At 42.5% G+C, this 231516-nt stretch overlaps 1 protein-coding gene, 1 long non-coding RNA gene and 2 other non-coding genes across 4 annotated transcripts; 2 read left to right on the top strand and 2 right to left on the bottom strand.

Annotated features, from left to right (window-relative positions):
- Positions 1-27719: 27719 nt before the first annotated feature.
- On the bottom strand, positions 27720-169705 carry LOC145348583 (ral guanine nucleotide dissociation stimulator-like 1). Its single transcript, XM_080196771.1, has 35 exons — positions 169377-169705; positions 139411-139524; positions 126532-126740; positions 123439-123516; positions 112665-112736; positions 109850-109924; positions 108985-109059; positions 108550-108621; positions 105833-105907; positions 104964-105038; positions 104529-104600; positions 101923-101997; positions 101055-101129; positions 100628-100699; positions 99679-99753; positions 97576-97659; positions 96911-96988; positions 92504-92697; positions 88052-88185; positions 85352-85567; positions 83135-83238; positions 82099-82183; positions 77936-78025; positions 76482-76568; positions 73751-73783; positions 72098-72219; positions 69746-69835; positions 64124-64313; positions 62248-62628; positions 56415-56529; positions 55616-55694; positions 34816-35005; positions 33045-33317; positions 30041-30155; positions 27720-29327 (listed from the first exon to the last, which is right to left on the bottom strand). Exons 1-35 carry the CDS (start codon positions 169569-169571, stop codon positions 29158-29160), a joined length of 4239 nt encoding a protein of 1412 aa, XP_080052897.1. The 5' UTR covers positions 169572-169705; the 3' UTR covers positions 27720-29157.
- Positions 143004-143188, top strand: LOC145348730 (U2 spliceosomal RNA). Its single transcript, XR_013887977.1, has one exon. It is a non-coding gene; the product is annotated as a U2 spliceosomal RNA (small nuclear RNA).
- Positions 169706-176594: 6889 nt separating the features above from the next.
- Positions 176595-185486, top strand: LOC145348411 (uncharacterized). The gene is made up of 3 exons (XR_013887934.1): positions 176595-176797; positions 179212-179368; positions 185365-185486. It is a non-coding gene; the product is annotated as an uncharacterized LOC145348411 (long non-coding RNA).
- A 16144-nt stretch (positions 185487-201630) lies between these two features.
- Positions 201631-201829, bottom strand: LOC145348715 (U2 spliceosomal RNA). The gene has a single exon (XR_013887966.1). It is a non-coding gene; the product is annotated as a U2 spliceosomal RNA (small nuclear RNA).
- Positions 201830-231516: the final 29687 nt, after the last annotated feature.

Raw genomic sequence — 231516 nt, 5'->3', positions numbered from 1 at the left:
CCTGTCCTGATTCTTGTTTTAAAAGCCCACTGAAATTTTACCAGTTAGCGAGGTGTGGGGGATGGAGGTGTGAGGATCAGTAAAATGCTGATTGAGAAAGTTTCCCATTGGTAGGATTGCGAGCAGCTTGTCATCCGAATAAGCAATGGACAATTTAAGGGTGATTGTTCCTGGTTGCCTGTATTTGGTCAATGGCAGAGCAGCCCCATGACCACTACGGGAGGCTGCCAATTACATGGAAGCTCTGTGGCACAGGCAGAGGGCTGCCAGCAGCCAATCACATCCTGTCAGCCCAACACTGCCGCCAAAGGGGTCCCCCCTCCACCCACCCTGTACTGTGTGTCCTACCTGCTTCACAATTTATTGAATGCCCACCTTCATAGGGTGCCTCAAAATGGAAGTGCCCTCATGTTGTCCTTGCTGCCTCAGTAGTGGCACCTCTTTGAGTGCAGCCAAGGCTCCAGAGCTGCCTGCCCTCTGATGGGACTGGCGATGCGGAATGCTGTCCCACTGTCTCTAATTGGCTGCCAGCCCAGCATGTTGGCTTAATCGCCCCTTCCTGGCAATATCGCGTCCCACTTCTTACCCAAGTGCCACCCGAAAACTACCCGAGTGAGACCTCCAGGGCTTGGGCAAATTCTTACCAAATCTTCTTTCAAAAACTTGTCAAAACAGTTTGCCAACTCCAAAGGACTAGGTGGTTAAATGTTACTAATGGACCTTCGTGTTTCCCAGTCTGCAGCGCTGTCTGTAACCGCAATGGAACATCCTGAAGAAGGACGAGTTGTTATTTCTTTAATCGACGTAAGGATATATGTACTGCGCACTGATGAATAACAGAATAATTAAATGCCTCATTCATAATGTCGATTAAATTATTATTGATTTTGACTCCCAGTGTGTAAATTTTCGACTCCCAGTATGGGAATTCACATTTGGGGCAGCATGGTGGCCGTGGTTGGCACTGATACCTCACAGCTGCAGGGACCCGGGTTCAATTCCTGGCTTGGGTCGCTGTCTGCGTGGGTTTCCTCCAGGTGCTCCGGCTTCCTCCTGCAATCCAAAGATGTGCGGGGTAGGTTGATTGGCCAGGCTAAATTGTGGAGATAGGGCCTGACATGAGATTCTTGTCGGTGAAGACTTGATGGGCTGAATGGCCTCCTTCTGCACTGTAGGGTTTCTATAATTTCTACAAATGGCCTAGCACTGTTATATCAACATTACTTCAATACATTGACATGAGGAACAGTTGTAAATGAATGGAACTCAAGGTGGAGGATAAACAATCCAAAACTTGTTGCTTTTGAGTAGTGTTTTTAGTTAACAACACACAGAGTTAATGAGATTTTGCAACAATCAAACACCTACCAGATAAACCCATCAGCCTGTCAGGCATTATTCTGAATGACCATGAAATATCCGCTTACAACAAGTTTGACTCTGAGTGCAGTTATATTGTTTATCCAGAACTCTGCAGAATTCAGTTTGCATCTGGCAGATGAACAATGTGTTGACATTCAAAATACTTGCACTCGCAGAGGGAGAAGGCGGGAGTTGATCAATCTATCAACTCTTCCATCATTCCCCAGACTCACTGAGAGAGAAAACAAGAAACAGTTCCTGTGCAGAACACATCTGTGGGAAGGATTTCTCTCCTGAGGAAAGAGGCCGGAGTATCAGTAAGGGAAAATTTACTATGCTGAAAGCAGTTAATGAGAGAATGTGTTCCCAGAGGAAAAGAAAGCAAGGGGGAAAGTGGTAGATTGAGAGTTATGTGCTGCAAGGTTCAGGTCAAAATCCTGAAACTCTCCCTGACCTAATTAATAGCACCTTCACCACAAGGATTATAACAGTTCAGGAAGACAGCTCACCATCACCTTCTCAAAGGCAATTAGGGATGACCAATAAATGCTGGTTTTGTCCTCAGCACCGATATCTGAGAATGAATCTTTTACAGAAAGTGCAAATTGGGAAACTTACAATGATGGAACCAAAGGCAATATGGTGTATGTGTCCCAATAATGTACCTTTGCTGTGCTTACCCTGACTTCATTGCCACAGGTCAAAGTCTGAGCCAAGTGGGGAGGGAATTTGTTACCTCTTCCCTGCCCACGAAAGCGGGAAAACAGGGGGGAGGGAGAGGCTAAAATTTCATTAGTCTGAATCCTCACTGCAGCCTGCTGTGAAAGGGCCCATTTCCAGTTTATATGGAGATGGGTTGGATGGGGGTGGTGGGGTGGGGGGGGGGGTGGGAGTTAATGGTAGAGGTGGTGAATGATTAACTTGCTCTGGAGAAGCAGCTCAGTTAATTCAAACTGATAGTAAGGTTCCTGCCTCAAATTTTTGTCAGACTTTTAGAGTCCAATTTTTGCTAATTAGGTTTTGGATGAAGTTTGATTTCTGGTTCCCTCAAGCAAACTTGCATTCACTCTCCAGGATCCAAAATCCCTCCTTTCACTCAATCTGAAGACCGTTCTGAATCTCTGTTTTCCTCCTACTGGCTGCTGTCTACCCGACACAGGTAACTAGCCTCTCAACCTGGCTGATTATCTGTGCTATGCTTTTAAGGCACCAATTCCTGATAAGGGATTGTGTAAACGCATTGTGGGTTCATTTATTGAGACTAGGTACATGAGAATAGATATACCCAGGTATAAAGCCTGAAGACACATCAGCAGCAGAGCTGTCTGGGTTGTGCTCTGCACTAAGCAAAAGTGTAACTAAAACTAGATCATACGATGCACTTCTTTCTAGTGATGCCATGATCCAATCCCATAAAGGGATCCACAACAGTCAGCCAGGCAATGGAGAAAACTATTCAAATGAGATCCTGATGAGAATTCGACACTTGTCTGCATTTCTGTTTCTCACAGCCACTAGAAACCTTCATCCTCCACCCCTACCACACATTGCAGATAATGGGTGGATCGCGTGAAATTCCTGGGTGCATGATACGAGACAGGACGGGATGCATTTAACTCTGCAGGAGGTGAATTGTCAGCTTCCCAGGTGCGGGAAGAAAGTTGGGAACTAAATGGGCAGCAGCTTAAAGGTGGAACATGGTTCAGCAAGCGCCACATCAAGGTTCTGGTTGTGGGGCTGGAAGTGTATGAGGCTTCTGCCATGTGGAGGCAGCCAATTAGATATTCAGAATCGAAACCAGTGGCGTGGTGAGCGGAGCTGGGAGGCTGATGACCCTGCTGTTACCTCAATGGGTCAAAGGTCCAGGGTCCATATTTTTAAGACACACAGACAGGCCGACAGTGCCTACAATCCAGCAGCACCAGTCTGGCTGCCTGAGTTGATATTTTGACAGTTCAAATTCTGCTGCAACCATAAAATGAGCAAGATAAAAGGTTGCCTAATGTCAGGGAGTGCTTGAAGACTGATGGTGATCTCAACATATTGACCCACCCTAAGGAGAAGGTGGACAGTCTGGCCAGAAAGTAGGATAGATTCTCAGCTGCAGATGGTGAGGCCGGACTGCCAAGCCAACAAACAGCAGACACTGTGACACTGCATTGGGACATGGGATTGTGCATTATCTCAAGTTAATTCTTTGTGTTCTCCAATACAGGTCCTTGTAGATCAGCCACAGTCTGCCGCAAGCCAGAACTCCACCTCTGTGGATGTTGACACAGAGCAGGTGGAGGTTGAACCATTACATCTTTCCCTCATACCCTTCAGCAGTGCAAAGACAATCACCTTGTTGGGAATGCATTCGCAATTAGGCTCAGTGTCACAAACTAGGGAACACTTCAGAGATACGTCACAGCAGCTGATAGAGGATTTGACAGTCAGGGTTGCTGACAGTTGGAGGAGTATGTGGGACTAGGCCTATGCTGAGCCCCATGTAGGGGATGAACCCTATTAGAGACGCATGGCCAGACAATGAAAATCTGGCACTGATGTTGAAGGTTACACACAGCCTTGAGTGAAAGGTAGAATAGGCCATCTAAGGCATGAGGTCTGTCATATCTCCAGCACACGTGGCTTCCACCATGGAGAGCCAGGTCCAGCAGTACAATCAGTGACTGCTGGATATATGCTCAGACCAGCATCCTGTCACTCTGGCAATGGGCTCTACACAATGGTGATAACCCAAGATGCAGAATGGAGCAGTCTGATCTCCATCCAGATATGTGCATGTTTAAAGCAAAAGCAAAAGTGGATCATATTTCTCTTCTGGTGCTGTCATACCGCTATCCCATAAAGGCATTTTACAACACACAGCACCACATCAGGACATGTATGTGATCCTTCTACCTGAGGAAGATATGGAGCTGGATCCAATAGCTCTGGCTACCTGGCTCTCAGGGTCCGTGATGAATCACACAAAATCACTGGCCCTTTTGGACATGATATTAATGAACTCCCTCATGCTGCTACGTGTGGTTGGTTTGTGAGTGGGAATGCCATTCTGCAGCCAGAATAGAAACACATGCAACAGCTTAAAGGGCCAGGATCCATCATTGATTCATATATGGATGGCAAGAGACAAGGGAGGCAGTTCTCCCAGAAGTGCTGAATTAGTGGCAAAGCTGTTCTAGACCACACCAGTTGTGACAATTCAGCTTCTCACCTGAATCTCCGCAGTCTGTACTAAAGAGGCCCCCCATCGTGAATCTCATTAAAATCCCAGGGGAGGGGGGCCTTTTCACGCTGGAGTTTGACAGTTCTGGAACTCTGCAAATGCGCAGTGGTCCTGATCAGTCAGTCTCACCGTTTGCTGGCTAGCTCAATCGCTGGCCAGCCTGGGACCACCACAGTGCTGCTCCTCCAGCCCGATCGCAGTCCCCACAACAATTTCTGGGCCAGCCCTGACACCAAACCCCACCCCCCCACCCCTCCCCACCACCCCCCCATCCCAGAGCGCCCCAATGCCCAGGCCCCATCCCCCAGCAGTGGTGATCCCCTCATCCCCCTCACCCCAGCAGAACCTCCCCCTGCTGACCACCTGGGGTCAGACCCCCCTGGAGGCAGGCCCCCCCCCCATCCTTCCCTGGCAGACCACACCCCCTCCCTGACAGATCAACCACCCCCCCACAGCCCACCCCAATCGCTGCCCTCCCTCCATCCCAGACCGGTCCCAATTCAGAATAGCAGCAGAACTCCCTACCACCATCAATTGCCCCTAGGCCCCACCCACAATAGGCCCATCCCCCTTGGCACTGCCCCTGGGCATGGGCACTTGCCCCTAGGGCAGTGCAAGGGGCACAGACTGGCACTGCCAAGGTTGCCATACCCAGGGAGCACCAGCCCCCCATTGCCCGACCCCCTGGGGCCCCGTTTGCCCTCCTCATTCTGGCAGGGTCTCCCGCTAATTCCCCGAATGAGGAGAGCTAGTCTGAACTCCGCCAGAATGAAGAACTCCCAGCTGGGTGGGGGATTCGATCGGGACCTGAAAGATCCCGATAATTAATTAACTAAATAGATTTTAAAAAGATTTCAATTACTTAGCTGCCTTCCCTCTGGTTTCCAGGGTGCTCTGACCGGTGAGTGTTCGCCGGCTCTGGGAGATGTGCATGCATTCCCGGTGAATGCACAAATCCCCGTTCAAGGCCACAGGCGCAGACGCACATCTCCCAACTGGACCAGTCAGAAAAGTGATGGGTGCAGATGGGAGAATCACAACCAAAGTATCCATCATTTGAACTCTGCCGAGAGCAGGTTTTTGCATTTTGTATCAGGTCTCCAACACTGGAATCACATGGGGAGGTGAGAGTGAAGGGGAAATGAAGGGGCAGAGGCAGATCATGGAGGAAAACCATGAACTGAGGGCAGTGTTTTTCCCCTGCATTGGCCAATTAGTGACCAGAGAGTGTCCTGGATACCCAAGTTGGGATGGTGGGGAGGGGGGTGGGGGGGTGGGGGGTGGGTGGTGCGTGGGGACGAGTGTGGGGGCGGTGGGGGAGACACACAAAGCTGAAGGCCTTCAGCATGGAAGAAGCGGTAGCCTGCATTGCAGGTGAGGTCACCTCCATCTTGTGACCACCATCTCAGCCATTTCACAAGAATCTCAAATAAAAAAGGGCTAAGCTGCCAGGCCACGATTACGGTGGGAAAACTCTACCACAGGGTATCTTGTGGCCACAGCTGGATCTAGGTCGGTCGGTGTCTGTGATCCACCCCACCCGACCCTCCAGACTGCTGCCTGGAGACTGCTGCTGTGCTGTGGTTACTGTGAAGTGCCTCCAGGCTGCTTGAAATATTCTAATCAGAGTCTGGTAATTGGCCATACTTGGCCTTGTACTCATTTCAGTTGCTGCCCCACTGCTTGTATCTCTGTTTCCCCCTGATACGGTCTCCAGGAAAATTGCTAAAAGGTGACAAACCAACAGTCAGTGACAGACAATGACTTTTGCTCTTTCCCCATATTGAGGTGAAATATTTGCTCTTACTCTCTCAGATATATGTGCAATATAATCAGTTCACAGAATCCCTACAGTACAGAAGGAGGCCATTCGGCCCATCGAGCCTGCACTGACAACAATCCAACCCAGATCCTAACCCCATAACCCCACATATTTACCTTGCTAATCTCCCTGACACTGAAGGGCAATTTAAAGTGGCCAATCCACCTAACCTACACATCTTTGGACTGTGGGAGGAAACAGGAGCAACCGGAGGAAACCCATGCAGACATGGGGAGAATGTGTAAACTCCACACTGACAGTCACCCGAGGTCGGAATTGAACCCAGGTTCCTGGTGCTGTGAGACCTTTGAAGAGTGAGGTTCAGGTCAGGATGAATAAGAATGATTATCATAAAATACTCATACTTCCTTTGGCATAATGGAATTGCCTGAGGTTATATTGCCAAGAGTTTAGAAAATGAGTGGTCCTCATTGAAATGTAGAAAGTTCTTCAGGGACTTCACAAATAGATGCTGGGAGGATATTTTCCCTGGCTAAGGGGATTCGAGTACGGTTTACAGGCTCAGGTGGTGGGCAGCGGACAAGATTTGCCATTGACTGTTGACAGGGTCTTCCAGTCCCACCAATTCTACAGCATTTTGCACGGCTCGCACCTTTCTTTCCCCACTGGGGGAATCAGCCGAGGGTGGGAGGGGGAGTCAACATCATCTGGACCGGATGATCCCGGAAGAAGGATTGGAAAATTCAGGGTGTGGAGGTGCCGGCGTTGGACTGGGGTAAGCACAGTAAGAAGTCTCACAACACCAGGTTAAAGTCCAACAGGTTTATTTGGCAACACAAGCTTTCAGAGCGGTGCTCCTTCATCAGGTGAGTGGGAGTTGTAACTCCAAAAGCTGGTGCTGCCAAATAAACCTGTTGGACTTTAACCTGGAAAATTCAGCCCAGGATAAAGGGTCAGCTGTTTAGATCTGGGATGAGGAGCAATGTCTTCACTTAAACAATGTGAATGCTTGGCATTCATTAGCCCAGCGAGCTGTGATTGTGTCATTGTTAAGGGTACGCAAGAGAGAGGTTGAAAGATACAAAGGAAACAACAGCATATGGAGATAATTCAGGAAGATGTTGCGAAGTTAAAAGATCAGCCACCTTATTTGACTGAATGGTGGAGATGACTCGAGCAGCTCAATAGTTCACTCCTGCCCTAATTTCAGAACCATAGAAAAGTTATGGTGCAGGAAAAGGCCATTCATCCCATGTGTCTGTGCCAGCCACAAAAATATATTTTTTTAAACACCCAGCTACTCATTTTAATCCCATTTTCCAGCACCTGCTCTGTCGTCTTTGCAGTTTCCAGCACTTCAGACGCAGATCCAAGTACCTTTTAAATGAGTTGAGTATTTCAGCCTCAACCATCAATTTAGGCTGTGAATTCCAGAAGCCTACCACCCTCTGGGTGAAAACATGTTCCCTCTAATCTTTCTAACAAACTTAATGAGCCAGCCCCTACAGCTCTCTGTGCTAAAGAATTCCACAGATTCACTACTCCCTGAGGGAAGAAATTCCTCCTCATCTCTGCGTTAAATGGACAGACATTTACTCTGGGATTATGCCCTCTGGTCCTAGACTCTCCCACAAGGGGAAACGACCTCTCATCATCCACCCTGTCAAGTCCCCTGAGAATTCTGTACGTCTCAATAAGGTCACCTCTCATTCTTCTAAACTCTGGTGAGAACAGGCCCAACTTACTCAACCTCTCCTCTTATTTAAATAAGGGTGTGAGGAATAAACCAGAAAATTATGGGTTGGGCAGATGGGCAAATTATTGGAAACAAGATAAACTATCACTTAGAATGGCACAGATTGACCAGGAACAGTCAGCATAGTTTTGTTAGGAGAAGGTCATGTCTTACTAACAATGAAAATTTTTGACAAAGTTACAAGGAAGATTGATGAGAGTAGAACAATGGGTGCTTAAATATATCATTAAATACACAAAAAAAAGACAGAGGCCAAAGTGAACTTAGTGAATGAGAGTGTGACAATAACCATGGGGAATCAGGACATGGCAGGGATTTAAACAACAACTTTCCAAATAACAACATTCCAAAAATACTAAATAATATCACACACCGCCAGCTCAAGAGGCATTACTGTTACTCCCAAATAATCCTCAGTGCATTTCCTGCCTTAGTCCCTCTAACATACATTCCATCCTGGTGATTTATCCACCTTGAAGAATATCAGGCCCTCCAGTACTTCCTCTCTCACTATGCTTATTGTATCTAACATTTTAAACTCTTCCTCTTCAACCAGAATGTCTGCATCATCCCTCTCCATAGTGCTGACACAGACAAAGTACTCATTCAGACACCGGCCCTCATCTTCAGCATCAATGCATAAGTTACCACGAACATTTCTGCTGGCCCCGATCCTTCCCTTACTTGTTCTCTTGCCTCAATGTGCTGGTAAAACACCTTAGAGTTTTCTTCAATTTTAGTTATTAACGCCCTCTCTTTGCTCTCCTAATTTCCTTATTTACTTCACTCCCATACTTTCAATACACCTCGAGGTTTTCTACACCAATAAGCTATTTTGTGACCGTCATAAGCTTTCTTCTTCTGCTTTATTTTACCCTGTATGTTTCTGAATGACCTTCTTATGAGTGACATTACCTGCAAGGTGACCCTGAGATCATAAACAGGGATTCAGAGATAATCTAAAGTCTTGAGAAGAACACTGCAGTTGTTTTAAATTGAATATACCATGGTCAGCCATAACACCATGGAGTCATAGAAATTTACAGCATAGAAACAGGCCCTTCAGCCCAACTTGCTCATGCTGCCCAATGTTTTTTAAGCTCGCCCCAATTGCCTGCGTTTGGCCCATAACCCTCTATGCCAATCTTATCCAAGTAACTGTCCAATTGCTTTCTAAAAGACAAAATTGTACCCGCCTCTACCACTACCAGTTACCCATAAGATTGATGATAACTCAATCATGAATCGCTTCATCAATCATCATTCTCATTGTAGTAGCTCTTCATCCCAGTGAGACATACTGGAGAGAAAAAATAAAACAAGGCAAACACTGCTTGGGGGTGGATGGCTAAAGAGAGTGGGGGAGGGATGTGGAGATATGGAGAGGGGTTAAATGGGTCTTCACCAGCTTCCTATTCTTTCATAGGTTATACACATTGTTAGCAAGGCCAGTATTTTGTTGTCCATCTCTAATGGACCTTGAAAAGATAGTGAGGAGCCACTTTTTTGTACCCCTACAGTTCCAGGATTTTGAGTCAGCAACAGTGAAAGAACAATGAAATGGTTCCAAGTCAAGATGGTGTACAGCTTGGAGAGAAACTTGAAGATAGCTGCATCCCTATGCATCTGCTGCCCTTCTCCTTTGAGATAATAGAGGGTACTGCAAGGGTCTTGATAAGTTGCAACAGAGCTTCATCCAATAGAGCTTGTTGGAGCTGCACTTATCCAAGCAAGTGGAAAATATTCCATCACCCTCCTGACCTGTATCTTCTAGACAGTTGATAGGTTGTGGGGCGGGGGGAGCGGTGGTGAGGAGGTGTGTTAATTGCTGCAGTGTTCCAAGATTTGAACTGCTCTTGTAGCCATGGTATTTGTATGGCTGGTCCTAAATCAGCAACCCTTTTCACACCGACTGCAATGGGAAACATTATTGGGCATGATGTAAAATGTGCTGTCGTGAACCAATTTTGGGGAAGATCAATTTCATCCCTGTAACTGTGAAATTACAAACAGAAAATATAATGGAAATAGCCAGTCTGTAATGGGACTGCACGGTGGCGCAATGGTTAACACTGTTGCCTCACAGCACCAGGGGCCCAGGTTTGATTCCTGGCTCGTGTCACTCTCTGTACAAAGTCTGCACGTTCTCCCTGTGTCTGCATGAGTTTTCTCCAGGTGTCCGGTTTCCTCCCACATGCTGGTTAAGTCCAAACTAAATTCTCCCTCAGTGTGCCCGAACAGGAGTCTGGTGACTCGGGGATTTTCACACTAACTTAACTGCAGTGTTAATGCAAGCCTACTTGTGACAGTAATAAATAAACTTCAATGGAAACATAACTTCTGAGATTTTGTACATAACTCTATTCTAATGAAACGTTAAGAAGGTCACACCCGAAGCATTCATTTAATCTCACTTTCAGATGCCGACAGACTTACTCTACATTTCGAGTGTTTTCTGCTTTTTCACTGCACATTACATTTTATCTGTCTATATTTGTTTGTGAATTGGCAGCAAAATGTAATTAAGATAATGAGTGTTTCATTTAATGTGTAGCATTGTACACTTGAGTGTGGGAGGGAAGTATATCGTAAACTATTTTACAAAATGACTAAAAACATAACCGCCCATTACAGCACACACCACAATTAAACCAAAGCTTCCATTAAGAGTCATACCTCAAAGTACTTTACGGGGATAATATATTTCCTGAACAAAAGAAGGGAATGACTAGGGGAGAAATGGAACAAAAGGCACCATCAAAAAGATGGACTTTTAAAAAAGCTTCCGAAGAACGGAGGAATTCTGCAGCAAATGGCTTTCAGAGAGAGCAGGGACTATATTGATTGAGAAGAATACATTTACACATGCATCAAATCACGCAGACAGAGAGAATGACTTCTCATTTCCAATAATGCAGTGAAGCCTTTTATTCCGAGTAGAATTTATTTTTTTAAGAACAATCACAGACAGAAAGAAATGCAGATTTGAAGCAGAACCAGTCTGAGTGATCCTGTCACCCACTGGGAACAATGCTGTAGCTGGGACCTGAGGTCTGGGACTTGAGAAGGTTATTTTGTGAAATAACATGCTTTTTGTGTGATTGTTTAAATTCTGTTCACAGTCCGTGTACAGAATTGTGCAGTTTGTGCACGCGTGTGTACGTGTGTGTGTGTGTATGTGTGTGTGTGTGTACGTGTGTGTGTGTGTGTGTGTGTGTGTGTGTGTATGTGTGTGTGTGTACTTGTGTGTGTGTACGTGTGCGTGTGTGTTTGTATTTTAAGAAATACAGGTTTTGAAGAGGAAAGTTAATGCAGGGAAATAAACTTACATGAAAAATACACTGTGGAAAGCACATAATATCCCATTTCCACACACAAAGATAGGCAAGATTTCATAACACAAGATGAGAAATCAAATCAATGTCAGGTAGCATCTTAACTGAGTGTGGAAAGAATAGTATTTTCACACTTACATTTATCCTTTAAACATGTCTAAATCATATCAAACCAAAAAGGGAAAGCTTTGTTCATCTTTTAGATCCTATTATAGCACAGAAAGAGTTAAAGGTGATACATTAAGTAAGAACATTCCATTGCTCAGGACATGAGAACTGAAGAACTCTTTGATTTTACACCAGTAAATTTTCCTATTTACATCATAGTCTAAAATAATTTAAAATTGCATCTTCAATACAAGGAATGTGCTTTCTTAAATTAAACAATCAAAAAGAAGTAGTATTATATATTAATAAACACGTTGTTGCTTTGACTGCTGTACAGTATAAAACTTTGGCAAAGATGAGAGAAGCGCAAGATCAGAATGAAAGAGGTAGATGATGGCTGGGATTTTCCAGCCACGTTCACCCTAAAACTGGAAAATCCCGCCCGAGGTTAACGGCCCTTTGAATGGCTGCCCCCGCCTCCCCACCCTCCACCAACCCCCCCCCCTGCCTTCCCACCCTCCACCAACCACCCCCCCCCCGGCCTCCCCACCCTCCACCAACCACCACCCCCCCCCGCCTCCCCACCCTCCACCAACCCCACCCCCCCCCCCCGCCTCCCCACCCTCCACCAACCCCCCCCCGCCTCCCCCGGCCACCCCCCCCCACCCGCTACGATTCCCATGGTGGGCGGGACGGGAAAATTTCTTCAACACGTCTTCTGTGAAACCAAGAGCTAGGGAATATTCAGTGAGAAAGCACTCGTTGGAAAATTCAAAAAGAAAACACATCTAAAAAAAGGCTGAGCTACAGAGATCTAAACCAGCAACTGGATCAGAGCTGCCTGAAAGCTTAGCATCTGAAGCTTTGTTCCTGCATAACCCTCTATCTTCCCAAGTTGCGGTGCCACCAATTACAGAGAGAAATGGTGAATTCTAAACAACCACACAGCATCTAGAAGTGTTTAATTTCACCCTCTCTGCTGCTTGTTCCTTTGGAATGCTCTTACTTTTCATTGCTAGACATCGAGCTGTTTAAATTGTTTGATATCACCCTGCTATTATCCAGAACATTTATTTTATATTACAATTTCTTTGACTCCCCACCTAATGGGTAAAGCAATTAAATTAGCCTTCAGTAACCAATTTGAGTGAAACGTACTGAAAAATCACATAAACCCTGGAAGCGAGTTCAGCACGTTTCAACGTTCTGTGCCCATATACAATCAGCTGGTGAACTGTTCCTGGTCTGAGGCTCGCAGACCAGCATTTTTTTGTGCAGTTATTCCATCTCTGAAAATCATGACGCAATATTTTCTATTGCTGTCTATTCAGCACCCACCAACTACCCTTAAAAACATTAAATACAGTGGTCCATATATCATCATTAAAAGCCCACTCCATTCCTCCACCCTCACTAAAGAAGCCCTCGTACACTGTGTAAGGATAATTTTCATTTTGGTTTATAATCTGATAGCAAGTCAATAACCAGTCTTATATCTTACATACCTTTTATGTAAAAACTAACTGTAGAAATGGAAAACAGCTGCTGGAACTTTCTGGGGATGGTGGCGGGGGGAGTGGGGGGATGACGGGAATTCTAAGTACAAAACAAGCATGAAAACAGGAGAGAATCATACCCATTTTTGGGCAAGCTCCCCGTCACAATCGCGTGGCACTTAGAAAAAAAGAGGCAAAATGTGATTCTTGCCATCAGGGGGAGTAGGCGGAGCCTACTCACACCATGAAGTTGGTTGCTGAGCTGGTCATTGTGCGAGTGCCCTGATCTCCCCGTACACTGTGTACAATCGTACACAATGTACTGGCAAACCTGTCACTTCACCACCCAGCCCGCCTCAATTGCCTGTTCCAGCCATCCTCTTGCTCCTAGCAAGAGGCTGATTTCAGTGGCAGATTGGGGCTGGTAACATGGGGAGAAGTGAGAAACCAGATGCAAGCCCAATTTTTCATGAATCATCTGAGGGGAACCGGTGGATGTGGTGTTTTTAGATTCCCAAAAGGCGTTTGATAAGGTGCCGCACAAAAGGTTGCTTCAGAAGGTAAGGGGGCATGGAGTTGGGGGTGAGGTGTTAGCGTGGATAGAGGATTGGTTGTCTAATAGGAGGCAGAGAGTTAGTTTCAATGGATGCTATTCTGATTGGCGGTTGGTGACTAGTGGAGTGCCGCAGGGATCGGTGCTGGGGCCTCAGCTATTTACCATTTATATAGATGACCTGGAGGAGGGGGCTGAGTGTAGGGCGATGAAATTTGCTGATGACATGAAGATGAGTGGAAAAGCAAATTGCGTGGAGGGTGTGGAAAGTCTGCAGAGGGATCTGGATAGGCTGAGTGAGTGGGCGAGGACCTGGCAGATGGAGTATAATGTTAGCAAGTGTGAGGTTATCCACTTTGGCAGAAATAATAGTAGGAGGGATTACTATTTAAAGGGTGAAAAGCTGCAGCATGCTACAGTGCAGAGGGACCTGGGGGTCCTTGTGCATGAGTCGCAAAAACCCAGTCTGCAGGTGCAGCAGGTGGTCAAGAAGGCAAATGGGATGCTGGCCTTTATAGCGAGGGGGATAGAATATAAAAGCAGGGAGGTCTTGCTGCAACTGTACAGGGTACTGGTGAGGCCGCAGCTGGAGTACAGTGTGCAGTTTTAGTTGCTGCACTTCCGGGAGGATATTTTGGCCTTGGAGGGAGTGCAGAGGAGGTTCACTAGGCTGATACTGGAGATGAGGGGGTTGGACTATGAAGAGAGACTAAATACACTGGGTCTGTACTCGTTGGAGTTTAGAAGGATGAGGGGGGATCTTATAGAGACATATAGATCTTATAGAGATGGTTTCGTTAAGGGGAAGTCGTGTCTGACGAATTTATTGGAGTTCTATGAGGATGTGTCTAGGGCGGTGGATAGAGGAGAGCCGGTAGATGTGGTGTTTCTTGATTTTCAGAAGGCGTTTGATAAGGTGCCGCACAAGGGGTTATTGCAGAAGGTCAGGGGACATGGAGTTGGGGGTAGGGTGTTAGCGTGGATAGAGGATTGGCTGTCAAATAGGAGGCAGAGAGTGGGGGTCAATGGGTGCTATTCGGATTGGCGGTTGGTGACTAGTGGAGTGCCCCAGGGGTCGGTGCTGGGGCCTCAGCTATTTACCATTTATATAGATGATCTGGAGGAGGGAACCGAGTGTATGGTGTCGAAATTTGCTGATGACACCAAGATTGGTGGAACGGCAAATTGTGTGGAGGGTATGGAAAGTCTGCAGAAGGATCTGGCTGGGCGAATGGGCCAGGAACTGGCAAATGGAATTTAATGTTGGCAAGTGCGAGGTGGTCCACTTTGGTAGGAATAATGGTAGGAAGGACTATTACTTACGTGGCGAAAAACTGCAGCAGGCGACGGTGCAGAGGGACCTCGGGGTCCTTGTGCATGAGTCGCAAAAACCCAGCCTGCAGGTGCAGCAGGTGGTCAGGAAGGCAAATGGGATGCTGGCCTTCATAGCGAGGGGGATTGAATATAAAAGTAGGGAGGTCTTGCTGCAATTGTACAGGGCACTGGTGAGGCCGCAGCTGGAGTACTGTGTGCAGTTTTGGTCGCCGCACTTACGCAAGGGTATTTTGGCCTTGGAGGGAGTGCAGAGGAGGTTTACTAGGCTGATACCGGAGTTGAGGGGGTTGAACTATGAGGAGAGGCTGAATAAACTAGGCTTGTACTCGTTAGAGTTTAGAAGAATGAGGGGAGATCTCATTGAGACATATAAGATGATGAATGGGATGGATAGGATAGAGGTGGAGAGGCTCTTCCCGCTCAGAAAGGACAGTAGGACTAGAGGGCACAGCCTCAAGATAAAGGGGGGGCGGTTTAGAACGGAGTTGAGGAGGAACTTCTTCACTCAAAGGGTGGTGAATCTCTGGAATTCTCTGCCCGTTGAAGTGGTGGAGGCTGCCTCGCTAAATATATTTAAGACGCGGGTTGATAGGTTTTTGATTGGCAAGGGGATTAAGGGTTATGGGGAGAGGGCGGGAATGTGGAACTGAGACACGACAGATCAGCCATGATCTTATTGAATGGCGGGGCAGGCTCGAAGGGCTAGATGGCCTACTCCTGCTCCTATTTCTTATGTTCTTATGATCAATTCTGGTCTTGGGTGACTGGTGGAATTTGCATGGTCTGTGTGGGTTTCCTCTGGATGCTCCAGTTTCCTCCCACAGTCCAAAGATGGATTAGCCACAGTATATGGGAACCGGGCCTGGGTAAGAGAGAGTCGGTGCAGACTTGATGGTTGAATGGCCTCTTTCTGCCCTGCTTTGGTCCAATCAGTTACAAATTAATGGCTGAAAATGCAAAGGTGGAGAATACAGCATCACATAGATGGAAAGCTGTCAATATCAAAGTAAAATGGAGACACAGCTAATTAAATTCCTTTGGAATGGAACAGCTTAAAGTGACCAAACCTTGGCAGACAGGTTCAGCCACAAGTGTTACATACAAAGTGATCATGTCATGTGGGTTGCTTTTGGTTTTGACAGCAGTTGCCAAGCCACTGCTCATCATGGTGGTGCACACTGAGGCATAGATGATGCCAGCATTTTCCTGTCATTTAGTGTTGTCCAGTTGTAAAAAAAATCAAACTTCAGATTTGCTTTGTGTGTCCTACTGGTTTTCTGATTTTGGATACCTTGCACGGGCACCCAACCGTCTTCCATCCCTCAAATGTACCCAAGCCAAAGTCACCACTGCCTGATGGGAAATTTGTCCTTCTGCATTTGTCATTTTATCTTTCCATAAGTTGCCTGAAATTTGCCACAAATAGCAAAGATGGAAGTTATTGGGATCCCTTTCATGATAACTGCAAGTTGTCCACTTTTCACTCATGTACAAGATCCAGAGAACACAGGCCTCAAACCAGCACCCAGGTTTCAAGTCAGATTGATGTTATTTCATGCACATTTCCTGAGTCAGCCAAAGGTTACATCTGTTTTTCTCCAATGCAAGTCAAATTCTACATCAAGGTAGACTGTCTATCATGGACACAACGTAGAAGAATTTACTCAACTTCCAGCAAAGTCTTATTTAATATCATTGAGATGTAACGAATCAGGTAGAATTCTTTGAGGAGGTGACAAAAACGGTTGACGAAGGACGAGCCGTTGATGTCATCTATATGGATTTCAGTAAGGCGTTTGACAAAGTCCCTCATGGTAGGTTGGTACAGAAGATTAAAGCTCATGGGGTATGTCGTCAGGTATCTAGATGGGTAGAGAATTGGCTTGCAAAGAGGAGTCAGAGAGTAGTTGTGGAGGGGTCTTTTTCTGGCTGGCGGTCTGTCACTAGTGGTGTGCCGTAGGGCTCAGTACTGGGACCTCTTCTCTTTGTAGTGTATATAAATGATTTGGAAGAGGGAGTAGGTGGTGTGATCAGCAAATTTGCTGATGACACCAAGATGGCTGGATTGGTGGGCAGTGAGGAGCAGTGTCTGGCAATACAGCGGGATATTGATAGGCTGGTTGATTGGGCAGATACATGGCAAATGGAGTTTAATCTGGATAAATGTGAGGTGATGCATTTTGGCCGGAATAATGTAGGGGGAAGTTATATGATAAAGGGTAAGCCTGTAAGGAGTATAGAGTCGCAACAAGTCCTGGGGGTGCAAGTGCACAAGTCTTTGAAGGTGGCAGTGCAAGTGGAGAGTGTGGTGAAGAAAGCCTATGGTATGTTAGCCTTAATAGGAAGGGGTATAGAATGTAAGAGCTGGAGTCTAATGTTGCAGTTGTACAGAACGTTGGTCAGGCCGCATTTGGAGTACTGCGTACAGTTCTGGTCGCCTTACTACCGGAAGGACGTGGAGACTCTGGAGAGAGTGCAGAGAAGGTTTACCAGGATGTTGCCTGGTATGGAAGGACTGGGGTATGAGGAAAGATTGAAGAAATTGGGGCTCTTTTCCCTTGAAAGATGTCGACTGAGGGGGGATCTAATAGAGGTATATAAGATTATGAAGGGTATAGATAGAGTAAACAGAGGTAAGCTATTTCCTATAATAAAGACACATAGGACAAGGGGCCATGGGGGAGCGGTACAACACAGATATTAGAGGGAGGTTTTTCACACAGAGGGTAGTGGGGGTATGGAATGCTCTGCCAAGTAAGGTGGTGGAGGCAAACACGCTAGAGTCCTTTAAGAGTAACTTAGACAGGCACATGACTGAGTTGGAGATGGGTGGATATAGGAGGTCCTTTTAAATAAGGGTCATTAACATTGGGGCGTCCCTGGAAATGTAAATGGGTATAGTATGATAATAATGTTTTTCTCTTTTCATTCACAGGTTTTGAGTCGGTCCACCTCGTGTCCAACGAGGGGCATACACGCGATGGGTTGTACTGGGGCTGCTCTTGGTTGTTCGAGATTGGCCTGGTGCTTCATGTCGTTAGTGTGTGCCTAAACTGGACAAGATACTGGGCAAGATGACAGCTCAGTGACTATCGCTCATTGCTGTGCAGACACATGGATTTGGGCCAGTGTCTGTGGGAGTTTGCACATTCTCCCCGTGCTTGCGTGGGTTTTCTCCGGGTGCTCCGGTTTCCTCCCACACCTCAAAGATGTGCTGTTAGGCTGATTGGCAGGAATAAATTGTCCCTAAATCAGTTTCCCTCAATCTGGATGGCCATAAAACATTAGATAGGGGTCGTGGGTAGAGAGGTGGACTGGTGGTGTTGAGATGGCGGCGCGGGCTCGTTGGGCTGAAGGGCCTGTTTCCTGGGCTGATTTTGTTCTTTGTTTGTTCTTTGTAACATTCTGACCCAGAACCATCATTTCCTTGGGCTTGCTGTTGGTTTTTAGCCCAGTGTTCTCAGCACTTTGTATGGCTCACAACAATGGAGAACAGATTATAGACATGGAAAACAACCCATACATATTTCTAGCTGAGTCTGCACACAGATGATTAGCACAGCATCCTCCACTTAGAATTTTTCAATTAAGACATGCTGTATTGTCTTCCCTTTCAGTCTGTATTGATTGCAGAGCTTGCTATCTGACCTAGTATGTAGATAAACTCCTTCCACACAAGTCCAAGTAAACACTCAGCAATATCAACCGATCCACTTAGTTACTAATTACGCAAGTTTCTGAACACTTTCTTTCCAACATTTGGAAAAAGGTCATGCATATGGATTTCTTGAGTGGAAAGATTGCTTCAATCTTAAAATAAACTATCAAGTAGACCTTAAAGATTTGAATCATGGTGTTGAGGGAAATGACCACTTCGGAGTCAGACTTGGGGTGCAACAATACAGTTTTATTTAACAAAGCTTCGTGGAGAAAAGGCACTGGCACTCCGCCGTACTGGGCAGCTACCTTCTCTCAATAGAAATCATAGAAACCCTACAGTACAGAAAAAGGCCATTCAGCCCATCAAATCTTCATTGACCACAATCCCACCCAGGCCCTACCCCCCATATCCCTACACATTTTACCTACTAATCCTTCTAACCTACGCATCTCAGGACACTAAGGGGCAATTTAGCATGGCCAATCGACCTAACCCACACATCTTTGGACTGTGGGAGGAATCCAGAGCACCCAGAGGAAACCCAGACAGACACAAGGAGAATGTGTAACTCCACACAGATAGTGACCCAAGCCAGGAATCGAACCCAGATCCCTGGAGCTGTGAAGCAGCAGTGCTAACCACTGTGCTACCGTGCCACCCACAATATGTTTAGTTATTTGTGTTATAATTAGGTTTACATTAACACTGCAGTGAAGATCCCCTCGTCACCATACTCTGGCACCTGTTCAGCTGCACTGAGGGAGAATTTGCCATGGCCAATCCACCTCACCAGCATGTCTTTCAGGCTGTGGAGTAAACCAGAGCATCCAGAGGAAACCCGCACAGACACAGGGAGAACATGCAGATTCCACACAGACAGTGACCCAAGCCAGGAATCAAACCCAGGACCCTGGTGCTGTGAGGCAGCAGTGCTAACCACTGTGCCGCTATGGATAGTCTGGACATTAGCCGTTTAACACATCATTATAGTTGAGCAGGAGCGATAGTTTAACACATCGTTACAGCCTGTCATATACAGACATTCGCATTTAATATTGCGTTGTTTCATAGAATGGATACATTTCCTCTATCATAACTATCAATGACTTAGTTTCGGTCTATACACACAAGAATTGGTTTTCCTGCATTTATGCATTCCTGTTCCCATTTATGACTAATCTCCTTATTGTCCTAGGTTTGTCCTTATCTTAAAAGTGCCTCAAGCTCTCTAGTATCTGATTCCTGCATGTTTAGCTTTAAATAACGGTCTGAACATAAGAACATAAGAACATAAGAAATAGAAGCAGGAGTAGGCCATCTAGCCCTTCGAGCCTGCCCCACCATTCAATAAGATCATGGCTGATCTGTCGTGGCTCAGTTTCACATTCCCGCCCTCTCCCCATAACCCTTAATTCCCTCTCTTATCAAAAACCCATCAACCCGCGTCTTAAAAATATTTAGCGAGGCAGCCTCCACCACTTCAACGGGCAGAGAATTCCAGAGATTCACCACCCTTTGAGTGAAGAAGTTCTTCCTCAACTCCGTTCTAAACCGCCCCCCCTTTATCTTGAGGCTGTGCCCCCTAGTCCTACTGTCCTTTCTGAGCGGGAAGAGTCTCTCCACCTCTATCCTATCCATCCCATTCATCATCTTATACGTCTCAATGAGATCTCCCCTCATTCTTCTAAACTCTAACGAGTACAAGCCTAGTTTAGTTGTCGTGCATGTTTTTAGTTTCAAGTAGCTGTCTGCACTAAAAGTCAGTGCCTGCTTAATGTCTTTCTCCCAGGTAACTTTTTTATGTGCCAGATAGCCATCTTTGTGATTTTTCCCACTACAATCCCCTCTTTTGGTCCGGATTATTATTATTTTTAATAATACCTAGACTAATAGCTGTATCTTCACATGTACAGGTCAATTTTCTTCTTTCGTTCTTCATTTCTTCTGATGTCTTCAGGGATCTTCATCATGGGTTCTTCCTCGATGGATACACTAGCTCCTGGCACAATTCTCGTTACCATATTGAAAAAAAGAATATGATGGAAAGCTAGCAAGTAATATAAATATAAAGACAACAAGAATTTCTATAGATATTTTGAAGTGAAAAGAGTTAAAGTGAATGCTCATTTTGTAGAAAGTGAGTCTGGGAAATTAATAATGGAAAATAAGGAGATGACAGATGAATTGAGCAGGTATTTTGCATCAGTCTTCATGAGCAAATACAAGTAACATCCCAGAAAAAGCTGTAACTCAGCTTGAAATGAAAGGAAGGCAGGGAAGAACTCAAGAAAATTACAATCACCAGGAAAGTGGTACTGACCAAATATTTGAAGCCAAGGAATGACAAGACCCCAGGCCCTGATGAACTGCATCCTAGAGTTTTAAATTACATCCTTAGCCACTTCTTTTGTGAGTAAAAATAGAAAATGCTGGAAAAGGTCTGCCAGCATCTGTGGAGAGAGAATAGCGCCATTGTTTTGAATCTGGAGCCGACAAAAGATCATCCAGACTCCAAACATTCACTCTATTCTCTCTCTACAGGCGCTATCAAACCGGCTGAGATTTTCCAACATTTTCTGTTTTTGTTTCAGATTCCAACATCTGCAGTAGTTTGCCTCCATTTCTTTTGTGATTCGCATTTAATTTTCCCAAATTCTTTAGATTCCGAGAAGGTTCCATTTGATTGGAAAATAGTTAATGTAACTCCTTTATTCAAAAAGGAAGGGAGACAGAAAGCAGGGAAAAAATGAGTCAGTTTGTTTAACCATTTAGGGAAAGTTGTTAGAAACTAATATCTGTTATTGAAGACACTTGGAAAAATTCAGGCAGACTCCATATGGTTTTTGAAAGGGAAGTCATATTGAACCAACCTGAAGTTCATTGAGGAAATGACTTGCAGTGGATAAAGAGGAACTGGTGGATGTATTATACTTGGATTTTTAGAAGGCATTTGTTAAGGTGCCACATTGCAAAGTTATTGTGAGTAACAAAAGCTCATGGTGTAGGAGTAACCTAGGACTCATGTATAGATGATTGACTAGTTAACTTGAAACAGAGAGTGGTATAAATGGGTCTCTTTCTGTTTGGCAAAATGTAACCAGTGTTGTGATGCATGGTTTAGTGCTGGTGCTTCAGTTGTTTCTTTCAATATGTATAAATGACTTGGATGAAGGAACCAAAGGTATAGTTTCTAAATTTGCTGATGAAACAGAGACAGGTGGGAAGTAAGATGTGAAGCGGATGTAAGAAGAATACAAAAGGGATGCAGATAGGTGAATTGAGTGGGCAACCATTTGGCAAATAGAGTATGTTAGGGTGCTGAGCCAGAACCGCAATTTATATGAGGAAGCCAGACTAGACCACTAGACCCCAGACTAGGGCAGCATGGACAAGTTGGGCCGAAGGGCCTGTTTCCATGTCGTAAACTTCTATGACTCTATACCTTGCAGCAGACTTTTAGGCATCCAACAATTAGACAACAGACAAAACAATTGAAATGAGTATGACCAATCCATGTAATAAATAAGATTCCAAGGACCCCCCCCCCCTCCTTCAATCCCCCACTAGCCATTCCAGCCAGTTACTTCCTTTCTTGGGTCCCTGTCTGAAGCTATCAAGTTGTTCTCTGATGTTATTGATGACTTGTGTAATGTTATAAGACTCGACTGTGACATGGGTTATGCATTTATTGCCTATAATTGTACACACACCCCTTGTTGTGTTAACTGGTAGTCCACTGCATATCATGTCTGTTGTGCATTGAATCTCAGTTCAGCCATTTCTTGGTTAACAGCCTCTAGTGCTTTTGAAGTGCTGTTCCCAGGTCTGTTCGTTCGCAAACAATATATTTCATATTCTTTGCACTAATCATTCCTGCTGCCCCTCCCAGAGATAGGGCTCCAAGGAACCTGTATCCTAGTGAGGATCCCGTTGTGCCCGAGTCTTCCCAATCAGCATAGAGTCCCTTGCTGATAGCCTGAGTTACTATTCTTCTCCGTATATGCCCCTTTCGAGGGCATGGAACTGTCAGTGGTCCTATTGTTGCCACTGCAAAACTGTTTGGGAGGTTTGGTGTTTCTGTCGTGTAAGTACCATTGAAGAGGAACATATATCCCTTCTTAGCCCGGTAACATCTAGTGTTTTGAGTTTGTTCATATTGCCAGTTGTTTGGTTTACTTGACTCCCCGTTTGATCCCACCACCTGTTAAGTATCAAATGGGCATGCCCATTTGGCTGAGCTTACGTGAGTTCCATTGCACTGTCCACAAATGAGCTGTTTTCCCGTGGTTATATTCGGACATTTCTGTTTATCACAAGTGCAAATAAACTGTCCGTTATTAACCCAACAGTGTTGACGGACACACTGTGTCTACACGCAGCAAACATTCTTGGAGACAAAGGCACAGGCACATCCTCATCCCTGCCCCGTAAAACAATGCGGATAGCTTGCAGTAACTGAACAAGCTTTTCCTCCCACCTGTTGGAACCCCCTGCACACAGGGTCTGTGGGATTTGGAAGTTCCACACATCTCCCCTGTATACCTCTTTTATACTTGCCAATTTGTCCCTACAGGGTGCATCTGATGTATCTACAGTATATAAGTCATGAGAGGTCCATCCAGGGATTGCTACAAATAGGCCCTCTACCGATTGTGCCCCTCTGGGAGGGGTAACATACAGTTCAATTCCTGTGTAAACGTACATGAGCTTTGTAACATAGATTATCCTCCAATCCAATCAAATTTACAGTCGCGACAATGCTAAGTAGTACAGTAACATACGCGATTACATACATATTCGTAATGATCAGATGTCAAGCCTAATGCTATAATTTATATAATCTCCAAAAGTTATATTATCTACTGACTTGCATGTGCCAGTTGTTCTTGTTTGCAGTCTTTGCCTGTGTTGAGGAAAGAAGTTCTGTTAGTTCACTCGTTCATTCATTCATGCATTTCTTTGTGTAATTTCAGCTGTGTCCAATGTTTCTATATACCTTTCCTTCTTATGTCTATACAGGCACAGGTGTCTCCACTAATTATAATTTCATATGGCCCATTCCATTTTAGTGCAAACCCTGGTTTGTCAGGCAATGTTTTTACTAGGACGTGACTTCCTGCTGTTAGAACGTCAGGGAGCATTTCAAGCTCTCTCTCTGCGTCTCTTTGTTCTTGATTGTCCTTTCCCAATTTGCACATCCCTTTGAGTTGGGTGCTTAGTTCCAAAACATATCTCCTGATTTTATCTTTAAATGGACCTACATCAGTGCCACCCGTTATGATGCCTTCTGGTAATTGCATCGCCCGTCCTGTCATTAGTTCATAAGGGGTTAATCCGGTTGTCTGGTTTGTGGTAGCTCTTAATCTTATTAGTATAGTGGGCAATACCTCTGTCCACATTTTTCCCAATGTTTGTATGGCTATAGCTCGTGCATTCTTAAGCGTTCTATTTATACGTTCCACCATTCCAGAACTCTGTGGGTGGTAAGGGATGTGAAATTTTTGTTTTATCCTCATTAATTGGCATACTGTTTTCACCATCTTTCCAGTGAAGTGCATCCTTTGGTCCAAATTGACTTGTAGGGGGTCTCCCCATCTAGGGATTACCTCTTCTGCCAATATCCTAGCCACTGTGGAAACAGTCCAATTTGTGGTAGGGAACATTTCTACCGACCTGGTGAACTTGTCTATAATAACCAGACAATAAGTTTTGCCGTGGGATTGTGGTAGTGGTCCTGTAAAATCTATTTGCAGATGTTCCCAGGGTCCCTTTGGCCTTGGCTGGTGTCCCATTTTAATTTTTATGGGTCTACCAGGGTTGTGTTGCACGCACATCACGCATCGGTGACAGTGTTGGGCTATATCTCTTCCCATTCCTTTCCACCACCATTCCTTTCCTATACTAGTTATCATGGCCTCTCTACCCACATGTGAGAGTAGTCCATGGTGTAGTTTTAATTGTGTGTTTTGTAATCACTCTGGTGCTATTTCCTTATCTTCCCATGTCCAAATGTTATCAGTCCCTTTGATTGCTCCCTGTGCTTCCCATCTCTCTTCTTCCTCTTTTGAGGTGTCCTCATGTAAGTCCCGAATATCTATTTTGTCCGGTCTGTTCTATCGTTGCTATTGGCAGCTTGCCAATTGTCTCCTGTCCTAAGGCTAACTGTGCCGCTCTGTCTGCGGCTTGGTTCCCTTTGAAATTTAACTAGTCCAGGTTATCTCTTCCTGGTGCGCTTTAATTTTGATAACTGCAGCTTCTCTAGGTTTCTCGCTATCTCTCAATAATGATTCAATTCTTTGCTGGTGCTTAATAGGGGTTCCTCCCGTGGTTATGAACCTTCTTCTTCCCCTTGCTGTCATATAGTCATGTATGACTCCGAATGCATAGCAACTATCTGTATAGATGTTCACCATTTTACCTTCAGATAACTCTATCGCCTGTGTGAGTGCCATGGGTTCTGCCACTTGCACGGATAGACCTCTGTCAATCCTTCCTGACCTTACTGTGTCTGATTTGTCATTCACCACTGCCCACCCCGTCCGGGGTGATCCTTCCACATATTTGCATGACCCACCTACAAAAAGGGTCTCCACAGCTGTTCAGGGTATATCCTTTATCCTACTCTCTCCTCTGTCCCTATCTATATCGTCAGAATTGTGTGGCTCTCCTACGTCTAAAATCCCTTCTGCTGGGTTAGTCCCTGTATCCCTTATTATTATCACGGACTTTCTTGGAGGTAGGAGGACAGCTTCCCACTTTAGCCCTTCTCATGTTTGAGACTGACCTTAGTTTTCCCGTGTTCAACATTTCCACCAAAATGTGTTTGGTGTGAAGGGTTATATTCCCTGTTATGCTTACTGGCTCGCTAATATTTACAGCCCAGGCGGCGCAATCCAAGGAGGCTATGCACCTTGGTAGTCTGGTGACTACCGGCCCCTCTGCGGTGGAGTAATAGCCTATGGGTCTCTTTCTGTCGCCGTGGTCCTGTGTTACCACTGCAGAATAGAACCCTCCCTTATTACTACAATGGATGTGGAAGTCCTTATTAGAATCTGGTAATCCTAGTCCAGGGGCTGATATCAGTTCTGTTTTCAGTTTGTTGTAAGCCTCTTCTTGCTCAGGTTCCCATTTTAAGGGATCTAAAGCTGGTTTTCCCCCTTTGACTAGTCTTTGTATGGGTTCTGCTAATTTTGCAAACCCTGGGATGAAACTCCGGCTCTAGTTGAATAATCCTTGCACCTTTCTGCCACCTCTTATGGTGACCGGTCATGGCTTTTTTTTAAAATCACCTTCTTTCGGTCCGTTGACATTTCTTTAAGGCCTTGGGATATAAGGTGTCCCAAGTATAGGACCCATGTTTTCCTGATTTGTGCCTTCTTTTGGGGCTCACTTTTAACCCTGTGGTTTTTAATTCATTCAGTACCAAATATAAGGCTTCTTGATGCCCTGACTTGGACTACAACGCTTTTAGGATGTTGTCTATATATTGTAGGACCGTACTACCCTCTGGCAGTTCTACACCATTCAGGATGCCACTTATTGCATGATGGAATATAGCAGGGCTATTATGGAATCCCTGTGGTAAACAAGTGTACTGTTTGTCCCCCACGGTACAGGCAAATTTGTGTTGGGATTCAGGATCCAACAGTAAGGACCAGAATTCATTGGCTATGTCCCATATTTTGTTCTCCTGTGACAGGCCATTCAGGATTGTCGAAGGACTTGCTACAATGGGGTGCAACTTGGGTGTGACTTCATTGAGTCTGGTGTAATCTATCGTGAGCCTATAGCTTCTGTCAGGCTTGCTCACTGGCCATGTTGGGGAAATAGTGGTGCTTGTGGTTTCTCTCAGAATCTTCCTTTCCACTAACACTTTAACTATCTCCACTACCACTTTCTCTGCCTCTGGTTTTATTGGGTATTGTCAGTGTGGCTTATGTTCCAGTCCCAGCCCCTTTATTGGGCACTTTTTAGTAAAACTGGTATTTACCTTTGTTTTAACCCACACCCTGAGGACGGAAGCACAGATGGCTCCGAACCCTCCTGTCTCTAATTCCCAATTTCTCGTGATGACTGGTCACCTTAATGGTTGAGGTGACTTGAGTTTCCCTATTCTAGTTTTACGACCATCCTGTCTTGGCCAGATTAATTCTCCCTTTCCAAGTCTATCAAAATCTTATTCTTTGACCAGATTATTTCCCATTATTATATCCTTGTTATTTTTGCACACATAAACCCTCATTAGTATATACAGATTTTTTATCTCTACTAATGTGGTCTCACTCATGTGAGTGGGTGTTTTGTTTCCCCCTATCCCGGTTAGGTAAATCATTTTATTTGTAGTGAGTAAGAGTAGGTCGGTGACAGATATGGATGCTGCCCCATCCACTAGTATCTCACAGTGCCTGACCCCTACTAGTGCAGGCATGAGGCGAATGTGCAAACTCCACACAGACAGTGACCCAAGCTGGGAATCGAACCCAGGACCCTGGTGCTGTGAGGCAGCAGTGCTAACTAACCGCTATGGATGGTCTGCTAAAAGTCAGTGCCTGCTTAATGTGTCTCTCCCAAGTAACTTTGTGTGCGAGGTAGCCACCCTTGTGACTTTTCCAACTACACATGGCAACCCACTTTAAATCTGAACTACCTAGCAGTGATAAAAAGGTGGAGCTGGGAAGGAGAGATTGAGAATATACCAAAGGCAACAACAAAACAAAAAGTTAAAGATTTCAGCATGGGGTGGGGCAAGATATTAGAAAAATGGGAAATGCCGAAGCTGGCCACTCAATGTTCACACCACAACTTGTACATGATTAATGCAGAAGGTTAGCCATTTTGCTTTTCAAATCAACCACTGGATCATTGAAGAGCGCATGGCTTTGTTATATTATTTGATCAGCTGTTGCAAAAACATGAGAACACTGCAGTTATCAGTCATTGCCCTTGGTTTCTAGAATAGGACTGTCCATAATGCCAGATGGTATGGTTCACATGAAGGTAAACTCTCAACTAAAGTAGATCCATCATAACATATCTGGTCATATCAGGTCCTGCCTTCCATTTCAAAAGAATGAAGCATGAATGTTTTGAAATTTTAGTAACATTTTATTTAAAACAAATTATATGAGGAATACGGAAAGTATTTAAGTGTACACTTAGAAAAGTATACAAATAACTCAGATGATTTCCTCTAATACCTGTGCCCAAGTGTTGCTCGCACAGATGTTGAACCTGTTTAGTGACAAGTGGTCTTGTGTAATTGTGCCTGATTAGTGAATCCTATTCAGGGCAGCAAGGGATTGATGGGAGGCAACAAGAAAAATACATGGACCTCCAAAAATTAAGTGGTGAGTTCCCTAAATCCCCCCCTCACCACAACTCATAGGCACGTCAATTCATGTTGGGGGAAAGACACTGAAGCATCATGTGTGGAAGACGCTTGAAATGTTAAAGTGCTTCAGCACTTGCCTTTTCTGGTGGTTAATTTATACATAGTGCAAATCTGAATTTGATAATTCTTGACATTCTTGGCATTTGTTGCTACTTTAAAGGGTTTTTTTGGGGATAAATCTAATGAGCGAACATATATAGTCAGTGCTGTCCTACACCTGAGAAGTGATTGCATAAAAATGAAGAGGGCAATGAATTAGTGTCTGATTTATGCTTTAACTACTAAGATCCGTAGTTTAACACAGAAAGGGTATTGCTTATTCTTTTACTATTGTAGGCTAGCCCACAAAATAATGGCAGTTCTAAGTAATTGAATACAAGATAAATGAGGGACAAAAAAAACAAGTATTCATATCTCAGGTGATCTGGTCCCCTCTGCAGCTTTTAAAGATTTTTTTCCCAAAAAGGTTTACATTTACAAATACATATACAAAAAATAATAATTCTATATTGTTCTAGTATAAAGCTGAACATCAATTCAAAACAAGTGCAATATCATTGGCAATAATAAACTATTCCATAATTTCTTGCAGTTGTCTTCGTTGAAGGCAAGTTGATGCTGTATATTCCAGAAGGTGGTTAAGCTGCTGGAAAAATAAAGAGGGAAGGCAGGAAAGGTGTGCTGAAGAGCTCAAGGGCCAATCCAACTACTTTCATTGAAGTAGTCATCATTCGGCCAATTAACTAGATGGCAGTTGGTTCACTGGTTACAAAGTGATTGTGGAGGAACTGCAGACCAGCTCATTTGCAAATAGTCACACAATTCATATGTAACAAAAACATTTTCCTCTTCCACCAATTCCAACAAGCATATGATCTTCATCAAGTCTGTAGCTCACCAGCAGACTCTGGTGACAGGATCTAATCTGACAGCCTTCTTTCAGAAGGGCCAATGTACAAAATGTTTCAACAGCAGACAAGCATTGCATTCAAGTTAAGTGTTTGGACAATGCTATCCATAGTGTCCAATAATTTAAGTAAAATACTATCAAGGTAATTTATTCACATATAATACAAGGCTTTTCAATACTAAGTGGTGTTTTATTTAAGCTTCAATGGGTATAGCTGTGTGAAAAGTGGCACTCCTTACAGAGTAACCTTGCTTAGTCTATGCGCTGATCTGGGTAGTGTCAAGCATGACCGGATTTGTGGCTTAACCTGTCGTCTGCAGCAGTACCGCTTTCTCAGAATAAAGTGAAATTTCACTGAAGGGTCCAGAGCATAAAACACATTGGCATTGTCTGGAATCACAAGCTCTGAAAAGCAAAGGAAATGTATAAGGTTATTTACACATGCATTTTGATAGTGCTGATTGGCTCAGTAGAATACTAGCAGAAATCCCATTCAATTTTTTTGTTTCGTTGCTAAATTGCCAGAGGGCCAAAAAAAGGCAGGTAAAAAGGCTTTCAATTTCAAAATAATGATTCTTGCATCTTTTCTCCCCCCACAAAATACCTGGCTTGGATTAGAAAGAAGAAACCAGAATAATGTTAACTATTTGCAACCAACTCCAGCTGTGCATCTTTCAACACAATATTGCTTTCAGAGAATTGGTTGATATTAGTTGCTTTCATTAGGTCCTGACAATTGTTACTTATTGAGGAATATAAACTCAAATTCCTCCAAGTTGGAAAGAAAGCAAAATACTGCAGATGCTGTAAATCTGAAATAGAAACACAAAATGCTGGAAAAAACTCAGCAAGTTCGGCAGAATCTGCGGAGAAAGAAAAAGAGTCAACATCAAGTCTGTATCACTTTAACTTGTTTTTCTCTCTCTACAGATGCTGCCAGACCTGCTGAGTTTTTCAAGCTCTATTTTTATTTCTCCAAGTTGGATCCAGTTGAGTGCAACTGGAGCCATTCAATAATAGGAATATGGATTTTCCAAGCTTTTTGGTGAAATATAAAGAAAATACCAATCTGCTGCCAAAAGGTGGCTACTTATCGTAAATTGAGATACAATTTTCACCTTTATCTTTTGAGATGATCTGTATGAGCTGATAATCCTCCATCAGTTCTGGTTCAAGGTTGTGCTTGGACATGGCTCTCTGGATAATCACAGATGTCCTATCTTGATTTGTCACCTAAATAGAAAAAATATTTACTTTTCTTTAGGAATAATAAAAAAAGTGCAAGCCCTTAAAAATGGCTGTTTTCGCTCAGTAGATATATAGTGGCATTGTATTAAACACTGTACAAGCTACAGAGAAATAATATCCATTTATATAACTGTAATGTCTTAGGACTGGTATTGCAAAAACTTGCCTTCAATGCACCAAAATCCATTTGCTATGAGCAGTGAGGGAACATGCTTAAATATCTGAGAGAAACAGAGCCCAGTGTTTCACCACAAGGATTCCTGGGCAACCTTACCTATATTTGTAGTTTAAAGCAAACAAATAAATTTGTCCAAAACAAAACCAATTTAAATGCTCCATTCTTTCCCTTATACCATTTGCTTACTTTTAACATTTATTGTTCATAGAGCTAAAAGCTCAATTCTCAATCTGACATATAATATTAGTTCACGTTTATATAAAAGTGATTCATAAAAATAATTGTGACATGAAGCAACATTTAGTCCCTGAATGGAGTTCAGAAACTTAATATTTGCCTCAAATTTTGAAACACTGGACTTGTGTAGGTAAACAGGATATTGAAGTGACCAAAATGTACTGCAGTGTTTTTTTTAAACAAACTCCTTTTGGTTTTTGTTCAGTCCTATGTTACATCTGGAGCTCATTTCTCCCAGCTCAAGTTTGAGCAGTCCAGCAAATGGCTGATCCCATGAGATGAAGTACACTGGCAGATCTGGGTATTTGTTTGAGAGAATTGGGAAGTTTTCCCAATTGAGAGACTGTGCACGCTTTTCTTCTTTTAAGCTGCAGTCCGTGGTTTACAAATACAATTTTTCCAACCACTCAGAAACAAAGCTCTTCGTAAATATACGGAAGAGCAACAATGTTATAGTACGAGATCCCATCAATTCGCAATTGTCAATATCCGAGAACTACAACCTTTTGTATCTTTGATCGGCATATTCAGTATTTTCATATTTTGGACATGTTAAAAATCATGTCGTTCCAGGATGAATTGCAAGACATTCAAGGTACTGTAAATTAACAAACATACCTCCTGATTAATGATAATATCCTCCAGCATAAGAAAGGGATGGTCTATCATTCATAAGAATGAATTTCATGCTGTCATTTGGTAACAGAACTCTTGGGAATGGTCAGCTGCCGAAGGACTAGTCCAGTTACTGGTGCAGACTTTGTCTGCAGTGATCTCACGCACCACTCTGATTAACCTGTCAGGATGCATATCAGCGAAGATGTGCTTGGTCTCCCGAGATTGCTCCATGTGTACCTTAGCTCCATCCCCATGACAAGCTATCAATCTGAGCACTGAAAAGAATTTACTTGTGCCAAGTTCAAACATGGCAATGTTATGTTATGAATTCACAAGCTGGATCTCTGCCAGTTGGCATCACATTCATAGCATTGTCAGAGTGTAATCTTGTGAAGACGCATAGAACAGAGAAACATATGTTTCACACATTCCAAGTTTCCTGTTATTCTTGGTGGGATTGGTACCTTATGATAGAAAAGTTTCTGCATACATCTTTGGCATTAGAAAAGCTCTCCCCCATTATGAAAGACTATCACGATATATTCAGAATGCTTGTATGGAAAATTGTGTGGATCTTTCTTAAAGGAAGTCAATTTTAACTAACCCAGTCTCTGTACATTGATGGCAATACTGATTACAAGTGCAATTCCAATCTATTAAATGGGGCAATTCCTTTCAGCATTCATGAGGCATGCTGCATTGCAAATTTTCAGTTTGAAACAATATTTTAATTTGTTGACTTTATTCAATCTCAAGTGAAAAATAATTTCTACAATATCTTAACCAAACTGGGTCAAGAAGACTGTCCTGAACAACAGCAGAATTGAAATAATTTCAACTTCTAATGGCTGTCTTGGCTCAGGTGCTGTTTCAGACACAAGGTGTGTCTACAACTAATATGTATAATTAATTGGTTGTACACACTGAAGTGTCTCAGTCCAGATGAAGATGATAGGCTAAATTCCTCCAATCAGATCTGGAGATTGCGTATCTGTTTGATATTGTTAATTGCCATCTTCATTATTCAGGAAAAAATGTGTCAAATGATAGGTGCATGAATCTGTTTGACTAACCTCACTAAATTATTCGAGTGACTAGAGTACTTAAAGATTTTCAAAAAGATATTTGCTAAAGTACTGCACAGTACAAGCAACATTGAAGCCACTGGGATGAAAGAAGCAGTAGCAACATGGATACAAAATTGGTTAAGAGATAAAAGCAGCGTAGTTAAACAATTATCATTGGTAATTAAACTGCACCCTTTCATCACCTCCATTTTTGCTTTGCTCTTTTCTATTCTCTATTCTTTTAAATTCCATGCAAGCCCCAAGGAATGCCTGGCAAAAATTAGTCAATTAGCCAACAGGAGGACCAGAACTACCCATAGTTAGTCATGCGGTAATCAAGTGACCTAGATTTCAATTTGTATCTCTTAACTGCATTGTTGCACAAGGGGTGAGGAAATAGTACATAATTAGTAACAGCTCATCCCTTAAATAAACATATTAAAGTACTACACCTTGTTGTGTTCTGTATAGTTAATGAGTAAGGACATTTAAAAAAAGGCTCCAAACTCAAACAAAATGCTACAACATTCTATAAGAAAGCTGAAATGGTCAGAGCGCTCAGGAATCAAAAGCTTCAGTGACATGGAAAGTTGACAGTGAAGTAGCACTGGTCACAGTCACACAAGTCATCTTGAGTATGACTGTGTGGTAACAAATGGTTCAGAGGCCAGTTTTTGCCCTCAAAAATAAATGTCCTCTTGCATTTATGTCTGTACTGGCAGAAATTAACAACCTTTATACAACATGAATAAAGAAAACAATCCACGTACTTACCAAAACGCTTTTGTATAGATTTCCATCGTCATTCTCTAGGCTGACCTGTATAATACAGCTATCTTCTTTCTGCTTGTCGAGCATGGGACCTGCATTGCCTGACTGAGTGACTGAGGCAAAACACTTGTGAACCTTGGTCGGCTTGGGTAATGGCGGTGATACTGGCGACGATGATACTGGCAGCAGCGATACTGACGATGCTGGCGGCGGCGATACTCGGAATGTAATTCCCGAGGAGCAGGAGGTGTCCGCAGAAGACAAGGATTCGGGTGACTGCAGAATTATTTTAGAAAAAAATTGCCAATGATTATATTTCAGAGAGGTCCTTCTTCCCAGTTACATTTACTTTGACACAAACTTTCTGCCATTCCCTCAGAAGTAGGGACATTGTGGACACAATAGTTTGGCCTTGAGGAATGCACAATTTCAAGGTAGTTATACTGAAATCTTTACCTTGTGATTCTTCCAAGCCAAAAATCAATGCTGATGAATGATACCATCTAATGTCTACTAGTCGCCAAGCCAACATTGGCAGTTATCATTTAGCACATATGTATAAGTGCCCGGTGGGCCATTACATTCAGATATTTAAGCTATGCTTAAATCGTCAAATAGTCCCTTTGGGATTTTGGTTTACACACTGTTGAGCACTCCCATACTCACAGGAATGTTATCCTGCCTGCCTCACCTGGTTCCTCACTTGCAGCACCCACTGACACTGATTGAAATGAAATACATCCAGTGGTGATGCTTTGTGCAGGTGAGGCAAAGTACCAGAAAAGGAGACAAGAAAACACAGAAAGATAGAAGGGAATTAAAAGCCAAATCACTCTAATGCAGATCTTGAGATGCAGAGTATTGGCAATGCAGTAACATTATTGGAGAGATGGAATACAAGGACTGAAAAAGGAGAATCTATAAAGAGGGAGGGTATTTTAAAACTTCTGAATTACTGAAATTTCCAAAGAACAGGTCGTCAACATATTCTAAGTGACGATCCAGGTCATTGATAATCTCCCAAGAAATATCACTCGCCATTGGAGAATATGCTGCAGAATAACTAAAGGTCAAGTGCAGAAAAGAATCAAAGCAGGCAGTCAGGAGGGACTCTGATGTACAAGCAGAGCTGCATTGCTTTGTTGCTATTGGTGGAGTAGTTTGTTAGATTTTGATCCAAAGTGCTGTTTTTGTGGACCACACACATGAAGTTGTTCTGGTCACAACAGCCCGTGTGTTAAATTTACCATAAAAATCAGCCTGCACTATCAAAGATGTTTCAAACTTAAATTCATGATATTGGTTATTACTGTGACGTGGATCTGCCTCTGTACATATTTAATAAAATCTATGCAAAAGAAGCTTGTATTTCATATGAACAAAATCAGTTTGCATTCCATGCAGTTAATTATAAATTTTCTGGCATCTGATGGCTTTATAAACAACATGGGTTGAATTTTGTTGAGACTGAAGTCTCACCTGCAGATCTGAAACTTTGACCAGTGCTGTAATCTGGGGTTGCATATTGCAGGCAGAAGCCAATTATGAGGCTGTCGCTTTTAATACATTCAAATTAAGGACGACAGCTTGTTCCCAAGAGGTGTGTTAGCCCAATCAGATATTATGTGCCCATGAAGAAAGGCATGCTGCGTTTGGGCAGGCAGAACCAGTGATCAGGTTAGGTGTTGGTGAGCACCCTTGTATCCCATTGATAATCAAAGTACAAAGTACAAAGAACTCCCACAATATGTTTTGTGAGAAATGCCTCTGTCACCTTTTTCTGGGGTCCTTCTTGAGCGTAAGCGTATGAAGTGCAGGGCTCTTCGCTTTCTGAACTGCTGGAATTTGATGAAACGCTGACCGACTTGATGCTCTCTGCTGAACTCCCACTCTCGGGGGGTTTAGACTGGTCAGAGCTCTTAGTCGGAGTGCCGTTTGCATTACCATCTCCTCCTAGAAATAGGCTGCATGAAGAAAAAGGATCAGTCAGCAAAAATACTAGAAGACTATTAAAAGTCATTGCATTCTACAGAAAGAGTTTACAGCTGATTAAAGTGGCACTTGGTTACCCAACAATGGCCCAATACATGGACATATTTTGAAGTAGAGGTACATACTCTTTCCCACCCACAGTTGATTATGCAACTTATTGCAGTGGTCACTGCTGCCTCAGCGCTGTTGTCACTGACAGTGGTGGCAGGGCTTACATCAGAGAATTCTGGCCTTAGTTGTCCTTTGAAACCTAGAAAAATTCTTGCAAACAGGGTTGACTTGTACGGTGAAGGTAAAAGTGAACAGTGCGGCCTCAGCAGTCGCTTTCCTTGTCGTTAACCACATGGGGTCTACTACATCATAAACCCGCACAAAATCTTCACAACACAGCCCATATTGCCTGTCTGATTTCTTGTGCAGCATTATATGTATCGGAGGGAGAAAAAATGCATTTATGAGGTGAAAAATTGAGGCCACTAATATAAGCATAGCACAATAGGACTGAAAGTACAAGCGTTATGGAATAACCATGACTTTTATTTTCTAGACGTCGCTGGATTCCGGGGAAGTGCCGGAAGATTGGAAAACGGCTAATGTTACGCCGTTGTTTAAGAAGGGTGCCAGGCAAAAGGCGGGGAATTATAGGCCTGTTAGTTTAACGTCTGTTGTAGGTAAAATGTTAGAAGCCGTCATCAAGGAGGAAATAGCGAGGCATCTTGAGGGGAACTGCTTGATAGAGCAGACGCAGCACGGTTTCGTTAAAGGGAAGTCGTGTCTGACAAATTTACTGGAGTTCTATGAGGATGTGTCTAGGGCGGTGGATAGAGGAGAGCCGGTGGATGTGGTCTTTCTTGATTTTCAGAAGGCGTTTGACAAGGTACCTCACAAGAGGTTCTTGCAGAAGGTCAGGGGGCATGGAGTTGGGGGTAGGGTGTTAGCGTGGATAGAGGATTGGTTGTCAAATAGGAGGCAGAGAGTGGGGGTCAATGGGTGCTATTCGGATTGGCGGGTGGTGACTAGTGGAGTGCCCCAGGGGTCGGTGCTGGGGCCTCAGCTATTTACCATTTATGTAGATGATCTGGAGGAGGGAACCGAGTGTAGGGTGTCGAAATTTGCTGATGACACCAAAATTGGTGGAAAGGCAAATTGTGCGGAGGGTGGTGAGAGTCTACAGAAGGATCTAGATAGGCTGGGCGAATGGGCCAGGAAATGGCAAATGGAATTTAATGTTGGCAAGTGCAAGGTGGTCCACTTTGGTAGGAATAATGGTAGGAAGGACTATTACTTACGTGGAGAAAAACTGCAGCAGGCGACGGTGCAGAGGGACCTCGGGGTCCTTGTGCATGAGTCGCAAAAACCCAGCTTGCAGGTGCAGCAGGTGGTCAGGAAGGCAAATGGGATGCTGGCCTTCATCGCGAGGGGGATTGAATATAAAAGTAGGGAGGTCTTGCTGCGGCTGTATAGGGCATTGGTGAGGCCGCAGCTGGAGTACTGTGTGCAGTTTTGGGCGCCGTACTTACGCAAGGATATTTTGGCCTTGGAGGGAGTGCAGAGGAGGTTTACTAGGCTGATGCTGGAGTTGAGGGGGTTGAGCTATGAGGAGAGGCTGAATAAATTAGGCTTGTACTCGTTAGAGTTTAGAAGAATGAGGGGAGATCTCATTGAGACGTATAAGATGATGAATGGGATGGATAGGATAGAGGTGGAGAGACTCTTCCCGCTCAGAAAGGATAGTAGGACTAGGGGGCACAGCCTCAAGTTAAAGGGGGGGCGGTTTAGAACGGAGTTGAGGAGGAACTTCTTCACTCAAAGGGTGGTGAATCTCTGGAATTCTCTGCCCGTTGAAGTGGTGGAGGCTACCTCGCTAAATATTTTTAAGACGCGGGTTGATGGGTTTTTGATAAGAGAGGGAATTAAGGGTTATGGGGAGAGGGCGGGAATGTGGAACTGAGCCACGACAGATCAGCCATGATCTTATTGAATGGCGGGGCAGGCTGGAAGGGCTAGTTGGCCTACTCCTGCTCCTATTTCTTATGTTCTTATGAACAATATATTTTAGCTGTGTAGCATGCAAGAATCAATATTTTTCACTATCTTCTTGCGTGAAACCAGACACAACATTTAGTTCCTCCGCCATTTCCCTTTTCTCCATTATGAAGTCTCTTGTTTCTAGTTGTAATGGCTCCACATTTGTCCTAGTTCATCTTTTCCTTTTCACATGCATCAAGATTGAATAAGAGGTAAAAGGAAAGTGGCGTTTGGGCCAGCATTTATTGCCCATCCCTAATTGTCCTTGAATGGAGTGGCTTGTTAGGATATTTCAGAGACATTTAAGTGTCAACCATACTGTTGTGGGTCTGGAGTCACATGTAGGCCAGACCAGGTAAGGATGGCAGATTTTTTTTTGCTAATGCATTACTGAACTAGATTTTTTTTAAATGACAATTGTCTACAGTTTTTTTGGTAATTATATCTTTAATTCTAGATTTTTATTGGATTAAAAAAGTAAGCCTTAATTTCTCAACTGGCTTGCATTTACATTTGCTTCACCTCTTTCCATTAATTCATTTTCAAGGCACTGTAGTGCAGAGTTAGCACATGGCCCTTTCATGTGCTTCCAAGGGTCTGATGTGGGGTGACTTTGGGATGTCTTAACCTGGCACTCATTCCTGTGAAACAATGTGATTATTCCAGAGTTCAGCCAGAGGCTGCATTGTATGGCTGTTGGGGGAAGTTGAAAGGTCACAATTTTGGAGTTCAGAAATTAAGGCAACATGACAACATAGCGCAAACTTTACACTGAATTCATACAATACCCATTCCTTAATTGCAACTGTGTTTCCTGAATTGACAAACATTTCATTGGTCACCACAGACTTTCCACATGATGAACATAAGGAACAGACTAACATTCAACAGCAAGTATCTAGAAATGGCCTCAAGGCGTCAAGATGATTCTGGTTTACTTTTGCGCTGCCTGGATTCTCAAACACATGATTAATTTGCAACGGACTGTTCAGCACTCAAAACACTTCTGAACTCCCAAAGTTAGTTCAAAGCCAGAGAGTTGGATTTTCTGGTTCACAAGCCTGCTGACAACACAACAATCTTCACATGACCACTTTATAAAGCTCAAGCAGGTGAAGAACTTCAGGAGGCCATCCAGGACAGGAAATTTATCAGAACACACTGCTGAGTGGAATATTAGTCTTTACCATGCAGTATACTTCGTGACAAGCAATCGTGGATTGGACAGATGCACACCACGTGGAAACTGCCATAGGATGCAGTGTGACTAATTTATATTTCAGTACTTAATATTTGTGGTGTTCTCTGCTCCAGCTGTTTTAGCCACCATTCTGTAAAATGAACAATTGTATTTAATCTTTTTTCAGGCTGTTTCTGGTCTTTAAATTTTTCATTGTTTCACTGCACCTAAACGCTTCAGGCCAATTCACCACTTTATGAATGGGTCACCCTCATTGCAATTGCATGCATTTTAAAATATTAAGGGCGTGATATCCAAGAGAATGGCCATTTCAATAATTCTTCTTCTTTGGCACTCCCTCAGATGACTTTCCACACTAAAAACAAGTGTTCTCAAGTGACACAGTCTATCACACGTGGGCAGAAACTGGTTGGAGGGTGAGGTAATGAATGGCCTGCTGTTGAAAGACAGATGTTTTCCAAGCCACTCAATCACCATGATTTCAGAGAAAGGGCATTTCCAATTTTCATTCAAAGTCCTCAAATCTTTTGCATGTCAACACATCAATTGCAATTAAAACAATACACTGCAGATTTTGGTAAACCTGAACTTAAAAAAAGCAAATACGAGGAATACTCAACGGTCTGGAAGCATCCAGGAAGACAGAAACAGAGTTAATGCTTTTGTTAGTTCAATATAATAGTTCTAAAGAAGAACTTCAAATTTCAACATAATTGGCTCGATACTTCATTCTATTTGTGAACTTCTATTTGTCAAAATTTAAAATAATTTCTAGAAGTCCAAATTCCAACACAGTAGATTGGACAATATTAATACTTGAGAAATATACTGTACTTTAACTTGCAATCACCAAGTTCCACTGCAGAACACGTTGTTGTGTACATTGTTCATCATTAATACACTTGAACACAGATTCAACAATACACAAAAAAACTGCAGATGCTGGAAATCAGACAAAAACAGAAAATGCTGGAAATACTCAGCAGATCAGGCAGCAGCAGCTGTGGAGAGAAAAAAACACTCACTGATTCAGGTTGTGACCTTTCGCCTTGCCTTGTCCTGGACATGTTCAAATAAAAGAATTCAATCACCTCAGAGCTAGCCATTTTTGAATAGGTAGGAATAGGCTGGTCAGGTTTCTTTCAAGAGTAAAATTTAAACTTATGGATATCAATCACTAGCTTCTTTGAAAATATAATAGATTAAGACATCAAGTTCAAGGGTTTAGCCGATCCCCTAAATTATGTTCAAGCATCACGTGGAAGTTACATCAAGCTGAATCGTACTGCTAACTTTTCTGAATACTTTATACTTTGCACAAAATATTGTTTCGGGCTACACAGATGCTGAGACATTCAGTAATAAGCAGAAATTAATTAGAAAGCACAAAAGATAGCATTGAACATGAACGTATTGTGATAGACTCACTTGATGAATGCCCCAGTTTATCTCAAGGTGTCTGCCACTTATACAAAGAACAAAGAAAGGTACAGCACAGAAATAGGCCCTCCGGCCTTCCAAACCTGTGCCGATTGATGTCCTAACTAAAAAACCTTCTTCCCTCACTTGGTCCGTCTCCCTTTATTTCCTCCCTATTTATGTTTTGAACAAAGAACAAAGAACAACCCAGCACGGGAAACAGGCCCTTCGGCCCAACGAGCCCGCGCCGCCGCATCACCCTACACCTATTCTACCCTGCATGTCTACGAATGGAACTCCTAACTTAGCCAGATTCAGGGGAGAATAGTGTCAATTTGGTAAGACCAATCAGCCTAAGAGCACACCTTTGGGGTGTGGGAGGAAACCGGAGCGCCCGGAGGAAACCCACGCAACCACAGGGAGAATGCGCAAACTCCCACAGACACAGGCCCAAATCCATGTATCTGCACAGCTAGCAGTGCAAGTCACTGAGTTGTTGCGGCGCCCGTCTACCGGTCCAGGTATTGAAACTCAATATTGATGACTGCTGTGCGTATGTCAGAGCATCTTTATTCAGATTGCCACTGATGGTAAGATCGTTGTCTCAGTTGTAATGTGGGCGGACTGAGATAGTCCTAAAGTATTCCAGATGACCCTTGTGGGAGTACTCCATCATTGGAAGTGCTGCCTTTTGGTTAAGACAAGTAGATACAAAGAGATTTCATGCCTCTAGGTGGAAAATGGCAGAGAATACGATACTGGGTAACATTTCACCATCAACAAAGAGCTCCATCAACCAACACCATTAAAAATTGCTTTACCATATGGTAGAATCCTGTATGCAAATAGGCTGCCACATCTGCTTATAGCTCTGAAAGCAATCAATTCGTTATCATGTTGTAAGACAGACTTGATTTGTACATTCAGATTCAACTAACACATCAGAATACAAAATTGAAAGTTAAGCAGCAGCCTGAATGCACATTCTAATGACGTTACCATCAAATCATGCGATTGGTTCTGAAACCTCACAATCCAACAAAAGTTATCTTGGTGATGTCGTGAAGTAAAATAAACCAATAATAAAATTTTGTTCCTTCTCACAAAACGTAAAATCAATTCCTTGAACTGTCGGTACGACCACACACCATGGCAGGAACCCCACCACAGAAATTCATTATTACAGCATGTGAAAAGTTTCTGTTATGGTACCTGTGGGGATCCTTAAAGCAAATAAACCAAATTTACCAAACAACCCCAAATGAAAATAACTTATCAAGCGCGATTTTACTCTAACTTTTAATAAAAATCAGAATCAATGCAAATTTAACTAATTAGCAGACAAATCAGTCGGTACAAATTATACATGGAATAGCAGATATGCAGGTCTGTTTCCTCCAGCTATTCCCTTTCGTTTGTTATGTTGTCTGCCACATGACCTGCCTCTTTTAACTTTATTCCTGTTGGCACTATTTCCAGATCAAGGGACCAGTACTTTGTATCCAAATATTAAAATCAATCCCTGTACAATTGATACAAATGCTTCAAGGTTCCTTTCAAATGATTTTTAAAACAATTAATTCACAAAACATCTGAAAACAATTACAAATTTTTCTCACCATGACTGCTTCACATTGTAAATGCAGAGAAATCTAGACCAAAAGCACACAAGAAATGTAAAGCTGAGACTTGGGCAGTATGATGGCATAGTGGTTAGCACTGCTGCCTCACAGCACCAGGTTCAATTCTGGCCTTGGGTGACTGGTGGAGTTTGCATGGTCTGTGTGGGTTTCCTCTGGGTGCTCCAGTTTCCTCCCACAGTCCAAAGATGGATTAGCCACAGTATATGGGAATCGGGCCTGGGTAAGAGAGAGTCGGTGCAGACTTGATGGTTGAATGGCCTCTTTCTGCCCTGCTTTGGTCCAATGAGATACAAATTAATGACTGAAAATGCGAAGGTGGAGAATACAACATCACATAGATGGAAAGCTGTCAATAGCAATGTAAAATGGAAACACAGCTAATCAAATTCCTTGGGAATAGAATGGCTTAAAGTGACCAAACCTTGGCAGACAGGTTCAACCACAAGTGTCACATACAAAGTGATCATGTCATGTGGGTTGCTTTTGGTTTTGACAGCAGTTGCCAAGCCACTGCTCATCATGGTGGTGCACACTGAGGCATAGATGATGCCAGCATTTTCCTGTCATTTAGTGTTGTCCAGATGTAAAAAAAATCAAACTTCAGATTTGCTTTGTGTGTCCTACTGGTTTTCTGATTTTGGATACCTTGCACGGGCACCCAACCGTCTTCCATCCCTTAAATGTACCCAAGCCAAAGTCACCACTGCCTGATGGGAGATTTGTCCTTCTGCATTTGTCATTTTATCTTTCCATGAGTTGCCTAAAATTTGCCACAAATAGCAAAGATGGAAGTTATTGGGATCCCTTTCATGATAATTGCCAAGTTGTTCACTTTTCACTCATGTACAAGATCCAGAGAACACAGGCCTCAAACCAGCACCCAGGTTTCAAGTCAGATTGATGTTATTTCATGCACATTTCCTGAGTCAGCCAAAGGTTACAACTGTTTTTCTCCAATGCAAGTCAAATTCTACATCAAGGTAGACTGTCTATCATGGACACAACGTAGAAGAATTTACTCAACTTCTAGCAAAGTCTTATTTAATATCATTGAGATATAACATTCTGACCCAGGACCATCATTTCCTTGGGCTTGCTGTTGGTTTTTAGCCCAGTGTTCTCAGCACTTTGTATGGCTCACAACAATGGAGAACGGATTATAGACATGGAAAACAACCCATACATATTTCTAGCTGAGTCTGCACACAGATGATTAGCACAGCATCCTCCACTTAGAATTTTTCAATTAAGACATGCTGTATTGTCTTCCCTTTCAGTCTGTATTGATTGCAGAGCTTGCTATCTGACCTAGTATGTAGATAAACTCCTTCCACACAAGTCCAAGTAAACACTCAGCAATATCAACCGATCCACTTAGTTACTAATTACGCAAGTTTCTGAACACTTTCTTTCCAACATTTGGAAAAAGGTCATGCATATGGATTTCTTGAGTGGAAAGATTGCTTCAATCTTAAAATAAACTATCAAGTAGACCTTAAAGATTTGAATCATGGTGTTGAGGGAAATGACCACTTCGGAGTCAGACTTGGGGTGCAACAATACAGTTTTATTTAACAAAGCTTCGTGGAGAAAAAGCACTGGCACTCTGCAGTACTGGGCAGCTACCTTCTCTCAATAGAAATCATAGAAACCCTACAGTACAGAAAAAGGCCATTTGGCCCATCAAGTCTGCACCGACCACAATCCCACCCAGGCCCTATCCCCATATCCCTACATATTTTACCCACTAATCCCTCCAACCTACGCATCTCAGGATACTAAGGGGCAATTTAGCATGGCCAATCAACCTAACCCGCACATCTTTGGACTGTGGGAGGAAACCAGAGCACCCAGAGAAAACCCACACAGACACAAGGAGAATGTGCAAACTCCACACAGATAGTGACCCAAGCCGGGAATTGAACCCAGGTCCCTGGAGCTGTGAAGCAGCAGCGCTAACCACTGTGCTACCGTGCCACCCACAATATGTTGTTTAGTTATTTGTGTCATAACTAGGTTTACATGAACACTGCATTGAAAATCCCCTCGTTACCATATTCTGGCACCTGTTCAGCTGCATTAAGGGAAAATTTGCCATGGCCAATCCACCTCACCAGCATGTCTTTCAGGCTGTAGAAGAAACCAGAGCATCCAGAGGAAACCCACTCAGACACAGGAAGAACATGCACATTCCACACAGACAGTGACCCAAACCAGGAATCGAACCCAGGACCCTGGTGCTGTGAGGCAGTAGTGCTAACCACTGTGCCACTATGGATAGTCTGAACACTAGCCATTTAACACATCATTATAGTTGAGCAGGAGTGATAGTTTAACACATCATTACAGCCGGACATATACAGACATTGGCATTTAATATTGCGTTGTTCATAGAATGGATACATTTCCTCTATCAGTAACTATCAATGACTTAGTTCGGTCTATACATACAGGAATTGGTTTTCCTGCATTTATGTAATCCCATTCCCATTTATGGCTAATCTCCTTATTGTTCTAGGTTTGTCCTGATCTTAAAAGTGCCTGAAGCTCTCTACTAGCTTCCTGCAGTATCTGATTCCTGCATGTTTAACATTAAATAACTGTCTGTCCTGCATGTTTTTAGTTTCAAGTAGCTGTCTGCACTAAAAGTCAGTGCCTGCTTAATGTCTCTCTCCCAGGTAACTTTTTTATGTGCCAGATAGCCATCTTTGTGATTTTTCCCACTACAATCCCCTCTTTTGGTCCGGATTATTATTATTTTTAATAATCCCTAGACCAACAGCTGCATCTTCACATGTAGAAGTCAATTTTCTTCTTTCCTTCTTCATTTCTTCTGATGTCTTCGGGGATCTTCATCATGGGTTCTTCCTCGATGGATACACTAGCTCCTGGCACAGTTCTCGTTACCATATATTAAAAAAAGATGGAAAACTAGCAAGAAATATAAATATAAAGACAACAAGAGTTTCTATAGCTATTTTAAAATGAAAAGAGTTAAAGTGAATGCTGATTCTGTAGAAAGTGAGCCTGGGAAATTAATTATGGAAAATAAGGAGATGGTAGATGAACTGAGCAGGTATTTTGCATCAGTCTTCATGAGCAAATACAAGTAACATCCCAGAAAAAGCTGTAAATCAGCTTGAAATGAAAGGAAGTGGGGGAAGAACGCAAGAAAATTACAATCACCAGGCAGGTGGTACTGACTAAATATTTGAAGTCAAGGAATGACAAGTCCCTAGGCCCTGATGAACTTCATCCTAGAGTTTTAAACTACATCCTTAGCCACTTCTTTTGTGATAAAAATAGCAAATGCTAGAAAAGGTCTGCCAGCATCTGTGAAGAGAGAATGGAGCCAATGTTTTGAATCCGGAGCTGACAAAAGATCTTCCAGACTCCAAACATTCACTCTATTCTCTCTCTACAGGTGCTATCAAACCGGCTGAGATTTTCCAGCATTTTCTGTTTTTGTTTCAGATTCCAACATCTGCAGTAGTTTGAACATAAGAACATAAGAAATAGGAGCAGGAGTAGGCCATCTAGCCCTTTGAGCCTGCCCCGCCATTCAATAAGATCATGGCTGATCTGTCGTGGCTCAGTTCCACTTTCCCGCCCTCTCCCCATAACCCTTAATCCCCTCTCTTATCAAAAACCCATCAACCTGCGTCTTAAAAATATTTAGCGAGGCAGCCTCCACCACTTCAACGGGCAGAGAATTCCAGAGATTCACCACCCTTTCAGTGAAGAAGTTCCTCCTCAACTCCGTTCTAAACCGCCCCCCCTTTATCTTGAGGCTGTGCCCCCTAGTCCTACTGTCTTTTTTGAGCAGGAAGAGTCTCTCCACCTCTATCCTATCCATCCCATTCATCATCTTATACATCTCAATGAGATCTCCCCTCATTCTTCTAAACTCTAACGAGTACAAGCCTAATTTATTCAGCCTCTCCTCATAGCTCAACCCCCTCAACTCCGGTATCAGCCTAGTAAACCTCCTCTGCACTCCCTCCAAGGCCAAAATATCTTTGCGCAGGTGCGGCGCCCAAAACTGCACACAGTACTCCAGCTGCGGCCTCACCAATGCCCTATACAGCTGCAGCAAGATCTCCCTACTTTGATATTCAATCCCCCTCGCGATGAAGGCCAGCATCCCATTTGCCTTCCTGACCACCTGTTGCACCTGCAAGCTGGGTTTTTGCGACTCATGCACAAGGACCCCGAGGTCCCTCTGCACCGTCGCCTGCTGCAGTTTTTCGCCACGTAAGTAATAGTCCTTCCTACCATTATTCCTACCAAAGTGGACCACCTCACACTTGCCAACATTAAATTCCATTTGCCATTTCCTGGCCCATTCGCCCAGCCTATCTAGATCCTTCTGCAGACTCTCCACACCCTCCGCACAATTTGCCGTTCCCCCAATCTTGGTGTCATCAGCAAATTTTGACACCATACACTCGGTTCCCTCCTCCAGATCATCTATATAAATGGGAAAAAGCTGAGGCCCCAGCACCGACCCCTGGGGCACTCCACTAGTCACCATCCGCCAATCCGAATAGCACCCGTTGACCCCCACTCTCTGCCTCCTATTTGACAACCAATCCTCTATCCACGCTAACACCCTACCCCCAACTCCATGTCCCTCGACCTTCTGCAATAACCTCTTGTGAGGTACTTTGTCAAACGCCTTCTGAAAATCCAGAAAGACCACATCCACCGGCTCTCCTCTATCCACTGCCCTAGACACATCCTCATAGAACTCCAGTAAATTTGTCAGACACGACTTCCCTTTAATGAAACCGTGCTGCGTCTGCTCTATCAAGCAATTCCCTTCAAGATGCCTCGCAATTTCCTCCTTAATGACAGATTCTAACATTTTACCTACCACAGACGTTAAACTAACCGGCCTATAATTCCCCGCCTTTTGCCTGGCACCCTTCTTAAACAACGGCGTAACATTAGCCGTTTTCCATTTTCCGTTTTCCATTCCGTTTTCCATTGCCTCCATTCCTTTTGTGATTCGCATTTAATTTTCCCAAATTCTTTAGATTCTGAGGAAGGTTCCATTTGATTGGAAAATAGTTAATGTAACTCCTTTATTCAAAAAGGAAGGGAGACTGAAAGCAGGGAAAAAATGAGTCAGTTTGTTTAACCATTTAGGCAAAGTTGTTAGAAACTAATATTAATATTACTGTTATTGAAGACACTTGGAAAAATTCAGGCAGACTCCATATGGTTTTTGAAAGGGAAGTCATATTGAACCAACTTGAAGTTCATTGAGCAAATGACTTGCAGTGGATAAAGAGGAACTGGTGGATGTATTATACTTGGATTTTTAGAGGGCATTTGTTAAGGTGCCGCGTTGCAAAGTTATTGTGAGTAACAAAAGCTCATGGTGTAGGGGTAATCTAGGACTCATGTATAGATGATTGACTAGTTAATTTGAAACAGAGGGTGGTATGAATGGGTCTTTTTGTGTTTGGTAAAATGTAACAAGTGGTGTGACACATGGTTCAGTGCTGGTGCTTCAGTTGTTTCTTTCAATATGTATAAATGACTTGGATGAAGGAACCAAAGGTATAGTTTCTAAATTTGCTGATGAAACAGGGACAGGTGGGAAGTAAGATGTGAAGTGGATGTAAGAAGAATACAAAAGGGATGCAGATAGGTGAATTGAGTGGGCAACCATTTGGCAAATAGAGTATGTTAGGGTGCTGAGCCAGAACCGCAATTTATATGAGGAAGCCAGACTAGACCACTAGACCCCAGACTAGGGCAGCATGGACAAGTTGGGCCGAAGAGTCTGGTTCCATGCTGTAAACCTCTATGATTCTATAACCTTGCAGCAGACTTTTAGGCATCCAACAATTAGACAACAGACAATTACAATTAAAATGAGTATGACCAATCCATGTAATAAATAAGATTCCCAGGAACCCTCCCCCCCCCTGCTCACCCCCCATCCCCCACTAGCCATTCCAGCCAGTTACTTCCTTTCTTGGGTCCCTGTCTGAAGCTATCAAGTTGTTCTCTGATGTTATTGATGACTTGTGTAATGTTATAAGACTCGACTGTGACATGGGTTATGCATTTATTGCCTATAATTGTACACACACCCCTTGTTGTGTTAACTGGTAGTCCACTGCATATCATGTCTGTTGTGCATTGAATCTCAGTTCAGCCATTTCTTGGTTAACAGCCTCTAGTGCTTTTGAAGTGCTGTTCCCAGGTCTGTTCGTTCACAAACAATATATTTCATATTCTTTGCACTAATCATTCCTGCTGCCCCTCCCAGAGATAGGGCTCCAAGGAACCTGTATCCTAGTGAGGATCCCGTTGTGCCCGAGTCTTCCCAATCAGCATAGAGTCCCTTGCTGATAGCCTGAGTTACTATTCTTCTCCGTATATGCCCCTTTTGAGGGCATGGAACCGTCAGTGGTCCTATTGTTGCCACTGCAAAACTGTTTGGGAGGTTTGGTGTTTCTGTCGTGTAAGTACCATTGAAGAGGAACACATATCCCTTCTTAGCCCAGTAACATCTAGTGTCTTGATTATGAATTTGTTCATATTGCCAGTTGCTTGGTTTACCTGACTCCCCGTTTGATCCCACCACCTGTTAAGTATCAAATGGGCATGCCCATTTGGCTGAGCTTACGTGAGTTCCGTTGCACTGTCCACAAATGAGCTGTTTTCCCGTGGTTATATTCGGACATTTCTGTTTATCACAAGTGCAAATAAACTGCCCATTATTAACCCAAAAGTGTTGACGGACACACTGCGTCTGCATGCAGGAATCATTCTTGGGGACAAAGACATAGGCACATCCTCATCCCTGCCCCGTAAAACAATGCGGATAGCTTGCAGTATCTGAACAAGCTTTTCCTCCCTTCTGTTGTAACGCCCTGCACATAGGGTCTGTGGGATTTGCAAGTTCCACACATCTCCTGTCTTTTATCTTTGCCAATTTGTCCCTTACAGGGTGCATCTGATGGATCTACAGTATATAAGTCATGAGAGGTCCATCCAGGTATTGCTACAAATAGGGCCTCTACCAATTATGCCCCTCTGGGAGGGGTAACATACAGTTCAATTCCTGTGTAAATGTACATGAGCTTTGTAAAATAGATTATCCTCCAATCCAATCAAATTTACAGTCGTGACAATGCTAAGTAGTACAGTTACATATGAGATTACGTACATATTCACAATGATCAGATATCAAACCTAAAGCTATAATTTATATAATCTCCAAAAGTTATATTATCTACTGACTTGCATGTGCCAGTTGTTCTTGTTTGCAGTCTTTGCGTGTGTTGAGGAAAGCAGTTCTGTTAGTTCACTCGTTCATTCATTCATGCATTTCTTTGTGTAATTTCAGCTGTGTCCAATGTTTCTATATACCTTTCCTTCTTATGTCTATACAGGCACAGGTGTCTCCACTAATTATAATTTCATATGGCCCATTCCATTTTAGTGCAAACCCTGGTTTGTCAGGCAATGTTTTTACTAGGACGTGACTTCCTGCTGTTAGAATGTCAGGGAGCATTTCAAGCTCTCTCTCTGCGTCTCTTTGTTCTTGATTGTCCTTTACCAATTTGCACATCCCTTTGAGTTGGGTGCTTAGTTCCAAAACATATCTCCTGATTTTATCTTTAAATGGACCTACATCAGTGCCACCCGTTATGATGCCTTCTGGTAATTGCATCGCCCGTCCTGTCATTAGTTCATAAGGGGTTAATCCGGTTGTCTGGTTTGTGGTAGCTCTTAATCTTATTAGTATAGTGGGCAATACCTCTGTCCACATTTTTCCCAATGTTTGTATGGCTATAGCTAGTGCATTCTTAAGCGTTCTATTTATACGTTCCACCATTCCAGAACTCTGTGGGTGGTAAGGGATGTGAAATTTTTGTTTTATCCTCATTAATTGGCATACTGTTTTTACCATCTTTCCAGTGAAGTGCATCCCTTCATCCGAATCGATTTGTAGGGGGTCTCCCCATCTAGGGATTACCTCTTCTGCCAATATCCTAGCCACTGTGGAAACAGTACAATTTGTGGTAGGGAACATTTCTACCGACCTGGTGAACTTGCCTATAATAACCAGACAATAAGTTTTGCCATGGGATTGTGGTAGTGGTCCTGTAAAATCTATTTGCAGATGTTCCCAGGGTCCCTTTGGCCTTGGCTGGTGTCCCATTTTAATTTTTATGGGTCTACCAGGGTTGTGTTGCACGCACATCACGCATCGGTGACAGTGTTGGGCTATATCTCTTCCCATTCCTTTCCACCACCATTCCTTTCCTATACTAGTTATCATGGCCTCTCTACCCACATGTGAGAGTAGTCCATGGTGTAGTTTTAATTGTGTGTTTTGTAATCACTCTGGTGCTATTTCCTTATCTTCCCATATCCAAATGTTATCAGTCCCTTTGATTGCTCCCTGTGCTTCCCATCTCTCTTCTTCCTCTTTTGAGGTGTCCTCATGTAAGTCCCGAATATCTATTTTGTCCGGTCTGTTCTATCGTTGCTTTTGGCAGCTTGCCAATTGTCTCCTGTCCTAAGGCTAACTGTGCCGCTCTGTCTGCGGCTTGGTTCCCTTTGAAATTTAACTAGTCCAGGTTATCTCTTCCTGGTGCGCTTTAATTTTGATTACTGCAGCTTCTCTAGGTTTCTCGCTATCTCTCAATAATGCTTCAATTCTTTGCTGGTGCTTAATAGGGGTTCCTCCTGTGGTTATGAACCTTCTTCTTCCCCTTGCTGTCATATAGTCATGTATGACTCTGAATGCATAGCAACTATCTGTATAGGTGTTCACCGTTTTACCTTCAGATAACTCTCGTGCCTGTGTGAGTGCCACTAGTTCTGCCACTTGCATGGATAGACCTCTGTCAATCCTTCCTGACCTTACTGTGTCTAATTTGTCATTTACTACTGCCCCCCCTGTCTGGGGTGAGCCTTCCACATAGTTGCGTGACCCATCTACAAAAAGAGTCTCCTCAGCTGTTATTTAGGGTATACCCTTTATCCTACCCTCTCCTTTGTCCCTATCTATACCCTCAGAATTGTGTGGCTCTCCTATGTCTAAAATCCCTTCTGCTGGGTTTTTCCCTGTATCCCTTATTATTATCACGGACTTTCTTGGAGGTAGGAGGACAGCTTCCCACTTTAGTCCTTCTCATGTTTGAGACTGACCTTAGTTTTCCTGTGTTCAATATTTCCACAAAAATGTGTTTGGTGTGAAGGATTATGTTCCCTGTCATGATTACTGGCTCGCTAACCTTTACTGCCCAGGCGGCGCAATCCAAGGAGGCTATGCACCTTGGTAGTCTGGTGACTACTGGCCCTTCTGCGGTGGAGTAATAGCCTATGGGTCTCTTTCTGTCGCCGTGGTCCTGTGTTACCACTGCAGAATAGAACCCTCCCTTATTACTACAATGGATGTGGAAGTCCTTATTAGAATCTGGTAATCCTAGTCCAGGGGCTGATATCAGTTCTGTTTTTAGTTTGTCGTAAGCCTCTTCCTACTTGGATTCCCATTTTAAGGGATCTAAAGCTGGTTTTCCCCCTTTAACTAGTCTTTGTATGGGTTCTGCTAATTTTGCAAACCCTGGGATGAAACTCCGGCTCTAGTTGAATAATCCTTGCACCTTTCTGACCCCTCTCATGGCGACGGGTCATGGCATTTGTTTTATCACCTTCTTTCAGTCCGTTGGCATTTCTTTAAGTTCTTGGGATATAAAGCGTCCTCAGTATAGGACCTGTGTTTTCCTGATTTGTGCCTTTTTTGGGGCTCACTTTTAACTCTGTGGTTTTTAATTCATTCAGTACTAAATATAAGGCTGCTTGATGCCCTGACTTGGACTGCAAGGCCATTAGGATGTTGTCTACATATTGTAGGACCGTACTACCCTCTGGCAGTTCTACACTGTTCAGGATGTCACTTATTACACAATGGAATATAACAGGGCTGTTGTGGAATCCCTGTGGTAAAGGCAAATTTGTCTTGAGATTCGGGATCCAACGGTAAGGACCAGAATCCGTTGGCTATGTCCAATATTTTGTGCTCCTGTGACAGTCCATTCAGGATTGTCGAAGGACTTGCTACAACAGGGTGCAACTTGGGTGTGACTTTGAGTCTGGTGTAATCTATCGTGAGCCTATAGCTTCCGTCAGGCTTGCTCACTGGCCATGTTGGGGAGTTAGTGGTGCTTGTGGTTTCTCTCGGAATCTTCCCTTCCACGAACCCTTTAACTACCTCCACTACAGCTTTCTCTGGTTTTATTGGGTATTGTCGATGTGTCTTTTGTTCCAGTCCCAGCCCCTTTATTGGGCACTTTTTAGTAAAACCGGTATTTAACTTTGTTTTAGCCCATACCCCGAGGACGGAAGCACAGATGGCTCCAAACCCTCCTGTCTCTAATTCCCGATTTCTGGTAGTGGCTGGTCACCTTAATGGTTGAGGTGACTTGTGAGTTTCCCTATTCTAGTTTTACGACCATCTTGACTTGGCCAGATTAATTCTCCCTTTCCACAGTCTATCAAAATCTTATTCTTTCATCATATCATTTCCCATTACTATATCCATGTTATTTTTGCACACATAAAGCCTCATTGGTGTATACAGATTATTTATCTTTACTAACGTGGTCTCGCTTAGGTAGGTGGATGTGTTTCCTCCTATCACGGTTAGGTAAATCATTTTATTTGTAGTCGGTAAGGGTAGGTCGGTGACAGATATGGATGCTCCCCTGTCCACTAACATCTCACAGTGCCTGTCCCCTATTAGTTCAAACACGAGGAGAATGTGCAAACTCCACACAGACACCGTCCCAAGCCAGGAATCGAACCCAGGTCCCTGGAGTTGTGAAGCAGCAGTGCTAACCACTGTGCTACTATGCTGCCCACAGTATGTTTAGTTCTTTGTGTCATAAGTAAGTTTACATTAACACTGCAGTAAAGATCCCCTCGTCACCATACTCCGGCACCTGTTCAACTGTACTAATGGAGAGTATGACATATCCAATCCACCTAACCAGCATGTCTTTCAGGCCGTGGGAGGAAACCAGAGCATCCAGAAGAAACCTGCACAGACACAATGAGAACGTGCACGTTCCACACAGTGACCCAAGCCAGGAGTCGAACCCAGGACCCTGGTACTGTGAGGCAGCAATGCTAACTAACTGCTATGGATAGTCCGCTAAAAGTCAGCGCTTGCTTAATGTCTCTCTCTCCAAGTAACTTTATGTGCCAGATAGCCATCTTTGTGATTTTTCCCCTACACATGGCAACCCACTTTAAATCTGAACTACCTAGCAGTGATAAAAAGATGGAGCTGGGAAGGAGAGATTGAGAATATACCAAAGGCAACAACAAATCAAGAAGTTAAAGATTTCAGCACGGGATGGGGCAAGATATTAGAAAAATGGGAAATGCCGAAGCTGGCCACTCAATGTTCACACCACAACTTGTACATGATTAATGCAGAAGGTTAGCCATTTTGCTTTTCAACCGACCACTGGATCATGATCAGCTGTTGCAAAAACATGAGAACACTGCAGTTATCAGTCATTGCCCTTGGTTTCTAGAATAGGACTGTCCATAATGTCAGATGGCATGGTTCACATTAAGGTAAACTCTCAACTGAAGTAGATACATAACATATCTGGTCTTATCAGGTCCTGCCTTCCATTTCAAAAGAAAGAAGCATGAAGGTTTTGAAATTTTAGAAACATTTTATTTAAAACAAATTATGTGAGGTATACAGAAAATATTTAAGTGTGCACTGAGAAAAATATACAAATAACGCAGATGATTTCCTCTAATACCTGTTGCTGGCACAGATGTTGAACCTTTTTAGTGACAAGTGGTCTTGTGTAATTGTGCCTGATTAGTGAATCCTATTTCAGGGCAGCAAGTGATTGATGGGAGGCAACAAGAAAAATACATGGACCTCCAAAAATTAAGTGGTGAGTTCCCTAAAGCCCCCCCTCACCACAACTCATAGGTACGTCAATTCATGTTGGGGGAAGGACACTGGAGTATCATGTGTGGAAGGCACTTGAAATGTTAAAGTGCTTCAGCACTTGCCTTTTCTGGTGGTTAATTTATACATGTGCAAATCTGAATTTGATAGAAACCCAAAGACTGTTAAGACATTCTTGGCATTTGTTGCTACTTTCAAGGGGTTTTTTTGGGGTAAATCTAATGAGTGAACATATATAGTCAGTGCTGTCCTATACCTGAGAAGTGATTACATAAAAATGAAGCGGTCAATGAATTAGTGTCTAATTTATGCTCTGACTACTAAGGTCTGTAGATTCACACAGAAAGGATATTGCTTATTCTTTTAGTATTGTAGGCTAGCCCACAAAATAATGGCAGTTCTAAGTAATTGAATACAAGATAAATGAGGGACAAAAAGAAACAAGTATTCATATCTCAGGTGATCTGGTCCCTTCTGCAGCTTTTAAAGATTTTTTCCCAAAAAGGTTTACATTTACAATTACATATACACAAAATAATAATTCAATATAAATCTAGTATAAAGCTGAACATCAATTCAAAACAAGTGCAATATCATTGGTAGTACAAACAAAGAACAAAGAACAGTACAGCACAGGAAACAGGCCCTTCTCTGACAACCCTTTTGTTCCTACCTGTTTCTGAGCTCCACCCGCAGTGACTCATTACATGACCCCTCTAAATTGTCCACCCTCTGCACCGCTGTAATATGCTCCCTAACTAATATTGCTACTCCCCCACCTCTTTTAGCCCCTCCTCTGTCTCGCCTAAAACACTTATACCCCGGAATATTCAACTGCCAGTCCTGTCCTTTTAACCAAGTCTCCGTCACTGCAACCACATCCAAATTCCGCATAAGCATTAAGGCCCTAAGTTCGTCAGTCTTACCCATCACACTCCTCTCATTGAAGCAGATGCACTCCAGACCTCCAGGCCCACTTAGGTCATCCTCCTCCAGAATGCTCTTCTTAGCTAGCCTTGACCTGGTCGCCAGCTCGTCCCCAGCCTCAGTGCTTACTGATCTACTGTATTGATCCCCAACCCCCTGCCACATTAGTTTAAACCCTGCTGAAACACTCTTGCAAAACTCCCAGCCAGGATATTTGTGCCCTTCTAGTTAAGGTGTAACCCATCCTTTCTGTACAGGTGCCATCCTCTCTTGAAGACTTCCCAATGATCTACGAATTTGAAACCCTCCCTCTTGCACCAGTCCTTTAGCCACGCATTCAATTGTACAATCTCCCTGTTCCTAGCCTCACTAGCACTGGGCACCAGGAGCAGTCCAGAGATTGCTACTCTAGAGGTCCTACATTTTAGCCTAGCACCCAACTCCCTGAATTGCTCTCGTATGACCCCCCTGCTCTTTCTACCTATGTCATTTTCACCAATGTGTACAATGACATCTGTTTGATTACCTTCCCTTTTTAATATACTTCCTACCCACTTAGAGACATCCAATAGTTTAGGTTAGAGGGTCATTAGATTCGTTCCACTGGTCGGCACAACATCGAGGGCCGAGGGCATTTAACATTTACTGCGCTGTAATGTTCTATGTTCTATGTTCTAATACCCTGGCACCAGGGAGGCAGACTACCATCCTGGAGTCTCATTAATAATAAACTATTCCATAATTTCTTGCAGTTGTCTTCGTTGAAGGCAAGTTGATGCTGTATATTCCAGAAGGTGGTTAAGCTGCTGGAAAAATAAAGAGGGAAGGCAGGAAAGGTGTGCTGAAGAGCTCAAGGGCCAATCCAACTACTTTCATTGAAGTAGTCATCATTCGGCCAATTAACTAGATGGCAGTTGGTTCACTGGTTACAAAGTGATTGTGGAGGAACCCCAGGCCAGCTCATTTGCAAATAGTCACACAATTCATATATAACAAAAACATTTTCCTCTTCCACCAATGCCAACAAGCATATGATCTTCATCAAGTCTGTAGCTCTCCAACAGACTCTGGTGACAGGATCCAATCTGACAGTCTTCTTTCAAAAGGGCTGATGTACAAAATGTTTCAAAAGCAGACAAGCATTGCGTTCAAGTGTTTGGACAATGCTATCCATAGTGTCCAATAATTTAAGTAAAATACTGTCAGGTAATTTATTCACATATATTACAGGGTTTTTCAATACTAAGTGGTGTTTTGTTTAAGCTTCGACAGGTATAGCTGTGTGAAAAGTGGCACTCCTTACAGAGTAACCTTGCTTAGTCTATGCGCTGGTTTGGGTAGTGTCAAGCATGACCGGATTTGTAGCTTAACCTGTTATCTGCAGGAGTACCGGTTTCTCAGAATAAAGTAAAATTTCCCAGCAGGGTCCAGAGCAGAAAACACATTGGCAGTGTCTGGAATCACAAGCTCTGAAAAGCAAAGGAAATGTATAAGGTTATTTACACATGCATTTTGATAGTGCTGATTGGCTGAGTAGAAAACTAGAAGAAACCCCATTCAATTTTCTTGTTTCATTGCTAAATTGCCAGAGGGCCAAGAAAAGGCAGGTAAAAAGGCTTTCAGTTTCAAAATAATGATTCTTGCATCTTTTCTCCCCCCACAGAATACAAAGCTTGAATTAGAATGAATAAACCAGAATAATGTCGACTATTTGCAACCAACTCCAGCTGTGCATCCTTCAACACAATATTGCTTTCAGAGAATTGGTTGATATTCGTTGCTTTCATTAGGTCCAGGCAATTGTTACTTATTGAGGAATGTAAAGTCAAATTCCTCCAAGTTGGATAGAAAGCAAAATACTGCAGATGCCGTAAGTCTGAAATAGAAACACAAAATGTTGGAAAAAACTCAGCAAGTTCGGCAGAATCTGTGGAGAAAGAAAAAGAGTCAACATCAAGTCTGTATCACTTTAACTCATTTTTCTCTCTCTACAGATGCTGCCAGACCTGCTGAGTTTTTCAAGCACTATTTTTGTTTCTCCAAGTTGGATCCAGCTGAGTGAAACTGGATCTATTCAATAATAGGAATATGGTTTTTCCAAGCTTTTTGGTGAAACATAAAGAAAACACCAATCTGCTGCCAAAAGGTGGCTACTTATCATAAATTGAGATACAATTCCCATCTCTCACCTTCATCTTTTGAGATGATCTGTACGAGTTGATAATCATCCATCAGTTCTGGTTCAAGGTTGTGCTTGGATATGGCTCTCTGGATAATCACAGGTGTCCTATCTTCATTTGTCACCTAAATAGAAAAAATATTTACTTTTCTTTAGGAATAATGAAAAAAGTGCAAGCCCTTAAAAAATGGCTGTTTTCACTCAGTAGATATATAGTGGCATTGTACTGAATACTGTACAAATTACAGAGAAATAATATCCATCTCTACAACTGTAATGTCTTAGGACTGGTATTGCAAAAACTTGCCTTCAATGCACCAAAATCCATTTGTGAGGAAACATGCTTAAATATCTAAGAGAAACAGAGCCCAGTGTTTCACCACAAAGATTCCTGGGCAAACTTACCTATATTTGTAGTTTAAAGCAAATAAATTTGTCCAAAACAAAATCAATTTAAATGCTCCATTCTTTTCCCCTATACCATTTGCTTACTTTTGACATTTATTGCTCATAGAGCTAAAAGCTCAATACTCAATCTGACATATAATATTAGTTCATGTTTATCTAAAAGTGATTCATAAAAATGATTGCGACATTAAGCAACATTTAGTCCCTGAATGGAGTTCAGAAACTTAATATTCACCTCAAATTTTGAACCACTGGACTTGCGTAGGTAAACAGGATATTGAAGTGACCAAAATGTACTGCAGTGTTATTTTTTTAAAAACAACCTCCTTTCGGTTTTTGTTCAGTCCTATGTTACATCTGGAGCTCATTTCTCCCAGCTCAAGTTTGAGCAGTCCAGCAAATGGCTGATCCCATGAGATGAAGTACACTGGCAGATCTGGGTATTTGAACATAAGAACATAAGAACATAAGAAATAGGAGCAGGAGTAGGCCATCTAGCCCTTCGAGCCTGCCCCGCCATTCAATAAGATCATGGCTGATCTGTCGTGGCTCAGTTCCACTTTCCCGCCCTCTCCCCATAACCCTTAATCCCCTCTTTTATCAAGAACCCATCAACCCGCTTCTTAAAAATATTTAGCGAGGCAGCCTCCACCACTTCAACGGGCAGAGAATTCCAGAGATTCACCACCCTTTGAGTGAAGAAGTTCCTCCTCAACTCCGTTCTAAACCGCCTCCCCTTTATCTTGAGGCTGTGCCCCCTAGTCCTACTGTCTTTTTTGAGCGGGAAGAGTCTCTCCACCTCTATCCTATCCATCCCATTCATCATCTTATACGTCTCAATGAGATCTCCCCTCATTCTTCTAAACTCTAACGAGTACAAGCCTAGTTTATTCAGCCTCTCCTCATAGCTCAACCCCCTCAACTCCGGTATCAGCCTAGTAAACCTCCTCTGCACTCCCTCCAGGGCCAAAATATCCTTGCGCAGGTGCGGCTGTTTGAGAGAATTGGGGAGTTTTCCCAATTGAGAGACTGTGCACGCTTTTCTTCTTTTAAGCTGCAGGCCATGGTTTACAAATTCAATTTTTCCAGCCCCTCAGAAACAAAGCTCTTCGTAAACATATAAAAGAGCAACAATGTTACAGTACAAGATCCCATCAATTTGCAATTGTCGATACCAAGGTTGACTTATCCGAGAATTACAACCTTTTGTATCTCTTAATCTGCAGATTCAGTGGAATCATTAAAGATCCTCCCATTCCAGGATGAATTGCAAGACATTCAAGATATTGTAAATTGACAAACTTGCACTTCTGATTAATGATAATATCCTCTAGCATAAGAAAGGGATGATCTACCATTCATAAGAATGAATTTCATGCTGTCATTTAGTAGCAGAACTCTTGGGGATGGTCAGTTGCCCAAGGGCAAGTCCAGTGACTGGTGCAGACTTTGATCTCACGCACCACTCTGATTAACCTGTCAGGATGCATATCAGTGAAGATGTGCTTGGTCTCCCGAGATTGCTCCATATCTACCTTAGCTCCATCCTCATGACAGACTATCAATTTGAACACTGAAAAGAATTTACTTGTGTCAATTTCAAACATGGCAATGTTATGTTATGAATTCACAAGCTGGATCTCTGTCAGTTGGCATCACACTTACAGCATAGTCAGAGTGTAATCTGGTGAAGACAGATAGAACAGAGAAACATATGTTTCATACATTCCAAGATTCCTGTTATTCTTGGTGGGATTGGTACCTTATGATAGAAAAGTTTCTGCATACATCTTTGGAATCAGAAAGCCTCTCCCCCATTATGAAAGACTATCACAATATATTCTGAATGCTTCTGTAGAAAATGATTAAACTTGTGTGGATCTTTCTGATGCAGTTGGAGGATGAGAAAGTAGGATCCTGAACCTGTGTCCTCTGTTTGAACAGAGGGGAGCATGATAGGATGAGAGCAAAATTGGCGAATGTAGATTGGGGGTGCAGATCGGCTGGTAGGACGGCTGAAGAACAGTGGAGGATTTTTAAGGAGATCTTTTTCGGTACTCAGCAGAAATATATTCCAATGGTAAAGAAGGACTGTAGGAGAAGGGATAACCAGCCGTGGTTATCGAAGGAAATAAAGGAGAGTATTAAATTAAAAGCTGACGTGTTCAGAGTGGCTAAAAATAGTGGGCGATTAGACGATTGGGAAAGATTTAAAAATCAACAAAGAATGACTAAGTAGGTGATAAAGAAAGGAAAGATAGAGTATGAAGCTAAACTGGCACTAAATATAAAAAATGACAGTAAAAGTTTTTACAAATATATAAAGAGGAGGCTGGCTAGAGTGAATGTTGGACCCTTGGAGGACGAGAGGGGGGATTTAGCGGTGGGCAATGAGGAAATGGCTGAGGCTTTAAATAAGTTTTTTGCCTCGGTCTTCACGGAGGAGGACACGAATAGTTTGCCGGATATTAAAGATAGAAGGATGAGGAGTTGAGGGCCTGAATGCAATTACTATCACTAGAGAGGTAGTGCTTGATAGACTAATGGGACTGAAGGTGGACAAGTCCCCAGGACCGGATGGAATGCATCCCAGGGTTCTGAAAGAAATGGCAGAGGTGATAATGGATGCCTTAGTAATTATTTATCAAAATTCGCGGGACTCCGGCAAAGTGCCGGAAGATTGGAAAATGGCTCATGATACTCAGTTGTTTAAAAAAGGTAGCAGACAAAAGGCAGGGAATTATAGGCTGTTAGTTTAACATCTATGGTTGGAAAAATGCTAGAATCTGTCATCAAAGAAGAAATAGTGAGGCATCTAGAAAATAATGGTTGGATCAAGCAGACGCAGCACGGATTCGTTAAGGGGAAGTCGTGTTTGACGAATTTGTTGGATTTCTATGCGGACGTGACTAGTGTGGTAGACAGAGGGGAACTGGTGGATGTGGTGTTTTTAGATTTCCAAAAGATGTTTGATAATGTGCCCCACAAAAGGTTGCTACAGAAGGTTAAGGTGCACGGAGTTGGGGGTAAGGTGTTAGTGTGGATAGAAGATTGGCTGTCTAATAGAAAGCAGAGAGTTGGTATCAATGGGTGCTATTCTGGTTGGCAGTTGGTGACTAGTGGAGTGCCATAGGGATCGGTGCTGGGGCCTCAACTATTTACCATTTATATAGATGATCAGGAGGAGGGGGCTGAGTGTAGGGTGACAAAATTTGCTGATGACACAAAGATGAGTGGAAAAGCAAATTGCGTGGAGGGTGTGGAAAGTCTGCAGAGGGATCTGGATAGGCTGAGCGAGTGGGCGAGGACCTGGCAGATGGAGTATAATGTTAGCAAGTGTGAGGTTATCCACTTTGGCAGAAATAATAGTAGAAGGGATTATTACTTAAAATGTGAAAAGCTGCAGCATGCTACGGTGCAGAGGGACCTGGGGGTCCTTGTGCACGAGTCGCAAAAACCCAGTCTGCAGGTGCAGCAGGTGATCAAGAAGGCGAATGGAATGTTGGCCTTTATACGGAGGGGGCTAGAATATAAAAGTAGGGAGGTCTTGCTGCAGCTGTACAGGGTACTGGTGAGGCCGCAGCTGGAGTACTGTGTGCAGTTTTGGTCGCCGCACTTGTGCAAGGATATATTGGCCTTGGAGGGAGTGCAGAGGAGGTTCACTAGGCTGATACCAGAGATGAGGGGGCTGGCCTATGTAGAGAGACGCAATAGACTGGGTCTGTACTCGTTGGAGTTTAGAAGGCTGAGGGGGGATTTTATAGAGATGAATAAGATAATGAAGGGGATGGATAGGGTAGAGGTAGAGAGATTCTTCCCGCTTAGAAAGGATAACAGGACTAGAGGACCTCAAGATAAGGGGGGGAGCAGTTTAGATCAGAGTTGAGGAGGAACTTCTTCACTCAAAGGGCGGTGAATCTCTGGAATTCTCCGCCCGTTGAAGTGGTGGAGGCTACCTTGCTAAATATATTTAAGTCACGGGTAGATAGGTTTCTGATAATTAAGGGTTATGGGGACAAAGCAGGAAAGTGGAACTGATCCACTTCAGATCAGCCGTGATCTTATTGAATGGCGGGGCAGGCTTGAAGGGCGAGATGGCCTACTCCTGCTCCTATTTCTTATGTTCTTATGTTCTTTCTCAAAGGAAGTAGATTTTAACTAACCCAGTCTCTGTACATTTATGGCAATACTGATTACAAGTCCAATCTAGTAAACCTTAAATGGGGCAATTCCTTTCAGCATTCATGAGGCATGCTGCATTGCAAATTTTCAGTTTGAAACAATAATTTAATTTGTTGACTTTATTCAATCTCAAGTGAAAAATAATTTCTACAATAGCTCAACCAAACTGGGTCAGGAAGACTGCCCTGAACAGCAGCAGAATTGAAATAGTTTCAACTTCTAATGGTTGTCTCGTCTTGGGTGCAATATCAGACACGAGGTATGTCCACAACTAATATGTATAATTAATTGTTTGTACACACCCGAAATGTCTCAGTCCAAATGAAGATGATAGGCTAAATTCCTCCAATCAGATCTGGAGATTGCATATCTGTTTGATATAGTTAATTGCCATCTTCATCGTTTAGGAAAAAATGTGTCAAATGACAGCTGCATGTATCTGTTTGACTAACTTCACTAAATTATTTGAGTGACTAGAGGATTAGTACGAAGATAGGTGAGGTACTTAAGATTTTCAAAAAGATGTTTGCTAAAGTACTGCACAGTACAAGCAACATTGAAGCCACTGGGATGAAAGAAGCAGTGGCAACATGGATACAAAATTGGTTAAGAGATAAAAGCAGTGTGATTAAACAATTATCATTGGTAATTAAATTGTACCCTTTCACCACCTCCATTTTTGCTTTGCTCTCTTCTATTCTCTATCCTTTTAAATTCCATGCAAGCCCCAAAGGAATGCCTGGCAAAAATTAGTCAATTAGCCAACAGGAGGACTGGAGCTACCCATAGTTAGTCATGCGGTAATCAAGTGACTTAGATTTCAATTTGTATCTCTTAACTGCATTGTTGCACAAGGGGTGAGGAAATAGTACAAATTAATCACAGCTCACCCCTTAAATAAACATATTAAAGTGCTACATCTTGTTGTGTTCTGTATTGTTAATGAATAAGGACATTTAAAAAAAGGCTCCAAACTCACACAAAATGCGACAACATTCTATGAAAAAGCTGAAATGGTCAGAGTGCACAGGAATCAAAAGCTTCAGTGACATGGAAAGTAGACAGTGAAGTAGCACTGGTCACAGTCACACAAGTCATCTTGAGTATGACTGTGCGGTAACAAATGGTTCCGAGGCCAGTTTTTGCCCTCAAAGATAAATGTCCTTTTGCATTTATGTCTTTACTGGAAGAAATTAACAACCTTTATACAGCATGAACATGAATAAAGAAAACAATCCACATACTTACCAAACGCTTTTGTATAGATTTCCATCGTCATTCTCTAGGCTGACCCAGATGATACAGCTGTCTTCATTCGGCTTGTCGAGCATGGGACCTGCATTGTAGGAAGTGACTGAGGCAAAATGGTTGTGAACCATGGTAGGGTTGGGAACTGGCAGTGATACTGAGGGCCATGCTACTGGCGGCCACGATACTGGCGGCCATGATCCTGGCAGCCGCGATCCTGGTAGCCACAATCCTGGCAGCCACAATCCTGCCGGCAACGATTCCGGCGATGGCGATATTGACGATGCTGGCGATGGTGGCGGCGGCGATACTGGCGGCGGCGATACTCGGAATGTAATTCCCGAGGAGGAGGAGGTGTCCGCAGAAGAGAGGGATTCAGATGACTGCTGAATTATTTTAGAAAAAAATTGCCAATGATTATATTTCAGACAGGTCCTTCTTCCCCGTTACATCTATTTGGACACAAACTTTCTGCCATTCCCTCAGAAGAGGGGGCATTGCGGACACAACAGTTTGGCCTTGAGGAATGCACAATTTCGAGGTAGTTATACTGAAATCCTTGTGATTCTTCCCAGCTAAAAATCTATGCTGATGAATGATACCATCTAATGTCTACTAGTTGCCAAGCCAACATTGGCAGTTATCATTTAGCACATATGTATAAGTGCCCGGTGGGCCATTACATTCAGATATTTAAGCTATGCTTAAATCGTCAAATAGTCCCTTTGGGATTTTGGTTTACACACTGTTGAGCACTCCCATACTCACAGGAATGTTATCCTGCCTGCCTCACCTGGTTACTCACTTGCAGCACCCACTGACACTGATTGAAATGAAATACATCCAGTGGTGATGCTTTGTGCAGGTGGGGCAAAGCACCAGAAAAGGAGACAAGAAGGCACAGAAAGATAGAAGGGAATTAAAAGCCAAATCACTCTAATGCAGATCTTGAGATGCAGGGTACTGGCAATGCAGTAACATTATTGGAGAGATGGAATACAAGGACTGAAAAAGGAGAATCTATAAAGAGGGAGGGTATTTTAAAACTTCTGAATTACTGAAATTTCCAAGGAACAAGTCATCAACATATTCTACTAAAAGTGACGATCCAGGTCATTGATAATCTCCCAAGAAATATCACTCACCATTGGAGAATATGCTGAAGAATAACTAAAGGTCAAGTGCAGTAAAGAAACAAAGCAGGCAGTCAGGAGGGACTCTGATGGACAAGCAGAGCTGCATTGCTTTGTTGCTATTGGTGGAGTAGTTTGTTAGATTTTGATCCAAAGTGCTGTTTTTGTGGACTACACACTTGAAGTTGTTATGGTCACAACAGCCCGTGTGTTAACTTTACCATAAAAATCAGCCTGCGCTATCAAAGATGTTTCAAACTTAAATTCATGATATTGGTTATTACTGTGACGTGGATCTGCCTCTGTACATATTTAATAAAATCAATGCAAAAGAAGCTCCTATTTCATATGAACAAAATCAGTTTGCATTCCATGCAGTTAATTATAAATCTTCTGGCATCTGATGGCTTTATAAACAACATGGGTTGAATTTTGTTGAGACTGAAGTCTCACCTGCAGATCTGAAACTTTGACCAGTGCTGTAATCTGGGGTTGCATATTGCAGGCAGAAGCCAATTATGAGGCTGTCACCTTAAATACATTCAAATTAAGGATGATAGCTTGTTCCCAAGAGGTGTGTTAGCTCAATCAGATATTATGTGCCCATGAAGAAAGGCATGCTGCGTTTGGGCAGGCAGAACCAGTGATCAGGTTAGGTGTTGGTGAGCACCCTTGTATCCCATTGATAATCAAAGTACAAAGTACAAAGAACTCCCACAATATGTTTTGTGAGAAATGCCTCTGTCACCTTTTTCTGGGGTCCTTCTTGAGCGTAAGCGTACGAAGTGCAGGGCTCTTCACTTTCCAAACTGCTGGAATCTGATGAAACGCTGACCGACTTGATGCTCTCTGCTGAATTCCCACTCTCGGGGGGTTTAGGCTGGTCGGAGCACTCAGTTGAAGTGCCATTCTCATTAACATCTCTTCCTAGAAATAGGCTGCACAAAGGAAAAGGATCGGTCAGTAAAAATACTAAAAGACTATTAAAAGTCATTGCATTCTACAGAAAGAGTTTACAGCTGATTAAAATGGCACTTGGTTACCCAACAATGGCCCAATACATGGACATATTTTGAAGTAGAGGTACATACTCTTTCCCACCCCATGGTTGATTATGCAACTTATTGAAATAAGAACAGATGAATGGCATGTTGCAGTGGTCACTGCTGCCTCAGCACTGTTGACACTGACAGTGGTGGCAGGGCATACATCAGAGAATTCTGGCCTGAGTTGTCCTTTGAAACCTAGAAAAATTCTTCCAAACAGGGTTGACTTGTATGGTAAAGCTAAAGGTGAACAGTGCGGCCTCAGTGGTCGCCTTCTTTGTCATTAACCACATGGGGTCTACTACATTATAAACCCGCATAAAATCTTCACAACACAGCCCATATTGCCTGTCTGATTTCTTGTGCAGCACTATATGTATCGGAGGGAGCAAAAATGCATTTATTAGGTGAAAAATTGAGGCCACTAATATAAGCATAGCACAATAGGACTGAAAGTACAAGCGTTATGGAAAAACCATGACTTTTGAAGCCAGAAAATAGGGTTGTCTTATATGCAATGTACAGCAAAGGGCTTGTTTTGTCATATTTAAACAACAGATTTTGGATGGAGAGCAAAACAGAATCCAGTCACTGAAGCTGACAAATCTCAGTGTAGAATACCCAGGAATTGCCTGTCACCCTATGTTCTCCATTGGTTCTGCAAGATTGCAGTGTTATCTATATGCAAATTAGTGAACTTCATACTATTAGTCTGTGCAAAAACTCCTGAAAAGTTTATTTGTTGAATGAGTTTTTTTTAATGATAATCTCAATAATTACTGCTAAATATCCTCAGACCCCAAAAAGCTGGTTATTTTTTGCAGAATGTCTGGTTTCGTGTGGGGGGTGGTGGTGGTGGGGAGAGAGGAGTTTGCAGTGTGGATCTGATGCATAATTAATTCCTCACTGAGATGGAGGTAGGAGAATTGCTCCCTGAAGTCCCTGGGCAGTAATTGCTTCCTGCGGAGATCTTCCCTCTTTTGCTGGAAAAATCCATGAGGTTTTTTGTTTTGTGTGTTCAGATGACACTGCAGCCTAGACTTTTCAGTGTATTATTCCAACCCTGCTATTACTCTCTTGTGTGAAAATCTGGTATTAAATATTTAGTGCACAAAATTTCCCAATGTGTACTTAATAAAATTCATCTTTCAGAAAAAAATAAGGGCAAATCACTTACTTGATAGAAACTGCACAAAAAACTTTTACAAGGATGTACACAGGAACTTGCATTTACATCCCATCTTTATGGTGGTTAAATGTTTCAAAGCACTTCATTGTAGTCGGGCAGATGGCAGATAAGATTTCTGGAGGCTCATGGTGGGCACACACAGAACAATTTAGGATGAAGGATCTAACATGCCGAGGAGTCTTTTGCCAATTGTTATGTGGAGGGGAGGATGGAATTCAAAGATGATCAGAAACAAATCAGCAGAATCTCTGTACAGGTCCCCCAGGGCCAGAGAAAATTACAGAGCTAGGTACGGGCAAAGGAACAGAAGGATTCCGGGAAGTAGGATAGGAAACCAGTGGAGGTTGGTGAGAGTATGATTCAAAAGGAATCAGAAAACAAGCAACAGATTTTGAATGAGATAAAGTTCAGGGATCACATAGTACAAGGGGTTAAGGCATCTGAAAAAGTGACAAAAGCATGAATGAGGACTTCAGTGGTAGAGGAGGTACATTTTACATGTAATGTTGGTGACGGTTGTAGTGATGCACAACATGTGTAAATATAAAACTTCGAACAGACTCAAGCCAAATGGTCTCCTTCTGTACCATAAGTGGCTAACTCAAAATGAGCCTTAATGCCTGGTGTCCTCATATTTGCAATTATAAAAGCCAGGGCTATATTTCCTTGTATTTATACAATCAAATGATTTGATCAAAGTTTAAAGGGGAACTGTGAGGTAGACAAAGTAGTATTTTTGTTGTTTGAAGAAGTTCAGACTGCCTAAAAATTAGAGTCAGATCTGTCAGGAGTGAAATTAGGAAACACTTTCATATGGAAAGGAAGACAAAATTTGGAAATCTCATTCAAACAGAAACATAGAAGATAGGAGCAGGAAGAGGCCATTTGGCCCTTCATGCCTGCTCTGCCATTCATCACAATCATGGCTGATCAACCTAATCCTTTTTTCTCCCCATAAGCTTTGACCCCACTCATCTCAAAATGAGGGTTGATGCTGGATCATGCCAAAGGTGAGGGGGGTGGGGGAGGGAAGAGTTTGATCACAAATCAGCAATGACCTTACTAAACAGCAGAACTCAGGCTCAAGTAGTTAATTGCTTAATTGTAGCGGATCCTATAGTTTAATGTCTAGGAGGTGAAACTGGGTTCTGTGATATTGTGGATCTGAGTTCAACCTGAATTAGCAGTGGATCAGCATGATGGGAGTCACAGTTGAAGTGCAGGATGTAGACAGTCAGATGTAGTCAAGCTTTAAGAGGCTCTCTCTCATCTGTGAACTCATGTCAAATAAGCAATTAGACTGTATAGTCAGTGTCACACTGTAGAAAACATGGCAGTGTACAGGATCCCAAGGACATCAATTAATATTGTTTATGTTGGAGGAATGATATATGTTGATAAAAAGTCCTCAGCTGCTCCTTGAAGAGTACCATTGGATCCTTCACATTTGAGAGAGTAGATGGGGACCTCCTGTGTAAAAGTCTCATCTGAAACTGCACTTCTGACAGAGCAGCACCTTGTCGAGCATTGCACTGAGAAAAATCAGCGAGATTATACGCTTAAATCTTTTGAATGAAACTTGAATTTAGTTCTCTGACTGGGCTGAGTCAAGGCTAACAAATAAGCCACATGAACGCAATTAATTTTAATAGGAATCAATGCCATCTGCCATTAGACAATCAGAGAAATAAAATTGTCACTATAAGTAGCATGTTCTTACTAGAGCCAGATGAAGCAGAACAAAAATGAGACCCATTCCTAAAAGGTTCCAAATGCAATATTGTGAAAAGCTCAACGACAACAGTTATGGCAGTGTTCTGGCATGATAGGACCAAATAGGCAAAACACAAAACATCTAACTGACAGTTAATGCTGTTGCACAAAACTGTTGGCAAATGTAGTGGGCCTTGTTCAGTATGTCATTAGTTAAAGAAAGCAACAGCCAAAATTGTTCAGAACTTCTGAACAGGCACTCACAGCATTAGTCAATAATTTGCTTCAAGGATCTGCAACAGTGGGAATAACTGAATATGCCCATTGGCTGCTCCAATTTTTCATTCCCTGCAGCTTGGTCCATGGAAATAAGTATAAATACCAAAATAGCTGCTGTGTGACACAGATGGCTGGATGCAAACAAAAATGATTTAGCACTACAGGTGCCTGGAGTTGACAATAGGCATTAAGTATTATAGGGGAAGCAAGAAAAGACAGTTTAGAACCTGTGACATCAAATAAAGAGTGTTCATTCTGGTTCTTGGAGCGTGACAACAACTAAGCTACAATAACCAACATAATACAGGCATCAAAGGCTCAATAGCCGAATTTGCAGATGACACAAAAATAGGTGTGACAGTAAATTGCAATGAGGAAGAAAGAACCTTAAATGGTTACAGATGGGTTAGGAGAGTGGGCTAAAATGTGGCACATGGAGTTGAATGTGTACAAGTGCGAGGTCGTGCATTTTGGTCAGAAAAACGGGAAGGTGACCTATTACCTAAATGGGGAGAGACTTCAGGGTGCTCTGATGCAGAGAGATCTGGGATATCCCATTCATGAATCACAGAAAATTAGCATGCAGGTACAGCAGACAATAAAGAAAGCAAATGGAATGTTGCCATTTATAGCTAAAGGAATAGAATAAAGATAAGGAAGTGTTGTTGCAACTATACAAGGCATTGGTGAAACTACACCTGGAGTACTCTGCACTGTTTTGGTCTCCTTATTGGAGGAAAAACGTAGTGGCATTGGAGGCAGTTCAGAGGTTGTTCACTAGATCGATTCTAGAGACGAGGGGCTTACTGAATGAAGAGAGATTAAACAGTTTAGGCCTATACTCTCTGGAATTTAGAAGAATGAGGAGAGGTTGAGAGGAATGAGGGGAGGTCAAGAGGAAGGGCTGGATGGCCTACTCCTGCTCCTATTTCTTATGTTCTTATGTATACAAGATGATAAAAGGTTTGGATAAAGTAGATATGGAAGAGATGCTTCCTCTTGTGGGGCATTCTAGGATGAGAGGTTACAGTCTTAGGATAAGAGGTAGCAAATTTAAAACAGTTGAAGAGAAACTACTTCTCACAAAGGGTTGTGAATCTGTGGAATTTGCTACCCCAAAGTGCAGTGAATGCTGGGACAGTGAGTAAATTTGAGGAGTTAGACAGATTTTTAATTGGCAATGGGTTGAAGGGTGATTGAACGGCGGAGTAGACTCAATGGGCCGAAGAGTCTAATTCTGCTCCTATATCTTATGAACTTATAACATGCAACTAAAGCCAACCCAATTATATTGAAAGATGATATACCAGGCAATCAATATATGTTTCTCTGCCTTGACTTCAATATTCTCTATGACCAAAACAATCACAATTTGCAATACAGACAATTTGCAAGGTACAACACAGTAGGAAGGAATGATTCTCCCTCAACCTCCACATTGTTTAGTCCTTGCCCATGTGGAGATAAATAAAAGATGGTGCTTTACTGCGACAGGGACAATCTGAGAACAAAATATCTTTGTAATCTTGATGCACACACACTTGCATGTTAATTTGTATATTTGATCTTCAAACATGAATCACCAGTGATAGAGTTGCAGATTGATTTGTTTTGCTGTTTGCGGATCCGCATAACAGTAAACTTTAAAGAACATGGAATGTAGATTGGATTTGCACTCAAATAATCAACTAAATTCAGTTTTTATTATGTAGGTACACAACTATGCTCAAAGCCGTTTCGTTTTAATCCATTTTTGAGATTCCTCCTCTCAGTGCAAATTTGAAAAGGTCCAGCCATTCATACACTGGCTATCATTTGATACATAGGAATTGCTAGGCAAGGCTATCTGGTCCAATCAAATGATACAATGATAATGAAGTCATTGATTAGTCATTAGCAATCAGCCTCTGTCAATTAATCGACAACAGATATAGGCTCGATGCGAAAACAACCCCCAACGGTTATCACATTATCTCAAACTAAATTTTATCAACCACCGAATCTTCACACTCCAGTATAACAATATTGGCCACAAATTAAAATATACATTCATGGTGTAGCTGATGCACATCATGTCTGTCTATTGGTGCTTATTACAAAGAAAGCAACCAGATGAGATACCTTCTCTGTTTATGATACTTACAGGCTGAGGCATTTCGCTATACGCTTTCTGGGTTTTGGTGATGTGGATCTAACATCAGGAGTTGCCTCTGGCTCACAGGACACACGATAGCTGCAGGATGGCAGATAAACATATTTCACACAAGGTCCATTTAAAAAAAGTGATGTCTTTGCTTAATATTCAATATTCATTAACTTAATATTTTGAAAAACTCATTTGTACAAACAAAATAATTGCACAAATGATTAATTTGCTTCCAAAAGGCAATTATTTTCAGGCAGGAGAACACTGAACTTTGATTAATGATTAACTGCTGGTTCTCGCTACTGGAACTGCAGTCTTTTGTACTGCATGAAATGCAGATGGAAATGAATTTAACTTCATGTGTCAGACATTCTTAGAAGACAGCCACCATTACCATCGTAGCCTTTTTGTGGGACACACTGAAGGGAACAAAATCTTCCAACCTGAACATGAGGTACAGGAGAATAAAGCAATAGTAAGTGCACTAGTTAGCATTAGGCTGCAAAATCACCAGCAGTTCCTGGCCTTATCTGTATTTTCACATGAAGGTAAAGTCGACATAGTCCCAGATGACCAAAGACTACTTTCCCCTTGGATGGAGAGTATTGACTGGTGGTGATTTAACCAGAGGATTACCACACCTCGGGCAACAGGCAAGGTTGAGAAGGCAAGGACTTCATTACTGACCTCAGCTAATATCGGAATTGGACCTGATCTGTTGCTGTTGCTCTGCATCACTAACCAGCCATCTAGCCAACTGAGTTAAACTGACCCATGAGTGCACACAGCTGATGGTGGGCAGCTACTCATTGTTAATGCAAGGAGTTGGTCCATCATTCACTGAGTGACTAACACTCATGTGCTAGGAGTACAGATACCAAAGTGAGGAGCAGATCTTGTTGACTGGCAATGATGGGAACAGACAAAACATTAAAAGGGCAAAAGTTTGTGCTGCCAATGTTTCGAGTGCAATCTTCCCAAAATCAACCAATCCATTCCAAAAAGGAAAATAGTAAAAGCTTCCCCCACCCACAAAATGGCCATACTCCCAGCTCAAATGAATCATTCCAGGTAATGGCTTAGCAGGTCTGTCTGCAGCCTGAGGTGGTGTAAAAGGTGCAAGAATATTTAAGCTCATTTTTTGTTCATTTACTAAGAAGCCAACTGTTGCAATTCAATGCAACTATATAAAAGCTTTCTACAAGTCCATTTCAATTATTTCAAATCCCAGGAAGAGGATGAGATATTGATTAAACTTTGGGGTTTTTGAGATAATTAATGAAACAGCAGTACATCAAGGAATACTTTGAGGCAAATATTTTGTATAAATTTAAACAAAAAAATCACTTTCCAAAATGCTGGCCAATTGTGTGCGATAAAAGTCAGTGGTGCACAAACATGTTTGAGCAGAAACTTCAGAAAGTAGCACAGTTTACATCTGGACCAGCAGATGTGTTCAAAGTAGAAACTCAAAACATGGTTTCTGAATCAGGGTCTCATTTTTTCCTATAACTATTGGCTTATTCGTTTGGTGCATGTTACTATATACTGATATAAAGACATGAATATGATAGCAGTGTTTGTGCATCTACCCAAAATGATTTGGTTGAGTGAGTGGACAAACTGGCAAATGGAATTGAACTTGAAGTGCAAGTTGATGCAAGGGAATAGGAAATAAACGGGAGGGGTAGATGAAATGCAATACCTCGGAGTCCATCCCACGGGTCGCTGAAGGTGGCAATACAGATGGTTATGATACAGAAGGCATATGGAATATTTCTGTTATTGGACAAGATATAGATTGCAAAAACAGGGATGTAATGCTGGAACCCATATAAAACACCAGTTAGGCCACAACTCGAATTATGTACCGTCCTGGCTGCCATGTTACAGGAACAACATAATTCCTCTGGAGTAGAGGAAATTTACAAGAATGTTGTCAGAGCTTGAAAATTGAGGCTACAAGGAAAGCCCAGCTCCCCCTAACGGAGAGGTCAATTACCAGGGGGCACAGATTTAAGGTGATTGATAGATGGACTTCTCCACCTAGAGCATGGTGAGTGTTTGAATTCTCTTTGGTAGAGGCAGATACTTTCAGGTTATAAGCCTGGTACCTTTTTAAATTAGTTAGGCTACGGACCAGTTGCTAAAATGTGGGATTAGAACAGGCGGCTATTTTTTTAAAAAAATCTTTGAGCAGGCACAAACAAGATGGGCTGAATGAACTTGTGTGCTGTATGGTTCCCATCACAAAACTATTTATAACAGGGAACTGTCAAGCTCACTAATGGTGGAAGATTATACAATCATTGACGGTTTGATCAGCACATGCTTGCAATACCCTCTTACCTTTCTTTGTCAGTCAAGTATTGTTGACCGTGAAAGCATTTTAAAAACTTCTGGACTGGATTGATGCTGTAATTGTTGCAAGCAGACTGTAACAGTTTAATTTGTGCTATTACCTCAAATTCCTAAAAAGAACATGGAAAGAAACATTGGAAGTTGAGATTTAAAGCTACTATAATTGCTGCTGCTTTACCGGAGTCATTGATTTTAGAATAGTGCCAAAACTATTTTAAAACATTTTGTTTGCTAGATTTGATGCATAGTGAAACTGTGCGTGCCTTTTATATGCTCTGTTTGAGACCAGTACTTTCTAATTGTAATTTTTATTAATGATCTGGATGAGGGTATAGTTGGGTGGATTAGTAAATTTGCTGATGACACCAAAGTCGGAGGTGTGGTAGATTGTGAGGAAGGGTGTCATAGTTTGCAGGGTGACTTAGAAAGGTTGCAGAGCTGGGCCGCGAGGTGGCGGATGGAGTTTAATGTGGAGAAGTGTGAGGTAATTCATTTCGGTAGGAATAACAGATGTGTTGAGTATAGGGCTAACGGGAGGACTTTGAATAGTGTGGAGGAGCAGAGGGATCTAGGTGTATGTGTACATAGATCCCTGAAAGTTGGGAATCAAGTAGATAAGGTTGTTAAGAAGGCATATGGTGTCTTGGCGTTTATTGGTAGGGGGATTGAATTTAGGAGTCGCAGCGTCATGATGCAACTGTACACAACTCTGGTGCGGCCGCACTTGGAGTATTGTGTGCAGTTCTGGTCCCCACATTACAGGAAGGATGTAGAGGCTTTGGAGAGGGTGCAGAGGAGGTTTACCAGGATGTTGCCTGGTATGGAGGGGAGATCCTATGAGGAGAGACTGAGAGATTTGGGGTTGTTTTCACTGGAAAGAAGGCAGCTAAGAGGGGACCTTATTGAAACATATAAGATGATTAGAGGTTTAGACAGGGTGGATAGTGATAGCCTTTTTCCTAGGATGGAGAAAGCTAGCACGAGGGGGCACGGCTTTAAATTAAGGGGGGGTAGTTATAGGACTGATGTCAGGGGTAGGTTCTTTACCCAGAGGGTGGTGAGGGACTGGAATGCCCTGCCAGCTGCAGTTGTAAATGCGCCTAGTTTGGGGGCGTTTAAGAGATCTGTGGATAGGTTTATGGATGAAATGGGATTGGTTTAGATTAGTGGGTTAGTGTTTTTTTTTAAAAAGCTGGTCGGCGCAACATCGTGGGCCGAAGGGCCTGTTCTGCGCTGTAATGTTCTATGTTCTATGTACTCACCTGACGAAGGGGCAAACCCCAAAAACTTGTGGGTTTACTGTCAAATAAACTGGTTGGACTTTAACCTGGTGTTGTGAGACTTCTTACTCAAATTAACAGCACAGACATAGGCTATTTGGCCCAACTGGTTGTGCGCTGGCATTTATGCCTCTCCTGTCTTCATCAGACTGCAAACATTCTCTTATTCCTTTTCCATGCATTTCGCTTTCTCGGAAAGACAACCATGTCAAGTTCCTCCTTCATCCAATTTTTAGTGACTTTTATGTTTCAGACCTGGAGTTTTGGATTTCTGCTTCCAAACCCAATAACAGAGGCATGCTCCCCATCCCCCCCAAATACAACTGTCGAAGTTTTGCTTGGTGCAATAATTTATACTAACCTTCCGTCTCTTCTCAAAGTTGATCAAACCATTCTATATGAGACAAACAAGAACAGCAAAAATTAATTTGACTTGTCGAACAGTCAGATCACACTACAAGATTGTGAACTTGAAAGGATACTTAGGAGTGAAATCCAAGTCCTGTAAACCTGGCTCCAAATTAAAATGTAGCTGTGTACAACACAAATAAATGCATTGCACTGACAGGTCATTATTTTGCAAAATTATACAGAATCCTCTACTACAGTCAAATTTGTAAACACCAAGTTTATTATACAAGTAGGCAAGCTAGGGGAGATAGTGGCAAGCGCTGCTGTCTCATAGCACCAGGGACCTGGGTTTAATTCCCGGCTTGGGTCACTGTGGGGAGTTTGCATGTTCTCCCCCTCTCTGCATGGGTCTCCTCCAGGTGCTCTGGTTTTCTCCCAGAGTCTGAAAGACATGCTGGTTAGCTGCTTGGGTCAGGTTAAATTCTCCCTCAGTGGAACCGAACAGGTGCCAGAGTGTGGCGATTGGGGTATTTTCACAGTAACTTTATTGCCGTATTATCGTAAGCCTATTTGTGACATTAATAAACTTAAAGTTTAGAATGCAATGGAAAACAATGTCCAATTAACAGAATCTTACCTGCGCAAATAAAAGGTGTGCAATTTATATAACATTTTTAGGCTACAAAATAAATCGGGCTACACACAACTGGCTGCTTTGTGAATAAGCTGCATGCAAATCGCCAAGTGATTGATCCATAGTACAAAGCATCAAATCAAAGCCGTGCATGTACTGTCTTTAATGTGCTTCATTCATTCGTCTCACTAATTCTTTCATTGTCATTTTGATTCCCATCTCCAAGCAACTTGCACTACAACTGTAATCATAGCAAAGAAAAAATCTCAACATGTTGTAAAGGAGGCTGGCTAGAGTGAATGTTCGACCCTTAGAGGATGAGAGGGGGGACTTAGTGGTGGGAGATGAGGAAATGGCTGAGGCCTTAAATAAGTTTTTTGCCTCGGTCTTCACGGAGGAGGACGCGAATAGTTTGCCGGATATTAAAGATAGAAGGACGGTAGGAGTTAAGGCCTGAATGCGATTACTGTCACTAGAGAGATAGTGCTTGATAGACTAACGGGACTGATGGTGGACAAGTCCCCAGGACTGGATGGAATGCATCCCAAAGTTCTGAAGGAAATGGCAGAGGTGATAGTGGGTGCCTTAGTGATTATTTACCAAAATTTGCTGGATTCCGGGGAAGTGCTGGAAGATTGGAAAACGGCAAATGTTACGCCGCTATTTAAAAAAGGTAGCAGACAAAAGGCAGGGAATTATAGGCCGGTTAGTTTAACGTCTGTAATTGGAAAAATGCTTCAATCCGTCATCAAAGAAGAAATAGCAAGGCACCTGGAAAGGAGTGGTTTGATAGAGCAGACGCAGCATGGATTCGTTAAGGGAAAGTCACGTTTGACGAATTTATTGGATTTCTATGAGGAAGTGACTAGTGAGGTAGACAGAGGGTAACCAGTGGATGTGGTGTTTCAAAAGGCGTTTGATAAGGTGCCTCACAAAAAGTTGCTTCAGAAGGTTAGGGTGCATGGAGTTGGGGGTAAGATGTTAGCGTGGATAGAGGATTGGTTGTCTAATAGGAGGCAGAGAGTTGGTATCAATGGGTGCTATTCTGATTGGCGGTTGGTGACTAGTGCAGTGCCGCAGGGATCGGTGCTGGGGCCTCAGCTATTTACCATTTATATAGATGATCTGGAGGAGGGGGCTGAGTGTAGGGTGACGAAATTTGCTGATGACATGAAGATAAGTGGAAAAGCAAATTGCGCGGAGGGTGTGGAAAGGCTGCAGAGGGATCTGGATAGGCTGAGTGAGTGGGCAAGGACCTGGCAGATGGAGTACAATGTCAGCAAGTGTGAGGTTATCCACTTTGGCAGAAATAATAGTAGGAGGGATTACTATTTAAAGGGTGAAAAGCTGCAGCATGCTATGGTGCAGAGGGACCTGGGGGTCCTTGTGCATGAGTCACAAAAACCCAGTCTGCAGGTGCAGCAGGTGATCAAAGAGGCAAATGGAATGCTGGCCTTTATAGCGAGGGGGATAGAATATAAAAGCAGGGAGGTCTTGCTGCAACTGTACAGGGCACTGGTGAGGCCGCAGCTGGAGTACAGTGTGCAGTTTTGGTCGCCGCATTTGCGCAAGGATATTTTGGCCTTGGAGAGAGTGCAGAGGAGGTTCACTAGGCTGATACCGGAGATGAAGGGGTTGGACTATGAAGAGAGACTAAATACACTGGGTCTGTACTCGTTGGAGTTTAGAAGGATGAAGGGGGATCTTCCAGAGACGTATAAGATAATGAAGGGGATGGATAGGGTAGAGATAGAGAGATTCTTCCCGCTTAGAAAGGATAGCAGGACTAGAGGGCACAGCCTCAAGATAAGTGGGGGGGAGCAGTTTAGATCAGAGTTGAGGAGGAACTTCTTCACTCAAAGGGTGGTGAATCTCTGGAATTCTCTGCCCGTTGAAGTGGTGGAGGCTACCTCGCTAAATATATTTAAGACACGGGAAGATAGGTTTTTGACAGACAAGGGAATTAAGGGTTATGGGAAGAGAGCGGGAAAGTGGAACTGATCCACTTCAGATCAGCCATGATCTTATTGAATGGCGGGGCAGGCTCGAGGGGCTAGATGGCCTACTCCTGCTCCTATTTCTTATGTTCTTATGTAAAGAGACTTACATCAATATAATCTGGAAGAGCAGTGTCCAACATAATTAGATCAGTTAAGAAAGTCCCCAGGTAGGGCACAGTTCCCTGCATCACACCCTATAAAAGAGGAGCAAAATTGTTTAATCCATTTTAAATGCATGTCACATTTCCTAAACATACTATCCATACTTAAAACCGCTCCCTTTTGTATGTAACTAAATCAGTTTGCAAGCTGAACACTTGAGTCTATTTCATTACAGATCATACCATGGGATGGAAAGCTAGAGCTGGATCTCCCATGTTGAGTTGATCAATATCAATCACTTGAAGGTTGGGAATTCTCTCACATATCAGGGGTTATAAATAGATTACCCATTCTTGCTAATGGTGAATATTTAAGTGATAAGTAATTATGTACAAAACAATAATAAAAATGTAAACAGCGTTGGTCAAATACAACATTTGCCAATATTAACCCCAAATTATCACTTAATTGTAAGTGCAGGCAAAACATTATATTATCCTCCATCACTTTATTTTCTTTTTCTCCTTTGTTACCAGAAATTCATGGCTGGAACTTCTCTTCATATGGTGATCTCGAGGATAACCTTTGGTATCTTATTCTATCAAAAGGCACTACAGTCCTTAAATAATGATCAGATATGCAGCTTTCCAGAAGGAGCTAATGGTCAGCTATCAGCAGTGCCAACTAGTTGTGTTATTTTATAGCAGAAAGAACACAAGTAACAACTAGAGTAGACCCTACAGCTCCCACCATTCAATAAGTTAATAAGTGACTGTCTTCAACTCCACTTTTTGGCTTGATTCTTATCTCCCTTGATTTCCTGAGTTCAAAATCTATTGATCTTCAACCAAGTGTCCACAGCTCTTCCGTGTATAGATTTCCTGCCAAATCCTCAACCTTGCATTTCACTGAGATTCCATCTCATTCTTCCAATCCAGTGCATTGACCTGCAAAATCTTTCACAGGATTATACATCCATCCCCAGAACTAATCCATTCAGCCTAACAGACTTGAGCTGACACTAATTACCTATTTCTGTACGGAATTTAGTTCTTTCTTCCTTATCCTAAAATAGGTGACCAAATGGGAGCCCCAATTTCTACCCTTGTGAACATCAGTATACTCAGCAGTGATTGAGTCAGAATACTGCCTTTACCCTTTAGACCATGACGAAGATTCTGCCCATACTAGCTTTGGATCATCTTAAATGTGGAACAATTTAGATCTCAAATGATACATTGGTTGTCAATACATGATTATATTTATAAACATCAGCACCGTCCCAATAATTATAGCTTTTAAAATGCAACCAGTCAAACAGCAACAGTGGCGTCCTCATTGGAAATAGAAAGGAGAAATGGTTAATAGCCTCATTTAGAGCAAAGAATTACGTAAAGATGAATCACTATTTGAATTCAATCTGAGAACTGTTAAGTCTTGGAATGACTAGATGACACACCATTTGTTTCTGCATCTGTAGCCATTTCTGACCCCGCTTTTGGTTATCTTTCACACGGCTGTCAAGGTTTGCAAACTTTAAAGTTTCTTCCTGAAGATTTAGGAAAAAAATCAATTATGAACTCTGGCCAATGTGACACCAAGTGAGATCTTAACCCCAAAGCCTCGTGTTTTTATAAATTACATAGCAAATCTGAAGGCTTGTGCTAACATGTTGGGCAAATTCCAATTTCAACCTGTGATATTTTGAAGTGAAACTGCAATTTATCCCATATTGAGAACCAAATGAACACAAAAGCTGATCATTAATGCCAGTCTCAGATTAGAACACAAATGAGAACACTTTCTGGGTGATGCACTCGAGACTGGATCGCCTGTCGACGGCAGAATTAATTGCTCTTATTTTGCGGCGTGATGTAATTGAGGGCATTTGAATCGCAAATTCTGTTTGTGATTTTGTTAGAAAGGTCTGTTTCTGATTGCCCTCGAGGTGGTGGCAAGCCATTCTCTTGACAGCTGCTAGGCCATTTCAGAGGGCAGTTGAGTTAACTATATTGCTGTGGATCTGGAGTCACATGTAGGGCAGACAAGATAAGGATAACCAATTTTCTACCCTCAAGGACATTTGTGAATAAGATGGGTTTTTACAACAATCTGATAGTTTCATGCCTATTGATTTGAATTTAAATCCCTAGTTTCTGTGGTCGGATTTGAACTCATTTCTTATATTTGCAGGTGCCACAGGCAGAGAGTTGGAGAGAAAGGAAAACCACACCTTCTTTTACAGCTCTAGTTGTCATAAAGCAGGCAAGTTTAAAAGGTCCAGCCACATTGGGAAAGACATGGAGAAGGTAAGTTTGTAAGACAAGTGGGTAGAATTGGGGAGCAGCAGGATGGGGGTTGGGTTGTCAATGGTGGGGCTCAGAGTGAATATTGTACTTTATAGTTATCCAGAAGTTAGAAGTGGTTTTAATTCTGACTTCTTCTGGGAAACGATTATAAGACAGTTGGAACCAAAGTTTGCTATTTATATTGTACTTTTGGATGGCTCCCATTGCAGGGTAATTGCAGTTTGAAATTTTTACCTAGGGTTTCTGGGTGGGGCTGGGGGGTGGGGGAATTCCCCAGCAGACAGTTATGAATCTGTGGCATTCCCTGCCCAGTGAAGCAGTTGGGGCTACCTTGTTGAATGTTTGTCTTTAAGGCAAGCATAGATAGATAGATTTTTGAACAGTAAAGGAATTAAGGATTATGGGGAGGTGGAGCTGAGCCCATAAAAACATGAACCATGATTTTATTGAATGGCAGCTCAGGTTCAAGAGGCCAAATGACCTACTGCTGCTCCTTTTCAAATGTGCTTATGGATCAGGGTGCCTGACAGATTAGTCCTAACAAAAATATTACACAGTCCTCTTCGAATTCAGAAGACAAATGCTTTGACTACCTCCAAAATTGATTAGGAATTAAGCAACAACCCATGCTTGATTATTTTCTGCTCTGTACACAATGAAGCATGTGGGGTAATTTGGCACCTCGAAATTTATAATGTAACTAATCACTTTATCAGTTGGAGAAATTAAGCATATTAATCTATGAGCACAAACCATGAGCACAAACATTAGGAGAGTTCGCTGAAATTTTGATTCAAAATAAAGCTTTTCAGAACATTCCTCAAGTTAGAGAGAAGCAGGGAGAAACAAGTCAAGGATGAGGTACAAAGTTGGACTTAAGGCTAGTCAGAAGTGGGGTGTTGGAAGTATCCAATCAAATGTAAAGATTAAAAATTGCAAGGACACTGGGACTAAGTTGATGTGGGACACAAGATGCTGCAAAGAAACAAGTGGTCTTGGTGATGGAGTTCATGTAGGATATAGGTCTAGATAAAACAGAAAGCCAAAGTTTTTCCACTGTCCAGTTCAGTCTGAGCAAAGGAGGGAGCTTACGGCAGGAGCGAGAAACAATGGCTTCCTGATACCCAAGTGATGATAAATATGCCAGGATGTACTATTGTATGTACAGATGACATTGGAGTGCCTTAATATTTTTTAAAACAGCACGAGACAAACTGAACACTTCCTGCAACCCACAAGTTACGAATTTTGGGATTGTACCTTCTTCTTGACTAATATGTTGACCATTCAGCCCAATTATTCAACTGAAAATATGCAGGAAAATATACAGGGAGAAGCAAAATCAGGTTTAGGCCTCCTGCATGTCATTTACTAGGCCAATCAGCTTAATCAAGTAAAAAACAACTTTGGAAGCACTTCAAGATAAAATCTGTATCTAATTTGGGGGGTACAGTCCCCCAGAGATGGACAAATGCTTTATGAGATCACCATTTTCTTCAAAACACAAGTATCAGTGTTGATTGTTACAATATTAGCATAGATTTACTGCCGCCCATCCTATTGGACACTAATTCAAATCAAAGAAGACATGTTTGAAAGGGAGTGCCTGAGAGTGGGGAAATAAAAATGCTCCTCACGGAGCCAAGCACTAAAAACAGGCACGGTGGTGAAAAGGGCAGAAGGAGAAGAATGTAGCTGCAATTCCTAGAAGTGCAACAACATGTGCTTGAGCTGAATCATGTTCTTTTAGAAAAGGCAAAATCCATTCAGATGAACTGAATTATTGTCACACTGCCAAAATCTAGCAAGCCAATAAATAGTCACATCAACTTTGTACAACCACAGCATGGCATTGCAAAATCATGTCAAACACATATTAAAACAGGCAATCCTGTCAAACCCCTCAATTTGACCGAATGCATTTTGGTCCTTCTCAGATACCGAGAGTTAGGTGTTGCAAGCCCTATCCAAAACATGGTGAGTGTGCATTCCTAGTTGGGCTTGTTTTTTTCTGGTGGAGGACTCTGCTATACTTGGCTGTCCACTAGAACTTTCAAAAATATCCTGGCAAAATCATTAACAATCATCCAATATTCTTGATAAGCACATCAGAGAAAAGGAGTTGTTATTCAACTGGTCTTAGCTCTCAATGGGAGGCAGGCAAGGAAGAGATAACAAGAGTTTAGGTCAAATATGTCCCTCAAAAAAACTGGACTAACAAATCCAGAGCCACTGGCTGTCAAGAGGCTTAGGAGAAAGAAAGAAAAGGAAGCTCTTGACAGATACCAAAGGCTCAGTGCTATGAAGAATCTAGGAGGAGTAAAAAAAAAGTGTACAGGTGACCTTAAAAAGAAATTAGGAAAGTAAAGAGAGGGCATCAAGATATTGGTAAGTAAATCAAAGAAACCCAAAGACTTTTTCAGAATACATTAAGAACTAGTGCAGATAAAAGAGCAGGACTCACTCGAAACCACAAGGGTGTGGAATAGTGGGGGTGGATATTCCTATGGTTCTAATAATAGTGGCAGGGTTTGGGAACTCACTGGTATTGACAAGCGATCCTCTAACTACTTGCATGTACACCTATCAAAATTACAGATCAAGAGCTGGAAAGTGGGATTAGACTGATGGCTACAAATCAGCCAGTATGGACACAATGGGACGAGTGGCCCCTTCATCACTGTAAATTTCTATGTGTTAATATTTCAGTAATTCAGTATTCCTGGAGTACGTGGCTCTCTTAAAACAAAATAAAAGCACAATGTTTCCAGATGCTGTGATTGGTGTCTGTTTTGATACAAACTATATGAAATTAGGTCACTATAATTTGAAATATAACAAATAAAGCAATCGGATTACAAATTTGCCCCAGTTCTCATGCAACAACTAATCCTTATTATAGAGGACAAACAAGAAAAACAGGTAAAAATTTAACAAATAAATACTTAAGGGAACCAATCGAATCTGTAACTCTTCCACTTTGGGTTTTAATTACATGCCCTCAGTGCACAAAGCAAAAATCCATTGGCACAAGTCTCACTTTATCCTTCAAGTTCAAATTTCTAAGATATACTTAGGTTGTATTCTTGGCAGCATACCCACATTAAATGTTTATTAAAAAAGTTAGCATCCGACAGGCTTTGAATGCTTAAGCCAAGCCAGACCACCTAGTACACTTATTGCTTCATTGGTTGACAACATTCACATGCAGTCAGCCACTAGTTTAACTCATTATAGATACTATTTATTACTTACTTTAAAACATTGAACAGCTCACTAAAATAGATCCATTGAGCCACATGCAACATCTTACCTTCATTAGCAGGTCTCTACTTGTCACAGAATTATTTTCATTGAAGGATATATCTGAAAGCTCATGAAACATTGATGTACTGTGCCTAGTCAAGAGAATGAGACAAATTACTCATGAGGGAATAGAAGGAGATTAACTAATGGCTGCCAAGGACTCCAACATCTACAAACAGGTAACAAATACAATGGAGGATGATGAGCATTTTGGGAGTTTTACAGAATTTAATGTTAATGAATCGGATTAGCTATCCTTTGGCAAATATTATTGGCAGCAAGAGAAACTGCCAAGAAACTCAAAAATGCAAACAGGATTAAATTGTCTGCAGCACAGAGATAAAAATTACATGTGTATGCTCTCAAGGGTTTATTGCACTTCCTCAGGAGATAAAAGACTGACTTTTCTGTACTTCCAGCATCCTAAATGAAATCAATAAAGAGAAAAATGCTGGAAAATCTCAGCAGGTCTGGCAGCATCTGTAAGGGGAGAAAAGAGCTGACGTTTTGAGTCCAGATGACCCTTTGAATGTTCAGCTCTTTTCAGATTCCAGCATCCACAGGAATTTGCTTTTATCCACCGTCTTATATGGCTGGCACAGCATCATTCTAGGCGAATTGTGGCAGGTTTTATCTAAGAGCAGATCAGTTTGGGAGCACAATAATTTAAAGTTCAAGCTGAACAGCTTTATTAAGAATCGGAATTCCTACAGTGCAGAAGGAGGCCATTCAGCCCATCCAACCTGCACCAATAACAATCTAATCTAGGTCCTAACTCCATGGATTTATCCTGCTAGTCGCACCGGACACCAAGGAGAAAAACCACGCAGCCACAGAATGTGCAAACGCCACAGTCACTCAAGGCCTAAATTGAACCCAGGTCCCTGGCACTAGCCAAAGGAAGATCAATTCTGACAATTAGCTAATTATTAGGAGTGCACAGCAAGTACCTCTGGTAGTCTTACTGACACACGTAGAACTTGCTATCCAGTACTGTATGTTTATCAGAAATATTTCACAGCTACTGTGGAAAAGGAACTTACTTTGATATGAATGCCCAAGTCTTCTTCAACTTGAATATTTGAGTTGACTGCATTGCAGACACAATCGCATACAGAGATGAAAAATTCTTCAAGATCCTACATTCCTGTTGGAAAACAAAGGAGTTCTGTGTAAGTAACAGCAGCTCCCATTTGCTGACAAGAACAGAAGATCGGCTGTGAAAATAACAGCAGCAAAAACAAATTACAGAAAAACATTGTCACATTTCACGCTCGTTACTCCCTTATTTTTCCTCTACCACACTCTCTTCAGCTGTGGTCAGATGGTGTGTTTCAGAGGAAGAGGGGGAAGGGGGGAAGAGGAGAGGGGAAGGGGGAGTGGGGAAGCGGGGAGGGGAGAGGGGAAGAGGGTATGAGAGGGGGAGGGGAAGAGGGGAGGGAAGAGAAGAAGAGAGGGGAAGCCTCTGCCCATTTTCTTAGGCTGATGAATTGGTGACAAATATTGTAATTTCTAACAAAGAGTAAAAAGGGTAGTACAGGCAGCACAAGATAATCTTTTTAAAAAAACGTATAAATCAGAAAATTGAGTACATTTTTATTGACTAATTTTGACTAAAATAAAACTGTTGATATCCAAGTTAGCTGATCTCAACTAGGATAGCAGCAGCAGTGCCCACCATACACTTGACTCTACAAAAGGAAGCGGGAGAAATTAAATCAGTCATAATTCCTGCTCCCGAGGGCAGGAAACAGGATCTGGGACTGTTGCCAGGTTCCAAAACCACCTGGTTGAGAGGCTGGGTGAGGGTTTGTGAAAATGTGTGATTTTTATGGAAGTACCCACTTGAAAAAGGCATGGAGACAGGGATCCCAGGCAGGCTTTCAAACCTAGAGGGGCATCAGCCTTCCAGCTCGAGGGGAACAGCCAGCTGTTGCCAAGGATAAGTAATAGAAGGTGTTTCAAAATGGAAAAAAAAACAAAAAATCTGATTTCATTATAGATAAAGCAGCAAAGGCCACCAACAGGATGGGACTGCCTCTACAGGGTGGCCTTTGGTTGTGCTGGTACCCAGTTAGGCAGGGAGGACCTGTCTGCCTACCTGGAGTATACATGCGAGACTGCCACTGGGTGTCTGCCAGGCTGCAGCCAATTGAACTGTACCTGTCATGTTGTGAAACTGGAGACCGAGTGGAAAATCTCATTTAACCTCCTGTCAATGATCTTAAAGAGCGCAACCAAGGTGGGCACCCTTGCTGAGCCTCAAACCCACCTTCCCCAAAATGAGCAGGAAAACAGAATACCAAACTGGCACTGATAATTTTAGACCCAGTCTGCCTCTATTGCTGACCTAAAAGAGGACCTGCTCCCAATCTCTTTTAATCCCCCCATCCCCTGCCTCTGCGTGTGATGAACAGCCAATTTGGAAGATGCTGGAGGGAAGTCACTTGGGCATGGGGTCATTCACCAGCAAGAATTGATGGAAAGGAAGAATAAAATATAAACATTAATTACAGCCAGAAGGGGAAGGGATGCAAAGTACAAACTGTAATACTCAACTTCATTGCGGAAATGCAATTAATAACCTGAAATCAGTTTGCATTGTTTCTTCACGTGACTTGTTAATATTCAAATACAAGCATTAGCAGAGGCATGACCTGTTAGGTACATAACACCAACCTCTTCCTCTTTAGACATCCTGCAGCTTTATTAACTATTTGATTTCGTTGAGGAAAAATAAAGCCTAGGTTGAAAACTGTGCAGAGGTCTTGACCCAGAGCTCAACCAACAGTGGCTTTAGATCTTTAAAAACGCAGGGCAGTCACATGGCCGCCATACATTTCATATAATTAAATGATGCCAGATTGTGATATGACTACAGGATCTCTAATGCACAGGAGCTGGCAAACAACTTCTGTAATAGGTACTGCAAATTAAGAAGGGGCTGCTTACTCAGCTTACTCTGTTATTTGCAGCCAAAGGATACAATGTTCAGCACATACTGGGTTTTGTTTACAAAAGCAAATTATACTGATTTCACCTTCCAAACTCACTGTGGGAATTATGATTGCCATAATTCAACATTCTACAGAAGCAATCAACTTTTCTTTGTCAAAAACCTACCTCACTGCTCCTCCCTCACCCACTATCCATGAGGTTTTCTGTACTTGTTAACACCCAACCCAAATTGCTTGCATGCGGCCTTCCACATCCCTGTGGGATTTTGCCTTTTGCATAGAGATCGATAGACAATGTCATACCTGAGCAATGTGAATCCACTTGTCAATTATTTTAGCCCTCTGCTGTGGTTTCGACTGGAGGTCCTTTAATATGGTACCAATGACACACTTAGTGACGAGATTGAATTGAGTGATGGTAGCCTGGACTGTAGGTGCTAGATGTTTGATTTCCTTTTTGTCCCGTTGGGACCAGATGTATCCCAGGCAATGATGGGGGACCACCTTTTTGAACAGGTACTGATCAAAAATAAAAATGAATACTAAAGATGTTTTTACTACCATAGACCTTTTGAACACTAAAGTGCAAACAAAACTTGCCCAGGTAATGGTCAACCAGCTTCACTGCTTTGTACATTTAAAACTAAAATACAAAGGTTAGACAATGACAGTGTATAATTCTCACAGATATAGGCATTAGTGGAGTGAAACATGCAGGATCTGTTCAGCTGCCTGCTAACATTGGATGGTGTATATATGAGTGGCTAATCCAATACCACATAATTTGCACCACCACCTGAGACAAATTTCTACCCCATAAGCGAGTGACGGATTATTTTTGACCAGATTATCTACTTTACAAGAGCCTCTCACACACCAATTAAAATATTTGGTAACACTTAATGAGATCTTCAAATTAAAAGGTGAGAGTGAACCACAACAGCTACAACTATATTACTCAATCATATGGAGATGGGATTCAAGACATAGCCAGAAACAAGGGGCAATATTAGGAAGGTTTACTAAAACCTTAGTCAAAGATGTATGTTTTAAGAAAGGCCATAGCAGGAAGAGGCAGAAGAGATTTGGGGAGGAAATGCAAGCATGGAATATAGGCAGAAAATATTAGAGTTGAAGAAGTAGTGAATTTGTGCTGATAGGATACAGTGTCAAGAGTTTTGGAGGAGCTCGTGAAGAGTTTTGGATATGGAAATGAAAGGCATGAACAATGGCTTCAGTGGAAGATTGGTTGTACTATGACCAAAAGCAGGCAGTATTAGAATTGAACTGAATTCTTTGTGCAATGGGGTTAAAAGTGACACTTCTGCATGCTGTAGACAGTTTGTTTTTAATCAGAGATAGTGACTGGGAAAGCATGCAGTTTCTAGTGCCAGCTGAAGATGGACTATGCCTCCATTCTCCTCCATGATCAATGCTGGGAAATTTATGGCTTGTTCATGCACAACTGAATGAACTGCCAGTCTAACAATGCAAGTGACAAGGCGAAAGGTCAAGAAAAATGGCAGAGAGGTAGAGTTAGGCATCAAAGTGCCTGTCGAAGCTAACTCCCATGTCTGCAGATCATATTGCCAGAGGCAGCATGTAGTTGAAGTAGGTGAGTGGGTTCAGGGTGCTAAAGCAGCATGTACTTCATTCCCTGGATCCAGTGATGTTTGGAGAGGAGAATAGCTGATCTGGACTAAAGGAAGCCAATTTATAGAATGTTTTACTGTTAAACAGCTGCCCTCTCCCAATATTCTAAAAAAGTAAGATGTCCTGCATAGACTAGGCATTTCAATTAAACAGATTTCTAAAACATTTTATTTTGAGACAACCATAGGTTGCAATTTTAACGTAACTTGTCAAGATGGGATTGGGCAAAAGACTCATTTTACAGCCTATTTGCACCCTCCATTAGCATATGTTAAATTGGTCTCATCATAAATGAGAACATTGAATACAGCAGTTGGGACGTGTACATGACATTGGTAAGGCCATACTTGGAATACTATGTACCATTCTGGTCACCCTATTATTATAGAAAGGATATTATTAAACTAGGAAAAAAGTGTAGAAAAGATTGACTGGGGTGGTACTGGGACATTATGGTTTGAATTACAAGGAGAGGCTGGGACTTTGTTTACCTGGAGCAGAGGAGGCTAAGGGAGATCTTAGCGGTCTATAAAACAGGGGGGCACAGATCAGGTAGATAGTCAACATCTTTTCCCAAAGTTGGGAAGTCTAAAACTAGAGGGCATAGGTTCAAGGTGAGAAGGGAGAGATACAAATGGGTCTAAAGGGGCAATTTCCCTCCCCCTCCCCCAAAGTGTGGTGGGCATCTGGAACGAGTTGCCAGAGGTAGTTACATGGGTAAGACTGGTCGAGTGGGATATGGGCCAAACATGGGCAATTGGGACTAGCTTAATGGTTAAAAGCTGAGTGGCATGGACAAATTGGGCTGAAGGGCCTGTTTCCATGCTGTAACTCTCTAGGTTACTCAAGCGGACTGGTTGCACTTTGACTGCTATACACCATGAAAAATTTGCCAAGCTTTTTCCATGCAAGCCTGACTTGTATCAGTGTTTATCTGAAAACTAAAAAGGAAACTACACTGGTCTGCTCATATTTGTTACCATTGTTATGTCAGCTGTGAACATTGCAGCTTTAATCCTGCAATACCATTACACAATGCAGAGAAGTTTAACAGGAGATGTTAATAATAAAGGGGTTTTCAGTCACCCCCAAGGCTACTTGTTTCACATGACTTTCACCTTCAGAGAAACAAAGTTGAAGTTTTCATTGAAAGATATTCCAATCTTGTTACTGAGGTCACATGTCAAACATGCTCTGGTGTCTTAGACACTGCATTGTGTGTGAACTCAGTTATAGTGACTGCTAATTATGTGAAGAGAAATTGGATCACTGACTGCCATCCAAAACATCACACGCAGCATAGTGGGCAACTGGTCCCTACAGAATGGCCCCAAGTCCACGTTTACTCACAGCATCCATGTATGTCAGCTGCTCTGCAACAATGTCTGACGGGAAGGAGAGGATGTCCTGTTTCTCATCAACTCCCCCTATCTCTACATCCCCTTCCTCTCCCAGTCGGAACGTGATGGTTCCATAGTTACTATCTGTACAATTGAAAGGAGACATTTATTTTGTGCCCAAAGTTCATGGCACTTAACTAAAATTTCTAAAAACAATACACTTCTCAAATATGCACAATTAGAAATCTAGCACTGGTTTAAAATGTTCTTACAGCTGTATTTTTTCAATCTAGATTCAGTGAAATTAATCTTCAACAATGTTACAGTCAAAGTCTCTTAATGGAGAGCACTTGAGTAGCAAGAAAATATTTATTGATGTGTTCTCATTCAGCAGTCCTGATAGATGGGAAGCTAATCTGTGTCTGAGTAAATCTTCCACCACACTTAGGATGTTCTTATTTCAAAACTTTGTCATAGAGCAAGTCACAGAATGTAATAAAGATACCATTGATAGCAACAGCTAGAAGAAATTGCCAATAGGTCGTAATAAATGCTGCCAGGCAAAAATCAGATCATAGTGCATCTTCCTCTTCAGGTTGCATGATGTATATCTTGCACTTGTGTATTCTGTAATCATAACGCCTCAAATTGGTAGTGCAAGGAGGGGGCAGGAAAAGATTGGGGTTAGAGAAGGAGAGGGAAACATTTCAGAGTCCTTTCCAGAAACACTGAAAGTTCTGGAAAAGCCTTTCTGATACTTTGACAGATACAGGCTTTACAAAAGGTCAAGACTGAAATGGAAAATAAGTATCTGGCACCACAACAAAAAAAAAGACCCTCTTCCAGTCAATGTCAGCACAACACTCAACTCTGATTCATTTTTAAACAAGCTTAGCTTAATTATAAATTCAGAATTCAGAAACAATTTCAAAAAAATGAGAAAGGAAACCCAAATGAATTTCAAAACCACTGGGCATAACTCTGCATGAACCTATGGTCAGCGGATGTTCTGAATTAGTTTACTTAAGAATGCCAGTAATGTGAAAAGCTTTACACAATACACATAAATAAACTAATTCACAACACCACACCATTCGGAAATGATTCTTCCAACCTGGCAGAATACTCAATTGGAGTATATGTGGGTAAAACGGTGTTCCTGTAACAACATGTATTGCATGTTGGTGATTACAATTTGTCAATAGTGTTTTTTTTAAGATCTGGTAATCTTTAAAATATCATTGTACCAAGTTCATTAATTCCATTACAATCCAGTGTATAACTAAACCTTTTTATCTTTCAGAGAGACTGAAAACCTTTATCTTTTGAGTTACCATTGAGTTGTAGAGTAGTTTAACTGGCAGTTATCAAAGTATGTTCATGTAGATGTTTCAAAGTGAAACACAGGTCAACCATTTGGCCAAAGGTGACGGTGCTGGTTCCAACTCTCAAATGGATCCATTAGCTGCAATCTCATTTCTCAGCACTTCTCCGCCCAGCAAATTGTAATAATCCATGCACCAATGGTTTTCTAACTCCTTCAGTGTTTAAACGTTGCACAAAAAGCTGACTGGAGTATTTCCAACATAACAAATAAAACTGATTCTTTTGAATGGAGGTTCGAAGTGAAAGTGGCTCTGGTGCAATGTTAAAAAGACAAATGCTAGAATGCTCAGCAAGACTGGCAGTGTGTGGAGAGACTGCTTCAGATCAATGACTTATCGTCGGAATTAAGATTTTTAAGGGAGGAACAAAAGGAAAGGGTGGCGAGGAGAAATAAACAAAAGATTTTGATGCAATAGCGAGAGTGATAATGTGTAGAATAAAGAAACAAAAGCTGTGTCCAAGTGAGGGATGAATGATATAGCAGTCATCCAATTGCAACATAATCAAAAACAATTCAGCAAAAAAAAGGAGTCACAGGCTATTATCCAAGTTGTGTGTTGAGTGCTATATTGTGTGGAGATCAGGTGTTGTTCCTTAACCTGTATCAGTCTTCATTGGAACATCACAGCATGCTATGGACAGAAAGGTGGGAGCAAGGTGGTGAATTGAAATGACAATTGACAGGATACTCACGGTCATGTTTCTGCAAAGTCATCACCCAGTTTGGCCCTCTCTACTGAGCAGCAAACAGTGTTGGTAGAACACTGATTAATAGGATCACCCTGCCCATGCCTTCCACTGGATCATTTTTTTTTGCCAGCTTGATACCACCACCAAGTACATCTTCCCCTGCCCTCCTCTCTCAGAGTAAAAGTAATATCATTGTTTCACCTGGTAAGAATGGCTGGGGTCTTGGATGTGGAGAAAGGAAAAGGTCAAAGTACAGGTGTAGCATCTCCTGTGAATACACAAAAGTGCTGGACATGTGTTAGTGGTGACTGGAATACTGAAAGGGGAGGGCAGGGGAAGATGTACTTTGTGGTAGTATTAAGCTGGAGCTAGCAAAAAAAATGAGAACGATCCGGAGGAAGGCAAGGGCAAGGTGACCCTATTAATTACTGCTCTGGAAGGAGGGAAAGGGGTGAGAACAAAAAAAATGTGTGAAGTTGACTGGGCACAGTGAAGTGGTCGATCAACCACTCTGGATGGCAATCCTGATTTATGTCAGAAGCACTGATGTGGAAGGTTGCATCAGCAGAACAGATGTAACGGAGTCAAAGAAACTGGGAGAATGGAATGAGTCCTTACAGGAAATTGGAAAATTTTCAGACTGGAGGCCAATTACCAGCAGTGTACCACAGGGATCAGTGTTGGCTCCTCTGCTATTTGTGATCTTTATTAATGACTTTGAGGAGTGGGCTGAGGGTGGGTCAGTAAATTTGCTGATGACACCAAGATTGGTGGAGTAGTGGATGAGGTGGAGGGCTGTTATAGGCTGCAAAGAGACATTGATAGGATGCAGAGCTGGGCCGAAGAATGGCAGATGGAGTTTAATCCTGAGAAGTGTGAGGTGATTCAATTTGGTGGGGTAAATTTGAATGCAGATTACAGGGTCAACGGCAGGATTCTGAGGAATGTGGAAGAACAGAGATCTTGGGGTTCATATCCGTAGATCTCTGAAAGTTGCCACTCAAGTGGATAGAGCCGTGAAGAAGGCCTATAGTGTGTTAGCGTTTATTAACAGGGGTTAGAATTTAAGAATCGTGGGGTTATGCTACAACTGTACAGGACCTTGGTGAGACTGCATTTGGAAAATTGTGTGCAGTTCTGGTCACCTCACTATGAGGATGTGGAAGCATTGGAGAGACTACAGGATGCTATCTGGTTTGGAGGGTAGGTCTTATGAGGAAAGGTTGAGGGAGGTGAGGCTTTTCTCTTTAAAGCAGAGGAGGATGGGAGGCGACTTAAGAGGTTTATAAGATGATGAGGGGGATAGATAGAGTGGACATTTAGAGGCTATTTCCTTGAGTGGATGTAACTGTTATGAGGGGGCATAACTATAAAAGGTTCTTGGTGGGAGATATAGGAGGGATGCCCGAGCTAAGTTCTTTACTCAGGGGTTGGGGTGTGGAATGGGACTGCCTGCTGTGATAGTGGAGTTGGACACTTCAGGAACTTGCAAACAGCTATTGGATAGGCACATGGAGCACACCAGAACTCTTGGGAGTGGGATAGCTTGATCTTGGTTTCGGACAAAGCTCAGTACAACATTAAGGGCTAAAGGGCCTGTACCGTGCTGTACTGTTCTATGTTCTATGTAGAAAGCAGTGCAAAAAATGTAGTCAATGTAGTTGTGGCAAATATTAATTGACAGGCTGAATCCAGAAACTGGATTCATCTCTGATTCTTCCTTCCCTTGATTTTTCTCAGAGATGAACCTGGTGAAGGTGAGAGAAGGGTGGAATTCAAAAACAAGGTCCATTAAATTTCCCAGATCATGGCTGGAGCAGTCATCAACATACAGGAAAAATGAGATAAGGGAGGGGCCCCATGTAGGACTGGAAAAATGAATGATCCACTTGGTCCTGCAAAAACAAAAATGCAGTCATAACTAGGACTCACGCAGTTAATTATTTGGAGAAAGTGAATGGAGTTGACGGAGAAGTTGTTCAGAATCAGGACAGGCTTGCTCAGGTATGGTAAGGTAGTGGATGGGTCTCCATTCGAGGAAGGAGCAGAGAGCTCTGATATTGTTCTGGTTTTGGCACAGTGGGGAGGAAAACGGGGTCGTAGAAGGATTGGAGGTCCATAATTCTGATGTTATTTCATGTGTATGGCATAAATAAGTTTTGAAAGATGAAATTAAAATAAGCTTCACACTAGTATTTGCAATCACGATAAAATATTTGCAACCATCACCCACCCACCCCAGTAGAATTTCCTGGCCTTGCTGAAGTCAGTGGACTTTTGAACAGTTCATCCTATTTTCTGGCCCCCAAGACAGTAAAATTCCATTCTACCTCTGTTGTTTTGACAAGCAGTTTTTATCTTTGCAATGCAAAAATTAATATCTTACTGTCAAGCTCCTGTTCTCCTGATTCTTCCTTCTGAAACTGATCAAGGAGGTTCTGTGCCTGTTGCTCAAGCTCAGATCCTGGCATCATCTGCCTCAAGTAGGCAATAACCTTCCAGAGGCGTGTGTAATTTGGAACTTGGCGGAAGTCTTCTGAGCACTGGTCTAGCCAGGCTCGTAGAATTGAGACTGTAGTACTGGAAATAATTATACAAGTGAGTAACTGTCCATCAAGCAAAAATTAAGTTAGTAATCTGCAACTTTAAACTTTGTAGATCAAACCTGTTTTTGAATGTATTCTTCCGACATGGGTCATACCAGCATTTCTTTGTACCTCTCTAGTTAACTGACAGCAAGTGGTGATGAGCCACCTTCTTGAACTGCTGCTGTGTGCTTGCTGATGGTACTCCCATGGTGTCATCAGGCTGCAAGCTGCTGAATTTTAACCCAGTGACACTCCAGGATTGAAGGTACGTCAGGATGTGACATGTCTTTGAACAGAACTTTGAGGGCTGCTGTTTCCAAGGTATTTCTTCTTTGGGGAATTTCACTGATTCAACCTCCTGAGGCTCATCAAACAAAGCCAGACAAACCAAAGGAGACAATTTTTCGAAGAGCTTCTTAAAAAGAGAAAGATGGAGATATTTAAGGGGAAGGATTTATTCAGCTGAGATACACAACAGACCATACTTAGTGGAACATGGAGCTCCAGAAGAATTTTAGGGATTCACAAGGATGAGAGAGAAAGGAAGCCTTGGAGAAATCAGAATTATTCAAAAAATCAAATTCAGGCATTGGTGAAGCAGGAAACATTTGGGTCAGCAAATAGAGATGGACTGAATTCCAGATGAGATTAAGTTTACAAAGGGGAGTTTAAAGTAGGAGTTGTTTTTTTGTAAAGACTAAAGTGAACCATTCTTCTTAAAATAACATACAATTTATACTGAAGTCATCAGTTTTTCATTAGGAAACTCTCCTACAAGTCTGCACTGTTTGCTACATCTGAGTGGAGGTTGGTTTAGCTCAGTGAGCTGGACAGCTGTTTCAATGCCAACAGCACAGGTTCAATTCCCGTACTGGCTGAGGTTATGCACAAAAGCCCCATCTTCTCAATCTTGTCCCTTGCCTTAGGATCTTCAGGTTAAATGTTTGAGAGGGAGAGCAGCCTATAGTCATTTTGGACTATGACACTTTACCTTTTTTGCTCCATTAATTGAAACAGAAGGACATGCCTTTAAAAGTTGCACGCATCTGTTCTCAGTAACTCCATATTGTGTGGACTACACGCATGCACAGACTCTACTAAGACTAACCAATTTCATTCTTATTAAAATGGGGGTGGATGGGGGAGGTGGCAGTGGCTTGCTGTGTCACATGCAGTAATAGTCTTATGCTGTTCGATAATGAGATGACTCATTCTTAGAAATATTTTGCACTGCAGGGACAATTTTTACTTCATCTGTATTCAGTATGATAGCGTTCAGATCACAAATTAAATCCAGGGATAACTGTTCTTTCAAATCAGTCCCAAAACTGGTGGCCTAAATTTTTAAGGATACGGAATCAATTTAAAGTGAAGTACTGGAATTTTTGGAAATATCAGTAAATTCCGTCAGTGAAGTCAGCTGCATGACCTGAACCTTGATAAATGATAGTTTTTAAACATTTGCATAGGAATTCCAGAGTTAAGGGTCAAAACAGCTGAAAGCACAGCAAGACAAAGGAAATCCAGGATGCACAAGAGGATCAGAAATCTCAGTATTAGGTTCAAGAAAAATATCAGAGATAGAGAGGGGAAGAATGCCATGGAAAAGTTACATATATTTCAGGTAGTTACCTTCACTAGAGGAAACAATGGCTTTACAACTGAAATTAGACCACAGGAGGAAACCAGGATGATTTATTGCACCAAGAAATTCTTGCCTGGTATTGCTCAAATCAAGTAGTGTAGGCATTAAAAACACCTAACCAGTAATCCTCAAAAGATATAAGAAAGAAACTCAAAAGATCACAACCATAAAATTTTATTCCAGCAACAAAATACCCAGTTGGGAATAAGTTAGAGCTAAAGAGGCTCTACCCTGCTGACTCATTATGGTAAAATTTAATCAGTACCTGCAGCTGAGAAAATTTGGCCCAAAGCACTAATCTGTGATCCCACTGGAATAAAACCCCTGTTCACAACACGTAATTAACAAGGGAGTATATTGCCACTGAGTCATCTGAAACTTCTGTTAAGATTCAATTACTCAACAGCATTCCTTTCAGTACCCAGAATGGTCGCTTCTGAAAGCCAACACTGAAAATACTCAAGACTGTGGTGACACTGGAGAAAAATGCAAGGACACAATAGGACTGGAACTAATTGTAATCTTAGGTAATATTTCAAATAATTATACACACAGTATCACAGAACTCTGCATATTTTTCTAAGTAATCATCCAGTGCCCTCTTGAATGCCTCGATTAAACCTGCCTCCACCACCCTGCTAGGCAGTGCATCCCAAATCAATGTGAAGGTGTTTTCTTCCTCACATCACATGCTTCATTTGCAAATCACCAAGTTTGTGGACTTTGTGCACTTTCCTCCAGTTCTGTGTTTTGAGGCATCTGAGTTTTATTGCACTTTCAATGTCAACTCCATCACAAACCTCTGCCTCTCCCTCCTCTTGAAAGACCTTCCTTAAAACACCTGTTTTCAAACATGCTTTTGGTCATTTTTGCAACTTTGTTCAACAGTGTTCCTATGAAGTATCTTGGATGTTTCACCACATTAATGTCACTTAAATACAAATTGTTCTTGGTATTTGCTTAACTAAACACAACGCCAACAGTTCAAAAATCATGGTACTGTGGAAAACAAAGGCAAGAGTTTCATACTGCCCTCACTCTACCCAAAAAGGGTTGTAGAGATCAACTTCCTAAGTAACTGGCCAGCTAGCACATTATCTTAATGTGATTTACGCTTTCCTCAATGAGGAATCAGCAATATTTTGGCCCCTTCCTGTTTCATTATTGTGTATGCACATCCTGGTACAATAAATAGGACTCACATAACATTCATCCAGAACAGATGTAGTCTCCTGTATTAGTTTCCCCAATCTAAAATGAGTTAGTTAGGGGGTTGGAGGATTTCTCCCTCCCTCATGCCTCAGATTTTGATAAACTTTTTCTTTGCTCATTCCAAGAGGTCACAGATCTCTTGGTGGGGTTGGCATGGTAGGTACTGCAACAGTTAGGTTGAGTATAGGGTTTTCTTCTGCGTACCATTTTCAAACATGTACAGAGATTGATGAGTGGTTTCTTTTGTGTCAGTGCATTCCTGTTGGAATTGCTTGCTATTTCATTGCAAGAGAAAGCATTCCCAGAAAACTGTCTTTCCTCCAAACTGACTATTTCTCTTTATAATACAACACAAACATGCTTTTCAATTTGATCACAAGCAGATTTGTTTTTTGCTCCTTGGTCTTTCAGGTCATTCTCACTAACCAAAGTGACAAAAGACAATATTTCCACTCGGAAAAAAAACAAATTAGTGAGCAAGCCATAAACCGAGAAAAGAACCACTGCCTGAGTACAGAAACCAAACTCCAAGTCCACTACTCAATCTTTTTTGATGCCTTTTCTTTCTTTCCTGTTAAATAGCTCAGAGTTTAATTGAAAAGTTGTATTGATCAGAATACCCATGGGTTTAATCCCAGGTCTCAACTCAGTTAACAGATGACTTGGTCCACTGCCATAAAATGACCTCAGCAAAAATCGGTATAGGTCAAATTTTTTTAATATATACAGCGTTCCCACCAATCGCCAATGTATTCTGCAGCATTGTATGTGATACTGCCTACAGTCAAATACCCTTGGCAGGTCTCAACTAACATGATTCAAACAATTGGAAAAAGTACTTGACAGCATTAATTTAGAAACCAGCTGGACAAATGAAAACTTAGTGAGAAGTCTACCAAGGTAGGATACCAGGAACAAGTGACAGTTCAGATGAATGATTTCACCAGATGGGCAATTTATTTTCTATTAGAACATTCACAAGAAGTTTGAAGTATATTGTAGAGAAGCCAAGGTTAAAGAGGGAAACCAACTTAATTATACCCTTAATGCAAGGTCCAAAAATGTCAATCCAAGATAAAGTCACTCAAGACCTTGATATTGTCAGCCAATCAACCCAACTCGAGAGTTTCAGACATTTTGTGCTGATGTATATATTTTTTAAACTCTCTCCACCAGTTTTTCTAATGTGACTGCTATGGTCTGGAATGGTGCTCACTTCACTGCAATGAGATGTCCACATGGGAGAAGTTTCCACATAATCTTACAGAAACTGCTGGCTCTCCAGTAATTTCACTTCATCGCATTCTGAATGAGGCATTTGGTGATTACATATTAGTTCAAAACTTACTTTTTGAGCCCTGCTGTCGGTTCTGGAAAACTTGTCTGGAAAATTTTATCATCGTTTGAAGTGCCAAAGTTTTCGCATCTGCAATTGATCACAAAATAAATCTTTAAAACGTTGCATGCATCTACAGTGGTGGTTAGTTGTTCAAAGCAACCCAAACAATCAATTATGCATTTTGGGACTTGGATCAGCTCATTTTGTTGAACAGGTTGCACTGCAGATGTATCGCTGTAATGGATGGTGATTTCCTTTTTCCCCTTCAACCTTTCGCAGGAAGTTTATAGGGCATTGCCACAAGGCTGGAGGGCCAAGGCAATTGGGACTGGGGATGGGTGCAATGGGGAGAGAGGGGAGAGAAGGTGGGGGGCATCCATTTCCCCAATATTTCATCCTTGCTGCATAGTCCATGAATATTAAACTGAGGCAAACAACTCAAGACTTTGGTCATTAAAATTGCTTACTATTTAATAAACACGTTTTGCACTGACAGTTTTCTCGCATCTCTTGAAATGGTGCAAGTATTATGTGATTGCTGTTGTCAGTTAATACACTGCAGTGGAATGTCTTCGAGGAAATTCCTACGTTATCTTACAGGAATCGTCAGCAATTTCCCTTCACATTACATTCCGGATGAAGCAGAATTGAGTCACACATCAAATGCAACTTACTTGCTGATTATTTCGCTCATTCCTGGTGGACTTAGATTTCCATCTTCCTCACAGTTTGGACTGTCATAGTTTCCGTGACTGCAACTGGTTTTAAAGCACAAAATGAACAAGACTTTCATTCACAATTAAATCCAAATCTGAAGATTCAGTATTTCAAGCTTGGCTCAGTGGGTTTTAAATAGATCACGCTCCAAATATATAATTAAACTAACATGGTGATAAAATCTTAATTGTTCAAAATTAAATCACATTTTTCGAAGTAACTGTTACCTTTAGCCCAGAATATCATTTCTAAGTGCTTTCCCACTAACTAGGTTTATCTTCACACCTTTCTAACAAGGTTGTAACTTCTGCAATTCTCAAGTGCTCTGGCGTTATTGCTGTAATTAGGATTGGACAGTTATGGACAAGTTATTCACGTTCCACTTGCACTTGTTCCACTTGTTGGGGACAATTTTGCAGGTTCCACTTGCACTTTAACTATCCTTGGATGTCTGGTAAATCATGAAGACTAGATCATTGTTAAATAGCCAATCTTTCTAATACTTCTCCAACCAAACCCAGTTCATCTAGTGCCTCAATTACCTTCTCTTTCATTTGGACAGCATTTTCTTTGGTATAGACTAATGCAAAGTGCTCATTTAACAGCCATGTCCTTTGCCTCCATGTATAGATTCCCCATTTGATCCCTAAATCACTCTTTTACCATTCACATGCCTGTCAAGGACTGATTCCTCTCTGTTTGTCACCAATTTCTTGCTCTCATTTCCTTTAATCAAAGGAAATTCAAGTCCAGAGACAACATCCCATTCTCTCAAAAAACTCAAGCTCTAAACGGACCATTCCCAATTCAACCCTCAAACATAAGCTTCCAACTCAACATTTGACCTGGAGCTTCAGTGTATTATAGTATTGTCCATGATATACACTACTCAGATTCAAAGCTTAATTCCACATTATTGCTTATGGGCTGTTTAAAAGCTTTTGCTAATAACTTTGTTTTCTGTTGTATGATGAGTTTAGAGCTTAGGTAAAGAGCTACATAGATCAGAATAATCCTGGGTTTAGGTCTCCAGTGAGTTAATCGAAGTGATCCAGGGAATTAAAATGACCCCAACAATCTTGAAAAGAAAAAATAGGTACCTATGGTTTTTATTCATCTATGAATTATTCATTATTACATGAGAGATGCAATCTGCTAATAAATGATTACATTTGAAAGTGTTTTTTCTTAACACAAAGAATCATCAGTTTGGACTATCAAGGCTTCCCTACCTGCAATTTGCCACAAAGCCCAAGTCAAGTCATTTTAAGCATCTAGACACCATTGCTTGCTCACCATGAAAAAACACTATTTAAAGTTTTGATCAGCTGGTTTTGTTAACGGCCACTCTCCAGGTGCATGACTGCATTAGATGGCGGTTTTTGAAACTTTCACAAGTAGTGTGGCCGGGGATGGGGGTTAGAAATAGTTGAGGTAAACAGAATTCTGGATATTTATGTTGATGCAATTTTATCATGCATACGCCATTGAACATCTTCACGGTTGGACTGTTCTCCTTGGCGAGGCAGCGGCTAAGAGGAGATCGAATAGTTATGTCCAAAATCATGAGGGGGCTGGATAGATTAGATAAGAAACTGTTTCTGTTCATGAAGGGATCAAGAATGAGAGGGCAAGAATTTAAAATGATTTGCAAAAGAAACAAATGTGATGCAAGGAAAGAATATCACACAACGGGTGGTTTGGATCTGGAATACACCATCTGGAATTGTGATGGAGGCAGGTTCAAACGAAGTGTTCAATGATTACATTATAAACAATGTGCAGGGAAATAGGGAAAAGGCAAGACAATGGCACTAAGTCATAATGTTCTCTTGGAGAGCCAGGGCAGTCACAATGGGCTTCTGCTGCAGTAACAACTTTTAGAGGCAATCCAGCAGTTTAACATGATAGATATGGTCTGGAATGGTGTTTGCTGCACTGTTATGGGAGGCCTCCATGAGAAAGTTTCTATCTAATTTTTTTTAAATATAGGGATGGCAACAGTTCACAATCTTGTATTCCAAATGAAGTAGAATTTAGTCACATCAAATTAAACTTACTCTCTGATTAGTGCACTTGGTTCTGGTGAACTTAGATTCCCATCACAGTTTGATTCGTCAAATTTTCCATCGCTACTATTGATTATAAAGCACATGTTAAGTCATTTCAAACAAAGAACTTGCAGCCAGGTCAAATGATTTGAAACAAAAAGCTCTTCAGTCTTGCCACATCTAATTGTGAATAGTGGTGGCCAATTAAACAACTCACTGGAGGAAGTGAGTTCACAATTATCCCCATGCTCAAAAATGGGGACTCCCAGCACATCTGTGTAAAAGACAAAGCAGAGGAAGCATTTGCAATAACCTTTGCCCAGAAGGGGTATAGACAAGCTAGGTAGTCAATATCTTTTCCAAAAGGTATGGGAGTCTAAGGTTTAAGGTGAGAGGGGAGAGATGCAAAAATGTCCAAAGGGGCAGCATTTTCACACAGTGGGTGGTGAAGTGTTTTCTTACTCACAAGCTGCCAGAGGTAGTAGTAGAGGCAGGTAAAATTTTATCTTTTAAAAAGCATTCAGATAGTCCCAAGTAAAGCTTACATTAACACTACAATTAAGTTACTGTGAAATTCCCCTAGCCACCATAGTCTGGCACTTGTTCAGGTCAATGCACCTAACCAGTACATCTTTCAGAATGTGGGAGGAAACCCATGCAGATACAGGGAGAAGGTGCAAACTCCACACAGACAGTGAGTGATCCAAGCCAGGAATCGAACTGGGTGCCTGGTGATGTGAAGCAGCAGCAGTGCTAACCACTGTGCTACCGTGCCAGGACCTCAGTCAGTTCCTTTCATGTGATTGCTATGGTCTAGATGGTGTTTGCTGCATTATTATGTGCCTTTATGAGTAAGTTTCTACATTAGGTACAGGAACTGCTTGCTCCCCAACCATTCACATTTACATTGCTGTGTTCTGAAAGAAGGAATTGCTGTCACACATCAGATTAAGCTTACTTTCTGATTACTGCAATGGTTCCTGGAGAAACACGATTTCCATTTCCCTCACCATTTGGACTGTCACAGTTTCTGCAGGTGCAAATGGTCACAAAGAAAAGCGATTTTAAACAAACGCTTTCATCCACAAGTGGCCATCATTTAAAAAACAGGAGACTCTGGGATACAATATTTCAACCTTTGATCAGCTGGTTTGCACTAACGCATCACCTTTTATTTTGTACCAATGTATTTTTCATTTAGAAATGTCAAGGAATAAGGCAAATGCAGAGAGAGTCAGTAATGTGATTGTTGTGGTCTGGAATGGTTTTCACTACACTATTATATGAAGCTGTTCCTACATGATTCTTACAGGAAGCGCCAGCAATTCTCTTTTACACAGATTCTGAATGAAGCAGAGTTTAGTCAGAGATTGGATCAAACTTACTTCTTGACTGAGTTAATTTCTGATGAACATGGCTTACTATCTTCCTTGGAGTTTGGACTGTCAAAGTTTTCATAGCTGTGGTCATAAAGCAGATCATTTTATGGAAGTATTTGCATTCAAAATTAAACCTATTAAACACCTCCCACACCCTTAAACTGAAGATGCAGTATTTCAAGCCTTCATCACCTGGGTTTATCAAATATCCTTCATGGCCTGGCAAATTCCTCACTATTATAATCAAGCTGGGGAATCAACCCTAGTTGAATGAAGTGTGCAGGAGGAACACCAGACTGACCTAAGTATATGTCGTAAGCCTGGTGAAACCACAACATAGGACTTTTTGCTGCCCAACAGTATAAAGAGCAAAATGATATACTATGGATCAGAGACAAGCTCTGCAGTCTTACCACATCTAATCGTGAATGGTCATGGACAATTAAACAGGCGGAGGCGGGTCCACAATTTCCCCCATTCTCAGCACATCTGTGCAAAGCTGAAGCAGTATTTGCAATAACCTTTGTCCAGAAGTGCTGAGTGGATGATTCATTTTGCCCTCCCCAGTGACCCAAGCATCATCTGTGCCTGTCTTCAGCAAATTTGATTCACTTCATGTAAAGAAACATCTGAAGTCACTGGATACCTCAAAGGTAAGGACCTCAAAAACATTACACCAATAGAATTGAGGATTTGTGCTTGAGAATTTGTTGTGCCCCTATCCAAGCTGTTCCAATCGAACTACAACACTGGAATCCACCCAATGTGGAAACGTGCCCAGGTAGGTTTTGCACTCAAGCAGCAGCCCAGCAAATCAAACAGCATAACCTGCGCACAATGTTCAGTTTGGATTCAGTCATGGCATCAAACTTACTACTTGACTGAGTTGTTTTCTGAAGAACATGGCTTCCTATCTTCCTCGCAGTTTGGACTGTCAAAGTCTTCACGGCTGTGGTCATAAAGCACGTCATTTTAAGCAAGTATTTGCATCCAAAATTAAACCGATTGAACCACCCCCCGCCCCCTGTTAAACTGAAGGTGTCATATTTCAAGCTTTCATTACCTAGGTTTGTCGAACACCCTTCATGGCCTGGCAAATTCCTCACTTTTTTAATCAAGCTGGGGGTCAACCTTGTTGAATGAAGTGTACAAGAGAACAAGGAACACCAGACTGGCCTAAAAATGTGAGCAAGCCTGATGAAACTACAACACAGGGCTATTTGCTGTTGAACAGCATAAACAGCAAGGTGATTGACTGTGGATCAGAGCCAAGCTCTGCAGTCTTGCCATGTCTAATTGTGACTGGTGGTGGACAAGTAAACAACTCACTGGAGAAATGAGTCCACAATTATCCCCACCCCCAGCACATCTGTGCAAAAGACAAAGCTGAAGAACCATTTGCAAAAACCTTTGCCCAGAAGTGCCAAGTGGATGATCCATTTTGGCTTCCCTGGTGACCTAAGCATCATCAATGCCAGTCTTCAGAAAATTTGATTCACTTCATGTAATAAAGAAACATCTGAAGTCATTGGCATCCTCAAAGTAAGGACCCCAAAAACATTGCACCAATAATACTGAAGCTTTGTGCTTGAGAATTTCCTGTCCCAGTCCAACTACAACACTGGTATCTACCCAAAAATGTGGAAATGTGCCCAGGTAGATTCTGCACACTAAATGCAGCCCAGCAAATCACCATCCCATCAGTCTACTTTCAATCAGGGAAGTGATGGAAGGGGCCATCAGCAGTGCTATCACACAGCAGAACCTGCACACAAATGTTCAGTTTGGATTCAGTCAGGCTCACTTAGCATCTGGCCACATCACAACTTTAGTTCAAACAGGCACAAAGAATGAAGATCAAGGGGCAAGGTCAGAGTGATTGCCATCGACATCAAGGAACCGAGGCAATACTGGAATCAATGGGAAATCAGGGGTAAAACTCTCCTCTGGCTGGATTTGCAACCAGCAGAAAGGGGTGATTTCAACCATCACCCCTTGAAATTCAATTGCATCATTGCTGATTCCCAACTACCTTACCATGGGGGTTACAATTCATCAGAAACAAAACTGGACCAGCCTTATAGACATTGCAGCTATAACAGCAGGTCACAGGCTGAGAATTCCGCAGCGGGTAACTTGCCTCCCGACTCTCCAAAACCTATTCAGTATATACAAGTCACAAGCCGGGAGTGGTATGGAATACTCTCCCCATTGATGAGTGCAGTTCCAATAACACTAGAAGCTCAACACCAAGACAAAACAGCCTGCTTGATTGGTACCATATCTATCACCTTCAATATTTACTTTCTCCATCAGTGACAGCAGTGTACATCAGTGGCAAGATGCACTGCAGGAACTCACCAAGGCCCGCTTCAACAATCTTATTCACCCATGACCTCTACCATCTAGAAGGACAAAGAGTTAAACAGATGGAACACCACCACCTTTCAAGTTTCCTCCAGGTCATTCACCATCCTGACTTGGAAATATATCATCATTCCTTCACTGTTGCTGGGTCAAAGTCCTGGAATTCCCTCTCTAAGAGCATCATGGATGTACGCACACTTCAGGGACAAAAGCAATTCATAGCGGCAGCTCACCACCATCTTCTGGAGGGCCAATAGGGATGGGCAATAAATGCTGGCCCAGCTACTGATGCCCATGTCCAATGTATGGATCAAAAAGTAGCCAATTACTTGCTATCTACACAGGCATTTTGCTCATGCCCACCACTTGTGGAAATCAGCAGGTAAATCCTGCCTATTCTGGAGGCAACCTCAGCTGCAAGAGATGGTTACTGAGGTGACATCCCAGTGATTGGACAGGCAGCTCTGGTGACCAGGCAACACCATTTATTGGTCAGGTCCATGGCAGCAGGCGACCACCAGCAACATGTTGCCCTGGGTCCAATGCCACTTCAGAACCAGCAGCAGGACTTTGCCATCACCCACAAAACCTCCCCTTTTCTCTCTTTCCTCCCCACATCCCCTCCCCCCAAACACCCACGAAAAGTTAAAAACTACTTCTAGGAGTAATGCAAACATTAGACAAAAATAAATATTAGTCACAAGTAAAGCTTATATTAACACTGCAATTCAGTTACTGTAAAATTTCCCTCATCACCAGAGTCTGGCACCTGTTCAGGTACATCTAACCAGTACATCTTTCAGAATGTGGAAGAAAACCCACACGGACACAGAGAGAAGGTACAAACTCCACACAGTGACCCAAGCCAGGAATCAAACTGGGTCCTTGGCACTGTGAAGTAGCAGTGCTAACACTGTGCTACCGTGCCAGGACCTCAGTCAGTTCCTCTCATGTGATTGCCATAGTCTAGATGATGTTTGTTGCACTATTACATGTTTTTATGAGCAAGTTCCTACATTATCTACAGGAACTGCTAGCTCCCCAACCATTCACATTTACATTGTGGTGTTCTGAATGAAATGGAATTGCTGTCACACATCAGATTAAACTTACTTTCCGATTACTGTCATGGTTCCTGGAGAAACATGATTTCCATTTTCCTCACCATTTGGACTGTCACAGTTTCTGCAGGTGCAATTGGTCACAAAGTAAAGTGATTTTAAACAAATGCGTGCATCCACAAGTGGCCATCATTTAAAAAACAGGAGACTCTGGGATTCAATATTTCAACTTTTCATCAGCTGGTTTGCTTTAATGCATCATCTTTTGTTCTGTACGAATGTATTTTTCATTTAGAAATGTTGAGGAATAAGACAAATGCAGAGAGACTCAGTAATGTGACTGTTGTGGTCCGGAATGGTTTTCACTACACTATTATATGAAGCCCTTCCTGAATGATTCTTACAGGTAGAGCCAGCACCCCAGCAATTCCCTTATACACAGATTCTGAATGAAGCAGAGTTTAGTCAGACATTGGATCAAACTTACTTCTCGACTGAGTTAGTTTCTGAAGAACATGACTTTCTATCTTCCTCGCACTTTGGACTGTCAAAGTTTTCGTGGCTGTGGTCATAAAGCAGGTCATTTTAAGCGAGTATCTGCATTCAAAATTCAACCCATTAAACCCCCCTCCCTCCCCTTAAGCTAAAGGTGCAGCATTTCAAGCTTTCATCACCTGGGTTTGTCAAACACCATTTATGCCTGGCAAATTCCTCACTTTCATAATCAAGCTAGGGGTCAACCTTGTTGAATGAACTGTACAAAAGGACAAGGAGCACCAGACTGGCCTAAAAATGAGATGCAAGCCTGGTGAAACTACAACACAGGGCTATTTGCTGCTGAACAGCATAAACAGCGAGGTGATAGACTGTGTATCAGAGCCAAGCTCTGCAGTCTTGCAGCATCTAATCATGAATGGTAGTGGACAATTAAACAGGTGGAGGCGGGTCCACAATTTTCCCCATTCTTGGCACATCTGTGCAAAGCTGAAGCAGCATTTGCAATAACCTTTGCCCAGAAGTGCCAAGTGGATGATCCATTTTGGCCTCCCTGATGACCCAAGGAGCACTGATGCCAGTCTTCAGCAAATTTGATTCACTTCATGTGATAAAGAAACATCTGAAGTCACTGGATACCTCAAAGGTAAGGAACCCAACAAGATTACACCAGTAGTATTGAGGATTTGTGCTTGAGAATTTGCTGTGCCCCGAATCAAGTTGTTCCAGTGCAACTACAACACTGGAGTCTACCCAACAATGTGGAAATATGGTAGGTTCTGCACACAAGCAGCAGCCTAGCAAATCACACAGAATAACCTGCACACATCAGTTTGGATTCAGTCATTGCATCAAACTTACTTCTTGACCGAGTTGGTTTCTGAAGAACATGGCTTCCTATCTTCCTCGCACTTTGGACTGTCAAAGTTTTCAGGGCTGTGGTCATAAAGTAGGTAATTTTAAGCAAGTATTTGCATTCAAAATTAAACCCATTACCCCCCCCCCCCCCTTTAAACTGAAGGTGCAATCTTTCAAACCTTGATCAGCTGGTTTTGTTGAACAGGGCACACCCTTCATGGCCTGGCAAATTCCTCACTATTATAAATCAAGCTGCGGGACCAACCCTAGTTGAAAGAAGTGTACAAGAGGACAAGCCAAGGCTGATGTAAAAATGCGGTGTTCAACCTGATGAAACTACAACATGGCTATTTGCTGCCCAGCTGCATAAACAGCAAGGTGATAGACTGTGGATCAGACCCAAGCTCTGCCGTCTTGCCACATCTAATTGTGAATGATAGTGGACAATTAAACAACTCACTGGAGGAAGCAAGTCCACATTTATCCCCACTCCCAGCACATCTGTGCAGAAGACAAAGCTGAAGAAGCATTTGCAAAAACCTTTGTCCAGAAGTGCCGAGTGGATGATCCATTTTGGCCTCCCCGGTGACCCAAGCATCATCGATACCAGTCTTCAGCAAATTTGTCTCACTTCATGAAATAAAGAAACATCTGAAGTCACTGGATACCTCAAAGATAAGGAACCCAATAACATTACACCAATAGTATTGACGATTTGAGATTGAGAATTTCTGTGCCGCTATCCAAGCTGTTCTAGTCCAACTACAACACTGGAATCTACCCAACAATGTGGAAATATGCCCAGGTAGGTTTTGCACACAAGCAGCAACTCAGCAAACCACACAGCATAACCTGCGCACAACTGTTCAGTTTGGATTCAGTCAAGTCACTTAGCTCCTGGTCACATTACAGCTTTAGTTCAAACAGGCACAAAAGAAATTGAAATCAAGAGGCAAGGTCAGAGTGACTGCCATCAGCATCAAGGAACACAGGCAATATTGGAGTCAATGGGAAATCAGCGGAAAAACTCTCCAGTGACTGCAAATGTACCCAGCAGAAATGAAGATGGTTGCACTTGTTAAGTCTGTCAGTTCACCCCAGAACATGTCTGCATGAGTTCCTCAGGTGAGTGTGTCCTTGGCCAGCCATCTGCAACTGCTTCTTTCAATGACCTTTCCCCATAAAGTCATAAGGTCAGAAGTGGGCATTTTGCTGATGACTGCACATGATTCAGCACCATTTGTGACTTGAATCCAACCTTGAAATTCAATTGTATTATCATTGCTGATTCCCAACTCTCTCTATCCTGGGGTTACAATTCATCAGAAACTAAATTGGACCAGTCTTGTAGATATTGCAGCTCTAACAGCAGGTCAGAGGCTGGGAATTCTGCAACAGGTAACTTGCCTCCTGACTCTTCAAAACCTGTTCAGTTTCTACAGTCACAAGTCAGGAGTGGTATGCAATACTCTTCTCCCCATTGATGACTGCAGTTCCAACAAGAAACTCGACACCATCCAAGACAAAGCAGCCATATCCATCACCTTCAATATTCATTTCCTCCACCAGTGACAGCAGTGTACATCAGCTACAAAATGCACTGCAGGAACTCACCAAGACCTACTTCAACAATCTTGTTAGCCCATGTTCTCTACCACCTAGGAGGACAAAGAGTAAACACATGGAGCACCACCACCTCCCAGGTTTCCTCCAGGTCATTAACCATCCTGACTTGGAAATATATCACCGTTCCTTCACTGTTGCTGGGTCAAAGTCCTGGCATTCCCTCCCTAACAGCACCATTGATGTACCTACACTTCAGGGACAATAGCAATTCAAGAAGATAACTCACCACCATCTTCTCAAGGCAATTAGGTACAGGCAATAAATGCTGGCCCAGCTAGGAACACCCACATCCCATGTATGGATCAAAAAGTAGTCAATTACTCACTACTTCTGCAGGTATTTTGCTCATGTCAATCGTGCTCACCACTTGGGGAAAACACCAGATAAATCCTGGCCTATTCTGGAGGCAACCTCAGCAATGGCCACCAGTAGCACTGAACGTGTGTTTGCTGAAACATCCCAGTGATTGGACAGGCAGTTCTGGAGACCAGGCAACACTATTTATTGGATCAGGTCCATGGCAGCAGGCGACTACCGGCAACATGCTGCCCTGGGTCCAATGCCACTTTAAAACCAGCAGGAGGGCTTTGCTTTCACCCACAAAACCTCCTTCTCCCTCTCCCAAATCACACAGATAAAAAAAGTTAACTGCCTCTAGGAATAATGAAAACATTAGACAAAAAAATTATTTGTCAGAAGTATAGCTTACATAAACACTACAATTAAATTACTGTGAAACTCTGCTAGTCACCATAATCCGGCACCTGTTAAAGTCAACGTACCTCCTAACTTGCACATCTTTCAGAATGTGGGAGGAAACCCACACAGACACAGGGAGAATGTGCAAAGTCCAGTGATCCAAGCCGGAAATCGAACCAGGTTCTTGGCATTGTGAAACAGAAGTGCTAACCACTGTGCGACCGTGCCAGGGTCTCACATTCCTCTCACATGGTTGCTATGGTGTTTGCTGCACTATTACATGCCTTTATGAGCAAGTTCCTACATTATCTACAGGAACTGCTAGCTCTCCAGCCATTTACATTTACGTTGTCATGTTCTGAATGAATTGCTGTCACATGTCAGAATAAACTTACTTTATGATCACTATAATGTTTCCTGGAGAAACATGATTTCCATTCTCCTCACCATTTGCGCTGTCACAGTTTCTGCAGGTGCAATTGGTCACAAAGAAAAGTGATTTTAAACAAATGCTTGCATCCACAAGTGGCCATCATTTAAAAAACAGGAGATTCTGGGATTCAATATTTCAAACTTTCATCAGCTGGTTTGTTTTAATGCACCATCTTTTGTTCTGTACCAATGTATTTTTTATTTAGCAATATTGAGGAATAAGACAAATGCAGAGAGACTCAGTAATGTGACTGTTGCGGTCTGGAATGGTTTTCACTATGCTATTATTTGAAGCTCTTCCTAAATGATTCTTACAGGTAGAACCAGCACCCCAGCAATTCCCTTTTACACAGATTCTGAATGAAGCAGAGTTTAGTCAGACATTGGATCAAACTTACTTCTCGACTGAGTTAGTTTCTGAAGAACATGACTTTCTATCTTCCTCGCACTTTGGACTGTCAAAGTTTTCATGGCTGTGGTCATAAAGCAGGTATTTGCATTCAAAATTCAACCCATTAAACTGCACCCCGCCCCCCCCAACCCCCAAGCTGAAGGGGCAATATTTCAAGCCCTCATCACCTGGTGTTGTCGAACACCCTTCATGGCCTGGCAAATTCCTCACTTTTATAAGCAAGCTAGGGGTCAACCCTAGTTGAATGAAGTGTACAAGAGGACAAGGAGTACCAGGCTGGCCTAAAAATGTGACGCAAGCCTGGTGAAACTACAACACAGGGCTATTTGCTGCTGAACAGCATAAACAGCAAGGTGATAGACTGTAGATCAGAGCCAAGCTCTGCAGTCTTGCCACATCTAATCATGAATGGTAGTGGACAATTAAACAGGTGGAGGCGGGTCCCCAATTTTCCCCATTCTTGGCACATCTGTGCAAAGCTGAAGCAGCATTTGCAATAACCTTTGCCCAGAAGTGCCAAGTGGATGATCCATTTTGGCCTCCCTGATGACCCAAGGAGCACTGATGCCAGTCTTCAGCAAATTTGATTCACTTCATGTGATAAAGAAACATCTGAAGTCACTGGATACCTCAAAGGTAAGGAACCCAACAAGATTACACCAATAGTATTGAGGATTTGTGCTTGAGAATTTGCTGTGCCCCGAATCAAGTTGTTCCAGTGCAACTACAACACTGGAGTCTACCCAACAATGTGGAAATATGGTAGGTTCTGCACACAAGCAGCAGCCTAGCAAATCACACAGAATAACCTGCACACATCAGTTTGGATTCAGTCATTGCATCAAACTTACTTCTTGACCGAGTTGGTTTCTGAAGAACATGGCTTCCTATCTTCCTCACACTTTGGACTGTCAAAGTTTTCAGGGCTGTGGTCATAAAGTAGGTAATTTTAAGCAAGTATTTGCATTCAAAATTAAACCCATTACCCCCTCCCCCCCCTTTTAAACTGAAGGTGCAATCTTTCAAACCTTGATCAGCTGGTTTTGTTGATCAGGGCACACCCTTCATGGCCTGGCAAATTCCTCACTTTTATAAATCAAGTTGCAGGATCAACCCTAGTTGAATGAAGTGTACAAGAGGACAAGCCAGAAGCAATGTCAGGCTGACCTAAAAATGCATCTTCAACTTGGTGAAATGACAACACAGGGGTATTTGCTGCCCAACAGTATAAACAGCAAGGTGATGGACTGTGGATCAGAGCCAAGCTCTGCAGTCTTGCCACATCTCATGATGAATGGTGGTGGACAATTAAACAACTCACTGGAGGAGATGAGTCCACATTTATCCCCGCTGCCAGCACATCAGTGCAAAAGACGAAGCTGAAGAAACATTTGCAAAAACCTTTGCCCAGAAGTGGCAAGTGGATGATCCATTTTGGCGCCCGTGACCCAAGCATCATAAATGCCAGTTTTCAGCAAATTTGATTCACTTCATGTAATAAAGAAACATCTGAACTCACTGGATACCTCAAAGTAAGGACTCCAAAAACATTACACCAATAATATTGAAGATTTCTGCTTGAGAGTTTGCTGTCCCAGCCCAACTACAACAATGGTATCCACCCAAAAACGTGAAATGTGCCCAGGTAGGTTCTGCACACAAAATGCAGCCCAGCAAATCATCATCTCATCAGTCTACTTTCAATCGGGGAAGTGATGGAAGGGGCCATCAACAGTGCTATCACGCAGCATAACCTGTGCACAAGTGTTCAGTTTGGATTCAGTCAGGGCCACTTAGCACCTGGCCGCATCACAACTTTAGTTCAAACAGACACAAAGAATGGAAATCAAGGGGCAAGGTCAGAGTGACTGCCATCAACATCAGGGAACCCAGGCAATACTGGAATCAATGGGAAATCAGGGGTAAAACTCTCCTCTGGCTGGAGTTGCAACCAGCAGAAAGGAAGATGATTGTGCTTGTTAGAGGTCTGTCAATTCAGTCCCAGGACATCACTGCGTGAGTTCCTCAGAAGAGATCATGTCTTCGGCCCAGCCATCTTCAACTACTTCATTTAATGACCTTCCCTCCATAAGATCAGAAGTGGTCATGTTAGCTGATGACCTTACATGATTCAGCACCATTTGTAACTTGATTTCAACCATCGCCCTTGAAATTCAATTGCATCATCATTGCTGATTCCCAATTATTTCTACCCTGGGAGTTACAATTTTTCAGAAACAAAACTGGACCAGCCTTATAGATATTGCAGCTGTAACAGCAGGTCAGAGGCTGGGAATTCCGCAGCAGGTAACTTGCGTCCTGACTCTCCAAAAACTATTCAGTATCTACAAGTCACAAGTCAGGAGTGGTTTGGAATAATCTTTTTCCCATTGATGACTGCAGTTCCAACAACACAAGAAGCTCAACACATTCCAAGACAAAGCAGCCTGCTTGATTGGTACCTTATCCATCACCTTCAATATTCACTTCCTCCAACAGTGACACTAATGTACATGAGCTGCAGGATGCACTGCAGGAGCTCACGAAGGCCCACTTCAACAATCTTATTAGCCCATGTTCTCTACCACCGAGGAGGACAAAGAGCAAACACATGGAGCGCCACCACCTCCCAGGTTTCCCCCAGGTCACTCACCATCCTGACTTGGAAATATATCACCATTCTTCACTGTTGCTGGGTCAAAGTCGTGGCATTCCCTCCCTAACAGCACCATTGATGTACCTACACTTCAGGGACAATATCAATTCAAGAAGACAGCTCACCAACCACCATCTTCTGGAGGGGCAATAGGGACAGGCAATAAATGCTGGCCTAGCCAGGAACACCCACATCCCATGTATGGATCAAAAAGTAGCCAATCACTTCCTACCTCCACAGGCATTTTGCTCATGCCAACCATGGCCACCACTTGGGGAAGTCACCAGATAGATCCTGGCCTATTCTGGAGGCAACCTCAGCAATGGCCACCAGTAGCACTGAAGAGGTGGTTGCTGAAACATCCTAGTGATTGGACAGGCAGTTCTGGATACCAGGCAACACCATTTATTGGTCAGGCCCATGGCAGCAGGCAACCACCAGCAACATGCTGCCCTGGGTCCAATGCCAGTTCAGAACCAGCAGCAGGACTTTGCCATCACCCAAAAAAAACTCCCCTTTTCTCTCTTTCCTCCCCCCAAACACCCACAAAAAAGTTAAAAACTACCTCTAGGAATAATGCAAACATTAGACAAAAATAAATATTTGTCGCAAGTAAAGCTTACATTAACACTGCAATTAAGTTACTGGGGAATTCCCCTCGTCACGTCAATGCACCAAACCAGTACATCTTTCCGAATGTGGGAGGGAACCCACGCAGATACAGGGAGAAGGTGCAAACTTCACACTGACAGTGATCCAAGCCAGGAATCAAACTAGGTACCTGGCACTGTGAAGCAGCAGTGCTAACCATTGTGCTGGTGTGCCAGGACCTCAGTCAGTTCCTTTCATGTGATTTTTATGGCTGAGGTGGCATTTGCTGCACTATTACATGTTTTTATGGGCAAGTTCTTACATTATCTACAGGAACTGCTAGCCCCCCAACCATTCACATTTACATTGTAGTGTTCTGAATGAACTGGAATTGCTGTCACACATCAGATTAAACTTACTTTCCGATTACTGCAATGATTCCTGGAGAAACACGATCTCCATTTTCCTCACTATTTGGACTGTCACAGTTTCTGCAGGTGCAATTGGTCACAAAGAAAAGTGATTTTAAACAAACGCTTGAATCCACAAGTGGCCATCATTTAAAAAACAGGAGACTCTGAGATTCAATATTTCAACCTTTCATTAGCTGGTTTGCATCAATGCATCATCTTTTGTTCTGTACCAATGTATTTTTCATTTAGCAATGTCAAGGAATAAGGCAAAAGCAGGGAGAGGCAGTAATAAGAAGAAGAAATAGGAGCAGGAGTAGGCCATCTAGCCCTTCGAGCCTGCCCCGCCATTCAATAAGATCATGGCTGATCTGTCGTGGCTCAGTTCCACATTCCTGCCCTCTCCCCATAACCCTTAATCCCCTCGCTTTTCAAAAACCCATCAACCCGCGTCTTAAAAATATTTAGCGAGGCAGCCTCCACCACTTCAACGGGCAGAGAATTCCAGAGATTCACCACCCTTTGAGTGAAGAAGTTCCTCCTCAACTCCGTTCTAAACCGCTCCCCCCCTCTTTATCTTGAGGCTGTGCCCCCTAGTCCTACTGTCCTTTCTGAGCGGGAAGAGTCTCTCCACCTCTATCCTATCCATCCCATTCGTCATCTTATACGTCTCAATGAGATCTCCCCTCATTCTTCTAAACTCTAACAAGTACAAGCCTAGTTTATTCAGCCTCTCCTCATAGCTCAACCCCCTCAACTCCGTATCAGCCTAGTAAACCTCCTCTGCACTCCCTCCAAGGCCAAAATATCCTTGCGTAAGTGCGGCGACCAAAACTGCACACAGTACTCCAGCTGCGGCCTCACCAGTGCCCTATGCAGCTGCAGCAAGACCTCCCTACTTTTATATTCAATCCCCCTCGCTATGAAGGCCAGCATCCCATTCGCCTTCCTGACCACCTGCTGCACCTGCAGGCTGGGTTTTTGCGACTCATGCACAAGGACCCCGAGGTCCCTCTGCACCGTCGCCTGCTGCAGTTTTTCGCCACATAAGTAATAGTCCTTCCTACCATTATTCCTACCAAAGTGGACCACCTCGCACTTGCCAACATTGAATTCCATTTGCCAGTTCCTGGCCCATTCGCCCAGCCTATCTAGATCCTTCTGTAGACTCTCCACACCCTCCACGCAATTTGCCATTCCACCAATCTTGGTGTCATCAGCAAATTTCGACACCCTACACTCGGTTCCCTCCTCCAGATCATCTATATAAATGGTAAATAGCTGAGGCCCCAGCACCGACCCCTGGGGCACTCCACTAGTCACCAAAGATCCCAACCCAAGATCCCTGTTGAGACCGTCCTCATGTGTGCGGAACTTGGCCATTTTAAGACTTGAACAGCAGGTCAGGTGTAAAGATTCGTATCCGATCAGTAATCTGTAAATTCTGTGCGCTGCCATACGCTCCGTCTAAGGCCAGAACTCTCCACCCACCCGACGAAGAGCCCAACCTCGAAAGCCTGTGAGCCCACCACCAAATAAATCGGCTGGACTGAAACCTGGTGCTGTCAGACTTCCCACTGTATTTTGCTTTTATCATTGATAGATTGAAGAATTGGGCACAGAAATAGCAGATGGAGTTTAATCTAGACAAATGCCAGGTGATGCATTTTGGAGGATCAAATTTGGGTGTGAATTATACTGTAAATGGCAGAATTCTTAGGAACATTAACAGAAGGATCTGGGCATGCAGGTCCACAGTTCCCTAAAAGTGGCAACACAGGTTAGCCAAAGTGATTAAGATGGCATATGACATGCTTGCCTTCATCAGTCGGGGCATTGAGCGCAGGAGTTGGGAAATCACATTGCAGCTATATAAGGTGTTGATTATCCCACATTTGGAGTATTGTGTGCACTTCTGGTCATCACACTACCAGAAGGACATGCAAGCTTTGGAGAGAGTGCAAAGAAGTTTACCAGCATGTTGCCTGGTCTTGATGGTATTGACTATGAAGAGAGGTTAAATAAACTAGGATTATTTTCACTGGAAAGATGGAGGTTGAGGGGAGACCTAAAAGAGGTATACAAAATTATGAGAGGCAAAAACAGGTTGGATAAGTCAGAGGCTTTATTCCGGAGTGGAAGTGTTAATTACAAGAGGGAAGTGTTAATTACAAGGTGAGAGGGGGATAGTTTAAGGAAGATGTGCAGGGAAGTTCTCCACGCAGAACATGATGGGTGAGTGGAACGTGCTGCCAGAGGAGGTGGTGGAAACAGACACATTGACAACATTTAAGAGGCATCTGGATGAGTACATGAATAGGATAGGGACCAAGTAAGGGCAGCTTAGTTCAGACATCATGATCAGCACAGGTTTCGACAGCTGAAGGGCTGCTCCTGTGCTGTACTTTTCTTTGATCTTTGAAAATGCCTTGGAATACTTTCTTATGTAAAAGGTACTTTATAAATACAAGTTGTGCTTGTTGTATACTAAATAAATATAACTGTGAAGTGTAGGACAAAATGACTTCCCATAATGCTGCCTTCAACCAGGCCCAGGATTTATATGACAGTGAATCCATCCAGCCAGTTGGTGAAGGATAGAATTGAAGCCTAATTATTGTACACATAAAAGCTTTTATTTATAGCAACACAATACATATAGTGTACCCATCTGCAATACCAACAACCACATTCAGTCTGCTGCTATATATAAAACTATGTATTTACAGAACTATATATTACAGACATATGTCTCCTACCTGCTCCAAATAGAAGCACCAGTTCATCCCTAGTTCATAGCCACAGAAACTTTAATGTGCGGGTGAAGGCCATTTTGCCCACTAAGTCATCACTAGTTCTGTCAAAAAGCATTGCAGCTAGTCCCACTCCCCTGTTTTATCCCCGTAACCTTAAACAGCTTTTTCAGATAGCAATCCAACTCCCTGTTGAATACGTCAAACAAACCTGCCTTCGTCATCCTTTCAGGATGTTTATTCCAGACTCCAACAATCCTGAGTGAAAAGAATTTTCTTCATCACTTTTACTCTTTGCTAATTATTTTGAATCTGTGCCTCTAGCTTTTGTTGTTCCCTTTTACTATCTATCCTGTCCATACTGTTCAGAATCTTGACTGCCTCTATCAAGTTTCCTCTCAGTCCCCTGACAAACAGACCAAGCCTCGCCAATCCACCCTCACATTTCCTGTTCCTTATTAATACCCAGCACCTGAATTGAATGAAGATAACCAGTTAATACACAATTGACAATCCTTGTGATAACAGCACACTGAGTCCATTCAGATTTGGATTAACAGTTATTAACGGTTACATTTTACCATCATATAAGGTACAGCCCAGGATCCATGAATTAAAACTAGCTTCGGCACAGTCATTTTCACTTTGGGTTTCCATTCTAATCCTCCTGAATCAGTCTTTACCCAGTGCCATCCTTATCTGCTCTCAGTGTCTCAGTTTCTATCTTGTTCCCATGTCACTGAAATATCACTCTATAATTGACATGTGGTTTAACATTAATAAACCAACCAGAAATTTAGATTTCCTCCATCAGCTATTTCTGGGTGAAATAGCAGCCTGCTTGGAATTTCTCTGAATGATTCTTGAATTGTTTTATTTGAGAAAGATTAGCAATGGAGTGAAGACTTCTGGAGGTGAAGAGGTATCTGTTTACTTGTATTGAATTAAACAGTCTCTGTTGGTGTTTCCAGTCCCTCCTGCTCTCCCTCATATCTATTCAATACTCCTGGCTGAAAGACCTGCCATTGGTTCAGTTTAATTGTACAACATTCATCAGAAAGCTATTTGTTTGTGCAACAGCTCTATGGGGAGTGCTTCTTGCACAATTTAGGGAAGTCTGCAGTAGACATTTAGAACCCACACATAGACTAAAATAAAGTTCTGTACTCTACGTGTGCTGGATGTTAGGTTAGTTGGCATGGCGGGTGATGGAGGGGGGGGGCAGGGGAGACAGAAAGTTTGGTGATGGGTGGGGGCATGAGTTGTCACTAAAGTGGCATTGGGGTTTTAAAAGATCATGGGGTGGAGGGGCAATGGTTGTCACAGAGGTATATGGGGCCATAGGGAGTGAGTGGGAGGCATAAGGTCCATGTTTGGATATGGAGCACATAAGAACACCCTAATTAGGGACACTGGACCCCTTGAGCCTGCTCTGCCATTTAATCAGATCATGGCTGATCTGACTATTACCTCAACCCCACATTGCTCCCTACCCCCGATAACCTTTCACCTCGTCAGAAGTGTGAAGTCAGACTGTGGCAAATTGTCAGATTTTTGGAGAAAAATCAATACAAAGTACTTTGAATAAAATATTTAGGAATAATCTATTATATTTGATTTGATTTAACATATAGTGAAAAGTATGGTTTCTTTGCATGCTATACAGACAAAACATATTGTCCATTATGTAGTGTTACAGTCAAAGCCAGGGTGTAGAGAAAGATCAACTTAATGCAAGGTAGGTCCATTCAAAAGTTTGACAGCAGCAGGGAAGAAGTTGTTCTTCAGTTGGTTGGTACATGACCTCAGACTTTTGTATCCTTTTCCCAAAGAAAGTGGAAGACAGAATGTCCAGGGTGCGTGGGGTCCTTAATTACGCTGGCTGTTTTGCTGAGGCAGCGGGAAGTGTAGACAGAGTCAATGGATGGGAGGCTAGTTTGCGTGATGGATTGGGCTCCATTCACAACCTTTTGAAGGCCCTTGCGGTCTTGGTTAGAACAGGAGCCATACCAAGCTGTGATACAACCAGATGCTTTCTATGGTGCATCTGTAAAAGTTGGAGAGTCGTAGCTGACATGCCAAATTTCCTTAGTCTTCTGAGAAAGTAGGGGCATTGGTGAGCTTTCTTAACTAAAGTGTCAGGTTGATGGTGATCTTGACACCAAAAGCCTTGAAGCCCTTGAGCCTTTCTACTTTGTCCCCATTGATGTAGATAGGTGTGCTTGTGTGATTGAACATCTGACTAACATCCAACTGAGCTACCTGGGCTGTGAAACACTAAGTCTTAACAAACTAATGGAAAATAGTATTTAAATAAATGGACAGTCTCTCTGTCATCCGCTTCTCCCCTCCTTCCTCTCAAATCATCGAACCGTGAGATAAGATTCAAGGCAGAACCTTCCAAGAATTTGGCAGAGTATCAGCTTTGGTGAGAGAACCAGCATGAAACTCTCCACCTTCTCTGGCCAGTTTTCTCTCCAGGTCTTGTCAATTTAACTGTCAAAATATAGCATGGGTGGTTTACACCATCACTCTGGTGAGGCAGGACTCTTAAAGAGTTCATAATATTGTGAAGATTATGTTAAGAGTATTTATGTTCAATGAAACATTACAGCCAACAAACTGAATAAGCTTTCAGTCTATGGACCGATTTAGATCTGAATCGCCAGCCAAGGGATAAATGACTGGTGTTCATCAAACCCACTCCATCTCGACATTAAATAATTAATCATCCAACAATTAACTGAGAAATTACCAGACCCCCTCAGCACCACCTGCATGAGTGATGGGTTGGGAAATTCAGAGTGAGCTCATTAATAGATTCATATCAACGAAAGTATGCCAGATGCAATTACATCAGCTTCATCGCACCAGGTTTGTAACTGTGAATGGGTGGAAATCCGTCTCGGAGAGGTGTATAGAATGGACAATAGTGAATGAGCAGATTGTTTTAGATATTACCACATTTCTTTTTCCATTCAGCTTCGTGAATCAGTGAATGAGGGATGAAATAAACAAACCACTGCTGGTTTTACACAACAGCCGAAGGCCAAATTTTATCGCAGTGAATGCTGAGCATGATAAAGACTCAGGCGCTGCAATATCATCTCAATATGCAGCATCTTCCTGCAGTTTGTTCACACAGAATTGCATTTGACACATAACCGCCCAATCTCTATTCTACCCTCACCCTACCAGTCCTCCCCCAACATTATCCTCTTACAATATACCTACACCCTTGCTTTGAGAGCAGTAATATATCTGAGACAGTAGAAGAATGGTTATGTTACCAGGCTGGTAATCCAGAGCTAATCCCCTGTAACACATGAATTCAAATCTCACCATGAAAATTCAATTAATTAATAAATCTGCAATAGAAAGTATCAATGACAATGAAACTACGGGATTGTAAAAATTAATCTGGTCGACTGAGGTTTTTTAGGAAAGGAAACTTGTCAACCTTACCAAGTCTAGCCTATATTACTCCAGAGACACAACTATACGGTTGACATCTTTAATGCCCCTGAAATGGCTCAGCAAGTGACAGAACATCATAAAAGTCAATTAAGAATGAAACTGGACAATCCATTCAGCATCAACATCGGCACTGGAAATGACAAAGGCAAACCCAGCTTTCCTTACTGAAAAAAACCTTCCTTACTAACATCTAGGAATGTACGTCAAATCTGTAACACAGAATGGTCAAGCAAGAGCTTGGCGTAGTCATACTCAGCAAATGCTACCTACAGGTAATGTCCCAGACGTTAACCATAACCATAACCATTCCTCTGACAGGCCAGACCTACTGGAGGTCGTGGTGTAATCAGGAGACAGGTAACCCTACAAGTCTGAACTCAATGGAATCAGTCAATAAGTATTGTTGTGTCTTCTACGACCACGTTAAGTGGGATCGCTGCTAAAGAGATCTAGCAGCTCAAAACCCATGAAGCACTAGGTGCCATCATCAGCAGAAGTAGCAGAATTTTACTCAACCACAATCTGTGACCTTATGGTCTGAAATATCCCCCACTCTACTATTACTATCAAGTCAACCCTGGTCAATGAAAAGTGCAGAAGGGCATTCCAGGAGCAGCCTACAAATGAGATACCTAAAAATGAGATGAAACTACAAAACTGGACTACTTGAGAGCTAACAGTTTTAAGCAGCAAACTTAGGATCAGGTCTAACCTCTACAATCCTGCCACATACAGCTGTGAATAGCAGTGAGCAATTAAACAACTTACTGGAGGAGGAGGCTTCATAAATATCCCCATCCTCAATGATAGAGGAGCCCAGCACATCACTGCAAAAGACAAAACTGAAGCATTTGCTATAATCGTCAACCAGAAGTGCCGAGTAGATGATCCATTTCGGCCTCCTCCAATGGTCCCCAGCATTACAAATGCCAGTCTCCAGCCAATCCAATTCACTCCACATTATATCAAAAAAAAGCTGAAGGCGGTGAAAACTGCAAAAGCTATGGACACTGACAATATTCCAGTAGTAGTATTGAAGACTTGTGCTCAAGAACTAATTGCGGCCCTAGCTAAACTGTTCCAGTACCATTACAGAATTGATATTTACCTGGCAATGTGGAAACTTGCCCAGATATCTTGCACAAAAAGCGGGACAAATCCAATTTTGTGAATTTTGTAATGTGATTGCTGTAGTCTGGAATTGTTTTCACTACACAATTATATGAAGCTGTTCCTACATGATTCTAACAGGAAGCGCCAGCAATTCCCTTTTACACAGATTCTGAATGAAGCAGAGTTTAGTCTGAGATTGGATCAAACTTACTTCTTGACTGAGTTGGTTTCTGAAGAACATGACTTTTTATCTTCCTCGCACTTTGGACTGTCAAAGTTTTCATGGCTGTGGTCATAAAGCAGGTCATTTTAAGCAAGTATTTGCATTCAAAATTCAACCCATTAAAACCCCCATCCCCCCTTAAACACCACCTGTGTTTTGTCGAACAGGGCACACACTTCATGGTGTGGCAACTTCCTCACTATTATAATCAAGCTGGGGGTCAACCCTAGTTGAATGAAGTGTACAAGAGGACAAGCCAGGAGCAACATCAGGATGACCTAAAAATGTGGCGTCAGCCTGGTGAGACTACAACACAGGGCTATTTGCTGCCCAACAGTATAAGCAGCAGGTGATAGACTGTGGATCAGAGCCAAGCTCTGCCGTCTTGCCACATCTCTTGATGAATGGTGGCGGACAGTTAAGCAACTCACTGGAGAGGTGAGTCCACAATTATCTCCACTCCCAGCACATCTGAGCAAAAGACAAAGCTGAAGCAGTATTTGCAAAAATCTTTGCCCAGAAGTGCCAAGTAGATGATCCGTTTTGGCCTCCATGACCGAAGCATAATCAATGCCTGTTTTCAGCAAATTTGATTCACTTCATGTCATAAAGAAACATCTGAAGTCACTGGATACCTCAAAGCAAGGACCCCAGAAACATTACACCAATAGTATTGAAGATTTCTGCTTGAGAATTTGCTGTCCCAGTCCAACGACAACACTGGTATTTACCCAAAAACGTGGAAATGTGCCCAGGTAGGTTCTGCACACAAAATGCAGCCCAGCAAATCACCACCCCATCAGTTTACTTTCAATCAGGGAAGTGATGGAAGGGGCCATCAACAGTGCTATCATACAGCATAACCTGTGCTCAAGTGTTCAGTTTGGATTCAGTCAGGGTCACTTAGCACCTGGCCGCATCACAGACACAGAGAATGGAGATCAAGAGACAAGGTCAAAGTGATTGCCATCGACATCAAGGAACCCAGGCAATACTGGAATCAATGGGAAATCAGGGGTAAAACTCTCCCCTGGCTGAAGTTGCAAGCAGCAGAAAGGAAGATGGTTGTGCTTGTTAGAGGTCTGTCAATTCAGACCCAGGACATCACTGCGCGAGTTCCTCAGAAGAGTGCGTGTCTTCGGTCCAGCCATCTTCAACTACTTCATTCAATGACCTTCCCTCCATAAGATCAGAAGTGGGCATGTTAGCTGATGACCTTACATGATTCAGCACCATTCGTAACTTGATTTCAACTATCGCCCTTGAAATTCAATTGCATCATCATTGCCGATTCCCAACAATCTCTACCTGGGAGTTACAATTCATCAGAAACTAAATTGGACCAGCCTTATAGATATTGCAGCTATAACAGCAGGTCAGAGGCTGGGAATTCCACAGCAGATACAGGGAGAAGGTGCAAACTCCACACAGACAGCAACCCAAGCTGAATCAAACCAGGGACTGTGAAGCAGCAATACTAACCATTGTGCTACTGTGCCAGACCTCAGTCACTTCCTTTCATGTAATTGCTATGGTCTAGATGATGTTTGCTGCACTATTACATGCCTTTATGAGCAAGTTCCTACATTATCTGTAGGAACTGCTAGCTCCACAGCCATTCACATTTACATTATGGTGTTCTGAAAGAAGGAATTGTTGTCACACATCAGATTAAGTTCACTTTCCAATTACTGCAATGGTTCCTGCAGATACACGATTTCCATTTTCCTCACCATTTGGACTGTCACAGTTTCTGCAGGTGCAATTGGTCACAAAGAAAAGTGGTTTTAAATAAACGCTTGCATCCACAAGTGGTCTTCATATCAAAAACAGGAGACTCCGGGATTCAATATTTCAACCTTCGATCAGCTGATTTGCATCAATGCATCATCTTTTATTCTGTACTAATGTATTTTTCATTTAGAAATGCCGAGGAATAAGGCAAATGCAGAGAGAGGCAGTAATGTCAGTGTTGTGGTCTGGAATGGTTTTCACTACACTATTATATGAAGCTGTTCCTACATGATTCTTACAGGAAGAGCCAGCAATTCCCTTTTACACAGATTCTGAATGAAATAGAGTTTAGTCAGATATTGGATCAGGCTTACTTCTTGACTGAGTTAGCTTCTGAAGAACATGGCATTGAAACTAACTCACAGTTTGGCATGTCAAAGTCCTCATCGCTGTAGTCATACAGCACATCAGTTTAAGCATGTATTTGCATTCAAAATTTAACCCATTAAACATTGCTGCCGCGCCCGCCACCACCACCCCCCCCCACCGCCTCCGTGACACCTCTTTGAACTGAAGATGCAGTATTTCAAATCTTGATCTGCAGGGTTTATAAAACAAATCACACTCAAGATACTCATAAATGCATGAGATGGTGACTTTTTCTTAAATCTTCGAAATTTCAAATGGAACTTTGTGGTATAACCAGACACTGGAAGTGAACAATGCCTGAAGGGCAAATCATTTTCCAATTACTCGTTGAAGAGTTTTGATGCTGTGTCGATAGTGTTGCACTTTCCTGGATAATTGGTGATGGGCCAGGGGGTATGAATCTTGGCAAAATACTGGGAGTAATCAGGAGTCTAGCCTAATCATTATCCAGTGCTATGCCATATTTGCCAAAAGTGTGGCACTTGGGCAGCTTGGCAAAACCACTGGGCAGCCAATTACAATACCAACTGAGGACCACTTCCTGACTTGAGGGGCTGCTGCACCAGTTTCTGTTGTCATATAAATGCAGCTTCTAAACCCCACCAATCTCTCAAGTTTCTGGCACCCCCCAACCCATCATTGAGATGCCCTATCCTCAGCAGCCACTGGAGGAGAGGCTGTTAATTTGCCATCCATCTGATTGGACCAGAAGCTCTTGAGACTAGACTGCATCCTAAATTGGATAGTAGGCCCAGCTGCAGTCTCTTAACTGGTCACTATTGGTAGCGTGCAGCCTTGGGTCCCATTGCCTGAAGGAAGATCAGCTCCCACTTAACAGTCTCAATAAGACTTGATCAGATGTTCATAAAATTTCAATCACAAATTACAGATTTTTTTCCTGTGTCAAGCAGTCTCTAATTCAGTTGATATTGTTCAGAATGGCACTTCCATGAGATGCATTCAGAAAGTTGCTGCCACATAATCTTACAAGAATTTCTGTCTCTCCAGCAATTCTGTTTTTGCATTGTTTGGGATGAAGCAGAATTTAACTTACTCTCTGATCACTGCAATTGTTCCTGGAGAAGTACAATTTCCATCTGCAATATAGTTGGGGCTGTGGGGGTTTCCATACCTGCAATTCATCAAAACGCACAAATTAAATCATTTCCAAAAAGCATATGCATCTGGCCATTTAAAATGAACCCTTGCAGACTAAGGATTTGGTATTTAAACCCTTGATAAGCTGATCTGCCACACTCCAGACGGATAACAGCAACTGGGAAGAGACAGAGCGTGCAAGGGAGACGTGGAAGGAAGCGGCAAACTCATTTCTTTAATATTTTATAATTTCTGACTGTGGTTACACATTGGATTGAACTTGCCGTCTGATGACTGCAAGTGCCCCTGGAAAACAATTATGATTTTCCTCATAGTTTAGACTATCACAGTTTCTGCACCAGCAATTGGTCAGGAAAAAAGTTATGAAAACAGTTGCATTGACATTTGGCTGTTATTAAAAGTGTCAGAGTAAACAAATGGAGGTTACAGGAATAGTTCTTAGGGTAGGCCAGATGGGCCAAATGGCCTCCTTCTGCACTGCAGGGATTCTATAATTGTAAGTCACTCTAGATGTATGACTGCAATGAATAATTTCCTTCAAAACCTTCATAGGAAGTTTACAGGACACCAAAAATGAGGCTGCAGCGGGTGCAGCAGAGATGATCCATTTTTTCAATATATTTATCCTTGTTTCATTGTCCAACAGTGCCAGATCAACCTTAACTCCAAGACCTAAATAATCATTCCATTGAAGGTATTGTGACGTTGCAATTTTTAAAATAGAAGCTTTCAAATCTCTAGGAATGATACAAATATTAAAGGCAACTAATAGCTTCTTTAATGTGACTGCTATAGTCAGGAAAAGTGTCCACTTTTGAAGATTCAAAACATTTTAAAAAATTCATTTTACAGGTTGTGAGCATTGCTGGGCCAGCATTTATTGCCCAGCTGTAACTGCCCTCCATTTCAGAGGCCATTTGAAAGTCAACCACAATCGCTGTGGATCCGGAGTCATGTAGGGCTCATCATATAAAGACAGAAGATTTCCTTCCCTAAAGGACATTGATGACCATGAAACCATTGTAGTAAAACCCATCTGGTTCACTAGATCGTTAATTCCAGATTTTTACTGAATTCAAATTTCACCATCTGCTGTGGTGGGATTTAAACCAGGATTCCCAGATTTTGTTCTGACTCTCTTGATTACTAACCAGTGATATCCACTGTGCCACTACCTCTCATATTTTATACATGATCCACCACCTCTCCTGCATTCTGATTGAAGCAGACTTGTTAGATTGAACTTACTCTCTGTTTACTGCATTCGTTTCTGAAGAATTTAGAATTCCATTTGAAGGGTCAAAGTTTCCGTACTTGTGATTTCTTACAAAGCATAAATCAAGTCATTTTAAACAAGCGCTTGCATCTAGGATTGTCTTCCAACCATGGAAAAGCCCTGAAGACTCAGGATTCAAAACTTCAAGCCTTGGTCTTGTTCATTGAAGCTCTTTCTATTAATTCCTATTTAACATTTTATAGCTTAGTGTTGAACTATTATCTTTGCTCAATATTCACATATGTGCCTTTGCTGCATTCACCTGTTTAACAGTGCCCAAATATTCATGAAAACATGTTTGGGGAAACAGAGGGAAGAGATGAGAAATGTCACCATTTTTAACATAGTGACATTTTCTATCTTAAAATCATAGACTCCACCGGTTAAGGACATTCAGGCTGTTATAGACCTGTGTAAGCTCTTGAAACTGCTATACGTAAACTCCACTCCTTCTACACGGCCATGCAATACTTTCCTTTTCAAGCATATTGTTACTAATACTTCCAACACCCTTGCAGACAGTGCAAACCAGATCACAAGCTCGTAGCTTTCAAGAAAAATCTTCTGTGGTTGTTTTGCCAATTTTAAGCTTTCCCAACCATAGCACATTTGGTAAACTCTTCTTCCCCAAATGCAGTTTGTTTCTCTAAAGTCAGAACACAAAGGTCATCAACTCAGTTGGGGCACACGGGCTAGCACCACTACTGAGTTGTGCACAGTGACCCCAACTGACCACTTGTGAAGCACAGTAAGTGTGGGGAACAGGACAAGGAGAAACCAGTCTTATCTCTGATGGCATTTAAAAAGTATTTTATGTGCCATTGCTGCAGAATGATTGTGATATCTTGCATATTTCAGTAATAAACAGGTTTGACCAACATCTCAGATTTTCTAATCAGGATTAGTTTTAAATATTCAATTTAGAAACTTGACATTGGGCACAACAACAAATTATTTTTTAATCCTCCAACCCTTCCAGACATTTACACATTCAGAATATTACCTGTTGCAGGTAGCTATAACCTACAAACAACAAGTCTCAGGAATGGTAATAAACTTTTAATACAGGTGTCTGGTCATCATGGCAAGGTCTGGTTGGACCACATTTGGAATATTGAAAGCAATTGTGGGCCCTACATCCAAGGAAGGATATACTGACCTTGAGGAGAGGGTCCAGAGGAGGTTCATGAGGATTATTTTGTGAATGAAAAGCTTGATGAATGAGAAACATTTACGACTCTGGGTCTGTACTCAAATGGAACTTATAAGGATGAGGGGGGAATCTCATTGAAACTTACAGAATTCTGAAAGGCCTGAATAGAGTGGATGAGAAGATGTTTCTATTTGTAAGAGACTGGGATCTGAGAGCACAGACTTAGGGCTGACCCTTTAGAACCAAGAAGAAGAGGAATTTCTTCTGCTAGAGGGTGGTGAATCTATGAAATTCGTTACCACAGAAGACCAGGTGTATTTAAGGCAAAGAATGATGGGTTTGGATTGGTAAGGAGATTAAAGGGGAAATGTGGTCGAGGAACATATCAGACATGATTGAAATGTGGGGCTGATTCAGTGGACTTAATGGTCTAATTTTGTTCCCATACCTCATGGTCAGGATGCTCAGTCCATGACCAGTGACTGTTGATATTTCCAGAAGATGAGCTTCAGATTAACAACATGAAAAATAACAACCTGACCAAAAAAATCCTTTCTACCACTGCCATTAAACAAAAGATGCCACTTAATTGTTCTCACCTGTCCAGCAAGAGTTCCAACACACGATCAGCAGTAGTGAAAGCTCTGTATGTTGAGAGGAATATGCTGATATAGCTGAAATCGTTGTTATCAAAAGCTGTAAATACATTTCCTACAAGCTTCCCTAAGGTCCCAGCCTTAATTGTGCGGACTCTACGCGTTTCAAACTGACTGACGGTGTGACCTGGAGGCACCTCGTTTCCTTCCACCTACAAGATGCAAAGATAAAAAAGGTCAATGCCACGCAAAAGTACAGCAACAAGAACATTCATTTCCATAACATTTTGCACTGTAGAGACATTACAAGATGCCTCACAGAAACATTATTAAATGAAATTGAGACCAAGTCTTGAAGAGAAATACTTGATCAGAAATATACATTTTTAAAGAGGAGTCTTTTACCAGTAGAGGTAAGGAAAACATGAGTTTTAGGAAGGAATTCCAGAGTTTAAGGATTTGGCATTTGAAGGCCTGGTCACCAATCACAGAATGAAACAAAATCAGGGATAAACAATAAGAGTGCATGCATTGCAAGGTTGGAAGTGGTTACAATGAAAGGGAGGCTGATTTTGTTCAATCTTATTTGACATTGACTGGTCATTTCATGTACTATGGAAACCATTTCATACAAAATAGTTAAAGCCAAAACATTATGTGCATGTGACTAGTTCACTGATAATTGGAGGAATTAGTGTACTGGAGCATGAAAAAATGCAGAGGGTAATCCCCAGTAGATGACAAAAGAGAAAGCTTCCCAACGGAACCAAACAAGAATGTTCCAAGTTCCAAAGCTGTCCAGCTGGAGCAGGACAAAGGGGTTCCACAATTAAACTCATGAGTGGGGAGGAGAAGAAAAAAGCCTCAGTTGGGCAGCAAGGTGTCAGGGAGGGATAATACCTTTGGTGGGGGAACACATCGCGTCCTTTTGGGGCTGTTTGTCCATCCTTTGTCCCCACCTGGCATGCAGCTCTCACCTGTGGGCTCCCTGTAGCTGTTTGCATGCGACAGCAGCCACACCCCGGGCAACGGCCTCGACAAGCCGGTAGCCGACGGGTCTCAACTCTCAGTGAGACAGGGAGATGTCTATCCCAGTATGTGAAGACAGAGTCCGGCGGATTGATCGGAAGAGACCAATGGAAGGTCCAACGGTCAAGAGGCGGTCTGTGCAAGCATCGTGGAACGCGAAGAGCACGACAAGACACAGAAGACGTCCTGGTCATCCACTGTGCCTAGTCCCACCTCCAGCTGTCTTGAGTCTTGTCTTGCCACTGGATCTTGATGGGAATTCGGAAGAGAGAGTGAGGCTGACACTGCACAACTCTCCCTCACTTTAATCAAAATCAAACGCTAGTTTCGACACCATCATCATCAACAGTGTCCTGTTTAACCCTTGAAGTCCTGTAGCGATGGGCAAGCGATGAAGCAGCAGGTATGGATACACTGGGAGCTGTAGTCACAGATGCGCACGCAGGCGGCTCAGGTCTAATGGTCGTTTTCTGCTGACCGAAGCAGCAGTGGAACTCGGCGACTACGTGGGCGGCTGAGCAGTCCTCTTCAGGAACGCACTACTCACCTCTGTAGGATGAGGAAGGGGCTAGAAAAGGTGCCCTAAACGTTTCCTGCTTCACTACACGCTGGCCAGTTTATCGCGGCTGGCGGGGATCCCATCTTGAGGTCGAACACACAAAATAAAATACAAGGTGACACCGCTCACCATTGGCTCTTGGGACATGTGCACGCTTTTGGACAACCCTACAGCAGACAGACCAGAGAGATGAACAGCCTTAGTTGCCAGAGAGCTTGCAAGGTACAACATTGACATTGCAGCCCTGAGCGAAACTCGTCTTGCCAACGTAGGTCAGTTGACTGAAACTGGAGGTGGATACACATTTTTCTGGAGTGGTTGCAGCAGTGATGAGCGTTGTGATGCTGGAGTTGGATTCGCCGTGAGGAGTCACCTTGTTTGGAAACTTGATAGTCTACCAAAGGGTGCGAGCGACCGGCTTATGACATTACAGCTTCTGCTACAGAACAGAAGTCAAGCCACCCTGATCAGCACCTATGCCCCCACAATGAACAACCCGGACGAGACGAAAGACAAGTTCTACGAAGAACTAGACGCCCTACTATCAGCAGTGAGCAGTACCGACAAGCTGATCTTGCTTGGCGATTTCAATGCAAGAGTAGGGTGTGACTCTGCAATCTGGCAGGGAGTCATTGGGAGGCATGGAGTGGGCAAGTGTAACAGTAACAGCCTACTCTTACTGAAGACCTGTGCAGCACACGACCTCATCACCAACACAACCTTCCGTCTGCCTATCCGTAACAAGGCCTTCTGGATGCACACCCCGACTCTAAGCATTGGCATCTTATCGACTATGTCATTGTCAGGAGAAAAGACAGGCAGGGTGTCAGACTAATGAAGGCCATGTGTGGTGCTGACTGCTGGACAGATCACAGGCTCATCGTCTCCAAAATGAGGCTCCGCATCAGACGCAAGAGGCGACCACAAGGAAGCAAGGTAATGAAAAGAGTCAACGCGGCCAAGCTAAAGAACCCCAGCATAGCTTCAGCACTGGCTGAAGACTTAGAAATCAAGCTTGCTGACCTACACCTCGCAGGCAGCGCTGGGGACGACTGGGAACACTTCAGGGATGATATCCATACATCTGCACTGAAGATGCTCAGACTGTCTACCCGCAAACAGCACGATTGGTTTGATGAGAATGATGAGGAGATACAGGCTCTACTTGTTGAAAAGCACCATCTTCATTGGGTCTGTCAGAACGACCCATCTTCAGCTGCCAAGAAAAATGCTTTTACCAGTGCTTGCAGGACAGTCCAGAATAAACTGTGTAAAATGCAGGATGCCTGGCTGAGCGCCAAGGGAGATAACATACAGGGATACGCTGACAGAAATGACTTGAAGCATTTCTATGAAGCCCTCAACACTCTCTATGGATCTCAATCTCTCGGGAGTTCCCCCCCTCCTCTGTACAGATGGTACATCTCTCATTACGGAGAAGGCTCAGATCCTGCAGTGATGGGCTGAACACTTTGAAGCCATCCTCAACTACCGTCATCTGTTAACGATAAGGAAATAGACAGGGTTCTCCAGGTTGATATCAACAGTGCCATGGATGACCCACCGGTAGTAGCTGAAGTCTCAAAAGCTGTCAGCCAGCTATCCAGCAGCAAAGCCCCAGGGGCAGATGTCATACCCGCAGAGATCTATAAAGCTGGTCCTGCACTTATTGAGAAGCTCACCGAGTTGTTCCTGTCCTTTTGGAAGCAAGGATCCATTCCTCAGGAACTTAAAGATGCTTCCATCATACACCTCTACAAGAGGAAGGGCAATCGGCAAGTATGCGACAACCACTGAGGAATCTCGCTGCTCTCCATCACAGGGAAAACCCTTGCAAGAGTCGTGCTAAATCGTCTGGTCACTCATTTGGAGCTGGGCCTGCTTCCAGAGTCACAGTGTGGCTTCCACAAAGGTTGTGGGACTACTGACATGATTTTTGCTGCGTGCCAACTTCAGGAGAAGTGTCAGGAGCAGAATCGCGAGCTCTACACAACCTTTGTTGACCTCGCGAAAGCCTTCGATACTGTAAGCCGACAAGGCCTGTGGAAGATCATGTCAAAGTTCGGCTGCCCTCCCAAATTCATTCAGATGGTACGCCAGTTCCATGATGGCCAGAGTACTGGATGGCGGAGAATCCTCTGAGGCATTCCCAGTCACCAATAGCATCAAACAGGGCTGTGTGCTCGCACCCACATTGTTCAGCATGATGTTTATTGCCATGCTGAATGATGCCTTCTAGGACAGTGTCGCTGGAATCAGCCTCAAGTACAGAGTGGTTGGGAAGCTCTTCAACCTGAGGAGACTTCAAGGTATTACCAAAGTGAAGGAGGCTGTTCTGAGAGATTTCCTCTTTGCCGATGACTGCGCCCTGTATGCTGGCGCAGAGCCAGAGATGCAAGTCAGTATGGACAAATATTCCACGGCTTGTGACAACTTTGGACTCACCATCAACATTAAAAAGACCAAAGTCATGCACCAACCTGGTCCTCATGCACCGTACACATAACCCATAATCACAATCAAAGGGCAGAGACTACAGGCAGTGGACCAGTTCACTTATCTTGGCAACACCCTCTCCCAAGCAGTGACTATTGATGCAGAAGTTAACTGCAGAATAGCAAAGGCAAGTTCTGCTTTTGGTAGACAGCGCTCCACTATATGGGAATGTCGAGGAATTAGCTCAGCAACAAAACTGAAGGTCTACAGCGCCATGGTGCTCACTACCCTCTTGTATGCCTGTGAAACATGGACTGTGTATCAAAGGCGTGCAAGACAGCTCAATCATTTCCACATGACTTGTCTTCGCAGAATATTACACATCCAATGGCAAGACAAAGTACCAGGTGCTGAAGTTCTCCCTAGAGCAAGTCTACCATCAGTCCACACACTGCTGATGAGAGTGCAGACCCGGTGGGCAGGTCATGTCATCCGTATGTCAGACGAGCGCATACCCAAGCAGCTCCTTTTTGGGAGAACTCTCTGCTGGAAAAAGCTCGCATGGAGGGCAGAAGAAACGTTTCAAAGACATGCTCAAAGCCTCCCTGAAGTCGCTTGACATTGACGTGACCACCTGGGAAACGCTGGCACAAAACCGCCCTACCTGGTGCTGCCTCATCCACAAAGGCTGTCAAGCTCACAAAGCAAGGTGTATTGCTGAGGCACAACTTAAGCGCAAGCTGTGCAAGTCCAGAGCCATGATGTGGAGATGCCAGCGTTGGACTGGGGCAAACACAGTAAGAAGTCTGCCAACACCAGGTTTAAGTCCAACCAATTTATTTGATAGTAAACTCACAAGCTTTCGAGGCTTGTGCGTTTACTATCAAATAAATCAGTTGGACTTAAACCTGGTGTTCTCAGACTTCTTACCAAGTCCAGAGCCACCAGCGCAACAACTACAGTGTCTACACAAGTCTGTCCAATATGTGCCAGGATATTCCGTGCCCAAATTGGCCTGATCAGTCATCTTCAGACACACCGCAACCAGCCTCAAAATGACTAATGGTGTTGAGGTCCTCATTGATGACGATGGACGAACAACAACAGAATTGGACCTGCTGCTGCACCCCCACCTGGTAAAATGGCCTGCTGGAACTCTATTTAAGCTCACACCTGTATGAGCTACCCATAGATATCTGGCTTGCTGTACCACATCCAGGAAGGGGAAATTTAAATAAAAAAATACTTTCCATGATTTACAATCATCTCCAGAATCCTTTTCACTTATTACATGCCCTTCATAACCCTGAAGGAAATTAGTTTGGAGGGGTGGGATTGAAGTGATGAGATGGAATGGAATAACAAGTCATCCAACTCACCAGCCACCTGCAAGTTTCAACATTAAATGTCCTTGGATAGTTCATCTCTCCATTTTCTATCAACTCTTCCTGGCTGGTTTTCAATTCAACAATTAACAAAAGAAGAACAATTCTAAATTTGAAATTTATTCTATATTTACTGCGCACTCCTAGAAGAGCTAGTACTGAAAGCCCTTTGGAGATGTTGTACATGCAGAGAGCAGTACTACTAACTTTCCTCATGGTCAAAACCAACTTTAGCCAGAATCGCACCAATTTCTTCAATTAGTAAATACTTTGCACCACCAGGTTAACCACAGATCAATTTGCCAGGAGTCAGCACATGTTCATTTCTGTAATGTGTACTATTCTGTTGTAAATCAATCTTGTACTTCATGGTGGCCCTGCAATCAGTCACTGTCTCACCGCTTGCGCCTCTCAGAAATGCAGGATCATACAACTTTTATTCCAATGAGCCACTTAGCTCCCAGCTGGTATTTATCCCACAAATGGATGTCAAGTTCTCAGTGGAAGACTAGAGACAATGGTGATGAACAGTCTCACCAACATGGAAAAATAAACTAATTGAAGAGGATGTTCCGGTCAACGGTGTCAAAGGGTTGAAGATGGGTCAAGAAACAAACTGTGGCAGGGAGAACGAATGCAATGTCACAGCAGTGTGGAAGCATCACCCATTTTAAGTACATTCTAACACATGCATTTGAGTGAGTTTGTCAAATTAGAGGATGTTCCAATTGTGCTCTTTCATTTTAACAGGGACACAGTTTATTGCTAGGCATCTCCCTTTGTGACTGTTCTGCTTGCCACCTCCCACCCTGACATTCCCCATGTGCCTTGACACTTGCAACTCATTTTGCTCCCTTGCTCTCACCATCCATGTCCCAAGCCCTTGCTTACAGTAGCAAAGGGAAGCATTGAGCAGGAGAATCAGGAGTGGCAGTGAGCTGACAGTGGGAAGCAGCAAGGAGGTAATTGAATTGTATTGAGAATCAAGAGTTGAGGATTTTTGAGCCAGTTAGGTTCAAGGCAGCCAATAGGCTTTTGAATGTACGTATTCCCGGTCAGGAACATAACCCACCCTTATTACATGTTTTCTTTTGGGGGATGGGGGGTGGGTGAAGAGCATGGAGGGAATGGTGGCAGTGTCAATGTCATTGGATTACTAATCCAGAGGCCTAGACGCATGCTGTAACGAACATGGGTTCCAATCCCATCAGAGCAGCTGATGGAATTTGAATTCACTTAAATCTAGGAGAGGAAAATCACCAATTGTATAGAAAACAATCTGGTTCATTATGTCCTTTAGGGAAGGAACTCTGCTACCCTCACCAGGTCTGACCTACATGAAACTTCAGGCCCACAGCAATGTGGTTCACTCATGACTATCCTGTCTAGCAAGCCTCTCGGGTCATCCATTTAAAATGGAGCAGAGGGTTGGAGAGTTTGCTTTTGATTTGAAACATGAGAATACAGTGAAAAATATTATTTCTTGTGCACTACACAGACAAAGCATACTACACAAAGTAGTAAGAAACTTACTGAAACGGGACTGATTGTGGACAAGTCCCCAGGACCGGATGAAATGCATCCCAGGGTTCTGAAGGAAATGGCAGAGGTGATAGTAGATGCCTTAGTGATTATATACCAAACTTCGCTGAATTCCGGGGAAGTGCCGGAAGATTGGAAAACGGCTAATGTTACGCCGCTGTTTAAAAAAGATAGCAGGCAAAAGGCAGGGAATTATAGGCCGGCTAGTTTAACGTCTGTAGTTGGAAAAATGCTTGAATCCGTCATCAAAGAAGAATTAGTGAGGCACCTAGAAAAGAATGGTTTGATAGAGCAGACGTAGTACAGATTTGTTAAGGGGAAGTCGTGTTTGATGAATTTATTGGATTTCTATGAGGACGTGACTAGTGCGGTAGACAGAGGGGAACTGGTAATCAAAGGGGTGAAAGATTACCAGGGGGTAAACATGGTACAGGAACCAAATGCCATCAGGCTTGAGGAGCTGAATACAGCTGTTGTGAAGTTGTACGAATGAAGTAATAGCATGATGGGAAAATTGGTCGACTATTTGGTACAAAATAAGGAAAACTGACTCCGCATAACCCTAGACATGAATAAGATTGGAGAAGGTCAAGACCTGATAAGGCTGACTCCGCATAACCTAGGGCTGTATGACTACGACAAGATAAGGTTAGGGATGAAGGAGTCACCAAGTTTCTTCTGTTCTATCAAAGGACAAGATAAAGGTATGACTGATGAGACAAAGAGTTCTAGGAGGTCAGCAAGTTGTACCATGATTTATGATATTGCTGATGATGCTACTACTGATTGAATTCCTGAATAAACTCTGGTCACACAAACTGATAATGATTTTGTCTAAATACTGAACTGATTCTATATGTAAGTGAGCACTTGAAAAGGAATTAGCAAGTCATAACAACGGCTCTCCAAACTCAAGTTACTGCCACTACTGCATGCAGTCTTTTGTAAATAAAGACTAGTTATTTGGTCGGAATGAATTTTGTTGAGCCCCTTTCTCGATCACAGTCAAGAAGCAGAAAAATTTCCACTTCAACACCGGGGTAGGCCAAAGTGATTTTCATTTGGCGCACTATTTTCAGGATTACATTGGGAGTTGTAAATGAGGAATAGCTCTATTGTTCATGGCTATTTCAGAGGAGCAGGACCCTGGAGTGCAAGGTAAAATCCAAGTGCTTTAAAGGAAACTACAATGGGATGAGGGAGGAGTTGGCCAAGGTAGACTGGGAGCAATAGCTTTATGATAGGACAAAGGAGGACTTTCAAAGTGCTCAGCAAAAGTATATATCAGTGATAAGGAAGGACTGTAGAAAAAGGGATAATCAGCCATGGATATCAAATGCAAAGAAAATGCATAAAGAGGAGCAAAGACTACTGGGAAACTAGAGGATTGGGAAATCTTTAAAACTCAACAGAAAGACAATGAAAAAAGCTACATAGAGGAGGGTAAACGAGCTCAGAATATAAAAACAGATAACAAAAGTTTCTACAAGGATACAAATGAAAAGGTAAACATTTGCTCTTTAGAAGACAAGAACAAGAATTTAATAATTGGAAATGGCCAAGGCATTGAACATTTTGATGTTTTGTGTCAGTCTTCACAGTGGAAGACAGAAATAACATGCCAAAAATTGATGAAAAAGATTATGACAGGTGAGGACCTAGAAATGGTCATTATCACTAAATAAGCAGTGTTGGGCAAGCTAATGGGGTTAAAGAGAAACAAGTCTCCTGGCCCTGATGGAATACATCCCGGGGTACTGCAAGAGATGGCAGGGAAAAATAGCAAATGCATTTGTGGTAATTTACCAAATTTGCTGACTCTGTTTTCCAATCTACTGGCACTGCCCCAAACGTGATGCCACTGCTTGTAAATAAGAAGTAGACAAAAGGTGGCTACAGGCCAGTTAGTTTAACTTCTGCAGTGAGACAAAATGCTTGAATCAAGGAAGAACTAGCAAGAGATCTGGATAGAAATTGTCCCACCAGGAAGACGCAGCATGGATTTATGAAAGGCAAATCATGTTTGACTAAGTTACTGATTCTTTGAGGACATTAGAAGCACTGTGGAACCAGTGGATGTGGTGTATCTGGATTTCCAGAAGGCATTTGATAAGGTGTCACAGAAAAGGCTGCTACACAAGATAAAGGTGCATGGTATTATGGATACCAAATTAGCATGGATAGAAGATTGGTTAACTAACAGAAAGCAAAGAGTGGGAGTAAATGGTGTTTTTCTGGTTGGCAATCAGTGACTAGTGGTGTGCCTCAGGGATCAGTATAGGGATCACAATTGTTTACAATTTTTATCGATGATTTGGAGTTGGGGACCAAGTGAATGTCTAAGTTCACAGATGACACGAAGATGACTGGTGGAGCAAAGTGTGCAAGAACATCTGCAAAGGGATATAGATACTTTGTGGGTAGGGCATGAAGTACAAATATTGTTAAATATGAAGTCATCCATTTTGGTAGGAATAGCAGCAAAATGGGCTATTACTTAAATGGTAAAAAATTGCAGCATGCTGCTGTGCAGAGGAGCCTGGTGTCCTTGTGCATGAATCACAGTAAGTTGGTTCGCAGGTGCAGCAGATAATAAAAACAAATGGAATTGTGTCCTTCATTGCTGGAGGGAGGGAGGGAGTTTAGAAACGGGGAGGTTATGTTGCAGCTGTATAAGGTGCTGGTGAAGTCACACCTGGAATACTGTGTACAGTTTTGGTTTCCTTACTTAAGGATATAATGGCACTTGAGGGGGTGCAGAGGAGATTCATGAGGTTGAATCTGGAGTTGAGGGTTGGGTTGTGATGAGACTGAGACCATACTCACTGGAATGAAGAATGAGTTGGGAATCTTACAAACATAAAATTAAGAGAATTTAAGAGAGAGGCAGAGAAGTTGTTTCCACTGGCAGGGGAAACTAGAACTCAAGGGACATAGTCTCAAAATAAGGGGAAACAGATTTAGGAATGAGTTGAAGAGTAACTTCTTCACCCAAAGTGTTGTGAATCTAATTTACTCTTGTCACATGTATATGAACAGTGAAAAGTGTTGTTTCTTGTGCACTATACAAACAAAACACTTCAGAAAAGGAAGCAAGAGTGCAGGATGTAGTGAAACAGTCATAGCTAGAAAAATCAACTTAATGCAGGGTAAGTCCATTCAATAGTTTGACAGCAACAGGAAAGAAGTTGTTCGGTTGGTATGTGACCTCAGACTTTTGGATCTTTTTCCCGAAGGAAGGTGGTGGAAGAGAGAATGTCCAGGGTGCATGGAGTCCTTAATTATGCTGGCTACTTTGCCAAGGCAGCAGGAAGTGGAGACAGAGTAAACGGGTGGGAGGTCTGGTTTGCGAGATGGATTGGGCTACATTCACACCCTTTTGAAGATCCTTGCCGTCATGGGCAGAGCAGGAGCCATACCAAACTGTCCAGAAAGAATGCTTTCTATAGTGCATCTGTCAAAGTTGGAGAGTGTTGGAGCTGACATACCAAATTTCCTTAGTCTTGAGAAAGTAGAGGCGTTGGTGGGCTTTCTTAATGACAGTGTCGGCATTGGGGGGACCAGGACAGGTTGTTGATGATCTGGATACCTAAAAACATGAAGCTGTCGACCTTTATACTTCATCCCTGTTGATGTAGACGGGGGCATGTTTTCCTTTACGCTCCCTGAAGTAGATGACATTCTCCTTTGTTTTGTTAACATTGAGGTAGAGATTATTGTTGCCGCATCAGTTCAGATTCTCTTTGTGTCCTGTACTTTGTCTCGTCATTGTTTGAGACCCGACTCACTACAGTGGCGTCGTCAGCAAACTTGAAAATTGAATTGAAGGAGAAATTAGTCACAGTTATAGGCATATAATGAATATAGCATGGGGCTGAGAACACAGCTTTGTGGGGCACCGGTGTTGAGGATGCTTGTGGAGGTGGTGCTGTTGCCTATCCTTACTGATCATGGTCTGAGAGTTAGTAAGTTCAGAATCCAGTCGCAGAGGGAGGTGCCGAGGCCTAGGCCATGGAGTTCAGAGATGAGTATATTCCTTAGACACTTATGACTGTGCAGCCAAATCCCCCTCCAATTTGATTTTCAAGTTTGCTGAAGACACCACCATGGTGGGTCAGACCTCAAACAATGACGAGACAGAGTACAGGAATGAGTGTTGAAGGCTGAGGTGTAGTCAATAAATAGGAGTCTGAAATAGGCATTCTTGTTATCTCGGTGGAATCTGGTGAAGCAGTTGAGGCTACCTCATTGAAGGTTTGTAAGGCTAAGATAGACAGATTTTAAAATCAGTAAAGGAATCGAGGGTTGTGAATAGGCAGGCAAGGAGAGCTGAGTCCACAAAAGGATCAGCCTTGATCTTATTGAGTGACGGTCAAATTCAAGGAGCCAAATGGCCTACTCCTGCTCCTAGTTCTTATGCTCTTATGTTCTGGAGCTGGCCAGGGTTAGGCAGGTGCTGTTAGTACTATGATGACAATGTCAAAAGGACAATATTAAGTGAGATAATGCATCTAAGGAAGGGGTTAAGCAAACTGCAGCTCCATGCAAATAGAGTTTTCTTTAAAAAAGTCACAAAGTACGGGCTATGGACAAAATAAGCTTCTCAAACAATATGAAGTGACCTGTACGACAAAATCTTTCCAAGTGAGTATTCATCCTCAAGCCTCTGTATTAGTGATCAACTCTATTCAGAAAAATGAGCTGAAACTCCTACATCCCAAGTACCAAATTTGTCACAAGAGTAACTTGGATTTCCATGGTTGTACATTAGATCCAACATCAGCGATCAGGACTGCTGATTCAGCTCCAGGGACCCAGATTCAATTCAGGCCTTGGGTGACAGTATGGAGTTTGCGCATTCTTCCTGTGTTTGTATGGGCTCTCTGGATGCTCCAGTTTCTTCCCATGATTCAAAGATGTGCAGGTTTGGTGGATTGGCCATGGTAAGTGTGTGGGCTTGCAGGAAAAGGGCAAGGGAAAGGGCCTGGATAAAATGCTCTGTCAGAGTTGATGCAAATGTCATGGGCTAAATGGCTTCTTTCTGCGCTCTAGGGATTCTAAAGAAGATACCGTGTTTGAAAGCATTAAATGCACCACAAAGTAAGAGAACAATCGATAAACAAAATCAGATTGCTCCTTCTATATCAGGTTATAATCCCACATGCCACCACATTAACTCACTACCCTATCAAGTTGCAAAGATCCTAGCTCTGTTCCAGTGTTGGTTCAGTTTTATAAACAGCTGTGCTATTTGGAAATTAAAAACAGCATGGTATCAAACTTATTTGCAAAGAAGTACTGTAAATAAGGATCTGAGCTGAACATCCACAATTGCAATCAGCCATCAAATGTACAAGCTACTTTTGTGGGGGGAAATCCCTCATGGAACACCAGAATTCTCAGTTTCAGGTCAAACTAATGAGGTAACAAAAAGTATTTTCTTGGTAAGAAGGGTGAGCATCTCTAGTCCCTGTAAATGCTCAAGTAGTTTTTCCACAATGGTATAGGAATATTTCATGCACACCCATAGAATGACTTGGCCAAGCGCAAGCACTCACTGGATATATCTGAAGTTTGCTTTAGAAGATTAACTAGGAAAGCACATGGCTAAATTTGACCAAGTAATGGGAACAACCAGATTAATCTAGATGAAGCACATTTGCCAAAGATTTAATTTCATCAAATTTAATTGCTAACGTTTGATGCTATATCGCTTCATTTTTGTTTCCCCTTCTTTAGTGCTTGATCAGCTATTAACCTCAATACACAGGATTTTAGATAAATGTATTCCTGATGAAATGGACAATTCCCATTCAACCTTTTGAGCATGTAATAAAGCTAGAGTTTAACCCCAATATAAGCATTTAAATATACATGCATTGTTTTGAAAAAAAGGAGGAAAGGTAGAAGGGAAGATTAAGCTATACTCACCCCCGGCCATCTTGGACTCTTGCTGGCCGCTTGTTGTATTTGGATTTTCTTCAAGGTCACATTATAAACAGCCCCGTCTTCTATCTCTTCATCACAGTCTTCAACTGAATTGTGCTGTGGAGAAGTCAAACCAAAAATAGAGTAAATCCCTCTGGAGAAGCTCCTGAAATTTTGTATCCAGAATGCAGACAGTATTATATCTAATTATAGACTCCTATGGAGTTGAGGAAACTTTGTCTACTTCACATATTGCTCTCAAAACGATATTAAAATATTCACAATGCTCACGGGACTTCCTGAGCACTTTAGCGAGACTTTCCAACATTAATTAAATTGACAAGAAATGCAAACCATGCCTGTTTCAAAATCTATACTAAAAATCATTCACACACTTGCAATTCCCCATTGTGCTGATATTTTCCTAACATCTACAGTACAGAATGTCTTCACACAGTATAACAGGGGTTTAAAAAAACAGCTTCCAAGTTTAGTTTAGAAATTGCAGATTTGTATTAATAATCACAATACTGTTAACATTGTTCATTGATTTACGAACATTGTACATATAGTGCAATGGACAACTTGCTAATGAGGAAAAAATCCTCTATACCTCTTCCCACTCGTGTCCCAGCATTTTCCCTAAAATATCCTGGGAAAATCTGGGCACCAATCTTATATAACATTTTGGTACCAAACGGATGATACCGAAACAGCAGCATTTCACTGAGCAAACATATTGCAAATCCTTTGCTTTAGTTTCCCCTTTGGCCAGAGTCAAATTAAACCTAATTGATGTTGGCACAGTAGGAATCAATTAAAAACTGAAACCAAACTTTAGCAAGGATCCCACGGGATCACAATGGATTTTTACAGAAGCTCAAGCATGAAAGAGAGATCTTGTGGAATATCAAATTGCATATATGTTTACTAGGCAGCAGAAAAGGACAACACAATGTGTTTCAGACACTGCATTACAAGACCAACATATTCAGTAACAAGGAAAAACTAACTACAAGAGCTTTGACTCTTGTTTTCTCATAGAAACACAGAAACACAACCGACTGTACCACTTTATGCTTCCACGGTAACCACATTCAGTTTTTTTTCTCTTCATGGCAATTGCTCCAGAGATCCTTGAGCACTTTGAACTGAAGTTTTAGAAATCCTGTCACATATTCCACCGAGTTCCAAAGCTAAGCAGCACAATAATAAGTCCATTTCTGACAGAGTTCAGCTGCAACTTCTCTCACGCTGTGTGTGATGCAATACTTTCCTGTGTGGATCCCTGGACTTAAACCTTTACTTCCAATGTCTCCCGCCACTGCCACCACAAGAAAGATTCCAGCCGCTGTCCTGGCCACACAATAGCCCACCTCATTCTCAGGCTCTGTCTGCACAAAACTGCAGCAGCAGCAAGATTGGACCCCCACCACTACTCATGAACCAGGTGCTGAAGAGAGAAAAAGACGGTTTTGTCTTTGTTAGAACAAGGTGAGGAGTGGCGAAGGGAGGTGGGTTTTCAAGCAACATTACCTGCCTGTATGAATAATTAAAATCAGGCCAACTCAATTGAGACATCTGTACTGCACAACCTGGTTGTCTATTCACAAAAAATATCTACAGACAAGTGCAAAACACTCAAAACAATGACATGCAACTGTTTGCAACCCCTTTTTTTCTGCACACTTGCATGAACTAAAAGTGTCATAAGATGCCAACAGCTCAAACAGAATTCAAACCAGGAACACAAATATATGGGCAAGTCCTTTTGGAACCATAATGTCAATTATGTTGTTTGAATATCAAAAAGAGCATGAGCTGCAGACAAAATCCTAGGATTTGCTAAAACATCCAGTAGAGAAACGTGATTAAAATACATTTCATAAAGGCACAGTAGTGTCACAAACCTTTACCATAATACACCCAGTACATGGATGACGTGGCTGTCTTCTGCTCGGACCCCTCGTCTGTTCGCAGGCTCCTCCAGGTCTGCGAGCAGTTCGAGCTGGCCTCGGGAGCCAAAGTCAACCAGGGTAAGAGCGAGGCCATGTTCTTTGGGAACTGGGCCGTCAAATCCTTTGTCCCCTTCACCGTCAGGGCAGAGTACCTGAAGGTGCTGGGAATATGGTTTGGAGCGGCAGGGGCATGCGCCAAAAACTGGGAGGAGCGCATCGCCAAAGCCAGGCAGAAACTGGGCTTGTGGGAGCAACGCTCGCTTTCCATGACAGGGAAAAACCTGGTGATCCGGTGCGAGGTGCTGTCCGTGTTGTTGTACGTGATGCAGGTGTGGCCTATCCCCAAATCCTGCGCTGCAGCAGTGACGCAGGCCATCTTCAAGTTCATCTGGAAATCAAAGATGGATCGCATCCAGAGGGAAGCGATGCACAAATCTCCAGAGAACGGAGGGAAATATGTTCCCAACGCCGCCCTCATCCTGATGGCTACCTTTGTGTGCGGCTGCATCAAGCTGTGCGTAGATCCTCGGTACACTAACAGCAAGTGCCACTTTGTTTCGAGGGTCTACCTGTCCCTGCGGAGGATGGGTCTGGCCACACTACCGCCGAACGCTCCGAGTAGTTGGACCGTACCGCAGTACCTGTCCTTCGTAGAGAAATTTTTCCGCAAACACACCTTTGACCACACGACGATTAAGCAGTGGTCAGCGCGTAACGTCCTTGAGGCCCTGAGAGAAAAGGAGATGACGGATCCTGTCGGAAGGTTCCCTGAGCAGACTGTCAGTGTCATCTGGCAGAATGCCTCATCACCAGAACTGACAAACAAGCAGCAAGATCTGGCTTGGCTGGTGGTGAGAAGGACACTCCCCGTCAGATCCTTTACGTACGCTCAAGGTCTCAGCAGCACCGCACGCTGCCCTCGAAGCGGCTGCGGGGCTGACGAGACGGTCACACACCTCCTTGTGGAACATGCCTTTGCAAAGAAGGTCTGGAGCGAGATGCAGTGGTATTTGTCGAGGTTCGTCCCGAGCAGCTCGGTGGCGCAGGTCTCTGTGCTCTATGGGCTGTTTCCGGGGACGCACACCGAGACAAATATCAACTGCTGCTGGAAGGTCATCAACTCGGTGAAGGACGCACTTTGGTCCGCCCGAAACTTGCTGATCTTCTAGTGGAAAGAACTGTCCTTGACCGAGTGTTGCAGACTGGCACATTCCAAGGTCCAGGACTACGTGCTGAGGGACGGGCTGAAGCTTGGGGCAGCCGCCGCAAAGGCACAATGGGGAAAGGCCACACTGTAAGGCCTTTTAACGGAGGCAGACCGAGGGCCCGGGAACTGCAGAATACCCTCGACCTGCGGAGCTGTGTGCCAATCTGAGCAATAACGGCACACAGTAATTTATGGAGGCATGTAGATAGTTTTAAGTATTGAAATGTAATCATTGTAATTCGCACAAATCTGTAAATATTGGGGCATGGATATAGTTTTTAAGTTTTGAAATGTAGCCATTGTAATTTGTACAGATCTGTAAAAATGGTTTGATTCCACATTGTTTTGCTATTCAAAGCCCTGTACATTCGCCATAGATTAATTGAGATTTTTATGAATAAAGTATATTTTTAGAAAAAAAAAGCTTTGGGATCGCTTCTCAGCCTCTTGGCTAAGATCAAGTGTAGTATCAACATGCTGCACTTGGTTGAAGTCATTAGGTTACATTTCCGCTTCATTTGAAGCAATTTTTTAAAGTGGCATGTGGGCCTTTGGCTAAGATGCAAATTAGATCAAGCCTTGGAGGTGGAGCTACACCAGCTACATGATCAGCTTGGATCATGTAGGTCAAGCCCAAGACAGGAGGTGAGAGCCCTGTCTTGTCAGCTTGGATCGGGAATGTCCCAACTTGTTTGGACTCTGAATTGGCTTTAATTTGACTTGATTGGATTGGAATAAAGTTTAAAAAAAAATTAGTTTTGGGATCATTTCTATAGTATTTTCCTAGAGAAATGGCCTTTTGGCTAAGATCAAGTGTAGTATCGATATGCTGCGCTTGTTTGAAGTCATTAGGTTACAATTTAGCTTCGTTTGAAGCAATTTTTTTAAAGCGGCATCTCAGCCATTTGGCTAAGAAGCAAATTAGATCAAGCTTTGGAGGAGGAGCTACACCTACTCCAATCAGCTTGGATCATGTAGGTCAAACCCAAGACAGGTGGTGAGAGCCCTGTCTTGTCAGCTTGGATCTGGAATGTCCCAACTTGTTGGGACTCTGAATTGGCTTTAATTTGACTCGATTGGATTGGAATAAAGTAAACAAAATAAAATATTAGTTTTCCCCTCATTTCTCCCCCTACCCACCATGACAATAAGTTTAAAAACAACACTAAAGATCAACATTTGTACAATATACAAGAGAGTCATTTTAGTAAAAGTTTCACAGCAGGATAAATATTTACAAATGGTATACAAAAAAAAAAGCCATTCAGCTGCCAAGCACTTGTATGCAACCTTCCCCACTACTATAGCAGAAACACCAAATTAATGTTAGGGCAGGGGATGTGAGGACTATGGAGCCAAACCATATGATTGCACCTTGGAGATGGCAATAAACTAAGCGCTCTCATTTTTTGACGCATCTCCTGGTAGGCTCATCCCAATCAAGGGGAGGTTTCATAGAACCCTACAGCGCAGAAAGAGGCCCTTCGGCCAATCTAGTCTGCACCGAACACAATCCCACCCAGGCCCTATCCCCATATCCCTACATATTATACCCAGTAATCCTTCTAACCTCCACTACCCTAGACACTAAGGGGCAATTTCTTAGCATGGCCAATGAACCTAACCTGCACATCTTTGGACTGTGGGAGGAAACCAGAGTTGCAGCACAGACTCATGAAGGGAAAATCGTGTTTGACGAATTTACTGAATTTTTATGAAGATGTAACAAGTGCGATTGACAGAGGGGAGTCAGTGGATGTGGTGTTTTTAGATTTCCAGAAGGCGTTCGATAAGCTGCCTCACAAAAAGGTTGCTGCAGAAGATTAAGGTACACGGAGTTGGGGGTAAAGTGTTAACGTGGATTGAGGATTGGCTATCTAATAGGAAGCAGAGAGTTGGAATAAATGGGTGCTTTTCTGGTTGGCAGTTGGTGACTAGTGGTGTGCCACAGGGATCGGTGCTGGGGCCTCAACTGTTTACCTTATACATAGATGATCTGGAGGAGGGCATCCGAGTGTAGAGTAACAAAGTTTGCTGATGACACAAAGATGAGTGGGAAAGCAAATTGCGTGGAGGACGCGGAAAGTCTGCAGAGAGATTCCGATAAGCTAAGTGAGTGGGCGAGGATCTGGCAGATGGAGTACAACGTTGGCAAGTGTGAGGTTATCCACTATGGAAGGAATAGTAGTAAAATGGACTATTATTTAAATGGTGAAAAATTACAACATGCTACTGTGCAGAGGGATCTGGGGGTCCTTGTGCATGAATTGCAAAAACACAGTTTGCAGGTGATCAAGACAGCAAATGGAATGTTGGCCTCTATCGTGAGGGGGATGGAATATAAAAGCAGGGAGGTCTTGCTGCAATTATACAAGGTACTGGTAAAGCTGCAACTGGAGTACTGTCTGCAATGTTGGTCCCCTTATTTGCGAAAGGACGTATTGGCCTACTCGTTGGAGATTAGAAGGCTGAGGGGAGATCTTGTAGAGACATACAAGATAATGAAGGGACTAGACAGGGTTAAAGCAGAGAGATTATTTCCAATTAGAAAGGAAACAAGAACTAGAGGACACAGCCTCAAAATAAGGAGGAGTCAGTTTAGAACAGAGTTGAGGAGGAACAACTTCTCTCAGAGGGTAATGAATCTCTGGAATTCTCTGTCCATTGAAGCAGTGGAGGCTACCTCATTAAATACGTTTAAGTCACAGGTAGATAGATTTCTGATAAGGGAATTAAGGGTTATGGGGAGCAGGTGGGTAAGTGGAACTAAACCACTATCAGATCATCCATGATCTTATCGAATGGCGGGGCAGGCTCGAGGGGCTAGATGGCCTACTCCTGCTCCTATTTCTTATGTTCTTATGTTGAGTGGCTCTGATTGGTTTAGGGAACTATGAACAGCACACTGCAAATGCATAACTGCTTGAAGGACAATTAGGAAAAAGCACAATAGACCCATTTTATCAACAAATGGGAGACGAGTGCTGACCTTCAGAGTTGTAGCAAAACATTTTACAAACATGGTGCAAGAGTGAAAAACAACTGACTGCAAAAGAGATATCATAAATGGGTTTATTGAGTAAGATGTTCATTAAATTTTCAAATTCAGTTGTCCAACTCTCAGGCACATGCATAAGAATTTGAAAGCAACTGGTTTTAAACCCAAGGGTGGGTGTGCGTTGCATTGACAATTCCCTGGCTAGGTATTTCAAGCAATTTTTCTTTCCAGCTCTTGTGTTGGCACTGAATATTGGGCACCTATAATAGATGGTTTCACTGGATGATAACTTCTGCAATCAGCATCTTTGGAATCCTTTAATGATGATTAATCATTTCCCACTTATATGCAGATAGCACAACGAATTTTCCAACCAGCTGGCTTAATCCACCACTGTATCCCAATTCCAAAATCTAAACCCAGAATTGTGGATGTTTATTTTTGCAAAGATTTCAGAGCAATTGGGCTGAAAATGCACTTGTGGCAACGCTATTTTAAGGGCAGTGCAAGAACAGCACAAAATAAATAATATTGTTAATGTTAGAAAAGTTAAGAGATGGATAAATAATAGGCAACCTTTTTCCAGAGAAGTAGACACTGGCTTAGTTTCCACTTCTTTAGCAGAGTCCAGCTCTTAGAGATTGGGTATAGAAGGCAAAGGGGTGGTTTTTTGCTTTGCTTTCTTGAGAGATCTTGCCTCAATGGCTACAATGCAGATCATCAATTGGTAAATAGTGAACAAGTTTGGGTATTGCTTGTCAGCTTTTTTTGATTTATACTTTGTAAGGGCTGTAGTAACAAGATGTGGAGATGCCAGCGTTGGACTGGGGTAAACACAGTAAGAAGTCTCACAACACCAGATTAAAGTCCAACAGGTTTATTTGATAGTAAACACCACAAGCTTTCGGAACGCTGTTCCTTTGTCAGGTGAGTAGTAAGTTCTCAAGGACCAGGGAAGAAGGTAATTTGCATCAGTTGATTTTTTTTGGAGCAGGGATATTTTGCTGCAATTATACAGGGTCTTGGTAAGGCCACAGCTGAATATACTTGCTTTTAGTGGGGAGTGCAGCAGAGGTTTATCAGACCAAAGCCTAGGATAGCAGGACTGATGAGAAGAGACAGTTGGTTATTCCTCAGAACTCCAGCGAATATAATGAGGGGGTGAATCTTAGAAGTCTATAATATGCTAACAAGACTAGATGTAGGAAGGATGCTCCCAATGGTGGATGTGTCTGGAACCAAGAGGTCATAGTCTAAAGGATACAGAATAGACCATTTAGGACTGAGATGAGAATAAATTAATTCACCCAGAGAGAGTGTGGCAAGCCTGTGGAATTCTCTACCACATAAAGCAGTTGAGGCCGAAACATCGTATGTTTGTTTTCAAGGAGGAGTTAGATATAGCTCTTGGGGTCAAAGGAATCAAGGATAATGGGGAGCGCGGCAGTGAGGGTGGTGACAGGAAGGATCAGATTATTGAGTTGGATGATCAGCCATGATTATAATGCATGGTGGAGCAGGCTCAAAGAGCCAAATGGCATAGTCCTGCTTCTTTTTTCAATGTTTATGTAAATTGTGTCACTGATGTTAGTTGTGGCATCTCTAATATCCCATAAGATAGCCAACATCACAAAATGGGGAATTACTCAATCTCCTTCTACAAACTTTGATAGCAAAAAGTTCATTCTATTCATATTTCAAAAGTAGCAACGAATGCAAAATATCCGATTACAACTTTCAGCATGTTTTTTTTTCTGTATGTTTTGTACAAGGCAAGTTGTTACATTTTGTTTACTCCAGCATCTGTGAATGTAATAAGTTGGTATAATACATTAAACAAAGCACATTTCACTCCATGATCATTTCCTATTTAGCAACTTGCACCGCCTTCTGCAAACTGAATGCTCTCACACAACATTACCTAGTCTCAAACTGCATTGCCAAATGTTAACAAAATGCAGTGGGTGGATATAATGGTCAATTATTTTTAAAAGTAGCATAGTTTAATTAAATACCTACTGCCAGGTGCTATGTTCAAATGAATAGAACCCCTGGCATCCAAAAGGACCAATGACTCAACTGGCCTTCATAGCGAGGGGGATTGAATATAAAAGTAGGGAGGTCTTGCTGCGGCTATATAGGGCATTGGTGAAGCCGCAGCTGGAGTACTGTGTGCAGTTTTGGGCGCCATACTTACGCAAGGATATTTTGGCCTTGGAGGGAGTGCAGAGGAGGTTTACTAGGCTGATGCCGGAGTTGAGGGGGTTGAGCTATGAGGAGAGGCTGAATAAACTAGGCTTGTACTCGTTAAGAGTTTAGAAGAATGAGGGGAGACCTCATTGAGACGTATAAGATGATGAATGGGATGGATAGGATATAAGGTGGAGAGGCTCTTCCCGCTCAGAAAGGACAGTAGGACTAGGGGGCACAGCCTCAAGATAAAGGGGGGACGGTTTAGAACGGAGTTGAGGAAGAACTTCTTCACTCAAAGGGTGGTGAATCTCTGGAATTCTCTGCCCGTTGAAGTGGTGGAGGCTACCTCGCTAAATATTTTTAAGACGCGGGTTGATGGGTTTTTGATAAGAGAGGGGATTAAGGGTTATGGGGAGAGGGCGGGAATGTGGAACTGAGCCACGACAGATCAGCCATGATCTTATTGAATGGCGGGGCAGGCTCGAAGGGCCAGATGGCCTACTCCTGCTCCTATTTCTTATGTTCTTAATGAGGATTTCTTCATAGCATCTGCTGACTTTAGAATAAGGAAACGCTAAGAGGGAGAAGGATTTAAAAGAACGTACAGACCAGATCTTGTCAGCTGTCAGTTTGAAAGTTATGAGCCTGATGCGCAACTCCCCCCCCGCAGATGTTAGCTTCTTGGCAGGACCACTGGCCTTCAGCAAAAATAAAATATGTGCATGGATTACCCACCTTGACTCTACAGGGAACTGTACTGTACTCTGCAATTCTTGTTCAACTTTGCACGTAAGATCCTGGAGAAAAACAGAGACCATTTCTTCACTGCCGTTCAGATGCTGAACCACAAGTCAACCACACAAAATGAAGATGGCTTGTGCCCAGTGTGATGTTTACATTCACTCAAAGCTGAAACTGAAACAAGACAAGACATTCGCACCAACAAGAAACCCTTATCAAGCACTGTTTGGTTTAGCTATCTCTGAAAATGCATCCAACAGGACAACTGTCTGAGAGGTCTGTGCACCCCTCTAATTCAGGCCTCGAGCATTCATGTTTTAAATTACTCCAATAACAAAAGGCCATGCCTTCAGCTGCCTGTCTGCAAGATCTGGAATACCTCCCTAAACTGTTTCATTTTGCTTTCCTCTAACACAGGTTTTGATCATCAGCCCTAATATCTCCTTACATGGCTTGTTGTCATACAGCTGGTTTTATAATTCCTCCATATCAAGATTTGGGATGGCCCATTACATTGAAGGCACCAAGTTTTATTTAATAACTGCAGATCTGCTACTGTTCCTTGAATTACAGACCGACTAATTAAACCTTTGAAACAACGGCAGCAAGATTTTACATTTGGTCAGTTTTTTGTTCATGTACAAATGTGAACATTGAAAGGGACAGAGGATAGCAATCTTGTACATCCAGATATCAATGAACAGGCACTTGTTGCTTGTCACCAAGTGCGACTCTCACATGACAGGAGAACTGAACTCTCAGTTGGTAAATGTGAATTGACAACTGCCAAATCAAACAGGCTCCAGCGTTTGAAGCAGGTGTTATTATAATTCTGACAAATCAAGCCATTATGGCAAATGAAACTCTCCTGGGAAGAAGATAAAGTGTTTCAATGCTGCGAAGGTGGAAAGGTCTCAAACCAACTTACTTGGACTTTCCACCTGTCCAAAGAATGCCTTCAAGGCAACATTCACGTGCAGGGCCCATTCAAAACATTCCAACAATCAGACCACACACCACAGGGAGTGGAGTGAATAGGGCTCCCATTTGCCTTTCAATTTACTTGAAGTCAGTCCAAGGTTTTGGTTGAACAGTCCCCTCTGGTAATGATAAATTTAGCGGCTTCTTAAATTGTAAGGAGCATCAAAAAGTATTGTCTTAACACAAGGGCTGGCTTAAAAAAAAAACCCAGCCATTATAAAGATACAGTCACTGTTCAAAGTTGCTGATGATCCAAGGAAGGGGCCAGTTAGTCAAATTGTGAAAGTCAAAAACATAGAATACTACAGCACAAACAGGCCCTTCGGCCCACAAGTTGCGCCGATCATATAGATACCTACCAGGCCTATCTATAGCTCTCAATCCCATTAAATCCCATGTACTCATCCAGAAGTCTGTTAAAAGACCCCAACGAGTTCGCCTCTACCACCACCGACGGCAGCCGATTCCACTCACTCACCACCCTCTGAGTCAAAAACTTACCTCTGACATCTCCTCTGCATTTCTGCCAGGTTATCTGTGCCTCTTCTTAAATTAGCCAGGGGTTCAATTCCTATTCTGGTGGAAGATGAGTAGGGACTTGCCTCCTCATCTGCCCCCAAGAGCGCAATGCAGTGGCAAACCAAACCTGATAAAAATCAGGTCAAGAAAACAGCTCAGGATGAAGCATCAGATGACTTGAATCAAAGGCCTATTAGGCAATGCTGTCACTATTGTTGGCAGTACCTTTACCTGCCAAAGCCTAAAATTCTCAAACTCCCTCTAAATCTGCCTCCTTGTCCCTCTTCTCCTTTAAGATGGTCAAAATCTTCTGATCATCTGTCCTAATATCTCTGCAGCCCAGTGTCAAATTCTGTTTTTAACATTCCTGTGAACCACTATGGAATGTGTATAAAGAATGTAAAAATGTGTAAAAATGAATAGTTGGTTTCATTTTCATTCTCTCTACATATCATGAATTATTTTCTAACCTGAGGGGAAGAAATATTTGTACAATCATCTGGCAGTTTAGTACAAGGAGATGCGAGACCAACCATTTGAATGACTCACTACTGATTTCATCTTTGTCTGGGGAAAATCTTGAGCCAGTGTTTATTCTCTGCACTAATGTACAAGGAAGATTAAAAAGTTTGACTTCTGGAAAACTGTCAGCCATAACTGCTGTTGCAACACGTAGCAGGGCAACATGTTCACACATGAACATGCTGTGCTAACAGAAGCCAATGATATTATCTGTCTAGTTATATTTCAATATTCTGCCTTTGTTACATGGTCCTGTAAGCAGTAGTTCTGGTCTTTGATAAAGAGCCTTGAAGTGCTAGGGTAGTCCAAAAGTGTGGAAGTACAATAAAACTATTAAAATTTGATTAAGTTAACAAACCAACTTTGATAAATGCCTGGCAAATGCAAGGAAAACATCAATATAATCTGCATCAAAATCCACTGACACATGGCTTGTATGCAACATGACTAACTGCATTTATTTCCAATCAAGATAGAGCTTTCTACTGAAATCAAAACTGCTCAATTGTTCTGGAATAGTAATGCAATAAAATAGATCACATCCAACCTAACTGTTCACCAAGAAACAGATAAATTGGTCACTTTATTCAGAAGTTATTTTTCAAATTTTGCTGTTTCAGTAGTCATTTGTTTCATGCTGGTTTGAAAAGTCCTGTGTCCTCATAAAAAAAAGTTACATTTTTTGTGACCGCATTACCAATAGAAGACTCAAAGAGAATGTTAAATATTTACACTGAACTTAAGCACACGACTCAAAAATAATCACTCAAACATACAACACATACAACCTCTTCTTCAAGAACCACATCTTCTACTGTCCGGAAGGTCAAAGATAAAGCATAAAGCATCACTTCCATGTTCAACTCCAAGTCACAGCTTGGAATGTATCAACATTTCTTTATAGTCAACTGTCTCAAATTCTGGACATAACTACACAAATACCACTCCAACTACTTTCACCACACATTAATTTTTCAAGGTGCTGGCACCTCAACATTCTCAAGTACAGCCAAGGATGGGCAATGCCCTTGGGCTCAGAGAGATAACTAAAGTGTATAAACAATGTATGAAAAATAGCCATCAGGCATCCAGCAAGAGTGTTGACATTTAAGGAAATTTCAAAGAATTCAGTGTTGGTCATCTTCCTCAAACCACAAATAATTTAATATTATGTTACTATACCCCACCTGAATTGAACCACTGCTGGAATGAAGATGACCAGCTGAGACAAATGAACAATGAAGCAACTTTACAAAATGACAATGGTAATAGTTTGCACAAAATTCTGTCTTAGACTATAATGACACTACATGATGGAGGCCTTACAAAAACCCCTCTACATTCATTATTTATTCTATTTTAATAGAAAAATGTGTAAAGACAGATCTCAAATTACTATAGCAGGACAGGTACAGGGCCATGTTGGGTCTCAGTGTTCACCTGGCCAGAATTACTATGTGTAGTGGTGCAACTAATTAAGCACTATGATTGACAAATAAGGGTGAAAAGTAAATGCTTTTTTCCCCTCACATTGCACAACATTAATCTCAGGTTCTGAATTGGCAAAATACTTCCTGCTCAGAAAAAACAGCTACCAGTTCCCTATCCAAGGGTTTAGCTGTCACTCAAAACCTAGTTTACTCAGTCCTCAAGTCTTGTCTGCTCTGAATAAATGGAAGACCGTACAGAAACAAGGGATAACAAAACAAATTAACTTCATTACATTGGAACCATGCCTCATGCTAATCTTGCAACATAAATGGGGATGGAGTCTGGTGGTTCCAACTGGAGACAGAGCAAGTGGTGACCAAAAAGTGTCACAGAAAAAATTAAAAAAAGGTTATAAACAACTCTCCACTGTAGATATCAATAAATTTAGTGTCTGTTCAGAAAACTTGATAAGTGCAAGGTTGAAGTGTATTGAAATCAATCCATTAAAAATGGGCAATAATCATACTATAATCACATTATGACTGAAAATGCATTTAAAAGGCTGTATTTAAGATTGCAACCATTCTACAAATGCAAAAGAAACAACTGAGCAAATTTATCAGAACTATTGGATCCAACTACAGCAAAAAGGCAGGAATCAAGTAACTTTGAGGGCATCCTTTTTGGCACTGAAACATGCAAACTCAAATTCTTAAATCAAATTGTAGATTGTTTTCAGAAAAACTGCATTAATGAACACATTTTGAAATCGTGTCATCAGTTCATAAAATGAAATGGGATGGGCTATTGGGGGAGACTCACCTAAGGTGGCATTGATTCAATAATCAATGCCAACGTCGGTTACAGACAATGTTCTTATCCACAGAAATGCCCAGGAACCAGAAAAGAAACTGAGCTTTTGTATAAAGGTTGCCCATTTCAGCTCTTCAGAAAAAAGTAACAGACTTGTTCATTTCGTTCATTAGCAGTGAAAAAAGGTGACACAGCACAGAGTCAGCTGAATACCTGAAAACAAACCTGTCACTTCAAGGTATGCAATCATTCAGATCTTATAGCTCGTACGTGACAAAAGACACATCACACTGACATATTGAGAGCTCCTCCTTCAGCAAGGTCAATAATTGTGCTCAGCTCTCAAACAAGCTCAAGATAATAATAAATGAAAGAATCTCACAACTGAACCAGCTTTTGATGTGCTCTGGAAAACCTAAACAAATGAAAGACTTCCCAATTTTTGAGAACTGTTTACTTTCATTTCCACTGTTGGATGTGCCACATGTAAACAAATCATTCCTCCATTAGCCACACTGTTTATTTAAGTTAGAAGCTGAACAACGTGGTCTATAATTGTTTTCATATATTACTTTTTAATTCCTGGTTGCCAACTTTATCACATTTTAGATAAACAGAAGCATTCAAAGCCCTTAATACAAATTATTTGCAAGTATTTCACTGCCTCCATGTAAATAATCCAGTCAGTAAATAACCAATAAAAATGCACAAAAATACATTGCAATTTAATGTTATAAGAATGAGATTTTCATGATTGGTCAGTTAGTTGAATAGGACTGAGTTGGATTTGGAAAATTCTAGGTTAGTTACCAGAGTTGTGTCAGGTAAACAGGTTTCAATTGGGCAGGAGTGCAAACACTTGAACTTGCTTGAAAATTCAGCTGAGGAAAAAAAAATGAGTTCACCAATACCATAGAATCTCTACAGAGCAGAATGAGGCCATTCAGCCCATTACATTTGCACCACCTCTTATCCAGCCTTACCACATTGGTTAGGGTAAACGCGTAAAACTAATATCTTGCAGCATTGAGAGGCAATTTAGCATGGCCAATCCACCTAACCTACACTCCTTTGAAGAACTGGAAGAAACCAGAGTACCCAGAGAAAACCCATAGACACTGGGAGAAGGTGCAAACTCCACACAGACAAGACTGGAATGGAATCCGGATCCCTGGCACTGTAAGGCAGCAGTGCTAACCATTGTGCCACCCACTATCCCTCACTGCCATGAGGGATTCTTGCCTTTGTGTACACTGGATGATGACAGGATTGTTTAGCTGTGACACACAGACAAGCGTGTGTGTGAACTGAGCATTCCAGATCTCAGATGAGGAAATCAAGCCATCCTAGCATGTCACCAGAAGGAAGGAACTCGGTAGAACTGAAAATCTGCAGATCATCCCGAAATGTTGTTAAAAACTTATTGCTGTTGGTGCTTTTTTGAGGATACAACTCTGCTGTTTTGTTAACAAGCACTCTCAATGGCTGGCCAAGAAGACATTTAACCCCTGATCTTAAGAATTTAAATTTAAGGTATTGCAAAATATGCACTTTTCAGATCACAAGGAGTTCCTGTAATGTGGAAATCCAAGGACAGGAGAAAGAATGAATATAATTAAACAAAGTCAATTAGCACTTCCCCAAACCAACTAAGGATGTTTTGTATTCACTCAGTGAAGTCATAACATGAACGTAATGTGAACAATATACACAGGCAATAGACATGTTTATAGTTATAACAGATGAAGGAGAAAAGTTGAAGGTTAAATTTGAGTATGGTTGTAATGAAGGCTCATGAGAAAAGGGATAGCAGGAGACTATTCAGTCTCTCAAGCCCGTCCCACTTCAAATCTGTACCTCAACTCAATTTAGCCACCATTATGTTCCAGATCTCCACTACCGTGAGAAAACTGCATTCTTAATGGCCTAACTTTAAGATCAGGCCTCCCTTTTCTGGATTCCCCCAGCAGAGAAAAGGCCTTAATTTTGAAGTGGGTATGCCGGCGTTGGACTGGCGTAAACACAGTAAAAAGTCTGACAACACCAGGTTTTAGTCCAACCTATTTATTTGATAATATACTCGCAAGCTTTCGGGGTTAGCCCCTTCGTCAGGTGAATGGAGAGTTCTGGCCTCAGACAGAGCATATAAAGCACAGACAGTTTAGAGATTACTGATTAGAATGCGAATCCTTACACCTAACCTGCTGTTCAAGACCTGAAGTGGCTGATAATGTGAGTGGAAGGAGCACTGATCACAGTTTAAAGAGATGTGTACTGTCTCCAGACAGTACAGTAAGTGAGGTTTTGCAAACCCAGGCAAGTCACGGGGGTTACAGATAGTGCGACATGAACCCAAGATCCCTGTTGAGACCGTCCTCATGTGTGCGGAACTTGGCTATCAGTCTCCGTTCAGCGACTCTGCGCTGTCGTGTGTCGTGAAGGCCACCTTGGAGAATGCTCACCCGAAGGTCAGAGGCTGAATGCCCGTGACCACTGAAGTGTTCGCCAACAGGAAGGGAACAGTCTTGCCTGGTGACTGTCGAGCGATGTTCATTCATCCGTTGTCGTAGCGTCTGCATGGTCTCCCCAATGTACCATGCTTCGGGACATCCTTTCTTGCAACGTATCAGGTAGACAATGTTGGCCGAGTTGTAAGAGTATTTACCATGTACCTGGTGGACGGTATTCTCACGTGTGATGATGGTATCCATGTCGATGATCCGGCATGTCTTGCAGAGGTTGCTGTGGCAGGGTTGTGTGGTATTGTGGTCACTGTTCTCCTGAAGGCTGGGTAGTTTGCTGCGAACAATGGTCTGTTTGAGGTTGTGTGGTTGTCTGAAAGCAAGAAGTGGGGGTGTGGGGATAGCCCTGGCGAGATGTTCGTCTTCATCAATGATATGTTGAAGACTCCGGAGAAGATGTCGTAGCTTCTCCGCTCCGGGGAAGTACTGGACGACGAAGGGTACTCTGTCCACTGTGTCCTGTGTTTGCCTTCTGAGGAGATCGGTGCGGTTTTTCGCTGTGGCGCATCGGAACTGCCGATCTATGAGTCGAGCACCATATCCTGTTCTTATGAGGGCATCTTTCAGGGTCTGGAGGTGTCTGTCACGATCCTCCTCATCTGAGCAAATCCTGTGTATACGGAGGGCTTGTCCATAGGGAATGGCTTCTTTAACATGTTTAGGGTGGAAACTGGAGAAGTGGAGCATTGTGAGATTGTCTGTGGGCTTGCGGTACAGTGAGGTGCTGAGGTGACCGTCCTTAATGGAGATGCGTGTGTCCAAGAATGCAACTGATTCTGGGGAATAGTCCATGGTGAGTCTGATGGTGGGGTGGAATTTGTTGATATCATCATATAGTCGTTTCAGTGATTGTTCACCATGAGGCCAAAGGAAGAAAATGTCATCAATGTATCTAGTGTACAGCATCGGTTGAAGATTCTGTGCAGTGAAGAAGTCTTGTTCGAACCTGTGCATGAAGATGTTGGCATATTGAGGTGCAAATTTGGTCCCCATGGCTGTTCCATGTGTCTGGATGAAAAACTGGTTGTTGAAGGTGAAGACATTGTGGTCCAGGATAAAGCGGATGCTTTATCCGCACACATGAGGACGGTCTCAACAGGGATCTTGGGTTCATGTCGCACTATCTGTAACCCCCGTGACTTGCCTGGGTTTGCAAAACCTCACTTACTGTACTGTCTGGAGACAATACACATCTCTTTAAACTGTGATCAGTGCTCCTTCCACTCACATTATCAGCCACTTCAGGTCTTGAACAGCAGGTTAGGTGTAAGGATTCGCATTCTAATCAGTAATCTCTAAACTGTCTGTGCTTTATATGCTCTGTCTGAGGCCAGAACTCTCCATTCACCTGACGAAGGGGCTAACCCCGAAAGCTTGCGAGTATATTATCAAATAAGTAGGTTGGACTAAAACCTGGTGTTGTCAGACTTTTTACTTAATTTTGAAGTCAGCAACCAAATAATTTTGTTTTACTCTGACCTTAAAAAAAGCTGCTGACAAAAGATTTAGTGACACTTTGATGCGGATTTCATCATTTTCAATTTCATTCCACTACAAAATATAAAAGTAAATTTTTTGGCACCCAGCAGTGATGCCATCAAGCAGGTGAAGCAGCTAACTACATTCTCATAGAAAACCTACAAGTAAAATAAACCAGCTAACTTTCATTTTAGGCAGGAGTGCAAAAAAGTTTGCAGCATGCACAGAAGCTGAACTATCAAAAGGCAATGGAATCAGGATGATTGAGTGTTTAAAATGCAATGCATTCATGTTGCAGTCTCCTCTGAAAGCATGGATTCAAATCCCACATGACATTTAGTATTTGTCATCTATGTACGTGCATAGCAGAAGTTGTCAAGCCACCATTCTGATGACAGAAAATGCTGACAGTTTCACCATTACAACTATAAAATCTGGGCAACGGTTTCAATATGTTTAGCCCAATAAAATTGCGTGATCATACTAAATATCTCAATTAAGTCATGCTTTGCCCTACTAAAGACGCAAGGGAATACAAACCAAGTTTTGAAACCACACTCTTAATTTAACTTGTATCAAGACAAGTTAAATTAACTTGGCTTGTCTCGGATACATCCAAGTGGATGACCTCAAGTTCCCTATTACATCATCCAAGTTAATAAATACGTATAGCAAAAAGCTGTGACTGCCAGTGGAAGAACACAGTCCAAACAAATCACTGATCCCTAGTGTCTACTATGCAATTATTGAAATATGACGCAAGGCTACCTCTAATTTCAGGTACTGTTAACCTCACGTGAAATTGATTTGACTGGTTATATCAATAATATCCATAGACAACCCTCCTTACCCACATGCGCCCATGATCTCTTCAAATAGTTCAATTAAATTAGAATTGATCGTCCCTTAAAATTATGCTAACTGATGAATTGGATGTCCAAGGGCTCAGTCACTGCGAATGTTAGACTCTATTAACTTGACTACAATTGGTATCAAACTGAGAACTGCAAGTATCTAAATTTCTTCTACTAAGGAATGGAATGACATTTGCGATTTAACAACCCATTACCCTAAGGGCTTTGGAAATTGTTTATTATTTTCTCAATTGTCTATTTTTCCCCGCAACCATTAAAGCCACTCGTCTTCACCCCTTGATCTAAATTTTTGAATTTAAAAAAACACTGGTATTTATAGCTCCCTTCCTCTGCTGTGAAAACGGGTACCAAGCGCCAGAGTTGTTTAACAAATCTGCCTTGTCCACTTAGTTTCACCTACACTTGCTTAATGAATCCATATTCTTGTTTAACAATTTTTCTCCAACATTTAGTGCTCGCTTTCCAATTTTTTTTGTACATCCTTCCAGCATATTCTGCTACATTCATTTTGTTGCTTTTTATGGCCATTGTTGGATTTCTACATTTTATTGCAGTTCTGCAAGCCTTTTCTTTTAGCTTGATATTGTCACTTAGCTCATTTGTTGCGCGCAGTTTCTAAATTACACAAGCGGACCAGTTGCCTTTTAAGGGTATAGTTGCGATTAAGTGAAGAAAGGTTGGATGGGCACCCTCCTTTTACATCCTCTCCTGTTTAACCATAATAGGTACTTTCATTAAAATGGATATTTTGCCAATTGAGTATTTAACTGTATACATGCTATGATAACAGACACAACCAGACAAGTTTTCACAAAGAAAACAGGACAGACCAGCTTAAGTACACAAACACAAGGATTGCACTCCATACAATATGGGGAAGGGTGGATTAAGCAGAGTCCCTATAGAGTCCAGAGAAGTAAAAGGGATATACAGAGTCTGAAGATTGGTGCTCAACTAACTTCACTTGCTGTTTTCCCTTGCTGAGCCAATTTAAATAAAGATTTGGATGGACAATTTGCCTGTTCGTCTGGGAGATAGAAATGTGGGGTTAAGTTCCTTTAGGGTAGTCAACCCACAAACAGGGTCAAAAGCTTGCAAGTTGGAGTGTGCCCTGGGGAAGGAAACCACCGCTCCCTCCCCCCACAAAATCTGGGTTATCTTCCTTCAGCATCTTGTCTGCCCATTCTCTACGGCAGAGAAAGTAGATACTTAAGGTAGGTTTGTCACATAACTGTCATCCAGTGGTGCAAACATGGTTGTGAGCTGGTGGATTCCATTGTAACTTTAATTCATTGCTGAGAACCCCCTCTCAACCAAGGGTCTGGGTGGGATGCTCTGTCAGAGGTGGTGCAGACTCAAATGGGCCAAATGGCCTCGTTCTGCACTGGAAAGATTCTAGAATCATTGTAACCTAGCAGATAAATAGTTCTATTGCCAGCAATTGGGTAACAAGCAAGATCTTGGAAACCAGGGTATACTTTTCTGCTTAGAGGGTTGGAGAGTGAGATTGAAGTTATAAATAGCACATTAAATCTATGCCTACGCCTTCACACAGCGTCAAACATTATTCAGGATTCTCTTCAGGGTTACAATTCCAGAAATTAATTTTATCCCCTCAACCCACATTTGCAACACTGCAATTCAAAGACTGCTCCTTAGCATCCTCACCTTCCGAAGGGCTGTACAAACACCCTACACTAAATAATCACTGCAACATAAAACATAACTCCCAAACAATTCTTCTGATCAAATGATCATCAAGTACCATTTGAGAAGCACCTCAAACAAGCTTTTGCACAAAAATTATTGTATTAGCATTCTCTAATGCATCAAGTGTTCCCATTTGTCACAGAAATGTCACATTAATTAGCTCGATTCACTGTCTGTATGGAAGAGTGGATAACAGAAATTTTATTAACCTTACCCCACTGGCACAGCTCTTAGTGTTACTGCCTCACCTCGAGTCCAAACTCAATAATGAGTGAACTGTATCATAGGTCATTTATAGAGAGTAATGAAAAAAATCAACATGTTAATATGTATGATATCCATGTCATGCCTTGGAACAAATGCTGTACTTATTCACAATTTCCATTAAATTGTTGTTATGCATTAATTATTCATGACCTGCTCATAATTAGTGAACACTGGGCTCTCTTCCTTTCCTTGAACCCACGCAGAAGATATATAATGGATTTTGGATATAAATCAAATGCAGACAAAAATAGAATGTGCCATTTAATGAAGCTCCAAGTGGAATTTAACAAATCCTGGTGCTGGCAAAACGCTTCCTCCACCGTCAAGAAAGTACAGGACACACATGCACACTGCACCATGCCCAGATGCAACGCCATAAAAAGTTAACTAAACAGCACAGTGGCGGAAGACGTAACAGCAGAAAGATTTTAAAGTGCTTGTCATTAAAGAACTTAAGCTGGTCTGTCCTGTTTTCTTTGTGAAAACTTGTCTGGTTGTGTCTGTTATCATAGCACATATACAGTTCAATACTCAATTGGCAAAACATCCATTTTAAAGAAAGTATCTATTATGGTTAAACAATGGTGTAAAAAGACACTGAAAGGTGGCTTCTTAGCATTCCCTTTGCTGCATTTGTAATAAAATCATATGCAGACATGTATACAGTGCCACCTACGGTTAAAAAATGTTGGCTCAGCAGGTATCGATAACTTACAACCAGTGAGACAGATGTTAGAATTGGCCTTTATGAAATTGTGACCAAATCTAGTTGATCCAGTCAGATGTGTATCATTAATTACAACAAAACCTTTATTCCATCAGGGGATTAAAACCAGCTCAAAACTCAGGTATTAGCCTGGATTGGAGATGCATATAAAGTTTATCCAGATGAATAGACAGTGCAGCAGTCACGATTTAGCCTCTCTTTAGGAAGGCACAACTAATTCTAGTCAATATCCCCCATAATTTGGATTACCAACACATGACTTAGATTTGAACAACTTTTTGAAATAACTGAAGGAAAGCATTTATAAAACCAAAGCATTGCTACTAATCTACTTTGTCTCCGAAAATCTGAAGCCACGGCATGCAGGCAACTAGAAGGGCACTGAAGGGAGACATTTTTATTCTGGCACAGAAAGTCCCTTTACCTTGCCTGTCGGTAGAGACATGGGTAAAAATGATATAACACCATCTAAAAAGTCCCCCTCAAGTACAACAGAGTAAGAATTTCAATTGAAAAATATAGCAAGTAGCTGTACCAACAGCTGACATGGTCATATTACTCAGGTTAAAAACACAAACTGCATCCCAATGCCACACCCCAGAACCTTTTCCTGCTGGCATGCTAATCCTTCAGATTCATGTATCAATCCACTGGTTTAGTAGTTAAAATTCATTTATTATTGTCACAAATAGACTTTAATTAACATTGCAGTGAAGTTACTGTGAAAATCCCCTCGTCACTACACCAGTCACTGTTTGGGTAGATTGAGGGAGAACTTGGCATGGCCAATGCACTAGCCAGCACATCTTTGGACTGTGGGAGGAAACCGGAGCACCCGGAGGAAACCCATGCAGACACAGGTAGAATGTGCAAACTCTGCAGATAGTGACCCAAGCTGAGAATTGAATCTGGGTCCCTGGTGCTGTGAGGCAGCAGAGAAATCAAAGGAACGACATGCAAAATAATTTTATTCATACCTACAAAATTCCCAAAAAACATAAATGGATCTCAGTTTTAAAAAAGGCAAATTTCCCCAAACTCAATTTCATATACACACGCTATATCACCCATGTATGATTGGATCAGAGGCTTGGGACATCACAGCGGTGTAACAGCAAATCCCTTGGCATCTACAGTCATTACTCCACTGAAACTAAGCCAGACTTCAGGAGTCCGTACACAAGCAGAATAATGTGAAAATGCAAAAATTGCTGTTAGTGATTCCACATTCCTCTTCTGGGGCAACCTCCCATTCTCTGCCCAGAGTGTAAAACTCAGCATAATAGTACACTCAGAATAGTAAATTGCACATCTCACTATAAAAACCCTATAACCCTATAAAAACACTATAAAAATTACAACTTATTGAATGGTTTTAGATGGCAGATTAACAATTCTGTTGAACACTGACATTTTTCCTGAAAAGCTAATTTTATATTTGAGGAGTTAAATCTATCCCTTATTACAATTAAGTATCAAAAGACTTTTCCCCTCCCAGGTTTGAGTCCAATCGTAATTTTATTCATTTTGCTTTCTGACAATTGAAATTTATACAGTGAAGAAATCAGTGCTTTTAACATCTTGGTTTGCAGCCTCTTGAGGATACTTAAACTTGATTGGTTGCCTCCCCTGCTGCTGCATGCCTCAAGATCCACTTGGAAGTGGTGGTGGATTGAAACTGCTGCCAGGAAAAAGGAAAAATCCATACTACAGAAATTGCTAAGTCCTGACAGCTTTATTCAAGGTCAGTTAGTTAACTCTGACCACATTGTATTCAATAGGCCAAAGTGACTGGCTACAAAATACGCACAACTCTCGATTACCCTTTAACTGCTGTCATTCTTTTTCACACTGACTGAACAAGTGACACATTCTATCTGCAGAATGAACTGTACATCCTACAGGATTCCAAGATAGGAACTGGCAGCCCTTCACTGCACCTTCAATGTACTGCATGTTCATTGTCTTTCTGGACAATATGCTTGTTGTTAAACAAAAAAAAAGTGCTATTGCAATAACATAGCACTCCCTTTTAACATACAAGTGCCTTGAGAGTATAGCACCTTTCTTTGCAATTGCTCCCTCTGATCAGTTTTTTGTGCAATTTCAGCTACTACGTACTGTGGATGTTTAATTCCAACTTTTAATATTTCACTGGGGCTCCAGCTTTATTCGAAAGGACCAACCATGTTCATTCCATCCCAAGTGGGACTGGTCCAAACTCTGCCATCAAAACACTGAGCAAATGGTGCTCATTGCTATTGGCATACTAAGTTTTTTAGGCAAAAGGCAGACACGTAGTCAAATCAAAATATTCAGAAGTTGCTGCTAGCAGTTAAGCCACTTTACCATTGGCCTTGCAAACCAGCAACTGTGCCTGCTGAAACTGCAAGTTAGTTTCAAACTAAACTTGGTTATGGATTGTCCATTCACATAACAATAATAATGAACAAACTCAGGTCCTTGATGCAGTCTCCTTTACTGCATTAGCAATACTTTTTCCTCCTTTTTCCATATCTGTCATTGAACGGAAGTGCAACAGTACTCTATATTGAGGCAACACCATACAGCTATAGATCAAAAGCATTTTTAAAATAGTCAAAGTCCTAAAAAAAACTATTTACCACATGGAATGTACTGCAGAGTCTGACATTTTTCTTTTAATACATTGCTCCCACATCAGTAGTTCTGAACATCCCTGCAAGGACGTTATCAATAAGTTGATATTATGCTTGCTTGCCAGCTTTTGCTGGGTCAACAAGGTTAATTTGCTCCTGTTGCTGCTGAGAGTCCAACAACTGCAGAGTGGGCTGTAATATGAGTTCATGGTTAACTGCTGGCTGACTACGGTAGTAGTTTACACTCTTATCAGACAACACAAGTAGGAGTTTTTATTCCTTCTTATCACAGATTTATGAATATACTCAACTCAAGGATCCAAATCATAAACCAATGTTCAACATCAGATATCATCCATGGGGAGTTAAGACGTCCGGAGATAGGTGACACTCATTAAAACTAGCAATCCTGTGTTTGAGCGCTCAGGTCAAATAGAGACCATAGCTCTGCATCTCATTTATCCCAAAGAGGTCAGCAGCAACAAGTTTTACTCAAGAGTTCCAGCAACGTTCACAACGAGGTTTTCGAAACAATTTTTTTGAAAAAAGGTTTAGCCAGCTATTTGGCTTTTCTTTCTGGATAAATTCAGTTGATTCAAATGCCACCCACCACGGACACTTGTTAGAAAGTCAGCACCTTTAGAAATACAAACCTTGAAGCTACATGAAAACAACAGATCGCTCAGACCCAAATAGAAATTTAAAGTAGATAATGCAAAATGGAAAATTCAAAAGACTGAACTTTGACATTTTCACTGATTGCAATCCATATGAAAAAGCAAATACCATTTCCTTTCATTCATCATCCAGAGGATAAGACAAGTAACCTGTTCCCTGGCCGTTTTGCTTTGCAATTTGCCGCTGCTTATGTAATCAGTCTTCAATAACTTGGTTTATGCCTCTCTGCAGAAAAAAACTGACCCCTCTTCTCTAATATCATTAATGACATAACACTTGATGTATACCATGAGGCGACTGCTGTGTCAACTTGTGCTCACATTTACATGGATTTGAAAAGGGAAATGTAATTTGGACCACTGATGAGAATTATTTGCAAAAGTGCAGCCGTGCACCCCAAAGCAAATTGGAGACAGATTATCCTGATGTTCAGAGATAACAGATCACTCAGTTGCCTTTCAGAAATCCTATTGACTCATTTTCTTACCTGGCCATGCCAATGCATTGTACTGAGGGGGATATCACCACTCTGCTCAGCCACAAGCATTCCTGCAGCTTTAAAACGAGGCAGCCAAACTTCAATTTTTAATTCAAGGCTTCATTGTGAGCCCTTGCACTTTGAAAGTAGTGTAGATAAATCATCAGTCTGGTCACATCTCCATTACATTTGCATCTGTTGCATCCTAACAGACTATGGGATAAATATTTACTACAATATTCGATTTGCTATCTTGATAACTTTACTAAATTACACAGGAGAGTTCTCAAATCAACTGATCCAGTCAGGCTCTTTTGGAAGGATTTTTCGTTAGGGGACAGATGGGTTTTTCACAGTTTTGAATAAATGTTAAAGAATCCATGAGATAATGCCAATCTGCAGTTTCTTCAAAACGTCCTACTGAAAACATATAACGTTTAGCCTAGATACAGTAAACAAATCAAATATTCCATTTTTTCCCCCTTAAAGTGGGAAAATGGCAGAGTTTTCAGCATCAACTAATACAAGCAGTCCACATACCACTTCGCAACATTGCCCTAAAAATATTTAGGGTGCAGAAATGAGAGTGAACCAGTTCAATACCAAACTGCAAGAGGTATTGAATAAATAAACCAAAATAATCTTTGCATTTGTACATTGCAGACTTAAAGACGTTTTATTACAAAGGAATGCAACCCAACATATGGGAAGCACATGTTTGAATACCTTCTCATTGACTTAGTTCTGATAAATTTAGAACCAAGTCTTAGTATTTATATAGCACCTTTTACGACTTCGATGAAACCTCAAAAATAATACACAATGAATTGTAGTCTTTGTTACAATGCAAGAAATGTAGCAAACAATTTTGTGCACAACATGGGCCAGTTGGGAGATAATAACCAGAACTATTTTAATGATATTGGTTCTGGGGTAAATATTGGCCAGAATGGAGATGAACCTGACTGCCTTCTTTCAAATAGTGTCATGGGATCTTGTGTCCTTTTTGATTTATTCACAGGATATGGAAAATTTCTCCTTGGCCAGGATTTATTACTCATCTCTATTTGACCTCAAGAAGGTGGTGGTGAGCTGCCATCTTGAATCACTGTAGTTCCAAAGATGCAGGTATAGCCAGAATGCTGTTAGGGAGTTCCAGGATTTTGACCCAGCAAGAGTGATGGAATGGCAATATATTTCAAGTCAGGATGGTGTGGAACTTGGAGGAAAACTTTCAGGTGGTGGTGTTTCCATGCATTTGCTGCTCTTTGTCCTTCTAGATGTTAATGGACACCCAGTTTTCAGTCAATAATCAATCCCCAGTGGGAGATTCAGTGATGGTAATACCCCAGAACGTCAATGTCAAGAATGCGACAGTTAGATTATCTTGCTCTTAATGGCCATTGCCTGGTGTTTGTGTGGTATGCATGAATGCTGCCACCTGTAAGCCAAAACCTAGATATTGCCCAGGTCTTGCTGTATTTGGATAGGAATTGCTTCAGTACAAAGTCATAAATGGTGAACATCAAACTGTGCAGTCGTCAGCCACAATCTTCACTTCTGACCTTTGGGTGGAAGGATGTTCACTGGTGAAGCAGTTGAAGATTGTTGCACTGAGGACACTATCCTGAGGAATGCCACCAATGACAACCTGGAAGAGAGCTGACTGATCGCCAATATTCTTCATATCACATGGAGTGAATTGATTTGGCTGAAGACTGGCATCTGTGATGCTGGGTACATAGAAATCAGAAGCAGAGTAGATCATTTGGCAGAGCAGGCTCAAAAGGCCTTTCATTTTGTTCATGGTTGATCATAGAATGTGTGGGTTAGGTTGACTGACCCATGCTAAATTACCCTTTAGTATCAGGGGACACAAATACGTAGGGTTATGGAGGTAGGCCCTGGCTGCAATTGTTGCAGGCTCGATGGGTCAAATGGCCTCTTTCCACTCTGTAGGGATTCAATGATTTTATGAAATCAGTGAATGTTTTGGCCTCAAATACTTCGTAGTAACGAATTCCACACATTCACCACCGTCTTGATGAAGAAATTTCTCCTCGCCTCAGTTCTAAAAGGTTTACCCCCCATCCTCAAACTATGATCCCTAGTTATAGAAAAGTACCTCAACAAGAAGCCTGTATGAGAGAAAGACATAGCCTCAGTTTCACGTCTCATCTGAAAGACTGTGCTTCCTCAGCACTGTGCTGTTGTGGAAATCTAGATTATGTGCAAATCTCTGGCATGCCAGAAGCAAAATACTGAGATGCAGAGATTGGAAACAAAAACAGAAAATGCTGGAAAACCTCAGCAGGTTTGACAGCATATGCAGGGGGGGAGGAGAGAGAGAGAGAGAGGCAGGATGATCCTTTGTGGTGCCAAGTGATGATCCTGACCCAAAACATTGGCTCTATTTTCTCTCCAGATGTTGTCAGATCTGCTGAGGTTTTCCAGCATTTGTTGTTTTTGTCCCTGGAATGAGATGAGATGTCATTATGAAAAATCCTTCAAAGCAAAATTTATGAAAACGTAGAGCAAGTCCTGATGACATTCAAGACCCCTAATGGACATAGTTGAGCCCAATTGGAAGTGAGCTAAGTCAGGCAAGGAGACATGCAGTCAAAAGCTCTTGTAATAGTACCTCAGCCAGGACAAGTGAAGCACATTAAATATTATGCTCACTGCACAACCTTAAGTCACCTCAAATTTGAGGCAATCATCCCATGCAGAAACACACTGCTCATCACCTCAGAAGATTGAGACTCACACTAATGTGATTATATAGATCACTGGCATGAAACATGCCCTGGCAATAAATTCAAATTTAAAGATTATTCAGCATCAGCAACACGTCAATTTCTTACCTCTGACAAGGGAAAATAGCAACAAGCTCTCATGGTTGTGCACTTCATATAACTTGTGCTCACTGCTCAACCCTTTTATTTAGAAAGAATCCCTTGAATGAAGAAAATTCTTTTAATCACAGCATGCCAGATAGAAAAAAGGAAAACTTTACATCAACACTGAAGCAGCCATGGACAAAAATCATAAACAACTCACTTCAGATGTGTCATTTCTTGAAAATAAAGATGGGTTTAAAGGAATTGACTACCTCCTTCTTCCTCCCCTTCACTAATTTGACATGACACTTTTGTCAGAAGTGATCTTTGACCAATGTGCAAGATTAATGCCAGAGCAACATGTGAAAGTTATAACACTGATACAGCCTTCATAGATCTTTCTTATTTGTAGCAAATTCTAATTAATCACTAATACAGGCACCAAATTAATTGGATTGGACAAATTGCATAATATCTGCTGTAAAAACTAATAATCTCATGGAACTCATTTTGGGAAAAATCAAAGAGTGGAATGAAATTGCATCTTATTCTCTTTTGGAAAGGAATATTAACCTTCCAAAATAATACTTAGCATCAGAATGTTCAACTTTATAATGAAACGTGCAAACGAATTCCTCTGCAAGGTCAGATCTCTGATGCATCACTGCAGTTATGCGATATACACTACCCAGGCAGCTCCACTACTCCCATCATAAACCCCTTTCCGATTTTTCTCCCTCCCTCCCCCCCACTCTCTCTCTCATACACACACACAAAGACAGAACATGATTTTCACCCGACAGTGAAGTCAATTACCTGAAGCTGCTTTCTATCTCCCTGGATATTATCCTCCCTGCACAAAGCCGTTACTGTATGTAAATTAAAAAGGAAGCTATCTGCAGCTTGGCCTCAGCTGAACTTGTGCACAATAGCTGCAGATGAACAATGACAGTGCTTCCCAATCCCCCGTTACCTTTAGGTTGGGGAAAATACAAATATTTTAGAAAATCCCACACTGTAGCAGAACTCCGAGGCCACGGCTCCGCAGTTAATTAAACGTGCCTTTGTTTAAAGTGTGTGGATTGACGATTCATTTTTAAAGAATACCACAACAAAAATCCTTCAACAATCGGGAACCTTTGTTATCAGTCAACATCTCATGTTTGGAGCACGGGTTTGCCACACTACACCTCCAGGAACGGATGTATATCAGGATAGAACCTGAAACTTCATTATTCTAATAGCGGATGTACATTTCCCCCTTACCCCGCTCCCGTCCTCAGCACAAGATTATTCAGATTTTGTCCCTTATCAGTAGCTAATATTTTGCAACCGGGCGATTCTATAGCTGCGGTACGCTTTTCTAATAAAGTAATTAGCAGCATCCAAAGTGTAAGGGCTAGGAGCAAAAGACTGCATTGTTGAGGCGTTTCAACACAGCCAAACATTGAATTCCTCCCCCGTCCCTCCCTTTCCCCAACTAGTAACACCGAAACAAGAACTCGGGGCTTCACCTGGACCAGAATTTTGCTTGTAACATTTTTGCGCAGCCAGGCCCTTTGCGAACACATTTGATTTGATGGAATGAAAGATGAAGCTATTTGGTCATGCATGTTGAAATACCACTGAAACTTCTCATTCGGTGAATTTAAAGCAATTCCTGTTTTCAAATGTCATGTTACGTTTAACACATACAAATCTTAATTTGCTGAATTTGCAATATGATTAAAAAACTAATACAACAGCCCCCTCAGCGGTTGCACGTCAGAACTGTTCCAATAAAAAGTCGCACTCAAGTATGCGAAAGACCTTCTCTGCGAGAGGCAAAAACTGAGAGGACGGAGCAGTGAGTGACGACTGCTGTGTAGACTCTCCCATCAGTAATGCTATGGCGAATATCTATCCACCAGCCATCTCACTGGGGAAGACAGTAACAGCCTCTTCCAAACAGGCCAAAGGGGTCTTCCAGAAATAGTCCATTAAAACAAATTGTCTTTTCTAGCATAAATGAATAAGTAGTCAATTAAAACTGACATTTCTGGCTTAATAAATTGAAGTGGCCAACAAAACAAAGTGGCGTTTCTAATTTGATTGATGAATAAAGCACACCAAATGGTTGTTCGTTCAAAAACCAGTTATTACTTAATACGAGTAAAATAATACAGCACAGAAATTATTATGCAGTCCTAGATATATTTCACACAGATGCCACTCAAATATAATCCTTCTCTCCTCCAACCACTGATGCAGAGTCAGGATTTGCCGCGAAATAACCTTATTATGGGAAAAAATAAACTTGCCATTTGGAATGTGTACAGCGAGTCCAGCGACAACTATCTGCTCAATACAGCCATCAGTAACCAACCCCCCACACAGTGAGAATCAAGCCTCGCCTCTCTCTCAGACACATACCGAGGAGTTGTTTTCCTCCGGACACCGGGCTTGATAGCTCTGCAGGGCCACATTGGGCTCGTCCAGCAGTTCCAGGACCAAGCTCCGCTGGATGTTCCGCACTGCCGAGCGCTTGCGGTCGAACATGCCGTGAGTGCCCACATCGGGGCTCCAGATCGGGGCTTGCAAGAGTTCCACAGGAGACGGAGAAATCATTGGCGAGAAGGGAGGAGGGGGAAAAAAAACACAATCCACCGGCTCAAAAAGTCATGTTTCGTTCCCAGCACCAAAAGCTGGACTGCAGAGAGGTCGCCTTGTCTCTCTCTCTCTCCCTGCGGTTGCCTGGCAGCCCCGCGGAAGCTTGCCCCAGCTCTCTCTGCCTAACGAGCAACAGCTGCTGGCCAGCGCCACCTTCTCCCCTCCCACTCCACACTCATCAAACTCCGCTCCGGATCCGGATCCAGATCCACTCCGGATCGGGCCGCCGCAGATTACCTCCCACCCTCTCGCCCTGATCTCACTCCCCCCACCTCCTCATTCAAATGAGCGACTTGTATGTCTGAGAGAGAGAACTCCTGGCAGAAGCTCTGACACACACAACCTAGTCTGGAGTAGGTAAACACAGTAAGACGTCTCACAACACCAGGTTAAAGTCCAACAAGTTTATCTGATAGTAAACCCACTAGCTTTCGGGGTTTGCCCAAAAGGGGACTTCTTACTGCGTTTACCCCAGTCCAGTGTCCGCATCTCCACATCTGCAGTAGGTAGGCAGGGTGCGAATTTGGATAAGCGATCATCTCTCGCTCTCTCTTTCAGGCAAACCAAATAAACCAAATCAAATTAACTCTCGCACTGCACCAAGACACGCTGAGTTGTTTTTTACTAAAACAACACATTTCCGGATTAAGGCTTATGGGGAAGAGGGCGGGAATGTGGAACTGAGACAGGACAGACAGATCTTATTGAATGGCGGGGTAGGCTCGAAGGGCTAGACGGCCTACTCCTACTCCTTATGTTCTTACATTAAGTGTTCATTATAGTTCATTAGAATGATGATAATTTGAGTTTTCAGCTATGATAGAAGCCAGCCTCTAGGCTGGCTTCTGTACCCACTGAGAGAGGAGTCTGAATGAGTTGGTCTTCATATAAGATCGAACTTGCAGGTCCTCAAGAAGGATATTACATACATCAGACCAGTACATAGAACATTACAGCGCAGTACAGGCCCTTCAGCCCTCGATGTTGCGCCGACCTGGAGCTAATCTAATGACCCTCTAACCTAAACTATTCCAATATTATCCATATGCCTATCCAGTGACCATTTGAACACCCTTAAAGTTGGCGACTCCACAATTGCTGCAGGCCGGGCATTCCATGTCCTTACTACCCTCTGAGTAAAGAACCTACCTCTGACATCTGTCCTATAATTATCACCCCTCAATTTAAAACTACGTCCCTTCGTGTTAGCCATCACCATCTGCGGAAAAAGGCTCTCACTGTCCATCCGATCTAATCCTCTGATCATCTTGTATGCCTCAATTAGGTTACCTCGTAACCTTCTTCTCTCTAACGAAAACAACCTCAAGTCCCTCAGCTTCTCCTCAGCATACCAGACAACATCCTGGTAAACCCCTCTGCACCCTTTCCAACGCTTCCACAACTTTCTTATAATGCGGCAACCAGAACTGTACACAATACTCCAAGTGCAGCTGCACCAGAGTTTTGTACAGTTGCAACATAATCTCACGGCTCCAAAATTCAATCCCCTTTACCAATAAAAGCTAACACACTGTACGCGTTCTTAACAACCTTATCAACCCGGGTGCCAACTTTCAGGGAACTATGCACACGTACACCGAGATCTCTCTGCTCGTCGACACTACCAAGAGTCCTTCCATTAGCCCTATATTCTGTAATCCTGATACTCTTTCCAAAGTGAATCACGTCACACTTTTCTGTATTAAACTCCATTTGCCGCCTCTCAGCCCAGTTCTGCAGCTTATCTATGTCCCTCTGCAAACTGTAACATCCATCCGCACTGTCTACAACTCCTCCGACTTTAGTGTCATCCGCAAATTTACTAACTCATCCTTCTACACCCTCATCTAGGTCATTTATAAAAATGACAAACAGCAGAGGCCCCAAAACAGAACCCTGCGGTACACCACTAATAACTGAACTCCAGGCTGAATATTTTCCATCAACCACCACCCTCTATCTTCTATCAGCTAGTCAATTCCTGATCCAAACTGCTAAATCACCCTCAATCCCATGCTCTGTATTTTCTGTAGTAGCTTACCATGGGGAACCTTATCAAACGTTTTGCTAAAATCCATATACACCACATCAACTGCTTTACCCTTATCCACCTCTTTGGTCATCTTCTCAAAGAACTCAATAAGGTTTGTGAGTAGACAACCGTGTTTTGAGAGGATGAACCAGGACTGGTTATGGGCGATAAAACAATCTGTGGAACAATTTTACGCAAATGTGATGACGTAAAGAAATATCGGAGTTTCCCAATTTCACTGTGGTTTACTGTGAAACAGACTATGGGTGCTGTGTGCACACGTGTGACTAATTTAATTAAACCGAAGACAGTTAGACTGTAAAGGTTAAATCATCGGAAAGGGTTAGATATAGAAGTAATGCAGGTGCACATGGTGAAGTACCAGGGAACAACATGAATAGAATTTTGCATTAGGGGATAAGAGGGTAGTTGAAGATTAGTGGTCGTACTTCAAAAGGAAAATTTACAACTGGCACAGATCATAAACGAATAAAACAACATATTAAGCTTATTTTTACCCAAAGGTAGTAGTCATAAAGCAACATAATTTTTTTTATATTCTGGGAAAGGTAACTTGCGAAGAATGTTATGAACAATGGGTTTTAAAAATGAATGAGAAAAGACATACTTAAGGAAGGATTGAAAGCTGGAAGAATAGACAGCGGCCATGCAATATCCTGAAGAATATGCTGTGTTTAGAGATAGCTGTGAAAGAGGCAAAGTGAGCTCTAAATGCTCAAAAATTATTTCTGTTCTTGAAGACAAACTTTTGTTACACGCCTTGAATTTCCTTTATCAAGTGAGGGGGGAGAAGCCTTATGAATACCTCCCCTATAGTAACCATGGATATCTTATGGTAGTATTATTGGATTTTTTTGACTGAAAAGGGATATTAGGCTGTGAAGTGAACTAGACATAAATCTTGTGGGAAATATTTTTGGGACTATTTTTAACTGTGTAATTATAATCACGTCTTTAAGTTTTCTTTTTTTAAATAAATGATTTAATGTTTAAAACCTCCAAAAGTGGCACTGGAATATTTTGTTCCTGACTTCAGTACCCATATCTTTTCATAATAAAATACAAATTGCAAATTGTTGAGATATCTAATCCAAGTTTCTCTTTGGGCAGCTCAGCAATTATTAACAGCAATATCATAAAAATTAAACCTCAGCTGCTGTATCTTCCTCCAACCTTCAGATTTGATTTTTTTTTCAGCCGTGCGTCACACTGTAAATGTATGTATAAGTCCTGTTAAAAAAATTAGCCCTTCAAACCCAACTTCTTCTATGTACAATAATTTCAGTGGTGAATCAGCAAATATTAATTTCTTCCCAAATTGGATTAAAAAAAACTTCCCATTTTCTTATGTTGAAAAATCAGGTGTCAAGATGCAAGGAAATTGCATCCAAGACATTAGCATGCATGTCATCTATTCTAAATCACGCTAACGTCAAAGACAAGACACCCACGCATCATTCAGATGCGAAAACAATGACTATGTCACCCTTCAGGCATCACTGGAAGGATGATGTACATGAAATGCTGGTACATTTTACTTCATTCCTAATTAGGTGTGGAATAAAGTTGGTAATGCAGAATGTACTGCAAGATATATATTTTAATGCAATTCTTCCAGGTAATCAGAGGCAAGATCAAACAGGTTTATAAGTAGTCAAAGGCCGACTCTGGTCATACACTAAAGCATTTTGTTATATTTAAAAAAAGGATCTTCATAATCTGCAATGATTCTTATTATCTCACTATCATAGCTGCAGGAGCTCCAATAATACCACAATAGGAACAGTAGACCATATGACTTAATGATCCATCACTTCTGCTCCACCATTCAGAACAATCATGGCTAATTTTCTCTTTAGATTCCAAATCTCCTCCCCACCCCCATCCCCCACCCTGCAGTCTCCATATCCCTCAGTCCCCTGAGATACCAAAATTTTGGCTATCCTAATCTTAAACGTATTCAACAATGGAGAATCCACAATCCACTGGGGTAGAGTTCCAAAGATTTATAATCCTTTAAGTGAAGTAATTTCTCCTCATCTCAGTCCTAACTAATTGGCACCTTATCTTAAGACCGTGCCCCCCATATTCTAGACTCCCAGAAATAGCAGAAACAATCTCTCAGCATCTATTCCATCAAGCACTTTCAGAATCCAGTATATTTCAGTGTCCACTTCATCAAGCCTCTGCAGAATTTTGTAGATTTCAATGAGATTGCCTCATTCTTCCAAATTCCAGAGAATACAAGCCCAATTTCCTTAGCCTCTCATCATATGACAACCCTCATCCCAAGGACCAATTTAGTGAACCTTCACTGTACAACCTCCAATGCAACTATATTCTTCCCTTAATAGAGACCAAAACTGCACTTAGAATTCCAGATGAGGTCTCACCGAAAACCTGTCCAACTGTAGAATTTCTTCATTCCTGTACTCCCAACTGATAGAGACCAACATGCCAATTGCCTTTATTATTGCTTACTGTACCTGCATGCTAACTTTCTGCGTCTCTTGCATGAACACACCCAATCTCTTTGGGCATCAATATTTATAAGTTTTACAACTTTTAAAAGATGTACTGTTTCTCTATTCTCATGATCAAAATGAATAACTTCACACTTCCTTACAATATACTCCATCTGCAAGTTTATTGTTTATTCACAACCTGTCTGTATTTCTTGCAGTCTGTGTCCTCCACACAGCTTACCTTCGCACATAGCTTTGTCCCATCAACAAATATAGATACACTACTCTGTCTAATTCATGCATATAAATCACAAATAACTGGGACTTTGACACGAATTCTTGCCACGTTCTGCTAGTCAGTCTACCACCTTGAAAACGCCCAGTTTATGGCCACTGTTTCCGATCTGTTAACCAAATGTCTATCCATAATAAATTACCCTCAGCTCCATGAGCCCTTATCTTGCCTACTAACCTTTTGCACATCAAATGTCATTTGGAAACCCATATATATTACATCTACTGGTTCCTCTTCATCTACCCTACTAGTTACATCCTTAAAGGGCTTTTTATTTTTCTTTCAATTTAAAGTTATTAACAGGACGACATGAGTGTTTGTTGGGAAATCCTCAGACAGGTGTCAGTGAACTGTCATTTAGCTTGATTGTAACATTTATTGGAAAAATAAAGATTCTTGTCCATTTTGAGTTTGCAATATTGAAAACAAAGACTTTTTAAATTGGCAGTCATCAAATTCACTCAAGCTTTGTATAATGAGATCTAATGGTTCCTAACTATTTGAGAACTATTTTTAAATAAAAGCTGCCCTTACTGGTGCACATTTGACCCATTCATATCATTCACTGTCTAAACCTCTAGCCTATTTCTGCCAAGCATCCAAATCAAAAAATAAATCAGCATAGAAGTAAAATACAAGATAGTGAAGGGTCAAATGTACACCTTTTGAACTCCAGAGACAGGCAGAGGTATCGTAGGAACAGAAACAGGCCATCGAGCGTATTCTGCCATTTAATGGGATCAAGGCTGTGGCCTAATTCCATATACTTGCTTTGGCCCATATCCCTTGATACCTTTGCTTAACAAAAACATATCTACCTCAGATTTAAACTGATTGCAACTGATCTAGCATCAAAAATCATTTGTGGCAGAGAGTTCCAAACCTCTACTATCCTTTGTGTGTAAAAGTGCTTCCTAACATCTCTCCTGAATGGTCTGGCCATAATTTATAGACCACTGGCACTCCTCTAGACTCTCCAGTGGAACTAGTTTTAACTTTATCTATCTTGTCTTTTCCTGTTAGTATCCTGAAGACTTCAATCAGATCACCCTTAACCTTTTAAATTCTAGAGAAAACAGGTTTAATTTGTATAATCTCTCCCATAATTAAATCCCTGACGTCCAGGCATCATGCTTGTGAATCTGCAGATATAAAGGCCACTATTCCTAGTTTTCTTGGTTATTTTCTGCAGCTGTTTGTGGCATTTTACGGAACCTGGACCCACAAATCTCTTTGGACATCCACTGTATTTAACTTCATACCATCTAGAAAGTACTCATCATTTTTCACTCCAAAATTAATAACTTCGCACTTGCTTAGATTTAAATCTATCGCAACTCCAATACCCACAACTAACTTGCAGCCTGGGCTCTCACTGGATTTAAATAACAACTGAGAGGGTCTCTCTCCCATCCCACTGGATATCCGCAGGGCCCGGGCACTCTGACTGAACCCAAGCAGCAGATCCACACAGGGGTTAATGTTAATGGCGGTCTCGGGCCCCGACTCCAGCAGCAACAGCCTCCCTACGGCCACACTCACTGCTTCACATTCTCCCCTAAAGCCTCCGTCAAGGTCTTCTTGGCTGCCTCCAGCTCGCTGACATGAGTCGCCATGTCCGGGAAGAGCTTTCACTGAAACTGAGACGGCTTCTCCTCACCGCTCGAAGGCGTTTATCTCAAACCCATTCGCCCGGAGCACCCGCTCCATCCCGCCCCCTGCCGGCCAGAAGGACCATCTCCCCTGGCCCGGAGGACCAGCTCCGCCCCGCCCCCTGCCGGCCCGGAGGATCGTCTCCCCCGACCCGGAGGACCCGGCTCCAACGCGCTCCCTGCCGGCCCGGAGGACCCGCTCCACCCCGCCCCCTGCCGGCCCGGAGGACCCGCTCAACCCCGCCCCATGCCGGCCAGGAGGACCAGCTCCGCCCCGCCCGCCCCCTGCCGGCCCGGAGGATCGTCTCCCCCGACCCGGAGGACCCGGCTCCAACGCGCTCCCTGCCGGCCCGGAAGACCAGCTCATTCTGTCACCTGACGGCCCAGAAGTCCTGCTCCACACCGCCCCCTCTCGTCCTGGAGGACCATCTCCACGCCGCCCCCTGCCGGCCCGGAGGATCAGCTCGGGGTGCCAGGCGCCAGCAGCTGGAGCAGAGTCCCAAATTGTAAACCCTGTCATGAATCTCCCCCAAAGGCAGCCGAGGCTCTGGATGCGATTACTGACCAAAAAATAAATCAGCATAGACGTAAAATACAAGATAGTGAAGGGTTAAATGTACGCCTTTTGAACTTTTACTTTTGTGTAAAGCAAGGACAAGTTATGTGCTGATTTCTCATATCAGTGACTGAGAGCTGTGCATTCCCGCTGCATCCAAAGTGTAAATATTTCTTTTGTTTTTACAATTTGAATTTGATTATAGTTTTACGAATATACCAATGATTAAGCATTTTCTACAACTCATCATGAAATATTTGGCGTGTTTTCAACCTTATTAATGAACTCATGGTTAGTGAACAAGCCCAATTTCAATCTGCGGCCCACTGAGATGCAGGAGGGCCATTCATGCGGTTCACTCACTGACCTAGGTTGCCTTTCTGAATCATATTGTCACAACTGGCCCTTGTTCTCCTCTTCTTAACTCTCGGAGTTAAAGGTTGTATTGGTGTTTCACCTCAAATCACCAGCCTTCATGAGCAAGGCCCTGATTTGCCATTTTAATTATGTTACCATCTTCATAGTGATCAATAATTTTTAAAAAGAGATGTGAACTTCCCACCTCTTTTGTGTCAAACTGTGAAAACTATCACTTGATTTTCAATATCCTTGACGTTACCATTGACAAGAAACTCAGCTAGACTCGCCACATAAACAAATGGCTACCAGAGCAGGTCAGAGGCTAGGAACTGCAGTGAGTAACTCATTTCCTGACTCCCTAAAGCCTGTCCACCATCTACAAGGCAGAAGTCAGGTGTGTGATAGAATACTCCTCACTTGCCTGGATGGATGCAGCTCCAACAACACTCAGGAAGCTTGACACCATCCAGGACAAAGCAGCCCACTTGATTGGCACCATGTTTACAAACATCCATTCCCTCCACTACCAATGCTCAGTAGCAGCAGTGTGTATTATCTATAATATGCACTGCAGCAACTCGCCAAAGATAGACAGAGGGGAACCGGTGGATGTGGTGTTTTTAGATTTCCAAAAGGCGTTTGATAAGGTGCCTCATAAAAGGTTGCTACAGAAGGTTAGGGTGCACGGAGTTGGGGGTAACGTGTTAGCGTGGATAGAGGATTGGCTGTCTAATAGGAAGCAGAGAGTTGGTATCAATGGGTGCTATTCTGGTTGGTGGTTGGTGACTAGTGGAGTGCTGCAGGGATCGGTGCTGGGGCCTCATCTATTTACCATTTATATAGATGATCTGGAGGAGGGGGCTGAGTGTAAGGTGACGAAATTTGCTGATGACACGAAGATGAGTGGAAAAGCAAATTGCGTGGAAGGTGTGGAAAGTCTGCAGAGAGATCTGGATAGACTGACCGAGTGGGCGAGGACCTGGCAGATGGAGTATAATGTTAGCAAGTGTGAGGTTATCCACTTTGGCAGAAATAATAGTAGGTGGGATTATTATTTAAAAGGCGAACAGCTGCAGCATGCTACGGTGCAGAGGGACCTGGGTGTCCTTGTGCACAAGTCGCAAAAACCCAGTCTGCTGGTGCAGCAGGTGATCAAGAAGGCGAATGGAATGTTGGCCTTTATAGCGAGGGGGATAGAATATAAAAGTAGGGAGGTCTTGCTGCAACTGACAGGGTACTGGTGAGGCTGCAGCTGGAGTACTGTGTGCAGTTTTGGTTGCCGCACTTGCACAAGGATATATTGGCCTTGGAGGGAGTGCAGAGGAGGTTCACTCGGCTGATACTGGAGATGAGGGGGTTGGACTATGAAGAGAGACTAAATAGACTAGGTCTATACTCGTTGGAGTTTAGAAGTCTGAGGGGGTATCTTGTAGAGACATATAAGATAATGAAGGGGATAGATAGGGTAGAGGTAGAGAGAAAGGATAGCAGGACTAGAGGGTACAGCCTCAAGATAACAGAGGGCGCAGTTTAGATCAGAGTTGAGGAGGAACTTCTTCACTCAAAGGGTGTTGAATCTCTGGAATTCTCTGCCTGTTGAAGTCGTGGAAGCTACCTCGCTAAATATATTTAAGTTACGGGTAGATAGGTTTCTGATAGACAAGGGAATTAAGGGTTATGGGGAGAAAGCAGGAAAGTGGAACTGATCCACTTCAGATCAGCCATGATCTTACTGAATGGCGGTGCAGGCTCGAAGGGCTAGATGGCCTACTCCTGCTCCTATTTCTTATGTTCTTAAAGATTCTTAGACAGCAACTTCCAAACCTACGACCACTTTCATCCAGAAAGACATTGGCAGCAGATACATGGGAACACCACCAACTGCAAATCCCCCTCCAAGCCACTCACCATCTTGACTTGGAAATATATCGCTGTTCCTTCGCAGTCACTAGGCCAAAGTTGTAAAATTACCTCCCTAACAGCACTGTGGCTCAACCCACAGCACATGGACTGGAGCATCTTACCACTACCTTCTTAAGGGCAAATGGGGATGGGAAGTAAATGCTGGCCAGCTAGCAATGCCCATATCCCACAAATGAATAACTTTTAAATAATTTTAAAAATTCAATAGGGTTTTGCCTGGGCATCGTTTCTCTTGACATCCAGATCCAAAATGGGAAGTGGTGTACTGATGGTTTTTTTTTGTTTGCTGTACAGATGGGGCCTCCTTTGCTCTCACCCAGCAGACTACACCCCTGTCTGCACTACAGAGCTGGGCTACATGTCAAAGCTGGCCCTAGAATTTCAAAAACATAATGTGAAAATTGTAGCTCTCTCAGTTGACAGTGTTCAAGATCACCATGGATGGACCAAGGTACTGATTTGATTTGTTTTGTCAAATGTATTAGTATACAGTAAAACGTATTGATTCTTGCATGTTATAGAGACAAAACATACCATTCATAGAGAAGGAAAGGAGAGAGTGTAGAATGTAGTCTTATAGTCAGAGCTAGGGTGTAGAGAAAGATAACTTAGTGCAAGGAAGATCCATTCAAAAGTCTGATGGCAGCAGGGAAGAAGCTGTTCTTGAGTCGGGTTGGTATGTGACCTCAGACTTTTTGTATCTTTTCCCGATGGAGAAAGGTGGAAGAGAGTGTGTCCAGGGTGTGTGGTCCCTTAATTATGCTGGCTGCTTTTCCGAGGCAGTGGAAAAGTGTAGACAGAGTCAATGTGTGATGGACTGGGCTTCATTCACGACCCTTTGTAGTTTCTTGCAGTCTTAGGCAGAGCAGGAGCCATACCAAGTTGCAATACAACCAGAAAGAATGCTTTCAGTGGTGCATCTGTAAAAGTTGGTGAAATCGTAGCGGACATGTCAAATTTCCTTAGCCTTCTGAGAAAGTAGAGGTGTTGGAGGGCATTATTGCAGAGTAAGGGTTCATCCACTTAAGGTAGAGATAAGGAGGAATTTGTTCTCCTCGGATCAGTGAATCTGTGGAACTCTTTACCAACGAGAGCTATAGAGGCTGGGTGGTTAAGTATGTTCAGGGCTGAAATAGATTTTTAATCAGTAAGGGAATGGAGGGTTATGGGGATAAGGTGAGAAAGTGGAGTTGAGGATTATCACACCAGATCAATCACGATCTCATTGAATGACAGAGCAGAATCAAAGAGCTGTATGGCCTATTTCTGCTCCTATGTTTTATGGTCAAATCCCTTTATTTTGCTATGCCTATGCTATGATCTTCACTCACATTAATGTTGGCCATACGTGCAACAAAAAGATGGAATTTATATCCCCCTCCCACCACCCCCCCCCGCCCCAACCACTGCTTAAAGCCACTCATGCTTTAAGCAGTGGTGGGACGTAGAAGGGGAAGAGCAGGTAAATATGACAGGTGGCTCGACCACCATCTTCCTGCCTAGCCCTGACCTGGTCCCTATAATGCAGTGAATAAGTTGAAGGGGCAGAAATCTGCAACCCCACACTCTTTAAAGAAATTATTAATGTGCAATTGAACTTGTTAATTGACCAGAATGCCATGTTGCCCATGCCATAGTGTGGTTGGTAGCGAGAAAAATTGGGGAGTTGGCTTTTTCACCTTGTGAGGTGAAAAGATGGGAAGGAGTGGGCAATCCTTTGAGAGTTGTCCTGTGAGTATTGTGGGCACCCTCACTTTGTGCACCCCACTCTCACTCCTCCCATCTCTAGGATACCCAATCATTTTCTTCCCTATAAGCCTGGGATTTAACTTTAGACTGGGATCCGTTGCTCTTCATGCCGGGGAATATTTGCAGTCCCAACAGCACCCACCACTGAGTTCTGACATTGCAGTGACGGCGAGAGCTGCCAACTACTCTGACTGACCAGCAATGTTTAAGAGAGGAGACTTGCTCCCACTGAGGGGTAGAAATCTCACTCTCTATCATTAAGGTGTTATTGCTGAGGGGTGACTTTGTTTTAAAGTTGTCGGGGGGGTGTGGTGCTGTGGATACAAGTGAGAAATAGGCTGGGACTGCCTCCCCTCTAACCTTAAATGCAGCCCCAGATGCACAGCTTTTGAGCACTGGCAGCTGTGGACTTCCTTCATGATCTAATGTCCGGAATCTATCCAGATGGGAATGAAGGGATGAGGACAGGAAGAAGGATTCCACATTGTGGAACCACTTGCAGAATCAGATCAGGGGCAGCAGGCAGCCCTCCTAGCATCAGATCCTGCAACAATTAGCTTTGTGTTTTCTCTGTTTGTTATTTTCCAGTGGTACAAGTCTTTGCTTTTCCATTTACACACAGCATAGGCTGCCTGCTGTGGAAGGAGGTTCTTGCAGAAGCTGCTGAACTGGTTTGTGTGTACACGATCCAGCAAATAGTTGTAAATCTGACTGAGATGCCTGGGAGAAAGCTTGTAATTTTGAGCGGCCAGCAGCAGATGACAATCAGACAGCTTTTAACTCAACGACCTGTCAACTTATCAAACTCAAACTTTGTATGAAAATGCAGAAATGTTTCCCACATCCTAACCCCCTGCCAAGTTCCATTTACCCATTGTCTCGCCCTGTGTTTGCTGACCTATATTAGCCCCAGTTTAGTAACACCTCTTCCTATCTCTGTAATCATGTCCAACCCAATAATCCTCCAAGAACTCTGCATTCTTCAATGCTGACCTATGGTGAATTCCTGATTCCCTTTGCAGTAACTTTGTTGCAGTGTGAATGTAAGCCAATCTGTGACACTAATAAATAAACTTAAAACCTTAAACTCATCGATAGCTGTCCCTTCAAATGCTGAGACTCCAAACTCCAGAATCACCTCCCTATATCTCTCACTGACTTCTTCAAGACCTATTCCTTTGACTATGATTTTGGTCACATGTCCTAATTTCCTAATGGTGAAAACCTTTGAATATTTTACTTCATTAGAGGTGCTATATAAATGCAAGTTGTCATTGTTGTCCAACTCCCTGATATTCCCACCATTTGGTTTCAACGGACTGAGTGGAAGAGAGTCCAAAACAATAGAAAGTTATTTTTTAATTATGGATTTGTGGTTTTAATACCAAGGGAAGACCAGGAGTTAGTTTGTAAGCATAAGTCTATCTCTACTCATTTAGGTATCAGAGTTAAATTATGGTTGCTACATAGTCTGTTGTGTAATTTAACACTGGATTATTGTTCACATGTACACCTTTGAGGTCTGCTAGTGCAATCCCTGCCCTTTTTGCAGTCTGAAGTATCTAACATCGATAAAACTTGCCAAAGTCATAAATCAGCAGATAAACAGTAAAGAGTTTTCAGTGTCCCCAGCAACTTAAAACCCTCTTATTCTTGTGCTGATAGAATAACCAGCTATTATACTCATTACTGCTTCACTTCCAACCTGGCATTCTGTAATGTTACCAGCACAGTCAATGCTTCTGGTTGTTTTGCTTCTTTTTCAAGAAAAACCTTTCAGCAACATGCCCACACACTGGACTGAATAAGATAATCAGTAAGATCTTCATAAAACTGCACATGGTGTGACAGAGCTGATGGGATTTTGGCTCTTTTTAAATGAAAAAAACATCCACTGAATTGCTCCTCTGTATTTCTGTACCCTGCAAAATGCTGGTGTCCAGGCAACTGCAACTGGTCAGATTCTACAGAAGTTTCGATGCTGGACTCGCACCATATAACTGTTGTGCCTAAGCACACTTCTGGCAATGTACCTTTTATAAAACTCCCACCACCTTACTTTGCTGCAACTGACCAAACAAAATCATAAATTTATGGAACAAAAAACACAGTTGGTACAAAGGCACCAGTTGAGAATGAGATATTGTAGTAAGAAAAGAAGATCCAGCAACATCCAAAACAAGGATCTGCGACGATAAGAAACATAATTTAAAAAGTTAGACGGATATTCTCAAGATCAGGGAAGAAGCAGTGGAAGAGAAAAATGTCTTCCGCTTACCTTGGTACATTAATACTTTTGCGATATTTTACTTTAAATGACAATCATAGCAGACACTGCAACTCTCTTTACCATGAATGAATAATCAACCAAAAAGCCACGGTGGCACAGTGGCTAGCACTGCTGCCTCACAGCGCCAGGACCCGGGTTCGATTCTGGCCTCAGGTCACTATCTGTGTGGAGTTTCCTCCCACACTCCAAAAGACGCGCAGGTTTGTTTGGCCATGATAATTTGACCCTAGTGTCAGGGGGATTAGCAGTGTAAACAAGTGGGTTTATGAGAATAGAACCTGTGTGGGTTTGTGGTCGGTGCAGACTCCATGGGCCGAATGGCTGCTAGCTCTCTGATTGGCGCCATCTAATCTAAACTCATTTTCTTACCATCTTTTCTGCATTATTTTTCAAGTACTTACCCAATTATCCTTTTTTGTTGCAGTCCATCGTCATAGAATCCCTGCAATGCAGAAGGCAGTGTACAGTCTACCCCTGTGCGATATTGTGTAAAAACATTGGTTATCCTTTTGTTCAGATAATAATGTGTGCATAGATCTGTCATATGAGGAGAGACTATGTCAGTTAGGATTACATACAATGGAGTTTAGAAGAATGAGAAGGGATCTCTTCGAAACTCGAACAGGGTAGATTCAGAAAGAATGTTCCTGAAGGTGAGGGACTCCAGAACTAGGGATCACAGTTAGAGGATAAGGGGTAAACCTTTTAGAACTGAGGTGAAGAGAAATTTATTCAGCCAGAGGGTGGTGAATGTGTGGAATTCATTACCACAAAAAGTAACTGAGGCCAAAATGTTGTCTGATTTCAAGAAGAAATTAGGTATAGCTTGTGAGGCTAAAGGGATCAAGAGATACGGGAGGAAAAGGAGAATTCGATGATCAGCCATGATCATAATAAAATGGCGGAGCAGGCTCGGAGGGCTGTATGGCCTAGTTTCCATGTTTCTATAATTTAGAGCTTTTTTCATTCTAAGGGGTGGTAAAGCTTTTACATTCTATGTTATTTCTATATAAAACTATATACCATACTATACAGTTCTATACAGAACTATATAACTGTAAATTTAGATCTAAACATTTCACCATTGTAAAATATCTTGGTGTTGGATATTCTGAATATTGGGGTGACACTTACTGGAAAATCCGGCCATGAGGAGAATCAAGCAAAGAAAAGCTGAGAACATCAGTATTCCAGTGGAAATAAAGCGTTTTGAGCATTGGGTAGAATTTGAATGTTAAAGCCTTGCCCTTGCTATCAGAAACTGGACTTCTCCACGAACAACTTGGCATTGAATTCAACTTGTGATTCAAAATATTAAAATGGTGCACCTAAAGAATTAAAACAATTACTGAGCCATAGAAGTCCACAGTTCAGAAGGCGGCAGCGCGGTGGCCCAGTGATTAGCACTGCTGTCTCACAGTGCCAGGGACCAGGGTTCCCGCTTGGTTCACTGTCTGTGTGGAGCTTGCACATTCTCTCCATGTCTGCATGGGCTTCCTCTGGGTAATCCGGTTTCTTCCCACAGTCTAAAAATGTGCAGGTTAGTTTGACTGGCCATGCTAAATTGCTCGTTAGTGCTAGGGGGACTAGCTAGGGTAAATGCCTGGGATTATGGGGATAGGGTCTTGGTGGGACAGTGGTCAGTGCAGTCTCGATGGGCCAAATGGCCTCCTTCTGCACTGTAGGATTCTATGATTCTACAGCTATTGGGCCCATTGTATCGCTGCTGCTCTTTTTAGCTGTCCGTAACTAACCTCCTGCTTGCTCCCTCTCCCCCCCCCGCCCAATTACCTTCTAAGCTTCAAATAGCTATCCTATTTTTAAATTATTTTTACTCCAGCTGACTTTGAAAAGCCTTCTTCCTGGATACTGCAAATAACATTAAATTGTCGTTTGCATTGTGACATGTATTACAATTTTAAATGTAAAATTGCATTTCAAATTAAGATTTTTAATCTGTCAGATTTCCTAATTTTCCAAAGGGTCTATAAAAAATGGCAGGTTTCAGACTTATGAAATATTAGCTATAAGACATCTGAACAAATTAACAACTGTAAGTAAAAGCAAGGAAAAAGATGGACCTCCTGAAAAAGATCAATCTCCAGGAACACTCCTGAGATGAACTTCTCAATGACATGGAATCTGGAGAGTCCACCTGAAGATTCTTCCCCCACCTTCTGCTGTGGTATTCCAGGCCACTGGCAGCCTCCATCTTGAATTCCAAAGGCAGCCCCATGCGTTGTTCAGCTGCTCCTGTAAGCCACGTTGTTCCAGATGTGTTCTAGACTGGCATTGCTTCCTGTGGCATTGCAGAGAATTGGGTGTGTGGGAGAGGGGAATGATTCCAGTTGGGCCTTCATTTGCATCCAATTAGCATGACAGAAATCGGTTTTACACCCTGTCCACAGCAGGTTTCCTGAGCTGCCATGGCAGGCACCAATGGAAGATCCCACAGGATAGTCACAGTGGCGTAATATTTTGGACTCTGCCTCACTTGCCCCCACAATCCACAATTGAACATGCCTGTGATGCCAACACGTGAATTCTTCATTCCAGAGAGGTTAGTAATTAAGACACCATGCCATGGAATATTACCTTATGCTTGAGTAGACAAAACCTACTTTCTGATATGTTTAGTAGGTATTGAGTGGAAAAGCACTGCAAATCTCCACCCTTTTATCATAGAATTCCTACAGTGCAGAAGGAGGCCATTTGGTCCATCAAGCCTGCTCCAATCACAATCCCACCCAGGCCCTATTCCCGCAACCCCACATATTTACCCTGCTAATGCCCCTGACACTAGGGTCAGTTTAATATGGCCAAACGACCTAACTTGCACAAGTTTGGATTATGGGAGGAAACTGGAGCACCCAGAGGAAACCCACACAGACACAGGGAGAATGTGCAAACTCCATACAGACAGTGACTGAAGCTGGAATTGAAACCCAGTCTCTGGTGCTATGAAGTGGCAGTGCTCACCATTGTGCCACCTGCATATAAGATGGTCAAGACTTTCTGTGATAAAGCACAGCTTCAGGAGGAGAAAGGCAACATAGACTTCAACTTCCACACTTCTGTGATCATATTGTCATTCCAGCATACCCCTTCCCCAGCCTCCTGCCCCACCTCCCCCCCACCACACCAACAAACAGGAACCCCCAATCTTTGTAATATCGGGTCAAATTGTTTCAATTAGTCCCAAGACTACAAGAACTTTTTTGAGAAGGTATAATTTTCTTCCCATTTCTCCAGTCAACCCCTTTTTTGGGGAGTTAATATTCAGGAGTGGCTGACATTTTGCTTGGTGGTTCATGCAGGCTCGAGGCCTGGGCCTCTGGATGAGACCTTACCTATGTCTCGGCAGATGTCTATAATAAGACAGGTTCATTCTGAAATATAAGACAACTTAATGTTAGAGAATTAAATTCCTATGAGATTCCAGACATCGGAATTCCCCTATCCATCGTTGGCCCACTTCCAGAGGCCACGTTTGGGACAAACGGGAACTTCCACCGTGGCCCCTAAATGACTTGTTAGTCCAGGACGGGTCCTGACTCACGCCCAATTTTCCACCCCTTACAGCAGAAAAATGCTACAGTGTGTGCCAAAACCAAGATATTACTCATCCATTTGTTATCACTGAATGTTTATCTGTATGATGATGGACTGCTGCATTTGTAAGACTTGATCTGTAACAAGGATCACTCAAAATTCAAAAGGAATTCATTTTGCATCAAGTGTTTTGGAATGTGATGTCACAGAAATGAAAGCACCTCTCCCTCCAGTGTCGGAATTTGCAACTGCAGTCAAAGGAGAGTTTTGGCCTGTTGCCAGAAAGCTGTGCTGCCCTCATTTGCTCAGCAATATTGCTGCAGAAGTCAGGAGTGAGATGATCAATGGTTTCACAAGGAAACTTGGATGGGTACTTGATGGAAGTAAACTTGCAGGCTGCCAAGGGATTGGAATTGACTAGAATGCTCAGCAGATAATTGGTGGACCAAAGGGCCTCTCTCTGTGCCCCGTTGCGGCTCAAAGACTACCAAGTGGGTGGAACTGTAATATAAAAAGAAATGCCTTTGATGAAACTTTGTTTGCAACCCTCCTGGAATGTCCTGGACTCACCAAGAATTAAAGATTTATTTTCCAAACTTGGCTGCAACCAGGGAGACAAATCATAGGAATTCTGAAGAATTTTTTTATTTTAATGAGGGCACATTTGTTTATCAGCTTTAAAAACTTGGAGAAGGGAATTAAGTTTATTTGGCTGTTTGGGGTAATGGAGCTGCGAGGTCATGTGATAAAATCTCCAGGAATATATTCCAGAGTTGGCAATCCTATCTATCAGAAGCAAATCCCATTAGTCCATTGTTACTTCTCAGTGCAATAGAACAATGACAGGAATTTAATACAGGATGATCATTTCCCTCAGAGATTCAGGGTAAAAGAGCTGGGACATTAAGTTGTTTCAGTGGCTCATATTCAAACCCATGGTAAACAATTAAGCTCACAAGGGCAAAGGAAGCAAAGGTTTCAGGAAAAAGAATGGTCTGGATTTTCACTGAGTCACGTTGATTTGGAAGCCTTTTAAAAACGGCTGATGGGTCCAGATTCCGGGATTCCCAACCCTATTCCCTGGCTGTCTGATTTTTCAGGAGTGCCTTAAAGTATTTTGAGCTGCTTCTTGTCTGAAGCTCACATCTGGCAATCTCAACGTGGCTGGTTCCATTGTAGATGTAGTTATCTCCTACTCTACAATTGTCATGGAGATGGGTCAGGTTTTCAAAGAGTCATGGTTGATGGCCCCTTAGAGAAGTTGTGAACCCTGGTCTGACTGAGGGGACCTTTAAAAAGATAAATTCAAAAGGTTCTCCTCATGCCCCCTGTGCCAAGCTCCACCCGTCCACCCATCCTTTATGTCCCTCATGTCCCCTGTGCAAAACTCTGCTTTCCCATCCACCCCTATGTCCCTCACGCTCCCTGTGTCAACTCTGTTATTACATCCACCCGCCATGCCCTTCAAACCCCCCTGTGTCAAACTCTGCCTTTCCATCCACTCCCCACATCCCTCATTCCCATGTCAAACTCTGTCCTTCCATCCACCTCCTATGTCCCTCATGCCTCCCTGCCAAGCTCTGCCTTTCCACCCACAGTCTAAGCCTCCTCACATCTTCTGTGCTAAGCTCTACCCTTCAGGGGAATTAATTCAAATCTCACTTTGGCACTGAATTGAGACACAGTAGCTGGAGTTCTCTGACTTCACGCACAGCGGGGATTCTCCAGTCCCAATGCAGCGAACAGAGATTTGGCTGAGCGCCAAATTCTTGTTGGCAGCAGCAGTGGGGTGTACAAGACTGGAGAATTCCCTTTTGTGGGTTAGCGTCAGAATAAAACTATGAAGATTAATCATTAAAAATGAAATTGCCTTCAGGGAAGGGAGCTTTCACCCTTTCCCCAAGCTGGATCTTTTGGGACCTGTGTCCCACATTATATGGTGGATCCTAACTGATCTCTGATACAGCATGGCGAATTATGCAACTCAAAATTTCACACGTAGGTGTGAAACTATCCTGGCAATTTATCAATTCTTGCCAAGTTACATGTCATCTTGGTTTGGACATAAGGTGTTTTGTTTCTTTACCATTGTTGAATTAATGTTCTGAAATTCTACTCCTAAAATTAAATAAATTGACTCTGGTTTCAGACGACTATTCTCCCTCCCCCACCGTTAGTCTAAGGGTGTGGTTGGCTTATGGTTGTAAAGTTACTTCAATGTGATTTTCCTTAGCCACAAGTCCAAGAAGTATAAAGATCAAGTCAACTGGATTCTGAAGTGATGCTTTCTTCTAGGGGGTTCCGCTGCACTCTCCTCTGGAGGCAGACCAAACCGCAAGTGCAGTAGTCTGACAGGAACTTAACATTGGCGTGAAGTCAAACACTTCACACCAACACTCCTGTCATACCATCAATGCTGTGACCATCTTGACAGCCAGAGATGGTTGTTAACATGTATATCTGACGGCTGGAACAAGAGGTAGCACTTGGCCATGGAAAGTGCAGTTAAATAAAGACCAGCTCCTTGCAAAGGAATTACAAGGTTCTTAATGTATTCAATGGTTTCAGGTAACATCATAAACTAAAGGTTCCAACACTTGTTTGCAGACCTGGACTCAATTCCTTTTACCTCTATATCATTACATAATAAGAGCTATTATGAGAAAGGTGTGAGAGAGGAGGAGGAAAGGCTTTTTGCTTTAATCTCTAAATTTGTGGTTAAACTGGTGGTTCCTGGGACGTTACACTTACGAAAGCAAAGGATTTATGCATTGTGTTTCATGATCTCAGGGCATTCCAAATGCTTTAGAATGAATTAGCCACAGGTTTTTGTTGTGTAGTCTCTGTTTTAAGGTAGAAAACATGGTGGCCAATTTGTGCACAGCAAGCTCCCAACTTGAGAGTCATCAGATAATTTTTTTTTAAGTGATGTTAATTAAGGGATAAATAGTGGCCAGGATTCCAGACAGAATTCCCTTACTATTCTCGGGGATCGCCTAATCTCCATCACACATTTGATAGACAGAATCCCCAGCATTGCAGCACTCCCAGGGGACTGCACTGGAATGCCTGCCTAACCAATCAGCTGGACTTTATGCATAATTTCTACCCAGATCGGCGAAACCTTGGTAGAAATGATTGAAATAGTGCTAAAGATTTCTCAGATCTTTCAGCGCAAATGAATTGCATCCATAACTACTTTTGCACAGGAGTCTCTGCGATCTCTTACACTGACTCAAATGTCCACTCACCTGAAGAAGTCCCTATCTCTAAACGTGGCCATGCTCCTAGGTTGGCATAGTGAGGTCTCACAGACTGTTCCCATTTGAGGATATTCATCACACTGTACTCATAGCCTTGGTTGCACAGACACACATGGCTCCAGCATTACTGCAGTGATCAGCATTCAATCACGCTGTGAATTTACTTTAAATTATTTTAATTTCAATTTAAATTGTTGTAAATTCAGTCAGTCATAGCCAAGGAGGCCACACCAGTTTAACTTCAATTGAATTCTTGGTCTTAGGTACCAAAGACACATCAAAGCTATCCAGCTGAAGTCAGAGTGGTATGCCATGCTTGGCTATGATTGACTGAATTTGCAATGATTTAAATTGAAGTTAAAATAATTTAAAACAAGAGCATAAAACCAACCAGCTGAAGATGGCTTACTTCTGGGTAATCCCGCTCCAGTAGAATTCACTCACTAATCAACCAATCACACTCATTCTTTAATGGGATGTGGCTGTCATTGACAAGGCCAGCATTTGTTGCCCATCTCTAATTGTCCTTGAACTCATTGGCTTGTGAGGGCATTTCAGAGGGTAGTTAAGAGTCAACCACATTGCTTTGGGTCTGGAGTCACATGTTGGTCACACCGAGTAAGGACGACCAAGTTACTTCCCTAAAAGGGGTTAGTGAACTAGGTGGATTTTTACAACAATGATAGTTGTCATTGTCACTATTACTGAGTAGCTTTTAATTCCAGATGTATTTATTAAAATTAAATTCCACCAGCTGCTGTGGGATTTGGTCCCAAAGCATTGGTCTGGGCCTCTGGATTACTAGTCGTGTGACATTACCACCTCTGTATCTCCCACTGATTCTGAGGAGACTCTACCTTCGGGCTAATGTCAATAGATTTCATGCAGGCAACTTGAGTGTAACTTCACCTTTGGCCAAACTGGTGCAGTTTCCAGCACAGATTTTGCCAATTGTGGCCTTCCTGGAAATGCTAGGCTTTTGTCTCTGAAGTAGGCCCCAAAGCCTTTCAACTCAATTGATAAAATGTGTGCTGGAAACTGTGCTAGTTTGGCCAAAGATGAAGTTACACTCAAGTTTCTGCACCAAATCTATTGACATTATCCTAATTCTAACTCCTTGGGAGCCCAGGTTGACAATTGAAATGACCAAGAGCAGCAGGAAATTCTGTGTTCCCTGGTTAGCCATCAATGGCAGGCTCCACAACTGAGCCTGAAAAATGCCCTAATATTACTGAGCTGTCAGTGGTGATATTGCTGCTGTAATAGTAAATACTAATAAAATAGACTTACAGAATAGGAAAGTTTACTGTGCTAACTTTTCTCTTTCTCCCAATTTTCTCCTCCTTCCTTATTATTTACTCACAAAGGCTACTTATGGGTATGTTGCATTATTTTTGTGCCTCTTATTTCAAGCAAAAAGAGAGATCTCAGCTGCTTTTCTCCCATTCTTCAGATCTGTTGTATTTTCTTTGGCTGCAATCCATGCCAGTAAAAGTGTTACTGGCTCACTGAAAATTGAATTCAATGAGTTTCCAGTAAATTAGGGGGCCAGGACATTAAAACGTAGGCCCATTAGCCTCAACCTCTGAACTAATAAACCAGTTCTCCAGTCAACAAACCTATGGAAGGCATCTTTACCTCGACCCCTTCGCTACTTTATATATTATTGTGTAGCATCTCTCAAACACATTACCCTGGCAAGGAATTTGACTCTGATATTGGGCCACCTCATTAGGGTGTATTCTGCACTTGTGGTGTCTGTATAAAGCCTTCTTGGGCATGGAAAATTGCACCTAAATCCTGGCTAAAATTGGTCAAATGAACATTCGCTCACTGCTGTTAAACATAAGAAATAGGAGCAGGAGTAGGCCATCTAGCCCTTCGCGCCTGCCCCGCCATTCAATAAGATCATGGCTGATCTGAAGTGGCTCAGTTCCACTTACCCTCCTGCTCCTCATAATCCTTAATTCCCTTATCGATCAGAACTGTTACTAAAGGCAGTTGGCACAATCAACATCAGCTGGAGCATAAAAAAAACTGTGAATTACTTTAAATTATTTAAATTATTATAAATTATTTTAAATTATGAATCATGAAACCATACAGTACAGAAAGAGGTCCTTCAACCCATCGATTCTGCACCAACCACAATCCCACCCAGGCCCTACCCCCATATCGCTACATGTTTACCCACTAATCCCTTTAAGCATCGTAGTACACTATGGGGCAATTCTAGCATGGCCAGTTAACCTAACCTGCACATCTTTTGACTGTGAGAAGAAACCAGAGCACCCGGAGGAAACCCACGCAGACACAAGGAGAACGTGCAAACTCCACACAGACAGTGACCCGAACCGGGAATCGAACCCGGGTCCCTGGAGCTGTGAAGCAGCAGTGCTAACCACTGTGTACCGTGCCGCCAAAAATAGTCTGCCAAAAAAGAAGGCAAACTTATTCAACTTAAATCTAACAGCAAACAACATAAGTGAATTGACTTCAATTCAGTGGCCATCACTGTTTTAATAATGCAGCATGCATCCCTCACAACAATGAGCTTCTGCTTTACTTTTGCCATGATGTGGCAATGCCGGCCTTGGACTAGGGTGGGCACAGTAAGAAGTCTCACAACACCAGGTTAAAGTCCAACAGGTTTATTTGAAATCATGAGCTTTTGGAGTGCTGCTCCTTCATCAGGTGAGTGGAGAGGTAGGTTTCGCAAACATGATATATGTAGACAAAGACACAAGGATTTCTTTTGCCATGTCAGCCTCTGAAGGAATAATCCATTTTGTTACACATTTTGATCAAATATACCAATATCAGTTTAAAACTTATTGGTAGAAAAGGAAGGTTATAAAGAGACCAGAATGGACTTTTCCAATGACTATCTGCAGTTGCCTGAGACTTATTCAGAGATGTCATGGCAGTTTTTGGATTACTACCAGGAACACTGTGTCTTAGTATTGCTGTACTGATAGTCAGTTGATGGACAGTCGCCAGCCTTCTAACTGGACAAAGGCAGAAGAAAATGGGACTAGTCAAATTTATACACCTAAGGCTGTGGTCGGATTGTCAACCTCTGCAGCACTGTTCTGAAGTCTCTAGAAATTAAGTATTAGTATCTAGGACACTCTTGCGAAAAACCCTGGAGATAAACCGTAAATCAATAAAAACAATAGCATTACAAAAAATTTGGGAAATGTTGTTTAATAACAATTTTTAAAAGTATTGGGCAATGGAATAAGGGTTGGCACAATGGTTGCACTGCTGCCTCAGTGCCAGAGAGCCAGGTTCAATTCCGGCCTCAGGTGACTGTCTGTAGCATTTGGCACATCTGCCCCATGTCTGTGTGGGTTTGCTTCGGGTGCTCTGGTTTCCTCCCACACTCCAAAGACACACACGTTTGATGGATTGGCCATACTAAATTGCCCCTTAGTGTTCCAAGATGCGCAGGTTAGGGGAATGAGCGGGGTAAATATTTGGGGTTATGGGGAACATGACTGGGTCAGATTGTCTCTTAGTGTCAGGGGGATAACATGGGGTTATGAGAATAGAGCACGGGTGAGATTGTTGTCAGACTCGATGGGCCGAATGGCCTTCTGCACTTTAGGGATTCTATGATTCTATGAAGTGTTCTTTAACTTACTTAGTTATGCTCATGGGATGTGAGCATTATTGACAAAGCCAGAATTGATTGGCGGTCATCTTCCTGAGGCATTGCAATGCTTGTGATGTTGGTACATCCACAATGCTGTGAGAAATGGAGTTTCAGGACCAGCGATAATGAAGCCATGGGGCATGCTGATGAAGCCTCCTGCCGAGGCTTTCTGTTGGACCTGGCCCATGTAAAAATGAATGTAATTGGCAGGCTGGGTGAACAGGGCATCCGTGCCCTGGCAGACGCAATTGTGCACAGAGGGTTGCGAGATGCCGCAGATGTCTAGAAGTCCTCAGGTAGTGGGGGGGTCAAAATTGGCTCCAGGTCTGTGGTGGGTGCATAGCTCTGGCTGCAGAGAGACCCATGGGGGGGTGGGGGGGAGCCGGTTGCCACATGAGGTCCACCACCAACCCCGCAAATATCAGTCTGCTTCCCTGCTGTCTGTCTGCTGGACAGGCACTGTGGCTAACTCCAGAGCTTACATCCCATGCACCACTAACAGTAATAGGCTGCAGGTCTGTTAGTGCACCATGAGCCTGGAGCCAATGGTGGTCCCCAATCTGTGGATCCCTAGACCTCTGTGGCATCTCACAGCTCTCTGTGCACAAACGTACCACCCTAGCGCACCAGGATACCCTGTTCGCCTGGGGCAACAGCTGCCAAATATGCCTGGAAGGAGCCTGTGGTATAAAGTTGAGGGCCGCCGTGACCTTCACTTCCACTAGAGCAGTTGTTCTCCTGTCTCTCAAGGTGCAAGATCTGTGAGGACATAACACAGGTGCCATACCATCTCTTACAGTCAGAGCCTGCGGCAGCACACACCTTCGGTCATCCCCTCGAAGGACCTGAGCCCTGGGTCACCGCCTCCTCCTTCCCCCGCAAGAGGATGCACTGCCATTTCCTGGCCCCATGGTGGGGGCTGCTGGTGACAGAGAAGGAGAGAAACATTTAGTACAGTTGCCCATCCCAGGCTTCCACTGCTTCTATGACTAGTGGTCCCATGAGTGAATGTTGGCAATCTGTCACCATCCCCAGTGCCATGTGTCACCTCATCGTGTTGCCTACCGTTGACCTCCTGGCCACGGCAGAAAGGGAAAGCATACATGTCTGCGTGCGGGGTCCCCATTGCAGACCCTCGAAGTATTGACATGAGTGCAGCCACTACATTACCTTCCGTGAGTTGCAGTTCAGCCAGACGGGAGGGGCAGCCTCCTGACTATCACAAGATGGGTTCCCATTCAAAGCAGCACAGTAGAGTCCATGCAGCATGAGGGGCCATATTAACTTCTGGTCAGTTCCTTTGCTTGGGACAGCAGCTGCCAGACCTGCTACCTGTTAGTGGGTTCTGGGATGTAAGGTCTGGAGTCAGCCACAATGCCCGTCCAGAAGACAGATAGCAGGGAAGCAGGTCAATAATGGAGGACATGTCCCTGTCTACATCAATGGGGATGAAATAGAAATGGTCGAGAGCTTCAAGCTTCTAGGTGGCCAGATCAACAACAACCTGTCCAGTCCATCCAGGCTGACACTATAGTTAAGAAAGCCCACCACTACTTTCTCAGAATAATAAGGAAATTTGGCATGTCCACTGCGACTCTCACCAATCTTTACAGATGCACCATTGTAGGCATTCTTTCTGATTATATCACAGCCTGGTATGGCTCCTGCTCTGTCCAAGACGGTAAGAAACTACAAAGTGTTGTGAACAAAGCCCCGTCCATCACTCAAACCAGCCTCCCATCCATTGACACTATCTACACTTCCTGCTGCCTTGGAAAAGCAGCCAGCATAATCAAAGACCCCACATACCCTGGACATATTCTCTTCCATTGGGAAAAAGATACAGAAGCCTGAGGTCATGTACCAACCAACTCAAGAACAGCTTCTTCCCTGCTGCCATCAGATTTTTGAATGGACGTACCTCACACTAAGTTGATCTTTCCCTATACCCTAGCTATGACTGTAACACTCCATTCGGCACTCTCTCATTTCCTTCTCTATGACCGGTATGCTTTGTCTATAAGAAACAATACTTTTCACTGTACACTAACACATGTAACGATAATAAATCAGTAATTGTGAGGTTGGTGGTGGACCTCATGTGGCACCTCTCAGTAGTTTCTCTGCAGCCAGGTTCAATGCATGCACCATGGGGCTTGGAGCCAGTGGTGACCTCTGACCTGTGGACCCCTACAGCGGCATGGGTGCCCCACAAACTCCAGCATCCATGCAATTCCCCCATCCCACCCAGCAAGGGGCAATTTTTAGCATAGCCAATCAACCTAACCTGCATATATCTGGACTGTGGGAGGAAACCAGAGCACCTGGAAGAAACCCACGCAGACATGAGGAGAATGTGTAAACTCCACACAGACAGTGACCCAAGCTGGGACTCGAACCCAGATCCCTAGAGCTGTGAAGCAGCAGTGCTAACTACTGTGCCACCGTGCACCCCCTCACTACTGTTGTGCTTGACCCAGACTTTTCACAGCAGCCTTGAAAGATGCTGGCATGATGTCACACAGGAAGGGTTGGGGGGAACGGGGAGGGGGTTAAGATACAGGAGGGGGAAAGGGCCAAGCCAAACTCACTAATAATATGGAAATACATTCAAAATCATTGAAATTGACGTTGCGCCCAGATTGCACTGGAAAAGATGGCCTTGGAGGATGGCGAATGGCGTGACGCTGGGAGCGATTTGCATTTTTCACCTCCCACTCATATTTCCCACCCCGCTATGTTAATCGATCAGGGCAGCAGGGTGGAAGACTCATTCCCTGTGTGTGTTGGAGGGAACCTGTATTAAGAGAAAACATATGCAACAAACATTGTCCTGATAATTTCATGGTGTTTTATTGGGGGCGGGAGAATTCAATATTCAAATCAATAATGTGGGAAACATAGGTTGTCTTCAATTGTAACTAAGATTTGACGTGATGTTTGATCTATTGAATATGTGCCAAGAGAAACAGAATTCTGGATCATCTCTAATCCTGCAGGAACATCTGAAACAGGTGTTTCAGATGTAAGGCAGCCTTACTGACAAGTGGAAATATTAATTCAGAATCACAGAATTGTTCTGACGCTGAAAGGTGCCATTTGGCTCATTGTGTCCACACCGGCTCTCCGAACAAGTATTGTGACTTAATGCCATTCCCCTGTACTCCTCCTGCACATTGTTTCTATTCAACTAATCAGCCAACGCCCTCTTGAATGCCTCGCTTGAATCTGCCTCCACCACATTTCCAGGCAGAGGATTCCAGACCCAAACCACTCACTATGTGAAGAAGATTTTTCTCACACCCCACTTGTCATGTGAGAAACTGACAAGCGTTTTGTCACTGTGACACCACTGGTACAGGCTTCACTCCATAACTCAACTGCCAGCTCATCTCCATAAATCAACAGCTAGCAAATCTTTAGTCCTTCACTTTGGAAAGCAGCGTGCCTTTTTTTGCTTTTATTCTGTCTGGGTGCCAAGGTCTGTTTTAAGCCCTGCAATTTAAATTGTGAGGATTCAAACCAACAGTTCAAATAAAAAGACTTTAAGGAAAAGTGTTCATCCAGCAGATGGGAGTCTTCAGTTATAGGCAATAAAATGAAACAAAACTTACTCCAATTTGCAAATCAAAGTGAAAGATTTAATAAAGAAACATCATTACTCCAACAATTGAGGCCTCACCCTGGGCCATTCCAAGCTCTTTAACAATTCCAACAAGTTCTTATTTATACTGAGTCAGTGACCACCATGTCATTGGCTACATAGTTTATTGGATTAGCTGACCCTTACAGCTTGTTACCATTGGTCACACTACAACAGACCCAATGTTATCATCGGTTACATTCTAACATGCATATTTCACTAAGATGCCACAATACCACTTTTCTTCCTCCCTTTTGACTTTGCATCCTTTCTCTTTCTCCTGCGGGTTGCTGGTTCCCCTAAGGCCAGACAGTGGATAGCCACACCAGTCTCAGAATTATACTAGCAATCCTGTGATTGACACACAACTGCCTGCTGGAAGATCTTCCAACATTGAACACCAAGCTTGCTGCGCAGGTTGGGAGAGACTTACATTCTGTGATAATGGGCCCTGCTCTTTCTAAACAGGCTTTACAGGAGCTGCAGTTTACGTTTAATATGTCCTCTACACCAGCCCTCCCTGTCCCGCCACCAGCCCTGTGGTAATCAACAATTGACAAGAAACATTGCTGATCAGGAAAACATCAGTACCGTGCCACAAGCACACCAGTAAATTGGCATTAAGAGCAGAGATTCCTTCAAGACGCACGTGATCTACTGCCTCTGTTCTGTTTTTCTAGCTGATCTGCTAAGATTGGGGAATTCCTGTTGATATCTGAGTTTCTGCTGATCTTCCACCAAAGGTACAGTGAATAATCAGAAGACAGCATCAACGTTCCCCTCCACCCCTCTGCCTCTGACTGGAGCTGCTCCAGCTGCAGCCTCAACCTTAAGCTATCAGAGCAATGTCCAGTTCAAGCATTGACCTGGAACAGTAAAAGACAGCATGGATGGCTGATTACGATGCACTCCGTACAACAATAATTAAAGTACCTTAAACTGGACTTCAGATAACAGCCCACGTCAAGTTCTGTTGAGGTTAAGGACACTGCACAACATCAACTTGAGAAGACTCAAAGCAAAAGACCCACAAACACTTCAACCCTTCTCCTCCACTGTTGTAATCTTATTTCTGTATCAATTATGTTTGTGTCGCATTTCCACTAAAATTACCCCAAGAAGCATGGAAGAAATTTTTAATGTTCATGCTAAATTGGCCATTACATTAAAACCTCTTCACATCAAGAACTAAAGAATCCCCTCCAATATTATTATCTAAAATCACCTAACACTAATAATGGGCCTTAATGTTCCTGAATTTTTTTTTGTACTAAAGCAAATAAACTTTCCTCCCTGGATTGAAGTAATTCATTGAGGATAAGTGGCTGCAGGAAATTGTCCATCCAATTTTGTTATCATTAGGCACATCAGGTTAGCACACCGTAATGTAGGGATAGCTCCTTCTAATTTGACCCAACACTGTGCATAAAACTGAGTATCAGAAAAGCAGCCTCTCCACCTCCACCTCCACCACCCTGCCATCCTCCCCAGCGCCTCCCCCGATCACCCTCTATCCCAGTATTAGATCAGATCTTCCCCAGTAGTAGATCTCTCTCTCAACTTTTTTTTGGCCTTTCCTACACCAGACAATCTCAGCACGTCACCAGCTTTGCCTCTTTATGTGTAGTGGCATGCTTTTGAGCCAACCGTGGTATGAACCGGTTTGAGACTTTGCTGACTTGTTTCATATCAGACTCTTAAAGCCAGCAGTGAAACAAATGGTTTTCATTCTGCTACTGTGGGCTGGTTAAAAATTTCAGCCCCCAGGAACCATGTGTTGCCCTACTGTCAGGAGCTGCCATTTTTGACTGACATGTTGGGTTTGCACTTATCATCTAGCCCTTAACTTTGCTATGATGTAAATGAATGATAGACCAGTATCTGTCCCTCCTTCCATCCCTATCTTTTTTTTGAATCTGACCATTAATGTTGCTGCGACAAACACTGTTTAGAATGGTAAGATTTTCATTAATATCAAGGACCTTATAAAAAATTATAAAACACCAACGATTCAGCTGTCAGGTCAATGGATTTCTATCATCTTCCAGCCATCTGTGTTTATTTTGGTTTCCCTTCAAGGTTGAATGCACCTCAAGTACCTCACTAATCCTGACCGCAATGCTGACACAGTCTAGTTCTGATTGACAGCCTGTGGTTTCACTTCAGATATTGATCATAGGGCTGCCAAGGGTAATATTCAGGCATCAGAGGGGGGAGGGGTCTGTGTGGGGGGTTGTGAGGGGGAAAGGGTCCTTTTTGGGGGAAGGAGCCTGTGTAGAGGATTTGAAAGAGAAAGGGGGCTGTGTGGGAGGTCTGAGAGGGAAGGGGACTGTTGGGGGTGTCTGAGGTGAAAGGGGGGCTACGAATGAAGTCTGGGGGTGGAGTGAGCCTATGTGGGTGTTCTGAGGGGGAACAGGGCTGTGTGTAAAGGTCTGAGGTGGGACAGGGCCTGTGTGGGTGGTTCGAGGGGGGAGAGGGTTGTGTAGAGGGTTCTGAGGAGGAAAAAGACTGTGTGGGGGATCTGAGGTGAAAAGGGGGTTATGTGGAGGTATTGAGGAGGGACGGGCTTGTATGCGGAGTCTGAGGGGGGAGGGGTTGTGTGGAGGGTCTGGGGGGAAGGAGCTATGTATGGAGCCTGGGGGAAGGGGCTGTGTGTGGGTCTGACAGGGGAGTAATCTGTGTGGGGAATTGTGTCGGATAAAGCTCAAGCCTGCATGGTTTGGCAGGGAGGATGCCTCTCATTGCTGAGGGGTTGGTGGTGTTTCCTCAGGGTCCAACACGTCAGTTCCTCATATGTGAGGGCCTGTATCAAAGGCGGCCCAATGCAGATTCTGCTGGGGAGATGGGTGAATAGCTGGTGCTATTTGACTGGGGCTGAAAGCCCACTGATTATATATATATTTGTGGCTTTGAATATGCTATGGAAGGAACCCAGGTCGAGGCTGGCAGCGTGGCCTTGGAGGGTCACAGCGGATTTGATGTCTGTCTGGAGCAAAACCCACTTTTCCACTGACTTCTGATATTCAGGCCATCACGATTTGCAATCAGAGCTGGTGGGCCTGGAGAATCCACCCGCCCCACCCCAATATAAACTCAGCCCGCTGTTATTATTTACTTTATTTAATCAACTGCAGTCAGTGTTTTAATGGCAGAGTGCAATGTGTTCTGTTTGTACGGTATGGATGTATAGTATATGTCAACAAATGTATGAATGTAGTTACACACGAAATGGTCACTTTTTAATCTAATGACAATATGATAATGTGTTATACTGGAGGTGAAGCCAAAGACATTCCATCTCGTGTGGGCAATAAAGTTCTATTCTTATCTATCAAACTTCCATCAACGATTAGCTATCAGGAGAGGTTGGAGAAAGTTGGTCTGTTCTCACTGGAATGACGGAGGTTGAGGGGTGACCTGATAGAAGTCTGCAAGATTATGAGGAGCATGGACGGAGTGGGTAATCAGAAGCTTTTTTCCAGGATGCAAGAATCAATTACTAGAGGGCATAGGTTTAAGATGCGAGGGGCAAGATTTAAAGGCGATATATGAGGCACAGAGGGTGGTGGATGCCTGGAACTCAATGCTGGGGACCTAGTGGAAGCAAATATGACTGTGACTTTCAAGGGGCATCTTGACAAATACATGAACAGGATGGGAATAGAGGGATATGGTCCCCGGAAGGTTAGGGGGTTTTAGTTCACACGGGCAACATGGTCGGTGCAGGTTTGGAGGGCCAAAGGGCCTGTTCCTTTGCTGTAATTTTCTTTGTTCTTTGATTAGACATTCATGAGTTCATTCTAATTTCACTAAATACAAAATGGAAGCTCTACAGTAGGATAGAGAATATTGAATTAAGTCTGTTGTGCATAGAGTCATAGAGGTTTACAGCATGGAAACAGGCCCTTCAGCCCAACTTGTCCATGCTGCCCTTTGTTTTTAAAACACCAAAGCTAATTCCAATTGCCTGCATTTGGCTCATATCCCTCTGTACCCATCGTACCCATGTAACTACCTAAATGCTTTTTAAAAGATAAAATTGTACCCACCTCTACTACTACCTCTGGCAGCTTGTTCCAGATACTTACCATCCTTTGTGAAAAAAATTGCCCCGCTGGACACTTCCACTCTCACCTTAAACCCCTGCCCTCTAGTTTTAGACTTCCCTACCTTTGGGAAAAGATATTGACTGTCTAGCTGATCTGTGCATGGTACACTAGTGCATTGACGTTCAATAAGACTGACAATTTTGTTTTGAATGTGTTTTAAACTAATCAACCTGTACAAATTTGATCCCATTAGGCTCCAAATCCTATGGCTTCTTAACCCCATTACCTACAATAATATATTAATGTCACTGATGGAATTTAGTGAACTGTTGCCTTATAACAGAGCGTGCTCACATTATACCTTGTGATATAGCATTCCAGCTACTGTTTTTTGTTTATTCTTTATTCCAATTCAATCTAATCAGATCAAATCCAATTCAGAGTCCCAACAAGTTGAGACATCCCTGATCCAAGCTGACAAGACAGGGCTCTCACCTCCTGTCTTGGGCTTGATCTACGTGATCCAAGCTGATTGGAGTAGGTATAGCTCCTCCTCCAAGGCTTGATCTTATTTGCATCTTAGCCAAAAGGCCGAGATGCCGCTTTAAAAAATTGCTTCAAATGAAGCTAAAATGTATCCTAATGACTTCAACCAAGTGCAGCATGTCGATACTACACTTGATCTTAGCCAAAAGGCCGAGAAGCATTCCAGCTACTGTTATGAGAGATGGCCAGTAGGTGTAGGTGTCAGCTTCTTGTTATGAATGAAATGGGCATTTACAGCCCTTGAACTCATTTAAACTGAGCATGTTGCCATACTCTTAGAGGCATGTATGGGAAACCCCACAATTGCCACTCAGTTTCTGCAATTCTGTGATTCTATTTCTGCAATTGGATCCTAGATGATTAATTCCCAGAAAAGTCAGAGGCTTTGAAAGAAAAATTGAGAATATGCAGACTGTTTGGATGGTGCTCGAATCTTTAAGTGGCAAGTTTTTTGATGTGGTTCCTTTTAACTTCACCTTAGACTTCATTCTCCCTCAGCAGAAATCTGGCCCTGTGTTATTTTCTGCTGAAATTGTGCTGCTTTGTAGCGCAATGTGTTGTCAATTTTCGTTATAGTCAGGCTTCTCTTCATTTGGGGTTTTGTGGTATTGACTCTCAGGACTTGAGATTATTTCTTTCAATTTATAGAACAAATTCCCGTGGAGGAAATGTGAATTATAGGTACTCTAAATCAAATTTGAAATTACGATCAGACAATATGAACCCTTTCCTCTGTTCTTTACAGATTCAGTATTTAATTCATTCTCTGTAACGTGGCCGAGAAGTCATTTTTTTTTAGGATGCCCCTTAACCCCTCTGAGATTGTCAAACATTGTATGTTCCGTGTTCGGCTTCAGGCCTAGAACGGCATGGTGACCCAGTGGTTAGCACTGCTGCCTCACAGCTCCAGGTACCTGGGTTCAATTCCAAGCTTGGGTCACTGTCTGTGTGGAGTCTGCATTTTTTCCAGATGCATCAGTTTCCTCCCACAGTCTGAAAGATGTACTGGTTTGGTGCATTGGCCATGCTAAATTCTCCCTTAGTGTACTTGAACAGGCACCAAAGTGTGGTGACTAGAGGATTTTCACAGTAACTTCGTTACACTGCTAGTATAAGCCTACTTGTGAGGCTAATAAATAAACTAAACTAAGAAATCTCGGGCAACATTTACACTGGATGGAGCAGTGTCTCACACAGGGATGGCATGGTGGCGCAGTGGTTAGCACTGCTGCCTCAAAGCACCAAGGACCCAGGTTCGATTCCTGGTTTGGGTCACTGTCTGTGTAGAGCTTGCATGGGTTCTTTCTGGATGCTTCAGTTCCATCCCATAGTCGGAAAGATATACTGGTTAGGTACATTGGCCATGCTAAATTCTCCCTCAGTGTACCTGAGCAGGCACCAGAGTGCTAGGGAATTTTCACAGTAACTTCACTGCAATGTAAGTCTGCTTGTGACATTAATAAATAAACTTTTAAAAAATAGACTTTGGAACTCAAGAACAGGCCATTTGGCCTAAGAGATCTATGGCAGTATTTGAATTTCACACGAGCCTCCTTCCCCTTATCTCACCCTCTCAGCATATCATTCTATTGACAGGATTTTCCGTTTCCACCTGCTCCAGGACCAGAAATTCCCACCCGAGGTCAATGGACCTTTTGCTGGTCCATCAAATTATCCATCCTGCCCGTGCCGGTTCCTGCAGTGGGCAGGACGGGAAGAGTAAGGCATTTACCTTTCTCTCGCATGTGTTTATTCCCTTAAATGATATTCACATCCGCACCCCCCGTTGTGGTGGCAGGCACCACATTTCCATCATTCTGGGTGGAAAAAGTTGCTCCTGGGTTTCTTATTGGATTCCTTAGTAGCAATTAAATCTTTAAAATTGTTTTGACAAAGGGATTGCTTTTTCAAGAATTTTTTTTAAAGTTTATTTATTAGTAAATAAGTAGGCTTACATTAACATTGCAATGAAGTTACCGTGAGAATTCCCTAGTCGCCAGACTCTTGTGCCTGTTTGGATACAGAGAGAGAATTTAGCATGGCCAATCTTTCCGACTGTGGGAGAAAACCATAGCACCGGAAGGAAATCCACACAAACATGGTGAGAATGTGCAGACAGTCACCCGAGGCCAGAATCAAACCCTGGTCCCTGGCACTGAGGCAGCAATGCTAATCCCTATGCTACTGTGTATTTTTTCCTGGCAGTTGTAAATCCAGGTGAATATGTTCAACATGGATGCCAAGGTAGCTAATTTGATTTTAACAAACAAGAGTGCACAGTGGAGGGCAGCAAAAAGCCGTGGAGAGAGAAAGTCTGCCCATGGATTGTTGGATACAATACAGAGAAGTTAAGTGAGATGACTCATTGAGTAAGAAAGTTCCTTGCAAGTTCTTCATTTTGTAGTATTACGTAGAAACTAATTGCCTGGATTGAACTAAGTGGCTCCAGCCGTATCCACAACTCTATCTTTCACTGATCCATGAAATAAAGCAGTGTGTGAACTAAATCAAACTCTTCACCTCATCGAACGTTCACTCACTCTGCTGTCGGAAGGTATTTGTTTAAATAAAAGACATGGGGTGTGATTCTCCCAGCCCACTGTGCTGCTCGAATATCGCAAAGACTGAGCAATGTCAGTGAGAGTTGTGACCAGTGTCCATCCAATCGCAAGGCTGATTACAATATGGAAACCTTTATTTCCATATTATTGGCGAGCCCGGGATGATATCCTCCAGGTTCAGTAATGTCTCCCAACCTGCCAGGAGAGATTCCCATGGCTGGGGATTTCGGCTGGTCCCCATCAATGGGGAGAAGGCATGATCACTCTGCTGGTGGGACCAGAAGCCATTGAGGCCCCCCTTCCCACCTCCGGGAAGTTGGGGTGGGGGAGCTGCTCCTTGGGCAGTACCAGTTTGGCACTGCCAGCCTGACAGTCTAGCAGTGAGAGCCTGGCACTGCCCATCAGGCACCTTGACACTGCCAACCAGGCACCGGCCACTTCACATGTGCCGATCTCCCTGCTGACTGATCAGCACATGAGTACTGGCCACCTCAGCATGCTGATTCTGGCCTCTCCAGTGGGTTCAGGCTCCCACACACCCCCCCAACCCTCCACCCAGCGATGTGAATCACATTAAGGACTGTGTGATGCACCGAGTCCCAGAGATTCACACAAGTAAGCTCGCCCTAAATACAGGTGGAAAAACTCCCTGTATTCCTGTCCGTTGGGCATTTAGTTTTTCGGGAGGGGGCGGGGGGAGTGAAATGCCCCCATGACCATCCAGCTCAGATCACAATAGTGTTTCATTGTTACACTCACAGGTGGAAAGAGGGCAGCAAATGTAACCTCTCGTCATAGCAAGACACAGGGGCTATTAGTGGAAACAAATACCCCGAAATGACCCAAAGTGAGCTGATCTGAACTCACAGTAATCATTGACCCATGCAAGTATTCGCACTCACCATCACTGCTGCACTCGAATTGGCAGGCAGACGTCTTGGCTCTGCCATTTGATTTTTGTCCTCTGTATTTCCCTACCTTTGCCTCATTAACCTGTAATGAATAGGCCTCATGTTACTTAAAAGGTGAGATCATTGGCTTCCCCAAACTGTCGATTTTACACCTTAAAGAGCTAAGAAAAAACATTCTTTTCTCAGTCTTCCCTTCCAAACACCTCCCTGAACAGTATGCCATTTAATTGCTAACTAAAAGTCAGGGAAAAATGAACAACAAACCAACGTAAAACCTGAGGTACAGACGTCTGCATGGAGGTTTGGAATGGGAACAGCCAGGCGTAAGGGAGGAATGCTAGCTCTGCAGTAACCCATTGTGTAACATCATCATCATTAGTCTCTGAATGGTACCTTGCATTAAGTTGATCTTTCTCTATGCCCTAGCTATGACTGTAACACCACATTCTGAAAGCTCTCATTTCCTTCTCCATGAACGGTTTGCTTTGTCTGCATATCGCACAAGAAGCAATACTTTTCACTGTGTGCTAATAAGCGACAGTAATGAATCAAACCAAATCAAAATCAAATAAAATCAACTTGAAGATCAGCCATGATTAAAATGAATGACAGAGAAGGCTCAAAGGGTTGAACTGCCTACTCCTGCTTCTACTTTCGATGTTTCTATGTTTGTTATATCCCCAATTCCACTGCTAAGTAGCACCACCTTCTAGAGGTTGATAGGAGGCACATATTTGCAAGTGAGATCTTGTGACAATATCCATTTATATAATGCTTTTAAACACTAAAATTCTCTAAGATGCTTCAAACAAAATTTGAGAGCAAACAAAAGAAAGAGACATTAAGGCAGATGAAATCAAAAGGCAAAATCATTAAGGCAAAAAAAATCAAAGAGATTGGCTTTAAGCAGCATCTTAAAGGTGAGAGAGAGGCAGAGAGTCAGTGAGATTTGAGAGAGTATTTTAGAGATTAGGCCCTAGATACTTTTTTTAAAGTTTCAACGTTAAAAGTTTATTTATTAGTGTCACAAGTAGGCTTACATTAATACTGCAATGAAGTTGTTGTGAAAATTCCCTAGTTGCCACACTCTGGCACCTGTTCAGGTACACTGAGGGAGAATTTGCAATGGCCAATGCACCTAACAGGTACATCTTTTGGATTGGACATCAATAACTGATGGGAAGGAAAGCAGGGATGCTAAGAGGACAGAAGTGGAGGAATTCAGAATTCTCGGGGAACTGTGGAGCCTGAGGGGGTTACTGAGATAGCATTCAGAAAGAATGCCATCTGAGGTGCTGAATCGTATTAACCTGAGTGTTTGCCAGTTTAATGAGTTGCACAACACATTCATACAATGTATAGGTGTGCCTGACGTTTCCAGTAGTAATCTCCAGGGGATATATAGAAACTCCAGACATGAATCGAAAACATGTTACAATCTGTAAAGTATTACCTAATCAGGGCTGTGTTGTAGCTTTGAAGCTCTGAGGACGGCCCATAAACTGCTCCCATTGTTAAAAAAATGTCAATGGAGTTCCTTTTTATTGGTTTTCAGAGACTGCAAACCTTCCCTCTGAGCAAGATGTGCCAAATTAGTCCAGCTTCTATTTCATGTTTGTCCTCATTCTAGACCAGCTCTCTAGTTTAGCATTACTAATGAAGCAGTTTAGGGAGGAAGGAGGAAATTCTTTGTTACTTCGTGCAGGGCAGGAAGACAGGTATAATAATTCTCAACATTTGCTAGCAACAAGCAGTTTATATTCTAAAGATCAGGGGCAGAATTTTCCCAAAAAATGCATTTCTTGCCAACAGGGGGCGGGGGGGCGGTGGTGTTGGGTGGAAACCTAATCAATGATTCATTTCCAGGACTCACAAATGACACTTAAATGATATTGTGGCTGATTTCCCCAGCAAAACAGCACTGGTAAGATTGAGAGAGGCAAGAAACTGGGCACGAATCAGATTTTTCACCTCTGGCCCCATGTTACCGGCTCACCACGCCAATCAACTGGTGTGGTGTGCCAGTAAGATCGCGTCCCATCTGTCTATTCCACTAGAAAGAGTTTTTAATACATTGCAAAGCATTCCTCAGCTGTATACTTTCTTGCTGGGTGTAACAGGCACTTGGCAGTCAAGTGACTCTTTCAATGCTTGGGGATGAATTGGGGATCATAGGGATAATTTGGATTTAGTGTGCATAGTGTTACAGTGGTTGTAGTGAGAGGCAGCCTGTTTAACATCTCTGCCATAGCAATTACTTCCATTGAGAGCTCTGAACTTGGGAAGAGTTTGGAATCTACGTGGTTGTGCGAAACACATGAAGCCTGTTCATATAATCAGCAGGTTCCAATCCAGGACGAATGCCTCCTCCTTTCATGCAAAACTTTTATTAGCACAATGAAGGGGACAGATCACCCTTATCCTAAATGGGTGAATAGTAAATGGCACTCAGCGTGGACAAAGGCAGGTTAATGAGAGAAACAGTAGTGGGCAAAAATTAAATGGCTCCAGGCTACAGAATGCAAGAGAGTAAGGGACTGTGGTTTATTAGTGGAGAGCTTACTTAACAGCTGTGAGGAATTCGAATTAGATCTTTGGATGTAGAACCAAAGAGTATAACACAAAGTCCAGGTGGTGATAGTGAGTCTGTTCAAGGCAACTAATGTGTCAAGACCTGGTGAACTATGTAAAGCTATTAAAAGGTGGAGATGCATTGATGTAATGGTATCATCACTGGGCTAGTGATCTTGTTTCGAATCCAATCACAGCAGATGGTGAAATGTTTTTTCAGTAAAAATCTGGATTTGAATTACAGTCTGTGCGGAGTTTGCACATTCTCCCCGTGTCTGCATAGGTTTCCTTCAGGTTCTCCGGTTTCCTCCCACAATCTGAAAGATGTGCTGGTTAGGTGCATTTACCATGCTAAATCCTCCCTCAGTGTACCCGAACAGGCATCAAAGTGTGGCGACTAGCGGATTTTCACAGTAACATCATTGCAGTTTTAATGCAAGTCTGCTTGTGACACTAATAAATAAATTTGAAGAATTTAAACTTTAATGGTGACCACGAAACCGATTGTTGTAAAAACACATCTGCTGTCCTTAGTTCGTGGTCTGGCCTAAATGTGATCTCAGACCCACAGCATTACAGTTGACTCTTAACTGTCCTCTGAAATGGCCTAGCAAACCATTCAGTACACGGGCAATTAGGGATGGACAATAAATGATGGCTCAGCCCACAACACTCATGTCTTATGAATAAAAAATTCTGGATATTGTACTGTAGCAAGGATATCAAAACTGTGAGTAGTGTAGAAAAGGACAATCAGACTGATACCTGATGGCTTAAAACATCAAGAGTTGTGACAGGAGATTAACAGACCTAGGAATGTTTACTCTGCCAGAAAGAAAGCTCAGGGCAGATATTCTTCAAGTAACTAGAACATAGAAAAACTACAGCACAATCCGGCCCTTCGGCCCATAAGTTGCACCGATGGTATCCCTACCTACTAGGCTTACCTATAACCCTCAATTCTATTAAGTTCCATGTACTCATCCAGGAGTCTCTTAAAAGACCTTTTCGAATTTGCCTCCATCACCACCGACGGCATCTGATTCCACTCACTCAGTACCCACTGAGTGAAAAACCTACCCCTGATATCTCCTCTGTACCTACTCCCCAGCACCTTAAACCTGTGTCCTCTCGTAGCAATCATTCCAGCCCTGGGAAAAAGCCTCTGAGAATCCACCCGATCTATACCTCTCAACATCTTATACACTTCTAGCTTGATCTTATTCTGCTTTGTTAAGAACCCAAAATATATTATGAAGCTAGATTAGACCTAAATCGTTTGTTTGAGTTTGCCATTGGTGTGAGGATAAGGTGCTTCACTCCGGGCGTGATTCTGTTGACGCACTAGGAAACTTTCATCAAAATAAAACTTTAACAATACAATTTAAATATAATGAATGAATTAGCTTAATTTTTACCAACTGAAATACTTAAGTATAGCAAGATACAACTCTTAACTGCTAACCAATCTCTATTAGTTCCAATTTAAGAAATATTCCTCATAAAACTTCACTTCAAAATCAGTTAGCAAATAACATAGGCTTGTGTGCATTTTTTAAAAGTTAATTAACAGTCCTAGAGCCTTTGAACATCTTTGGAATAAGATAGAGACAGATACCTGTCTTCTACACTCAAACATCAGTCTCCAGAGAAAGAGCGTGAATGAGAGAGACCAACCTCTGGATTCTTTCAGGATCAAGCAGAAACAAATTGTTTTTCCCTGAAAGCTTAACTCCATCCATTCACATGACTCTATCTCTTGTCAATGAACCTAATTAAACCCTACCCTGAAACTCCAGGGGAAAAACCAGAAATAAACAAAAGATGCATCAGATCAGATTAAAACAAACACCTCATTATCTAGGGTCAATTCATTTTTAGCATGGAGTTGTCTGGTTTGCTGACAGTTTGGCACCAGGTAAACCGAGCTGAAGTTTAAACAGACCCCTCACGAAAAACATGATGTAAGTACATTTCTTAAAGGCACAATATCATCACAGTTTACAGAACAAATCTTTGACAGAAACTTTAGCGGGGTTGGTTGGGGGGGGAGAAATTGGGGGGGTGGTGGTGCATGGTAAGGTGGAAAAGAGAAGGGAAGGGAGGTCAGAGTTGTCCCCATTCCCTAATGTAGAAAGCAGAAAATCATCCAGGCTTCCCACTCCAGTTAGAACTGCAAATAGAACAGGATCAGTTATTGCTGTTAATATTGACTGAACAGATCTTCCACAAGATTAGGATCAAAGTAACATCGGAAAAGTTTCTAATTTCAAGTCAGAGCTGCAATGTTCATGCAAGTTACAACAGAGCTGGTAGAGTGAAACCTCAAATTTCTATATTAATTTAACCATAAATATCACTGAATAAGTCATAAATATACTATAACAGCAAGAGCAGGTCAGAGATTGGGAATTCTGCAATGAGTAACTCCTGTCCTCACTCCCCAAACCCTGTTCACCATCAAGGCACAAGGCACAAGTCAGGAGTGTGATGGAGTACTCTCCAATTGCTTGGATGAATGTGGTTCCAACAACACTCAAGAAGCTTGACACCATTCAAGATAAAACAACCCTCTTAATTGGCTCCTTCCACCACTAATGAATAATGGCAGACAAGGCACATTGCAGAAGCTTACCAAAGCCACGACCACTTCCATCTAGAAGGATAACTGGGAACATCACCACCTGCACGTTCCCCTCCAAGCCACTCAACAACCTGACTTGGAAATATATCACTGTTCCTTCACTGTCCCTGGGTCAAATTCTGGAACTCCCTCCCTCACAGCACTATGGGTGTATCTACACCACATGGACTGCAACAGTCCAGAAGGCAACTCACCACCACCTACTCAATGAAAATAAAGAATGGGCATTAAATGCTGGCCTCACCAGCGAAGCCCACATCCCATAAGCATGAATTTATTTTTTTTTAAAAATGTAAAGCTTCACACAGGATATCTCCTGATTGGGGAACTCTCAGGAACAAAGAAATAAATACATTCCCACAGCCAAATAATAAATGGCACTGTCACTGATAAGCAACAGGATTTGTATAAGTTGCATGACTGCAGTGAACAGCCAGTGGTGTGTGAACATGGCTTAGCGATACTTCCAGTTATAATTCTGGACAGACTGCACTAGTCAGTAACTGCTAACATCCTGCAATAACATTTAAAACTCCGAATGGAATGAAGCCCAGTTCCACTTATAATATTTATACAGGCACTTGGAGAGAGATGTCTCTGCCCGTCAGATGCCATTTGTATGATGGTCTTCCCTGCTTTGGAACTTCAAGGTGGTGATCATCTTGCGTGACTGGGATACCTCAGCTAAGACAGTTTCCAAACAACAAGATCAAAGTCCCAAGAAAAGAGATGGCACAAAGTTGAATTACAATCTGGTTCAGGCCACGTTGGCTAACAACTTTCCTTTCTGCTCAGTGAGACATTTGGAACTGTAACCCTGCCTTCTCACGGAAACATAGCAAAGTGGAATGAGAGAAATATGAACCGTAGCTCAGTGGGCAAGAAACATAAACAGAAAATAGGAGGAAGAGGAAGCCATTTAACCCTTTGAGTCTACTTGCCATTCATTCTGATCATGGCTAATTATCCACCTCAGTAGCCTGATTCTGCTTTCCCCATATCTGATGATCCCCTTCACCCAAGAGCTATATTTAACTACTTCTTGAAAACATGCAATGTTTTGGCCTCAAATGCTTTCTGTTGTAATGAGTTCCATAGACTGACCACTTTTTGGGAGAATAAATTTCTCCTCATCTCTGCCCTAAATGGCCCACTCTGTATCCTCAGACTGTGAGCCCTGGTTCTGGACACCACCCCCCCCCCCCCCCCCCGACCATCAGGAACAACCTTCTTGCACCTATCCTGTCTAGTCCTGTTTGAATTTTATAGGTTTCTTTGAGATCCCTCCTCATTCTTTTAAACTCCCGCAAATATAATCCTCACTGACTTAATCTCTCCTTGTATGTCAGTCCCACCACCCCAGGAATCAGTCTGGTAAACCTTCTCTCCACTCCCTCTACAGCAAGAGCATCATTCCTCAAAAAAAGAGACCAAAACAGCACACAAGACTCTTATTTTTGGTAAGAAAGTTGTAGTTTAAATCTCTACTCAGAGACCTAAATATGAAACCCAGGCTGGCACTCCAGTACTGTACGGAGGGCACGCTGTACTGTTAGAAGCGCCATCTTTCAGGTAGGACTAAGTCCTGGCTTCCCACAGGTGGATCCCCCAGTACTATTTGAAAGCAGAACAGAGGAGCTCTGCCTATTGTCCGAGTAAACCCTTATCCCTTAATCAACACTTAAAATAAGTGATCGAGTTATTAAATGAATTGCTATTTTTGGGAGGTTGCTGAGTGGAGTTTGGCTGCATACATTCCCACATTAAAACTGTGACTACTTTAAAAGTAGGTTCAAAGGCATGTAATTGGCTTTGAACCACTCTTGGACACCCTGAAGTGCATTTAAAAAGTGCAACTGCATTCTTTTTCTTTTAAAAGAGACAACCTGACAGTAATATTAACTTCTCTTAACAGAATGACTTGCTAATGGTGATTGAGCTGTCTCATCCAAAGGACAGGAAGGAAGATCTATATTTCTTTCATTTTTGGGATGTGGGCATTGTGTACCTATTTATTGCCCATTCCTGAAGGCAGTTAAGAGTCAACCACATTGCTGTGGCTCTGGAGTCAGATGTACACCAGGCCAGATAAAGACGGCAGATTTCCTTCCCTAAAAGGATATTAGTGAACGAGATGGATTTTTACTACAATTGACAATGGTTTCAGGGTCATCATTAGACATTTAATTCCAGATTTTTATTGAATTCAAGTTTCACTATCTGCCATGGAAGGATTTGAACCCAGTTCCCCAGATCATTAATTTGGTCTTCTGGATTAGTTGCCCAGTGACAATATTACTACACCACTGCCTCCCCTATATCTATGTCAACCTGGTTACTTTATCATTTTTATTTTAAATGGACAAAGGCCTGACTAGCCATGATTCATACCTGAGGAATTTCATACCTGAGAAATCAACATCAATCTTGTTATATTTAAAGAGGCACTAATGCACTACCACAGAAAGTAGCTGAACCCAAAACAGTGTGTGATTGCAAGAAGAAATTAGATGTAGCTCTTGGAGCTAAAGGGATCAAGGGATTTGGGAGAAGACAGGACCAGGTACCAGCCGTGATCAAAATGAACATTGGAACGGGCTCGAAGGCCCAGTGGTCTACTCCTGCTTCTAGTTTCTATGTAATGCCTCCTGTGATTGCAGAAAATCAAATTCCAAAGGGATGTACCAACATCACTTACATTTCTAAAACAGAGCTCTGGCGAAAAGAAATAATTTGTCTGCATGGCCAAACCTTCCAAGATTTCAAACATGGAAGAATATATCCTGCGTCCAAAACTCAGGAGAAGTGGTGGGAGGTATGTCACATGACCTCCCCCAAGCTGCTAGAATCTGTACTATTGTCATGTAGAACTGAACCCAGGCAGTCTATCATTTTACCACCTAACAAGTAGCTGCAGAAGGATCTCTATCCAGGAAAAGTGCCCAAAGCACATCTACACTGTGTATGACTGGAACACTGGAACTCCTGCATCGGTGTCTATTAGGTTAATTCATCTCCATGTGCCCTTTTCCACCATGGAAGTCCTCACATCTGGAAAGAAGAATTGCTCTGCAACAGTTTCAGCCTGTTAACCTCTGAAGGAATACGGCTTTGATTCAGAGATCTGGACTCAAATGAAACCATAACTCTTATTTTTATTATGATCTTGGCCTGTGCTCTTTCTTTCCCTTATCCTTTTTTATTTTAAGTGCAAAAAGGGACAGAAGTTATAAAATTCCTTTTCATGTTTTGTGTGTGTGTGCGCATAAAATAAACCCTCATATTTTACCTTATCTTTATTTATTAGCGTCACAAGTAGGCTTACATTAACACTGCAATTAAGTTACTATAAAATCTGGAGTTTGCTGTGGGGTTTTTAATAGAGGATTGGACCATCCAAACTGAGGGGTTGGAGAAAATATGGCATCATTTATAAAGGGGGAAATCAAAAATCAGAAACATCTTTCTGTTTATGGATGGGTAATGAAGGAAGAAATCAGGGCTGTTTAAAATTAAACTCCCTTCGGTCTGTAACATTGCCGATGACCGAACGCAATAAGGAGCTGTTACCCCTGACTGAGATAACTCAGAGAATTGAGGTAATGAGAAGGGAACTTTGATCACTGTGGTGTGAGAAGTGCACTTTTATGAGTGAAGAAAAGCAGGAGGTGGAGTCCATCTGCTCAGTAAAACATTTATTGTTAGCTATCGGCATTAATCATAAATACCAATCCTCTAAAACTCAAGCTGTAGGGATTATTTTCCAGCAGTGGATCTTCCAGTCCTGTTGATGTCAATGGGATTATGTATACCCTACATCCTCTGCCACCAGGGAACAAGCTGCAGTTGGTTGCCATCGGCAGGACTGGGAGAGCCCAATTGTGGGAAGGACTGAAAATCTTTTGGCCATAATCTTTGACTCTTGTATTTACAGGCCTCTTGGTTTCTTTCTCCAGAGATGCTGCCTGATCTGCTGATGCTTGTAGCACTCACTGCTTTTATTTTGTGTTCTCATTGAAAGCTGGGCTATCACACAGAATCACAACTCCGTATGCATTAGTTCTAATTATTATCTGATCATGCATTTGCTCACCTGATAGTAGTTAACACTGAAAGGTATGCTGAAAATATGGGTCTATCCATGGCAGCACAGCAGTAGCATTGTTGCCTCACGGCACCAGGGACCTGGGTTCAATTCCTGGTTTGGGTCACTGTCTGTGTGAAGTTTGTACATTCTCCCTGTGTCTGTGTGGGTTTCCTCCTTCTGTCCTGCCGACGGCAACCAGCCGCAGGTTAAGTGGATTGGCCATGCTAAATTGCCCCTTAGTGTCATGGGGCTAGCCAGGTAAATGTATGGGGTTATGGGAATAGGACCTGGGTGAGATTGTGGTCAATGCAGGCTTGATGGGCCGAATGCCCTCCTTTTGCACTGTAGGATTCTAGGATCCTGTGTAAGTTAACAATGGTGTCCCAATCACACTCAGGAATGAAAAAAATGACTCACTCTGCCATCATGGTTGTTTTCAAATTTCTGACCGTTTCCATTTGTTGTCATTACATATGCTGGAATAGAACTTGCACAGGGATAGTGTCTAAAAACATTGTACAGACAAGCAAAAAAAAACAAATTAATTTGTGCACCTTTTGTGTAAAGAGTATAATACAGAACAATAGCTGAACAGTAAAATGGATCAAATTGTGTGAAATCCCATTTATGTAAAACCTGTCTCTTTTGCGATAACATTGGAGAAGGATGAATTACAGTCAAAGACAGGCATACTGTAAGATTAGGCACACATAGATTATTAAATAAGTAAGCTAGATGGATACTATAGCACTAAAGTGGTGTTAGGAGTAAACCACTTAAATGTGGGTTCTTCATCAAAGCAGGGGTAAGGTAAAACAAGAGATAACTGCAATATAATAAGGTAACGTGGTTTGGGAAATACAATAGTAAGTAACAGTCTTATGTGAAAAGATATGAAACCCCTTCATCACTGGCAATTTGCTCAAAAAGACTGGAAGAGCAGGTCATAAAACACAACAGGAACTTTGCTTTGCTGGTCTTGACTACAGGGTTGGACAAGTTTTCTTGCAATTTCTTCCAAGAATTTTCCTGCATGGATGGTTTTAGCTTTACATGGGCACCGTTCTGTACGAAACGTTAAATGATAAATGTTTCAGTTGGCAGAATAAATGAAGCTAATTCTCAGATGTTTGCTATCTTTAACTTTGCAAATCTTTTAAAGGGTAAGGAAGAAATTATCCTGACAATTTGTATTTGACAAAAATGAACCATTAAATAAAACCAAACATCAATAATTCTTTTTTGGTTCTGGTGGCACGGTGGTTAGCACTGCTGTCTCACAGCATCAGGGACCCGATTTCAGTTCCAGCCTTGGGTCAATGCCTGTGTGAAGTTTGTACCTTCTCCCCGTGTCTGCGTGGATTTCCTCTGGGTTCTCTGGTTTCCTTTCACAGAGTAAGAAGTCTGACAACACCAGGTTTAAGTCCAACCAATTTATTTGATAATAAACTCAAGCTTGAGGTTAACCTCTTTGTCAGGTGAATGGAGAGTTCTGGCCTTCTGTAATGATTAGCCGTCCACTTCACCTCCAAACCATTGATATTACACATTGTGGCCCAAATCTTTCAGCCCTTGGAAAGTCCCTATTTTATTTTTAAAATCTGTTCCACTCAAGTGGCTGCTTTTTCCAAGCATTTATCACCATTTTACAGAGGTAAGCATTTTTGCAGCAGTCTAATATAATTATTGCCACTAATAAACAGTGCCATCTTATTTGTTGCTGCTTTCAAATGCTTTCTCTTCTCTGCAGTCAAAGAAAAAGCAAATTTGTGTTTACCAAAACACAAACATAATTACAGCATACCACAATACATGTCCATGAGACAATTTCAAAACACCTCCCTGCTGCTCTGGTCTGCTTCCTCAAACATGGCTGTTTAATTGGGCATGGTACACTGGTCATGAGCCTAAAATCTATAATGTTAAACATTTGTTTAGGGCACAGGTCACAGAGCCCACTATTTTGATCAGTTTGAGATTGCGACATTGTCCAGCGATAGTCCTATTTCTTTCTCCATCTACATTCCCCTGCATGACAGGGTGCTAAATGTACCATATACCTTACTAATGCCCTTCCCCGAAGCCCCAGCACAATCTATCAGAGGATTTTAAAGAATGGCTTGAGATTGTCTGACTTTCCAAATCAATAGAATTGTGCAACTGTGCAAATCCCACGTGAAAGTAAATTAAAGTCTTGCAATTTCAAGGTGTCTGTTTATGAAATAATTTGTTCATCCTGCTGCACTCAGGACAAAATAACTACAGCATGACTCACACTTAATGCACACGAAAGATGGAAGAGCATTTACTTGAAGCCAGAGTGAGTAGTTTATCTCAAATTCTTTTGACTGGGAAATGGTTCTCAAAGGTATTGAATCCACATGTGTTTTTTATCCAGCAAGCTTGGTTTATAATAAATGTCAGTGACATTTATTACATTTATTGTATATTTGAAAATATCTGTTCACTTTATCCCAGTTGCCCAAATTTAATTTAGTTATTATCTAGGGTATTAATGCAAAATATTTAGCTGATATAACACTCACTTTTGTGGTTTTGAAAGGTTACGTTTAACTCCTCAATCAGTTTAAAATAGTGAAAGATTCAATTGCTATTTTTGCTTTATGGCAGCTTGTTCCACAGCTGTCACACTGGGGACATACTCATGTAGGGGAGATTGGATGGAACACTCAGAAATGTCCCAAACAAAAAGCAGCTAGATGATTTGACTAAAATAGCCAGAGGGACTGCAGAAAGCAGTCAGAATCAAATCTATTTTTTGAATTCGTTTTTTGTTGTCTGCCAACACATACCTGATGTAACTGAGGGGGTTAAAGGCTCAAGGGTCTGGTGAAGTCTCCCTTTTCATCTGATTTTCTGTAGTCAAACTTGTCAATTTGGGCTTCATAACATTGTCAGAAGAATTCAGCCACCTTTGTGTAAATCGGCATTATGATGTTGTAAATGTTTGATCCAAACGTTGCTACTTGCAAGTCTGCCAGTTAAGGGTGATGGCAGCCATTATGTAACAGTGGTTATTACAGCTCAACACACAAGCTTCAGGTACCATGGCCTCAGAGGGCATTAGAGACCATGTGTGTCAGTCCATGGTTACACCTGATGAGGTAATAAGTGACTTGCCATTACCATCTGCAAGTTCTGGCTGATCAGGAAACTCTCCCATTCTTACCTCTTGCCATAGCTGTATCAGATGGATTTACAGATGGACACTCAGCTGCATGGCCACACCACAAAAACATCTTCATCATCAAGTCCTGGGGTAGGACTCAAACCCAGAGGTTTTGCCTTGGAGGTAGAGGGACTTACCCATTGAGCCACATGATCTCCAGAGCACAACTACTAATGGATCTTTTTCCTTGGGAGCTAGTCAGCCTGTCTGCTCAATTGGATGTAGTAGTCTTCTAACTTCTAACTGCTGTGGACATTTGGTTAGTTGACTTTCTTGAAGTGTTGCAGTTCTGGAGGTATGGGTATGCCAGCAGTGATGTTAGGTAAGGAGCTTCAGGATTTTGGCCTAGGACTGGGGAAGGAATGCTAAGTCGAAGAGTCGGAGGTGGGGTGGTATAGTAATTACATAACAATATGTTGGATGAGCTTCTTAGTAAACTTATTGATCTGGATAACACATTAGCTATGCCAGAATACAGATGATGTGGATAGGGGTTGAGTAGGCTGTTCTTAACACCTAAATGAGAAAAAGGCGGAGTGGGGGCAGTTGGGACACCTCATTTGGAGGGATCCCTCTATGCATCAGAGCCTTTCCACAGCCCTTCCTTCCGTGGCGTCTGCCCTCCAAAACTCTGCCCCAAAGCCCAGAACTTACCTCTCTAGAGCAGCCATCCATCCTCCGGATGCTCCACTTGCAGTACCAGCAGTGCCCACTATGGATCTCTGGTGCTGCTGAGACTTCTGGAGATGCCAGTCAGATTGCCTGGCAGCTCCCTACGGCAAAACTTCCTCTCACTGAGGGATGGCAGTCTCAACCACTTTAGCCTGCTCACAGCATGCTTCAGGGGTGGCAAACATTCACCATGCTGCTCCCCACCCCCTTGTAAAATACAACCTATTGATTGAACCATGATGGTATTATGCATTTGTTACCCGAATCAATCATTGTCGTAGATGTTGTGGGTTTGAGAGCTGCTACAGACAAAGCTTCAGTAAGCTGCTGCAGTGCAGGGAGTGAATGCCCAATATGCTATTGAAGCAAGCTGCTTTTCCCTGAATGGTGTTAAGCCCCTTGAGTATTGTTACAGCTGCAAACAGCTGGGCAAGAAGACAGTGTTCTATAACACCCCTGACTCGTGAGTTGTATTTGTTGAAGTTTAAAAATAGTGGCAGTGTCTCTTCAGCACGCCAACGGTTAGCTCTATTATGTGTCATATGGCTGCATTGCTCTCATTGTGTGCACATTGACTCACAACTCGTGCATGCAGGTAAAGTCATTTATACCCGGTTTCTGTCTTTTGGTTTGCCTTGATGGCACACATGCAACTAGCATTGTAGACTACCACAGAATGGAGGCAATAAATGCTGGCCAGCCATTGACACCCATGTCCCACGAATGAACGAAAAAAAGAGTAATCTCCCACATTGTTTCTCACTGAGATTCAGGTGGGACAATTGCTCCCTGCACACTCAGGTATGGCCACCTGCTGAAAATCCTTAACTTTTTTCTTCCCTCTTTAGCAACATTGCGAGTTCTGCAATGCCTAATCTCTCACTTTCATGCTGTATTCCAAGGGAATGTCCTCCAGACACCCCCCCCATGTCTGGGAACAGTTGGTTTTATGCAGAACACTGAAGTCAACAAAAGGTTCATTAGTACCTGACTTCAGTGACTTGAAACAACAAAAATTGAGAGCTTCAACACTTGTAGGGCTGGAGCAACAACCAGTAGAAATTAATAAGCGACTACCCTATGAGTAGTTGATAGTTTTTTTAAATAGCACCGATGGGGGATCTTTCCTGCTGCTGAGTGCATATTCAGCTGTGTGAAGTTAAGAGAGGACATTAGCTGGAGCACTGAGCTTCAAAACGCACTGATGAACATTGTGGCCTGCCTGCTCTGCATATTTCCTGCAGTTACTCACCACACATGTCCTGAGGTCAATATGAAGTCCAACACGACTTATCCCACGGGATGCTATTGCTCAGCTCTCAAAGCATTTGTAGCACCCCAATAATTGGTGTGATCAAGTCCAATTTCTTTTATCTGAACACTGTGGAATTCCAGCATGATCCATTTTCCTCTTGCTCTTGTACTGATTCAATACATACAACGGTCAGATGAATAAACTCAAGAGCAATCATTGCCCTCCTACCTATTCCTATCTTTAACTGAAATATAAATGAGGCCATTCTCTCTCTCTGTCACTTTCCATTACTTGCATTCAACAACTCATTAATTCCCTTGCCTCCAGCAGCATCAAGCCAGCACTTAAACTGCAGCACACAACAAGAAGACTTGTGTTCACACCAGGTGGAACTTCATTTTTCTGACGGATGCTGGAGGCACAATATTTTGTGCAGTATTGAACACAAACAGCGTAGAGGTGTACTCCAGAGGTCGGTGTTAGGACGACTGCTTTTTGTAGATATATATTAATGATATGGCTGGACTTGGGTACAAGGGATATCAGTTAAAAGTTTACAAATGAAATAAAATTCTTTAAAAAATGGCAGAATGACCCAAGAAAACTGTTAAAAAGCAATACATGATCTTTGGCTTTATAAAGAGAGGCACAGAGTATAAACTTTCTCTCCTCACAGATAATAGCAGATCTGGTGAATTGTTTTAACATTTATTTTTAAAATGTTCAGATTTCCAAATTAGGAGCAGGAATAGGCCATTCAGCCCCTCCACCCTGTTCCACCATTCAACAATTTTGTGACTCTTTTGCTTGCAATTTCAACCCCACATTCCTGTCTAAAGTCAATAATCTTTCATCCCCTTGTTAATCAAGAACCTATCTAGCTTTACCTTAAAAATATTCATAGACTCTGCCTCCACTGCCGTTGGAGGAACAGTTCCAGAGACTTATGATCCTTTGAGAGAAAAAAGTTCTCCTTACCTGTCTTAAATGAGCGACCCCTTATTTTTAAACATTGACTCCCTAGTTATAGATTCACTGATATCAGAAACATTCTCTCCACCCCTTGGGATCTTAAAGTGTTCAATCAAGTTGCCTCTTCCTTTCTGTTGCAAAAGGATGCTTAGAAGAGTAAGACATGTTAAACCTTCATAAAATACAGATGAGGCTACAGCTGGACAATAGTGGAAAATTCTAGGTACTACATTCTATGAAAGAAATAAAGACCTTACACAGAATGCAGCCGAGATTTGAGAACATAGGAGCTGAAATAGGTCATAACACCTCACAAGCCATCAATGCAATTATGACAGACCTTCTGTCTCAGCTCCAGTTTCTTGCAGGCTACCCCCATACACTCCGATTCCTTAAGAGATCGCCAATCTCTCTATCCTAACCTTAACTATATTCAACAATGGAGAATCTACAAGCCTCTGGGGTAGAGAATTCCAAAACTTTACAATATCTCCCCATCCCAATCCTGAACGATTACCCCCTTATTCTGAGGCTCGTGCCCCATAGTCTAGATTTCTTCGCCAGGGGAAATGACCTCTAGGTATAGTCTCTGTCAAGTTTGTTCCGAATCTTGTATGCTTCAGCTCTCATTCTTGTGATCATCAGAGTATAGGCACAATTTATTCAGCCCTTCATCATTGAGTAACCTTCTCATTCCTTTGGCCTCCCAATCCAGTGACCATTTGTTGTAGGGTCTCCTAGGCAAATATTCTTTTTAAGTATCAAGATAAATGGTCAGTTTAGCTCAGTTGGCTGGACAGCCGTTTCATGCTGCAGAATGACACCAGCAGCGTGGGTTCAATTCTCGTACTGACAAATTAGATTCATTACTCTGACTGTCTTCATCTAAGTCATTAATGTCTGCCTCAGGACCAGAAATTCCCATCTAAAGTCAATTGATCTTTTGCTAGTCGGTTACATTTTCAATTCCACCCAAGGCAATTCCCATGGTAGGTGGGATGAAAAAATTTAGACCTAAATTGCTGAGGCCCCAACATAGATTTATGTGGTACCGCATTCATTATGGCCTTCCAATTTGAAATTGCTCCTTTTATCCATACTCTTTTTCCTGACCATTAACCAATCCTCCATTCATGTTAATACATAATCCCAAACTCCACGGACCATTACCTCGTGTATTAATCTTCTGTGAGATACTTTTCTGAATCCTACTTGGAAATCCAAGTAAAATACACCTGCCAATTCCCTTTTATCCCTACTCATTACATCCTCAAAAATACTTAATTAAATTTGTCAAATATCATTTCCCTTCTGTAAACCGATGTTGACTGTTGGATGATACTAATATTTTCTAAGTGTATTGTTAAGACTTCATTAATAATAGATTCCAGCACTTCCCAGATGACTGATGTCAGACTAATTGGCCTGAAGTTTCTCACTCCCTCCTTTCTTAAACAAAGTTGCACTCAGAAGAATGTTGTGATGGATGAAAGACATGGAGATGAGAAAAACTGAAGTTTTTCAGCTTCAGGCAGTGACGTGAAAGGGAGATTTGATAAAAATGTTCAAATTCATAAAGGCGGATGAGAGAGTAAATAAGGGGTGGGTGGGCAGGGGAGGTTTCCATTGGGAGAAGTGTTGATAACCAGAAGTCACAGATTTAAGATAATTGACAAAAAGAACCTGGGGCAACATCAGGAAAAAGACATTTATGCAATGAGTTACGAGCTGAAAGGATGATGGAAACAAATTCACTCATAACTTTCAAAAGGAAATTGGATAAATGCTTGAAGAGAAAGAATTTGCAAAGAGTATAAGGAATTTTGGAGTTTAGAGTAGGAGCTTGGAGCACCTTTGTACAGACACCCTAATCTCCCAGTGAACCGGGAAACTTCTTGCTCTTCTCTGCTATCCCATCATCTGCGGCAGTGTAAGCCCCTCCCCATGGCATCACAGGTAACCGGCATTAGGACCTTCCCAATGAGTCCCCCATCATGACCCCCTCCACAACCCAGCCTGCATATACCCACGTGGCCAGTCTCTTCACCCTTATCGTCAATCCCTTGCATATCCATCCCTGCCTATCACCCCGCACCCCCCACCCCCCACCCATATCAACCCCCCCCTTGCATACCTACCCCTGCCGCAGACCCCTGTTGATTACACTCCCCTGATCACCACCTTTGCATAACTTCTGCTGATCAGCCCTCCCCGCCACTCCCCAAAACACAGAGCTCCCCTTTCCCCACTTGCCTCACTCCCTGTAGAACTCCCAGGCACAGCCCAATGCCCCCATTCAGATACCACCCCTTTGCAATGCCCGAACACTGTTATGATGCTTGGTGGACAGTGCCAGGTGCCACACTGGCAGGCTAGCTCTCCCCCATGGGCACTACCCAGCCATGACACCAACTACCAGCGTTTCAATCGACTATAATCTTGTGAGGCCATCATGTCTGGTCTCCGCTTGTAGAAACCAGCTGTGGTTAAGCATGTTATTAATATGCGAATAGGCTATGTGCCTTTTTTTTTGGGGCGCAATGCCAATTCCCACCTGCAAAACAGTGCCAGTAACTGAGTGAGGCCAGAAACTGGACGCAAACCAGAATTTTCATTCCGCTTGCAATCTTGCTGGCTCATGCGCCGATCGACCGACTCAGTGAGCCAGTAAGATTGTGCCCGTTGTTTGCCAGCATTTGATGCTCTGAAATTCATGCTATGGATTCATGCCAGTGAGGAACTAAAGGAATCTCTCGATTCAGTGCATAACGGACCTGCACAATGACATCTTAACTTGCTGAGTGTTTAAAGCAACCATCTAATTTGAGAAATAAAATACAGAGCTGTCAGTGTAAATGGAGCAAGTTACAGCACAAGGTTATGCAAGCTCAGCAAAACGTAAAACAAACTGGGCAAACAGCAGCATTTAGTTGCTTAGCAAAAGGCCTTAAGTGAGGGACACTCCTTCCTGACATTTTCTTTGGCTGTTACACCTATATTGAACAGAAAGGGTACAAGTTCAAAAATAATCATCTCTTCCAGAGTTAAAGTTCTGAGGTTCTGGTTGTAATTATTTGTGGTCAAATTGTTTGCTGATTTCCTTTAACGGATTTCAGTTTCTGTCTCTACCGCCAGTGTAGAATTACTTTGGGCCTCAGGAGCTGTGTTAGGGAGAAAGGTCATGGTGAAGAAATAACTTAAAGACAAAACACAAAGAACTTGCTTTTCAACAGTACCTTCAACATCCTCAAACAAAGTGCTTTACAGCCAATTAATTACTTCTGAAATGTCGTTGCTGTTTAACAAGGCAACTTGCCACAAGAATACAGAATGAACTGCCATGTTAGTTTCAAAAGTTAACGTAACTGGCAAACGTAGTTCCTTGGCAAACAAACCAGGGAACTACCGACCAATGAGTCTCATGTTGGTGGTTGGGAAATTACTGGAGAAGATTCTGAAGGAGAGAATCTATCTCCATTTGGAGAGGCAAGGTTTGATCAGGGATAGTCAGCATGGTTTTGTCAGAGGGAGGTTATGCTTAACAAATTTAATTGAATTTTTTTGAGCATGTAACCAAGTATGTGGATGAGAATAGTGTGGTTGATATAGTTTACCTGGATTTCAGCAAAGCCTTTGACAAAATCCCACATGGAAGACAGATTAAGAAGGCAAATGCACATGGATCCAGGGTGATCTGATAAGGCGGATTCATAATTGATTTAGTGGTAGGAGACAGAGGGTGGTGACAGATGGCTGTTTGAGTGACTGGAGACCAGTGGTGTACCACAGAGATCCATGCTGGCCCTCCTATTGTTTGTCATTTATATAAACGACATCAATGACCACGTATGGGGTAGGATCAGCAAGTTTGCTGATGATACAAAATTGGCCGGGTAGTCAGTGAGGCCGAGTGTCTTAGGTTACAGGAAGAGATACACAAAATGGTCAAATGGGTAGGTAAGTAGCAGATGGAATTTAACCCTGAAAAGTGTGAGGTGATACACTTTAGAAGGAGTAATTTGACAAGGAAGCATACTATGAAAGATCTCACACTGGGAAGTTCCAAAGAACAAAGGGACTTTGGTGTATTTGTCCACAGATCTCTGAAGGTGGAAAAGCAGGTTTATAGGGCAATGAAAAAGGCATTTGACATACTTGCCTTTATCAATTGGGGTATAGATTACAAAGGCAGAGAGATCATGAAAGAGTTGTTTAGAAATTTGGTGAGGCCACAGCTGGAATACTGTGTACAGTTCTGGTCACCACATTATTGGAAGGACATGAACATACTGGAAGGGGTGCAGAGGAGATTCACCAGGATGCTGCCTGGGATGAAACATTTAAATTATGAAGAGAGGTTGGATAGGCTTGGGTTGTTTTCTCTGGAGCAGAGAAAATTGAGGAGCGACCTGAAAGATTGAAATTTAGGATTAAAATATCCAAGGAAGGACAAAGTGGTAAATTTGACCAGTCCATCTTCCAAGACAAGAGACACTCAAATTCCTTGATGACATTAATGAGAAAAAAGGTGCATTACATTCCATTTCCACTGAATAATCATTGGGTAACTGGTCAACCTTTAAGATTTTTTTATTGAAATCTAGAACATTACAAAAATCTGCAACCACTGTTTCTGCAAACCCTCTCTAGCTACGTGTCTTATTCGAAACAAGATCCACCTATTAAATATAATGAATGAAACTTCTTTAATATGAGTAATGTTCTTTCAAACATCTGATGCACTTTATTCAAATGTCATGTTGGAGTCAGCCGACAACTGCAATCAGCCATTTGGACTGACCTCTAACATCAACTTGAAGTTTTAATATTAAATATTGCTGAAAAAGTAGAATTTGGAGCTGTTGCACCTCCCATCTTGAAACGACTTTATACCTTTCTGCAGCCAAAAAAACTTACTTCATAATGACTATTTATTTTGGCCTGACTGGAACAGTTTAAAGAAATCAACAAATCAGTGAACTTAGGCACCTTCCCCCATCCACACACAACACTCGTGTGGATTGCACTTCTGTCCAAAAAAGTGACAGTGCCGTAAGCTTGCATCTTCAAACTCACCCAAAAAAAGCCTGAAACTCTTCCGTTTTCTCACTCGTTCAACACTTAGAATTTTTTTGTAACATCATGGCCAATGTTACTTCTTTCTCTCTCCCTTTATTATCCAGGATCAAACCATTCTCCTTATGGCCTGAGAATCAATAGCATTAACACTGCCCAATCTAAATTATCCATTTCATAAACCAGCCAACATTGTGCTGTCTCAATTTAGCATCCAGCAAAATTATAGGCAGCTGTTAACTCCATGTCTAATAGCATGAGGAGGCTGTCTGTAAACTTGAATTTAGGATCTGTTCAGCTTTCAGAAAGAGGAGATTATCTCGGGTGAAACTCAGCTCTTAAATTGTCCTTTCTGTTTTCTGATCAGACAATGTTTCTTACATTAACTGTTGGATGATAACTCATCTTGTGATGGGGTGTTGCTTTTCTTTGGCAGAGGGTGAAATTGATACAGCCAAGCACCAGTTATCACACTCAGTGATAACATCCCTGCCCCCAAATCAGAAGCTGATGGATTCGAGCCTTGCTCCAATTCTAGAGCGTATAACCTCGGCTGACACTTCAGTGTAGAATTTGAGAGAGTGCAATGTTGCTTGTGTCATCTTTTGGATAAGCTATCAATCTGAAACTTCATCTGGCCGTTTGTATATCAAAGTAAAAGAGCTCATGGCATGCATTTGAAAAATGTGCAGGGAATTCTCCCAACGTCCTAGTCAATATCCCTGAATCAAAAACATTAACTGGTCATTCATCTTATTGCTGATTTCAGCAATTTCTTGTAATCTGATTGCTGCATTATTTTCCTTAACAGCAGTGACTACGCTTCAAGACTATTTATTGGTGTACCGGAGAATGTGAAAATCTGTAAGAATGAAAATTCTTTCGTTATTTGACCCCATTCAACCCTGAGCTGACCTTTCGACTCGGTTTTCCCTCTGTCACCAACATCAACTTCTGACTCCATAACGTCGTCCACTTCTAACCCTCAGTTTACCGACTGCAGTAACCCTCATCCATGTCCTTGTTACCTCTCGACTGGATTATTTCAAAGCTCTTCCGGCTGCTTCCAACTCTTCCTCCCCCGCCCCGCCCCGCAATTAAAGTTGAGCTCATTGAAAACTCTGCATGTCTGAATCCTAACTTGCCAATTAATCCAATTGCTGCTGTACTTTCTGATCTCCATTTACACCCCAACTGGCAATGCCTCCGTTTTTCAAATCTCCCCATGTCTTTGTCCTTCCCCAGATCTGAAAACTCCTTCGGCCCCGCAACCCTCCAAGACAGCTGTACTCCTGGTTCTGGCCTCTTGCACATCCCTGACTTTGACTGCTTCATTAACGGTTGCCATTCCGTCAGTTGCCTGGTCCCTAAACTCTGGAATCCCTCCATTCATTTCTCTATTTTTCTATCAGAGTCTCCTCTTCTAAGATGCCCCTGAAAACATATCCCTTTGCCCTGGATTTTACATCTTCCAATATCTCAAGTGGTTTGGTGTTGACTATTGTTTGATTATGTTGCTGAGTTACCCTGGGACATTTTATCCCTTTGGGTCAGTTCTGTAAATTCACGTTGCTGTTTATTGGGTTCCTATGCAAACTTTTTGCTTTGCTCAGGAATTGGTTTTCATGAGCAGTAGACCGCAGAATTTTTGAGAAAAAGAAACGGATGAACAACGTTCAGGAAGTGCAATTTCAGCCGATCAGCAGAAGTTTCACGAAGGATTGATTCACCCAGCCAAAGCAATAATTTCCATTATCTAATTCTCATTATTCAAAACTAGCTAAGAAAATAAATATTATACAATTTTCTGTTGTTTTCATGTCACGGTGAGAAATTAGTACAATATTGACTCTTGACAAACATTTTACATCGATTTATGACAATCCAAAGCAAAGTTATGAAATGCAATGCATTTTTGAGTTTGTGTCTCCAATATTTTCCTGCAGCTATCAACAGGGTCAGTCATGATGGAGTCAGGTGCCAACCAATGCTGACAGTTCAAGTAAAGCAATTAATCATAACATTGTTATAGACAATCATTCAGAAAAAAATTGCACAATTAGGAACATGCAAGTACGCAAAGATTTGCAGTAGGTCGATTGGCCATGCAAAATTGCCTATTGGCGTCAGGGGGATTAGCAGGGTAAATACGAGGGCCTGGGTGAGATTGTTGTCAGGGCATGCTTGTTAGACTGAAAGGCTTCCTTCTGCATTATTATAGCGGTTCTATAATAATTCTATGAACCTAAATTACAATACATTGCAAAATTCACGTCTCCTACAGAAAAAAAATGAATAGCCCATTGCACTGTTGTGTTAAAATTCTATTGAGTATCTTTTAGGTTGACTTAAATATGATAATAATTGAGAATTTAATTATGAAATTTGTGAAGTCACAAAATTGTTACAATGCAGAGAGGCCATTCAGCCCATCGTATCTGGAACAGCTCTTCAAATGAGCGGCATGACTTAGTGTCATTCCTCCGCCCACTCCATCCCCCACCCTCCAATAGCCCTGTATCTTATATCCTAAATGTAGAATGATGCGTTTTCTCCTTAATTTTAATCGCACAGTCACTTTTGTGTTGTGTGGCAAATGGGAGTGGGGGGGGGGCTTCATAAATTTTCTAGCAAAGTGGAGACAGAGCTTTTTCTGCCCATCAGCAAGGGAAGACATATCCCAATGTTTGACTGTAACAAATAGTTCTTGGTACAATTTAGAGGGGGCAGTTTCGATGCTTGTTTATTAAGTAATGTCATCAGAGAGAAAATGCCTTTAGCTCAAGCAAGACTGAACATGAAGTTTCAAAATGACCAAGTCTCACATTTTTCCTTTCTAACGGTCATTGACATTTGAGGATTTACCATTGGACAAGTTCAGAAATGATACGCGATGATTTAATTTCCTTCGCTGCAAAGTAGAAGTGCTGGCCAGCTAAATTTGCACCCTAACTACTACATTTTCTCACTTAGCGATTCCAAAGAGGCGCATGCAGCCAAACCACAACAGGCTGAATGAAACCATATACTCTACAAAATTGCATTTCTAAATGAGACAAACGTGGTGTGCGGACAGCCAGTTGTGGGTATTGCCAAACAAGTTTCAAAAACAACTGCAGTATCTTCCTGGTTCCACAACTCGGCCAATCAAAATCTTCCACAAAAACCACGGCACGACTTTGATTTATTTGTCAGTTCTTTTAATAGAGTCAGAAATGGAAACTATTATCCCATAATTGGAGTTTTGAATTTAAAAAAGTCAGAAAATAGTTTAGTTTTTGTTTTGAAGGGGCTATTGCCCCTCAGCAAGGCTTTAAATCAAACAAAATCCGATTTTTTCCAAAGCCAAATTGTGTTGAACCCAAGGGACATTAGCAAGAGTGAAAAAAGTTACAAAGTACTTCAAGTGACAATCATATTGTAGTTTGAAAAGTCTCAAGATTGAAAAAGAACTAATGGAGATAAGGAGTTGTAAAGTTTTATCATGAGTAATGGGATTAAATAAGAGAAAAAAAGAGAAATAACGTGGAGGATTTTCGCCTACTTCTCCGGGTGTTTAAAGGCAACAGGAGGCGGTATGCACTCTCGAGTTAGGATCTTATACCCCCAAAGGGCTTACTTCCCCTAGACAATTGCCCTTTATTAGGAACCATCTGACAAAGTGATTTTAAGCACTAACTTCTGATTGGTCTGCCAGTTTTACACCAATAGTTACTCAAGAGTTAGAAGAAATAAAAACACTTTTAACTTCAATGCAATTATTTTAAACATCCAGACCACAGATCTGCACAGAATTCCCCCTCCACGCACGGGACTCCTATATCCCGACTAATTACCCCCACCAAGTTATTTGCAAACCCTTTCTATACCATCCCTAAGGCAATCTCCCTATTCCAACCACAAGGGACATACCCACCACCCCACAAACCTGATTCTAACCTTCCCCTGATATCTGCCACACCCTAGCTTTAACACCCTCACCCCAACTCTTCAGGACCCAGGCAGACCTGAGCACCCGTTTCACCCCCCCCCCTCCCACCAACCTGGTACTGGAGTACTGTGTACAGTTTTGGTCGCTGCTCTTGCGGCAAGGATATTTTGGCCTTGGAGGGAGTGCAGAGGAGGTTCACTAGGCTGATACCAGAGATGAGGGGGTTGGACTATGAAGAGAGACTAAATACACTAGATCTGTACTCGTTGGAGTTTAGAAGGATGAGGGGGGATCTTATAGAGACGTATAAGATAATGAAGGGGATGGATAGGGTAGAGGTAGAGAGATTCTTCCCGCTCAGAAAGGACTGCAGGACTAGAGGGCACAGCCTCAAGATAAGGGTGGGGGGGGGGGGGGGGCAGTTTAGAACAGAGTTGAGGAGGAACTTCTTCACTCAAAAGGGTGGTGAATCTCTGGAATTCTCTGCCTGTTGAAGTGGTGGAGGCTACCTCACTAAATATATTTAAGACACAGGTAGATAGGTTTTTGGTAGGCAAGGGAATTAAGGGTTACGGGGAGAAAGCGGGAAAGTGGAACTGAGCCACTTCAGATCAGCCATGATCTTATTGAATGGCAGGGCAGGCTTGAAGGGCTGGATAGCCTACTCCTGCTCCTACTTCTTATGTTCTTATGTTCTTAAACCTTGCTTCCATTGTATAGAAGCTTGGTTGGACCGCACCTGGAGCACTGTGTGCAGTTTTGCTTTCCTTGCCTGAGGAAGGTTATGATTGTCATAAAAGGAGTGCAACAAAAGTTCACCAGACTTGTTCCTAGGATGGTGGAACTGTCTTCAAGAGAAATTGGGGAAACTGGGCCTGTATTCTCTAGAGTGTCAAAGAATGAGATGCAACTTTATTGAAACCTTCACAACATTTAAAGGGATAGATAGATAAGAGTTGATGCAGGCAAGCTGTTTATCCTAGTTGGCGTATCTAGAGCCAGGGGACCAAATTTCAAAATGAGAATCTTGTGAATGTTTCGAATTCTCTATCCCAGAGAGCTGTGGAATCTCAGTCATTGAGTATTTTTAAAGCAGACATTATATCATTGATATTTAAAAGTGTCAAAGGGATATTGGGATAATGTGGGAAAAAGACATAAATGATCAGTCAAGATCAGTGAATGGTGGGGCAGACTAAATGACCTGATTCTTTAGCAGTGGCATGGTGATATTGTTGCTGGACTAGCATTCCAGAGACCCAGGATATTACCTTGGAGACATGGGTTCAAATCCCACTATGTCAGATGATGAAATTTGAATTCAACAAAAACCTGGAATGAAAAGTTGAAACCTGGAATGAAAGCATTATTGATTGTCATTATAAAAAAGCTATCTTGCTCACTAATATCCTTTAGGGAATGAAAACTGCTGTTCATACCTGGTCTGACCTCCAAGTGATTGCAGAGCCACAACAATGTAATTGACTATTAAATGCCCTCCAAAATGACTGAGAAAACCATAGTTCATTGTCAGTTAGTGATGGGCAATAAATGTTGACCCAGCCAGCACACACACATCCCATGAACAAATATAAATGAAAAAGTTTCTATGTTCCAAACTGTAACAATATCAGATGAAGTTCGATCATACTGAATACAGTTGTAATGGAAAACATAATGGTGTGCCTCGAGTTAAAAATACTAGCATCCAATCCAGTCAAAGATTGGGAGGTGTCCAAGGCAATGAAAATGATTTACTGAAGTATTCAATAGCAGAGTTTTAGTTAGGCCACCTACAGTTAGCCACTGTACCCCAACCACACAAGCTCACTTCAGAAGATTCATACGAACAATGACCAAGCTCACCATATTGAGGGAGGGAGGGGGAGAGATATACACTGCACCCTGCAGACATAACCATTAGAGTATGTCAAGTCACAACTGCATGAACAGTGGCTATTTAAGTCTGGTGTTAACTG

This window comes from Carcharhinus amblyrhynchos, chromosome 9, assembly GCF_965287045.1.
Source record: "Carcharhinus amblyrhynchos chromosome 9, sCarAmb.v2.hapA, whole genome shotgun sequence".
Taxonomy (NCBI): Eukaryota; Metazoa; Chordata; class Chondrichthyes; order Carcharhiniformes; family Carcharhinidae; genus Carcharhinus; species Carcharhinus amblyrhynchos.
The sequence above is the reverse complement of the archived record's forward strand: the minus strand, read 5'-3'. Positions and strand labels throughout refer to the sequence as shown.

Bases quoted from the DNA above. Each gene is read 5' to 3' on its own strand.
- LOC145348583 (XM_080196771.1), bottom strand. From the start codon at position 169,571: ATGATTTCTCCGTCTCCTGTGGAACTCTTGCAAGCCCCGATCTGGAGC. The intron at 72,220-73,750 runs GTTAGTATAAAT...TGTTCTTTTTAG, and splicing joins ACTTTGAGAAGAGACGGAAG to GAATTTGAGGTAATAGCACA. The intron at 62,629-64,123 runs GTGACAGAGGCA...AAAATAATTCAG, and splicing joins AAGAAGGACCCCAGAAAAAG to CAGTCATCTGAATCCCTCTC.